This window comes from Mytilus californianus, unplaced genomic scaffold (genome assembly GCF_021869535.1).
Source record: "Mytilus californianus isolate M0D057914Y unplaced genomic scaffold, xbMytCali1.0.p SCAF_3, whole genome shotgun sequence".
Taxonomy (NCBI): domain Eukaryota; kingdom Metazoa; phylum Mollusca; class Bivalvia; order Mytilida; family Mytilidae; genus Mytilus; species Mytilus californianus.
Window position 1 is genome coordinate 59019629 of NW_026262679.1, and position 267080 is coordinate 59286708.

At 31.1% G+C, this 267080-nt stretch overlaps 2 long non-coding RNA genes across 51 annotated transcripts; both read left to right on the top strand.

Annotated features, from left to right (window-relative positions):
- The first annotated feature begins 20238 nt into the window (after positions 1–20238).
- Positions 20239–233145, top strand: LOC127733095 (uncharacterized). Of its 50 annotated transcripts, XR_007996736.1 has the most exons (25): positions 34734–34803; positions 39664–39742; positions 40106–40188; positions 42004–42182; positions 42517–42762; positions 43102–43342; positions 43688–43933; positions 44271–44511; positions 44856–45101; positions 136203–136444; positions 136789–137016; positions 137409–137592; positions 137928–138167; positions 138512–138740; positions 223194–223434; positions 223779–224024; positions 224363–224602; positions 224949–225193; positions 225530–225768; positions 226129–226374; positions 226711–226772; positions 228672–228736; positions 229572–229638; positions 230791–230875; positions 232598–233145. It is a non-coding gene; the product is annotated as an uncharacterized LOC127733095 (long non-coding RNA). The 50 variants fall into 50 exon arrangements; XR_007996707.1 differs by lacking the exons at positions 34734–34803; positions 229572–229638 and adding an exon at positions 20239–20257; XR_007996702.1 differs by lacking the exons at positions 34734–34803; positions 229572–229638 and adding an exon at positions 22020–22075.
- LOC127733106 (uncharacterized) lies at positions 48258–51711 on the top strand. The gene is made up of 3 exons (XR_007996755.1): positions 48258–48363; positions 49487–49571; positions 51300–51711. It is a non-coding gene; the product is annotated as an uncharacterized LOC127733106 (long non-coding RNA).
- Positions 233146–267080: the final 33935 nt, after the last annotated feature.

Genomic DNA, 267080 nt, shown 5'->3' on the forward strand with positions numbered 1-267080 from the left:
AGAAACGAAGAGTCTTGAAACTAATCATACATGTATTTTGTTTTATAATGATTTTCACTTACTTGTTCGTCTTTCATAACTGACAACATTCATCAAATTTTTAATCCAGTAATTGTTTTCGAAAATAAGCTGATTCATCTAACCTTACAGATCGTCTAGATTGAAGGAAATTGCAAAGTAAACATTCTAAAAAACTGACAACGCCATGGCTAAAAAAAGAAAAAAAGCAACAGACAAAAAAAAAAGTACATAATACACAAAATAGAAAACTAAAGACTGAGCAATACGAACCCCATCAAAAACTGGGGGTGGTCTCAGGTTGCCGGAAGTGATGATCATGTAAGTCTTATTCGGTAGGTCACATTCGGGGGAAAGGGGACGGGATTATAGTTATAGCTAGTAGATCTATACATTTGTCTTTTAATATGTTTAAGAATCGTTATGATGCTATGTTGAAAAATTCATCGGTTTTCAAGAGCTAAATTGACAGCGCGTCATCCCTACCATTTTTACGATCGAAAAACAAACTATTTGCGATATCAGAGACATATATACATGTCTCTGGCGATATCATTAAATATTTTGATCTTATATTTTATACTATTCATGAGAATGACACTGGTACACGTATATATTTGATATGAATAGATGATTATTACTTTAATAAAATTAGAGAAATCTGTATTTTCAATTGTCAAAATACTGTTTTATTACATTAATTTTATATCATTATCTAATGAAACAGAGATCCTTGACATATTCAATTACTTACATTTTCATTATTACATGTAACAAAAATGTTTGTGAGCTTACGCTACCTCTAAACTGGTTGTTGTAAATTGATTAGCCTTTAATCTGTTTATGTTTTTGTAACAATTTTAAAATCTATTACAAATTATTCAACCTATGCCAAATGTTTTTCTTACAATGTTATACCCAAATTTCAAAATGTTGGCATAGGTTGAATGAACCCTTTTTGTGATAAGATTTAATAAAAAAAACATTATATTTCTGAATATGAAACTATTCTGGAACCAAATTGATTATAGATGTCATAATCAAAATTAATGTGTCACTGAGTGGTATTAAAGCTATTTTTTGATAGATTTCTTTAGAATCTTTTTATTCTAGGATTTCAACCACTTTTGTTATGTAGTACATGTATGACATACACTATTTTAATATATCTATCGCTGTCGAATATGGAACAGAAGCTTACATTTTGTTTTAGAAATCCCAAATTTTGTTTTAGAAATCCCAAATTTAGTAATTATATCAACAAAATTTGACACAAAGGTATAACATAAATAAAAATAAGGAGATGTGGTATGATTGGCAAATGGGACAACTATCCACCAAAGTTCAAATAAAGTGGATGTAAGCAATTATAGGCAACCGTACTTCCTTCAAAAATGAGAAAAAATTCATACCATATAATCGGCTATAAAAGGCCCCGAAATGAAAAATATGAAACAATTCAATTGAGAAAACAAAACAATTTACGAAAAAGAAATATGAAAGACATGAACCAACGACAACCACTTAACTACAGGCTCCCCATACCAAAATACCAAAATAGGGTATGGTTTGCTAATGTATTTTTGATATGGCCAACACAATACTTTAGCAAGACTGGATTAATATCTGCATGGTCTCCTGGATTTAGTTTTTTGTTTCAAAATTTGAGAACACTGATACTCTTTTTGGAGTGATGTGGAGGCAGGATGATTTTGGAAACGAATATTTTCTGACCTGGTAAATACCTGATAAATTATCCTTGAAATAACACACAAAAGAAATAAGATTGGCTAAGTTAATATAACATCAGAAAAAAGTCATCCTGCTCCTATACAGGATATATATATATCAACTTTCAATTGATATCTTATAGTGTGTCTTCCTATGTTGTAATGTTACACTACTATTTCAGGTTAGGGTGAAGATTTGTTAAAACGTTTAAACCCACTGCATTTGTTTGCACCTGTCCTAAGTCAGGAACCTGTTATTCAGTGGTTGTCGTTTGTTGATGTGGTTTATAATTATTTCTAGTTTCTCGTTTTTTATATAGATTAGACCGTTGGTTTTCCAGTTTGAATTGTTTTACACTAGTCCTTTTGGGGCCCTTTACATCTTACGGCTCGGTGTGAGCCAAGGCTCCGTGTTGAAGGCCGTCCTTTGACCTATAATTGTTTACTTTTTACACATTGTGACTTTGATGGAGAGTTGTCTCATTGGCGCTCATACCACATCTTCTTATTTCTATATATACTGATTACTGTATAGGTTTTACTTTTTGTTGAAATCCCTATAGATGCTTATATCGACATTATTTAGTGTCAAGTAGATTGTTGTCTACAAATATAAGTGATACCAGTACAGTAAGGCAGTTTTGTTGTGGTATGAAAGTGTAGTAATTAAAGAACCTTAGTGAGCGCGCTCGCATACCCCACGTCCCCACATTGTCATTGGAGAAATAAAATAAGTGTAAGAAAAAAAAATTGTATCAGAAAAAAAAATTGAATCATAATTTCCTGTCAATATGCACATCTACATAGTATGTCGTTATTAACTACACAGTTTGATGAAATTCTGTTGTGTGGTTTGAGAGGAGTTGTGATGACAAACTGTTGCAGTAGTACATTAAAGTAAATAAGTTCAAAGGGGCGTAACTCCTAGAAAAAGAATTGAATCGTAATTTCCTGTCGATATGCACATCTACGTAGTATGTCCTTATCATCTGAAAAGGTTTCACGAAATTCTGTTGTGTGGTTTTAGAGAAGTTGCGATGACAAGAAACAGGACTGACGGACGGACGGACAGACGGACAGACGGGTCAAAAACATTATACCCTCCGCAACTCGTTGCGTGGGGTATAATTAACATTTATTGTTAATTCAAACAAATGAATGATGAATGTTGAACATGTACAATGAAATATAGTTTGAGAAATCAATTAGGCCAGATAGGCCTTAAAAATTTGGGTCTTTTTTTTTAACATACTGAATGACCATTTACACTCAGGACTGAGTCGTCAGTAGGCAGCACAGATGTATAAAAATAAAGTGAAACAAAACAACCTAAAATCATATTGCTAGTAGCGCGAGTAGCATTGTTTGGTAAAAGTTGTGCTTTTTTTTAAATTTGGCTAATGCTAAATGGACAAAAAATGTTTGGTTCATAACTTAATAAAATGCTTTTATCTCCCTATTACTTACATTGTACATAGAATGGGTACTACTTTGACAATTCCTTGTACATGCAAGTTGTCTGTCAAATCTTTATTTCACAAAGAATGAATTGCATAACAATGAACTGAGCTCAAAGCAAAGCACTTTAATAATACACTTAGACAAAGAGCTCAATCCAGTGATATACTTTGTACTACAGGTCCTTCATGAACATCCTATCGGCCAAAACCATATCTCACAAACATGCCATACTACATCGTTGGATCAGAAGTCCTGAAAAAGACATGAATTTTATTATCGTATTTTAAGTATATACACCGGTTAAAACTTTCACAAATTGTGGTAAAATCATTCAGTATCTAGCAACTATCAATTGCTTCATGCACAAATTGATATAGGTTGAGTGCCCCTCTGTCTGAAATAAAAACATACCTCCACCTAATTTTAGTTAATTGATGAAGAAACATTCAAAACTATAAAATGTTATCTAAGACTTGTCAGTGTCTATTTACCACCACCATTGAATCAATAATATATGTATACATATATAAGACTAAAATTGACGTTCATTTATAAGACTAAAACTGACATTCGGTCTTTACTCCACCTTCATTCCTCAAGTCGTGTTCAAATCTGACTTCATGATAAAATAAGATTCCATATCTACCAATGAAATACCCCTCTGACTAGCCGCAATGAAATCCCAGTTTTCTAAAATGGTAGGTGGAGCCTAAAAAATGTTTAACGATATATTTTAAATATTGCAAATACATGCAATAATAATTCTTCTAAAAATTTCGCTATATTTTTCTATTGTTATACTTCATAGTTTCTATTTCTGAAACAAGTTTAGCACATACTTGCAACTTCTCGTCCATTCAAATTGCTTATATTTGCCTTCTAATTTTCATAGTACATACTTTTCCAGTGTACTAATTAACTACGCATGAATGACCACAAGGGTAAGATTTCATTGTATCGTAATCAAGATATTTAAAACAAAAATTGCCACTGGCTATTTTGAAATAAAATGCTGTTCCAAATTAAATTAAATAGTTTGTAATTAGTTTTCACGTTGATTTTTAAATATCCTGCTATTAAAATCTTTTGATCTAAATGTTTTTTTGACAATTGCAAGTTTCTTTCATTTAAATAAAGGGTAATACATATGGTTCTTTATACCTTGATTAGAGTACAACCATGACAACGATATCTTAAAATTATGATAATGTATCATCCATGCAATTACTTTGTACACAAAAAAGTGTTTACTATGAAACCTTGTGAAGGGAAATTAAAGCAACTTGGTGATAATTTTTTAAACTTTCTTAAGGAAGGTGATCTATTTCGTCATGAATTGATTGGTTTATTAATTATTGGTTGCTTAATTTCCAGTGGCAAATATTTCATGCATGTTCAGGACGATGTCATGAATTGAAAAACTGTGATTATGTCTGAAGATAATGTGCCACCTATATATATATATATATATATATATATAAACATATTCTGGTAAATCTTTTAGTTTTTACTTTGAAATAAGAAAAAAAAAGAAAAAAAACACAAAACCTAAAATCTCTGATCAATTGGTAGCTGCTTTTTAATGCCTATCTGCTAGACTATATCTATGGGGACAAACTATCTATATGTTAGCTATAGGTTGCAATTCTGTAAATATAGACAATGCAATTTCCCATAGGAACTCCCTTTGCGGCTAAAACTGTGACACTTTTACTATGAAGTTTCGTGAAAAATAATATCCTAGAACGGAAAGTTTATATGCACTACTATTTTATTCAAAGGTCAAAATATAGGGCTGTGCGGCATATTTTCAACATTTATATTCCCTGAACTTCTAAGAGTTTAAACTTGTACTAAAATTCTATACTACCCTTACCTCCATTTTTGGACCTCCTAAGAATTAAAATTTAGGCGCTACCAAGTTTTTCTATACTGGTTACATTCCCAAGTGATGTCTCTATGAGATGAAACACAGAGATCATAAATGGGAACTAGTACGTTAACAAATTAACATATCTATGAATATTATATATCTCCCCAAAAGAGGCGTGGTTTGAGAAACAGCTATATTTACAAAGTGCAACCTATACAAACATTTATTCAAATAGAAAACTCTCTAAAAACACTTTTTCTCACAACAATACTTATTTATCAGAATTATAGCCTCAAAGAAATCACTGCATATACTCTAAGTATCCTTTTACAGTACATTTTATACCCCTACCCCTGTTTCAATTTTTTAAAGAATTTGAAAACAAGACTTTAATTATTGCCAGCTTACCCTATGTGCATGTTTTCTGACATGAACTGTCTAAAACCTGTTTGAAACTATTCTGATAACAAATTGAAAGCATTTTAAAATACCATAAATGTAATACTAAGTAGTTAATCATTTCAACATTCAAGATTATACAAAGTATCCAATCCTGCCTGTGTCTCCAGTCCACATCTTACTGTATGCCTATTTGTCAATGAAAGTTCACAATTTCTGCCTCAAATGGTCAGTTTAGAATTCATGTTACAACAGCATCATCCCTAACCATATATCTAACATAAGTTAGTTAATATATGAACTAGAAGTGTTTAAACAAAGCCATATTTGCAAAAGTTGTATTTATGAAGATATCAGTCTGGTGCATCAATTCACTAAAAGTTTGATAGAAATGACTGCTTACATCTGATTTTTGCATAACTTCCTAGCACAGTTATTGTTTTCTTTACAAAAGACCTGTAAAATAATAAAATCATAGCATTTAGAAGTTAAATTATCTGTTTTATGACCCAGGGGGAGGCATTTTTCTCTGTTTTTTTGCCCCTGCAGCCTCACATTTCCTAAATTTTTTTCCTGTTTCTAGCAATGTGGAATATTTAGTACATATTTTGGATAGAACACACTATTGTAAGTTTTACTGAGGTCTTTTGGTAATTCTAGCTTGTACTTTTTATGCCGCGGTCACAAAAAAACACATTTAGGTGTTACAGCTTACTTTTGGGTTATCGACAGGACAAAAACACCCCACCAAAAATATTTAAGAAGGATCAATTAGTTGCAATGACTGCGAAGGGTAAATATAAGCACTTCTAAACAATTTAAATTACAAATCATTAAAATCATAGCAAGCCCCTCGCTCTAAATTTCATAGTATATACCTTTCCATAGACTAACCTAGACGTAAATTGAATAGATCTATTGTTACGAATAACAATGGATTTTGACCACAGGGTGTGACGAGCGGGGTTTCTGGAAACCCGTATATGTAAGAGAATGATAATCCCTTTCTTCATGATTAAGTACGAGCGTTAGCGAGTACTTATCATGAAGTAAGGGATTATCATTCTCTTACAAACTTAGAATATTGTAAAGTGCTCAAGGCTCTTATGATCTATTCAAGAATTAGTTTCATTGTCAGTGCAATGTTTATAATTGATGCATGACTTCTTTTTTCGGCATGTCATTTATAGATTAGTTTTAGTGAAGTGAGGACTTTCTTATCATTTGGGAAATATTTTAAAAAAAAATGTGTTATAGATATTAGGTGACACAACAGTAGAAAGAAAAGGTAGGAATTGTATGTTTCCTGATTGTGAGTATGAATGTAAATCATGTAATATTTAAGTGAGGAATTATCCTTTTTTATTTACAGTTTAAACCAATTAATACATTTGAGTTACAACTAAATTTGATTTCACAGCCAATATTTTGGTCAGGCTTCTTACATCAAATACAGTTTCATTATGTCAGGGAAATGTTCAAAAATAGTGCCCTTAAAAGTTTTTAATATGTTCAAAATTAAATTCCTGTTTTTTTTTTATCGGAATACATGTATTGGAAATAACTATTTCCCCCAACCGCTGATCAAGTAATCAAAGTTTTGGAAAGCTAAAGATTTAGGTTATTTTTTATCTGAAAGTTTTTTTTTTCTTTCTTTTTTTTGCATTGCTTTTGTATTGTTTAATTTTATAGTAATTTGAAGTTATTAATATTTTCATAATAACATTCACGGTACCAATTTTTACTGCACCAGTAAACTTCAACTTATTTTGAGATTTTTGTTTGTTTCACAATTCAACTTTAAGTCAGTTTCAATCACTGTGTGATAAATCCTTTCAATCTGATAAATGTGCTTTGGGGCAGTTGTAACTCATTTATAGAAACTCTTTGTTTTGAACTGTAAATAGACCCAAATAATAGGATAATCCCTTACTAAGAACATGATTTACATTCATTCTTCACAATTAAGAGGCATCCAATCCTACAATTTCATTGGTCAAGAGTACTTTGCTATATTCTAACTGCCTATACATCCCGCAAACAAAGTCCATTGTTATTAGTAACAATAGAAATTGATAATTTTTTGAATAGCATGAACATAAGAAATTACTAATAGTGTTCAATACAAATTGTTTCATGATATTAAAAAAACACATTTTAGGAAATTCCAATAAGCATCTTTATGGAATGCAAAAATAATCCTTTAAATACTCTTTTGCTTGAAGGTAATTTTTTTATCCCAGTCATATGTCTCTATTCTAAAGCATTGATCTTTAAAAAAACAAAAGCTCTCAAGAGCCTGAATCGCTCACCTGTATTTCATCAGAGAAGATTTTTAAATGTTAAAAACTTGATGAACAAATTGTGTAAAATTGTCTTTAAAGGGCAATAACTCCTTAAGGGGTCAATTGACAGTTTTGGTCATATTAACTTTTTGTAGATCTTACTTTGCTGAACATTATTGCTGCTTACAGTTATATATCTATAATAATATTCAAAATAATAACAAAAAACTGCAAAATTTTGTTAAAACTACCAATTCGGTGGCAGCAACCCAACAATGGGTTGTTCGATTCGTCTGATAATTTCAGGGCCGATAGATCTTGACCAATTAAACAATTTCACCTCATGTCACATTTGCTCTAAAAGATTTAGTTTCTGAGATATAAGCCAAAAACTGCATTTGACCCTTATGTTCTATTTTTAGCCATAGCGGCCAAGGTTTGTCGATGGATACAAACTTCAGATACAATTTATAAACTAGATACCCTAAGGAACATTTAGTTAAAGTTTGGAGGTAATTGGTCAAGTAGTTTCAGAGGAGAAGATTTTTAAATGTTAGCAAACTTGATGAACAAATTGTGTAAAACTGTTTTAAAGGGCAATAACTCCTTAAGGGGTCAATTGACAATTATGGTCATATTAACTTTTTTGTAGATCTTACTTTGTTGAACATTATTGCTGCTTACAGTTTATATATATCTATAATAATATTCAAAATAATAACAAAAAACTGCAAAATTTTGTTAAAACTACCAATTCAGTGGCAGCAACCCAACAATGGGTTGTTCGATTCGTCTGAAAATTGCAGAGCTGATAGATCTTGACTAATTGAACAATTTTACCCCATGTCAGATTTGCTCTTAAAGCTTTAGTTTTTGAGATATAAGCCAAAAACTGCATTTGACCCCTATGTTCAATTTTAGCCATGGCGGCCATGTTTGTCGATGGATCAAAACTTCGGATAGTATTTATAAACTAGATACCCTAAGGAACATTTAGTTAAAGTTTGGAGGTAATTGGCCAAGCAGTTTCAGAGGAGAAGATTTTTAAATGTTAGCAAACTTGATGAACAAATTGTGTAAAACTGTTTCAAAGGGCAATAACTCCTTAAGGGGTCAATTGACAATTATGGTCATATTAACTTTTTTGTAGATCTTACTTTGTTGAACATTATTGCTGCTTACAGTTTATATATATCTATAATAATATTCAAAATAATAACAAAAAACTGCAAAATTTTGTTAAAACTACCAATTCTGTGGCAGCAACCCAACAATGGGTTGTTCGATTCGTCTGAAAATTTCAGAGCTGATAGATCTGGACTAATTGAACAATTTAACCCCATGTCAGATTTGCTCTTAAAGCTTTAGTTTTTGAGATATAAGCCAAAAACTGCATTTGACCCCTATGTTCTATTTTTAGCCATGGCGGCCATGTTTGTCGATGGATCAAAACTTCGGATACAATTTATAAACTAGATACCCTAAGGAACATTCAGTTAAAGTTTGAAGGTATTTGGCCCAGTAGTTTCAGAGGAGAAGATTTTTTAAATAGTTTACGACGACAGACGACGACATACGATGACAGACGACGACGGACGCGAAGTGATGGCATAAGCTCACATGGGGCCCTTCGGACTCTGGTGAGCTAAAAATGGGGAATTCTAACTCCCGTGTCTGGTAGTCGGGTTTCTAATGCAGACCCACCTATCCCTAGTACATTGTATGTTCGAATATGAATGTTTGTTTATTCTCGAGAAGAGGGGGGGGGGCTTTTGATTTTGATAAAATCGTAAGATATAAAATACAGTTATGATTACCTTTATTAAACTGATACAGGTAAGTACTGTTGGGTTATAATATTGCCTTTATCTTTATTCTCTCAGTCTACCAAATCCAACGCTTGCTACAAAATGTCGTCCGTCTTATACCCGTCCATATTGACAACTGTATACCAGGAGCATGATGTATTTTTTGTTTATAATAAGAATACACGAAACAGTCAACCTTGACCTGCTGATCCATATTAGCACATGGATTTAACGGGAATATGCAAAACAACTTTGTTTTGATATTGTCAATAAATATGCTATCGTTTTTTTTTTTCATTTAATAATCAATATTAACAAATATAGGGTTTAGAATGGGGTGTAAGTTAGTTATACACCTCGGGATACGGCGTGTCTGGATAAAGACACACCTATCCCTCGGTGTATAACTATTACTTACATCCAGTTTGGCATGAGTTGATGTTTGATTGTTGTACATGTTATATATCGACGTGGGATTTATAAAAAAGATGATGTAGTATGATTGCCTATGAGACAACTCTCCACAAGAGACCAAATGACACAGAAATTAACAACTATAGATTTGTTTATATACAAATATAACAACTATTCCCTTAAATTCAAATAAAATAGATGTAAATAAGAAATTATAGGCAAACATGTGCATACCACCTTCAATAAACAGCTGTGCCATGAGCGCAAGATATGCCCGTCACATTTACAAAGAATAAAGTTCAATTACTTCTCAATATCATATTAGAAATTTATAAAAAATCAAAAAGGGAGCTGTTTGGGGCCCTTTATAGCTTGCTGTTCGGTGTGAGCCAAGGCTCCGTGTTGGAAGACCGCACTTAGACCTATAATGGTTTACTTTTATAAATTTTGACTTGGATGAAGAGTTGTCTCATTGGCACTCATACCACATCTTTTTATATCTATTTACATCAATAGATGCGGTCGTATAAAAACCAGTCCAGACATGCAACAATTAAATTGAGAAAAGTAATGGCCTGATTTACAACTTATAAACAACAGGTTGGGAACCCCTTCCCCCCAAAAAAAAAAGTTCTAAAGAAGATAAAAAGAAGATGTACGGTAGCCTTTTTAACTTACAAAGAGGGATCTGGAGGGGATTCATTACATTCGGAACAACTTTTCTAAAGGATGGATACATATAAAAAATTACAATATGTAATATGATTGCCAATGAGACAACTATCAACAGAGGTTCAAATGACAAAGCAATTATAGGCCGAACCATACAGCCTTCAAAAACGAGGAAAACTGTCCCGACATGAAAAGTATGCATCAATACAATTGAGAAGAGTAATGGCCTGATTCACAATTCCACAAATAAACAGGTTGGGAAAATCCCCCCCCCCCCCCCCCCAAAAAAAAATGAGGGATATTTTGCGGTTTTAAAAAAAGGAATAAAAGATGTAGCCTTTTTAACTTATAAAGGGGGGGGGGGGGGGGGGGGGGTGGTCATTAATACTATAGGAACACAACTTTTCTAAAAGATGATTCCACTTATTTTCAATAAATAATAAATATTGAAGTCTATCTCAGGCATCTGGGAACAGACCCAACAGTATTTCTATACATGTATTAATATATTCCAAAATGTGGACAAACCTGACATCAAATGTTGTACTTGAATGACTTTAGTGGATGAGATCAAATTAAAAAGTTGCAGTGGTGATATACTCCAATGCCAGTCTTTCCTGATAAAATGTCATGTGTAGAACGTGATATACCATTTTTAGGACTATATACTGTCCTCTATATTTAGGTCATTTTGACACAGCAAAATATAAAGAAAACGTTAACTATCGGGAAATTGAGTTCTTTTTCGCAAAATATATGCACTAAAACTAAACTTTGAATGCAAACGACCCCTAAATGGCTAACAGATATTGATATAAAGAATAGTCCATGATTCTTGTTAAAAGTTCATGAAATGTACACTGATTCTGTCAGTTGAACAGACTAGAATGAGATTAGATATATATATGATCTTTTCAACAGTTGTGGTGTAAATCAGTTGTATTTTATGGTTGACATATATATATATATATATATATATATATATGTATACATATCATTGGCTTTTTTACACACTAACAGATATTGGTATACATCTAGTCCATGACGATTCTATAGTTAAGAGTTGATAAAATGTACACCGATTCTGTCAGTTGAACGGACTAGAATGAGATTAGATATATATACATAAAGGTCTTTACAGTTTTACGCTAGACGAAAGCAAGCTTGATAACGACTCCTCACACATTGTGACGTCGCTGATTACATCTCCCCAGACATTATGACGCGAGTTATGACGTTGCTGATAATGCCTGCTTTCGTATCAGAGCCGTGATACGACGGAGCGACTGAGCAGGGTGACGTGGGGAAGGGGTGGGATATGCAGAACAATTGAGAATGAGAACATCTATAGATACTTCAGATCTGACTAGACTAGAGACTTCATGTGTACAAACCTGACGTCAAACTATGTACTATAGAAGAAGGGACAAATAATATCACATTAAATCCTATCACATTACATCTAAAGATAACTAATAATAAAGTATATAATCCAAAGTAAGTTATATTACGATGTCAATGGAAGAAATTCCCGCGCAAATGTCATGACTGGAGTAGACCAAAAAATGTTTAGGTCTATGTATCATTCACATTCCGATCATTTGGACTTTAGTTACTCTATCAGAAAAATAATTTATTTCTCGCAGACAACCCTCAATACTATACACCAACTCGACACTGAAGCTGAATACCCCTAAAACATAATGGTATATGGAATCGTCCATACGGATTTCCTAAAGGTGAAAAATGTAGATTCAGAATTGTGTACACAGAAATAAGATCAGAAATAAAGCCCTATGTAAGGTGAAAACAATAAAACAACTGTGTAAAATCATTGTTTATTAAATTTGCTTGCATAAGAACCATGAAGTTAAAATTTATAACGATTACGTGTATTCTGTCAACCCCTGAAAGAATAATAATGTCTTCTTGACAACTTCCGAGCGGGGTGGATAGATAAATTAATATTTTGTTATATACAGTATGTTAATAATGTTTTATCAAATTTATGTTGTAAAGAGATTATTAACTTTTATTTTCCAGTTAAAACATACAGTTATAAAAAAATCTGAGATTTTATTCTTATGCATACATGTAGCAATAGACTGTAACTGATTCCAGAAATAATTTCAACTACACGATTTGATATGATTTCATTGCAACAAATGGATGCTCAATATTTTGATTTTTATTTCTTGCTATAAATTCTTATTTTCACGTTGACTGATAATTAAATGATTTTAAACGATTATATGTATCTCAAATATTCAACGGTTAGCTGTTTTCTTAATCAAACTACCGGTATATAGATTCTTTTAATTATGTTCTAGACAGTGCACATGTTCGTAATTTTCAATAGTAAATTTTAAATTTCACTATTCACTATATTGTCGGTGCCGGTAAAATAGCCATTTTACCGGCACCGACAATATAGTGAATAGTGAAATTTAAAATAGCCATTTTACCGGGTTGAATTAAGATATCTTAATCTGAGCCGGCAAAATAGCCACTGCCAAATATTAAAGCATGCAGAGTTTCACAATTGTTTGACGAAACATGGTCATAACTAGGCCTCGGAAACAGACGAGGCAGGGGGTTGTTGGCTGCCGACTGAGGCCCCCAGGTAATGGGGTACCAGGGGATAAAGCCCCCGGCCGAAAATTGTAATATTAGTGTTCGAAATATATCTTGTTACATCCGTTTTTGTATCATATTTACCGTTTTTTTTTATATTTATCGTATGAAGAACTGCATTAGGCTATAAGAGCCGGCTGATAGATACTTTTCTCGAATTTTGTACCATCAAACATGTATCCAATACCATTTACAGTAGGGTACATGTTTGATAGTAGAAAAAGCGGGCAAGTGTATGTGGTCAACGCTTCATTAAGATTACAAAATAACACACATTTTCAATGTCACTCCAATAAAACCCAAAGAGTGGAACCTAGTCACTATCTATGAATGCTAGTTCGACCTTTCTTGTGCCACTTAGATCCCATCGTTTGACTACTTTCTTGAAATTGAATAATTATTTTATTTTGCTAATTTTATAAATGCATAACACCGGAATCAATTTAATGATACAAATTTAATACATTCGAGCCACCTTTACCATGTTTGATTGTGCGACCGTCTTTTTTTCGCAAGCCAGGAGTACTCCCACAATACTCCATGAAAATTCATAGTATCAAGGAATCAAATTGTCAGTATGCCAATTGCAAGGTCGGCCTCAAGTGTCCTGTCCATTTAGCATTCGAATGAAATGATCACATAACCTGCTCTCCATTATATAGCTGAAATAAAGCCCACTTAGCGTTAAACCAAACAAATCCTCCATCCATCTGAAATACATTTTTGTTTTCGAACAGCAGCCAAGTTTGTAGCAAAACATTTGAAAATACCTCAAATCTTTACTTTATTGAAAGAGAATTATGCACACAAATTGTGGGTGTTTTTATACTCCTGCGTGAGCTGTGAATGCTTCTTTAATAATATTGACCTGGCAAGTTGAAGAAATTGAATTCAAATTATTTATAATTTTGATTTACTTTGATAATGTGGAAAAAAAAAACATTATCATTTTCGAGGGAAATAAATAATTGCAGAACCAAATGTCAGTTTACTGGCGTTGTTAATCAGACAGAGAGTTCATTACCTAACATTGTTGAAATAAAAGTACAAAAGCGAGATCAAAAGCTGCACAACAACATTAATTACTATTCGAAGTCTGCATTACTTAATTCTTGATATGAAAATGCAAGGATGTGTTCTACCCCTGCATGCCTAGCTGTCTCCATTTTCTTTTTGTCTTGTTTTTTTGGCCATAATCTGCCTCATCAATAGTTACGGCCCTGCGAATCCAGCAGCATTTAATATTTTGCGACATGACACCTCTGATCGTAGATTTAACGGTTCATCGGTTCATTAGACCACACTGCCATTACAATCTCTGTTTTAATTGGTTACTATGTTTTGGCGGTTTTTTTTCTATTGTTCTAATTTTTCAACTCATACCATGATGGAATTCATTTGGAAGGTCAGCTTTATTAATAACATAATAATGGTCTAGTAATAGTTCATTGGTGTTACTTACACACAGAATCAAAGTTTATTTTAGCAGAGACATATAGACACATTTTTATATCTCATATTTTAATAACTATCGAAAAGGAGAGTTAATCCATTATAAAATTACAATCAGAAAAGAAGATTTTACGGTCATATTTCATAACTCAGTAATCTTATTTAGATTTGTTATACTATGATATTTAGTCTGGTTTATATATGACTTGTATTTACCAATTGACTGACTGAACGTTTCGGATCGAGTAGACCGGTTAGACCTATAATATGAGACTTCGTATGTTCTTATCGTTTGCATTCAGCGTTTTTTATCGGATATTTTTGTTTACTATCAATGTTCGTGGTTCAGCATGTACAGTAAAAAAATATCCGATAAAAAACGTTGAATGCAAAAGATATGAACCTACTTCTATAAATGATCATATGGGTTAAATTTGAATTTTTATCGTAAACAGATTTTTTTAGTGTAAACTGATGAATTGAGCCCTTTTCAACTGATTTTTATAGCTTGTTCCTATGTTGTACTGTACACCACTATCCCAGGTTAGGGGAGGGTTGGCACCTTCAAACTAGCTTAACCCTGCCACATTCTGTATGTGCCTGTCCTAAGTCAGGAGCCTATAATTCAGTAGCAGTTGGTTTTTGCTGTATATCATTTTGTTTTTTCTTTCATGGTTTTGTACCTAAATCAGGCTGTTTTCTCATTTGAAATGTTTTTTGAATTTGTCATTTCGGGGTCTTTCATATCTGACTATGCAGTATGGGTTTTGCTCATTGTTGAAGGCCTTACAGCAACCTATAGTTGTTAACTTCTATGTCATTTGGTCTCTGGTGGAAATGTTTGGAACAAACTCTCTATATGGTGTTTATACCTGTATAGAGGAATAACCCTTCTAAAGATTGTTTAGTTTATATAAAAAAGAAGATGTGGTATGATTGCCAATGAGACAACTCTCCACAAGAGTCCAAAATGACACAGAAATTAACAACTATAGGTCACTGTTAGGCCTTCAACAATGAGCAAAGCCTATATCGCATAGTCAGATATAAAAGACCCTGAATTGACAAATGTAAAACAATTCAAACAAGAAAACTAATGGCCTTATTTATATATACAAAATAATGAACGAAAAAAACAAATATGTAACACTGCAACAAATGATAACCACTGAATTACAGGCTCGGGACTTGAGACAGCCACATACAGAATGTGGCAGGGTTAAACTAGTTTGAAGGAGCCAACCCTCTCCTAACCTGGGACAGTGGTGTAACAGTACAACATAAGAACAAACAATAAAAATCAGTTGAAAAAGGCTTCACTCATCAGATGGATACAAATAGAAAAACATCTAACAAAAACACAAGAGTTGATGTGGACGGGTACTTATACATCCCAACAACAGTACTTGCAGTTACTGACAGCTACTTCAAAGCCAATAACAACTAATAAAAAAAACTATGCATCTAAGACTAAATTATCAATCAGTTCACATCCAACATCCAATGGATTTAGTGTAAAGACGTCATAAACAGTCAGAGAAAAACATGACCTTGTGCAATGCCAAGATACAAGATTATTATTATTATTAGGTCTTTCCACTTTTCTGTGGAAAGACCTATTGTATTTGTTCTGATTATTATTATTATTATTACTATTTTCTTCTTCCGCCACTTTTTTCTGACGGTGCTTTTTTGTTTCGCAAGATGTCGCTTAGATTTTTTGCATATGATATCAAACAGTTATTACGATTTTGAAACTGACCCTGTTAAGCCGAACACTTTTTATTGTAAGAGTTATCTCCCCAAACACTGTTTTTCTTGTGAACAAATCTCCTTCGCAACCGTTAAAGATTACGACAAAATTATTTCACCAATTTGCTCGTTATATCCTCAGGATCTTGAAAATAATTTTGACCGAAGCGGTCCGGAAACTCCATATGAGAGTTATTTCCCCTTCTGTATTTAGAATAAGTAAAATGTTATTGTAATTGGTAAACCATAAGTTATAGAGACCTAGGGTCTTTTGATTTGAGGTCCTTGGTAAAAAAAAAGAAAATAGGGTCAAGGTCAAAGGTCAAGGTCATTTCTAAATTTGGATTTTGGCTTATTTTCACCTCTTTTCAAACACAATATTAGATATCGACAACATATTTTTACTTCATTGTTAGTTGCGACATGTCGTAACACATACATTTTGGTTTAAAGGGTACGCTTACATCAAATTAAGAGTTTTCTCCCCTCTTTTATTTAAAAATATGCATATGGTGATATAACTCATGAACCAAATATAATTAAGACCTAGGGTCTTTTGATTTGAGGTCCTTGGTTGATGACCTTGAAATTGAGCTCAAGGTCATAGGTTAAATTGACGTTCTAGATTTTGACCTTTGCTTTTACCTCATATGTATACATGATAAAGCCATGGGACTTATTGCATTAGGTTTCAAGCCATTTAACCATATAAAAGCCAACCAGAAGTGACCTTGTGTAAACCGGAAGTAGCTTTTTTTTGTACTTAATATAAAAGTTTATAGAACCAGATATTTTTGGTATCAGTGTCAATTAAATGTTTGAATAATGCCGGAAGTAACATTTTTCAAACCGGAAGTAACAAATTATCTCCCTTATTTAAAAAATATTGTATAGAAACCATATATTTTTGGAATCAGCGTACAATAAGCTATCATTTGACGCTGGAAATGACATTTTAAACCGAATTTTACTATTTTCATACTAAAATTCATGTTTTTTTTGTGGAAAGACCTTCAATTGTTCTTTGAACAATTGGTTTTTAATTATTATTATTATTATTAGATGGATTAAAAGCAAAACATGGCAAATGTGCATTTTCTACTTATTATGGCAGTATCCTGCAACATTTGATGCACCAATTGTTGTACTTAATGTCTAGTTTACTGCTAAACTGACTGAATATACAATCTATTGTTCATGTTAATTGAAAGCTGTGATGATCAGGTAAATTCCACTCAGTTATGCCTCAATGAACAGATTTCTACATATATGTAAGCGAATGATAATCCCTTTCTTCATGATTAAGAACAAGTGTTATCGAGTACTTACCATGAAGTAAGGGATTATCATTCTCTTGTCAGTGTAAATTAAATGTTTATAATTGATGCATAACTTCATTTTTCAGCATTTTATTTATGGGTTAGTTTTAGTGATGTAAGGACTGTCTTATAATTTGGGAGATATTTTTAAAATGCTTTATAGACATTAGGTGACACAACAGTAAAAAGAAAAGGTATGAATTGTATATGTTTCCTGATTGTGAGTATGAATGTAAATCATGTAATATTTTTGTGAGGAATTATCCTTTTTTTATTTACAGTTTAAATCAATAAATACATTTGAGTTACAACTAATTTTATTTCACAGCCCAATATTTTGGTCCAGCTTTTTAAATCAAAAACTATTTCATTATGTCAGGGAAATGTTCTAATAAAATGCCTTTAAAAATTTAAATATATTCAAAACCTTAATCAGATTCCTGTTTTTTTTTATTTCTTTTATCAGACTATTGGAAATAACTATTCTTCCCAACCTCCGGTTCAGTAAGCTAAAAATTTAGGTTATTTTTTATTTTAAAACTTTTTTTTGCATTGCTTTGATATTGTTTATTTTTTTTTGTAATTTGAAGTTATTAATATTTTCAGGATAACATTAAACGTACAAATTTTACTGCACCTGTAAACTTCAATTTATATTGATTTTTTTTTTTTTTTAACAAAACTTTTAGTTAGTTTCAATTACTGTGATAAATCCTTTCAATCTGATAAATCTGCTTCGGGGCAGTTGTAACTCATTTATAGAAACTCTTTGTTTTGAATTATAGGTTAGATAATACTTGGTCGAATATTTAAAGCCAGAGGCGTAGCCAAGGGTTTTAAATATTCATAAAACATGACCAAGTATTGTCTGACCAATTTAGAACATATTCAGACCTTCGAGTGACATAACAAATTTGGCTGCTCATTGTAATAATCAAACTTTGATATTAGCTCACTTTAAGTGTTAAAATGTTTACTAAAAAGGATGTAAATCATTTAATGGTCATTTCAACAGATGGAATGAAAGAGCAATGAGATAGTTTTGTGATTACAAAAAAGGATAAATTATTCAAAAATGGAGATTGCTTCTGCTTCAAGTACAATTTAATCTTATATATCTAAAATTCCTTCATTTTAAAATGCACAAAATGTTGTATAAATCAGCTTTTCTAAAATTGTATAATTTTCAATAAGGGCAAAACTTCATCAATAAATTTTAATTTCAATCGTTTCAACTTCAGATGATTGCTCTTTTTTAGAGATGAATGGATTGGTTTTTTTTTCTCAAACACTTTCCTTTGATTTTTTTTTATCAACATACATTGTTTCTGAAAACATTGAATTGAGGTCTGGTATAAAAAAAAATGGGTTAAATATTACATGTATTTTACCTACACCTTTGACCCTTTTTCAATTTTTTTTTTCAGGGGGTCTTATATATGTACCATAAAATAACATTAACAATGTTGAAATCTCAACTTAGATACCAGCCCCAGGATATTTACGTCGAAACAGGTAACACATGCATTGGAAAGTAAGTATATTTTTTTAAATTTATTAATAGTTGTCTGATAGATATTAAAATAATTTGAACATATATTACAGATAGACGGGAGCTCAGAGAGAAGACGACGAAAGTACAGTCCTTAAGACCTGGACATGATTAATTGTAGATGCCTAGATGATGATGTATGTATTTTGTCGTTACAATTGTACTTAAACTGTTAATAGTTGTAAGGTAATAAAATCAGTTTTCCCTGGAGAAACAGCTTAAAAATTTATTACAAATTAGTCCAAAATTTCTTTTTCAAATTAATACTCCAATGAAAAAGTATACTTGTACTCCAATTTACGATTTGAATTAAAACATGCATCACATTAATTTCTGAATTATTTATAACAGCAAATAATTTCTTAACATTGACAATTTGGAAACCCTTTTCTAATAGTCTCACCTGAACGAAAGTAAAGTTTCTGATTGTCAATTTGTTTATCTACATATTTAGTCGATTTTTTAAAAAGTAATTTGGAAAATATGACTTGATTTAGATTGTTTGAAATTCAGTTGAATTTTAATCATTTCTGTTCAAAATGTTTACATCAGATTGTTTTGGTTAGCCACCAACTTATGATAATTTGACACGCACATTAATTTAGGAAATAATGATTATATCATTAAACCGTCTTCATTACTGTTTGAAATATAGATTTAAAATGAAAATAAGTTAATGATATACAGTCAAAAAGAGCAATTGACCAATGATGATGGCTGCCATTAATGCCAATTTTTCTTTATAGATATTTTGAAAGAAAAAAAAATTAAAGTAGCAAATTTTTTAAGTTCTATATTTGGTTCAATATTTTTGAACTTATTTTGTTTTTGTTTTAGATACCAGCCCCAGGATATTTACATCAGGACAGGTAACATATGCATCGGAAAGTAAGTATATTTTTTTTTTTATTTATTAATAGTTGTCTGATAGATATTAAAATAATTTGAATATGTATTACAGATAGACGGGAGCTCAGAGAGAAGACGACGAAAGTACAGTCCTTAAGACCTGGACATGATTAATTGTAGATGCCTAGATGATGATGTATGTATTTTGTCGTTACAATTGTACTTAAACTGTTAATAGTTGTAAGGTAATAAAATCAGTTTTCCCTGGAGAAACAGCTTGAAAATTTATTACAAATTAGTCCAAAATTTCTTTTTCAAATTTATACTCGAATGAAAAAGTATACTTGTACTTCAATTTAGGATTTGAATTAAAACATGCATCACATTAATTTCTGAATTATTTATAACAGCAAATAGTCTCTTAACATTGACAATTTGGAAACCCTTTTTCTAATAGTCTCACCTGAACGAAAGTAAAGTTTCTGATTGTCAATTTGTTTATCTACATATTTAGTCGATTTTTTAAAAAGTAATTAGGAAAATATGACTTGATTTAGATTGTTTGAAATTCAGTTGAATTTTAATCATTTCTGTTCAAAATGTATACATCAGATTGTTTTGGTTAGCCACCAACTTCTGATAATTTGACACGCACATTAATTTAGGAAATAATGATTATATCATTAAACCGTCTTCATTACTGTTTGAAATATAGATTTAAAATGAAAATAAGTTAATGATATACAGTCAAAAAGAGCAATTGACTAATGATGATTGCTGCCATTAATGCCAGTTTTTCTTTATAGATATTTTGAAAGAAAAAAAAATTAAAGTAGCAAATTTTTTAAGTTTTATATTTGGTTCAATATTTTTGAACTTTTTTTGTTTTTGTTTCAGATACCAGCCCCAGGATATTTACATCAGGACAGGTAACATATGAATCGGAAAGTGAGTATATTTTTTTTTTATTTATTAATAGTTGTCTGATAGATATTAAAATAATTTGAATATGTATTACAGATAGACGGGAGCTCAGAGAGAAGACGACGAAAGTACAGTCCTTAAGACCTGGACATGATTAATTGTAGATGCCTAGATGATGATGTATGTATTTTGTCGTTACAATTGTACTTAAACTGTTAATAGTTGTAAGGTAATAAAATCAGTTTTCCCTGGAGAAACAGCTTGAAAATTTATTACAAATTAGTCCAAAATTTCTTTTTCAAATTTATACTCGAATGAAAAAGTATACTTGTACTTCAATTTAGGATTTGAATTAAAACATGCATCACATTAATTTATGAATTATTTATAACAGCAAATAGTCTCTTAACATTGACAATTTGGAAACCCTTTTTCTAAAAGTCTCACCTGAACGAAAGTAAAGTTTCTGATTGTCAATTTGTTTATCTACATATTTAGTCGATTTTTTAAAAAGTAATTTGGAAAATATGACTTGATTTAGATTGTTTGAAATTCAGTTGAATTTTAATCATTTCTGTTCAAAATGTATACATCAGATTGTTTTGGTTAGCCACCAAGTTCTGATAATTTGACACGCACATTAATTTAGGAAATAATGATTATATCATTAAACCGTCTTCATTACTGTTTGAAATATAGATTTAAAATGAAAATAAGTTAATGATATACAGTCAAAAAGAGCAATTGACCAATGATGATGGCTGCCATTAATGCCAGTTTTTCTTTATAGATATTTTGAAAGAAAAAAAAAATTAAAGTAGCAAATTTTTTAAGTTTTATATTTGGTTCAATATTTTTGAACTTATTTTGTTTTTGTTTCAGATACCAGCCCCAGGATATTTACATCAGGACAGGTAACATATGCATCGGAAAGTAAGTATATTTTTTTTTTTATTTATTAATAGTTGTCTGATAGATATTAAAATAATTTGAATATGTATTACAGATAGACGGGAGCTCAGAGAGAAGACGACGAAAGTACAGTCCTTAAGACCTGGACATGATTAATTGTAGATGCCTAGATGATGATGTATGTATTTTGTCGTTACAATTGTACTTAAACTGTTAATAGTTGTAAGGTAATAAAATCAGTTTTCCCTGGAGAAACAGCTTGAAAATTTATTACAAATTAGTCCAAAATTTCTTTTTCAAATTTATACTCGAATGAAAAAGTATACTTGTACTTCAATTTAGGATTTGAATTAAAACATGCATCACATTAATTTCTGAATTATTTATAACAGCAAATAGTCTCTTAACATTGACAATTTGGAAACCCTTTTTCTAATAGTCTCACCTGAACGAAAGTAAAGTTTCTGATTGTCAATTTGTTTATCTACATATTTAGTCGATTTTTTAAAAAGTAATTTGGAAAATATGACTTGATTTAGATTGTTTGAAATTCAGTTGAATTTTAATCATTTCTGTTCAAAATGTATACATCAGATTGTTTTGGTTAGCCACCAAGTTCTGATAATTTGACACGCACATTAATTTAGGAAATAATGATTATATCATTAAACCGTCTTCATTACTGTTTGAAATATAGATTTAAAATGAAAATAAGTTAATGATATACAGTCAAAAAGAGCAATTGACCAATGATGATGGCTGCCATTAATGCCAGTTTTTCTTTATAGATATTTTGAAAGAAAAAAAATTAAAGTAGCAAATTTTTTAAGTTTTATATTTGGTTCAATATTTTTGAACTTATTTTGTTTTTGTTTCAGATACCAGCCCCAGGATATTTACATCAGGACAGGTAACATATGCATCGGAAAGTGAGTATATTTTTTTTTTTATTTATTAATAGTTGTCTGATAGATATTAAAATAATTTGAATATGTATTACAGATAGACGGGAGCTCAGAGAGAAGACGACGAAAGTACAGTCCTTAAGACCTGGACATGATTAATTGTAGATGCCTAGATGATGATGTATGTATTTTGTCGTTACAATTGTACTTAAACTGTTAATAGTTGTAAGGTAATAAAATCAGTTTTCCCTGGAGAAACAGCTTGAAAATTTATTACAAATTAGTCCAAAATTTCTTTTTCAAATTTATACTCGAATGAAAAAGTATACTTGTACTTCAATTTAGGATTTGAATTAAAACATGCATCACATTAATTTCTGAATTATTTATAACAGCAAATAGTCTCTTAACATTGACAATTTGGAAACCCTTTTTCTAATAGTCTCACCTGAACGAAAGTAAAGTTTCTGATTGTCAATTTGTTTATCTACATATTTAGTCGATTTTTTAAAAAGTAATTAGGAAAATATGACTTGATTTAGATTGTTTGAAATTCAGTTGAATTTTAATCATTTCTGTTCAAAATGTATACATCAGATTGTTTTGGTTAGCCACCAACTTCTGATAATTTGACACGCACATTAATTTAGGAAATAATGATTATATCATTAAACCGTCTTCATTACTGTTTGAAATATAGATTTAAAATGAAAATAAGTTAATGATATACAGTCAAAAAGAGCAATTGACTAATGATGATTGCTGCCATTAATGCCAGTTTTTCTTTATAGATATTTTGAAAGAAAAAAAAATTAAAGTAGCAAATTTTTTAAGTTTTATATTTGGTTCAATATTTTTGAACTTTTTTTGTTTTTGTTTCAGATACCAGCCCCAGGATATTTACATCAGGACAGGTAACATATGAATCGGAAAGTGAGTATATTTTTTTTTTATTTATTAATAGTTGTCTGATAGATATTAAAATAATTTGAATATGTATTACAGATAGACGGGAGCTCAGAGAGAAGACGACGAAAGTACAGTCCTTAAGACCTGGACATGATTAATTGTAGATGCCTAGATGATGATGTATGTATTTTGTCGTTACAATTGTACTTAAACTGTTAATAGTTGTAAGGTAATAAAATCAGTTTTCCCTGGAGAAACAGCTTGAAAATTTATTACAAATTAGTCCAAAATTTCTTTTTCAAATTTATACTCGAATGAAAAAGTATACTTGTACTTCAATTTAGGATTTGAATTAAAACATGCATCACATTAATTTATGAATTATTTATAACAGCAAATAGTCTCTTAACATTGACAATTTGGAAACCCTTTTTCTAAAAGTCTCACCTGAACGAAAGTAAAGTTTCTGATTGTCAATTTGTTTATCTACATATTTAGTCGATTTTTTAAAAAGTAATTTGGAAAATATGACTTGATTTAGATTGTTTGAAATTCAGTTGAATTTTAATCATTTCTGTTCAAAATGTATACATCAGATTGTTTTGGTTAGCCACCAATTTCTGATAATTTGACACACACATTAATTTAGGAAATAATGATTATATCATTAAACCGTCTTCATTACTGTTTGAAATATAGATTTAAAATGAAAATAAGTTAATGATATACAGTCAAAAAGAGCAATTGACCAATGATGATTGCTGCCATTAATGCCAGTTTTTCTTTATAGATATTTTGAAAGAAAAAAAAATTAAAGTAGCAAATTTTTTAAGTTTTATATTTGGTTCAATATTTTTGAACTTATTTTGTTTTTGTTTCAGATACCAGCCCCAGGATATTTACATCAGGACAGGTAACATATGCATCGGAAAGTGAGTATATTTTTTTTTTTATTTATTAATAGTTGTCCGATAGATATTAAAATAATTTGAATATGTATTACAGATAGACGGGAGCTCAGAGAGAAGACGACGAAAGTACAGTCCTTAAGACCTGGACATGATTAATTGTAGATGCCTAGATGATGATGTATGTATTTTGTCGTTACAATTGTACTTAAACTGTTAATAGTTGTAAGGTAATAAAATCAGTTTTCCCTGGAGAAACAGCTTGAAAATTTATTACAAATTAGTCCAAAATTTCTTTTTCAAATTTATACTCGAATGAAAAAGTATACTTGTACTTCAATTTAGGATTTGAATTAAAACATGCATCACATTAATTTCTGAATTATTTATAACAGCAAATAGTCTCTTAACATTGACAATTTGGAAACCCTTTTTCTAATAGTCTCACCTGAACGAAAGTAAAGTTTCTGATTGTCAATTTGTTTATCTACATATTTAGTCGATTTTTTAAAAAGTAATTAGGAAAATATGACTTGATTTAGATTGTTTGAAATTCAGTTGAATTTTAATCATTTCTGTTCAAAATGTATACATCAGATTGTTTTGGTTAGCCACCAACTTCTGATAATTTGACACGCACATTAATTTAGGAAATAATGATTATATCATTAAACCGTCTTCATTACTGTTTGAAATATAGATTTAAAATGAAAATAAGTTAATGATATACAGTCAAAAAGAGCAATTGACCAATGATGATGGCTGCCATTAATGCCAGTTTTTCTTTATAGATATTTTGAAAGAAAAAAAAATTAAAGTAGCAAATTTTTTAAGTTTTATATTTGGTTCAATATTTTTGAACTTATTTTGTTTTTGTTTCAGATACCAGCCCCAGGATATTTACATCAGGACAGGTAACATATGCATCGGAAAGTGAGTATATTTTTTTTTTTATTTATTAATAGTTGTCTGATAGATATTAAAATAATTTGAATATGTATTACAGATAGACGGGAGCTCAGAGAGAAGACGACGAAAGTACAGTCCTTAAGACCTGGACATGATTAATTGTAGATGCCTAGATGATGATGTATGTATTTTGTCGTTACAATTGTACTTAAACTGTTAATAGTTGTAAGGTAATAAAATCAGTTTTCCCTGGAGAAACAGCTTGAAAATTTATTACAAATTAGTCCAAAATTTCTTTTTTCAAATTTATACTCGAATGAAAAAAGTATACTTGTACTTCAATTTAGGATTTGAATTAAAACATGCATCACATTAATTTCTGAATTATTTATAACAGCAAATAGTCTCTTAACATTGACAATTTGGAAACCCTTTCTCTAATAGTCTCACCTGAACGAAAGTAAAGTTTCTGATTGTCAATTTGTTTATCTACATATTTAGTCGATTTTTTAAAAAGTAATTTGGAAAATATGACTTGATTTAGATTGTTTGAAATTCAGTTGAATTTTAATCATTTCTGTTCAAAATGTATACATCAGATTGTTTTGGTTAGCCACCAACTTCTGATAATTTGACACGCACATTAATTTAGGAAATAATGATTATATCATTAAACCGTCTTCATTACTGTTTGAAATATAGATTTAAAATGAAAATAAGTTAATGATATACAGTCAAAAAGAGCAATTGACCAATGATGATTGCTGCCATTAATGCCAGTTTTTCTTTATAGATATTTTGAAAGAAAAAAAAATTAAAGTAGCAAATTTTTTAAGTTTTATATTTGGTTCAATATTTTTGAACTTTTTTTGTTTTTGTTTCAGATACCAGCCCCAGGATATTTACATCAGGACAGGTAACATATGCATCGGAAAGTGAGTATATTTTTTTTTTTATTTATTAATAGTTGTCTGATAGATATTAAAATAATTTGAATATGTATTACAGATAGACGGGAGCTCAGAGAGAAGACGACGAAAGTACAGTCCTTAAGACCTGGACATGATTAATTGTAGATGCCTAGATGATGATGTATGTATTTTGTCGTTACAATTGTACTTAAACTGTTAATAGTTGTAAGGTAATAAAATCAGTTTTCCCTGGAGAAACAGCTTGAAAATTTATTACAAATTAGTCCAAAATTTCTTTTTCAAATTTATACTCGAATGAAAAAGTATACTTGTACTTCAATTTAGGATTTGAATTAAAACATGCATCACATTAATTTCTGAATTATTTATAACAGCAAATAGTCTCTTAACATTGACAATTTGGAAACCCTTTCTCTAATAGTCTCACCTGAACGAAAGTAAAGTTTCTGATTGTCAATTTGTTTATCTACATATTTAGTCGATTTTTTAAAAAGTAATTTGGAAAATATGACTTGATTTAGATTGTTTGAAATTCAGTTGAATTTTAATCATTTCTGTTCAAAATGTATACATCAGATTGTTTTGGTTAGCCACCAACTTCTGATAATTTGACACGCACATTAATTTAGGAAATAATGATTATATCATTAAACCGTCTTCATTACTGTTTGAAATATAGATTTAAAATGAAAATAAGTTAATGATATACAGTCAAAAAGAGCAATTGACCAATGATGATTGCTGCCATTAATGCCAGTTTTTCTTTATAGATATTTTGAAAGAAAAAAAAATTAAAGTAGCAAATTTTTTAAGTTTTATATTTGGTTCAATATTTTTGAACTTTTTTTGTTTTTGTTTCAGATACCAGCCCCAGGATATTTACATCAGGACAGGTAACATATGCATCGGAAAGTGAGTATATCTTTTTTTTTATTTATTAATAGTTGTCTGATAGATATTAAAATAATTTGAATATGTATTACAGATAGACGGGAGCTCAGAGAGAAGACGACGAAAGTACAGTCCTTAAGACCTGGACATGATTAATTGTAGATGCCTAGATGATGATGTATGTATTTTGTCGTTACAATTGTACTTAAACTGTTAATAGTTGTAAGGTAATAAAATCAGTTTTCCCTGGAGAAACAGCTTGAAAATTTATTACAAATTAGTCCAAAATTTCTTTTTCAAATTTATACTGGAATGAAAAAGTATACTTGTACTTCAATATAGGATTTGAATTAAAACATGCATCACATTAATTTCTGAATTATTTATAACAGCAAATAGTCTCTTAACATTGACAATTTGGAAACCCTTTTTCTAATAGTCTCACCTGAACGAAAGTAAAGTTTCTGATTGTCAATTTGTTTATCTACATATTTAGTCGATTTTTTAAAAAGTAATTAGGAAAATATGACTTGATTTAGATTGTTTGAAATTCAGTTGAATTTTAATCATTTCTGTTCAAAATGTATACATCAGATTGTTTTGGTTAGCCACCAAGTTCTGATAATTTGACACCCACATTAATTTAGGAATAATGATTATATCATTAAACCGTCTTCATTACTGTTTGAAATATAGATTTAAAATGAAAATAAGTTAATGATATACAGTCAAAAAGAGCAATTGACCAATGATGATGGCTGCCATTAATGCCAGTTTTTCTTTATAGATATTTTGAAAGAAAAAAAAATTAAAGTAGCAAATTGTTTAAGTTTTATATTTGGTTCAATATTTTTGAACTTATTTTGTTTTTGTTTCAGATACCAGCCCCAGGATATTTACATCAGGACAGGTAACATATGCATCGGAAAGTGAGTATATTTTTTTTTTTATTTATTAATAGTTGTCTGATAGATATTAAAATAATTTGAATATGTATTACAGATAGACGGGAGCTCAGAGAGAAGACGACGAAAGTACAGTCCTTAAGACCTGGACATGATTAATTGTAGATGCCTAGATGATGATGTATGTATTTTGTCGTTACAATTGTACTTAAACTGTTAATAGTTGTAAGGTAATAAAATCAGTTTTCCCTGGAGAAACAGCTTGAAAATTTATTACAAATTAGTCCAAAATTTCTTTTTTTGAAATTTATACTCGAATGAAAAAAGTATACTTGTACTTCAATTTAGGATTTGAATTAAAACATGCATCACATTAATTTCTGAATTATTTATAACAGCAAATAGTCTCTTAACATTGACAATTTGGAAACCCTTTCTCTAATAGTCTCACCTGAACGAAAGTAAAGTTTCTGATTGTCAATTTGTTTATCTACATATTTAGTCTATTTTTAAAAGTAATTTGGAAAATATGACTTGATTTAGATTGTTTGAAATTCAGTTGAATTTTAATCATTTCTGTTCAAAATGTATACATCAGATTGTTTTGGTTAGCCACCAACTTCTGATAATTTGACACGCACATTAATTTAGGAAATAATGATTATATCATTAAACCGTCTTCATTACTGTTTGAAATATAGATTTAAAATGAAAATAAGTTAATGATATACAGTCAAAAAGAGCAATTGACCAATGATGATTGCTGCCATTAATGCCAGTTTTTCTTTATAGATATTTTGAAAGAAAAAAAAATTAAAGTAGCAAATTTTTTAAGTTTTATATTTGGTTCAATATTTTTGAACTTTTTTTGTTTTTGTTTCAGATACCAGCCCCAGGATATTTACATCAGGACAGGTAACATATGCATCGGAAAGTGAGTATATTTTTTTTTTTATTTATTAATAGTTGTCTGATAGATATTAAAATAATTTGAATATGTATTACAGATAGACGGGAGCTCAGAGAGAAGACGACGAAAGTACAGTCCTTAAGACCTGGACATGATTAATTGTAGATGCCTAGATGATGATGTATGTATTTTGTCGTTACAATTGTACTTAAACTGTTAATAGTTGTAAGGTAATAAAATCAGTTTTCCCTGGAGAAACAGCTTGAAAATTTATTACAAATTAGTCCAAAATTTCTTTTTTTGAAATTTATACTCGAATGAAAAAAGTATACTTGTACTTCAATTTAGGATTTGAATTAAAACATGCATCACATTAATTTCTGAATTATTTATAACAGCAAATAGTCTCTTAACATTGACAATTTGGAAACCCTTTCTCTAATAGTCTCACCTGAACGAAAGTAAAGTTTCTGATTGTCAATTTGTTTATCTACATATTTAGTCTATTTTTAAAAGTAATTTGGAAAATATGACTTGATTTAGATTGTTTGAAATTCAGTTGAATTTTAATCATTTCTGTTCAAAATGTATACATCAGATTGTTTTGGTTAGCCACCAACTTCTGATAATTTGACACGCACATTAATTTAGGAAATAATGATTATATCATTAAACCGTCTTCATTACTGTTTGAAATATAGATTTAAAATGAAAATAAGTTAATGATATACAGTCAAAAAGAGCAATTGACCAATGATGATTGCTGCCATTAATGCCAGTTTTTCTTTATAGATATTTTGAAAGAAAAAAAAATTAAAGTAGCAAATTTTTTAAGTTTTATATTTGGTTCAATATTTTTGAACTTTTTTTGTTTTTGTTTCAGATACCAGCCCCAGGATATTTACATCAGGACAGGTAACATATGCATCGGAAAGTGAGTATATTTTTTTTTTTATTTATTAATAGTTGTCTGATAGATATTAAAATAATTTGAATATGTATTACAGATAGACGGGAGCTCAGAGAGAAGACGACGAAAGTACAGTCCTTAAGACCTGGACATGATTAATTGTAGATGCCTAGATGATGATGTATGTATTTTGTCGTTACAATTGTACTTAAACTGTTAATAGTTGTAAGGTAATAAAATCAGTTTTCCCTGGAGAAACAGCTTGAAAATTTATTACAAATTAGTCCAAAATTTCTTTTTCAAATTTATACTCGAATGAAAAAGTATACTTGTACTTCAATTTAGGATTTGAATTAAAACATGCATCACATTAATTTCTGAATTATTTATAACAGCAAATAGTCTCTTAACATTGACAATTTGGAAACCCTTTTTCTAATAGTCTCACCTGAACGAAAGTAAAGTTTCTGATTGTCAATTTGTTTATCTACATATTTAGTCGATTTTTTAAAAAGTAATTAGGAAAATATGACTTGATTTAGATTGTTTGAAATTCAGTTGAATTTTAATCATTTCTGTTCAAAATGTATACATCAGATTGTTTTGGTTAGCCACCAAGTTCTGATAATTTGACACGCACATTAATTTAGGAAATAATGATTATATCATTAAACCGTCTTCATTACTGTTTGAAATATAGATTTAAAATGAAAATAAGTTAATGATATACAGTCAAAAAGAGCAATTGACCAATGATGATGGCTGCCATTAATGCCAGTTTTTCTTTATAGATATTTTGAAAGAAAAAAAAATTAAAGTAGCAAATTTTTTAAGTTTTATATTTGGTTCAATATTTTTGAACTTATTTTGTTTTTGTTTCAGATACCAGCCCCAGGATATTTACATCAGGACAGGTAACATATGCATCGGAAAGTGAGTATATTTTTTTTTTTATTTATTAATAGTTGTCTGATAGATATTAAAATAATTTGAATATGTATTACAGATAGACGGGAGCTCAGAGAGAAGACGACGAAAGTACAGTCCTTAAGACCTGGACATGATTAATTGTAGATGCCTAGATGATGATGTATGTATTTTGTCGTTACAATTGTACTTAAACTGTTAATAGTTGTAAGGTAATAAAATCAGTTTTCCCTGGAGAAACAGCTTGAAAATTTATTACAAATTAGTCCAAAATTTCTTTTTTCAAATTTATACTCGAATGAAAAAAGTATACTTGTACTTCAATTTAGGATTTGAATTAAAACATGCATCACATTAATTTCTGAATTATTTATAACAGCAAATAGTCTCTTAACATTGACAATTTGGAAACCCTTTCTCTAATAGTCTCACCTGAACGAAAGTAAAGTTTCTGATTGTCAATTTGTTTATCTACATATTTAGTCGATTTTTTAAAAAGTAATTTGGAAAATATGACTTGATTTAGATTGTTTGAAATTCAGTTGAATTTTAATCATTTCTGTTCAAAATGTATACATCAGATTGTTTTGGTTAGCCACCAAGTTCTGATAATTTGACACGCACATTAATTTAGGAAATAATGATTATATCATTAAACCGTCTTCATTACTGTTTGAAATATAGATTTAAAATGAAAATAAGTTAATGATATACAGTCAAAAAGAGCAATTGACCAATGATGATTGCTGCCATTAATGCCAGTTTTTCTTTATAGATATTTTGAAAGAAAAAAAAATTAAAGTAGCAAATTTTTTAAGTTTTATATTTGGTTCAATATTTTTGAACTTTTTTTGTTTTTGTTTCAGATACCAGCCCCAGGATATTTACATCAGGACAGGTAACATATGCATCGGAAAGTGAGTATATTTTTTTTTTTATTTATTAATAGTTGTCTGATAGATATTAAAATAATTTGAATATGTATTACAGATAGACGGGAGCTCAGAGAGAAGACGACGAAAGTACAGTCCTTAAGACCTGGACATGATTAATTGTAGATGCCTAGATGATGATGTATGTATTTTGTCGTTACAATTGTACTTAAACTGTTAATAGTTGTAAGGTAATAAAATCAGTTTTCCCTGGAGAAACAGCTTGAAAATTTATTACAAATTAGTCCAAAATTTCTTTTTCAAATTTATACTCGAATGAAAAAGTATACTTGTACTTCAATTTAGGATTTGAATTAAAACATGCATCACATTAATTTCTGAATTATTTATAACAGCAAATTGTCTCTTAACATTGACAATTTGGAAACCCTTTCTCTAATAGTCTCACCTGAACGAAAGTAAAGTTTCTGATTGTCAATTTGTTTATCTACATATTTAGTCGATTTTTTAAAAAGTAATTTGGAAAATATGACTTGATTTAGATTGTTTGAAATTCAGTTGAATTTTAATCATTTCTGTTCAAAATGTATACATCAGATTGTTTTGGTTAGCCACCAACTTCTGATAATTTGACACGCACATTAATTTAGGAAATAATGATTATATCATTAAACCGTCTTCATTACTGTTTGAAATATAGATTTAAAATGAAAATAAGTTAATGATATACAGTCAAAAAGAGCAATTGACCAATGATGATGGCTGCCATTAATGCCAGTTTTTCTTTATAGATATTTTGAAAGAAAAAAAAATTAAAGTAGCAAATTTTTTAAGTTTTATATTTGGTTCAATATTTTTGAACTTATTTTGTTTTTGTTTCAGATACCAGCCCCAGGATATTTACATCAGGACAGGTAACATATGCACCGGAAAGTGAGTATATTTTTTTTTTTATTTATTAATAGTTGTCTGATAGATATTAAAATAATTTGAATATGTATTACAGATAGACGGGAGCTCAGAGAGAAGACGACGAAAGTACAGTCCTTAAGACCTGGACATGATTAATTGTAGATGCCTAGATGATGATGTATGTATTTTGTCGTTACAATTGTACTTAAACTGTTAATAGTTGTAAGGTAATAAAATCAGTTTTCCCTGGAGAAACAGCTTGAAAATTTATTACAAATTAGTCCAAAATTTCTTTTTCAAATTTATACTCGAATGAAAAAGTATACTTGTACTTCAATTTAGGATTTGAATTTAAACATGCATCACATTAATTTCTGAATTATTTATAACAGCAAATAGTCTCTTAACATTGACAATTTGGAAACCCTTTTTCTAATAGTCTCACCTGAACGAAAGTAAAGTTTCTGATTGTCAATCTGTTTATCTACATATTTAGTCGATTTTTTAAAAAGTAATTAGGAAAATATGACTTGATTTAGATTGTTTGAAATTCAGTTGAATTTTAATCATTTTTGTTCAAAATGTATACATCAGATTGTTTTGGTTAGCCACCAAGTTCTGATAATTTGACACGCACATTAATTTAGGAAATAATGATTATATCATTAAACCGTCTTCATTACTGTTTGAAATATAGATTTAAAATGAAAATAAGTTAATGATATACAGTCAAAAAGAGCAATTGACCAATGATGATGGCTGCCATTAATGCCAGTTTTTCTTTATAGATATTTTGAAAGAAAAAAAAATTAAAGTAGCAAATTTTTTAAGTTTTATATTTGGTTCAATATTTTTGAACTTATTTTGTTTTTGTTTCAGATACCAGCCCCAGGATATTTACATCAGGACAGGTAACATATGCATCGGAAAGTGAGTATATTTTTTTTTTATTTATTAATAGTTGTCTGATAGATATTAAAATAATTTGAATATGTATTACAGATAGACGGGAGCTCAGAGAGAAGACGACGAAAGTACAGTCCTTAAGACCTGGACATGATTAATTGTAGATGCTTAGATGATGATGTATGTATTTTGTCGTTACAATTGTACTTAAACTGTTAATAGTTGTAAGGTAATAAAATCAGTTTTCCCTGGAGAAACAGCTTGAAAATTTATTACAAATTAGTCCAAAATTTCTTTTTCAAATTTATACTCGAATGAAAAAGTATACTTGTACTTCAATTTAGGATTTGAATTAAAACATGCATCACATTAATTTCTGAATTATTTATAACAGCAAATAGTCTCTTAACATTGACAATTTGGAAACCCTTTCTCTAATAGTCTCACCTGAACGAAAGTAAAGTTTCTGATTGTCAATTTGTTTATCTACATATTTAGTCGATTTTTTAAAAAGTAATTTGGAAAATATGACTTGATTTAGATTGTTTGAAATTCAGTTGAATTTTAATCATTTCTGTTCAAAATGTATACATCAGATTGTTTTGGTTAGCCACCAAGTTCTGATAATTTGACATGCACATTAATTTAGGAAATAATGATTATATCATTAAACCGTCTTCATTACTGTTTGAAATATAGATTTAAAATGAAAATAAGTTAATGATATACAGTCAAAAAGAGCAATTGACCAATGATGATGGCTGCCATTAATGCCAGTTTTTCTTTATAGATATTTTGAAAGAAAAAAAAATTAAAGTAGCAAATTTTTTAAGTTTTATATTTGGTTCAATATTTTTGAACTTATTTTGTTTTTGTTTCAGATACCAGCCCCAGGATATTTACATCAGGACAGGTAACATATGCATCGGAAAGTGAGTATATTTTTTTTTTTATTTATTAATAGTTGTCCGATAGATATTAAAATAATTTGAATATGTATTACAGATAGACGGGAGCTCAGAGAGAAGACGACGAAAGTACAGTCCTTAAGACCTGGACATGATTAATTGTAGATGCCTAGATGATGATGTATGTATTTTGTCGTTACAATTGTACTTAAACTGTTAATAGTTGTAAGGTAATAAAATCAGTTTTCCCTGGAGAAACAGCTTGAAAATTTATTACAAATTAGTCCAAAATTTCTTTTTCAAATTTATACTCGAATGAAAAAGTATACTTGTACTTCAATTTAGGATTTGAATTAAAACATGCATCACATTAATTTCTGAATTATTTATAACAGCAAATTGTCTCTTAACATTGACAATTTGGAAACCCTTTCTCTAATAGTCTCACCTGAACGAAAGTAAAGTTTCTGATTGTCAATTTGTTTATCTACATATTTAGTCGATTTTTTAAAAAGTAATTTGGAAAATATGACTTGATTTAGATTGTTTGAAATTCAGTTGAATTTTAATCATTTCTGTTCAAAATGTATACATCAGATTGTTTTGGTTAGCCACCAATTTCTGATAATTTGACACGCACATTAATTTAGGAAATAATGATTATATCATTAAACCGTCTTCATTACTGTTTGAAATATAGATTTAAAATGAAAATAAGTTAATGATATACAGTCAAAAAGAGCAATTGACCAATGATGATGGCTGCCATTAATGCCAGTTTTTCTTTATAGATATTTTGAAAGAAAAAAAAATTATAGTAGCAAATTTTTTAAGTTTTATATTTGGTTCAATATTTTTGAACTTATTTTGTTTTTGTTTCAGATACCAGCCCCAGGATATTTACATCAGGACAGGTAACATATGCACCGGAAAGTGAGTATATTTTTTTTTTTATTTATTAATAGTTGTCTGATAGATATTAAAATAATTTGAATATGTATTACAGATAGACGGGAGCTCAGAGAGAAGACGACGAAAGTACAGTCCTTAAGACCTGGACATGATTAATTGTAGATACCTAGATGATGATGTATGTATTTTGTCGTTACAATTGTACTTAAACTGTTAATAGTTGTAAGGTAATAAAATCAGTTTTCCCTGGAGAAACAGCTTGAAAATTTATTACAAATTAGTCCAAAATTTCTTTTTCAAATTTATACTCGAATGAAAAAGTATACTTGTACTTCAATTTAGGATTTGAATTTAAACATGCATCACATTAATTTCTGAATTATTTATAACAGCAAATAGTCTCTTAACATTGACAATTTGGAAACCCTTTCTCTAATAGTCTCACCTGAACGAAAGTAAAGTTTCTGATTGTCAATCTGTTTATCTACATATTTAGTCGATTTTTTAAAAAGTAATTAGGAAAATATGACTTGATTTAGATTGTTTGAAATTCAGTTGAATTTTAATCATTTCTGTTCAAAATGTATACATCAGATTGTTTTGGTTAGCTACCAAGTTCTGATAATTTGACACGCACATTAATTTAGGAAATAATGATTATATCATTAAACCGTCTTCATTACTGTTTGAAATATAGATTTAAAATGAAAATAAGTTAATGATATACAGTCAAAAAGAGCAATTGACCAATGATGATGGCTGCCATTAATGCCAGTTTTTCTTTATAGATATTTTGAAAGAAAAAAAAATTATAGTAGCAAATTTTTTAAGTTTTATATTTGGTTCAATATTTTTGAACTTATTTTGTTTTTGTTTCAGATACCAGCCCCAGGATATTTACATCAGGACAGGTAACATATGCACCGGAAAGTGAGTATATTTTTTTTTTTATTTATTAATAGTTGTCTGATAGATATTAAAATAATTTGAATATGTATTACAGATAGACGGGAGCTCAGAGAGAAGACGACGAAAGTACAGTCCTTAAGACCTGGACATGATTAATTGTAGATGCCTAGATGATGATGTATGTATTTTGTCGTTACAATTGTACTTAAACTGTTAATAGTTGTAAGGTAATAAAATCAGTTTTCCCTGGAGAAACAGCTTGAAAATTTATTACAAATTAGTCCAAAATTTCTTTTTCAAATTTATACTCGAATGAAAAAGTATACTTGTACTTCAATTTAGGATTTGAATTAAAACATGCATCACATTAATTTCTGAATTATTTATAACAGCAAATTGTCTCTTAACATTGACAATTTGGAAACCCTTTCTCTTATAGTCTCACCTGAACGAAAGTAAAGTTTCTGATTGTCAATTTGTTTATCTACATATTTAGTCGATTTTTTAAAAAGTAATTTGGAAAATATGACTTGATTTAGATTGTTTGAAATTCAGTTGAATTTTAATCATTTCTGTTCAAAATGTATACATCAGATTGTTTTGGTTAGCCACCAATTTCTGATAATTTGACACACACATTAATTTAGGAAATAATGATTATATCATTAAACCGTCTTCATTACTGTTTGAAATATAGATTTAAAATGAAAATAAGTTAATGATATACAGTCAAAAAGAGCAATTGACCAATGATGATGGCTGCCATTAATGCCAGTTTTTCTTTATAGATATTTTGAAAGAAAAAAAAATTATAGTAGCAAATTTTTTAAGTTTTATATTTGGTTCAATATTTTTGAACTTATTTTGTTTTTGTTTCAGATACCAGCCCCAGGATATTTACATCAGGACAGGTAACATATGCACCGGAAAGTGAGTATATTTTTTTTTTTATTTATTAATAGTTGTCTGATAGATATTAAAATAATTTGAATATGTATTACAGATAGACGGGAGCTCAGAGAGAAGACGACGAAAGTACAGTCCTTAAGACCTGGACATGATTAATTGTAGATACCTAGATGATGATGTATGTATTTTGTCGTTACAATTGTACTTAAACTGTTAATAGTTGTAAGGTAATAAAATCAGTTTTCCCTGGAGAAACAGCTTGAAAATTTATTACAAATTAGTCCAAAATTTCTTTTTCAAATTTATACTCGAATGAAAAAGTATACTTGTACTTCAATTTAGGATTTGAATTAAAACATGCATCACATTAATTTCTGAATTATTTATAACAGCAAATAGTCTCTTAACATTGACAATTTGGAAACCCTTTTTCTAATAGTCTCACCTGAACGAAAGTAAAGTTTCTGATTGTCAATTTGTTTATCTACATATTTAGTTGATTTTTTAAAAAGTAATTAGGAAAATATGACTTGATTTAGATTGTTTGAAATTCAGTTGAATGTTAATCATTTCTGTTCAAAATGTATACATCAGATTGTTTTGGTTAGCCACCAAGTTCTGATAATTTGACACGCACATTAATTTAGGAAATAATGATTATATCATTAAACCGTCTTCATTACTGTTTGAAATATAGATTTAAAATGAAAATAAGTTAATGATATACAGTCAAAAAGAGCAATTGACCAATGATGATGGCTGCCATTAATGCCAGTTTTTCTTTATAGATATTTTTAAAGAAAAAAAAATTAAAGTAGCAAATTTTTTAAGTTTTATATTTGGTTCAATATTTTTGAACTTATTTTGTTTTTGTTTCAGATACCAGCCCCAGGATATTTACATCAGGACAGGTAACATATGCATCGGAAAGTGAGTATATTTTTTTTTTTATTTATTAATAGTTGTCTGATAGATATTAAAATAATTTGATTGATTGATTGATTGTTGGTTGCTTTACGCCGCATTAGCACAACAAGGCTATATCGCGGCGAGAACTAATTCGAATATTTTTTACAATTTAAAGCATATTCTTAAAATCAGACAAAAGGCCCTTCAATAAACTAAAATTCTAGATTAAAGGAACTTGATTATTTACAAATAAAAATGAACATTAAGATAACGTGATAAAATTTAAAATCGTTTTAAATATAATAACATTTTTATATTTTAGAATATATTCCAACTTCTTTTAAGAATGAAACAATATTTGTAAATGGAACATTATTAAATAAATCATACATATTATTAACATTGAAATGCTTCTTACGAATATCAGCAAAGTCAATACAATTGATTAAAACATGTTTTATAGTATACTTGCAGTTACAAGGTATACATTGTGGTTCTACTTCATTTTTTAAAAGATATTCGTGTATTATTCTAGTATGACCAATATGACATCTAGAAATAACACACTGATCTTTTCTGCACATAACATTATTGAAAGGTTTACCTAAATTAGGTTTAATTTCATGTAATTTATTATCATCTTTTTTACTCCATTCATTTTTCAATATATTAAAAACATATTCTCTAATATTAGATTTAAAATCGGTATATGATATATCACAGTTAGATAAAGGGTCACCCAGGGCATTCTTTGCCTCAAGGTCTACAGCTGTGTTTCCAAGGATTCCAACATGACTCAGCACCCATAGAAATAATATTTCTTTACGAAGAATTTTTAAATTCCTCATTACATATAAAATTTTGAGAATTACTGGGTTTTAATTTTAGTATTTTGTATAGCTTGTAAGCATGAAAGTGAATCAGAACATATAATAAATATAATAAATTTTGATTTATCTGAAGAAGCAATAAATTTCAAAGCCAAAATTATTGCTTCTGTTTCAGCAGTAAAGATCGATGCATCAGACGGCAAACGGAGAGTTGCAGCTCTGTCCCTGAAGACAGCAGCGGATGCAACTCTGTCACCATCTTTTGATCCATCAGTATAGACAGTTGAAAAATCTGAATCTGAATCTGAATAATTGGCTTTGATTTATAGTGTTAGCATAGTGTTGCTGAATTAAAAGAGGATTTGTTTTATTTTTATTTTTATTATTTTTATTATTTTTTTATTTATTTTTTTAGCGAACGAGCCCAGAGAGAAGACCACGAAAGTACAGTCCTAGACCTGGAGATGATTAATTGTAGATACCTAGATGATGATGTATGTATTTTGTCGTTACAATTGTACTTAAACTGTTAATAGTTGTAAGGTAATAAAATCAAATACATACTTTTGTGTTTCTCTTACCAAAGCAAACTCTGTAAATTCAGAAATTATTGTGTGCTTTTATTATTGCGATTTTTACATTATGGACTAAAAGTAAGATTATTTTATTGAATTTCAGGAAAGTTTTTATACAGATATAGGAATTGGAGTTTCTTATTATTGCAATACTCAACCTGTCGCATTATTCAGATTAATAAAACCTCGCACTAGTGTTTCTGAATTAACGGTAAATTATTTGTGCCAGAAGTTATCCAACACATCGCTCTTTTATAATTTTTGTTTTTGTTACAAATGCAGGCCTTAGAAGTTTCAGTGGTACAGCTTGAAGATGGTTCCATTGTACATAGAAGATGAAGATGAGTTAGGTTAAACCTTGTTAGGTAATAATAAAATCAGTTTCCCCTGGGAAAATTGCTTGGTTTTTTAATCACAACTGTAATATTTATAGCTTTCAAATTAATATTCTAATGATACATTCTTTAATAAAAATGTATTGTTATAATCTATTTTCATGTTACCGAATTGACTAGAGAGTATAGAACTGTTCGATAGGTAACCTACTCTGTGGTAAGACATTCTAGTACTCTGTGATGTAAGAAAGACTGAAAGAAGTAAAATCATGTAAGCTTACAGTCTGTGCAATTTGTCGCAAAAGTTGATTATTTTGGGGTTTTTTTTTTGAGTCGTCTCATCTGTGTAATAATTTTGACTGTTTGTGGCCTAAAAGTTTATTAGCCATTCATAAGGAGCAAACTTCAAAGACCGTGACAAAACCTTTCAATTCAAAGGAACACAGCATGGCTCCCTATAGCTTTAGATATGGCAGCCAAACAAGTTGGAACTGAAGATAGTGACCAGACAACAGAATACTTGGGGGAATAAAAATAATTTGGTTTCTAACTCCTGACAATAAAATTTCTTAAATGTCCAAAAACTCAGATGAGAATTAACTGAGAGCCCACAGGATGATGTGAGATGCCCATCTGTCCTTTGATATATCAACACTAATATGAAATGCTTCAAAGACCTGTAGAATTAACAACTAAAACTGCATATGTGCAAAAGTAATATTTAAAAAAGTTAAATTGTAAATGTACAAACTGTTCAAGATTCAGTTGAACTTTGGTGAACATATTTAAAAGTAGTTGAAGAAATCATGATATATATGCAACACTTCCAAACGTTTCCATCCCCCTAAACATGTCCGATTCCCCCAAACGTGTCCTTAGAATCTTAAATTGCCCAAACGTGACTGATTTCACTCCCCCAAACTTGTCCAATAATTGTTATTACCCAAAACGTGTCCAGTTTAAAGCGCCAGAACATCTCAAAACTTTTAGCGCTTATATGTCTCTTGTGAAGTTTACGGCTATACAATGATGGGGACACGATAGAAGACGTCGGGTTTGGGTTGGATTTTAAAAATAAATCGAAGCAGCTATCTAAGGATATCTGGAGGAAAGATATAGTAATCCGCATAGAGAAATATCCAAGATATGGTACAATGTGCACTGGGACTTCTGCTTTCAAATAAACAGACACAGTGTAAGAAAAAGGATGACAAAATAAGCTATTTTTACTTACAGTGGTTTATTAATTTTTTACCAATAGAATTGTCATTGTTTTAAATTACAGTTGGAGGTACTTCATAATTAAGAAATCTAATACAATTTATATTGCATGTTTTCCCAGTGCTTCACTGTTAATACAGTCAGTCATTTATTAGCATTAATTTGTTCAACGCCGGTTGTTTATATTAAGCATTATTGCAAGCTTAATTTAACTATTGACCGTTGATTGCTTAATGCCAGTGGCAAATATTTCAAGCATATTTAGAGCAAACAATTACACAGAAAATGCAATTAACTAGTTTTGTACAGTGTAGATCATCGTTTACTTAGTGAATTATTTTGTACTAATATACTCTGATGATGCCTAAATATCTTTATAATGTATGAGGGTATTGCACGACAGGCTTCCTGCAGAAGTTGTTTATGGGCTTTTTAAAAGAACCCTTTGGTTCCATATAGACTGGATATGTTTGTGCGTTCATAAACAGAACACGTTTTGATGCCCTTAAGCAACAAGTCATATTTTGCAGTTCATTGACGTCATATGGACACGTTTGGGGGAATCAGACACGTTTCTGAGTGGTACATATATACAATAACTATCTGATTTCCATCTACATGCAGAGTGAAAAAACAAAATAAAGCTTCAGGAATAGCAGTTCCAAGGAAGATGGTAACATAGATCTTCAACTAACTCTGAGGCTCTGCCATTAAAAAAATAAAGAAGCAAGGACAACAGCTCCAAGGAAGATTATTACATTGATCATCTTCAAAGTCTGATGTGTGGCCATTAAAGAAATAATGTAAGTACAATTAGGCAATACAATTTCTGTATATTCTCTAAAAATATGTGATAAAAGTACAGAAGGCAACAACCGTTTTCTTATTTTCTACATTTACAACACACAAAAAAAAAAGAATTTATCAATTCAATATATTGTTTCCAGGAACACGAATAAAGCTTTTAAATCATGAAAAGTAAAATTCAGAGAGAATTTTTCCTTCAAGGGGAGACTAGTACAACAAACGGCAAGACTGTTTCATTCATTGGGAGATTACTCATTGAAAATTTTAGGCTGGCAATTTCAACAAGATTTGTAAAATGTATAATTTATGTCAATTTTAATTCCTTTTTAGGTTATTTCTGAGTGGTACATATATACAATAACTATCTGATTTCCATCTACATGCAGAGTGAAAAAAAAATAAAGCAGCTGAGCAGGGATAGTAGTTCCAAGGAAGATGGTAACATAGATCTTCAACTAACTTTGAGGCTCTGCGAGTCTGCCATGAAAAAAATAAAGAAGCAAGGACAGCAGCTCCAAGAAAGATTATTACATTGATAATCTTCCAAGTCTGATGTGTGGCCATTAAAGAAATAATGTAAGTACAATTAGGCAATACAATTTCTGTATATTCTCTAAAAATATGTGATAAAAGTACAGAAGGCAACAACCGTTTTCTTATTTTTCACATATTTACAACACCCAAAAAAAAAAAAAGAATTTATCAATTCAATATATTGTTTCCAGGAACACGAATAAAGCTTTTAAATCACGAAAAGTAAAATTCAGAGAGAATTTTTCCTTCAAGGGGAGACTAGTACAACAAACGGCAAGACTGTTTCATTCATTGGGAGATTACTCATTGAAAATTTTAGGCTGGCAATTTCAACAAGATTTGTAAAATGTATAATTTATGTCAATTTTAATTCCTTTTTAGGTTATTTCTGAGTGGTACATATATACAATAACTATCTGATTTCCATCTACATGCAGATTGAAAAAAAAAAACAGCAGGAGGGATAGTAGTTCCAAGGAAGATGGTAACATAGATCTTCAAATAACTTTGAGGCTCTGCGAGCCTGCCATGAGAAAAATAAAGAAGCAAGGACAGCAGCTCCAAGGAAGATTATTACATTGATAATCTTCCAAGTCTGATGTGTGGCCATTAAAGAAATAATGTAAGTACAATTAGGCAATACAATTTCTGTATATTCTCTAAAAATATGTGATAAAAGTACAGAAGGCAACAACCGTTTTCTTATTTTTCACATTTACAACCCCAAAAAAAAAAAGAATTTATCAATTCAATATATGGTTTCCAGGAACATAAATAAGGCTTTCAAATCACGAAAAGTAAAATTCAGAGAGAATTTTTCCTTCAAGGGTAGACTAGTACAACAAATGGCAAGACTGTTTCATTCATTGGGAGATGACTCATTGAAAATTTTAGACTGGCAAAAAAGTGGCAATTTCAACAAGATTTGTAAAATTTATAATTTATGTCAATTTTAATTCCTTTTTAGGTTATTTTTGAGTGGTACATATATACAATAACTATCTGATTTCCATCTACATGCAGAGTGAAAAAAAAATAAAGCAGCTGAGCAGGGATAGTAGTTCCAAGGAAGATGGTAACATAGATCTTCAACTAACTTTGAGGCTCTGCGAGTCTGCCATGAAAAAAATAAAGAAGCAAGGACAGCAGCTCCAAGGAAGATTATTACATTGATAATCTTCCAAGTCTGATGTGTGGCCATTAAAGAAATAATGTAAGTACAATTAGGCATACAATTTCTGTATATTCTCTAAAAATATGTGATAAAAGTACAGAAGGCAACAACCGTTTTCTTATTTTCCATATTTACAACACACAAAAAAAAAAAAAAAAATTTATCAATTCAATATATTGTTTCCAGGAACACGAATAAAGCTTTTAAATCACGAAAAGTAAAATTCAGAGAGAATTTTTCCTTCAAGGGGAGACTAGTACAACACACGGCAAGACTGTTTCATTCATTGGGAGATTACTCATTGAAAATTATAGGCTGGCAATTTCAACAAGATTTGTAAAATGTATAATTTATGTCAATTTTAATTCCTTTTTAGGTTATTTCTGAGTGGTACATATATACAATAACTATCTGATTTCCATCTACATGCAGATTGAAAAAAAAAAACAGCAGGAGGGATAGTAGTTCCAAGGAAAATGGTAACATAGATCTTCAAATAACTTTGAGGCTCTGCGAGTCTGCCATGAAAAAAATAAAGAAGCAAGGACAGCAGCTCCAAGGAAGATTATTACATTGATAATCTTTCAAGTCTGATGTGTGGCCATTAAAGAAATAATGTAAGTACAATTAGGCAATACAATTTCTGTATATTCTCTAAAAATATGTGATAAAAGTACAGAAGGCAACAACCGTTTTCTTATTTTTCACATTTACAACCCCAAAAAAAAAAGAATTTATCAATTCAATATATGGTTTCCAGGAACATGAATAAGGCTTTTAAATCACGAAAAGTAAAATTCAGAGAGAATTTTTCCTTCAAGGGTAGACTAGTACAACAAATGGCAAGACTGTTTCATTCATTGGGAGATGACTCATTGAAAATTTTAGACTGGCAAAAAAGTGGCAATTTCAACAAGATTTGTAAAATTTATAATTTATGTCAATTTTAATTCCTTTTTAGGTTATTTCTGACTGGTACATATATACAATAACTATCTGATTTCCATCTACATGCAGAGTGAAAAAAAAATAAAGCAGCTGAGCAGGGTTAGTAGTTCCAAGGAAGATGGTAACATAGATCTTCAACTAACTTTGAGGCTCTGCGAGTCTGCCATGAAAAAAATAAAGAAGCAAGGACAGCAGCTCCAAGAAAGATTATTACATTGATAATCTTCCAAGTCTGATGTGTGGCCATTAAAGAAATAATGTAAGTACAATTAGGCAATACAATTTCTGTATATTCTCTAAAAATATGTGATAAAAGTACAGAAGGCAACAACCGTTTTCTTATTTTCCACATTTACAACACACAAAAAAAAAAAGAATTTATCAATTCAATATATTGTTTCCAGGAACACGAATAAAGCTTTTAAATCACGAAAAGTAAAATTCAGAGAGAATTTTTCCTTCAAGGGGAGACTAGTACAACATACGGCAAGACTGTTTCATTCATTGGGAGATTACTCATTGAAAATTTTAGGCTGGCAATTTCAACAAGATTTGTAAAATGTATAATTTATGTCAATTTTAATTCCTTTCTAGGTGATTTCAGTGTTTTCATGGATGGGAGTAAGACTTGGTGGTATAATATTTCTAGTATTTAAGTAGGTATATAATTCCTCTATTTAAACAAGTTTTATTCATCATAAAATAAGTTTATAGGAAATAAAATATGCTCTATGCTTGAAGATGTAAGAGGTCAGAATTTTGTTTTTTTCATATCAGTACCAAAATTTGACCGAATGTTTTAAAGATTTTAATTAATTCTGTGGATGTCTTATTTTTGTGTTGTTGAGATGTTGTCACATTGATGTATACAACACATCTTCTGTTACTCATTTTTGTTGCGCCTTGACAGAGTGAAAAAGCGAGACATAGGTATGCTGTTTCCGGCGGCGACAGGGTCAACAATGTATTAGTTTGTGATTAGGTCTAGTTCATGGTGAACCACTTGTGGTAGGTCAATGATATTTGGTATGCAGTTGTATTAGCATTGGCACATCTCATTACCATGGAGATTATTTGGCCCCACTCCTCAGTCAAGGTCTATTGACTTTGAAACTTTGCTTAGTTTGCATGTATAAGTTTGTAATTAGGTCAGTTTATGGGGAACCACTAGTGGTAGGTCAATGATATTTGGTATGCAGTTGTATAAGCATTGGCATATCTCATTTCCATGGACAATATTTGGAACCTACCCCTCAGTCATGGTCTATTGACTTTAAAACTTTTGCTTAGTTTACATGTATTAGTTTGTGATTAGGTCAGTTTAAGATTAACCACTTATGTTAGTCAATGATATTCGGTATGCAAATGTATTGGCATTTGCAAGTTTCATTTCCATGGAGATTATATAACCCCACCCCCTAATTATGGTTCATTGACTTTGAAACATTTACATAGTTAACAAGTTAATGTTTGTGATTAGGTTTGTTTAAAGGGAACAACTTATGAAAAGTCAATGGTATTTGGTTTGCATTTGTATTAACATTGGCACATCTCAATTCCATGGAGATTGTTTAGCCCTGTACCTTCAGTCATGGTTCATTAACTTTGAATATTTGCATAACTTACATGTTAATGTATTGCTATTTTAATTTCATCATTTGCATTATCAAAATAACAAATAGACGAGACATATCTGTGTTAACAGTTTATGTCATATATAACCTATTTCCATATACTCTGGATTTATTATCATTCTTTGGATACCAATTTTCGTGGATATATAAGTGACCAACATATATAAATGTTCAATGTAGTACAAATTTTCTATAGACTTGTATGCCAACTTAATCAAAACCCACAAAAATACAATTGTTCCTCAATCCACGAAAATGAAGAAATGTTCAGAATGTTGAGATCTACCTGCTGTACAATTACGTCAAAACTGTCAGACATTCTTAAAGGAGTTATTGCCCTTAAATGTGAAGTTTTACCATTTTTTTTCATTTTTATTCATTATTTTGAAAATAAAAATAGATGGAGAGAAATTTTAATACAAAAAAAAGCAAGACAAGATATGCACAAAAGTCAAATGACTGAAATCTTCTGAGGACTAGTTATTGGAGTTATTGATCTTCAATGACGATTTTTACCATTGATCAGCAAGTCAAGATTTACAAAAAAGCTGCCTTGGATTAAATCTTAAGTCGACCTGTTCTTGGAGTTTTTGCTGTTTTTTTACCACATTTTTTTTAGTTTTTGCCTTTTATCTTGAAAAAAGTAGAACAAGATCTACAAATATGTCAACATGACTGAAGTCGTCAGTTTACTCTTTATAGAGTTATTGCCCTTTTGTAAAGCAAAAATGATCAACAGGACCAGACCTACAAATATGTCAACACGACTGAAATCGTCAGTTTACTCTTTATAGAGTTATTGCCCTTTCGTGATGATTTTTACCAGGAAGTATTTATTGTTGAAGATGAAGAAGAGCGACACAGGATCTTAAGAGCCTCTGTTTTGAACAATTTTGATTGACTAAGCATTTTACTTTCAGGTTAGCATTAGTTACTGCTTGTCAGTATGGATTGTTTAGAATGGTCATTGGAGATGTCTTTTAAGGTAAGAACCATTGCATAGATTTATAAACTTGTCAATTAAAGATTATGTAAATGCACTTGAATTTTGCCTGTGACATTTTGTCGCAAAAGCCAGGCATAGCAATTCACATTACTTTGTTTTAGGCGTCCAAATTTAGGTTCAGTATTATGGTTAAAAAGTTTTCAAACATCAAAATCTTCATCAAACTTTAAAGTAATTGTACATCAGAAGAATCCACAGCAAAATTTTGAAATTCAAATTGAAGGAACAAATGTGTGTAGGGTATGAGTTATTTAGTTATTATTGCTGTATATAAAATCAGAGAAGGGGAATTATCAATTTTTATTTAACTTGGAAATCAGTCCTTCATTGCAACAGATGCAATAAATGGACTTTTTTCAAAGTTTTCACTAAGATAATTTTAAGGTTTAAATATTAGTTATCAATTACTTTGTCAAACCTTCATAGAATTTTATGAAAATACGACCAAGAACATTTATTTTCCACATTCAAAGTACCAAGAAAGTTATTTTATCAGTTTGATATTTCGTTTCCAGTAACATGAATAAGATAATATATCATTTGAAAAGTAAATTTTGAGATAGATTTCACCTTCAGGAGGAGACTAGTACAACAAACAGCAAGAATGTGTCATTCAATGGGAGATAACTCATAGATTATTGAAAAAAAAATTAATGTTAAAACAAAATCAAAACATGTTTTTTTTCCCCAGTTTTATAGATATTAAACTGGTTTTGATGCTATGCGAAATCTTTAGTCAGAAAACTAATTTTTTGGCCGACAATTTAACACTTTGTAAAATATATAATTTGCGTCAATTTTAATTCCTTTTTAGGTTATTACAGTGACTGTTTTCATGGATGGGGAGTAAAACTTTGTGGTCTAATACTTCTCATAAATGAGTATGTATCTACTCTGTTGAAAACAAATTTCATTTTCATCTAAAAAAATAAAAATTGAGAGGAATATAATGTGCATTAGGCTAAATAGTTTTAAGAGATTGGTCAGAAGTTCTTTTTGTCTATTTTGCACCACAGGGGATATATGGTTATAGTCTTTGTCTAAGTGTCGTAAACACAAAAAAAAAAAAGAGCGACCATCTTTAACATTTTGTCAGATATTCAGAATCCTCTTGTTTTATCCATGAAGTGCCATTACAATTTTGCCCACTTACCCCTACTTATCTTTTCATAATTTTATTACATATGGTTTAAAATCCAAGTTTAAAAATCTTATAAAATCCTTGTTATTTTTTCATAATCTAATTTGCAATAAGATAAATAAATGGAGAATGTGTCCATATAATATTTAAGAGTGACGCCATTTAAATTCAAAGCTGAACAGTGTTTTGTGGTAGTTAGCATTGTGTATAAGTTTCAAAACATTTGGTCGAGGCAGACTAAAGTTAAAAACGGTAACCACTTTTGGGATGCACATACAGACAGACAAGCTAGGGTAACAGTTGATGCCCTCAGCTTCAGTACTGGCATAAAAAATGACCTATATGTTAACAAACAGAAACAAAAATTCTTTTTAAATCACACACTATTGCCTTCATTTTGATACTAATTTTCAAAACCTACCTCCATTAAAATATGACCAATTGCCATGATTGCCGTTTGAATTCAGGCAAAATAAAAATATATATGTGGTTCCAGTTACCAGAACCACCCTAGAACTTTTTTTATTATTCTGTAAAATAAATTTTGAATGATCCTATTTTATGGAATGTGAATTTCAATAATTAAATTCACAGACTTCTGTCATATGAAATTCCAATAAAAGTATCCACTACGGCTAAAAATGCAACAAATTCTTAACAGAATGCAATAAAATTAACTAAAAATGTAACATGTCTGTGATATTTCACAACCAAACATATAGAAAATGGCAAACTTGCGGTAGGGGCGTGTATAATACCAGAATCGGACTCCGTGAACACACCGACCCTATCTTTTTTTGAGAATGTAACTGGAACCACACATATATTTTAATTTGGACTTAGGTTTTTTTTTTATTATGCAGATAAAGATTTTGGATCCTTTTAGTTTGAAAGATTGTCAGGAACATGAAGAAACTGAATCCATAATAAACATGTGTACACAAACCGGTAGATATATATCTGTATATAGTTTTCAAACAAAACATGCTTCAGCAGTGTGCAAAATTACTGTTCCATTAATGTGTTATGTATTATAAGGAAAGATGGGGGGTACTTTTAACCTCAATTTAAAATCACTTATTTCTACTAATTCTAAATGTTTATGTATGATTTTTCAAGAGATTGCAAGAAAATACATGCAAGCCCAATTATATCCTAGTCAGTGCCCATGTGTGCCCTATATTAAAGTACATGTACACAAATATTTGCACAGCTGCATGTGAATTGGGTTTGGAATGAAGCAATATTATTGAGAAAAAAATTAATGTTAAAACAAAATCAAACATTTTTTTGTCAAATTGGTATTGAGTCTCAAGGGCCTGTATGCATAAACCACTTAAGAAATCCAATCGTAGTACTAATTCATTATAGGACATGTAGAAAAATCTGTCCATTCTGAACAAATCTTAACTTAAGTAGCTTTATAAATTATGCATACAGGCCCAGGCTACTATCTGAAAATGCACTAGCTAGACTAGCCTTTTGGTCATATCCCAATAGAAATGATTCCCTTTCAGTGGCGTAGCTAGGCCATTTTTAAGTGTACGCCCGACCTCATCGAGGGGTTTGAGGACCAGAACAGTGGACCTCCTAGTTGGGGGCGAAACCCCCGGATGTTTATTGAGAAAGAGATACCAATATCTGTCATTAAAAACTCATCAATAGCAACATACTTGGTCGGTTGAGAACAAAACTTTACGACAAAGGAGATGATTTCAGCCTCCAATTGTGAACTTTTCTTTTCTATGTAGCAACATTCCAGCAGCACCTTATATCTATATTTACTCCCATGCTCATATCTTATGAGTATAACGAAATCAGAGATATATATATTTTAATTTGATTCGTTTAAAAGGAGATGTGGGGTACACAATCAATCGACAAAAAATCAAAACTTTATAATATAGAGATAGTCAAAAGGCAAGTCTCCATTTCAATGTTGTCGTTCTATTAATTTTTTTTACCTTTAAATATAGATCTAGTTTACTCACCTTTTTACACTTAAATTTTGTTAATGGACATATGTTCTAATTAATTTTCATAGATGGGCAGGTGTTACGGTAAAAATAAATATTGAACTGTAACATAAAAATGTAAGCCACATCGTATCTGACCAGATAATGAATTGCTTTAAACAATAGTAAACTGAGTAGAATTCACAGTAGAATGAGACTTTGACAGAAAATGAAAAAAAATATATAATATGAAATATGAAAACAACACATTATTAATTTCATGAGTTTGAAGCGCTTTTCTGGATTTACCTTCATCAGGAACGATCAAAGCCGAATATTTTGAAGCCGAGGATGTATAAGAACCGAAACAGTTACAGAGCTACATGTATATGACATAAAAGTATCTAATAAATCATATGATACCATTTGATTAAAAAGTATATTTCGTCACTTTGTCTTTTATATCCAATTACAAGTCATTGAAGAAAAAAATACAAGGCTCGTGTGCTTTTAATCAGTTTTTATAATTTATTTGGGTTCAAATATTTTTTTCTTCAAAATTTATGTGTACGCCTGGGCGTTTCGACGTAAACGTATCTACGCGCATGCCTATGCAGATAATCAACATTAAACTATAAAATATATTAAAAAAAAACCTCTGTTCGATCTACAAATCATTAGTCTTTTTTAATGTTATAAATCAATAAATCATTTTTTCCAGACAAAATAACAACACTGGTTGATACAATTCTGGGAACCGGTGAAGAAGTTAAAAGTTTTACAATATACTGAAGACTTGCAATGGAAAATCCAGAAACAGGTCTTTTACGAAACAGTATGAGAGAGCCAAGATGATTGCTGGATTTAAAATGCTTGGAAAAAACAACCAAATGAAGACAAAAAATGCACTGCATCAACGAACAAAACAACTACTGGAACGTTGGGGCACCAGTACTGATTTCTGATTCTAAAAACAATTGTTCAAAATCTTCTACATATTTACGAAGACTGTACATACATGTATATATATATATATTTATATAAGAAAGAAAAAAATAATGCATGTGCTTGAAACTTGTCTACATACATGTAATGAATAGAAAAAATGAAAGAAAAAAAAAATGAAAACAAAATGAAAAGAAAAAACAAAAAAGAAAAAAGAAAGAGAGAAAATTCAAAAAAAGAAAAGAAAGAAAGAAAGAAAAGAAAAGAAAATTAAAAAAAAAATGAAAAAAAAAAAAAATTGAGGAGGGAGGTGGGTAATGCAGCCAAGTAATACTGTATTCACCAATTTTCATGCACCATAACACCCACAATCGTGATAGTACGCTTAGATTTGCCTACAAATTTTGTGATTAAATAATATAACCTCATTATGCAGGAAATCTATTTTAAAAATTATCTTTACAATCATCTAGAGCAGACCCAATATTTACGTCTTTTATCATTTTCATTGATACAAGATACCCCATTTTTTATTTCTAAATAAAACCAAGGTGCTTATTATTATGAATACAGTACAACTTGCCAGTCACAAGCCTGGAATAAAGAGCCACATTAAAATATCAAGAATTAAGTTAGTTTAAACAGGACTATTTACAACTTTTTTTGCCATTAAATGCTTGACATATTTTTTTCGTTTCCTTTAAATTAGGTCGAAATATTCTATAGCATGTTTAGTTACATGTACCTACCCTTTTTCATAGTCTCAATATACATTGCCTTCACAGTGTTTCTTATATACAAATGTACTCCAGGTAAACAAAAAATTCTGGAACAAATTGTACATTCTAGTTGTACAGTATGTGTCATACTAGTAAAAAGGGGGGATACAAATTTTAAACTTTTAACATATATATTTAAATCATGGATTTATTGTGGCTTTTAATGCAGAGTGAACCACCATATAGTTTTAATTTTAGATTTATTGTGGCTTTTAATGCCGAGTGAACCATCGTATAGTTTCAATGATATTGTAGAACCAACTTGTAAAATTCAGAATTACACCGATTAATACATACGTAAAATTATGTATTGTTCTAGGAATACACAAATCATATGATAACTCAATATAATGTATATGTAGTTTTTATGCTAGTCAAGACCATGCTCATTACAATAAAAATTGTTTTACAAATATCTTTAGTTCAGAGATAGTTTCTTTTCAGAGTCACAGTGTCCAATATTTTTTGTTCAACATACATGGTCACATACAAAAGTCATGGGAATAACGTCAGAAATCTAAGAAATGTTTGAATAAATCAATGTTGTCTGCATGAAAACATAAATATCAACATATTACGTTTGGTTTCTATCAGAGAGTCCTTGAAGATAATCTGCTGATCCTCACTATAGATTACATGTATATGTATGTTCTATTGAAAAACAACAAACTAGTCAGTCCTTTGAATATGGCGGTGGGCAAAACCTTCGGACCACCACTTTTTGAGAACTCTGCTGGACTACATTTCCTTAATACGCCTGTGTATAATAAACTAGAGGGGTGCATTGAAAAATGTCACACATTTGATAAAAGAAAAAAGGTGCCAATGTTAAATGTATGAAAAATCTACAGAATCATTTCCTGTCAAATTTTAAATGGCTTACATCTTGAAAATCAGGACATAGACCCTTCATTTTTTTTCTGCTTGAATTACAAGCTATCGGATAAGGACCGAGTTGACGGCAAATCTATCCTTGTTTTAATAAATGCCTCCCCCTTCAGAGATGCAAAATATGACACCCCGAGCGACACATTACATTTCAATGGAAAATTTACTTTAAAACCAATAAATTTCAACTAAGAAGCTGGCATTTGGTTAAATTCTATGATAGGAATTAGTTTCTTTATAAATCATACGGGAAAAAATTGCCAAAAGTAGTTTTTTTTATCCTGAATCATGCATATGAAGTCTCAAAATTTGCAACACAGAAAACTAGGGAGAGGTGTTTGAGAAAACTGAAAACTGAAAACGTCTGTTTCTGCTTGATGGAAATAGATTATGGTTCGGTTCCTTCAGTGCAATACAGTATTTGGTGCTAACAATTCTCAAAAAAGAAATTTTGATACTTTTACTTTCCTTGATTGCTTTTTCTCTGCTTCATAACCGCTACCTCATGTCAAACATATTTAGCCAACACCCCGCATGTGGCGTTCTACACTATTTTCAATATCTAAGCATTTATATTTCATTAATTCTAAGCATTATTATATTCGGACTGTTACCCTGTGAACTAGCACGTTAAAAATCCAGCTCAGCATGTCGGTCTAGTACAAAGCAGGGTAAATATTCATTTTACATTAACATGTTCTTTTCCTGAAAATGCATTTTAATTTGCCACTAGACGCTAAGCAATTATCCATCAACATCATCAAGTTTTAGGAAGGCAAAAATGATTATTTTGGAATCTTTACTGCCTATATAAGCCTGCAAACAAGGAATTATTGGAATCTGGAATTATAGTTTTGAATTCTGCAAAATTGATAAGGAATGTATGATGAAAACTAACCCTATTAAGGACGGTTGGCCATGCAAACAAGGCTGAGTGGGCTTAGTTAGTTCATATTGAAATATCAGTGATAGTAAAATGAACCTTATGTATAACTTACAACAAAATTATTTTTATTTTCCTGTGTACGTTATTTTATTTGGCGGCATTTTGTCCTAGGTTACATTTGTCTTTCTGATATTGTTTTACATCTAACCCCCTTGTTTTATTAATTTTGTATTTACATTGTGTCATAGATCAAATTTATTTGTTCAGTGTATGTTCACTTGTTTTTGTTGATATGTCTTTTGATTGAGTTTAACCATTTCAATTGACATTTTATAGTGTGTTTCTATGTTGTGATGTTACACTATTGTGGAGGTCTCATTTGGGGGGTTCTGATCCCGGATCCCGCTTACTGTTTTGTCAGATTCCCATATCCCGCTTACACTATGTACGTAAGCAATTCTCTTTTTTTTGTAATTTCCCGTGTCCCGCCAGACTTCATTTGACGTTTTCACGGCACAATAATTTGACTTTCACGTGTCACGCTTACAAACAATCGGCAATCCCGCGTCACGTTTAGACCCCAATGAGACCCACTATTGTTTCAGGGACCGTTCAATATTTACCAGATGGATGGGCCGGTGCATTCCTAATATTATTTCATTAAAAAAGTTCATGCCCATCCTTTTAAATTCTGCAAAAAAGTCCTTGCCCATCTAAAAAAACTATATAAAAGTCCTTACCCCTCTAAAACTTAAAGACAATCAAAATTGATTTAGGTTCTTTTTCTATTTTAATATTTGCATGTTTATGTCTGGAAATCAAAGAATAGACTTTGGTGTATAAATACAAAATTCAAAATGTGCTAGTTAATTCCACATATATATATATTTATGTGTGTATCAGAAACATACATTTTATTAATTTTAAAACCAGTATGAATATACATGTATGGATTTGATTTTATATGTGCAGCCTCAGATACAATATCACAATTAAATTATCTCAAGACATAAATAATAGCATACTATATCAGCCAGCCTTTCATAGAGGCTTAAGAAGTGCTAACAATATTCATGCAAGTCATAAAACATATGAAGAAATATTAACCATACTATTAAATGAACTTAGTTTATATTTTTCTGAAATCTGAGGTCATCTTAAATTTGAAACAGTTTAATGTATCTCTTCATGAGTCTTTTTTCTATTAAATAATAGAGGGTCACCACTTTTTTCCCCTTTTGTGACCATAACACATAAAGATTTATTCAAACTAGTGTTAACAATCAAAAAAATATTAACTAACTATCCAATTTGTATACAATTTTCAAAATACCATATCAATTTAAAACTAGAGGCTCTAAAGAGCCTGTGTCGCTCACCTTGGTCTATGTGCATATTAAACAAAGGACACAGATGGATTCATGACAAAATTGTGTTTTGGTGATCGTGATGTGTTTGTAGATCTTACTTTACTGAACATTCTTGCTCCTTACTATTATCTCTATCTATAATGAACTTGGCCCGGTAGTTACAGTGGAAAATACTTTGTAAAAATTTACAAAAATTTACAAAATTTATGAAAATTGTAAAAAATTGACTATAAAGGGCAATAACTCCTTAAGGGGTCAATTGACAATTTTGGTCATGTTGCCTTATTTGTAGATCTAACTTTGCTGTACATTATTGCTGTTAACAGTTTATCTCTATCTATAACAATATTCAAGATAATAACCAAAAGCTGCAAAATTTTCTTAAAATTACCAATTCAGGGGCAGCAACCCAACAACAGGTTGCCTGATTGGTCTGAAAATTTCAGGGCAGATAGATCTTGACCTAATGAACAATTTTATCCTCATCAGATTTGCTCTTAATGCTTTGGTTTCAGAGATATGAGCCAATAAAATGCTCCGCAGGGCGCAGCTTGATACGACCACAGAGGTCGAACCCTGAACAGTTGGGGCAAGTATGGACACAACATTCAAGCTTGATACAGCTCTGAATTTGGATTGTGATTAAATATTTGACACAGCATAGGTTTCTGACACAGAATGAATGTGGTCTAAGAACTTAAAAATTTTAAATTGGACATTCACCTATTATGGTCCAATATCCAAAATCTAAATACATGGTTAGATTCAGCATATCAAAGAACCCCAAGAATTCAATTTTTGATGAAATCAAACAAAGTTTAATTTTGGACCCCGATTTGGACCAACTTGAAAACTGGGCCCATAATCAAAAATCTAAATACATGTTTAGATTCAGCATATCAAAGAACCCTAAAAATTCAATTTTTGTTAAAATCAAACTAAGTTTAATTTTGGACCCTTTGGACCTTAATGTAGACCAATTTGAAAACGGAACCAAAAATTAAGAATCTAAATACATGGTTAGATTCGGCATATCAAAGAACCCCAATAATTCAATTTTTGAAGAAATCAAACAAAGTTAAATTTTGGACCCTTTTGACCTCAATGTGGACAAAGTTGATAACGGGGCCCAAAAATCAAAAATCTAAATACATGGTTAGATTCAGCATATCAAAGAACCCCATATATTCAATTTTTGTTGAAATCAAACAAAGTTTAATTTTGGACCCCGATTTGGACCAACTTGAAAACTGGGCCCATAATCAAAAATCTAAATACATGTTTAGATTCAGCATATCAAAGAACCCTAAAAATTCAATTTTTGTTAAAATCAAACTAAGTTTAATTTTGGACCCTTTGGACCTTAATGTAGACCAATTTGAAAACGGAACCAAAAATTAAGAATCTAAATACACGGTTAGATTCAGCATATCAAAGAACCCCAATAATTCAATTTTTGATGAAATCAAACAAAGTTAAATTTTGGACCCTTTGGACCTCAATGTGGACCAATTTAGAAACGGGGCCCAAAATCCAAAAACTTAATACACGGTTAGATTCAGCATATTAAAGAACCCCAAGAATTCAAGAATAAAACCCCATTGAAATTGATCAAGAAATAAGCAATTTATACGAAGTATCTTCTTTTGTACAATACTGTGCAATTGAATATTTCTTGCTATTGCGCAATACTGTCCAATTGACAATTTCTTGCTATTGCGCAATATTGTGCTATTGGATATTTCTTGCTATTGCGCAATACTGTGCAATTGAAGATTTCTTGCTATTGCGCAATACTGTGCAATTGAAGATTTCTTGCTATTGTGCAAACTGTGCAATTGAAAATTTCTTGCTATTGCACAATACTTATTAGATAATAATTTACACATCCTGTTTGGTGTGTATCTCCTACCAAATCATTATTATTTGCTTTTAAATATTAATCAGAAATAACCAACTTAAAATGGAAAATTTTAAAAGAAAAAAAAAAGGAAAAAAAGAAAAAAAAAGAAAAAAAAAAAATCCCCCCCAAATTTTTTGAACCCCCTTATGATTCATCACCCCCAAACTCAATCCCAGCCTTCCCTTTGTGGTATGGTACCTTGCAGTACAATTTCAGAGAGATCCATACACTTGAACACAAGTTATTGTCTGGAAACTAGAAAAATGCTTATTTTTGGCCCCTTTTTGGCCCCCAATTCCTAAACATTTCGGGCAATTACCCCCAAACTCAATTCCAGCTTTCCCTTTGTGATATGGAACCTTGTAGTACAATTTCAGAAATATCCAAACACTTACACACAAGTTATTGTCATGAAACTAGAAAAATGCTTGTTTTTTGCCCCTTTTTTGGCCCCTAATTCCTAAAATTTTGAGGCAATTACCCCCAAAATCAATTACAGCCTTCCCTTTGTGATATGGAACCTTGTGGTACAATGTCAGAGAGATCCATACACTTATACACAAGTTATTGTCTGGAAGTTACAAAAATGCTTATTTTTGGCCCCTTTTTAGCCCCTAATTCCTTAACTGTTGGTACCATAACCCCCAAAATCAATCCCAACCTTTCTTTCGTGGTATTGAACCTTATGGTAAAATTTCATGGAGATCCATTCACTTAAACTAAAGTTAGAGTGCGAAAACCAATGTGTCTTCGGACGACGCCGGACGACAACGACGACGACGCCAACGTCATACCAATATACGACCAAAAAATTTTTAATTTTTGCGGTCGTATAAAAACTGCATTTTACCCTATGTACTATTTTTTAGCCATGTCAGCCATCTTGGTTCGCGGGCGGGGTCATCGGACACATTTTTTAAACTAGATACCCTAATGATGATTGTGGACAAGTTTGGTTAAATTGTCTTAGTAGTTTCAGAGGAGAAGATTTTTGTAAAAAATTACAAAAAATTACGAAAAATGGTTAAAAATTGACTATAAAGGGCAATAACTCCTTAAGGGGTCAACTGACCATTTTGGTCAAGTTGACTTATTTGTAGATCTTACTTTGCTGAACATTATTGCTGTTTACAGTTTATCTCTATCTATAATAATGTTCAAGATAATAACCAAAAACTGCAAAATTTCCTTAAAATTACCAATTCAGGGGCAGCAACCCAACAACGGGTTGCCTGATTGGTCTGAAAATTTCAGGGCAGATAGATCTTGACCTAATGAACAATTTTATCCTCATCAGATTTGCTCTTAATGCTTTGGTTTCAGAGATATGAGCCAAAAACTGCATTTTACCCTATGTACTATTTTTTAGCCATGTCGGCCATCTTGGTTCGCGGGCGGGGTCATCGGACACATTTTTTAAACTAGATACCCTAATGATGATTGTGGACAAGTTTGGTTAAATTTGTCTTAGTAGTTTCAGAGGAGAAGATTTTTGTAAAAGATTACAAAAATTTACGAAAAATGGTTCAAAATTGACTATAAAGGGCAATAACTCCTTAAGGGGTCAAATGACCATTTTGGTCAAGTTGACTTATTTGTAGATCTTACTTTGCTGAACATTATTGCTGTTTACAGTTTATCTCTATCTATAATAATGTTCAAGATAATAACCAAAAACGGCAAAATTTCCTTAAAATTACCAATTCAGGGGCAGCAACCCAACAACGGGTTGTCCGATTCATCTGAAAATTTCAGGGCAGATAGATCTTGACCTGATAAACAATTTTACCCATGTCAGATTTGCTCTAAATGCTTTGGTTTCAGAGATATAAGCCAAAATCTACATTTTACCCCTATGTTCTATTTTTAGCCATGGCGGCCATCTTGGTTGGTTGGCCGGGTCACCGGACACATTTTTTAAACTAGATACCCCAATGATTATTGTGGCCAAGTTTGGTCAAATTTGGCCCAGTAGTTTCAGAGGAGAAGATTTTTGTAAAAGTTTACGGACGACGGACGACGGACGACGGACGCAGGACGACGGACGCAGGACGACGGACGACGGACGCCAAGTGATGAGAAAAGCTCACTTGACCTTTCAGGTCAGGTGAGCTAATAAAGGGAATAATCTAAATTAAGGGCCCGGGCCCCCCTTTTTGTGGGAAAAAATTAGTTGCTTACATAGGAAATCCCTGAAGCATGACTGGAGCAAGCCCCTCCTAGACAGTCAGTGGGCCCCTTCTTATGAAAATTTCTGGATCCGCCACTGAATCCCTAAATTTGTCAGCAATAAATGTACACCAAACTACCAAACAACCTGGCATTCTGTAAGCTCAATATATAAATGAGATGGCTGTAGAGTTTTATGAAATTCAAAGTTGATTTGGAAACGTTACACCAATTTTTAAAGATGACTATCTGAATTTAGCCTAAACTGAAAATTGTACCTTCTTTTACCTATTAACTAAATAGTGGATTTAATAAATAGGTTAAAAAAAGCTTAAATGTTCAGTTTAGACTAAATTCAAAAACATGTCTGCCTAAATTGCTTTAAAAAGACAATAATTTCTTTCTTGAAAATAAAAATGACAGCAATGAACCAAAGTACCAAACAACCTGGCATTCTGTAAGATCAATATGTTAATGAGATAGCTGTAGAGTTATATGAAAATCCAAGTTGATTTGAAAATGTTATAAAAAATTTTTAAAGATGACTATCTGGTATTAACCTAAACTGAAAATTTAAGCTTTTTTCTAACCTATTTATTAAATGCATAAAAATGACAGCAATACACTAAACTCCCAAACAACTTGACATTCTGTAAGATCAATATATGAATGAGATAGGTATAGTTTTTTATGAAAATCCAAGTTGAATTGAAAAAGTTATAAAACATTTTAAAGGTGACTATCTGAATTTAGCCTAAACTGAAAATTTTAGCTTTTTTTCTTACTTATGAATAAAATCCATAAATTTGACAGCAATACACCAAACTATCAAACAACCTGGTATTCTATAAGGTCAAAATACAATTGATATGAAAATCCAAGTGGTTTTGAAAATTTATATAAACTTTTAAAAGTGACTATCTGAAATTAGTCCGAATAGAAAATTCTAGCTTTTGTATTCTTTAATTAAAACCTTAAAATTGACAGAAATGAACCATGCTACCAGTTTGTTGAGACCATGTCTTTTATGTTTAGTGTGCCTGCAAAAGAAATTTCCCACACACCGATAAAATTGATAGCAAAACTTTTCCTATAAAATAAGTTCTGGCCCATCCACTATACATGTAAATAAAAGTTCACGCCCATCCAAATATTTCCACCAAAAAAATGCTTGTCCCGCCCTATTTTGCACTGGCCTATCCATCTGATAAATATTGAACAGTCCCTCAGGTATGGTGAAGGTTGGCACCTATTAAAACGTTTAAACCCGCTGCATTTGTTTGCACCTGTCCTAAGTCAGGAACCTGATGTTCAGTGGTTGTCGTTGTTGATGTGGTTCATAAGTGTTTCTCGTTTCTCGGTTTTTATATGATTAGAACATTGGTTTTCCTGTTTGAATGGTTTTAAACTAGTCATTTTTGGGGCCCTTTATAGCTTGCTGTTCGGTGTGAGCCAAGGCTATTGTTGAAGGCCGTAGTTTGACCTATAATGGTTTACTTTTACAATTGTTACTTGGATGGAGAGTTGTCTCATTGGCACTCATACCACATCTTATATCTACTTATGGTTAGTTTTCATCATACATTTCTTATCAATTTTCCAGAATTCAAATTTATTTCAGATTCCAATAATTCCTTGTTTGCAGTTTAAAATGTATGACAATGAATCACATTAATCAGAGACATATATACATGTATATATGTCTCTGCTTTAATAAGAATAATAAAAGAGTTAATCTTTAATTGTAATTCCCAGTTAATTAGTGTTTTCCTTTTTCAATTTCATAAAATAAGGCAGAGAAATTGAAAAGTGTCTATTTCTTTTTCAGATAACAATTCCTGTGCCTGCATAAAATAATTGTGTGATTAATTCTGTAACTGTAATCAAGATTCAAGGTGTAGGTCAAGCACCTGACCCTGGAGACGAGATTGTGCACACAGGTTTCTAGAGCTTTCCGATGGTTATCTCGTTTTTTTATCTCTAGCTGTTCCTTGCCAGCCATGACGTCTATGAAGGGGTGTATTTAGTCAAAGTTGGTTTGGTTGTATTTAGGATAATAAATATACAAAGGAATTGTATGATTTTGAATTATGTATAAATGCATTGCAATAATAGTATTTGTGAATATTTATATAATATATATAAATCTGGCGTCCATCGAGCATGACATGCTGTCAGCAAAGTAAGATTATGTTTGTGTTGTGTTATATTTGGCACGACTATGTAGTTAATGCACAAAATCATCTTTTGTTTTTCTCATTTCCCTAGTAAGGTCCTACACTAGAGTTTCGCTGGCATTGACAAAAGGACTCAGGTTCCTAAAAGTGGGTTTTTACCTGGTCTCAGCCACAAATCATTGGAATGTAGATTTTTAGTTTTTCAAAATGAAATACAAAAGGTTAAGATGACATTATTTTTATAGTATGAGTTATTGAATCGATATTGTATAGTGTATAGTGTATATAAATAATATAAAGATATACACTATACACTATACAATATCAATTCAATATCTTTGTATCATTTATTTGTCTCATTAAACCGGCAGCTCACAAAATGCAGTACTCGAGCTAGTCAACAAACAAGAATGTGTCCATAGTACACCGATGCTCCACGCGCGCTATCATTTTCTATGTTCAGTGGACCGTGAAATTGGGGTCAAAATCTAATTTGGCATTCTAATTTGAAAGATCATACCATAGGGAACATGTGTACTAAGTTTCAAGTTGATTGGACATCAACTTCATCAAAAACTAACTTGACCAAAAACTTTTACCTGAAGCAGGACGGACAAACGAACGAACAAACGAACGGACGCACAGACCGAAAAACGTAATGCCCCTCTACTATCGTAAGTAGGGCATAAAAATAAGTTTGTTGTGTTTTTCATCAAGACACTTTATAGTTACATAGGACATATATCCTTAATTTTATCCTGTGACAAAATTCCTGAAACTTGAAACCAGATTAAATATATTGCTTAGTTTGTATCCGAATTTATATTTGTTTATGTGCGAGAGTTTTGAGTAAAAAAAAAGGCAGGATGAAATTATTTGCAAAAAAAAGGCAGGATGACAATTTATGTAAAACAAAAAGTCAGGATAAAATTTTTTATCCTAGCCCCCCCATATAATCAAATTGTAGCTCCCTAATCATTATGGTGTCTAGTTTACAAAATGTGTCCGATGACCCCAACTGCCAACCAACAAGGGCAACATGGTTTAATATAGAACATAAGGATAAAGGAGAATTTGTCTATTATCTTGAAAACCACTATAGATAGAGAAAATGACAACAATTTTTTTCCATTATGCCTATTAGCCTGAAAACTGCTAGTATAATAGATAGAAAATTTATATACCAAAAATGATCAGCAAAACCAGATCCTTAAATTAGTTTACATGGTTTTATCTGTTTCTCAGGTACTATAAGCAAGAGGGTCACTATATTTGGTGTACATGTCTGTCTGGCAGATTTCATCTGACCTTGACCTCTTCATGAATCTATGAAAAGACCACATCAAAAAATCAAAGTAATAGTAAAAACTTAATTCCCCCCTGGTATTCTGAACTTAGAAAATATTTGGTGATTATAAGCATTGTGTATAAGTTTCATAACATTTGGCTGAGAAAACTAGTTTAATAAGAGAACGGAAACGAAAAATTCAGCAATTTTTATGTTTATAAAGGGGCATAACTCAAGAATGGTAAAAATGACGCCACCATCCAGTATGCATTGTCTTGGTGGAGCAAATTCTTGATGATTTTTATCTTTGGTTATTTTCAGGTCCAGGTCAGTAGGCCCGAGAACACAGTTATTTTGTAGTGCATTTCTTTTAGACAATAAATTCAAATTAAAAAAATCGCACCTACTCTATCTCAAAAAGATTTTTACAGTGTAGTGTACTACTATTGATACAAATAATATCAAAATTATAGAAACTTCTACCAGCTCTAACTCAAAATATTGACAATTCTGTGTTAAGGGGGGCTAAAATTCAGTTTGACAGCTTCCGACATTCTAATTTTTGACCTTTTTTAACTGGACCAAATCACTACTTAACATAAAGATTCAGCACCCAAATTTTTTTAACATGTAATTTCATCCCCTTACTTAATATTTCATGCATAAAATATCAAGAAATAAATTGGGAAAGTGTATCAAAAAAAAATGCAAGTTATACACTGTTCACACTAGGGACTATATTCGTAGACAACGAAAACCAAAGGACGATAACTGTGTCCTTGGACCTAATAGGATAGAAAGACTTGATCAATTTTAATAAAACTTTGCATGACCTAAGCTTAGGCAATTTTAAGATAGTTGGCCAAGTTTCATGGCCATAGGATATATATTAGAGAAACTAGGGCCATTTTAATATTGAAATTTGGATGTTTATTTTTGACGTTTAAATCAAATATTTTCAACTGTCAAGATTTTGGCCTAAAAAATTTAAATATTGCAAAAATATGCTTTTTAAATACTCTTGAATTTCATATAATAAGTATTTAAAGCAACGGAACACTCATTTGATTTATCAGATTTATTACAGTTATTCAAAAGTCAAATTTATATGAGCCTGTGCCTGAAAATAGAGATTTTTTGAATTAAGGGAAGTCTTACATAAACATGCATTTTTTTCAACCAATTTGAAGTTTTTGAAGGTTTTTAACCCTTCATTATTCTTCCATATATATTAAATGTACTTTAAATGTAAAGAAAAGTTACAAAAAGCATACCACATGAGTATAAAATGGTCTTAGGCCATGTAAGACTGAGAATTATTTAGAGTCGATTTAGGCCGTAGCCCATATTTACATATAAAAATGCACACAGAGGCTATAAGGAAGTGAAATTTGTTACTTTTTGCTCATTTCTATGCTAAGATGTCATGATACAAGAAGTCTAATTGCAAAAGGACTCTTGAATTCAACTTTTTTTTGCAGACAGTATGGTCTGATGAATAATTTTTTCACTTTTCAATGGGAAACTTGCATGTAGTTTTAGTCTCATTTGGCATATATTTGAACCACTTACTATCCTAAAGAAGAAAATTATAGTAGCATATGAAATGAATAGGGTGTACTGATCATTTTAAAGTGTTTTTTTTACAGATTTAGTGAAATATTTGTGACGGACTACAGATTTTATGTACAAAGCTCTTCACATTTCACATACATCAAACAGGCCGTTTAACCAGGGACATAAATACAAATATTCTGCACATTTTTTCTGTGATAATCTACTTTTCTCTAGATTCCGAGTTCACAAATGGTTAATTAAATTTGATTTAAGCATAGAAACACAAATATCAGGAACATAAAAAGCTGTCAGATAGAAAGTCAGCATGGCTCTTAGGCATAAAATGGAAACTGCTTTAAAATGCTTATTTTAGCCTTATAATGCCAAAATGGGACATTTTAACAGAATTTCTGTCAAACAAAGATGTAAATCCTTTACTTTTATTGAGTTTGACAAATTGAAACCAGAAAACCATTCAGGAAAGTTGCCAAAGTACAGAATCTACATTTACGGAATTCATCTCTTAGGCCCGAGAACACAGTTATTTTGTAGTGCATTTCTTTTAGACAATAAATTCAAATTAAAAAAATCGCACCTGCTCTATCTCAAAAAGATTTTTACAGTGTAGTGTACTACTATTGATACAAATAATATCAAAATTATAGAAACTTCTACCAGCTCTAACTCAAAATATTGACAATTCTGTGTTAAGGGAGGCTAAAATTCAGTTTGACAGCTTCCGACATTCTAATTTTTGACCTTTTTTAACTGGACCAAATCACTACTTAACATAAAGATTCAGCACCCAAATTTTTTTAACATGTAATTTCATCCCCTTACTTAATATTTCATGCATAAAATATCAAGAAATAAATTGGGAAAGTGTATCAAAAAAAAATGCAAGTTATACACTGTTCACACTAGGGACTATATTCGTAGACAACGAAAACCAAAGGACGATAACTGTGTCCTTGGACCAGTACTGTGACATTGGCTAAATGAAATTTACTAGCACACGTTCATGAATTTGATATGGGTTATCAAATACCTGCATGTTGTTATGAATGATCACATGAAATTGTAACAAATTGCCAATGGAAGCAGTCACATGTCAAACTGTACATTATAACAGAATCCTCAAAACAGAAATAAAAACTCTTGAGCAGACCAATAATGCATGTGTCCAAAGCCCCCCCCCCCCCCCTCTTTTTGGAATTTTTGCCTGTTTTTCCAACCCATTAAAAAATTATAGGCAAAAAGTAGACAAATTAAAAAAAACTCATATTTCATAAGATACAAATTAATTTTGACAAAAATCAGGTTTTCAGGCAAAAATTGTGGTTATTTTTTTTTTCAAAGAAAAAAAAATTAAAAATAACAGAAATTGAAAATGCTGGTTTAAAGACAGGATTCAGGAAGACTATGGAATCTAACCTCCAAATATTTTGACAACCAATAAACATTGTTGTTACAAATGAATTGCATAAGAATTATAAGAATTGAAGTTATCAATACAAACTCCATAAAAATACAATAATGAGAGAAGGTTAACGTTCTCAGGTACTAAGGAAGGGAAAGCCTGTCATGCACCACTAGTACTAACCTTTGTAGTGTTCTAAAAAAAAAGTAAAGTTAGTAAAATTTCTAGTCTGTTTAAGACAACAATATGTCTCGGGTCATTTTTGAGAAGAAAAAAAACTTTGAGCCAGAACACTATTATTTTGGCATTTCTCAATATTTGCTTAGGTTATGATAATATGTTGTGTTTTTTTTTTTGTAGGTACAAATGCCATTTATTAAGAAGAAATCTTTCGTGCCATGCTCTGTTAATTACACTTATATTACAAAGACAAATTAGATGGAGGATATAATGAAACAGCAGAAACAGAATATTTTCCAAAAGCATATGTAATAGCTGATGATATTTCAGATGATGAATCATTCTTTTCTTGTCCTGAGTGAAATTGCATAAAGGTTTACACAAAAATCTCACGTCTTAGAAAAATATCATATATGCATAGGCAAGGGTGTATATGCCAACAAAGAAAATAGTAACTATATAGTGAAACTTCTCTAGGCTGAGACATGTGTCATGAGCACAAAGGTTTCTCTACAATCAGTTTTGACAACAAATTTGAATATTGCAGAATGATGGTCTTTTACAGTTTCTATTAGCCATTGAAACGTTTTAATAGTAGGGCTATGGAATTTTTACATGATATAAACATAGAATGCAGTGCTACAGAAAAAAGACCAATTTTTAATCAAACCTTTAATAATTTAAACTATTGAGGAACTAGAGGTCCAGAAAAGTTGTCACTAGTTAAAATTGAGAATTTGAATATAGTTGATGACAAAGATTTGCAAAGCAAAATGTCAAGTGATGACATACTGTTACATGCTGTTTCTACAGTCTTGGCATATATTACATACAGATAGCATAGACATTTCAACTTAATATTGATTCTTGTTGCACAAACAGTACAGTGTAACAACAAAAAATGCCACCGTCATTGTATTAGTCAATTTAGTGTTTTACTTTCCTGTATTAATTCCCTTGATAGATGCATTTTGAATAAATATAAAATGAAAATGATTGAAACATGTTATTTAATGTACATAAGAATCTGACAGTTAAAGTCTAAATGAAGTTAAAAATTGCTAAGGGGTCATTTTGAACTTGCTGTGAGGTTTTTGTACATGTTGAAAGCATCACTGTGACTTTTAGAGGAAGAACAGCAATAATAGCTCTGTTAATTTGTTGAAAAATTTTGTCCTGCATTTTTTTTTAGTTGTAATCTCTGTCCTGCCTTTTTATTTTTCACTCTATTTGATCCTGACTTTTTTTTACATAAATTGTCATCCTAACTTTTTTTTTAGCAAGTGTCTCATGGTCACTCTCATCCTGCCTTTTTTTTTTTACTCAAAACTCCTGTCCTGCCTATTTTTTTCAAATTTGATCCTAGCCCCCCCATAAAAACATAAAAATCAAATGGTAGCTCCCTAAGAGAAGTATCATTAATATAGATAACACCTGCTAAACCACAATTCCTTCCAAACTAATAAATTTACATTGAGTACTAAGATCATTTGCCGAAATTGGATTTTTTATATTTTGTAGATATATGATTAGGGTTTAAGAAAAAACAAATGGCATTAAAATATTTTTGCCACTTTAGAAAATATAGACTTTTAAAAATAAAAAATTTCACCATTTTAACCGTTTCATAAAACTTCGGATATTTGGACCAGAATTGAGCAAATATAGGGAAATAAATTAACCTCAGGTATTAACATATTTGGCAGTTAAAATACAGTTTTACAACATATTTAGTTATTACCAATAAAACAGTTACATGCTGCTAAATACTGGTAATTTTCAGCTTAAAACTGCTGAAATAATCAAATTGGCTAATTTTCATCTTTATTTTGACCATAAATGGCTATTTATAGATGGAGCTCCATATAGAGAGTAACATAATAACATTGAATATTCTTTTAAAATATTTTGCACAGAAAGTATTTGCTATGAAGGTATCATGTATGTAAAATTTCAGGTTAATATGACAACATTGCATTTGGAACCTTTTGCATTGTTTTCTGGCAGATTGGCTCTTAAATAAACTCATTATGAAGAAAAAAGATAAAAAAAACATAAGTCATTTTTTTCCTAAAAATACATGGTTCAATGTTTTCTGCAAAGACGTACTATGGACCACGAATGCATTTGGTGTACTTTTTATACTTTAAATTGTTTTTGTTTTATCGCTTCCAATTTCAACATATAACTGCGTATTGGTTTACACTAAATTTTCTTTGACATTTTTAGACCATCCATTTCAAACGGGTTATTTTCGGTTTTTGTTTCAGTGTTTTTATTTTTGTTTTAAATAACAAGTACAAAAAGCAATATTCCAGCCATTTTTTTTTTTGACGTCCTGCGCAGATGGAAAAAAAAATAGATCCAATACGCACAAAAATTGAACATTTACACACAGCAGATTTGTTGATTGAATTTTTGGTGTTTAATGCCACATTCAGTCCTATTGGCAATGTTACCGAAAACATGAAAATCCCACCTTTTTTTAACGAATAAAACCCCTGATACTTGAAAACGTTAAATCTAAAATTTATAAATTTCGAAAGGGAGCTCATGTCAATAAATATAAACAATTCACAAAAATTTCTTGCAAATTGGTGAAAGCATTTTTGAGTTATTGTCCGAAAACTTGAAAATCCCCCTTTTTTAATGAATAAAATACCATAACTCGGAAATGTAAAATCTAAATTCATAAAAAACGAAAGGAAGCTCATGTCAATAGATATAAACAATTCCCCAAAGTTTTATGCAAACTGGTGATACCATAATATATCCTGTCACATATTGGTATATACCATATAATATGTTCTATATATAGATATAAGAAGATGTGGTATGAGTGCCAATGAGACAACTCTCCATCCAAGTAAAAATTTATAAAAGTAAACCATTATAGGTCACAGTACGGTCTTCAACACGGAGCCTTGGCTCACACCGAACAGTAAGCTATAAAGGGCCCCAAAAAATTACTAGTGTAAAACCATTCAAACGGGAAAACCAACGGTCTAATCTATATAAAAAACAAGAAACGAGAAACACTTATGAACCACATCAACAAACGACAACTACTGAACATCAGATTCCTGACTTAGGACAGGTGCAAACAAATGCAGCGGGTTTAAACGTTTTAATGGTACCAAACCTTCACCCTTTTTCTGAAACAATAGTGTAACATCACAACATAGAAAGACACACTATAAAATATCAACTGAAATAGCTTAACTCAATCAAAGGACATATTAACACCATTGAACATACACTGAACAAATAAATTTGACCTATGACACAATGTAAATACAAAATAAATAAACTAAGGGAAGAATAATAAAAGTAACATGTTATATGGTAAGAAATGTTAAACAATTAAAGAAAAACAATATGCTCGAACAAAAATACCATACATTTGCAATAACTTTAAACACAGGTAAATGAAAATAATTTTGTTGTTAGGTATACCTGTACAGTACCAATAGAGAAAGGAAATATATTTTAACAAAATAAATAATTTTTTTCTACTTTATTTTTGTCCAGCCTGAGACATAGCGATCCAACATTCGTCGGCGGCGTCCACAAATATTCACTCTGTGGTTAAAGTTTTAATAACTTTCTTAAACTATTTACTTTTCTACATTGGCTAGAGGTATAGGGGGAGGGTTGAGATCTCATAAACATGTTTAACCCCGCCGCATTTTTGCGCCTGTCCCAAGTCAGGAGCCTCTAGCCTTTGTTAGTCTTGTATTATTTTTAATTTTAGTTTCTTGTGTACAATTTGGAGTTTAGTATGGCGTTCATTATCACTGAACTAGTATATATATTTGTTTAGGGGCCAGCTGAAGGACGCCTCCGGGTGCGGGAATTTCTCGCTGCATTGAAGACCTGTTGGTGGCCTTCTGCTGTTGTCTGTTCTGTGGTCGGGTTGTTGTCTCTTTGACACATTCCCCATTTCCATTCTCAATTTTATCCTGGATTTCTACCAAACTTGGACAGAAGCTTGTTTATGATCATAAGATGGACTTAGTTTTTCTGCCAGTTAACATTACATTCACTCTGTGGTTAAAGTTTTCAAAATTTTAATAACTTTCTTAAACTATCCTCCTCCTCCCCCAAAATGCCACATTGTATATATTCAAGTTTGTTGAACCTTCTCAAGGAGCAAATACAGGACTGGGAGTGAAACAAAGCATAGGGGCCGTCTTGACCTTGTTGTAGAGTATAAAATTGAGAATGGAAATGGGGAATATGTCAAAGAGACAACAACCCGACCAAAGAGTAGACAACAGCTGAAGGCCACCAATGGGTCTTCAATGTGTGCTAGTTCAGTGAAAATGGACGTCACACTTAACTCCAAAACATATAAATGACCTAAATTAAAAAACATACAAGACTTACAAAGGCCAGAGGCTCCTGACTTGGGACAGGCGCAAAAATGCGGCGTGGTTAAACATGTTTTGTGAGATCTCAACCCTTCTCCTATACCTGTAGTCAATGTAGAAAAAAGAAACACATAGCAATACGCACAGTTAAACTCAGTTTAAAAGAAGCCAGAGTAGGTAACAAAAGAAACAAAACAAAATGACAATGATCACTACATAAATGAACATAGGACTACTAGTAGTTACTGACATGCCAGCTCCAAACCTCAATTAAACTGATTGAAAGATTATGTCTTCATCATATGAAAATCAAGTATGAATGATTCGTTCATTGTTGAAGACCCTACATCAACTGTCAAGATAAAGAACAGGAATAAAAGCCCTGTTCATTGATAGTTTTCTATGTATTGTGTGCGATTTTGTTCCATGTACATTTACGCCATATCCTTTCAATTTCCATAGCATGCAGTTATATTCCCATTAGAAAACTGAACATCATTTACATAATTATATGTATTTTTTACATAAAATTATACTATATATCTTTTGATAGGATGTTGTTATGGGTGATATTTGTTACCATGGCAACTGTTGTTAACAATACTTAACGATGGTAGTTTAGAATTAGAGTATATATATTCTTCTATGTATTTTCTTAAAGGTTTGGAAACAGTCGAGAACATTGAAGTCCCTATACTACAAATAATAACTCTGTTTCCAAGGGAAAACACGTTGTTATGGTGATAAATTTAAAGAGAGTCCCATGCAATATTCTATTTATTTTGGTAGAGTAGTATTCAAACTTAGTTACTACAATGCTAGCTATGCTTTACATATTTGCACTTTTCGGAAAAACACACGAGAAAATTTGATAATCTCACAAAACTCCATGATTCAGAAAAATTGGGTTGAACTGCAATCTTATCTAAAGTGAAGCTTAAATCAAGTTATATCAATGTTATATATAAAAATTCCTGTCAAAAGTTTGATTCTATTCAAAATTAGGCTCTGAATTGTAGTGATTTAGCTCATTTTTTAAAGGTTTTACTACGCTTAACTACCAAAAAATAGAGTGTCCGTTACCATGGCAACCACTCATAAATTGCTTATCAGATGAAAAACTCGGAAAAAAATCCGACCAAACGTTGCAGCAATTATCTTTTCAAGGATCTACATGTATGGAATTTTTTTATTAAATAAACCTATATCACCCCCTCACCCACACCCCCCCCCCCCCCCCACCCCTTTTCCCAACCCTCCAACCTCAATGTTACATTAAATATAACATTTGTTGAACCTTCTGAAAAAGAACAGACAAACACTGTGAGTGAAGCAAAGCATGCAGTCATATTCCAATTTCGAAAACTAACACCCTCTATATATGTATATTTTACATAAATTTCCATTTATACATCTTTTGAATGGATGTTGCTATGGATTATATTTGTTTCCATGGTAACTATTGAGGTCACTAACACTTAACAATGTTGTTTTTCAGAGTTAACGTATGCTTTTATGTATTTTCTAATCGGTTATGAAGCAATTAAGGACATTTTAGTTCTTAAACTGCAATATTGTTCCAATAATAACTTCGTTTCCAAGGAAAAAATGGGTTGCTACACATGTATGGTGATAAAATTAAAAACAGTCCCATGCATTTTTCTATTCAAATTGGTAAAGAAATATTTCTGAAAAACACACGACAAAATTTGATAAATTCACAAAAATCCACAGTTCAGAAAAGATGAAAATATGCACTTTTTGGTAAAATTTTTAAAAATTTTTACAAATTTGGTTGACATGCAATCTTAACTTAAATTAAGCTTTAACCAAGTTATATCAATGTTATATATGAAAATTTATAATAAAAGTTTGATTCTATTCATAATCAGACTCTGAATTGTAGTGATTTAGCTGATTTTTGAAAGATTTTACCACGCTTAAATACCAAACAATAGAGTGTCTGTTACCATGGCAACCACTCATATTTTCATCTCAAATTTATTTTTTGAGCCGTATTCAATTACTGCTTCTACCAGGCCATTTATAGAAAAAAATTGAAACCCTCATATATCATATGTATATGGCACTCTGCCTGGTTCTTACAAATAGCTGTACTTAATAACAAGCAATGGGCCAAGTGAGCTTTTCTCGTCACTTGGCGTCCATCGTAGTCATACATTTTGAACTTCTTCTAAAGAACCACTGAATGGAATGAAACCAAACATGGCATGAATGTTCCTTATGAGGTGCTGACCAAGTGTTGTTACTTTGATTAGTTTGAAGCCGATCCATCATCCAAGATGGCCACCAGCTGGGGACAGTGTTTAAAAAAGGACCCTATGGACAATACATACAAATGTCTTCTTTTAGAGGTGCACTGAATGGATTGAAACCAAACATGGCATGAATGTTCCTTATGAGGTGCTGTCCAAGTGTTGTTATTTTGAAGCAGATCCATCGTCCAAGATGGCCGCCACTGGGGGACTTAGTTTAACATAGGACCCTATGGGAAATACATACGAATGTCTGCTTTTAGAGAACCACTGAATGGAATGAAACCAAACATGGCATGAATGTTCCTTATAAGGTGCTGACCAAGTGTTGTTACTTTGAAGCCGATCCATCATCCAAGATGGCCGCCAGCGGGGGACTTAATTAAACATAGGACCCTATGGGAAATACAGACAAATCTCTTCTTCTAGAGGTGCACTGAATGGAATGAAACCAAAAATGGCATGAATGTTCCTTTTGAGGTGCTGACCAAGTGTTGTTACTTTGAAGCCGATCCATCATCCAAGATGGCCTCCAGTGGGGGACTTAGTTTAACATAGGACCCTATGGGAAATACATACGAATGTCTGCTTTTAGAGAACCACTGAATGGAATGAAACCAAACATGGCATGAATGTTCCTTATAAGGTGCTGACCAAGTGTTGTTACTTTGAAGCCGATCCATCATCCAAGATGGCCTCCAGCGGGGGACTTAATTAAACATAGGACCCTATGGGAAATACATACAAATCTCTTCTTCTAGAGGTGCACTGACTGGAATGAAACCAAAAATGGCATGAATGTTCCTTTTGAGGTGCTGACCAAGTTTTGTTACTTTGAAGCCGATCCATCATCCAAGATGGCCTCCAGTGGGGGACTTAGTTTTACATAGTACCCTATGGGATATACATACTAATGTCTTCTTTTAGAGAACCACTGAATGGAATGAAACCAAACATGAAATGAATGTTCCTTATGAAATGCTGACCAAGTGTTGTTACTTTGAAGCCGATCCATCATCCAAGATGGCCTCCATTGGGGGACTTAGTTTAACATAGGACCCTATGGGAAATACATACGAATGTCTGCTTTTAGAGAACCACTGAATGGAATGAAACCAAACTTGGCATGAATGTTCCTTATAAGGTGCTGACCAAGTGTTGTTACTTTGAAGCCGATCCATCATCCAAGATGGCCGCCAGCGGGGGACTTAATTAAACATAGGACCCTATGGGAAATACATACAAATCTCTTCTTCTAGAGGTGCACTGAATGGAATGAAACCAAAAATGGCATGAATGTTCCTTTTGAGGTGCTGACCAAGTGTTGTTACTTTGAAGCCTATCCATCATCCAAGATGGCCTCCAGTGGGGGACTTAGTTTTACATAGGACCCTATGGGATATACATACTAATGTCTTCTTTTAGAGAACCACTGAATGGAATGAAACCAAACATGAAATGAATGTTCCTTATGAAATGCTGACCAAGTGTTGTTACTTTGAAGCCAATCCATCATCCAAGATGGCCGCCAGCAGGGGACTTAGTTTGACATAGGACCCTATGTGAAATATTTTCAAATGTCTTCTTTTAGAGAACCACTGAATGGAATGAAACCAAACATGGCATGAATGTTCCTTATGAGGTGCTGACCAAGTGTTGTTACTTTGAAGCCGATCCATCATCCAAGATGGCCGCCAGCGGTGGACTTAGTTTAACATAGGACCCTATGGGAAATACATACGAATGTCTGCTTTTAGAGAACCACTGAATGGAATGAAACCAAATATGGCATGAATGTTCCTTATGAAGTGCTGACCATGTGTTGTTACTTTGAAGCTGATCCATCATCCAAGATGGCCACCAGCTGGGGACAGTGTTTAAAAAAGGACCCTATGGACAATACATACAAATGCTTCTTCTAGGTGCACTGAATGGAATGAAACCAAACATGGCATGAATGTTCCTTATGAGGTGCTGACTAAGTGTTGTTACTTTGAAGCTGATCTTTTATCCACCATGGCCGCCAGCGGGGGGACTTCTTTTACATAAGACCCTATTGAATATACATACAAATGCTTCTTCTAGAGGTGCACTGAATGGAATGAAACCAAACATGGCATAAATGTTTCTTATTAGGTGCTGATGAGGTGTTGCTACTTTGTTGCTGATTTACTGTTCAAGATGGCCACCAGGATTTTTTATTAAATTACAGGGCCAATATTAAACCAAATTTAGCCTCACTCATTATTAGGGTATCTGTTATGATTTTAATCTATTTTAACATGATTTCCAAAACCAAAGTAGAATCAGGTGAGCAACACAGGCTCTTGAGAGCCTCTATTTTAGCTCACCTGGCCCATTGGGCCAAGAGAGCTTTTTTCATCACTTGGCATCCGTCGTCGTCCGTTAACTTTTACAAAAATCTTCTCCTCTAAAACTAGTCTACTGGGCCAAATTTAACCAAACTTGGCCACAATCATCATTAGGATATCATTTTAAAAATGTGTCCGATGACCCCGCTGGCCAACCAACATGGCCGACATGGCTAAAAATAGAACATAGGGGTAAAATGCAGTTTTTGGCTTATATCTCTGAGACTAAAGAATTTAGAGCAAATCTGACGGGATAAAAATGTTTATCAGATTGAGATCTATCCACCCTGAAATTTTCAGATGAATCAGACAACCCGTTGTTGGGTTGCTGCCCCTGAATTGGTATTTTTTAAGGAAATTTTGCAGTTTTTTGTTTATTTTCTTAAATAATATTGAATAAACTGTAAACAGCAATAATGTTTAGCAAAGTAAGATCTACAAATAATTCAACATGACCAAAATTGTCAATTGACCCCTTAAGGCGAAGTGTACGTAATATAACTACTCCACAGAATGTTTTTATATTTTACATGTGGATTCTGCTTGTAAAATTACATCAGAATATAAAAAAAAAGGGAGTAACCGTTTTTCATTTTTCAGATACAAGCTGTTAAAACTTACAGCATGATACGCCAGAAATACAAAGGATATATAGGGAAAATCTAAAAAAACGGCAGATATTTTTACTTTATCATTATTTTCTAATTCGTTGGTCAACAGAATTTTTTTTAAATTCGAAATGCGATTCAAAAATAAACGACAAATCCATTGGTGCAAAGAAAGTCCTTAGAAACCGTGCTAGTTTTCATGCTATATTCTCTTGAAGTTTGATTTTTTGGCAGAAAATTATAAAATATTCGGCGACGTTATTGATGTCTGCTGTAATGTCACCACAAATTCTATTCTATAACGCTAGTATACCCATTGTACTGTACAGTATTGTCATACAAATCGTGAGTGTGTGTAACACATTTTCCTAAGTATTGGAAATGCTAAAAATAATAAAAGCGTAATCGGTTGACATGGTTGATAATGATACAAACTGAAAAAATGTTTTAGGATATTTCTGCTGCCAAAATAATGCAAATGATATAAACACTTAGTGTTCAAAATTTGAACACACTTGTGTTCTACAAATTCCCCCCCCCATTATGTATTATTGATTCGTGAAAGTGCATTGTGGTATAGCATGAAGGGGATTTTGAACACCTAGTGTTCAAAATTTGAACACTTAGTGTTCTGAAATTCCCGCCCATTCTATACCACAATGCACTATTCCGGAACGATGATATAAGTTTTCCAGGCGCGAATTTTCAAGGGAACAGGAATAGGAGCATAAATCTTCGACGAAAACGTTTTGTGAGTAATTACTTCAGTCTATACAGAAATTAATTGAAGTTATATCTACAATTAATTTCTGTATAGACTGAAGTAATTACTCACAAAACGTTTTCGTACGTATATCGCACCAAACTCAAACAATCTTCTTTATGTGGTATTATCATGGAAGAGAAAGACTTCATATGCAATCTATGTCCCTTCAGCACAAACGAGTTCAGAAAATTTAGCAGCCATTATGTTAGATTCCATAAAAATGACCCGAATTTTTTGGTTTCTTGTGGAGTTGGACATTGCGAATTTACAACCCGTAGGTGGAATACTTATAAAGTTCACGTTCATAGAAATCATAAAATAGAAGCCATAGAACCGGCACAACAAAATGATAATAACCTAGAATTTGAACCTGAAAATTCCATTCCATTTGACAATATTGATGACTTACGTCATCAAAATGCACTTTTCACAATGTCATTAGAAGCAAAATATAACGTTTCACAAATAGCAATCGACAATATAGTTTCTAGCACTAGTATTTTGTTAGATGCACAACTTCACCATTTTAAACAGTTAATAGTTCAAGAGCTAGAATTGAGAAACATAAACACAGAATTCGTATTATCAGCATATTTTACATCATACACTTGAATTAACAAATGATCTTATTATCCGATCCTTCTGTTCGTTGGAATATAATTGGCCACTGAGTGTCTATATGTATAGTGGAAAACTGGTAACAATGAATATCAACACACATAAGTGTGAGATATTTTAAACCCGTGAACCAGAGAGAGAATAGATCGGTAAAAACGAAAATAAGAAGATGTACATTTTTCTTATTTTAACTGACTAATGTTATGATAAACTTTGAATAAATTTATATGAAATCAATAATTATTTTAGTTTTTGGAAAGAGGAATAGTTATAATAATAGAGTTGATTGGCTGTCCTTTATACATTGAAATGCCCATCTTTAAAGTATGGAATAGAATGAGGACCATGAAAAAATCACTGGTAGCCAAAGATTTAGAAGAACTGAAGAAAAAGGGTAAGTTTCGGAAGTGTATATATATTTTTTTAAAGTGGTTCATCAAAATGAATGGAGAAGCTGTCTTGAAATATGACCTTTTGTAAGTGTAAAATTTTGCATGGACCACAGAATATGCCAGCGAGGCAGTGAGTACTGGATCTTTGAACTTACAAGTCATTTATTTTCAGATATTGCCAGGACAGGTTAATTCTTTCATCCCCCTACCCCTTTTTAAAATTTGAAAAGATTTTATCGGATAATAATGAAGTTTCGGGACATTGTCACAAAGTATCATAAACATAGATCTATCCATTTATCTGCTTACCCTTCCGGAGCACCTGAGATCACCCCGAGTTTTTGGTGGGGTTCGTGTTGCTTATAGTCTTTAGTTTTCTATGTTTTGTCTTCTGTACTATTATTTGTCTTTTTGTCTTTTTATTTTTAGCCATGGCATTGTCAGTTTATTTTAAATCTATGATTTTGACCTTCCCTCTGGTATCTTTCGTCCCTCTTTTATCAAAGGATGAAAGTTATTTTTACAGGGTATTCAAAATTGTGTACAAACTGGGTCAACCAGTCAGCTGTCAACTGGTAAATTAAATATCAATGGAATATTTTACATTTTAACAAAAGTACCGACTGAGTTACTGAAACCTGGGCTAATCGAAGGGTAAATCAAGGAAAGAAACTCTAAGTCTAATGTACAACCACATTCAAGAATACAAGTATTCAAGTATTTGTTTATAGTAAATCGCATATTCTGAATGAAACTGTCAGGCATATTAGGGAGCTACCATTTGATTTTTAAGGGGGGTCTGGGATTGCAGGACAGGAGTTTTGAGGGGGAAAAGGGCAGGATGAGACACCCCCCTAATAATCAAATGGTAGCTCCCTTATAGGTCAACCATCAATTGGAGGATTTTACGGGGCTCAAATCATGTGTAATCTATAACAGTGTATCTTAACGTATACCTACATGTAGATAGGCTATAACTGTTGTATAAAGTGTAGTTTTCTTCGATTAATTAAATCAAATTTGATATTGGTCCATTTATCATATCATTATAAATTATAGATTACTTTGCGATGTGACCCAAAGCAGTTGAATGTTGAGACTTGAGGGCCGTACCGTTACCTTTCATCAACCATATATTTGGTCTTGGATTGGAAGTTGTCTCAATGACAATCATACCACATGACATCTTCTTATTTTTATACTTAACTATAATGTTTAATTTATATATACAAATTTTAATAAGAACATAACATATCAGAAATGAACATTCATATCTTTACACCGACTATAATTAATTGACTGGCTGCTTAAATGGACTGGTTATAAATTATCTCTCTATTATCTTCTGCAAATAAAGAGAGGGGTCATAATAAAATTGATACCTGGAAAAAAGGGGGTCAGAGATTTCTTTATGTTAGAAAATGGTTCATGAATATCATATAATCTAATTGAAAAATGAAAATTACAAAAATAGGGATCAACATTTTCGAACACATTAAGGCACATATGTTACACAAAACAATTTCCTTGCCCCTTGGAGATTAATAATGACCGGCCCCTAATTAAGAGTATGTGGGATATAGACTACACCACAAAGACTAAACCAAGTATAAGACCACTGAACCATGGAAATGAGGTCACGATTAATCACACTTGTCAGTTGGACATGTACATCTCACGATCATTCCATATCGCAAATAAAGTATACCTATCATAGTACTATCAGAGATATGGACTTGACCAGGAAAACTTAGCCTTGTTCACTGATCCATAAAATGAGGTCGAGGTCAAGTGAAAACTGTCCGACAGACATTGGTACATTGCAAGATACAAACATTATATAATGGTCTATAATAGTTAATTACACCTTATATAAGAATGCCTGATTTTGATTGGTTGTTAGCCAGTGTAATTTTTGCATATTCTAATATTTTTTTCCTCATTTCAAACGAATTTGCCTGTATTTCACGCCGGTGAAATTGCCTCAAATACCATGGTATTTGCCATTTTAGATATTCCTTTTTTACCCTCTCGAGCATCTTCCCGCCAAAATTTTCCAGGTATGGCGTTACTTAAAAAAGCGAGCTAACGCGTATTAGTACATGTATAATTCCCGTGATTCTATGATAATATCCTCTTATCCTCAAAATTATGCATAAACATGTTAATGAATTACAGCTTTTAAGTTTTTTTTTTTTTATCTTAACCTGTACAGGGAGTTTCAATCCAAATCTATTCGGTGTAATTAAACCCGACCCGGACCGAATTTCCCTCCCCTAGCAGCTGGGGAAATTTGACAGTCCCTTCACTGGTATTTTACGCAAATACCCCTCCATAACATGATATATATGTTCAATTTATATTGTATTACTCATACTTAAACAGAAATTAACATTACAAAAGTCAAAACATCTGTTGAAGCAGTCACCGAACCATGAAAATTAGGTCAGTGACAAAAGAGATTATATGAAAGATATTCGTAACCTAAGCTTTATAAGAAAGGCATATGAACATATAAAGTATCCATGTCTTCTACTTTTTGAAATATTAAGAATTAAGCAATCATCTTATGCCGCCTCCGTCGCCATTGATCCACTGTAACCAAGTCGTCGCCACCTGATCACTACATCGCAGGCTAGAAAAAAAAGCTACACTACTCACAGTCCTCACATTTTTCCAACTATACATTCTGAATATAAAACGTATAATCTTGTTTCTATTCGGTGATAAAAGTACATTCAACAAACAACAGCGGCTTAAAACAAGACATGAATAATCTTATTTCGAAAAGCCTCTCCGTGTTCAAAGTTGTCAAACACGTGTAAGGGGACGACTATTTGATATTCTCGGGGAGGGGGAGGGGGAGATCTAAATAACTTTTCCTGGCAAGAGCTGTCAGAACAAATAAGTAGCTTAACTCATAATGCATGTCAGGTTGAAAATGAATACTAATCTGTCCTTCTCACTACATTACAACAAAGGATTTAGTAGAGACAGAGTTTGAAAATGCCACAAACAATAAATCAACCGGCTTAGCTAAAAGAGATAATAAATAACAACACCTCTGAAAACAAATAATTTTGTACTCACCTAGTATTTTGTAAGATTTCCTTTTTCCCTTTTTTCTTCAGATTCATATTAAAGAATTAGGGATTTTCTTTACGTTGCTGCTAAGTTTTGGAATATCCCGAGATTAAAGCAGATTGGGCTCACAAGTGCTCTACCACGTGTTCTAGTGACGTGTTTGCCATGCATTATTATGTCCTTTCATACTTACTTATTATGTTCAATGCAATAATTAAAAATAGACTTTTCTCCTTCAATAACAATACTTTCGGTGTTTGGTCATCACAAGACATTCTCAAAACTCTAACACATGAAAACACAGCAGAAGATTCCAAAACTCGGTTGACGTTTCAGACCGACGTCACTAGTCACTAGTTATGACTATATTCGATTATTTTTCAGTGTATGCAGTAAGAGAGATAACTCAAACTTAGTGCCATTGGCAATCCTTAAATTTTGACATTTATTTTCCAAAACTAGAGGCTCTCGCTCCACTGATTCTATTTGGTGTTGGAAATCATGTTAAAATAGATTAAAATCATAACAGATACTCTAAAAATTATTAAGGCCAAATTTGTTGCTGAAGTTCATAGATATTTCTCGTTTTGTAAATATATTAGACCATTGGTTTTCTTGTGTTGAATTTGATGTTCGAAGTGACCTAATGCTCCATGTTGAATTAACAACACTTGGAAGTTGGTCAGCACTTAATTGGGAACATACATGCCATGTTTGATTCATTCCATTCAGTGGTTCTTTAGAAACAGTTCAAAATGTAAAAAGTTAACGGACTGGCATCGGACAACGTATGGCGGACATAAAGTGATGAGAAAAGCTCACTTGACCAATGGTCAGTTGAGCTTTAATGTCATTGGACGATTTCCTCCAAATTGTATTTACTGCAAATCTTGTCTTGTTGATCATTTTTGAGCTTTTCTCATCACTTTTTTATTTTTTAAGCTCGAATTCGATTGGACTGACTTATTTGTAGAACTTGTCTTGCTGAACATTTTTGAAACCTAAATTTTCTCTCTATCATAGTTTACAAGAAAAAAGGCAAATTTGAAAAAAATTTGGTAAAATCAGTCATCTATGGGCAATAACTCCTATAAGAAGTTGTCGGACAGTTTTGATGTATATGAGCAATTGGAAGAGCTCAACATTCTGAACATTTTTGACACCGTCAGATTTTGTCTATCTTTAATGGTATTCAAAATGATAGACAAAACTTGCATTTTATCCCTATGTCCTATGTCGGTCATCTTGGTTAGCAGGCAGGGTTATCAGACATATTTTTAAAACTTTATACTCCAATGATGAGTGTGACCAAGTTTGGTTGGATTTGGCCAAGTATATAGTTTCAGAGGCAAAGATTTTTTTTTAAAGTTAACAACGACGATGTTGGACACAGAGTGATGAGAAGGTTCACTTGGCCCTTTGGGCCATGTGAGCTAAAAATCAGAACAAAAAGTTATCATCAATAAGTATGTACCATACAAAAGGTTACTCAGGAATACACGTTATATACATGTAAGATCGTTGTGGGTCTCATATGGAAGGATTCCATCCTATTTAGCCCTAATTATTTTTGGAACACTTTATAACATATCTTATAAAGTATACAATATATCTTATAAAATATACAAGATATCTTATATATTTAAATTTAAGATATCATACTTTATCAGATATCTAATTTAGTTTATAAGACATTTTATATAGTTAACAAGATGTCTCATATCATTTATAAGATAGCTCATGTGATTTATAAAGAAAATTATATGAGATATTGTATGCATTATGTAAGATATCTTATTAGGTTTATGAAATTTCTTATAAACTATAATAATTAGATATCTTATGAACGTTTGGGAATCCAGACATCTGATATAATTATAAAAGATGTCTTATATAATGTATAAGATATCTCATATAAAATATAAGATATCTCATATAAAATATAAGATATCTCATATAAAATATAAAATATCTTATATATCAAGTATATAATAAATCCAGTTTTTATAGAATATCTTATATATTATACAAGATATCTCATATAATTTATAAGATATCTCATATATTTTTTAAGATATTGCATATGATTTATAAGATAATTTTATAAAGATCGCATATGATTTATAAGATAACTTTATAAAGATCGCATTTGATTTATAAGATAACTTTATAAAGCTAACTACACTTCATACATGTAATTAAAAAAGTCAGACTTTTTTCAGGATGTGAGAGATTATCTATACAATATGAAGATTTATTGAAAATAGTGCTGGAGAATGACGGCACTGAAATTGAGGATGAAGATGTTATTTTGGAATTGTCTCAGACAGGAGAAATCTTCATGTTCCTCCAAAAAGGCGAGCACTGGGGTAGAAATGTTGATGTTGTTGTTCATGGAACAGAAAAGCCAAATGTGTCTGTTAATAGCAAAGAAATAGATGTGGATATTGAGGATCTGACAACTCAAGACCATGTCAATTGCAATGAAATTCAACTAGATGATGATTGTACAGGTATTTTATTGTACATGTAAATTGTAAATAAATATCTTAAGTATACTTAGCTTCTGATATCATAATTGGCAAAATCATGGTTTAATAAAATCCTTCTTGAGATTCAATAATGCATATTTTAAAACTTTCTCTTATTTCAAATAAAGATAAGAATAAACTAGAGGCTCTAAAGAGCCTGTGTCGCTCACCTTGGTCTATGTGAATATTAAACAAAGGACGCAGATGGATTCATGACAAAATTGTGTTTTGGTGATGGTGATGTGTTTGTACATCTTAATTTACTGAACATTTTTCCTGCTTACAATTATCTCTATCTATAATTAACTTGGCCCAGTAGTTTCAGAGGAGAAGATTTTTGTAAAAGATTACTAAGATTTACGAAAAAATGGTTAAAATTGACTATAAAGGGCAATAACTCCTAAAGGGGTCAACTGACAATTTCGGTCATGTTGACTTATTTGTAGATCTTACTTTGCCGACATTTATCGTTTTTTACAGTTTATCTCTATCTTTAATAATATTCAAGATAATAACCAAAAACAGCAAAATTACCTTAAAATTACCAATTCAGGGGCAGCAACCCAACAACGGGTTGTCCGATTCATCTGAAAATTTCAGGGCAGATAGATCTTGACCTGATAAACAATTTTACTTCATGTCAGATTTGCTTTAAATGCTTTGGTTTTTGAGTTAAAAGCCAAAAACTGAATTTTACCCCTATGTTCTATTTTTAGCCGTGGCGGCCATCTTGGTTGGTTGACCAGGTCACGCCACACATTTTTAAAACTAAATAACCAAATGATGATTGTGGCCAAGTTTGGTTTAATTTGGCCCAGTTGTTTCAGAGGAGAAGATTTTTGTAAAAGATTACTAAGATTTACGAAAAATGGTTAAAAATTGACTATAAAGGGCAATTACTCCTAAAGGGGTCAACTGACCATTTCGGTTATATTGACTTATTTGTAAATCTTACTTTGCTGAACATTATTGCTGTTTACAGTTTATCTCTATCTATAATAATATTCAAGATAATAACCAAAAACAGCAAAATTTCCTCAAAATTACCAATTCAGGGGCAGCAACTCAATAACGGGTTGTCCGATTCATCTGAAAATTTCAGGGCAGATAGATCTTGACCTGATGAACAATTTTACCCCATGTCAGATTTGCTTTAAATGCTTTGGTTTTTGAGTTAAAAGCCAAAAACTGAATTTTACCCCTATGTTCTATTTTTAGCCGTGGCGGCCATCTTGGTTGGTTGACCAGGTCACGCCACACATTTTTAAAACTAGATAACCAAATGATGATTGTTGCCAAGTTTGGTTTAATTTGGCCACGTAGTTTCAGAGGAGAAGATTTTTGTAAAAGATTACTAAGATTTACGAAAAATTGTTAAAAATTGACTATAAAGGGCAATAACTCCTAAAGGGGTCAACTGACCATTTCAGTCATGTTGACTTATTTGTTAATCTTACTTTGCTGAACATTATTGCTGTTTACAGTTTATCTCTATCTATAATAATATTCAAGATAATAACCAAAAACAGCAAAATTTCCTTAAAATTACCAATTCAGGGGCAGCAACCCAACAACAGGTTGTTCGATTCATCTGAAAATTTTAGGGCAGATAGATCTTGACCTGATAAACAATTTTACTTCATGTCAGATTTGCTCTAAATGCTTTGGTTTTTGAGTTATAAGCCAAAAACTGCATTTTACCCCTATGTTTTATTTTTAGCTGTGGCGGCCATCTTGGTTGGTTGGCCGGGTCACGCCACACATTTTTTAAACTAGATACCCCAATGATGATTGTGGCCAAGTTTGGTTTAATTTGGCCCAGTTGTTTCAGAGGAGAAGATTTTTGTAAAAGATTACTAAGATTTACGAAAAAAGTTAAAAAATTGACTATAAAGGGCAATTTCTCCTAAAGGGGTCAACTGACTATTTCGGTTATATTGACTTATTTGTAAATCTTACTTTGCTGAACATTATTGCTGTTTACAGTTTATCTCTATCTATAATAATATTCAAGATAATAACCAAAAACAGCAAAATTTCCTTAAAATTACCAATTCAGGGGCAGCAACCCAATAACGGGTTGTCCGATTCATCTGAAAATTTCAGGGCAGATAGATCTTGACCTGATAAACAATTTTACTTCATGTCAGATTTGCTTTAAATGCTTTGGTTTTTGAGTTAAAAGCCAAAAACTGAATTTTACCCCTATGTTCTATTTTTAGCCGTGGCGGCCATCTTGGTTGGTTGACCAGGTCACGCCACACATTTTTAAAACTAAATAACCAAATGATGATTGTGGCCAAGTTTGGTTTAATTTGGCCCAGTTGTTTCAGAGGAGAAGATTTTTGTAAAAGATTACTAAGATTTACGAAAAATGGTTAAAAATTGACTATAAAGGGCAATTACTCCTAAAGGGGTCAACTGACCATTTCGGTTATATTGACTTATTTGTAAATCTTACTTTGCTGAACATTATTGCTGTTTACAGTTTATCTCTATCTATAATAATATTCAAGATAATAACCAAAAACAGCAAAATTTCCTCAAAATTACCAATTCAGGGGCAGCAACCCAATAACGGGTTGTCCGATTCATCTGAAAATTTCAGGGCAGATAGATCTTGACCTGATGAACAATTTTACCCCATGTCAGATTTGCTTTAAATGCTTTGGTTTTTGAGTTAAAAGCCAAAAACTGAATTTTACCCCTATGTTCTATTTTTAGCCGTGGCGGCCATCTTGGTTGGTTGACCAGGTCACGCCACACATTTTTAAAACTAGATAACCAAATGATGATTGTTGCCAAGTTTGGTTTAATTTGGCCACGTAGTTTCAGAGGAGAAGATTTTTGTAAAAGATTACTAAGATTTACGAAAAATTGTTAAAAATTGACTATAAAGGGCAATAACTCCTAAAGGGGTCAACTGACCATTTCAGTCATGTTGACTTATTTGTTAATCTTACTTTGCTGAACATTATTGCTGTTTACAGTTTATCTCTATCTATAATAATATTCAAGATAATAACCAAAAACAGCAAAATTTCCTTAAAATTACCAATTCAGGGGCAGCAACCCAACAACAGGTTGTTCGATTCATCTGAAAATTTTAGGGCAGATAGATCTTGACCTGATAAACAATTTTACTTCATGTCAGATTTGCTCTAAATGCTTTGGTTTTTGAGTTATAAGCCAAAAACTGCATTTTACCCCTATGTTTTATTTTTAGCTGTGGCGGCCATCTTGGTTGGTTGGCCGGGTCACGCCACACATTTTTTAAACTAGATACCCCAATGATGATTGTGGCCAAGTTTGGTTTAATTTGGCCCAGTTGTTTCAGAGGAGAAGATTTTTGTAAAAGATTACTAAGATTTACGAAAAAAGTTAAAAAATTGACTATAAAGGGCAATTTCTCCTAAAGGGGTCAACTGACTATTTCGGTTATATTGACTTATTTGTAAATCTTACTTTGCTGAACATTATTGCTGTTTACAGTTTATCTCTATCTATAATAATATTCAAGATAATAACCAAAAACAGCAAAATTTCCTTAAAATTACCAATTCAGGGGCAGCAACCCAATAACGGGTTGTCCGATTCATCTGAAAATTTCAGGGCAGATAGATCTTGACCTGATGAACAATTTTACCCCATGTCAGATTTGCTCTTAATGCTTTGGTTTTTGAGTTATAAGCTAAAAACTGCATTTTACCCCTATGTTCTATTTTTAGCCGTGGCGGCCATCTTGGTTGGTTGACAGGGTCACGCCACACATTTTTAAAACTAGATACCCCAATGATGATTGTGGCCAAGTTTGGTTAAATTTGGCCCAGTAGTTTCAGAGGAGAAGATTTTTGTAAAAGTTTACGGACGACGGACGACGGACGACGGACGACGGACGCAGGACGACGGACGACGGACGCAAAGTGATGAGAAAAGCTCACTTGACCTTTCAGGTCAGGTGAGCTAAAAAGATATCAAGAAAGTCAGCTGCAAGTTGAAAGACCTTGTGAGTAAGGACATTATGTAGTATAGATTGACAAATTAATAGCCAGTTTTATTGTTGATTATTTAATTCATTTCATATATATATACCTAGCTTTTGAATTTTTACAACCAAAGTGAGCATGCCTTAATAAGTGCAATGAATGTCATCAATATTTTGCGGATTTGTTTTATGTAATACATTATACTATGAAAACATCAAAAAAGAGTTGAAGGTAAAAAATGTGTACATCTAGGCAAAGAGAAATCCAAATTTTGATTCATTAGTTATTGCAAGCGTTATTTTGTTCTAATGATTATTCATTAGTCATTGCAAGCATTTAACTATTTATTTATGATTTAAATTAATATTTAACATAATATTGCCTTGCTAAGGCCATAAAAAAGAATATGTTTGTTTGCCCTAACCCTACCTACACAGAAAATAGCTGCCTACTCAAAATCTTTTATTGCCTTGATTTGAAAATTTTTTTTTAATCAGATCTGCGTGACAAAAAAACATCTGACACTTCAGTTTCTCTTTTTCCAATAAAAATAAAAGAAAATGCCTACCTACCTACCCACTGACTCTACTTTTGGGTAGGGTTTGGGGCAAACCAAAATATTTTTAAGTGTGGCCTAAACATGATAAAATTATACTTTCTTACAGTACTTCAAGTGAATCTGAATAAGTATGCCTTGCCAAAGTTTTCACCTCTGGTAGAAAAACATCTTAAAGAAAAAAAAGTTGAAGTTATATGGAACAGACTGATTGCAGAAGCTGCTCAGCATTATTTTTCAGCATATCCAATGATAGGTGATGCCTGTCATTACAAAGATATAGGAGAGAAAATGTACCTGGCATATCCTTGTATAAAGATGGAATCAGGAAGTCATCCTTGGGTATGTCTTATCGGTATAATGTATAAAACATATATGTAAAGCATTAAATTTCTAAATGAGTAACATCAGATCTTTGGTTTTCTAGCTGAATTCTTTTACAAAAATAAGAAGATGAATTATACATGTAGTTGCAAATGAGATAAATCATACATCAGATCTTTGGTTTTCTAGTTGAATTCTTTTACACTGATCATTTTTGGGCCTTTATAGCTTACTATGGGGTTTGGTTTAACAATGAAGGTTTCTGTTGCAGGCTGTATGGCTTACTATAATTGCTTACATCAATGACATAAAAAAATGGTCTCAGATGGGGATTTATCTCATTTGCAACTACATGTATAATTCATCTTCTTATTTTTGTATGAATATATTAATTTATCATTCATATATGATTTCCATAAGGCTTTAAATGTCACTGGCATGAAGCGGATAGGTGAGGTGATATTATATGCATATCAACAAATACTTGGTTCATTTATGCCTCGTTCACACGTACATTTAATTCGAATTGAATTCGAATCGAATGTGAATCGAATTCGCTAATCAAGTTCACATACTCTTCTTTTTTAATTCGAATTGATTCCAATTAGCTAATTCGAATTATCCAATTCGCATTAGAAATACACTTTTGTTAATACCAATTAAAAGTAAACGTAGTTTGGACAGTAAAGCGAATTTGACTCGCATTGCAATTCGAATTAGAATTGATGATAGGACGTAAAACGTTTCGAATGCGAATTAAACTAATTCGAATTAGTTAATGCAAAATCGAATTCGAATTACGTGTGAAATCGGCATAAAAATTCTTTCCAATGGTGTAACACTTTGATACTCCTAGAATAAGTTGCCATAACTATTTCAGCAATATATCATTATGGGAAAATGATGAAAACATGTATATACATTTCACAGTGAAATACATTTATTTTATCCTCTTATGAAACTCTTAGTAATTAAAATACTTACAAAATATGGACAAAATGAGACATGATAAATATTATTGAGAGTCGCAAATTATGAAATGGCTTAGAAACAAAAAATATGTTGGGTCATGCCTAGCATTTCAATCATGTTTTGAAAATATAAATTGAATTAATATTTGGAAACATTTGTATGGTTATTATTTTTATACATAACTATAACAACTATATTTTCTTTGTAGTCATTTTTCACAAAGTCTCTCACAGAAAATAAGGCATCTCAGACATAATTTGAAGATGAAATCCCAGTTACTGCTGCCCAATGATCAAAATGCAATTCTTGAAAGAACACCCCCTTCAAAAAAATTTAGAGTAATGCCAGAAACCCGTAAAGCAAATGCATCAACTGAAGAGGAGATAAAGTCACACCTATCCAAATTAAAGGACGAGTGGAAAAAACTATCAAAAAACAGAGATGTTGGGCACATCAAAATGTTACTTAGAGAAACCATTCAGTTCTGGGACGATTTATTGAAAAGGAATCCAGAAGGTTTGGTAAAAGCTGTAGCATCGGAATTCCATTGCTTTACAGATGCTTTGTATGTAAGTTTTTCAATTTGCTTTCAAGACAATTCACAGAATTATCAGAGTTATATAACTTTCAATTGTCAAACAATTGTCACTCCTTGTAGTACCACACATTTGACTTCACTGATTTACACACACAAAAAAGGCATAAAAAGAGATTAAGAACAAACATGGAAAATAATAGCGCAAGCTATAGGCATCAGTTGGGTAAGAATTAGAATGAATGATTTACTTTGGCTAATGTCAATCCTTGATAGGTAAAATATAAAAATAATAAGATATATAATATAGTTTTGCCAATTAGGCATCATATTGACCAGTAAAGAAATCACTTGGAGATGTTATTAAATTTGTCTCTGGTAAAGAAATAGAGTTGTGATAAATAAATGAATTTACAGGTGTATAATGCTTTTTCCCTCATTCTTCGTCAATTTATCCCTTTCTGCACCCATTGTATAAAAAAAATTTAATCAACGTGTAGTTCGTTTGATCTCAGTTCTTCATTGGTTAAAATCCGATTATGACGTCGAATTTTCTTGTTTTCTTCTGAATTTCCTATTGTGAGAGCATGAAAAAAGGCGACCATGCCTGATGACATCACATAGAAAGAACACATCTTTTTGCAGATCATTCAAAAAGAAGGAATAAGTTTGCCTGCATATTGTTTGAAAATCATTAGAGAAACAGATTCCACCACCAAATCTCGTGTAATAGGATATTTATCCACTCTCGACAGTTAAATCTTAAATATTTAAAACGCTCGGCAAGCCTCGCGTTTTAAATTTGAAAATTTAACTGTCTCGAGTGGATAAATATCGTATCACACTCGATGCAGTGGTAGAATCTATATTTTTCTGATTTTTATTCCAGGTATTATTTGATTTTAGTGTGAGGTTTGGAAATGAAAAATTGCAGGAGAGTTCAAACAATTTGAAGAAAGTCATTCCTGCTTGTTTATGTTTGATGAACATAAAGGATGATGCTTCTACAGAGGTATTGTATTTTCTGTCAAACTATACTCATGGGGATGACAATAAGATATTATGTGAATGAAAGAGAAATGCAGGAGGATTTTTTAAATGTCAATATTATTCCCTGGTAATGTTTAGAAATACATAACTTTGTCCCGCTGGCTTCTTTCAATTTATAATTTTAGATTTTAGGTTTTAATGAATAATCGACCTACAATAATCTTTTTTAATTTTGTAGTGTTTAAATTTGAATTTCAGTACTATGGTATAGATATAAGAAGATGTGGTATGAGTGCCAATGAGACAACTCTCCATCCAAGTCACAATTTGCAAAAGTAAACCATATATAGCGACCATCTAAGCGAAGTCAAAGTACGGTCTTCAACACGGATGCCCTTTGCTCACACCGGACGGCAAGCTATAAAGGACATATAAAATTTTCTGTGTCATAGCTTACTTATCAAAAACTAACCTTATTTTAGTTTTTTGTTAAGGTTGTTTTGAGTAATGTTTATTGAAACCCTGTTACAGTTTATAAGAAGTATCTCTATCTCTGTATAGCTAGTGTTCACAGACAAGAACTTCAGTTGTAAACCAATCAGCAAAACAAAAATCTTGTAACAAATTCAAGCAATCTATGTGTGAGACTGTTTACTTGTATAAAGAAAAATAAGTGATGTATTGCATAATCTAGAATGTTTAAACAAATACCAAATATTTGTGTGTTTTAAAATCACTTTTTCAACATAGTCATTTAAGAGGAAATAACTCTTATGGTAAATATTTAATACTGAAATGATAGTGAAATTTTTATTTTTTACTTGTTGTAGTGAGAAAACTAGTTCTAGGACATCATTTTATCTTTATATTTTCTTAAAGCATACTTAATATAACAATTAACCTTGTATGTAATAATCTCCTCATATTTTATTTCAAAATTCTATCACATACTGACATAGATTTCTTTTTATGCATAAATAAAATGCTCCGCTGGGGCGCAGCTTGATACGAATGCAGAGGTCGAACCCTGAACAGTTGGGGCAGGTATGGACACAACATTCAAGCTTGATACAGCACTGAATTTCGATTGTAATTAAATATTTAACACAGCATAGGTTTCTCACAAAGAATGAAAGTGGTCTAAGAACTTAAAAATTTTTAATTTACCTATTCAAACCATATCATTATTATTTTTTTTTATATATAAATCAGAAATAACCAATTTAAAATGGAAAATTTTAAAGAAAAAAAAGAAAAAAAAATCCCTCCAATTTTTTGAACCCCCTTATGATTCATCACCCCCAAACTCAATCCCAGCTTTCCCTTTGTGGTATGGTACTTTGCAGTACAATTTCAGAGAGATCCATACACTTGAACACAAGTTATTGTCTGGAAACTAGAAAAATGCTTGTTTTTTTACCCCTTTTTGGCCCCAAATTCCTAAACGTTTAGAGCAATTACCCCCAAACTCAAACCCAGCTTTCCCTTTGTGATATGGAACCTTGCAGTACAATTTCATAAAGATCCATACACTTACACACAAGTTATTGTCCTGAAACTAGAAAAATGCTTGTTTTTTTGCCCTTTTATGGCCCCTAATTACTAGAATTTTGAGGAAATTACCCCCAAAATCAATCCCAGCCTTCCCTTTGTGGTATGGTACCTTGCAGTACAATTTCAGAGAGATCTATACATTTAAACACAAGTTATTGTCTGGAAACTAGAAAAATGCTTATTTTTTGCCCCTTTTTGGCCCCTTATTCCTAAACTTTTTGGGCAATTACCCCCAAACTCAATTCCAGCTTTCCCTTTGTGATATGGAACCTTGTGATACAATGTCAGAGAGATCCATACACTTACACACAAGTTATGTCTGGAAGTTACAAAAATGCTTATTTTTGGCCCCTTTTGGCCCCTAATTCTTTAACTGTGAGTACCATAACCCCCAAAATCAATCCCCATCTTCCTTTTGTGGTATTGAACCTTAAGGTAAAATTTCATTGAGATCCATTCACTTAAACTAAAGTAAGAGTGCGAAAACTAATGTGTCTTCGGACGTACAACGCTGGACGACGACACCAACGTCATACCAATATACGACCACAAAAAATTTTTTTGTGGTCGTATAAAAAGGAGTTTATTTATGAACAAAGTATGCAAATTTGGGAAATTTTGCACGACTTAGCTTGAATCATAGCACAGTGACTTATACTTCTTATTATATTTTTGAAAAAAGCATACAAAAATCTTCATTTTACAAAGTATAAGAAAATTCTATCTGAGAAATATTTACCAATGATCCAACTTAAAATTGTTATTTTTGTTTTGTTTAGAGTAGTGAGAAGATGATTGATGTCATAATGTTTATAGAGACATCAACTAAATTTGACAGGAACAAAAGTGGGGGAGATTCCCATTTTAAGAGCATAATAACAGTTTTTGAGGTTAGTATACACTTGAGTAATTGTGAACATGGTTAAAAAAATATTGGTTAGATATAAAAAGATGTGGTTTGAGTGTCAATCACAGAGACAACTATCCATCCAAGCCACAATTTGTAATAGTAAACCATTCTAGGTTAAAGTACAGCCTTCAACACCGAGCCTTGGCCAACACCAAACAACAAGCTATGAAGGGCCCCAAAAATGACTAGTGTACAACCATTCAAACAAGAAAACCAACGGTTTAATCTTTATTAACAAAGAGAAACCTGTATACATTTGTGGTACATGTATATGATCCTTTTATTTACCTGATTATGTTGATAATCAGGCTGAATAAAAATTGTGTTTTCTGCTTTTTATATCATATATAGAATGTATATGGTAAAATAAGATGGACTTTATTATAAGACACTTTACAAAATTAGTTTGATTTTAAAAGTGTTAAATAAAATATGTTGTGTGTGCATAGAAATATATATGATATGTGAGGGGGGATGATTAACTTGCTTCATGTCAGTGATTTTTTTCAATTTTCTTCTATAAATTCACATATTTATGTTTGTTACAGGTGCTTTTCCATGATTGATGTTTTAGGGGATCTCCTCAGAATAAGACAATACGTTTTACACAAAATGGCTGTAAATTTACCTATGATAAAATATTTTCCACTGGTTTGTTTTTTGCTGGTTTTTTTTTCAGGGGGGCTGGGCCTGAATCCACGCCAGTGTACGTTACAATTTGCATTATTTTTATTCTTGATAATTTTCCCCTTTATAAAAGCATGTAAAAATTTTAGCTCAGTGTGAATGATTGGTCCAAAACCTGATAAGTTGCATGTTTTTGTTCTTAAATGGTTGTAATATTTGTCACTTGATGTTCAGCAGAAAGTTATTAACCAAACCTATGTTAGAACAACAAGATATTTATGATTTCTAATTTATTATAGGATGCTGAGGATTCAGATATCAAGAAGAAATTGGTAACAAAAGAAAAAGTTCCACCCCATTTGGCAACTTTCAAAAAAGAGGGCACTATAACTGGAATATATTTAGTTGGAGATGACACGGTAATAAAGTGTCAAGGAAGCAGTTTGACAGCTGCATTAATGCAGCTAGTTGCACTATACTACATATTTGACATAAACTACCCAAAATGTTATGCCATGCTTCTAGGGTTCTTGCAAATATTTGTCATGCAAGAACCATTCACCTATGAAACCTCAAAAAAATTCAAGTTCTTCCTCAAGAAATTTAGGCCAGTGTTTAAAAAAATTGAATTGACAGAAAATAAGGAGAATAGTCAATCTGTCAAATAGACCAGCAAACCAGAAGGGGACTGGACAATTTACGGCAATATTGATAAAAACATATAATGAGTTTCCTGAGTGTACCTTCCCCTTTGACAAAATCTTGATGAATTGCACATGGTCTCTTAAAATTAATCCTTTGGGGTACTTATATTTTTACTCATGATTAGTTATAATCATCTACTCAGTCATCTCAAGGGTATAAATCCATTTTTTTTTTAATATAGGATTTCACATTTTTTTTCTATAAATGAACTTTATCATATATACTAATAGTAATAGAAAAAAAGAATAAGAAAATGGAGTCACAATCTGCCTTAGAAGCATGCATCTTTGTTAAGGTACCTTTTTTTCTGTTGAACTAATAGGAGAAATAGAGGTAATGTCCAAATAAAAAAAGAACTAAATTACAGAAATCGCTTAAATTTTACAATTGTTTAGTTTGGGTACAGCTTATTTGAAAAAAATAATATAAAAAAAAGGTCACCGATGAGTTTAAAAAGATATTTCAATCATAATGCCAAAAAATGGCTTTTTTGCATCAAAGGGAGATAATTTTGAGCTTTTTTTAACATTTTAAAAGTCATCTGGGGCCAAAACGAATTGATTTTTTTGGGTTAATTTTGTACCATATCATAAGGTAACAACTAATAGTGTAATAAATAAAATTTGTAAAGAAAAAAAAAGTTCAATATTTTGCTGAAATTTTTGTTACACCTGTTTTTCTATTTTATTTCAACCAAATTATTTTGTATTTGAAATAAGAATATCTAGGACTTGTCCCCCTTTATGACATCACAGTCAAAATTGTATATTCAACCCTGGTTTAAATTCACATATTCAGGATAAAAAAATCATGTTTCACTGTTGATTTAGTTTGGTTATAGTCTTTTTGTGCACATGCATGCAAGATTCTTCACAAATATTGATGCTGGAACTTTGTTTTTGAAATGTTGTGACAGGATTTAGTGAAAGACAAACAGTATTATTTTGTTTCCAAAGATATGTTGAATACAGCTTATTTGACAGAATGACTATTCTCCTTATTTCTGTTATCTCATAATTATTACCCTTATTTAAAAATTTTATATTTGTTTTGAAAAAAAATAAGCTTGCTGAACCAAAACCTCTTTTAGAACATGTTATTTATGATTGTGTATAGGAATTGTATGTTTCTGTTTCTGTTTAAATATTCATATTTTAATCATCTTTTATGCTTGTTGCATATTACATTTTAAATACGACAAATAGATCTGCGCATACAGTAACATGTTCACTTTGGTGTTTTTTTTGTGCTTGTGGATTGTTCAGTTATCCATAATATTATAGTCTCATATGCATTATTGATTATTACCAGTATCTTTTATTAGAATATGGTTATACTCAAGTTCCAAGTTTTGTTAAAATAAATATTTTATTATCTGTTATACTGTTATACTGAGAGAGAAAAATGTGCCATATTGATAATGCATTCTCTTATTTTTATTTTTTAATGTCTTTGCAAAAAGATATTTATTTCTTTTTTCAGATTTTTTAAAATTCCCAATTTTATTACTTAGCGTTCAGAGGGAGATCACAACATATTCTCTAATCACTACCATCATAAAATGTCAATAAAAGTATATAAGGAACTTTGATGTGAGCCTCAGATATAACAAATAAAGAGTGTAGGTAGGGAAATCTTAAAAAAAATAATTATACATTTACTTCATTTTACGTTCTAAAAAATATTTTATGAAACAGCATTTGCCTATGATATTATAGATGTTCCAAGTAATATCATGTTTGTTGTGTAGTTCTTGGTTGAATCTTGTTACTGCTTTACTTATTATTATTATTAATTGATATTGAAAAACTAAAGATGAATACAGGTGATAATTCAAAAATTGATACCTTAGACATTGAACATACCACATCTTCTTATTCTTATATGGAGTGAAATGTATGTGCATACATATTTGTAAATAAATGTTTAAGTTATTTTATATTTTAATAGTTATATTCTTTGAAGTGCATCTTTAGAATTATGAAAATTATTCTGTGTAATACATGTAGTTTTGAAAAACCTTTGTAGAATTTCTATGAATTTTAACAGAATCATTTTTGAGATAAGGGATATCACTCAAACATAGACTTAATAGTTATTTTTTTCTATTGACATTTGAAATAGTCTGATTAAAATGTTTATTCAAAGAAAGTTGGGAAACATGGAGATAAAGTTCTTTCATGATCAAGAACCAACTCCATCTGGAGAATAAATTCTTTAACTTTTAAGTTGAATATTATTTCAAACTCTTATTACTGACTGTAGAAAAATAGACAAGACAGATATCTAGCCTATTCAATTTAAATCAGTTCAATGATATTGCCCATAAACTAAATGTTTCAATGGGAGATAATTACAAATGCAAAAACAAATGCTATTTTTTACTTGGTGTTTTTTTATAACACAATCTTAGCACTCGCTTATAAATTAAAAAAATCATAATTTCACAGAATTAGCCATCATATTACTTATAATAGAAATATACTGCAATCAGACAAAATATTAAAACTGGGTAACTTATTTGGATTTTTTGTAATTCATAAATAAGCAAGGTAACACATACTTTCTTTAAGTTTTTATTGCTACAGAAGAAAACACAATAAAATAAATTTGAAAGACATGCTAAATTTTAATTCCTTTTGACATGTTTCCAAACAGAGCATAATGCTGACATGTAATTTGTTTTTTTTTTACTACTAGTAATGCACAATTAAAATAATAGGCTCTATTAGCTTTAATGAAATAAAATAGATGTCTGATATTGTAACTTTGTTTGTTTCCTTGTAGGCAAAAATAAACAAATAGCATAAATCTACCAAATTTAATTCTTCAGTGGTCAATAAAATATTTATCTGTCAGACATTAGTATATATATTTTTGAATTTTGTCTTGCATATTTGCATTTGAATGGACTTCCAAGTTCTTAATTTGTTCAAACTGTGAAAAATGTCAAATATACTCCTTTGGCTAGTTTTTTTCTGATCATTTTGTTTTCATAATTTGTAATCTTTAAATTAAGATTTGTTTTGAAAATTTTTAAGAAAGAAAACAAAATTGGAAATTTTTCTGTAAACTTACATAGCAACCTTTGTTTAACTATATTTTTTCAAATATCTGATATACAATATGTATCTCAAAATCACAAAAAATACTTTCAATTTAAAACTGTATCAATTGTTACATCTTATTGCCATTACACATTTGATTAAAAATAAAGAATTGTTAATCATTGAAGATGTCTTCATTGTTTTTGCATAAATGTGCCAGATGAAAAACTGTAAACACTAACAAAAAACATGTTCTACTTTTGGACACCAACTTTTTATACACTTATTTCAAGTGTTCTAAAAGTAAACCCCAAGTGTTCTGAATCTTAACACTGTTGGCTTTGATCATGTTCTGTGTGTTCAAAAAGTGTTACGACGCTGTTGAACGTGTCGACATATTACCTTTTTGAACGTTCAGACATGTTAAAAAACTGAACACTAAGCGTTCAAGTATCAAACACAAGTATTCAAAAATGGAACACAAGGTATTCAAAAAACGGAACACAAGGTATTCAAAAATGGAACACCATAGTGTTATAAAACATAACACTAGTTATGCAAGAATTGAACACTTTGAAACATTTACATGTTCAAAAATAGGACACATAAGTGTTAAAAAATATAACACCAAGTGTTCAATAATGATACACCTACACATTCAAAAGTGGAACACCTAAGTGTTTAAAATCTTAACATCAAGTTTATAAGAGTTGAATATTGGTGTTCAAAAATGAAACGCTTACAGATTTACAAGTGGAACACCAGCATTCAATTGATTAACACTGGTGTTAACATTTGGAACACCATTACACGTTCAAAAAGTGTTACAAAAAAGTGTTCAATTAGTGTTCTATTCTTTAACACATAGATTTACAGTGTACGACTCATAAAAATTAAGAAATCTGCAAATGCATATAATCTTGAGAATGGCTGTAATAAGGTCAAAAGAAGAACCCGTATATCAATTTCAGCAAAATAAAACCGATCGGAGTTTTTTTATATAACTTCCCGTTGCCTGTGTTATGCCTTAGCATTGTGTATATTGTAATAAGTCTAAGTATTAAGCTTTGTGTATTATAGTTATATGATGTAAATGTGCTGGTGTCATGATATAAATGTACTAGTGTCATGAAACAAATGTACGTATGTAATGATATACGAATATACGTATGTAATGATCTACGAATGTACCTATGTAATGATATACGAATGTACGTATGCAATGCTATATGAATGTACGTATGTAATGCTATACGAATGTACCAAGGGTGATGTTATGAGCATGATGTAATCATCCAGTATGATGCTAAAAAATGTTTCTAGTGTAAATTCATTAGATTGTATCCAGTATAATGTAAGGAGACCACTTCTAAGCAAGGATCGAAGCTCATAAACTCGGCAACAAAATCAGGACCTTTAGAAAGTTCGGAGAGCCGACAACCTTGCTTCGGCAGTTAGCAAGCAGACTGTTCATAATGTAATGCTATACGAGTTTACCGTTGTCAACGTATATTTGTTCCGCCTAACAGAAGTTCCACTGGAAACTTTGTTATAAACAATGTCATTATTTCTATTCCTGTTGGAACAAATATTCTATACCATTTATTCTGTGAGGAACATATACTGTAATATTTATTCCTGTGGAAATAGTATTCCAGAATATTTTTTCTTTTTGGAACTTATATTATGAAGGAACTTCTATTCCGTGACACCTTGCGTATTGTGCTTGTATCTAATGCAAATAAATTGGGTTTTTTAATGTGATATAAAAATAAGGAGATGTGGTATCATTGCAAATTGGACAACTATTTGACACAGTTTAAGGTAGATCTATCTGGTCACGGTATGTTTTCTGCGCGTCCTTTCTGGTCATGTTGCAAAATTACTTATTTGTTTTACAAATAGTTTACCAAGTATCATTCAATATACAACAAAATACCTACATTGAAATTTAAAGATTGAACTATCAATATATTTTTTCAAGAAAATTAGGCCCGTGACCCCCTTTTTTATATATATATTTCAGAAGTATTAATTAACGAAATTATCTCTTCCAAATTTAGACAATTCTATCGTTTAATGTTTCTTCAATAAGGTTTCCTATATAAACAAAATAAAATACCCTAAATGTGGTCAATTTCAATGTATTGTTACGAAAAAACAAGGTCCGCGATCTCCAGTTTTTATATTGAAATTTGAAATTACTTTGACCGAAAAGTCTTTTACGGAAGCTTACGAAACACCCCAGCTGCCTTATTGAATGAAGTGGATATAAGCAATTATAATAGGCAACCATAAGACCATCAACCATGAGAAAACTTGGCCCAAAGGTTTAGTCGGTTATAAAAGGCCCCGACATAGTAACATTATTTTCTTCACCCTCTCCCTTCTTCCCTATACCTTATCGATGATATACTCTATAATTCTATAATACTAGTAATCTTCAATATTGAGACTTGAGAAGAAAAAATTACTTCAAAATTGTATTCTCTACTTCTGAATGATACACAAAAGAACAACACAAGAATGCAAATTTCGCTATCCTTTTGAAATTGGAATTTGATCAAGAAAAAAACTACATGTTCTATTTTTATCATACATGTGTAGTTTCAGTTTCAACCATGGTTCTAAATTTAGATTTTACTTTCGCCAAAAATTGCGGACGGAATAGAAGACACATGTTTATTTTCTGCTCCTTGAGAACTGAGATTTGGATGAGATAGATGATTTACTTATTCTGAGATAAATGTCACAGTGCTAAATTTTTAGTTTCTGTGTAATGTTTTGTAGACGGAATCTGATTTTTTTTCCGTTTCTTTTCTGTAAGCTTTGTCCTTCCACTTATGTATACATGTTAAAAATGTTTCACTTGTGGTCGATTACCCTTTATTATCTTTTATACTTTTCAAACAGATATAATTATCCTAAAATTTTCAATTCCTTAAAAAAAACGGGACATGCCAACGCCTTTCTAGCACAGGCACTTTTCTCAGAAAAAAAATCCTATATACAGTAATATAACACATATTATATTAAGGTATATAGGGGAAAAATTCTAAGACTTTCTAGTTCAACATACACATTTACATGCAATTATTCGTTACCTTTGACTCAAGATTACCTACACTGACACTGTCAATTTCATTCAAATAAAATTGTGGGGTCAATTCTGGATTGATTTTAACGAGTATGATACGACTAGAAGCAGAATTGTCACTAGTTTATATGTTTATTTTTAATTTCTGTTGAAGTAAATACGAGCGGTATTATGTACCCGCTCCTGCGTGAGGCTAAAACAAAAACAGTTGCAGACTAACACACAATAGGATATTAAGATCTAAGATTTCTGATTGGAGTCAGCTAATTTCTTTGAAATTTTGATATAGCAAAGGAATACTTGTTTGGGTTCATGATAGACCGCACAGTCATTAAAATGATGATTTCTCTTTCATGTGCCCATTTCCCGTTCTTGGAGTAGGGGAGATAACTTGCGTAACTAACGACGCACGTTTTGTATCCCGAATTCCGTTAGAGGCGTGCAATTACGTATACTTCGCCTTTATACATGACGCCAAATTACCTAGTACTCCAGATAGACAAGACAAAGGTTTGCAAAATATGTTGCAGTTTATGAGTTGTTGCAACTTTGAGATACGGGAGTTACATACGAACGAACAGACGAACGACATTCGTAACGAACCGTGAACACAAGAAGACATCTTGAAAACTACAAAAGCTCCACAAGGATACAAATGTTTATAAAACTTGGCTGATCTCTTACAGTATTATGATAGCCCAATTTTCCGAAATTAACCCCACCCCTCAATCCGATAGCATTTTTGTCTGACAACCCATCTGTCTTACACTTATATGAAATGCATTCTTATATAAGGAACAAGTAACAAGATTTCTTTGTTATGGCCAGAGACATATAATACATGTAGAGACATATAATACATGTATTATATGTCTCTGTTATGGCCTTTTAAAGGGTATGGCATGGATCATTTAAGTAAATAAGAACGAGGCTTACTTTATGTTGGCAAGGCTCACTAAAAATCGCTGATGGTTGTTGAACTATAAGGTTTTTAAACAAGTTTATAGTACGCAATAAGTGATGAAAACTATCTATAACAACACATTAAAGTTGGCAAATGAATGCAAATGTTTGCGAAATGACACACTGTTTGTGAAATAATGCATAGTTTAATAAATAATGAAAAGTTAGCGAAATGATGCAAAATCTTTGTAAAATCATGAAAATTTGTCGAAAAAAAAACGGCAAAATATTTGCGAAATGGCAAAAAAGTATGTGAATTAACTCAAATGTTTACAAAATAAAGCAAAATGTTTTAAAAAGTCTGATTGTGTGGCAGTATAAACGTTCGACGATAGAATATACCTTTGTGTCTCAATTGTGTGTAGCCAGCGGGGTAGCCAGCCGGTGATAAAAGCATGGCCCGCATGTACATCCATGAGACCAGCCTGCAATGCTATTCTAGAGATAGATGGCATTCTATAAAAAGCTGCTGGAAACTAGTTATATTAGGAAATATTTGCACAGAGGTCGTCATGACGGCTTTTGGACTGTATAGTTTATATTTAGTCACTAATACAAACCCTATACACGCTGTCGGCACTTTTCTACATTTTTAAATCCATGCTTTGTACGTATTATTGTTTGGGGAAAATGGGGGAATGTAGAAAACTTATTACAAATGATATTTCACATCCTAAATTTTACGGTAATATTGCACTAAAAGCACGGAAATCACTAAGTGATCCGTGTAAACTTATCGAACCTTTAAACTTATAAGTAAAGGTTATCTTATTAATGTTGTAATAAGATCTTTGAATATTGTTTTCATTGGCACTAACATCGATTTTGTCATCAACAAATTAAAACATGACTAAATTTGTATTCTTTTCGAATGTTTTTTTGGGATGTATATATATACACATCCACGTTTATTTTCTATTTAGAAATTGTTTTATCTATACACAACATCCTGATACATATCTATCATAAGGTTAAATTCCAACTATCCTACTGCCTGTCGTTCTTTTATTTTGGCATTGCACAAGTCATGTCTTCTTCCTGGGAGTTAGTCCGGGACTATAGTACTTATAATAGTCCCTGCTTCTTTGACTGTCCAAGGCGTTAAAACAGATCCCTGCCTGGGATGTGTTTTAATTGATTTTAGTCTCTGATGCACGATTTTTTAGTATTAATTGTTTTTTGGCTTTTAACTAGCTTTCAGTAACAGCGAGTACTCTCAAATCGTACTTTCGTGTAAATTTGACCCGTTGACACAATTTGTAATGCATTTCTGATTCAATGTTTACTTATTTTGTATTATATCTCGTCTTACTATTTTAAATATGTACCACCTTTGATCTTTAGTATTTAGTATGACGGAAAAAATATTCACCTCTGTACTCGTACTATGAATAACAAACTTATTTTGTAAACAAATGTTTCTGTACTAACAACATTATTATATTTAAATTTATCTGTGTAAGTTACTTTATTTAACGCCATTTTGTCCTAGGTTAAAGTTGTATTTTTGACATTGATTATGAAACATCTTTTTTATTTATATTGTGTCATAGATCAAAAGTATTCGTTCAGTGTATATTTTATACTTGTTTTTGTGTATTGTCTTTTTGATCGAGTTAAGCCATTTCAATTGATATTTTATTGTTTGTCTTTTTATGTTGTAATGTTATGCCACTGTTTCAGGTTAGTGTGGAGGTTGGCGCCTATTAAAACGTTTAAACCCGCTGCATTTTTATGCACCTGTCCTAAGTCAGGAGCCTGTTGTTCAGTGGTTGTCGTTTGTTGATGTGGTTCATAAGTGTTTCTCGTTTCTTGGTTTTTATATAGATTAGACCGTTGGTTTTCCTGTTTGAATTGTTTTACACTAGTCTTTTTGGGACCCTTTATAGCTTGATGTTCGGTGTGAGCGAAGTCTCCGTGTTGAAGCCCGTACTTGACCTATAGTTGTTAACTTTTTACACATTGTGACTTGGATGGATAGTTGTCTCGCACTCATACCACATCTTCTTATTTATAAGATAAGAATTGAAAATTTAAGAATTAAGATATACTATTCCCAGATAAAACTGGCTGTTATAAAACAATTTCCAAACCATTCTCAAAGAGGATCTTAAAATTCTTCAGTAAGGAAAGAAATGTTGCCATTCTACATTCTGTATTGGACACACACATTATGTTACTGAATCATTTCTCGATAGTTTAGCGAAAATAAATGGATACTAAAAAATTTCAAAGATCTTTTAGAGTACATACAATCTAAGACTCTCATCTTTCAACAGTATTAAAACATTTGACTTTTCTACACTTTACACAAGTATTCTCTATTCCAAACTAAAAGACAAATTGAAAGAGTTGGTATTGCTTTGTTTCATAAAAAAGAATGGGCAACATAGATACAAGTATCTTGTCTTAGGGAGGGATAAATCCTACTCTGTAAAAAATCACTCTGATTCAAACAAAAAATTCTCTGATACTGACATTATCAAGATGCTTGATTTCTTGATTGACAACATATTTGTTACGTTTGGAGGACGTGTTTTCAACAAACTATCGACATTCCCATGGGAACCAACTGTACCAAATTGACTTACATCTAGGAATTGACAATGAGGGTCAGTTGAAAACAAAACTTTACGACAAAAGAGATGATTTCAGCTTCCCAATTGTGAACTTTCCATTTCTATGTAGCAACATTCCCGCAGTGCCTGCATACGGAGTATATATCTCCAAATTGATAAGAAATTCCCGGGCTTGTATTTCCTATCATGATTTCCTTGATGGAGGGTTGCTGCTCACAAGGAAGCTATTAAACCAAGACTTCCAAATGGTGATGTTGAAATCATCTCTTCATAAATTTTACGGAAGCCATCACGTGTTGGTTGACCGTTATGGAATAACCGTTTCACAGATGATAGCGGATATGTTCCTAATGTCGGAACTACAATCCCGTTCCCTTTATTAGACTATTTACCAGGTTTGTACTAACATGAGCAACACGACGGGTGCCAAATGTGGAGCAGGATCTGCTTACCCTTCCGGAGCACCCTATGGCGGATCCAGGGGAGGGTTCCGGGTGTTGGAACCCCATTTTTTTGGACGATCAATGCATTTGAATGGGGACATATAGTTGGACCCCCCTTTTAAAAATGGCTGGATCCGTCCTTGAGCACCTGAGATCACCCCCAGTTTTTGGTGGGGTTCGTGTTGCATAGTCTTTAGTTTTCTATGTTGTGTTTTGTGTATTATTGTTTGTCTGTTTGTCTTTTTCTTTTTAGCCTTGGCGTTGTCAGTTTATTTTCGATTTATGAGTTTGAATGTCCCTCTGGTATCTTTCGCTCCTCTTTTAAGCAAAGATTGAACTATTAAAGGTAAACAAAATCGGAGCATTGGTCGGATATCAATTATTTGAGGTACATGTATAAACCCTTACTCTAATGTCATGAGGGTGTAGTTATATTTAGTATCTTTTCAGAAACAGATTAAACCGGCAAGCAAAGGTAATAATCAAAATATTTTAATTTAAACACGCAAGAACCAGAAATCATTTAGTTGACCTGTTACAATAGTTTTTGTGCATCAATCATGACATCCTGTCCTTAGCCTGAATTGCATCATGTTAAGGTTTATGGTTACAGATTAGTGAGGTTACCGTTAACTTGTGGTTTAAATGAGAAATGCACACACATTGTGGGAGTTTTGATACTCCTGCGTGAGCTGTGAATGTTTCTTTAATAATATTGACCTGGCAAGTTGAAGAAATTGAATTCAAATTATTTAAATTTTGATTTACTTTGATAATGTGGAAAAAATCCATTATTTTCGCGGGAAATAAATAATTGCAGAACCAAATGTCGGTTTACTGGCGATGTTAATCAGACAGAGAGTTCAATGAAATAAAAGTACAGAAGCTGCACAACAACATTAATTACTATTCGAAGTCTGCATTACTTAATTTTTGATATGAAAATGCAAGGATGTGTTCTACCCCTGCATGCCTAGTTTTCTCAATTTTCTTTTCTTTTCGTCTTGTTTTTTTTTTGCCATAATCTGCCTCATCAGTAGTTACGGCCCTGCGAATCCGGCAGCATTTAATATTTTGCGACAAAACACCTCTGATCGTAGATTTAACGGTTCATCGGTTCATTAGACCATACGGCCATTACAATCTCTGTTTTAATTGGTTACTATGTTTTGGCGGTTTTTTTCTATTGTTCTAATTTTTCAACTCCTACCATGATGGAAGGTCAGTTTTATTCTTTCTATATTAATGCTGGGAACAGTATATCAATATATATGTTCCTGATTAATGACATTATAAAGGTCTAGTAATAGTTCATTGGTGTTACTTACACACAGAATCAAAGTTTATTTTAGCAGAGACATATAGACACATATATATGTCTCATATTTTAGTAACCGTATCGAAAAGAAGAGTTAATCCATTATAAAATGACAATCAGAAAAGAAGATTTTACGGTCATACTTCATAACTCAGTAATCTTATTTAGATTTGTTATACTATAATATTTAGTCTGGTTTATATATGACTTGTATTTACCAATTGATTGACTGAACGTTTCGGATCGAGTAGACCGGTTAGACCTATGAGACTTCGTAGGTTCCAACTTCATATCGTTTGCATTCAGCGTTTTTTTATCGGTTATTTTTGTTTACTATCAATGTTCGTGGTTCAGCATGGATAGTAAAAAAATATCAGATAAAAAACGTTGAATGCGAACGATATGAACCTATACGAAGTCTTATATTATAGGACTAGTAGACCGGTATGAATGCTATTTTGTGTAAATCGATTGGGAATAACACGGCATAGAAATAAATAGAAATAAAAATAGTTCTATAAATGATCAAATTTTTATCATAAACAGATATTTTTTTTTTGTAAACTGATGAATTGAGCCCTTTTTAACTTATTTTTATAGCTTGTTTCTATGTTGTACTGTACAACACTATCCCAGCTTAGGGGGAGAGTTGGCACCTTCAAACTAGCCACATTCTGTTTGTGCCTGTCCTAAGTTAGGAGGCTATAATTCAGTAGCAGTTGGTTTTTGCTGCATATCATTTTATCAGGCTGTTTTCTCATTTGAATTGTCTTGCATTTGTCATTTCGGGGCCTTTCATATCTGACTATGCGGTATGGGTTTTGCTCATTGTTAAAGGCCTTACAGCAACCTATAGTTGTTAACTTCTATGTCATTTGGTCTCTGGTGGAAAGGTCGGGACCAAACCCTCTATATGGTGTTTATACCTGTATAGAGGAATAACCCTTCTAAAGAAGGATAATTATCCCTCTATAGAGGAATATAATTGTTTATATAAAAAAGAAGATGTGGTATGATTGCCAATGAGACAACTCTCCACAAGATTTTTAAATGACACAGAAATTAACAACTATAGGTCACTGTAAGGCCTTCAACAATGAGCAAAGTCCATACAGCATAGTTAGCTATAAAAGGCCCTGAATTGACAAATGTAAAACAATTCAAACAAGTAAACTAATGGCCTTATTTATATATACAAAATAAAGAACGAAAAAAAACAAATATGTAACACAGCAACAAACAATAACCACTGAATTACAGGCTCCAGACTTGAGACAGGCACATACAGAATGTGGCAGGGTTAAACTAGTTTGAAGGAGCCAACCCTCTCCTAACCTGGGACAGTGGTGTAATAGTACAACATAAGAACAAACAATAAAAATCAGTTGAAAAAGGCTTAACTCATCAGATGGATACAAATAGAAAAACATCTAACAAAAACACAAGAGTTGACGTGGACGGGTACTTATACATCCCAACAACAAAAAAGACATTAAGTACAGATCTGAGAGTACTTGCAGTTACTGACAGCTAGTTCAAAGCCAATAACAACTAATAAAAAAAACTATGCATCTAAGACTAAATTATCAATCAGTTCACATCCAACTCCAATGGATTTAGTGTAAAGACGTCATAAACAGTCAGAGAAAAACATGACCTTGTGCAATGCCAAGATACAAGATTATTATTATTATTAGGTCTTTCCACTTTTCTGTGGAAAGACCTATTGTATTTGTTCTGATTATTATTATTATTATTATTAGGTCTTTCCACTTTTCTGTGGAAAGACCTATTGGTTTTCTTCTGATTATTATTATTATTATTATTATTATTTTTTTTTTCTTCTTCAGCCACTTTTTTCTGACGGTGCTTTTTTGTTTCGCAAGATGTCGCTTAGATTTTTTGCATATGATATCAAACAGTTATTGCGATTTTGAAACTGACCGTGTTTAGCTGAATGCTTTTTATTGTAAGAGTTATCTCCCCAAACACTGTTTTTCTTGTGTACAAATCTCCTTCGCAACCGTTAAAGATTACGACAAAATTATTTCACCAATTTGCTTTTTATATCTACAGAATCTTAAAAATAATTTTGACCAAAGCAGTCGGGAGACTACATATGGGAGTTATTTCCCCTTTTGTATTTTTAATAAGAAAAATGTAGTTGTAGCTTGTAAACCATAAGTGATAAAGACCTAGCGTCTTTTGATTTGAGATCCTTGGTCCAAAAAAAAGAAAATAGGGTCAAGGTCATTTCTAAATTTGAATTTTGGCTTATGTTCACCACTTTTCAAACACGATATAAGATATCAACAACATATTTATACTTAATTGCAAGTTGCGACATGTCGTAACACATACATATTGGTTTAAAGGGTGCGCTTACATCAAATTAGAGTTTTCTTCCCTCTTTATTTAAAAATATGCATATGGTGATATAAATCATGAACCAAATATAATTAAGATCTAGGGTCTTTTGATTTGAGGTCCTTGGTTGATGACCTTGAAATTGAGCCCAAGGTCATAGATTAAATTGACGTTCTAGATTTTGACCTTTGCTTTTACCTCATTTGTATACATGATAAAGCCATGGGACTTTATGCATTTAGTTGCAAGCCATATGACCTTGAAAAAGGAACCGGAAGTGACCCTCTGTAAACCGGAAGTAGCTTTTTTTGTACTTTTTGAATGTAAAAGTTTATAGAACCATATATTTTTGGAATCAGTGTCAATTAAACAGTTAAATAATACCGGAAGTAACCTTTTTCAAACCGGAAGTAACAAATTATTTCCTTTATTTAAAAAATATTGTATAGAAACCATATATTTTAGGAATCAGCGTACTATAAGCTATCATTTGACGCTTCTAATGACATTTTAAACCGAATTTTTATTATTTTCATATCAAAATACTTGTTTTTTTGTGGAAAGACCTTCAATTGTTCTCTGAACAATTGGATTTTAATTATTATTATTTTTCTTCTTCCGCCACTTTTTTCTGACATTGCTTTTTTGTTTCGCAAGATGTCGCTTAGATTTTTTGCATATGATATCAAACAGTTATTACGATTTTGAAACTGACCCTGTTAAGCCGAACACTTTTTATCGTAAGAGTTATCTCCCCAAACACTGTTTTTCTTGTGTACAAATCTCCTTCGCAACCGTTAAAGATTACAACAAAATTATTTCACAAATTTGCTCGTTATATCCTCAGGATCTTGAAAATAATTTTGACCGAAGCGGTCCGGAAACTCCATATGAGAGTTATTTCCCCTTCTGTATTTAGAATAAGTAAAATGTTATTGTAATTGGTAAACCATAAGTGATGGAGACCTAGGGTCTTTTGATTTGAGGTCCTTGGTAAAAAAAAAAAGAAAAGAAAATAGGGTCAAGGTCAAAGGTCAAGTTCATTTCTAAATTTGGATTTTGGCTTATTTTCACCTCTTTTCAAACACAATATTAGATATCAACAACATATTTTTACTTCATTGTTAGTTGCGACATGTCGTAACACATACATTTTGGTTTATAAAGGGTACGCTTACATCAAATTAGAGTTTTCTCCCCTCTTTTATTTAAAAATATGCATATGGTGATATAACTCATGAACCAAATATAATTAAGACCTAGGGTCTTTTGATTTGAGGTCCTTGGTTAATGACCTTGAAATTGAGCTCAAGGTCATAGGTTAAATTGACGTTCTAGATTTTGACCTTTGCTTTTACCTCATATGTATACATGATAAAGCCATGGGACTTTTTGCATTAGGTTTCAAGCCATTTAACCTTAGAAAAGCCAACCAGAAGTGACCTTGTGTAAACCGGAAGTAGATTTTTTTTTGTACCTAATATATGTAAGCGAATGATAATCCCTTTCTTCATGATTAAGAACAAGTGTTATCGAGTACTTACCATGAAGTAAGGGATTATCATTCTCTTGTCAGTGTAAATTAAATGTTTATAATTGATGCATAACTTCATTTTTCAGCATTTTATTTATGGGTTAGTTTTAGTGATGTAAGGACTGTCTTATAATTTGGGAGATATTTTTAAAATGCTTTATAGACATTAGGTGACACAACAGTAAAAAGAAAAGGTATGAATTGTATATGTTTCCTGATTGTGAGTATGAATGTAAATCATGTAATATTTTTGTGAGGAATTATCCTTTTTTTATTTACAGTTTAAATCAATAAATACATTTGAGTTACAACTAATTTTATTTCACAGCCCAATATTTTGGTCCAGCTTTTTAAATCAAAAACTTTTTCATTATGTCAGGGAAATGTTCTAATAAAATGCCTTTAAAAATTTAAATATATTCAAAACCTTAATCAGATTCCTGTTTTTTTTTATTTCTTTTATCAGAATATTGGAAATAACTATTCTTCCCAACCTCCGGTTCAGTAAGCTAAAAAAAATTTTTGTTATTTTTTATTTTAAAACTTTTTTTTGCATTGCTTTGATATTGTATATTTTTTTTTGTAATTTGAAGTTATTAATATTTTCAGGATAACATTAAACGTATAAATTTTACTGCACCTGTAAACTTCAACTTATATTGATTTTTTTTTTTTTTAACAAAACTTTTAGTTAGTTTCAATTACTGTGATAAATCCTTTCAATCTGATAAATCTGCTTCGGGGCAGTTGTAACTCATTTATAGAAACTCTTTGTTTTGAATTATAGGTTGGATAATACTTGGTCGAATATTTAAAGCCAGAGGCGTAGCCAAGGGTTTTAAATATTCATAAAACATGACCAAGTATTGTCTGACCAATTTAGAACATATTCAGACCTTCTAGTGACATAACAAATTTGGCTGCTCATTGTAATAATCAAACTTTGATATTAGCTCACTTTAAGTGTTAACATGTTTAGTAAAAAGGATGTAAATCATTTAATGGTCATTTCAACAGATGGAATGAAAGAGCAATGAGATAGTTTTGTGATTACAAAAAAGGATAAATTATTCAAAAATGGAGATTGCTTCTGCTTCAAGTACAATTTAATCTTATATATCAAAAGTTCCTTCATTTTAAAATGCACAAAATGTTGTATAAATCAGCTTTTCTAAAATTGTATAATTTTCAATAAGGGCAAAACTTCATCAATAAATTTTAATTTCAATCGTTTCAACTTCAGATGATTGCTCTTTTTTAGAGATGAATGGATTGGTTTTTTTTTCTCAAACACTTTCCTTTGATTTTTTTTTTATCAACATACATTGTTTCTGAAAACATTGAATTGAGGTCTGGTATAAAAAAAAAATGGGTTAAATATTACATGTATTTTACCTACACCTTTGCCCCTTTTCCAATTTTTTTTTTCAGGGGGTCTATATATGTACCATAAAATAACACTAACAATGTTGAAATCTCAACTTAGATACCAGCCCCAGGATATTAACGTCGAAACAGGTAACACATGCATTGGAAAGTAAGTATATTTTTTTTAATTTATTAATAGTTGTCTGATAGATATTAAAATAATTTGAATATGTATTACAGATAGACGGGAGCCCAGAGAGAAGACGAAAGTACAGTCCTTAAGACCTGGAGATGATTAATTGTAGATGCCTAGATGATGATGTATGTATTTTGTCGTTACAATTGTACTTAAACTGTTAATAGTTGTAAGGTAATAAAATCAGTTTTCCCTGGAGAAACAGCTTGAAAATTTATTACAAATTAGTCCAAAATTTCTTTTTCAAATTTATACTCGAATGAAAAAGTATACTTGTACTTCAATTTAGGATTTGAATTAAAACATGCATCACATTAATTTCTGAATTATTTATAACAGCAAATAGTCTCTTAGCATTGACAATTTGGAAACCCTTTTTCTAATAGTCTCACCTGAACGAAAGTAAAGTATCTGATTGTCAATTTGTTTATCTACATATTTAGTCGATTTTTTAAAAAGTAATTAGGAAAATATGACTTGATTTAGATTGTTTGAAATTCAGTTGAATTTTAATCATTTCTGTTCAAAATGTATACATCAGATTGTTTTGGTTAGCCACCAAGTTCTGATAATTTGACACGCACATTAATTTAGGAAATAATGATTATATCATTAAACCGTCTTCATTACTGTTTGAAATATAGATTTAAAATGAAAATAAGTTAATGATATACAGTCAAAAAGAGCAATTGACCAATGATGATGGCTGCCATTAATGCCAGTTTTTCTTTATAGATATTTTGAAAGAAAAAAAAATTAAAGTAGCAAATTTTTTAAGTTTTATATTTGGTTCAATATTTTTGAACTTATTTTGTTTTTGTTTCAGATACCAGCCCCAGGATATTTACATCAGGACAGGTAACATATGCATCGGAAAGTGAGTATATTTTTTTTTTTATTTATTAATAGTTGTCTGATAGATATTAAAATAATTTGAATATGTATTACAGATAGACGGGAGCTCAGAGAGAAGACGACGAAAGTACAGTCCTTAAGACCTGGACATGATTAATTGTAGATGCCTAGATGATGATGTATGTATTTTGTCGTTACAATTGTAATTAAACTGTTAATAGTTGTAATGTAATAAAATCAGTTTTCCCTGGAGAAACAGCTTGAAAATTTATTACAAATTAGTCCAAAATTTCTTTTTCAAATTTATACTCCAATGAAAAAAGTATACTTGTACTTCAATTTAGGATTTGAATTAAAACATGCATCACATTAATTTCTGAATTATTTATAACAGCAAATAGTCTCTTAACATTGACAATTTGGAAACCCTTTCTCTAATAGTCTCACCTGAACGAAAGTAAAGTTTCTGATTGTCAATTTGTTTATCTACATATTTAGTCGATTTTTAAAAAGTAATTAGGAAAATATGACTTGATTTAGATTGTTTGAAATTCAGTTGAATTTTAATCATTTCTGTTCAAAATGTATACATCAGATTGTTTTGGTTAGCCACCAAGTTCTGATAATTTGACACGCACATTAATTTAGGAAATAATGATTATATCATTAAACCATCTTCATTACTGTTTGAAATATAGATTTAAAATGAAAATAAGTTAATGATATACAGTCAAAAAGAGCAATTGACCAATGATGATGGCTGCCATTAATGCCAGTTTTTCTTTATAGATATTTTGAAAGAAAAAAAAAAATTAAAGTAGCAAATTTTTTAAGTTTTATATTTGGTTCAATATTTTTGAACTTATTTTGTTTTTGTTTCAGATACCAGCCCCAGGATATTTACATCAGGGACAGGTAACATATGCATCGGAAAGTAAGTATATTTTTTTTTTTATTTATTAATAGTTGTCTGATAGATATTAAAATAATTTGAATATGTATTACAGATAGACGGGAGCCCAGAGAGAAGACAACGAAAGTACAGTCCTTAAAACCTGGAGATGATTAATTGAAGATGCCTAGATGATGATGTATGTATTTTGTCGTTACAATTGTACTTAAACTGTTAATAGTTGTAAGGTAATAAAATCAGTTTTCCCTGGAGAAACAGCTTGAAAATTTATTACAAATTAGTCCAAAATTTCTTTTTCAAATTTATACTCGAATGAAAAAAGTATACTTGTACTTCAATTTAGGATTTCAATTAAAACATGCATCACAATAATTTCTGAAATATTTATAACAGCAAATAGTCTCTTAACATTGACAATCTGGAAACCCTTTCTCTAATAGTCTCACCTGAACGAAAGTAAAGTTTCTGATTGTCAATTTGTTTATCTACATATTTAGTTGATTTTTTAAAAAGTAATTTGGAAAATATGACTTGATTTAGATTGTTTGAAATTCAGTTGAATTTTAATCATTTCTGTTCAAAATGTATACATCAGATTGTTTTGGTTAGCCACCAAGTTCTGATAATTTGACACGCACATTAATTTAGGAAATAATGATTATATCATTAAACCGTCTTCATTACTGTTTGAAATATAGATTTAAAATGAAAATAAGTTAATGATATACAGTAAAAAAGAGCAATTGACCAATGATGATGGCTGCCATTAATGCCAGTTTTTCTTTATAGATATTTTGAAAGAAAAAAAAATTAAAGTAGCAAATTTTTTAAGTTCTATATTTGGTTCAATATTTTTGAACTTATTTTGTTTTTGTTTCAGATACCAGCCCCAGGATATTTACATCAGGACAGGTAACATATGCATCGGAAAGTGAGTATATTTTTTTTTTTTATTTATTAATAGTTGTCTGATAGATATTAAAATAATTTGAATATGTATTACAGATAGACGGGAGCTCAGAGAGAAGACAACGAAAGTACAGTCCTTAAGACCTGGACATGATTAATTGTAGATGCCTAGATGATGATGTATGTATTTTGTCGTTACAATTGTACTTAAACTGTTAATAGTTGTAAGGTAATAAAATCAGTTTTCCCTGGAGAAACAGCTTGAAAATTTATTACAAATTAGTGAAAAATTTCTTTTTCAAATTTATACTCGAATGAAAAAGTATACTTGTACTTCAATTTAGGATTTGAATTAAAACATGCATCACATTAATTTCTGAATTATTTATAACAGCAAATAGTCTCTTAACATTGACAATTTGGAAACCCTTTCTCTAATAGTCTCACCTGAACGAAAGTAAAGTTTCTGATTGTCAATTTGTTTATCTACATATTTAGTTGATTTTTTAAAAAGTAATTTGGAAAATATGACTTGATTTAGATTGTTTGAAACTCAGTTGAATTTTAATCATTTCTGTTCAAAATGTATACATCAGATTGTTTTGGTTAGCCACCAAGTTCTGATAATTTGACACGCACATTAATTTAGGAAATAATGATTATATCATTAAACCGTCTTCATTACTGTTTGAAATATAGATTTAAAATGAAAATAAGTTAATGATATACAGTCAAAAATAGCAATTGACCAATGATGATGGCTGCCATTAATGCCAGTTTTTCTTTATAGATATTTTGAAAGAAAAAAAAATTAAAGTAGCAAATTTTTTAAGTTTTATAATTGGTTCAATATTTTTGAACTTTTTTTGTTTTTGTTTCAGATACCAGCCCCAGGATATTTACATCAGGACAGGTAACATATGCATCGGAAAGTGAGTATATTTTTTTTTTTATTTATTAATAGTTGTCTGATAGATATTAAAATAATTTGAATATGTATTACAGATAGACGGGAGCTCAGAGAGAAGACGACGAAAGTACAGTCCTTAAGACCTGGACATGATTAATTGTAGATGCCTAGATGATGATGTATGTATTTTGCCGTTACAATTGTATTTAAACTGTTAATGGTTGTAAGGTTATAAAATCAGTTTTCCCCGGAGAAACAGCTTGAAAATTTATTACAAATTAGTCCAAAATTTCTTTTTCAAATTTATACTCGAATGAAAAAAGTATACTTGTACTTCAATTTAGGATTTGAATTAAAACATGCATCACATTAATTTCTGAATTATTTATAACAGCAAATAGTCTCTTAACATTGACAATTTGGAAACCCTTTCTCTAATAGTCTCACCTGAACGAAAGTAAAGTTTCTGATTGTCAATTTGTTTATCTACATATTTAATCGATTTTTTAAAAAGTAATTTGGAAAATATGACTTGATTTAGATTGTTTGAAATTCAGTTGAATTTTAATCATTTCTGTTCAAAATGTAAACATCAGATTGTTTTGGTTAGCCACCAAGTTCTGATAATTTGACACGCACATTAATTTAGGAAATAATGATTATATCATTAAACCGTCTTCATTACTGTTTGAAATATAGATTTAAAATGAAAATAAGTTAATGATATACAGTCAAAAAGAGCAATTGACCAATGATGATGGCTGCCATTAATGCCAGTTTTTCTTTATAGATATTTTGAAAGAAAAAAAAATTAAAGTAGCAAATTTTTTAAGTTTTATATTTGGTTCAATATTTTTGAACTTATTTTGTTTTTGTTTCAGATACCAGCCCCAGGATATTTACATCAGGACAGGTAACATATGCATCGGAAAGTGAGTATATTTTTTTTTTTATTTATTAATAGTTGTCTGATAGATATTAAAATAATTTGAATATGTATTACAGATAGACGGGAGCTCAGAGAGAAGACGACGAAAGTACAGTCCTTAAGACCTGGACATGATTAATTGTAGATGCCTAGATGATGATGTATGTATTTTGTCGTTACAATTGTACTTAAACTGTTAATAGTTGTAAGGTAATAAAATCAGTTTTCCCTGGAGAAACAGCTTGAAAATTTATTACAAATTAGTCCAAAATTTCTTTTTCAAATTTATACTCGAATGAAAAAGTATACTTGTACTTCAATTTAGGATTTGAATTAAAACATGCATCACATTAATTTCTGAATTATTTATAACAGCAAATAGTCTCTTAACATTGACAATTTGGAAACCCTTTTTCTAATAGTCTCACCTGAACGAAAGTAAAGTTTCTGATTGTCAATTTGTTTATCTACATATTTAGTTGATTTTTTAAAAAGTAATTTGGAAAATATGACTTGATTTAGATTGTTTGAAATTCAGTTGAATTTTAATCATTTCTGTTTAAAATGTATACATCAGATTGTTTTGGTTAGCCACCAAGTTCTGATAATTTGACACGCACTTTAATTTAGGAAATAATGATTATATCATTAAACCGTCTTCATTACTGTTTGAAATATAGATTTAAAATGAAAATAAGTTAATGATATACAGTCAAAAAGAGCAATTGACCAATGATGATGGCTGCCATTAATGCCAGTTTTTCTTTATAGATATTTTGAAAGAAAAAAAATTAAAGTAGCAAATTTTTTAAGTTCTATATTTGGTTCAATATTTTTGAACTTATTTTGTTTTGGTTTCAGATACCAGCCCCAGGATATTTACATCAGGACAGGTAACATATGCATCGGAAAGTGAGTATATTTTTTTTTTTTATTTATTAATAGTTGTCTGATAGATATTAAAATAATTTGAATATGTATTACAGATAGACGGGAGCTCAGAGAGAAGACGACGAAAGTACAGTCCTTAAGACCTGGACATGATTAATTGTAGATGCCTAGATGATGATGTATGTATTTTGTCGTTACAATTGTACTTAAACTGTTAATAGTTGTAAGGTAATAAAATCAGTTTTCCCTGGAGAAACAGCTTGAAAATTTATTACAAATTAGTCCAAAATTTCTTTTTCAAATTTATACTCCAATGAAAAAAGTATACTTGTACTCCAATTAAGGATTTGAATTAAAACATGCATCACATTAATTTCTGAATTATTTATTACAGCAAATAGTGTCTTAACATTGACAATTTGGAAACCCTTTCTCTAATAGTCTCACCTGAACGAAAGTAAAGTTTCTGATTGTCAATTTGTTTATCTACATATTGAGTCGATTTTTTAAAAAGTAATTTGGAAAATATGACTTGAGTTAGATTGTTTGAAATTCAGTTGAATTTTAATCATTTCTGTTCAAAATGTATACATCAGATTGTTTTGGTTAGCCACCAAGTTCTGATAATTTGACACGCACATTAATTTAGGAAATAATGATTATATCATTAAACCGTCTTCATTACTGTTTGAAATATAGATTTAAAATGAAAATAAGTTAATGATATACAGTCAAAAAGAGCAATAGACCAATGATGATGGCTGCCATTAATGCCAGTTTTTCTTTATAGATATTTTGAAAGAAAAAAAAATTAAAGTAGCAAATTTTTTAAGTTCTATATTTGGTTCAATATTTTTGAACTTATTTTGTTTTTGTTTCAGATACCAGCCCCAGGATATTTACATCAGGACAGGTAACATATGCATCGGAAAGTGAGTATATTTTTTTTTTTTTATTTATTAATAGTTGTCTGATAGATATTAAAATAATTTGAATATGTATTACAGATAGACGGGAGCTCAGAGAGAAGACGACGAAAGTACAGTCCTTAAGACCTGGACATGATTAATTGTAGATGCCTAGATGATGATGTATGTATTTTGTCGTTACAATTGTACTTAAACTGTTAATAGTTGTTAAGTAATAAAATCAGTTTTTCCTGGAGAAACAGCTTGAAAAATTTATTACAAATTAGTGAAAAATTTCTTTTTCAAATTTATACTCGAATGAAAAAGTATACTTGTACTTCAATTTAGGATTTGAATTAAAACATGCATCACATTAATTTCTGAATTATTTATAACAGCAAATAGTCTCTTAACATTGACAATTTGGAAACCCTTTCTCTAATAGTCTCACCTGAACGAAAGTAAAGTTTCTGATTGTCAATTTGTTTATCTACATATTGAGTCGATTTTTTAAAAAGTAATTTGGAAAATATGACTTGATTTAGATTGTTTCAAATTCAGTTGAATTTTAATCATTTCTGTTCAAAATGTATACATCAGATTGTTTTGGTTAGCCACCAAGTTCTGATAATTTGACACGCACATTAATTTAGGAAATAATGATTATATCATTAAACCGTCTTCATTACTGTTTGAAATATAGATTTAAAATGAAAATAAGTTAATGATAAACAGTCAAAAAGAGCAATTGACCAATGATGATGGCTGCCATTAATGCCAGTTTTTCTTTATAGATATTTTGAAAGAAAAAAAATTAAAGTAGCAAATTTTTTAAGTTCTATATTTGGTTCAATATTTTTGAACTTATTTTGTTTTGGTTTCAGATACCAGCCCCAGGATATTTACATCAGGACAGGTAACATATGCATCGGAAAGTGAGTATATTTTTTTTTTTTATTTATTAATAGTTGTCTGATAGATATTAAAATAATTTGAATATGTATTACAGATAGACGGGAGCTCAGAGAGAAGACGACGAAAGTACAGTCCTTAAGACCTGGACATGATTAATTGTAGATGCCTAGATGATGATGTATGTATTTTGTCGTTACAATTGTACTTAAACTGTTAATAGTTGTAAGGTAATAAAATCAGTTTTCCCTGGAGAAACAGCTTGAAAATTTATTACAATTTAGTGAAAAATTTCTTTTTCAAATTTATATTCGAATGAAAAAGTATACTTGTACTTCAATTTAGGATTTGAATTAAAACATGCATCACATTAATTTCTGAATTATTTATAACAGCAAATAGTCTCTTAACATTGACAATTTAAAAACCCTTTCTCTAATAGTCTCACCTGAACGAAAGTAAAGTTTCTGATTGTCAATTTGTTTATCTACATATTGAGTCGATTTTTTAAAAAGTAATTTGGAAAATATGACTTGATTTAGATTGTTTGAAATTCAGTTGAATTTTAATCATTTCTGTTCAAAATGTATACATCAGATTGTTTTGGTTAGCCACCAAGTTCTGATAATTTGACACGCACATTAATTTAGGAAATAATGATTATATCATTAAACCGTCTTCATTACTGTTTGAAATATAGATTTAAAATGAAAATAAGTTAATGATATACAGTCAAAAATAGCAATTGACCAATGATGATGGCTGCCATTAATGCCAGTTTTTCTTTATAGATATTTTGAAAGAAAAAAAATTAAAGTAGCAAATTTTTTAAGTTCTATATTTGGTTCAATATTTTTGAACTTATTTTGTTTTGGTTTCAGATACCAGCCCCAGGATATTTACATCAGGACAGGTAACATATGCATCGGAAAGTGAGTATATTTTTTTTTTTATTTATTAATAGTTGTCTGATAGATATTAAAATAATTTGAATATGTATTACAGATAGACGGGAGCTCAGAGAGAAGACAACGAAAGTACAGTCCTTAAGACCTGGACATGATTAATTGTAGATGCCTAGATGATGATGTATGTATTTTGTCGTTACAATTGTACTTAAACTGTTAATAGTTGTAAGGTAATAAAATCAGTTTTCCCTGGAGAAACAGCTTGAAAATTTATTACAAATTAGTCCAAAATTTCTTTTTCAAATTTATACTCCAATGAAAAAAGTATACTTGTACTCCAATTTAGGATTTGAATTAAAACATGCATCACATTAATTTCTGAATTATTTATTACAGCAAATAGTCTCTTAACATTGACAATTTGGAAACCCTTTCTCTAATAGTCTCACCTGAACGAAAGTAAAGTTTCTGATTGTCAATTTGTTTATCTACATATTTAGTCGATTTTTTTAAAAGTAATTAGGAAAATATGACTTGATTTAGATTGTTTGAAATTCAGTTGAATTTTAATCATTTCTGTTCAAAATGTATACATCAGATTGTTTTGGTTAGCCACCAAGTTCTGATAATTTGACACGCACATTAATTTAGGAAATAATGATTATATCATTAAACCGTCTTCATTACTGTTTGAAATATAGATTTAAAATGAAAATAAGTTAATGATATACAGTCAAAAAGAGCAATTGACCAATGATGATGGCTGCCATTAATGCCAGTTTTTCTTTATAGATATTTTGAAAGAAGAAAAAAATTAAAGTAGCAAATTTTTTAAGTTTTATATTTGGTTCAATATTTTTGAACTTATTTTGTTTTTGTTTCAGATACCAGCCCCAGGATATTTACATCAGGACAGGTAACATATGCATCGGAAAGTGAGTATATTTTTTTTTATTATTTATTAAAAGTTGTCTGATAGATATTAAAATAATTTGAATATGTATTACAGATAGACGGGAGCACAGAGAGAAGACAACGAAAGTACAGTCCTTAAGATCTGGAGATGATTAATTGTAGATGCCTAGATGATGATGTATGTATTTTGTCGTTACAATTGTACTTAAACTGTTAATAGTTGTAAGGTAATAAAATCAGTTTTCCCTGGAGAAACAGCTTGAAAATTTATTACAAATTAGTCCAAAATTTCTTTTTCAAATTTATACTCCAATGAAAAATGTATACTTGTACTCCAATTTAGGATTTGAATTAAAACATGCATCACATTAATTTTTGAATTATTTATTACAGCAAATAGTCTCTTAACATTGACAATTTGGAAACCCTTTCTCTAATAGTCTCACCTGAACGAAAGTAAAGTTTCTGATTGTCAACTTGTTTATCTACATATTTAGTCGATTTTTTAAAAAGTAATTAGGCAAATATGACTTGATTTAGATTGTTTGAAATTCAGTTGAATTTTAATCATTTCTGTTCAAAATGTATACATCAGATTGTTTTGGTTAGCCACCAAGTTCTGATAATTTGACACGCACATTAATTTAGGAAATAATGATTATATCATTAAACCGTCTTCATTACTGTTTGAAATATAGATTTAAAATGAAAATAAGTTAATGATATACAGTCAAAAAGAGCAATTGACCAATGATGATGGCTGCCATTAATGCCAGTTTTTCTTTATAGATATTTTGAAAGAAAAAAAAATTAAAGTAGCAAATTTTTTAAGTTTTATATTTGGTTCAATATTTTTGAACTTATTTTGTTTTTGTTTCAGATACCAGCCCCAGGATATTTACATCAGGACAGGTAACATATGCATCGGAAAGTGAGTATATTTTTTTTTTTATTTATTAATAGTTGTCTGATAGATATTAAAATAATTTGAATATGTATTACAGATAGACGAGAGCTCAGAGAGAAGACGACGAAAGTACAGTCCTTAAGACCTGGACATGATTAATTGTAGATGCCTAGATGATGATGTATGTATTTTGTCGTTACAATTGTACTTAAACTGTTAATAGTTGTAAGGTAATAAAATCAGTTTTCCCTGGAGAAACAGCTTGAAAATTTATTACAAATTAGTCCAAAATTTCTTTTTCAAATTTATACTCGAATGAAAAAAGTATACTTGTACTTCAATTTAGGATTTCAATTAAAACATGCATCACATTAATTTCTGAATTATTTACAACAGCAAATAGTCTCTTAACATTGACAATTTGGAAACCCTTTCTCTAATAGTCTCACCTGAACGAAAGTAAAGTTTCTGATTGTCAATTTGTTTATCTACATATTTAGTTGATTTTTTAAAAAGTAATTTGGAAAATATGACTTGATTTAGATTGTTTGAAATTCAGTTGAATTTTAATCATTTCTGTTTAAAATGTATACATCAGATTGTTTTGGTTAGCCACCAAGTTCTGATAATTTGACACGCACTTTAATTTAGGAAATAATGATTATATCATTAAACCGTCTTCATTACTGTTTGAAATATAGATTTAAAATGAAAATAAGTTAATGATATACAGTCAAAAAGAGCAATTGACCAATGATGATGGCTGCCATTAATGCCAGTTTTTCTTTATAGATATTTTGAAAGAAAAAAAATTAAAGTAGCAAATTTTTTAAGTTCTATATTTGGTTCAATATTTTTGAACTTATTTTGTTTTGGTTTCAGATACCAGCCCCAGGATATTTACATCAGGACAGGTAACATATGCATCGGAAAGTGAGTATATTTTTTTTTTTATTTATTAATAGTTGTCTGATAGATATTAAAATAATTTGAATATGTATTACAGATAGACGGGAGCTCAGAGAGAAGACGACGAAAGTACAGTCCTTAAGACCTGGACATGATTAATTGTAGATGCCTAGATGATGATGTATGTATTTTGTCGTTACAATTGTACTTAAACTGTTAATAGTTGTAAGGTAATAAAATCAGTTTTCCCTGGAGAAACAGCTTGAAAATTTATTACAAATTAGTCCAAAATTTCTTTTTCAAATTTATACTCCAATGAAAAAAGTATACTTGTACTCCAATTAAGGATTTGAATTAAAACATGCATCACATTAATTTCTGAATTATTTATTACAGCAAATAGTGTCTTAACATTGACAATTTGGAAACCCTTTCTCTAATAGTCTCACCTGAACGAAAGTAAAGTTTCTGATTGTCAATTTGTTTATCTACATATTGAGTCGATTTTTTAAAAAGTAATTTGGAAAATATGACTTGAGTTAGATTGTTTGAAATTCAGTTGAATTTTAATCATTTCTGTTCAAAATGTATACATCAGATTGTTTTGGTTAGCCACCAAGTTCTGATAATTTGACACGCACATTAATTTAGGAAATAATGATTATATCATTAAACCGTCTTCATTACTGTTTGAAATATAGATTTAAAATGAAAATAAGTTAATGATATACAGTCAAAAAGAGCAATTGACCAATGATGATGGCTGCCATTAATGCCAGTTTTTCTTTATAGATATTTTGAAAGAAAAAAAAATTAAAGTAGCAAATTTTTTAAGTTCTATATTTGGTTCAATATTTTGAACTTATTTTGTTTTTGTTTCAGATACCAGCCCCAGGATATTTACATCAGGACAGGTAACATATGCATCGGAAAGTGAGTATATTTTTTTTTTTTATTTATTAATAGTTGTTTGATAGATATTAAAATAATTTGAATATGTATTACAGATAGACGGGAGCTCAGAGAGAAGACGACGAAAGTACAGTCCTTAAGACCTGGACATGATTAATTGTAGATGCCTAGATGATGATGTATGTATTTTGTCGTTACAATTGTACTTAAACTGTTAATAGTTGTAAGGTAATAAAATCAGTTTTCCCTGGAGAAACAGCTTGAAAATTTATTACAAATTAGTCCAAAATTTCTTTTTCAAATTTATACTCCAATGAAAAAAGTATACTTGTACTCCAATTTAGGATTTGAATTAAAACATGCATCACATTAATTTCTGAATTATTTATTACAGCAAAAAGTCTCTTAACATTGACAATTTGGAAACCCTTTCTCTAATAGTCTCACCTGAACGAAAGTAAAGTTTCTGATTGTCAACTTGTTTATCTACATATTTAGTCGATTTTTTGTCGAGCCTTCGACTTTAGTCGAAAAAGCGAGACATAGCGATCCTACATTCCGTCGTCGTCGTCGGCGTCGTCGTCGTCGTTGGCGGCGTCCACAAATATTCACTCTGTGGTTAAAGTTTTTGAAATTTTAATAACTTTCTTAAACTATCCTGGATTTCTACCAAACTTGGACAGAAGCTTGTTTAAGATCATAAGAAAGTATCCAGAAGTAAATTTTGTAAAAATAAAATTCCTGTTTTTCCGTATTTTACTTGTAAATGGACTTAGTTTTTCTGCCAGGAAACATTACATTCACTCTGTGGTTAAAGTTTTTAAAATTTTAATAACTTTCTTAAACTATCCTGGATTTGTACCAAACTTGGACAGAAGCTTGTTTATGATCATAAGATAATATCCAGAAGTAAATTTGTTAAAAAAAAAATTTCTTTTTTTCCGTATTTTACTTATAAATGGACTTAGTTTTTCTGCCAGGAAACAATACATTCACTCTGTGGTTAAAGTTTTTAAAATTTTAATAACTTTCTTAAACTATCCTGGATTTGTACCAAATTTTGAACAGAAGCTTGTTTATGATCAAAAGCTAGTATCTAGAAGGAAATTTTGTTAAAATTTGTACCTGTTTATCCGTATTTTACTTATAAATGGACTTAGTTTTTCTTCCAGTTAACATTAAATACAGTCTGCAGTAAAAGTTTTTAAAACATTTATTAGATTCATAAACTATCCTGGATTTATACCTTACTTTGACAGAAGCTTCTTACAATCAAAAGATAGTATCTAAAGGAATATTTTTATTGATTTTTTTCCTCATTTTTGTTGAGCCTGCAATTAACAGCAAAAGTAGGCGAGACACTGGGTTCCGCGGAACCCTTACAAATTTTTAAAAAGTAATTAGGAAAATATGACTTGATTTAGATTGTTTGAAATTCAGTTGAATTTTAATCATTTCTGTTTAAAATGTATACATCAGATTGTTTTGGTTAGCCACCAAGTTCTGATAATTTGACACGCACATTAATTTAGGAAATAATGATTATATCATTAAACCGTCTTCATTACTTTTTGAAATATAGATTTAAAATGAAAATAAGTTAATGATATACAGTCAAAAAGAGCAATTGACCAATGATGATGGCTGCCATTAATGCCAGTTTTTCTTTATAGATATTTTGAAAGAAAAAAAAATTAAAGTAGCAAATTTTTTAAGTTTTATATTTGGTTCAATATTTTTGAACTTATTTTGTTTTTGTTTCAGATACCAGCCCCAGGATATTTACATCAGGACAGGTAACATATGCATCGGAAAGTGAGTATATTTTTTTTTTTATTTATTAATAGTTGTCTGATAGATATTAAAATAATTTGAATATGTATTACAGATAGACGGGAGCTCAGAGAGAAGACGACGAAAGTACAGTCCTTAAGACCTGGACATGATTAATTGTAGATGCCTAGATGATGATGTATGTATTTTGTCGTTACAATTGTACTTAAACTGTTAATAGTTGTAAGGTAATAAAATCAGTTTTCCCTGGAGAAACAGCTTGAAAATTTATTACAAATTAGTCCAAAATTTCTTTTTCAAATTTATACTCCAATGAAAAAAGTATACTTGTACTCCAATTTAGGATTTGAATTAAAACATGCATCACATTAATTTCTGAATTATTTATTACAGCAAAAAGTCTCTTAACATTGACAATTTGGAAACCCTTTCTCTAATAGTCTCACCTGAACGAAAGTAAAGTTTCTGATTGTCAACTTGTTTATCTACATATTTAGTCGATTTTTTGTCGAGCCTTCGACTTTAGTCGAAAAAGCGAGACATAGCGATCCTACATTCCGTCGTCGTCGTCGGCGTCGTCGTCGTCGTTGGCGGCGTCCACAAATATTCACTCTGTGGTTAAAGTTTTTGAAATTTTAATAACTTTCTTAAACTATCCTGGATTTCTACCAAACTTGGACAGAAGCTTGTTTAAGATCATAAGAAAGTATCCAGAAGTAAATTTTGTAAAAATAAAATTCCTGTTTTTCCGTATTTTACTTGTAAATGGACTTAGTTTTTCTGCCAGGAAACATTACATTCACTCTGTGGTTAAAGTTTTTAAAATTTTAATAACTTTCTTAAACTATCCTGGATTTGTACCAAACTTGGACAGAAGCTTGTTTATGATCATAAGATAATATCCAGAAGTAAATTTGTTAAAAAAAAAATTTCTTTTTTTCCGTATTTTACTTATAAATGGACTTAGTTTTTCTGCCAGGAAACAATACATTCACTCTGTGGTTAAAGTTTTTAAAATTTTAATAACTTTCTTAAACTATCCTGGATTTGTACCAAATTTTGAACAGAAGCTTGTTTATGATCAAAAGCTAGTATCTAGAAGGAAATTTTGTTAAAATTTGTACCTGTTTATCCGTATTTTACTTATAAATGGACTTAGTTTTTCTTCCAGTTAACATTAAATACAGTCTGCAGTAAAAGTTTTTAAAACATTTATTAGATTCATAAACTATCCTGGATTTATACCTTACTTTGACAGAAGCTTCTTACAATCAAAAGATAGTATCTAAAGGAATATTTTTATTGATTTTTTTCCTCATTTTTGTTGAGCCTGCAATTAACAGCAAAAGTAGGCGAGACACTGGGTTCCGCGGAACCCTTACAAATTTTTAAAAAGTAATTAGGAAAATATGACTTGATTTAGATTGTTTGAAATTCAGTTGAATTTTAATCATTTCTGTTTAAAATGTATACATCAGATTGTTTTGGTTAGCCACCAAGTTCTGATAATTTGACACGCACATTAATTTAGGAAATAATGATTATATCATTAAACCGTCTTCATTACTTTTTGAAATATAGATTTAAAATGAAAATAAGTTAATGATATACAGTCAAAAAGAGCAATTGACCAATGATGATGGCTGCCATTAATGCCAGTTTTTCTTTATAGATATTTTGAAAGAAAAAAAAATTAAAGTAGCAAATTTTTTAAGTTTTATATTTGGTTCAATATTTTTGAACTTATTTTGTTTTTGTTTCAGATACCAGCCCCAGGATATTTACATCAGGACAGGTAACATATGCATCGGAAAGTGAGTATATTTTTTTTTTTATTTATTAATAGTTGTCTGATAGATATTAAAATAATTTGAATATGTATTACAGATAGACGGGAGCTCAGAGAGAAGACGACGAAAGTACAGTCCTTAAGACCTGGACATGATTAATTGTAGATGCCTAGATGATGATGTATGTATTTTGTCGTTACAATTGTACTTAAACTGTTAATAGTTGTAAGGTAATAAAATCAGTTTTCCCTGGAGAAACAGCTTGAAAATTTATTACAAATTAGTCCAAAATTTCTTTTTCAAATTTATACTCCAATGAAAAAAGTATACTTGTACTCCAATTTAGGATTTGAATTAAAACATGCATCACATTAATTTCTGAATTATTTATTACAGCAAAAAGTCTCTTAACATTGACAATTTGGAAACCCTTTCTCTAATAGTCTCACCTGAACGAAAGTAAAGTTTCTGATTGTCAACTTGTTTATCTACATATTTAGTCGATTTTTTGTCGAGCCTTCGACTTTAGTCGAAAAAGCGAGACATAGCGATCCTACATTCCGTCGTCGTCGTTGGCTGCGTCCACAAATATTCACTCTGTGGTTAAAGTTTTTGAAATTTTAATAACTTTCTTAAACTATCCTGGATTTCTACCAAACTTGGACAGAAGCTTGTTTATGATCATAAGATAATACCCAGAAGTAAATTTGTTAAAAAAAAAATTTCTTTTTTTCCGTATTTTACTTATAAATGGACTTAGTTTTTCTGCCAGGAAACAATACATTTACTCTGTGGTTAAAGTTTTTAAAATTTTAATAACTTTCTTAAACTATCCTGGATTTGTACCAAACTTGGACAGAAGCTTGTTTATGATCATAAGATAATACCCAGAAGTAAATTTGTTAAAAAAAAAATTTCTTTTTTTCCGTATTTTACTTATAAATGGACTTAGTTTTTCTGCCAGGAAACAATACATTTACTCTGTGGTTAAAGTTTTTAAAATTTTAATAACTTTCTTAAACTATCCTGGATTTGTACCTAACTTGGACAGAAGCTTTTTTATGATCATAAGATAGTATCCAGAAGTAAATGTGTTAAAAAAAAAATTTCTTTTTTTCCGTATTTTACTTATAAATGGACTTAGTTTTTCTGCCAGGAAACAATACATTCACTCTGTGGTTAAAGTTTTTAAAATTTTAATAACTTTCTTAAACTATCCTGGATTTGTACCAAATTTTGAACAGAAGCTTGTTTATGATCAAAAGCTAGTATCTAGAAGGAAATTTTGTTAAAATTTGTACCTGTTTATCCTTATTTTACTTATAAATGGACTTAGTTTTTCTTCCAGTTAACATTAAATACAGTCTGCAGTAAAAGTTTTTAAAACATTTATTAGATTCATAAACTATCCTGGATTTATACCTTACTTTGACAGAAGCTTCTTACAATCAAAGGAATATTTTTATTGATTTTTTTCCTCATTTTTGTTGAGCCTGCAATTAACAGCAAAAGTAGGCGAGACACTGGGTTCCGCGGAACCCTTACAAATTTTTAAAAAGTAATTAGGAAAATATGACTTGATTTAGATTGTTTGAAATTCAGTTGAATTTTAATCATTTCTGTTTAAAATGTAAACATCAGATTGTTTTGGTTAGCCACCAAGTTCTGATAATTTGACACGCACATTAATTTAGGAAATAATGATTATATCATTAAACCGTCTTCATTACTTTTTGAAATATAGATTTAAAATGAAAATAAGTTAATGATATACAGTCAAAAAGAGCAATTGACCAATGATGATGGCTGCCATTAATGCCAGTTTTTCTTTATAGATATTTTGAAAGAAAAAAAAATTAAAGTAGCAAATTTTTTAAGTTTTATATTTGGTTCAATATTTTTGAACTTATTTTGTTTTTGTTTCAGATACCAGCCCCAGGATATTTACATCAGGACAGGTAACATATGCATTGGAAAGTGAGTATATTTTTTTTTTTATTTATTAATAGTTGTCTGATAGATATTAAAATAATTTGAATATGTATTACAGATAGACGGGAGCTCAGAGAAAAGACGACGAAAGTACAGTCCTTAAGACCTGGACATGATTAATTGTAGATGCCTAGATGATGATGTATGTATTTTGTCATTACAATTGTACTTAAACTGTTAATAGTTGTAAGGTAATAAAATCAGTTTTCCCTGGAGAAACAGCTTGAAAATTTATTACAAATTAGTCCAAAATTTCTTTTTCAAATTTATACTCGAATGAAAAAGTATACTTGTACTTCAATTTAGGATTTGAATTAAAACATGCATCACATTAATTTCTGAATTATTTATAACAGCAAATAGTCTCTTAACATTGACAATTTGGAAACCCTTTTTCTAATAGTCTCACCTGAACGAAAGTAAAGTTTCTGATTGTCAATTTGTTTATCTACATATTTAGTCGATTTTTTAAAAAGTAATTTGGAAAATATGACTTGATTTAGATTGTTTGAAATTCAGTTGAATTTTAATCATTTCTGTTCAAAATGTATACATCAGATTGTTTTGGTTAGCCACCAAGTTCTGATAATTTGACACACACATTTATTTAGGAAATAATGATTATATCATTAAACCGTCTTCATTACTGTTTGAAATATAGATTTAAAATGAAAATAAGTTAATGATATACAGTCAAAAAGAGCAATTGACCAATGATGATGGCTGCCATTAATGCCAGTTTTTCTTTATAGATATTTTGAAAGAAAAAAAAATTAAAGTAGCAAATTTTTTAAGTTTTATATTTGGTTCAATATTTTTGAACTTTTTTTGTTTTTGTTTCAGATACCAGCCCCAGGATATTTACATCAGGACAGGTAACATATGCATCGGAAAGTGAGTATATTTTTTTTTTTATTTATTAATAGTTGTCTGATAGATATTAAAATAATTTGAATATGTATTACAGATAGACGGGAGCTCAGAGAGAAGACGACGAAAGTACAGTCCTTAAGACCTGGACATGATTAATTGTAGATGCCTAGATGATGATGTATGTATTTTGTCGTTACAATTGTACTTAAACTGTTAATAGTTGTAAGGTAATAAAATCAGTTTTCCCTGGAGAAACAGCTTGAAAATTTATTACAAATTAGTCCAAAATTTCTTTTTCAAATTTATACTCCAATGAAAAAAGTATACTTGTACTCCAATTAAGGATTTGAATTAAAACATGCATCACATTAATTTCTGAATTATTTATTACAGCAAAAAGTCTCTTAACATTGACAATTTGGAAACCCTTTCTCTAATAGTCTCACCTGAACGAAAGTAAAGTTTCTGATTGTCAACTTGTTTATCTACATATTTAGTCGATTTTTTGTCGAGCCTTCGACTTTAGTCAAAAAAGCGAGACATAGCGATCCTACATTCCGTCGTCATCGTCGTTGGCGGCGTCCACAAATATTCACTCTGTGGTTAAAGTTTTTGAAATTTTAATAACTTTCTTAAACTATCCTGGATTTCTACCAAACTTGGACAGAAGCTTGTTTATGATCATAAGAAAGTATCCAGAAGTAAAGTTTGTAAAAATAAAATTCCTGTTTTTCCGTATTTTACTTGTAAATGGACTTAGTTTTTCTGCCAGGAAACATTACATTCACTCTGTGGTTAAAGTTTTTAAAATTTTAATAACTTTCTTAAACTATCCTGGATTTCTACCAAACTTGGACAGAAGCTTGTTTATGATCATAAGATAATATCCAGAAGTAAATTTGTTAAAAAAAAAATTTCATTTTTTCCGTATATTACTTATAGATGGACTTAGTTTTTCTGCCAGGAAACAATACATTCACTCTGTGGTTAAAGTTTTTAAAATTTTAATAACTTTCTTAAACTATCCTGGATTTGTACCTAACTTGGACAGAAGCTTGTTTATGATCATAAGATAGTATCCAGAAGTAAATTTGTTAAAAAAAAATTTTCTTTTTTTCCGTATTTTACTTATAAATGGACTTAGTTTTTCTGCCAGGAAACAATACATTCACTCTGTGGTTAAAGTTTTTAAAATTTTAATAACTTTCTTAAACTATCCTGGATTTGTACCAAATTTTGAACAGAAGCTTGTTTATGATCAAAAGCTAGTATCTAGAAGGAAATTTTGTTAAAATTTGTACCTGTTTATCCGTATTTTACTTATAAATGGACTTAGTTTTTCTTCCAGTTAACATTAAATACAGTCTGCAGTTAAAGTTTTTAAAACATTTATTAGATTCATAAACTATCCTGGATTTATACCTTACTTTGACAGAAGCTTCTTACAATCAAAAGATAGTATCTAAAGGAATATTTTTATTGATTTTTTTCCTCATTTTTGTTGAGCCTGCAATTAACAGCAAAAGTAGGCGAGACACTGGGTTCCGCGGAACCCTTACGAATTTTTAAAAAGTAATTAGGAAAATATGACTTGATTTAGATTGTTTGAAATTCAGTTGAATTTTAATCATTTCTGTTCAAAATGTATACATCAGATTGTTTTGGTTAGCCACCAAGTTCTGATAATTTGACACGCACATTAATTTAGGAAATAATGATTATATCATTAAACCGTCTTCATTACTGTTTGAAATATAGATTTAAAATGAAAATAAGTTAATGATATACAGTCAAAAAGAGCAATTGACCAATGATGCTGGCTGCCATTAATGCCAGTATTTCTTTATGGATATTTTGAAAGAAAAAAAAATTAAAGTAGCAAATTTTTTAAGTTTTATATTTGGTTCAATATTTTTGAACTTATTTTGTTTTTGTTTCAGATACCAGCCCCAGGATATTTACATCAGGACAGGTAACATATGCATCGGAAAGTGAGTATATTTTTTTTTTTTATTTATTAATAGTTGTCTGATAGATATTAAAATAATTTGAATATGTATTACAGATAGACGGGAGCTCAGAGAGAAGACGACGAAAGTACAGTCCTTAAGACCTGGACATGATTAATTGTAGATGCCTAGATGATGATGTATGTATTTTGTCGTTACAATTGTACTTAAACTGTTAATAGTTGTAAAGTAATAAAATCAGTTTTCCCTGGAGAAACAGCTTGAAAATTTATTACAAATTAGTCCAAAATTTCTTTTTCAAATTTATACTCGAATGAAAAAGTATACTTGTACTTCAATTTAGGATTTGAATTAAAACATGCATCACATTAATTTCTGAATTATTTATAACAGCAAATAGTCTCTTAACATTGACAATTTGGAAACCCTTTCTCTAGTCTCACCTGAACGAAAGTAAAGTTTCTGATTGTCAATTTGTTTATCTACATATTTAGTCGATTTTTTAAAAAGTAATTTGGAAAATATGACTTGATTTAGATTGTTTCAAATTCAGTTGAATTTTAATCATTTCTGTTCAAAATGTATACATCAGATTGTTTTGGTTAGCCACCAAGTTCTGATAATTTGACACGCACATTTATTTAGGAAATAATGATTATATCATTAAACCGTTTTCATTACTGTTTGAAATATAGATTTAAAATGAAAATAAGTTAATGATAAACAGTCAAAAAGAGCAATTGACCAATGATGATGGCTGCCATTAATGCCAGTTTTTCTTTAAGGATATTTGGAAAGAAAAAAAAAATTAAAGTAGCAAATTTTTTAAGTTTTATATTTGGTTCAATATTTTTGAACTTATTTTGTTTTTGTTTCAGATACCAGCCCCAGGATATTTACATCAGGACAGGTAACATATGCATCGGAAAGTAAGTATATTTTTTTTTTTATTTATTAATAGTTGTCTGATAGATATTAAAATAATTTGAATATGTATTACAGATAGACGAGAGCTCAGAGAGAAGACGACGAAAGTACAGTCCTTAAGACCTGGACATGATTAATTGTAGATGCCTAGATGATGATGTATGTATTTTGTCGTTACAATTGTACTTAAACTGTTAATAGTTGTAAGGTAATAAAATCAGTTTTCCCTGGAGAAACAGCTTGAAAATTTATTACAAATTAGTCCAAAATTTCTTTTTCAAATTTATACTCCAATGAAAAAAGTATACTTGTACTCCAATTCAGGATTTGAATTAAAACATGCATCACATTAATTTCTGAATTATTTATTACAGCAAATAGTCTCTTAACATTGACAATTTGGAAACCCTTTCTCTAATAGTCTCACCTGAATGAAAGTAAAGTTTCTGATTGTCAACTTGTTTATCTACATATTTAGTCGATTTTTTAAAAAGTAATTAGGAAAATATGACTTGATTTAGATTGTTTGAAATTCAGTTGAATTTTAATCATTTCTGTTCAAAATGTATACATCAGATTGTTTTGGTTAGCCACCAAGTTCTGATAATTTGACACGCACATTAATTTAGGAAATAATGATTATATCATTAAACCGTCTTCATTACTGTTTGAAATATAGATTTAAAATGAAAATAAGTTAATGATATACAGTCAAAAAGAGCAATTGACCAATGATGATGGCTGCCATTAATGCCAGTATTTCTTTATGGATATTTTGAAAGAAAAAAAAATTAAAGTAGCAAATTTTTTAAGTTTTATATTTGGTTCAATATTTTTGAACTTATTTTGTTTTTGTTTCAGATACCAGCCCCAGGATATTTACATCAGGACAGGTAACATATGCATCGGAAAGTAAGTATATTTTTTTTTTTTTATTTATTAATAATTGTCTGATAGATATTAAAATAATTTGAATATGTATTACAGATAGACGGGAGCTCAGAGAGAGGACCACGAAAGTACAGTCCTTAAGACCTGGAGATGATTAATTGTAGATACCTAGATGATGATGTATGTATTTTGTCGTTACAATTGTACTTAAACTGTTAATAGTTGTAAGGTAATAAAATCAAATTCATACTTTTGTGTTTCTCTTACCAAAGCAAACTCTGTAAATTCAGAAATTATTGTGTGCATTTATTATTGCGATTTTTACATTATGGACTAAAAGTAAGATTATTTTATTGAATTTCAGGAAAGTTTTTATACAGATATAGGAATTGGAGTTTCTTATTATTGCAATACTCAACCTGTCGCATTATTCAGATTAATAAAACCTCGCAATAGTGTTTCTGAATTAACGGTAAATTATTTGTGCCAGAAGTTATCCAACACATCGCTCTTTTATAATTTTTGTTTTTGTTACAAATGCAGGCCTTAGAAGTTTCAGTGGTACAGCTTGAAGATGGTTCCATTGTACATAGAAGATGAAGATGAGTTAGGTTAAACCTTGTTAGGTAATAATAAAATCAGTTTCCCCTGGGAAAATTGCTTGGTTTTTTAATCACAACTGTAATATTTATAGCTTTCAAATTAATATTCTAATGATACATTCTTTAAAAAAAATGTATTGTTATAATCTATTTTCATGTTACCGAATTGACTAGAGAGTATAGAACTGTTCGATAGGTAACCTACTCTGTGGTAAGACATTCTAGTACTCTGTGATGTAAGAAAGACTGAAAGAAGTAAAATCATGTAAGCTTACAGTCTGTGCAATTTGTCGCAAAAGTTGATTATTTTGGGGTTTTTTTTGAGTCGTCTCATCTGTGTAATAATTTTGACTGTTTGTGGCCTAAAAGTTTATTAGCCATTCATAAGGAGCAAACTTCAAAGACCGTGACAAACCTTTCAATTCAAAGGAACACAGCATGGCTCCCTATAGCTTTAGATATGGCAGCCAAACAAGTTGGAACTGAAGATAGTGACCAGACAACAGAATACTTGGGGGAATAAAAATAATTTGGTTTCTAACTCCTGACAATAAAATTTCTTAAATGTCCAAAAACTCAGATGAGAATTAACTGAGAGCCCACAGGATGATGTGAGATGCCCATCTGTCCTTTGATATATCAACACTAATATGAAATGCTTCAAAGACCTGTAGAATTAACAACTAAAACTGCATATGTGCAAAAGTAATATTTAAAAAAGTTAAATTGTAAATGTACAAACTGTTCAAGATTCAGTTGAACTTTGGTGAACATATTTAAAAGTAGTTGGAAGAAATCATGATATATATGCAACACTCCCAAACGTTTCCATCCCCCTAAACATGTCCGATTCCCCCAAACGTGTCCTTAGAATCTTAAATCGCCCAAACGTGACTGATTTCACTCCCCCAAACTTGTCCAATAATTGTTATTACCCAAAACGTGTCCAGTTTAAAGCGCCAGAACATCTCAAAACTTTTAGCGCTTATATGTCTCTTGTGAAGTTTACGGCTATACAATGATGGGGGACACGATAGAAGACGTCGGGTTTGGGTTGGATTTTAAAAATAAATCGAAGCAGCTATCTAAGGATATCTGGAGGAAAGATATAGTAATCCGCATAGACAAATATCCAAGATATGGTACAATGTGCACTGGGACTTCTGCTTTCAAATAAACAGACACAGTGTAAGAAAAAGGATGACAAAATAAGCTATTTTTACTTACAGTGGTTTATTAATTTTTTACCAATAGAATTGTCATTGTTTTAAATTACAGTTGGAGGTACTTCATAATTAAGAAATCTAATACAATTTATATTGCATGTTTTCCCAGTGCTTCACTGTTAATACAGTCAGTGGTCATTTATTAGCATTAATTTGTTCAACGCCGGTTGTTTATATTAAGCATTATTGCAAGCTTAATTTAACTATTGACCGTTGATTGCTTAATGCCAGTGGCAAATATTTCAAGCATATTTAGAGCAAACAATTACACAGAAAATGCAATTAACTAGTTTTGTACAGTGTAGATCATCGTTTACTTAGTGAATTATTTTGTACTAATATACTCTGATGATGCCTAAATACCTTTATAATGTATGAGGGTATTGCACTACAGGCTTCCCGCAGAAGTTGTTTATGGGCTTTTTAAAAGAACCCTTTGGTTCCATATAGACTGGATATGTTTGGGCGTTCATAAACAGAACACTTTTGATGCCCTTAAGCAACAAGTCATATTTTGCAGTTCATTGACGTCATATGGACACGTTTGGGGGAATCAGACACGTTTCTGAGTGGTACATATATACAATAACTATCTGATTTCCATCTACATGCAGAGTGAAAAAACAAAATAAAGCTTCAGGAATAGCTGTTCCAAGGAAGATGGTAACATAGATCTTCAACTAACTCTGAGGCTCTGCCATTAAAAAAATAAAGAAGCAAGGACAACAGCTCCAAGGAAGATTATTACATTGATCATCTTCAAAGTCTGATGTGTGGCCATTAAAGAAATAATGTAAGTACAATTAGGCAATACAATTTCTGTATATTCTCTAAAAATATGTGATAAAAGTACAGAAGGCAACAACCGTTTTCTTATTTTCTACATTTACAACACACAAAAAAAAAAAAGAATTTATCAATTCAATATATTGTTTCCAGGAACACGAATAAAGCTTTTAAATCACGAAAAGTAAAATTCAGAGAGAATTTTTCCTTCAAGGGGAGACTAGTACAACAAACGGCAAGACTGTTTCATTCATTGGGAGATTACTCATTGAAAATTTTAGGCTGGCAATTTAAACAAGATTTGTAAAATGTATAATTTATGTCAATTTTAATTCCTTTTTAGGTTATTTCTGAGTGGTACATATATACAATAACTATCTGATTTCCATCTACATGCAGATTGGAAAAAAAAAAACAGCAGGAGGGATAGTAGTTCCAAGGAAGATGGTAACATAGATCTTCAAATAACTTTGAGGCTCTGCGAGTCTGCCATGAAAAAAATAAAGAAGCAAGGACAGCAGCTCCAAGGAAGATTATTACATTGATAATCTTCCAAGTCTGATGTGTGGCCATTAAAGAAATAATGTAAGTACAATTAGGAAATACAATTTCTGTATATTCTCTAAAAATATGTGATAAAAGTACAGAAGGCAACAACCGTTTTCTTATTATTCACATTTACAACCCCAAAAAAAAAAGAATTTATCAATTCAATATATGGTTTCCAGGAACATGAATAAGGCTTTCAAATCACGAAAAGTAAAATTCAGAGAGAATTTTTCCTTCAAGGGTAGACTAGTACAACAAATGGCAAGACTGTTTCATTCATTGGGAGATGACTCATTGAAAATTTTAGACTGGCAAAAAAGTGGCAATTTCAACAAGATTTGTAAAATTTATAATTTATGTCAATTTTAATTCCTTTTTAGGTTATTTCTGAGTGGTACATATATACAATAACTATCTGATTTCCATCTACATGCAGAGTGAAAAAAAATTAAAGCAGCTGAGCAGGGATAGTAGTTCCAAGGAAGATGGTAACTTTGAGGCTCTGCGAGTCTGCCATGAAAAAATAAAGAAGCAAGGACAGCAGCTCCAAGAAAGATTATTACACTGATAATCTTTCAAGTCTGATGTGTGGCCATTAAAGAAATAATGTAAGTACAATTAGGCAATACAATTTCTGTATATTCTCTAAAAATATGTGATAAAAGTACAGAAGGCAACAACCGTTTTCTTATTTTCCATATTTACAACACACAAAAAAAAAAAAGAATTTATCAATTCAATATATTGTTTCCAGGAACACGAATAAAGCTTTTAAATCACGAAAAGTAAAATTCAGAGAGAATTTTTCCTTCAAGGGGAGACTAGTACAACACACGGCAAGACTGTTTCATTCATTGGGAGATTACTCATTGAAAATTTTAGGCTGGCAATTTCAACAAGATTTGTAAAATGTATAATTTATGTCAATTTTAATTCCTTTTTATGTTATTTCTGAGTGGTACATATATACAATAACTATCTGATTTCCATCTACATGCAGATTGAAAAAAAAAACAGCAGGAGGGATAGTAGTTCCAAGGAAGATGGTAACATAGATCTTCAAATAACTTTGAGGCTCTGCGAGTCTGCCATGAAAAAAATAAAGAAGCAAGGACAGCAGCTCCAAGAAAGATTATTACACTGATAATCTTTCAAGTCTGATGTGTGGCCATTAAAGAAATAATGTAAGTACAATTAGGCAATACAATTTCTGTATATTCTCTAAAAATATGTGATAAAAGTACAGAAGGCAACAACCGTTTTCTTATTTTCCATATTTACAACACACAAAAAAAAAAAGAATTTATCAATTCAATATATTGTTTCCAGGAACACGAATAAAGCTTTTAAATCACGAAAAGTAAAATTCAGAGAGAATTTTTCCTTCAAGGGGAGACTAGTACAACACACGGCAAGACTGTTTCATTCATTGGGAGATTACTCATTGAAAATTTTAGGCTGGCAATTTCAACAAGATTTGTAAAATGTATAATTTATGTCAATTTTAATTCCTTTTTAGGTTATTTCTGAGTGGTACATATATACAATAACTATCTGATTTCCATCTACATGCAGATTGAAAAAAAAAACAGCAGGAGGGATAGTAGTTCCAAGGAAGATGGTAACATAGATCTTCAAATAACTTTGAGGCTCTGCGAGTCTGCCATGAAAAAAATAAAGAAGCAAGGACAGCAGCTCCAAGGAAGATTATTACATTGATAAACTTCCAAGTCTGATGTGTGGCCATTAAAGAAATAATGTAAGTACAATTAGGCAATACAATTTCTGTATATTCTCTAAAAATATGTGATAAAAGTACAGAAGGCAACAACCGTTTTCTTATTTTCTACATTTACAACCCAAAAAAAAAAAGAATTTATCAATTCAATATATGGTTTCCAGGAACATGAATAAGGCTTTCAAATCACGAAAAGTAAAATTCAGAGAGAATTTTTCCTTCAAGGGTAGACTAGTACAACAAATGGCAAGACTGTTTCATTCATTGGGAGATGACTCATTGAAAATTTTAGACTGGCAAAAAAGTGGCAATTTCAACAAGATTTGTAAAATTTATAATTTATGTCAATTTTAATTCCTTTTTAGGTTATTTCTGAGTGGTACATATATACAATAACTATCTGATTTCCATCTACATGCAGAGTGAAAAAAAATTAAAGCAGCTGAGCAGGGATAGTAGTTCCAAGGAAGATGGTAACTTTGAGGCTCTGCGAGTCTGCCATGAAAAAAATAAAGAAGCAAGGACAGCAGCTCCAAGAAAGATTATTACATTGATAATCTTCCAAGTCTGATGTGTGGCCATTAAAGAAATAATGTAAGTACAATTAGGCAATATAATTTCTATATATTCTCTAAAAATATGTGATAAAAGTACAGAAGGCAACAACCGTTTTCTTATTTTCCACATTTACAACACACACAAAAAAAAAAAGAATTTATCAATTCAATATATTGTTTCCAGGAACACGAATAAAGCTTTTAAATCTCGAAAAGTAAAATTCAGAGAGAATTTTTCCTTCAAGGGGAGACTAGTACAACATACGGCAAGAAAGACTGTTTCATTCATTGGGAGATTACTCATTGAAAATTTTAGGCAGGCAATTTCAACAAGATTTGTAAAATGTATAATTTATGTCAATTTTAATTCCTTTCTAGGTGATTTCAGTGTTTTCATGGATGGGAGTAAGACTTGGTGGTATAATATTTCTAGTATTTAAGTAGGAATATAATTCCTCTATTTAAACAAGATTTATTCATCATAAAATAAGTTTATAGGAAATAAAATATGCTCTATGCTTGAAGATGTAAGAGGTCAGAATTTTGTTTTTTTTCATATCAGTACCAAAATTTGACCGAATGTTTTAAAGATTTTAATTAATTCTGTGGATGTCTTATTTTTGTGTTGTTGAGATGTTGTCACATTGATGTATACAACACATCTTCTTTTACTCATTTTTGTCGGGCCTTGACGGAGTCAAAAAGCGAGACATAGGTATGCTGTTTCCGGCGGCGACAGGGTCAACAATGTATTAGTTTGTGATTAGGTCTAGTTCATGGTGAACCACTTGTGGTAGGTCAATGATATTTGGTGTGCAGTTGTATTAGCATTGGCACATCTCATTACCATGGAGATTATTTGGTTCCACCCCTCAGTCAAGGTCTATTGACTTTGAAACTTTGCTTAGTTTACATGTATTAGTTTGTAATTAGGTCAGTTTATGGGGAACCACTAGTGGTAGGTCAATGATATTTGGTATGCAGTTGTATAAGCATTGGCATATCTCATTTCCATGGACAATATTTGGTCCCTACCCCTCAGTCATGGTCTATTGACTTTAAAACTTTTGCTTAGTTTACATGTATTAGTTTGTGATTAGGTCAGTTTAAGATTAACCACTTATGTTAGTCAATGATATTCGGTATGCAAATGTATTGGCATTTGCAAGTTTCATTTCCATGGAGATTATATAACCCCACCCCCTAATTATGGTTCATTGACTTTGAAACTTTTACATAGTTAACAAGTTAATGTTTGTAATTAGGTTTGTTTAAAGGGAACAACTTATGAAAAGTCAATGGTATTTGGTTTGCATTTGTATTAACATTGGCACATCTCAATTCCATGGAGATTGTTTAGCCCTGTACCTTCAGTCATGGTTCATTAACTTTGAATATTTGCATAACTTACATGTTAATGTATTGCTATTTTAATTTCATCATTTGCATTATCAAAATAACAAATAGACGAGACATATCTGTGTTAACAGTTTATGTCATATATAACCTATTTCCATATACTCTGGATTTATTATCATTCTTTGGATACCAATTTTCGTGGATATATAAGTGACCAACATATATAAATGTTCCATGTAGTACAAATTTTCTATAGACTTGTATGCCAACTTAATCAAAACCCACAAAAATACAATTGTTCCTCAATCCACGAAAATGAAGAAATGTTCAGAATGTTGAGATCTACCTGCTGTACAATTACGTCAAAACTGTCAGACATTCTTAAAGGAGTTATTGCCCTTAAATGTGAAGTTTTACCATTTTTTTTTCATTTTTATTCATTATTTTGAAAATAAAAATAGATGGAGAGAAATTTTAATACAAAAAAAAGCAAGACAAGATATGCACAAAAGTCAAATGACTGAAATCTTCTGAGGACTAGTTATTGGAGTTATTGATCTTCAATGACGATTTTTACCATTGATCAGCAAGTCAAGATTTACAAAAAAGCTGCCTTGGATTAAATCTTAAGTCGACCTGTTCATGGAGTTTTTGCCGTTTTTTTACCACATTTTTTTTAGTTTTTGCCTATTATCTTGAAAAAAGTAGGACAAGACCTACAAATATGTCAACATGACTGAAGTCGTCAGTTTACTCTTTATAGAGTTATTGCCCTTTTGTAAAGCAAAAATGATCAACAGGACCAGACCTACAAATATGTCAACACGACTGAAATCGTCAGTTTACTCTTTATAGAGTTATTGCCCTTTCGTGATGATTTTTACCAGGAAGTAGTTATTGTTGAAGATGAAGAAGAGCGACACAGGATCTTAAGAGCCTCTGTTTTGAACAATTTTGATTGACTAAGCATTTTACTTTCAGGTTAGCATTAGTTACTGCTTGTCAGTATGGATTGTTTAGAATGGTCATTGGAGCTGTCTTTTAAGGTAAGAACCATTGCATAGATTTATAAACTTGTCAATTAAAGATTATGTAAATGCACTTGAATTTTGCCTGTGACATTTTGTCGCAGAAGCCAGGCATAGCAATTCACATTACTTTGTTTTTTATATCCAATTACAAGTCATTGAAGAAAAAAATACAAGGCTCGTGTGCTTTTAATCAGTTCTTATAATTTATTTGGGTTCAAATATTTTTTTCTTCAAAATTTATGTGTACGCCCGGGCGTTTCGACGTAAACGTATCTACGCGCATGCCTATGCAGATAATCAACATTAAACTATAAAATATATTAAAAATAAACCTCTGTTCGATCTACAAATCATTAGTCTTATCATTAGTCTTTTTTAATGTTATAAATCAATAAATCATTTTTTCCAGACAAAATAACAACACTGGTTGATACAATTCTGGGAACCGGTGAAGAAGTTAAAAGTTTTACAATATACTGAAGACTTGCAATGGAAAATCCAGAAAACAGGTCTTTTACGAAACAGTATGAGAGAGCCAAGATGATTGCTGGATTTAAAATGCTTGGAAAAAACAACCAAATGAAGACAAAAAATGCACTGCATCAACAAACAAAACAACTACTGGAACGTTGGGGCACCAGTACTGATTTCTGATTCTAAAAACAATTGTTCAAAATCTTCTACATGTTTACGAAGACTGTACATACATGTATATATATATATATTTATTTAAGAAAGAAAAAAATAATGCATGTGCTTGAAACTTGTCTACATACATGTAATGAATAGAAAAAAGGAAAGAAAAAAAAAATGAAAACAAAATGAAAAGAAAAAACAAAAAAGAAAGAAAAAAGAAAGAGAGAAAATTCAAAAAAAGAAAAGAAAGAAAGAAAGAAAAGAAAATGAAAAAAAAAAATGAAAAAAAAAAAAAATTTGAGGAGGGAGGTGGGTAATGCAGCCAAGTAATACTGTATTCACCAATTTTCATGCACCATAACACCCACAATCGTGATAGTACGCTTAGATTTGCCTACAAATTTTGTGATTAAATAATATAACCTCATTATGCAGGAAATCTATTTTAAAAATTATCTTTACAATCATCTAGAGCAGACCCAATATTTACGTCTTTTATCATTTTCATTGATACAAGATACCCCATTTTTTATTTCTAAATAAAACCAAGGTGCTTATTATTATGAATACAGTACAACTTGCCAGTCACAAGCCTGGAATAAAGAGCCACATTAAAATATCAAGAATTAAGTTAGTTTAAACAGGACTATTCACAACTTTTTTTGCCATTAAATGCTTGACACTCATATTTTTTTCGTTTCCTTTATTGCTTTAAATTAGGTCGAAATATTCTATAGCATGTTTAGTTACATGTACCTACCCTTTTTCATAGTCTCAATATACATTGCCTTCACAGTGTTTCTTATATACAAATGTACTCCAGGTAAACAAAAAATTCTGGAACAAATTGTACATTCTAGTTGTACAGTATGTGTCATACTAGTAAAAAAGGGGGGATACAAATTTTAAACTTTTAACATATATATTTAAATCATGGATTTATTGTGGCTTTTAATGCAGAGTGAACCACCATATAGTTTTAATTTTAGATTTATTGTGGCTTTTAATGCCGAGTGAACCATCGTATAGTTTCAATGATATTGTAGAACCAACTTGTAAAATTCAGAATTACACCGATTAATACATACGTAAAATTATGTATTGTACTAGGAATACACAAATCATATGATAACTCAATATAATGTATATGTAGTTTTTATGCTAGTCAAGACCATGCTCATTACAATAAAAATTGTTTTACAAATATCTTTAGTTCAGAGATAGTTTCTTTTCAGAGTCACAGTGTCCAATATTTTTTGTTCAACATACATGGTCACATACAAAAGTCATGGGAATAACGTCAGAAATCTAAGAAATGTTTGAATAAATCAATGTTGTCTGCATGAATACATAAATATCAACATATTACGTTTGGTTTTTATCAGAGAGTCCTTGAAGATAATCTGCTGATCCTCACTATAGATTACATGTATATGTATGTTCTATTGAAAAACAACAAAATAGTCAGTCCTTTGAATATGGCGGTGGGCAAAACCTTCGGACCACCACTTTTTGAGAACTCTGCTGGACTACATTTCCTTAATACGCCTGTGTATAATAAACTAGAGGGGTGCATTGAAAAATGTCACGCATTTGATAAAAGAAAAAAGGTGCCAATGTTAAATGTATGAAAAATCTACAGAATCATTTCCTGTCAAATTTTAAATGGCTTACATCTTGAAAATCAGGACATAGACCCTTCATTTTTTTTCTGCTTGAATTACAAGCTATCGGATAAGCCCGAGTTGACGGCAAATCTATCCTTGTTTTAATAAATGCCTCCCCCTTCAGAGATGCAAAATATGACACCCCGAGCGACACATACATTTCAATGGAAAATTTACTTTAAAACCAATAAATTTCAACTAAGAAGCTGGCATTTGGTTAAATTCTATGATAGGAATTAGTTTCTTTATAAATCATACGGGAAAAAATTGCCAAAAGTAGTTTTTTTATCCTGAATCATGCATATGAAGTCTCAAAATTTGCAACACAGAAAACTAGGGAGAGGTGTTTGAGAAAACTGAAAACTGAAAACGTCTGTTTCTGCTTGATGGAAATAGATTATGGTTCGGTTCCTTCAGTGCAATACAGTATTTGGTGCTAACAATTCTCAAAAAAGAAATTTTGATACTTTTACTTTCCTTGATTGCTTTTTCTCTGCTTCAAAACCGCTACCCCATGTCAAACATATTTAGCCAACACCCCGCATGTGGCGTTCTACACTATTTTCAATATCTAAGCATTTATATTTCATTAATTCTAAGCATTATTATATTCGGACTGTTACCCTGTGAACTAGCACGTTAAAAATCCAGCTCAGCATGTCGGTCTAGTACAAAGCAGGGTAAATATTCATTTTACATTAACATATTCTTTTCCTGAAAATGCATTTTAATTTGCCACTGGACGCTAAGCAATTATCCATCAACATCATCAAGTTTTAGGAAGGCAAAAATGATTATTTTGGAATCTTTACTGCCTATATAAGCCTGCAAACAAGGAATTATTGGAATTTGGAATTATAGTTTTGAATTCTGCAAAATTGATAAGGAATGTATGATGAAAACTAACCCTATTAAGGATGGTTAGCCATGCAAACAAGGCTGAGTGGGCTTAGTTAGTTCATATTGAAATATCAGTGATAGTAAAATGAACTTTATGTATAACTTACAACAAAATTATTTTTATTTACCTGTGTACGTTATTTTATTTGGCGGCATTTTGTCCAAGGTTACTGCTGTCTTTCTGATATTGTTTTACATCTAACCCCCTTGTTTTATTAATTTTGTATTTACATTGTGTCATAGATCAAATTTATTTGTTCAGTGTATGTTCACTTGTTTTTGTTGATATGTCTTTTGATTGAGTTAAACCATTTCAATTGACATTTTATAGTGTGTTTCTATGTTGTGTTTTGTCAGATTCCCGTATCCCGCTTACACTATGTACGTAAGCAATTCTCTTTTTTTTGTAATTTCCGTGTCCCACCAGACTTCATTTGACGTTTTCACGGCACAATAATTTGACTTTCACGTGTCACGCTTACAAACAATCGGCAATCCCACGTCACTTTTAGACCCCAATGAGACCCACTATTGTTTCAGGGACCGTTCAATATTTACCAGATGGATGGGCCGGTGCATTCCTAATATTATTTCATTAAAAAAGTTCATGCCCATCCTTTTAAATTCTGCAAAAAAGTCCTTGCCCATCTAAAAAAAACTATATAAAAGTCCTTACCCCTCTAAAACTTAAAGACAATCAAAATTGATTTAGGTTCTTTTTCTATTTTAATATTTGCATGTTTATGTCTGGAAATCAAAGAATAGACTTTGGTGTATAAATACAAAATTCAAAATGTGCTAGTTAATTCCACATATATATATATTTATGTGTGTATCAGAAACATACATTTTATTAATTTTAAAACCAGTATGAATATACATGTATGGATTTGATTTTATATCTGCAGCCTCAGATACAATATCACAATTAAATTATCTCAAGACATAAGTAATAGCATACTATATCAGCCAGCCTTTCATAGAGGCTTAAGAAGTGCTAACAATATTCATGCAAGTCATAAAACATATGAAGAAATATTAACCATACTATTAAATGAACTTAGTTTATATTTTTCTGAAATCTGAGGTCCTCTTAAATTTGAAACAGTTTAATGTATCTCTTCTTGCGTCTTTGTTCTATTAAATAATTGAGGGTCACCACTTTTTTCCCCTTTTGTGACCATAACACATAAAGATTTATTCAAACTAGTGTTAACAATCAAAAAAATATTAACTAACTATCCAATTTGTATACAATTTTCAAAATACCATATCAATTTAAAATAAAGGGAATAATCTAAATTAAGGGCCCGGGCCCCCCTTTTTGTGGGAAAAAATTAGTTGCTTACATAGGAAATCCCTGAAGCATGACTGGAGCAAGCCCCTCCTAGACAGTCAGTGGGCCCCTTCTTATGAAAATTTCTGGATCCGCCACTGAATCCCTAAATTTGTCAGCAATAAATGTACACCAAACTACCAAACAACCTGGCATTCTGTAAGCTCAATATATAAATGAGATGGCTGTAGAGTTTTATGAAATTCAAAGTTGATTTGGAAACGTTACACCAATTTTTAAAGATGACTATCTGAATTTAGCCTAAACTGAAAATTGTACCTTCTTTTACCTATTAACTAAATCCATAAAAATGAAAACAATAAACCAAAGTACCAAACAACCTGGTATTCTGTAAGATCAATATGTTAATGAGATAGTTGTAGAGTTATATGAAAATCCAAGTTGAAAACTTTATACCAATTTTTAAAGATGACTATCTGAATTTAGTCTAAATTGAACATTTAAGCTTTTTTTAACCTATTTATCAAATCCATAAAAATTACAGCAATACACCAAAACTACCAAACAACCTGGCATTCTGTAAGATCAACATATAAATGAGATAGCTGTAGAGTTATATGAAAATCTAAGTTGATTTGAAAAAGTTATAAAAAAATTTAAAGGTGACTATCTGAATTTACCCTAAACTGAAAATTGTAGCTTTTTTAACCTATTAACTAAATCCATAAAAATTTTTAAAGCAATTTAGACAGACATGTTTTTGACTTTGATGCAGCTTTTTTTACCTATTAATTAAATCCCAAAGGCAGATTTAAGGGGGGGGGGGCCCTTTTTGTGGATTTAATAAATAGGTTAAAAAAAGATTAAATGTTCAGTTTAGACTAAATTCAAAAACATGTCTGCCTAAATTGCTTTAAAAAGACAATAATTTCTTTCTTGAAAATAAAAATGACAGCAATGAACCAAAGTACCAAACAACCTGGCATTCTGTAAGATCAATATGTTAATGAGATAGCTGTAGAGTTATATGAAAATCCAAGTTGATTTGAAAATGTTATAAAATTTTTTAAAGATGACTATCTGGTATTAACCTAAACTGAAAATTTAAGCTTTTTTCTAACCTATTTATTAAATGCATAAAAATGACAGCAATACACTAAACTCCCAAACAACTTGACATTCTGTAAGATCAATAAATGAATGAGATAGGTATAGTTTTTAATGAAAATCCAAGTTGAATTGAAAAAGTTATAAAACATTTTAAAGGTGACTATCTGAATTTAGCCTAAACTGAAAATTTTAGCTTTTTTTCTTACTTATGAATAAAATCCATAAATTTGACAGCAATACACCAAACTATCAAACAACCTGGTATTCTATAAGGTCAAAATACAATTGATATGAAAATCCAAGTGGTTTTGAAAATTTATATAAACTTTTAAAAGTGACTATCTGAAATTAGTCCGAATAGAAAATTCTAGCTTTTGTATTCTTTAATTAAAACCTTAAAATTGACAGAAATGAACCAAGCTACCAGTTTGTTGAGACCATGTCTTTTATGTTTAGTGTGCCTGCAAAAGAAATTTCCTACACACCGATAAAATTGATAGCAAAACTTTTCCTATAAAATAAGTTCTGGCCCATCCACTATACATGTAAATAAAAGTTCACGCCCATCCAAATATTTCCACCAAAAAAATGCTTGTCCCGCCCTATTTTGCACTGGCCTATCCATCTGATAAATATTGAACGGTCCCTCAGGTATGGTGAAGGTTGGCACCTATTAAAACGTTTAAACCCGCTGCATTTGTTTGCACCTGTCCTAAGTCAGGAACCTGATGTTCAGTGGTTGTCGTTGTTGATGTGGTTCATAAGTGTTTCTCGTTTCTCGGTTTTTATATGATTAGAACATTGAACAGGCTATTATTTGAACTTGGAATTATTTTCAATTATGGAATTTGCATAATTTCTTGTGCTTGAAATTTTTAATAAATTCCATGTTTATTTGGTATTATAATGTTTTGAGCGGTTCATAACACTTCTCATACAATGTATTTTGTATAGATAGTGTTGTGCACGGCACAGTACATTCTATTGAAAATGTACTATCTTCTTTGTAATAGAAAGTGTTGTGCGCAGCACAGAACATTAAAGTCCAAATAAACATGGAATTTATTAAAAATTTCAAACACAAGAAATTATGCAAATTCCATAATTAAAAATAATTCCAAGTTTAAATAATAGCCTGTTATTGGTTTTCCTGTTTGAATGGTTTTAAACTAGTCATTTTTGGGGCCCTTTATAGCTTGCTGTTCGGTGTGAGCCAAGGCTATTGTTGAAGGCCGTAGTTGACCTATAATGGTTTACTTTTACAATTGTTACTTGGATGGAGAGTTGTCTCATTGGCACTCATACCACATCTTATATCTACTTATGGTTAGTTTTCATCATACATTTCTTATCAATTTTCCAGAATTCAAATTTATTTCAGATTCCAATAATTCCTTGTTTGCAGTTTAAAATGTATGACAATGAATCACATTAATCAGAGACATATATACATGTATATATGTCTCTGCTTTAATAAGAATAATAAAAGAGTTAATCTTTAATTGTAATTCCCAGTTAATTAGTGTTTTCCTTTTTCAATTTCATAAAATAAGGCAGAGAAATTGAAAAGTGTCTATTTCTTTTTCAGATAACAATTCCTGTGCCTGCATAAAATAATTGTGTGATTAATTCTGTAACTGTAATCAAGATTCAAGGTGTAGGTCAAGCACCTGACCCTGGAGACGAGATTGTGCACACAGGTTTCTAGAGCTTTCCGATGGTTATATCGTTTTTTTATCTCTAGTTGTTCCTTGCCGGCCATGACCGTCTATGAAGGGGTGTATTTAGTCAAAGTTGGTTTGGTTGTATTTAGGATAATAAATATACATAGGAATTGTATGATTTTGAATTATGTATAAATGCATTGCAATAATAGTATTTGTGAATACTTATATAATATATATAAATCTGGCGTCCATCGAGCATGACATGCTGTCAGCAAAGTAAGATTATGTTTGTGTTGTGTTATATTTGGCACGACTATGTAGTTAATATACAAAATCATCTTTTGTTTTTCTCATTTCCCTAGTAAGGTCCTACACTAGAGTTTCGCTGGCATTGACAAAAGGACTCAGGTTCCTAAAAGTGGGTTTTTACCTGGTCTCAGCCACAAATCATTGGAATGTAGATTTTTAGTTTTTCAAAATGAAATACAAAAGGTTAAGATGACATTATTTTTATAGTATGAGTTATTGAATCGATATTGTATAGTGTATAGTGTATATAAATAATATAAAGATATACACTATACACTATACAATATCAATTCAATATCTTTATATCATTTATTTGTCTCATTAAACCGGCAGCTCACAAAATGCAGTACTCGAGCTAGTCAACAAACAAGAATGTGTCCATAGTACACAGATGCTCCACTCGCGCTATCATTTTCTATGTTCAGTGGACCGTGAAATTGGGGTCAAAATCTAATTTGGCATTCTAATTTGAAAGATCATACCATAGGGAACATGTGTACTAAGTTTCAAGTTGATTGGACATCAACTTCATCAAAAACTACCTTGACCAAAAACTTTTACCTGAAGCAGGACGGACAAACGAACGAACAAACGAACGGACGCACAGACCGAAAAACGTAATGCCCCTCTACTATCGTAAGTAGGGCATAAAAATAAGTTTGTTGTGTTTTTCATCAAGACACTTTATAGTTACATAGGACATATATCCTTAATTTTATCCTGTGACAAAATTCCTGAAACTTGAAACCAGATTAAATATATTGCTTAGTTTGTATCCGAATTTATATTTGTTTATGTGCGAGTTTTGAGTAAAAAAAAAGGCAGGATGAAATTATTTGCCAAAAAAAAGGCAGGATGACAATTTATGTAAAACAAAAAGTCAGGATAAAATTTTTTATCCTAGCCCCCCCCATATAATCAAATTGTAGCTCCCTAATCATTATGGTGTCTAGTTTACAAAATGTGTCCGATGACCCCAACTGCCAACCAACAAGGGCAACATGGTTTAATATAGAACATAAGGATAAAGGAGAATTTGTCTATTATCTTGAAAACCACTATAGATAGAGAAAATGACACCAATTTGTTTCCATTATGCCTATTAGCCTGAAAACTACTAGTATAATAGATAGAAAATTTATATACCAAAAATGATCAGCAAAACCAGATCCTTAAATTAGTTTACATGGTTTTATCTGTTTCTCAGGTACTATAAGCAAGAGGGTCACTATATTTGGTGTACATGTCTGTCTGGCAGATTTCATCTGACCTTGACCTCTTCATGAATCTATGAAAAGACCACATCAAAAAATCAAAGTAATAGTAAAAACTTAATTCCCCCCTGGTATTCTGAACTTAGAAAATATTTGGTGATTATAAGCATTGTGTATAAGTTTCATAACATTTGGCTGAGAAAACTAGTTTAATAAGAGAACGGAAACGAAAAATTCAGCAATTTTTATGTTTATAAAGGGGCATAACTCAAGAATGGTAAAAATGACGCCACCATCCAGTATGCATTGTCTTGGTGGAGCAAATTCTTGATGATTTTTATCTTTGGTTATTTTCAGGTCCAGGTCAGTACTGTGACATTGGCTAAATGAAATTTACTAGCACACGTTCATGAATTTGATATGGGTTATCAAATACCTGCATGTTGTTATGAATGATCACATGAAATTGTAACAAATTGCCAATGGAAGCAGTCACATGTCAAACTGTACATTATAATAGAATCCTCAAAACAGAAATAAAAACTCTTGAGCAGACCAATAATGCATGTGTCCAAAGCCCCCCCCCCCCCCCCTTTTTGGAATTTTGCCTGTTTTTCCAACCCATTAAAAAATTATAGGCAAAAAGTAGACAAATTAAAAAAAACTCATATTTCATAAGATACAAATTAATTTTGACAAAAATCAGGTTTTCAGGCAAAAATTGTGGTTATTTTTTTTTTCAAAGAAAAAAAAATTAAAAATAACAGAAATTGAAAATGCTGGTTTAAAGACAGGATTCAGGAAGACTATGGAATCTAACCTCCAAATATTTTGACAACCAATAAACATTGTTGTTACAAATGAATTGCATAAGAATTATAAGAATTGAAGTTATCAATACAAACTCCATAAAAATACAATAATGAGAGAAGGTTAACGTTCTCAGGTACTAAGGAAGGGAAAGCCTGTCATGCACCACTAGTACTAACCTTTGTAGTGTTCTAAAAAAAAAGCAAAGTTAGTAAAATTTCTAGTCTGTTTAAGACAACAATATGTCTCGGGTCATTTTTGAGAAGAAAAAAAACTTTGAGCCAGAACACTATTATTTTGGCATTTCTCAATATTTGCCTAGGTTATGATAATATGTTGTGTTTTTTTTTTTGTAGGTACAAATGCCATTTATTAAGAAGAAATCTTTCGTGCCATGCTCTGTTAATTACACTTATATTACAAAGACAAATTAGATGGAGGATATAATGAAACAGCAGAAACAGAATATTTTCCAAAAGCAAATGTAATAGCTGATGATATTTCAGATGATGAATCATTCTTTTCTTGTCCTGAGTGAAATTGCATAAAGGTTTACACAAAAATCTCACGTCTTAGAAAAATATCACATATGCATAGGCAAGGGTGTATATGCCAACAAAGAAAATAGTAACTATATAGTGAAACTTCTCTAGGCTGAGACATGTGTCATGAGCACAAAGGTTTCTCTACAATCAGTTTTGACAACAAATTTGAATATTGCAGAATGATGGTCTTTTACAGTTTCTATTAGCCATTGAAACATTTTAATAGTAGGGCTATGGAATTTTTACATGATATAAACATAGAATGCAGTGCTACAGAAAAAAGACCAATTTTTAATCAAACCTTTAATAATTTAAACTATTGAGGAACTAGAGGTCCAGAAAAGTCGTCACTAGTTAAAATTGAGAATTTGAATATAGTTGATGACAAAGATTTGCAAAGCAAAATGTCAAGTGATGACATACTGGTACATGCTGTTTCTACAGACTTGGCATATATTACATACAGATAGCATAGACATTTCAACTTAATATTGATTCTTGTTGCACAAACAGTACAGTGTAACTACAAAAAATGCCACCGTCATTGTATTAGTCAATTTAGTGTTTTACTTTCCTGTATTAATTCCCTTGATAGATGCATTTTGAATAAATATAAAATGAAAATGATTGAAACATGTTATTTAATGTACATAAGAATCTGACAGTTAAAGTCTAAATGAAGTTAAAAATTGCTAAGGGGTCATTTTGAACTTGCTGTGAGGTTTTTGTACATGTTGAAAGCATCACTGTGACTTTTAGAGGAAGAACAGCAATAATAGCTCTGTTAATTTGTTGAAAAATTTTGTCCTGCATTTTTTTTTAGTTGTAATCTCTGTCCTGCCTTTTTATTTTTCACTCTATTTGATCCTGACTTTTTTTTACATAAATTGTCATCCTGACTTTTTTTTTTAGCAAGTGTCTCATGGTCACTCTCATCCTGCCTTTTTTTTTTTACTCAAAACTCCTGTCCTGCCTATTTTTTTCAAATTTGATCCTAGCCCCCCATAAAAACATAAAAATCAAATGGTAGCTCCCTAAGAGAAGTATCATTAATATAGATAACACCTGCTAAACCACAATTCCTTCCAAACTAATAAATTTACATTGAGTACTAAGATCATTTGCCGAAATTGGATTTTTTATATTTTGTAGATATATGATTAGGGTTTAAGAAAAAACAAATGGCATTAAAATATTTTTGCCACTTTAGAAAATATAGACTTTTAAAAATAAAAAATTTCACCATTTTAACCGTTTCATAAAACTTCGGATATTTGGACCAGAATTGAGCAAATATAGGGAAATAAATTAACCTCAGGTATTAACATATTTGGCAGTTAAAATACAGTTTTACAACATATTTAGTTATTACCAATAAAACAGTTACATGCTGCTAAATACTGGTAATTTTCAGCTTAAAACTGCTGAAATAATCAAATTGGCTAATTTTCATCTTTATTTTGACCATAAATGGCTATTTATAGATGGAGCTCCATATAGAGAGTAACATAATAACATTGAATATTCTTTAAAAATATTTTGCACAGAAAGTATTTGCTATGAAGGTATCATGTATGTAAAATTTCAGGTTAATATGACAACATTGCATTTGGAACCTTTTGCATTGTTTTCTGGCAGATTGGCTCTTAAATAAACTCATTATGAAGAAAAGAGATAAAAAAAACATAAGTCATTTTTTTCCTAAAAATACATGGTTCAATGTTTTCTGCAAAGACGTACTATGGACCACGAATGCATTTGGTGTACTTTTTATACTTTAAATTGTTTTTGTTTTATCGCTTCCAATTTCAACATATAACTGCGTATTGGTTTACACTAAATTTTCTTTGACATTTTTAGACCATTCATTTCAAACGGGTTATTTTCGGTTTTTGTTTCAGTGTTTTTATTTTTGTTTTAAATAACAAGTACAAAAAGCAATATTCCAGCCATATTTTTTTTTTGACGTCCTGCGCAGATGGAAAAAAAAATAGATCCAATACGCACCAAAATTGAACATTTACACACACCAGATTTGTTGATTGAATTTTTGGTGTTTAATGCCACATTCAGTCCTATTGGCAATGTTACCGAAAACATGAAAATCCCACCTTTTTTTAACGAATAAAACCCCTGTAACTTGAAAACGTTAAATCTAAAATTTATAAATTTCGAAAGGGAGCTCATGTCAATAAATATAAACAATTCACAAAAATTTCTTGCAAATTGGTGAAAGCATTTTTGAGTTATTGTCCGAAAACTTGAAAATCCCCCTTTTTTAATGAATAAAATACCATAACTCGGAAATGTAAAATCTAAATTCATAAAAAACGAAAGGAAGCTCATGTCAATAGATATAAACAATTCCCCAAAGTTTTATGCAAACTGGTGATACCATAATATATCCTGTCACATATTGGTATATACCATATAATATGTTCTATATATAGATATAAGAAGATGTGGTATGAGTGCCAATGAAACAACTCTCCATCCAAGTAAAAATTTATAAAAGTAAACCATTATAGGTCACAGTACGGTCTTCAACACGGAGCCTTGGCTCACACCGAACAGTAAGCTATAAAGGGCCCCAAAAAATTACTAGTGTAAAACCATTCAAACGGGAAAACCAACGGTCTAATCTATATAAAAAACAAGAAACGAGAAACACTTATGAACCACATCAACAAACGACAACTACTGAACATCAGATTCCTGACTTAGGACAGGTGCAAACAAATGCAGCGGGTTTAAACGTTTTAATGGTACCAAACCTTCACCCTTTTTCTGAAACAATAGTGTAACATCACAACATAGAAAGACACACTATAAAATATCAACTGAAATAGCTTAACTCAATCAAAGGACATATTAACACCATTGAACATACACTGAACAAATAAATTTGACCTATGACACAATGTAAATACAAAATAAATAAACTAAGGGAAGAATAATAAAAGTAACATGTTATATGGTAAGAAATGTTAAACAATTAAAGAAAAACAATATGCTCGAACAAAAATACCATACATTTGCAATAACTTTAAACACAGGTAAATGAAAATAATTTTGTTGTTAGGTATACCTGTACAGTACCAATAGAGAAAGGAAATATATTTTAACAAAATAAATAATTTTTTTCTACTTTATTTTTGTCCAGCCTGAGACATAGCGATCCAACATTCGTCGGCGGCGTCCACAAATATTCACTCTGTGGTTAAAGTTTTAATAACTTTCTTAAACTATTTACTTTTCTACATTGGCTAGAGGTATAGGGGGAGGGTTGAGATCTCATAAACATGTTTAACCCCGCCGCATTTTTGCGCCTGTCCCAAGTCAGGAGCCTCTAGCCTTTGTTAGTCTTGTATTATTTTTAATTTTAGTTTCTTGTGTACAATTTGGAGTTTAGTATGGCGTTCATTATCACTGAACTGGTATATATATTTGTTTAGGGGCCAGCTGAAGGATGCCTCCGGGTGCGGGAATTTCTCGCTGCATTGAAGACCTGTTGGTGGCCTTCTGCTGTTGTCTGTTCTGTGGTCGGGTTGTTGTCTCTTTGACACATTCCCCATTTCCATTCTCAATTTTATCCTGGATTTCTACCAAACTTGGACAGAAGCTTGTTTATGATCATAAGATGGACTTAGTTTTTCTGCCAGTTAACATTACATTCACTCTGTGGTTAAAGTTTTCAAAATTTTAATAACTTTCTTAAACTATCCTCCTCCTCCCCCAAAATGCCACATTGTATATATTCAAGTTTGTTGAACCTTCTCAAGGAGCAAATACAGGACTGGGAGTGAAACAAAGCATAGGGGCCGTCTTGACCTTGTTGTAGAGTATAAAATTGAGAATGGAAATGGGGAATATGTCAAAGAGACAACAACCCGACCAAAGAGTAGACAACAGCTGAAGGCCACCAATGGGTCTTCAATGTGTGCTAGTTCAGTGAAAATGGACGTCACACTTAACTCCAAAACATATAAATGACCTAAATTAAAAAACATACAAGACTAACAAAGGCCAGAGGCTCCTGACTTGGGACAGGCGCAAAAAGAAACACATAGCAATACGCACAGTTAAACTCAGTTTAAAAGAAGCCAGAGTAGGTAACAAAAGAAACAAAACAAAATGACAATGATCACTACATAAATGAACATAGGACTACTAGTAGTTACTGACATGCCAGCTCCAAACCTCAATTAAACTGATTGAAAGATTATGTCTTCATCATATGAAAATCAAGTATGAATGATTCGTTCATTGTTGAAGACCCTACATCAACTGTCAAGATAAAGAACAGGAATAAAAGCCCTGTTCATTGATAGTTTTCTATGTATTGTGTGCGATTTTGTTCCATGTACATTTACTCCATATCCTTTCAATTTCCATAGCATGCAGTTATATTCCCATTAGAAAACTGAACATCATTTACATAATTATATGTATTTTTTACATAAAATTATACTATATATCTTTTGATAGGATGTTGTTATGGGTGATATTTGTTACCATGGCAACTGTTGTTAACAATACTTAACGATGGTAGTTTAGAATTAGAGTATATATATTCTTCTATGTATTTTCTTAAAGGTTTGGAAACAGTCGAGAACATTGAAGTCCCTATACTACAAATAATAACTCTGTTTCCAAGGGAAAACACGTTGTTATGGTGATAAAATTAAAGAGAGTCCCATGCAATATTCTATTTATTTTGGTAGAGTAGTATTCAAACTTAGTTACTACAATGCTAGCTATGCTTTACATATTTGCACTTTTCGGAAAAACACACGAGAAAATTTGATAATCTCACAAAACTCCATGATTCAGAAAAATTGGGTTGAACTGCAATCTTATCTAAAGTGAAGCTTAAATCAAGTTATATCAATGTTTTATACACAACACATTTTAAAGAAAGACTTTTATTATATAACATAATAACTCTAAACATCATTATCTAAATTAAACACCATAACATACATGTAACAATAAACATTTCTTTAACTTAAAATGTTACATTATTGGCTTTCTTGGGGCTACTCATTCATTGGAAAAAATCAAATTTCCTTATATATAAAAATTCCTGTCAAAAGTTTGATTCTATTCAAAATTAGGCTCTGAATTGTAGTGATTTAGCTCATTTTTTAAAGGTTTTACTACGCTTAACTACCAAAAAATAGAGTGTCCGTTACCATGGCAACCACTCATAAATTGCTTATCAGATGAAGAACTCGGAAAAAAATCCGACCAAACGTTGCAGCAATTATCTTTTCAAGGATCTACATGTATGGAATTTTTTTATTAAATAAACCTACCTCACCCCCTCACCCACACCCCCCCCCCCCCCCCCCCCCCCCCACCCCTTTTCCCAACCCTCCAACCTCAATGTTACATTAAATATAACATTTGTTGAACCTTCTGAAAAAGAACAGACAAACACTGTGAGTGAAGCAAAGCATGCAGTCATATTCCAATTTCGAAAACTAACACCCTCTATATATGTATATTTTACATAAATTTCCATTTATACATCTTTTGAATGGATGTTGCTATGCATTATATTTGTTTCCATGGTAACTATTGAGGTCACTAACACTTAACAATGTTGTTTTTCAGAGTTAACGTATGCTTTTATGTATTTTCTAATCGGTTATGAAGCAATTAAGGACATTTTAGTTCTTAAACTGCAATATTGTTCCAATAATAACTTCGTTTCCAAGGAAAAAATGGGTTGCTACACATGTATGGTGATAAAATTAAAAACAGTCCCATGCATTTTTCTATTTAAATTGGTAAAGAAATATTTCTGAAAAACACACGACAAAATTTGATAAATTCACAAAAATCCACAGTTCAGAAAAGATGAAAATATGCACTTTTTGGTAAAATTTTTAAAAATTTTTACAAATTTGGTTGACATGCAATCTTAACTTAAATTAAGCTTTAACCAAGTTATATCAATGTTATATATGAAAATTTATAATAAAAGTTTGATTCTATTCATATTCAGACTCTGAATTGTAGTGATTTAGCTGATTTTTGAAAGATTTTACCACGCTTAAATACCAAACAATAGAGTGTCTGTTACCATGGCAACCACTCATATTTTCATCTCAAATTTATTTTTTGAGCCGTATTCAATTACTGCTTCTACCAGGCCATTTATAGAAAAAAATTGAAACCCTCATATATCATATGTATATGGCACTCTGCCTGGTTCTTACAAATAGCTGTACTTAATAACAAGCAATGGGCCAAGTGAGCTTTTCTCGTCACTTGGCGTCCATCGTAGTCGTACATTTTGAACTTCTTCTAAAGAACCACTGAATGGAATGAAACCAAACATGAAATGAATGTTCCTTATGAGGTGCTGACCAAGTGTTGTTACTTTGATTAGTTTGAAGCCGATCCATCATCCAAGATGGCCACCAGCTGGGGACAGTGTTTAAAAAAGGACCCTATGGACAATACATACAAATGTCTTCTTTTAGAGGTGCACTGAATGGATTGAAACCAAACATGACATGAATGTTCCTTATGAGGTGCTGTCCAAGTGTTGTTATTTTGAAGCAGATCCATCGTCCAAGATGGCCGCCACTGGGGGACTTAGTTTAACATAGGATCCTATGGGAAATACATACGAATGTCTGCTTTTAGAGAACCACTGAATGGAATGAAACCAAACATGGCATGAATGTTCCTTATAAGGTGCTGACCAAGTGTTGTTACTTTGAAGCCGATCCATCATCCAAGATGGCCGCCAGCGGGGGACTTAATTAAACATAGGACCCTATGGGAAATACATACAAATCTCTTCTTCTAGAGGTGCACTGAATGGAATGAAACCAAAAATGGCATGAATGTTCCTTTTGAGGTGCTGACCAAGTGTTGTTACTTTGAAGCCGATCCATCATCCAAGATGGCCTCCAGTGGGGGACTTAGTTTAACAGGACCCTATGGGATATACATACTAATGTCTTCTTTTAGAGAACCACTGAATGGAATGAAACCAAACATGAAATGAATGTTCCTTATGAAATGCTGACCAAGTGTTGTTACTTTGAAGCTGATCCATCATCCAAGATGGCCACCAGCTGGGGACAGTTTTAAAAAAAGGACCCTATGGACAATACATACAAATGTCTGCTTTTAGAGAACCACTGAATGGATTGAAACCAAACATGGTATGAATGTTCCTTATGAGGTGCTGACCAAGTGTTGTTACTTTGAAGCCAATCCATCATCCAAGATGGCCGCCAGCAGGGGACTTAGTTTGACATAGGACCCTATGTGAAATATTTTCAAATGTCTTCTTTTAGAGAACCACTGAATGGAATGAAACCAAACATGGCATGAATGTTCCTTATGAGGTGCTGACCAAGTGTTGTTACTTTGAAGCGGATCCATCATCCAAGATGGCCGCCAGCGGGGGACTTAGTTTAACATAGGACCCTATGGGAAATACATACGAATGTCTGCTTTTAGAGAACCACTGAATGGAATGAAACCAAACATGGCATGAATGTTCCTTATAAGGTGCTGACCAAGTGTTGTTACTTTGAAGCCGATCCATCATCCAAGATGGCCGCCAGCGGGGGACTTAATTAAACATAGGACCCTATGGGAAATACATACAAATTTCTTCTTCTAGAGGTGCACTGAATGGAATGAAACCAAAAATGGCATGAATGTTCCTTTTGAGGTGCTGACCAAGTGTTGTTACTTTGAAGCCGATCCATCATCCAAGATGGCCTCCAGTGGGGGACTTAGTTTAACAGGACCCTATGGGATATACATACTAATGTCTTCTTTTAGAGAACCACTGAATGGAATGAAACCAAACATGAAATGAATGTTCCTTATGAAATGCTGACCAAGTGTTGTTACTTTGAAGCTGATCCATCATCCAAGATGGCCACCAGCTGGGGACAGTGTTAAAAAAAGGACCCTATGGACAATACATACAAATGTCTTCTTTTAGAGAACCACTGAATGGATTGAAACCAAACATGGTATGAATGTTCCTTATGAGGTGCTGACCAAGTGTTGTTACTTTGAAGCCGATCCATCATCCAAGATGGCCGCCAGCGGTGGACTTAGTTTAACATAGGACCCTATGGGAAATACATACGAATGTCTGCTTTTAGAGAACCAATGAATGGAATGAAACCAAATATGGCATGAATGTTCCTTATGAAGTGCTGACCATGTGTTGTTACTTTGAAGCTGATCCATCATCCAAGATGGCCACCAGCTGGGGACAGTGTTTAAAAAAGGACCCTATGGACAATACATACAAATGCTTCTTCTAGGTGCACTGAATGGAATGAAACCAAACATGGCATGAATGTTCCTTATGAGGTGCTGACTAAGTGTTGTTCCTTTGAAGCTGATCTTTTATCCACGATGGCCGCCAGGGGGGGGGACTTCTTTTACATAAGACCCTATTGAATATACATACAAATGCTTCTTCTAGAGGTGCACTGAATGGAATGAAACCAAACATGGCATAAATGTTTCTTATTAGGTGCTGATGAGGTGTTGCTACTCTGTTGCTGATTTACTGTTCAAGATGGCCACCAGGATCTTTTATTAAATTACAGGGCCAATATTAAACCAAATTTAGCCTCACTCATTATTAGGGTATCTGTTATGATTTTAATCTATTTTAACATGATTTCCAAAACCAAAGTAGAATCAGGTGAGCAACACAGGCTCTTGAGAGCCTCTATTTTAGCTCACCTGGCCCATTGGGCCAAGAGAGCTTTTTTCATCACTTGGCATCCGTCGTCGTCCGTTAACTTTTACAAAAATCTTCTCCTCTAAAACTAGTCTACTGGGCCAAATTTAACCAAACTTGGCCACAATCATCATTAGGATATCATTTTAAAAATGTGTCCGATGACCCCGCTGGCCAACCAACATGGCCGACATGGCTAAAAATAGAACATAGGGGTAAAATGCAGTTTTTGGCTTATATCTCTGAGACTAAAGAATTTAGAGCAAATCTGACGGGATAAAAATGTTTATCAGTTTGAGATCTATCTACCCTGAAATTTTCAGATGAATCAGACAACCTGTTGTTGGGTTGCTGCCCCTGAATTGGTATTTTTTTAGGAAATTTTGCAGTTTTTTGTTTATTTTCTTGAATAATATTGAATAAACTGTAAACAGCAATAATGTTTAGCAAAGTAAGATCTACAAATAATTCAACATGACCAAAATTGTCAATTGACCCCTTAAGGCGAAGTGTACGTAATATAACTACTCCACAGAATGTTTTTATATTTTACATGTGGATTCTGCTTGTAAAATTACATCAGAATATAAAAAAAAGGGAGTAACCGTTTTCATTTTTCAGATACAAGCTGTTAAAACTTACAGCATGATACGCCAGAAATACAAAGGATATATAGGGAAAATCTTAAAAAACGGCAGATATTTTTACTTAATCATTATTTTCTAATTCGTTGGTCAACAGAATTTTTTTTAAATTCGAAATGCGATTCAAAAATAAACGACAAATCCATTGGTGAAAAGAAAGTCCTTAGAAACCGTGCTAGTTTTCATGCTATATTCTCTTGAAGTTTGATTTTTAGCAGAAAATTATAAAATATTCGGCGACGTTATTGATGTCTGCTGTAATGTCACCACAAATTCTATTCTATAACGCTAGTATACCCATTGTACTGTACAGTATTGTCATACAAATCGTGAGTGTGTGTAACACATTTTCCTAAGTATTGGAAATGCTAAAAATAATAAAAGCGTAATCGGTTGACATGGTTGATAATGATACAAACTGAAAAAATGTTTTAGTATATTTCTGCTGCCAAAATAATGCAAATGATATAAACACTTAGTGTTCAAAATTTGAACACACTTGTGTTCTACAAATTCCCCCCCATTATGTATTATTGATTCGTGAAAGTGCATTGTGGTATAGCATGAAGGGGATTTTGAACACCTAGTGTTCAAAATTTGAACACTTAGTGTTCTGAAATTCCCGCCCATTCTATACCACAATGCACTATTCCGGAACGATGATATAAGTTTTCCAGGCGCGAATTTTCAAGGGAACAGGAACAGGAGCATAAATCTTCGACGAAAACGTTTAATTACTTCAGTCTACACAGAAATTAATTGAAGTTATATCTACGTATATTGCACCAAACTCAAACAATCTTCTTTATGTGGTATTATCATGGAAGAGGAAGACTTCATATGCAATCTATGTCCCTTCAGCACAAACGAGTTCAGAAAATTTAGCAGTCATTATGTTAGATTCCATAAAAATGACCCGAATTTTTCGGTTTCTTGTGGAGTTGGACATTGCGAATTTACAACCCGTAGGTGGAATACTTATAAAGTTCACGTTCATAGAAATCATAAAATAGAAGCCATAGAACCGGCACAACAAAATGATAATAACCTAGAATTTGAACCTGAAAATTCCATTCCATTTGACAATATTGATGACTTACGTCATCAAAATGCACTTTTCACAATGTCATTAGAAGCAAAATATAACGTTTCACAAATAGCAATCGACAATATAGTTTCTAGCACTAGTATTTTGTTAGATGCACAACTTCACCATTTTAAACAGTTAATAGTTCAAGAGCTAGAATTGAGAAACATAAACACAGAATTCGTAGATCATATTAATATTGACCATATGTTGCATGATTTTGATACTTCAAAAAAACCGTTATTCAGTTTATGAGAAATATGACAATTTGCCATTTGTAAGACCAGAAGAAGTAGTCCTTGGTGTGCATCATATGACAACAAACAATATAATTACAGAAAAACAAAGAGTAGGGTATTATGTACCATTTATTTAATCTCTAAATATGTTATTGGACTTGCCAGAAATTTGGAACTTTGTTAAAAATCCACACAATTCAAAAAATCAATTTTTGTATGACATTTGTCATGGAGATTTAATCAAGAACAATCCACTGTTTCAACAAAATAAAAAAGCTATCCAAGTGGTATTGAATACTGACGACCTAGAAATAGTAAATCCTCTAGGAAGTCATGTAAAAAAACATAAAATAACAATATTCTATTACACAATAGCAAATATTCCCCCGCAATATCGCTCAAGACTTCACGTTATTCAGCTTGTAGCAATTGCTAAAACAAGTGATGTGAGAGAACAGGGAGGTGTCGAAAAAATTTTGGATGACTTTATAACCTCTATGAACTATTTATCAAATGATGGTGTTGAAATGATAATAAATGATACATTAGAAAACATACAAGGTGCATTAGTCATTGCGCCGTGTGATACGTTAGCTGCGAATTGGCTTGGCAAATTTAAAGAAGGTGTTGCATTTGCCTTAAAAAACTGTAGATTGTGTGACACATTGGGTTCTGATATTAAAAACAAGGCTCTTGACCATGAATGTATAATGAGAACTGACCAAAGACATGCAGAACAATGTGATTTTCTTGATCAAGTATCCAAAGGTACCCGAAAATACTGGAGTAAGATGTGGGGGATAAACGGGAGAAGTAGTTTAATGAAACTGACAAATTCTTCAATAACTTCTGGGCTTGTCCAAGATCCGATGCACGTTTTCTTAGAGGGCATTTTACCAAATGAATTGTCATGCGTCTTATACCATCTAGTTTACTCAAAAAAACTGTTTACATTAAAGTGGTTAAATGAAAAAGTCAAAACATTTTGTTATTCTTATCTACATCAAAGGAATAAACCTGAAGCAATTTTTGACAAGGGTGATATCGAAAACTGTACAAGTGTAAAACAATCCTCGTCTCTGCTATTCACTTTGTGTCAAGTGCTTCCCATAATTATTGGTCAAAAAATTTCAGAAGAGGACGAACATTGGACAAATTTTTTACGACTTTTTCAAATAGTTCTTCTTTGTTCAAGTTCGTATTGTCACAGGGAAACTGCCACGTTGCTTAGAATACTGGTAGCCATATATCTCAGGAAAAGTAAATCTTTATATCCCAAGTCATCTTTTGTCCCCAAGAAACACTTCATGGTTCACTTTCCTAACCAAATGTTACAGTATGGCCCAGTAAAAAAACCATAGCTGCATGCGTTTCGAGGGCAAACATAGCTTTTTCAAAGGAAAACAGATTAAGAACTTCAAAAATCTGCCGTATACACTAAGTAGACACCACCAGTTGTATATGTGTATGAGACAAACTGGAGTGGATGGCAATAAATCTAATAACTTTCTGTATGATGGTGATCTAGTTTCTAGTGGGAGGGAAATCAACTTCAATGCAAAGTATCCGAACTTGTCTAATTCGTTTTCTCAGTTAGTCGGTGTTCACTTACAAGACAAATTAGTGGTATATGAAACAAAGTCTACTTCCATTCATGGGTTGAGATACAAACCTGGATGTGCTCTAGTTCTAAGGTATGAAAATGGCGATCCTGTATTTGGTATAGTGAAAGATATTATTGTGTTCAAAAAGGGCAAGTACTTTGTGATACAGTGCACTTCTGGTCCAGCATCTTTCAATCAGCATATTTTACATCATACACTTGAATTAACAAATGATCTTATTATCCGATCCTTCTGTTTGTTGGAATATAATTGGCCACTGAGTGTCTATATGTATAGTGGAAAACTGGTTACAATGAATATCAACACACATAAGTGTGAGATATTTTAAACCCGTGAACCAGAGAGAGAATAGATCGGTAAAAACGAAAATAAGAAGATGTACATTTTTCTTATTTTAACTGACTAATGTTATGATAAACTTTGAATTAATTTATATGAAATCAATAATTATTTTAGTTTTTGGAAAGAGGAATAGTTATAATAATAGAGTTGATTGGCTGTCCTTTATACATTGAAATGCCCATCTTTAAAGTATGGAATAGAATGAGGACCATGAAAAAATCACTGGTAGCCAAAGATTTAGAAGAACTGAAGAAAAAGGGTAAGTTTCGGAAGTCTATATATATTTTTTTAAAGTGGTTCATCAAAATGAATGGAGAAGCTGTCTTGAAATATGACCTTTTGTAAGTGTAAAATTTTGCATGGACCACAGAATATGCCAGCGAGGCAGTGAGTACTGGATCTTTGAACTTACAAGTCATTTATTTTCAGATATTGCCAGGACAGGTTAATTCTTTCATCCCCCTACCCCTTTTTAAAATTTGAAAAGATTTTATCGGATAATAATAAAGTTTCGGGACATTGTCACAAAGTATCATAAACATAGATCTATCCATTTATCTGCTTACCCTTCCGGAGCACCTGAGATCACCCCGAGTTTTTGGTGGGGTTCGTGTTGCTTATAGTCTTTAGTTTTCTATGTTTTGTCTTCTGTACTATTATTTGCCTTTTTGTCTTTTTATTTTTAGCCATGGCGTTGTCAGTTTATTTTAAATCTATGATTTTGACCTTCCCTCTGGTATCTTTCGTCCCTCTTTTATCAAAGGATGAAAGTTATTTTTACAGGATATTCAAAATTGTGTACAAACTGGGTCAACCAGTCAGCTGTCAACTGGTAAATTAAATATCAATGGAATATTTTACATTTTAACAAAAGTACCGACTGAGTTACTGAAACCTGGGCTAATCGAAGGGTAAATCAAGGAAAGAAACTCTAAGTCTAATGTACAACCACATTCAAGAATACAAGTATTCAAGTATTTGTTTATAGTAAATCGCATATTCTGAATGAAACTGTCAGGCATATTAGGGAGCTACCATTTGATTTTTAAGGGGGGTCTGGGATAGGCAGGACAGGAGTTTTGAGGGGGAAAAGGGCAGGATGAGACACCCCCTAATAATCAAATGGTAGCTCCCTTATAGGTCAACCATCAATTGGAGGATTTTACGGGGCTCAAATCATGTGTAATCTATAACAGTGTATCTTAACGTATACCTAGATAGGCTATAACTGTTGTATAAAGTGTAGTTTTCTTCGATGCAATTAAATCAAATTTGATATTGGTCCATTTATCATATCATTATAAATTATAGATTACTTTGCGATGTGACCCAAAGCAGTTGAATGTTGAGACTTGAGGGCCGTACCGTTACCTTTCATCAACCATATATTTGGTCTTGGATTGGAAGTTGTCTCAATGACAATCATACCACATGACATCTTCTTATTTTTATACTTAACTATAATGTTTAATTTATATATACAAATTTTAATAAGAACATAACATATCAGAAATGAACATTCATATCTTTACACCGACTATAATTAATTGACTGGCTGCTTAAATGGACTGGTTATAAATTATCTCTCTATTATCTTCTGCAAATAAAGAGAGGGGTCATAATAAAATTGATACCTGGAAAAAAGGGGGTCAGAGATTTCTTTATGTTAGAAAATGGTTCATGAATATTATATAATCTAATTGAAAAATGAAAATTACAAAAATAGGGATCAACATTTTCAAACACATTAAGGCACATATGTTACACAAAACAATTTCCTTGCCCCTTGGAGATTAATAATGACCGGCCCCTAATTAAGAGTCTGTGGGATATAGACTACACCACAAAGACTAAACCAAGTATAAGACCACTGAACCATGGAAATGAGGTCACGATTAATCACACTTGTCAGTTGGACATGTACATCTCACGATCATTCCATATCGCAAATAAAGTATACCTATCATAGTACTATCAGAGATATGGACTTGACCAGGAAAACTTAGCCTTGTTCACTGATCCATAAAATGAGGTCAAGGTCAAGTGAAAACTGTCCGACAGACATTGGTACATTGCAAGATACAAACATTATAAAATGGTCTATAATAGTTAATTACACCTTATATAAGAATGCCGGATTTTGATTGGTTGTTAGCCAGTGTAATTTTTGCATATTCTAATATTTTTTTCCTCATTTCAAACGAATTTTCCTGTATTTCACGCCGGTGAATTTGCCTCAAATACCATGGTATTTGCCATTTTAGATATTCCTTTTTTACCCTCTCGAGCATCTTCCCGCCAAAATTTTCCAGATATGACGTTACTTAAAAAAGCGAGCTAACGCGTATTAGTACATGTATAATTCCCGTGATTCTATGATAATATCCTCTTATCCTCAAAATTATGCATAAACATGTTAATGAATTACAGCTTTTAAGTTTTTTTTTTTTTATCTTAACCTGTACAGGGAGTTTCAATCCAAATCTATTCGGTGTAATTAAACCCGACCCGGACCGAATTTCCCTCCCCTAGCAGCTGGGGAAATTTGACAGTCCCTTCACTGGTATTTTACGCAAATACCCCTCCATAACATGATATATATGTTCAATTTATATTGTATTACTCATACTTAAACAGAAATTAACATTACAAAAGTCAAAACATCTGTTGAAGCAGTCACCGAACCATGAAAATTAGGTCAGTGACAAAAGAGATTATATGAAAGATATTCGTAACCTAAGCTTTATAAGAAAGGCATATGAACATATAAAGTATCCATGTCTTCTACTTTTTGAAATATTAAGAATTAAGCAATCATCTTATGCCGCCTCCGTCGCCATTGATCCACTGTAACCAAGTCGTCGCCACCTGATCACTACATCGCAGGCTAGAAAAAAAAGCTACACTACTCACAGTCCTCACATTTTTCCAACTATACATTCTGAATATAAAACGTATAATCTTGTTTCTATTCGGTGATAAAAGTACATTCAACAAACAACAGCGGCTTAAAACAAGACATGAATAATCTTATTTTGAAAAGCCTCTCCGTGTTCAAAGTTGTCAAACACGTGTAAGGGGACGACTATTTGATATTCTCGGGGAGGGGGAGGGGGAGATCTAAATAACTTTTCCTGGCAAGAGCTGTCAGAACAAATAAGTAGCTTAACTCATAATGCATGTCAGGTTGAAAATGAATACTAATCTGTCCTTCTCACTACATTACAAAAAAGGATTTAGTAGAGACAGAGTTTGAAAATGCCACAAACAATAAATCAACCGGCTTAGCTAAAAGAGATAATAAATAACAACACCTCTGAAAACAAATAATTTTGTACTCACCTAGTATTTTGTAAGATTTCCTTTTTCCCTTTTTTCTTTAGATTCATATTAAAGAATTAGGGATTTTCTTTACGTTGCTGCTAAGTTTTGGAATATCCCGAGATTAAAGCAGATTGGGCTCACAAGTGCTCTACCACGTGTTCTAGTGACGTGTTTGCCATGCATTATTATGTCCTTTCATACTAACTTATTATGTTCAATGCAATAATTAAAAATAGACTTTTCTCCTTCAATAACAATACTTTACGGTGTTTGGTCATCACAAGACATTCTCAAAACTCTAACACATGAAAACACAGCAGACGATTCCAAAACTCGGTTGACGTTTCAGACCGACGTCACTAGTCACTAGTTATGACTATATTCGATTATTTTTCAGTGTATGCAGTAAGAGAGATAACTCAAACTTAGTGCCATTGGCAATCCTTAAATTTTGACATTTATTTTCCAAAACTAGAGGCTCTCGCTCCACTGATTCTATTTGGTGTTGGAAATCATGTTAAAATAGATTAAAATCATAACAGATACTCTAAAAATTATTAAGGCCAAATTTGTTGCTGAAGTTCATAGATATTTCTCGTTTTGTAAATATATTAGACCATTGGTTTTCTTGTGTTGAATTTGATGTTCGAAGTGACCTAATGCTCCATGTTGAAGTAACAACACTTGGAAGTTGGTCAGCACCTAATTGGGAACATACATGCCATGTTTGATTCATTCCATTCAGTGGTTCTTTAGAAACAGTTCAAAATGTAAAAAGTTAACGGACTGGCATCGGACAACGTATGGCTGACATAAAGTGATGAGAAAAGCTCACTTGACCAATGGTCAGTTGAGCTTTAATGTCATTGGACGATTTCCTCCAAATTGTATTTACTGCAAATCTTGTCTTGTTGATCATTTTTGAGCTTTTCTCATCACTTTTTTATTTTTTAAGCTCGAATTCGATTGGACTGACTTATTTGTAGAACTTGTCTTGCTGAACATTTTTGCAACCTTAATTTTCTCTCTATCATAGTTTACAAGAAAAAAGGCAAATTTGAAAAAAATTTGGTAAAATCAGTCATCTATGGGCAATAACTCCTATAAGAAGTTGTCGGACAGTTTTGATGTATATGAGCAATTGGAAGAGCTCAACATTCTGAACATTTTTGCCACCGTCATATTTTGTCTATCTTTAATGGTTTTCAAAATGATAGACAAAACTTGCATTTTATCCCTATGTCCTATGTCGGTCATCTTGGTTAGCAGGCAGGGTTATCAGACATATTTTTAAAACTTTATACTCCAATGATGAGTGTGACCAAGTTTGGTTGGATTTGGCCAAGTATATAGTTTCAGAGGCAAAGATTTTTTTTTAAAGTTAACAACGACGATGTTGGACACAGAGTGATGAGAAGGTTCACTTGGCCCTTTGGGATATGTGAGCTAAAAATCAGAACAAAAAGTAATCATCAATAAGTATGTACCATACAAAAGGTTACTCAGGAATACACGTTATATACATGTAAGATCGTTGTGGGTCTCATATGGAAGGATTCCATCCTATTTAGCCCTAATTATTTTTGGAACACTTTATAACATATCTTATAAAGTATACAATATATCTTATAAAATATACAAGATATCTTATAAAATATACAAGATATCTTATATATTTAAATTTAAGATATCATACTTTATCAGATATCTAATTTAGTTTATAAGACATTTTATATAGTTAACAAGATGTCTCATATCATTTATAAGATAGCGCATGTGATTTATAAAGAAAATTATATGAGATATTGTATGCATTATGTAAGATATCTTATTAGGTTTATGAAATTTCTTATAAACTATAATAATTAGATATCTTATGAACGTTTGGGAATCCAGATATCTGACATAATTATAAAAGATGTCTTATATAATGTATAAGATATCTCATATAAAATATAAGATATCTCATATAAAATATAAAATATCTTATATATCAAGTATATAATAAATCCAGTTTTTATAGAATATCTTATATATTATACAAGATATCTCATATAATTTATAAGATATCTCATATATTTTTTAAGATATTGCATATGATTTATAAGATAATTTTATAAAGATCGAATATGATTTATAAGATAACTTTATAAAGATCGCATATGCTTTATAAGATAACTTTATAAAGCTAACTACACTTCATACATGTAATTAAAAAAGTCAGACTTTTTTCAGGATGTGAGAGATTATCTATACAATATGAAGATTTATTGAAAATAGTGCTGGAGAATGACGGCACTGAAATTGAGGATGAAGATGTTATTTTGGAATTGTCTCAGACAGGAGAAATCTTCATGTTCCTCCAAAAAGGTGAGCACTGGGGTAGAAATGTTGATGTTGTTGTTCATGGAACAGAAAAGCCAAATGTGTCTGTCATTTTTGGGCCTTTATAGCTTACTATGGGGTTTGGTTTAACAATGAAGGTTTTCTGTTGCAGGCTGTATGGCTTACTATAATTGCTTACATCAATGACATAAAAAAATGGTCTCAGATGGGGATTTATCTCATTTGCAACTACATGTATAATTCATCTTCTTATTTTTGTATGAATATATTAATTTATCATTCATATATGATTTCCATAAGGCTTTAAATGTCACTGGCATGAAGCGGATAGGTGAGGTGATATTATATGCATATCAACAAATACTTGGTTCATTTATGCCTCGTTCACACGTACATTTAATTCGAATTGAATTTGAATCGAATGTGAATCGAATTCGCTAATCAAGTTCACATACTCTTCTTTTTTAATTCGAATAGATTCCAATTAGCTAATTCGAATTGATTCCAATTAGCTAATTCGAATTGATTCCAATTAGCTAATTCGAATTATCCAATTCGCATTAGAAATACACTTTTGTTAATACCAATTAAAAGTAAACGTAGTTTGGACAGTAAAGCGAATTTGACGCGCATTGCAATTCGAATTAGAATTGATGATAGGACGTAAAACGTTTCGAATGCGAATTAAACTAATTCGATTAGTTAATGCAAAATCGAATTCGAATTACGTGTGAAATCGGCATACAAATTCTTTCCAATGGTGTAACACTTTGATACTCCTAGAATAAGTTGCCATAACTATTTCAGCAATATATCATTATGGGAAAATGATGAAAACATGTATATACATTTCACAGTGAAATACATTTATTTTATCCTCTTATGAAACTCTTAGTAATTAAAATACTTACAAAATATGGACAAAATGAGACATGATAAATATTATTGAGAGTCGCAAATTATGAAATGGCTTAGAAACAAAAAATATGTTGGGTCATGCCTAGCATTTCAATCATGTTTTGAAAATATAAATTGAATTAATATTTGGAAACATTTGTATGGTTATTATTTTTATACATAACTATAACAACTATATTTTCTTTGTAGTCATTTTTCACAAAGTCTCTCACAGAAAATAAGGCATCTCAGACATAATTTGAAGATGAAATCCCAGTTACTGCTGCCCAATGATCAAAATGCAATTCTTGAAAGAACACCCCCTTCAAAAAAATTTAGAGTAATGCCAGAAACCCCAAAAGCAAATGCATCAACTGAAGAGGAGATAAAGTCACACCTATCCAAATTAAAGGACGAGTGGAAAAAACTATCAAAAAACAGAGATGTTGGGCACATCAAAATGTTACTTAGAGAAACCATTCAGTTCCGGGACGATTTATTGAAAAGGAATCCAGAAGGTTTGGTAAAAGCTGTAGCATCGGAATTCCATTGCTTTACAGATGCTTTGTATGTAAGTTTTTCAATTTGCTTTCAAGACAATTCACAGAATTATCAGAGTTATATAACTTTCAATTGTCAAACAATTGTCACTCCTTGTAGTACCACACATTTGACTTCACTGATTTACACACACAAAAAAGGCATAAAAAGAGATTAAGAACAAACATGGAAAATAATAGCGCAAGCTATAGGCATCAGTTGGGTAAGAATTAGAATAATGAAATAAATTTACTTTGGCTAATGTCAATCCTTGATAGGTAAAATATAAAAATAATAAGATATAATATAGTTTTGCCAATTAGGCATCATATTGACCAGTAAAGAAATCACTTGGAGATGTTATTAAATTTGTCTCTGGTAAAGAAATAGAGTTATGATAAATAAATGAATTTACAGGTGTATAATGCTTTTTCTCTAATTCTTCGTCAATTTATCCCTTTCTGCACCCATTGTATAAAAAAATTTAATCAACGTGTGGTTCGTTTGATCTCAGTTCTTCATTGGTTAAAATCCGATTATGACGTCGAATTTTCTTGCTTTCCTCTGAATTTCCTATTGTGACGGCATGAAAAAAGCCGACCATGCCTGATGACGTCACATAGAAAGAACACATCTTTTTGCAGATCATTCAAAAAGAAGGAATAAGTTTGCCTGCATATTGTTTGAAAATCATTAGAGAAACAGATTCCACCACCAAATCTCGTGTAATACGATATTTATCCACTCTCGACAGTTAAATTTTAAATTTGAAAATTTAACTGTCTCGAGTGGATAAATATCGTATCACACTCGATGCAGTGGTAGAATCTATATTTTTCTGATTTTTATTCCAGGTATTATTTGATTTTAGTGTGAGGTTTGGAAATGAAAAATTGCAGGAGAGTTCAAACAATTTGAAGAAAGTCATTCCTGCTTGTTTATGTTTGATGAACATAAAGGATGATGCTTCTACAGAGGTATTGTATTTTCTGTCAAACTATACTCATGGGGATGACAATAAGATATTATGTGAATGAAAGAGAAATGCAGGAGGATTTTTTAAATGTCAATATTATTCCCTGGTAATGTTCAGAAATACATAACTTTGTCCCGCTGGCTTCTTTCAATTTATAACTTTAGATTTTAGGTTTTAATGAATAATCGACCTACAATTATCTTTTTTAATTTTGTAGTGTTTAAATTTGAATTTCAGTACTATGGTATAGATATAAGAAGATGTGGTATGAGTGCCAATGAGACAACTCTCCATCCAAGTCACAATTTGCAAAAGTAAACCATATATAGCGACCATCTAAGCGAAGTCAAAGTACGGTCTTCAACACGGATGCCCTTTGCTCACACCGAACGGCAAGCTATAAAGGACATATAAAATTTTCTGTGTCATAGCTTACTTATCAAAAACTAACCTTATTTTAGTTTTTTGTTAAGGTTGTTTTGAGTAATGTTTATTGAAACCCTGTTACAGTTTATAAGAAGTATCTCTATCTCTGTATAGCTAGTGTTCACAGACAAGAACTTCAGTTGTAAACCAATCAGCAAAACAAAAATCTTGTAACAAATTCAAGCAATCTATGTGTGAGACTGTTTACTTGTATAAAGAAAAATAAGTGATGTATTGCATAATCTAGAATATTTAAACAAATACCAAATATTTGTGTGTTTTAAAATCAATTTTTCAACATAGTCATTTAAGAGGAAATAACTCTTATGGTAAATATTTAATACTGAAATGATAGTGAAATTTTTATTTTTTACTTGTTGTAGTGAGAAAACTAGTTCTGGGACATCATTTTATCTTTATATTTTCTTAAAGCATACTTAATATAACAATTAACCTTGTATATAATAATCTCCTCATATTTTATTTCAAAATTCTATCACATACTGACATAGATTTCTTTTTATGCATAAATAAAATGCTCCGCTGGGGCGCAGCTTGATACGAATGCAGAGGTCGAACCCTGAACAGTTGGGGCAGGTATGGACACAACATTCAAGCTTGATACAGCACTGAATTTCGATTGTAATTAAATATTTGACACAGCATAGGTTTCTCACAAAGAATGAAAGTGGTCTAAGAACTTAAAAATTTTTAATTTACCTATTCAAACCATATCATTATTATTTGTTTTTATATATAAATCAGAAATAACCAATTTAAAATGGAAAATTTTAAAGAAAAAAAAGAAAAAAAAAATCCCCCCAATTTTTTGAACCCCCTTATGATTCATCACCCCCAAACTCAATCCCAGCTTTCCCTTTGTGGTATGGTACTTTGCAGTACAATTTCAGAGAGATCCATACACTTGAACACAAGTTATTGTCTGGAAACTAAAAAAATGCTTGTTTTTTTACCCCTTTTTGGCCCCAAATTCCTAAACGTTTAAAGCAATTACCCCCAAACTCAAACCCACCTTTACCTTTGTGATATGGAACCTTGCAGTACAATTTCATAAAGATCCATACACTTACACACAAGTTATTGTCCTGAAACTAGAAAAATGCTTGTTTTTTTGCCCTTTTATGGCCCCTAATTACTAAAATTTTGAGGAAATTACCCCCAAAATCAATCCCAGCCTTCCCTTTGTGGTATGGTACCTTGCAGTACAATTTCAGAGAGATCTATACATTTGAACACAAGTGATTGTCTGGAAACTAGAAAAATGCTTATTTTTTGCCCCTTTTTGGCCCCTTATTCCTAAACTTTTTGGGCAATTACCCCCAAACTCAATTCCAGTTTTCCCTTTGTGATATGGAACCTTGTGATACAATGTCAGAGAGATCCATACACTTACACACAAGTTATGTCTGGAAGTTACAAAAATGCTTATTTTTGGCCCCTTTTTGGCCCCTAATTCTTTAACTGTGAGTACCATAACCCCCAAAATCAATCCCCATCTTCCTTTTGTGGTATTGAACCTTATGGTAAAATTTCATTGAGATCCATTCACTTAAACTAAAGTTAGAGTGCGAAAACTAATGTGTCTTCGGACGTACAATGCCGGACGACGACACCAACGTCATACCAATATACGACCACAAAAAAATTTTTTGCGGTCGTATAAAAAGGAGTTTATTCATGAACAAAGTATGCAAATTTGGGAAATTTTGCACGACTTAGCTTGAATCATAGCACAGTGACTTATACTTCTTATTATATTTTTGAAAAAAGCATACAAAAATCTTCATTTTACAAAGTATAAGAAAATTCTATCTGAGAAATATTTACCAATGATCCAACTTAAAATTGTTATTTTTGTTTTGTTTAGAGTAGTGAGAAGATGATTGATGTCATAATGTTTATAGAGACATCAACTAAATTTGACAGGAACAAAAGTGGGGGAGATTCCCATTTTAAGAGCATAATAACAGTTTTTGAGGTTAGTATAAACTTGAGTAATTGTGAACATGGTTAAAAAAATATTGGTTAGATATAAAAAGATGTGGTTTGAGTGTCAATCACAGAGACAACTATCCATCCAAGCCACAATTTGTAATAGTAAACCATTCTAGGTTAAAGTACAGCCTTCAACACCGAGCCTTGGCCAACACCAAACAACAAGCTATGAAGGGCCCCAAAAATGACTAGTGTACAACCATTCAAACAAGAAAACCAACGGTTTAATCTTTATTAACAAAGAGAAACCTGTATACATTTGTGGTACATGTATATGATCCTTTTATTTACCTGATTATGTTGATAATCAGGCTGAATAAAAATTGTGTTTTCTGCTTTTTATATCATATATAGAATGTATATGGTAAAATAAGATGGACTTTATTATAAGACACTTTACAAAATTAGTTTGATTTTAAAAGTGTTAAATAAAATGTGTTGTGTGTGCATAGAAATATATATGATATGTGAGGGGGGATGATTAACTTGCTTCATGTCAGTGATTTTTTTCAATTTTCTTCTATAAATTCACATATTTGTGTTTGTTACAGGTGCTTTTCCATGATTGATGTTTTAGGGGATCTCCTCAGAATAAGACAATACGTTTTACACAAAATGGCTGTAAATTTACCTATGATAAAATATTTTCCCCTGGTTTGTTTTTTGCTGGTTTTTTTTTTTAGGGGGGCTGGGCCTGAATCCACGCCAGTGTACGTTACAATTTGCATTATTTTTATTCTTGATAATTTTCCCCTTTATAAAAGCATGTAAAAATTCTAGCTCAGTGTGAATGATTGGTCCAAAACCTGATAAGTTGCATGTTTTTGTTCTTAAATGGTTGTAATATTTGTCACTTGATGTTCAGCAGAAAGTTATTAACCAAACCTATGTTAGAACAACAAGATATTTAAGATTTCTAATTTATTATAGGATGCTGAGGATTCAGATATCAAGAAGAAATTGGTAACAAAAGAAAAAGTTCCACCCCATTTGGCAACTTTCAAAAAAGAGGGCACTATAACTGGAATATATTTAGTTGGAGATGACACGGTAATAAAGTGTCAAGGAAGCAGTTTGACAGCTGCATTAATGCAGCTAGTTGCACTATACTACATATTTGACATAAACTACCCAAAATGTTATGCCATGCTTCTAGGGTTCTTGCAAATATTTGTCATGCAAGAACCATTCACCTATGAAACCTCAAAAAAATTCAAGTTCTTCCTCAAGAAATTTAGGCCAGTGTTTAAAAAAATTGAATTGACAGAAAATAAGGAGAATAGTCAATCTGTCAAATAGACCAGCAAACCAGAAGGGGACTGGACAATTTACGGCAATATTGATAAAAACCTATAATGAGTTTCCTGAGTGTACCTTCCCCTTTGACAAAATCTTGATGAATTGCACATGGTCTCTTAAAATTAATCCTTCGGGGTACTTATATTTTTACTCATGATTAGTTATAATCATCTACTCAGTCATCTCAAGGGTATAAATCCATTTTTTTTTTAATAATTATAGGATTTCACATTTTTTTCTATAAATGAACTTTATCATATATTCTTATAGTAATAGAAAAAAAGAATAAGAAAATGGAGTCACAATCTGCCTTAGAAGCATGCATCTTTGTTAAGGTACCTTTTTTCTGTTGAACTAATAGGAGAAATAGAGGTAATGTCCAAATAAAAAAAGAACTAAATTACAGAAATCGCTTAAATTTTACAATTGTTTAGTTTGGGTACAGCTTATTTGAAAAAAAAAAGATATTTCAATCATAATGCCAAAAAATGGCTTTTTTGCATTAAAGGGAGATAATTTTGAGCTTTTTTTAACATTTTAAATGTAATTATTGTTTATTGTGTAATATGTAACTGTAGATGGCAAAATTATAAATTGTGTAATTTAATATTTGTACCGTGGGCTGGAGGCTTTTTTTGTACAATAAACTTGATTTGATTTGATTTGATTTGATTAACATTTTAAAAGTCATCTGGGGCCAAAACGAATTGATTTTTTTGGGTTAATTTTGTACCATATCATAAGGTAACAACTAATAGTGTAATAAATAAAATTTGTAAAGAAAAAAAAGTTTAATATTTTGCTGAAATTTTTGTTACACCTGTTTTTCTATTTTATTTCAACCAAATTATTTTGTATTTGAAATAAGAATATCTAGGACTTGTCCCCCTTTATGACATCACAGTCAAAATTGTATATTCAACCCTGGTTTAAATTCACATATTCAGGATAAAAAAATCATGTTTCACTGTTGATTTAGTTTGGTTATAGTCTTTTTGTACACATGCATGCAAGATTCTTCACAAATATTGATGCTGGAACTTTGTTTTTGAAATGTTGTGACAGGATTTAGTGAAAGACAAACAGTTTTATTTTGTTTCCAAAGATATGTTGAATACAGCTTATTTGACAGAATGACTATTCTCCTTATTTCTGTTATCTCATAATTATTACCCTTATTTAAAAATTTTATATTTGTTTTGAAAAAAAATAAGCTTGCTGAACCAAAACCTCTTTTAGAACATGTTATTTATGATTGTGTATAGGAATTGTATGTTTCTGTTTCTGTTTAAATATTCATATTTTAATTATCTTTTATGCTTGTTGCATATTACATTTTAAATACGACAAATAGATCTGCGCATACAGTAACATGTTCACTTTGGTGTTTTTTTTTGTGCTTGTGGATTGTTCAGTTATCCATAATATTATAGTCTCATATGCATTATTGATTATTACCAGTATCTTTTATTAGAATATGGTTATACTCAAGTTCCAAGTTTTGTTAAAATAAATATTTTATTATCTGTTATACTGTTATACTGAGAGAGAAAAATGTGCCAGATTGATAATGCATTCTCTTATTTTTATTTTTTAATGTCTTTGCAAAAAGATATTTATTTCTTTTTTCAGATTTTTTAAAATTCCCAATTTTATTACTTAGCGTTCAGAGGGAGATCACAACATATTCTCTAATCACTACCATCATAAATAGTCAATAAAAGTATATAAGGAACTTTGATGTGAGCCTCAGATATAACAAATAAAGAGTGTAGGTAGGGAAATCTTAAAAAAAATAATTATACGTTTACTTCATTTTACGTTCTAAAAAATATTTTATGAAACAGCATTTGCCTATGATATTATAGATGTTCCAAGTAATATCATGTTTGTTGTGTAGTTCTTGGTTGAATCTTGTTACTGCTTTACTTATTATTATTATTAATTGATATTGAAAAACTAAAGATGAATACAGGTGATAATTCAAAAATTGATACCTTAGACATTGAACATACCACATCTTCTTATTCTTATATGGAGTGAAATGTATGTGCATACATATTTGTAAATAAATGTTTAAGTTATTTTATATTTTAATAGTTATATTCTTTGAAGTGCATCTTTAGAATTATGAAAATTATTCTGTGTAATACATGTAGTTTTGAAAAACCTTTGTAGAATTTCTATGAATTTTAACAGAATCATTTTTGAGATAAGGGATATCACTCAAACATAGACTTAATAGTTATTTTTTTCTATTGACATTTGAAATAGTCTGATTAAAATGTTTATTCAAAGAAAGTTGGGAAACATGGAGATAAAGTTCTTTCATGATCAAGAACCAACTCCATCTGGAGAATAAATTCTTTAACTTTTAAGTTGAATATTATTTCAAACTCTTATTACTGACTGTAGAAAAATAGACAAGACAGATATCTAGCCTATTCAATTTAAATCAGTTCAATGATATTGCCCATAAACTAAATGTTTCAATGGGAGATAATTACAAATGCAAAAACAAATGCTATTTTTTACTTGGTGTTTTTTTATAACACAATCTTAGCACTCGCTTATAAATTAAAAAAATCATAATTTCACAGAATTAGCCATCATATTACTTATAATAGAAATATACTGCAATCAGACAAAATATTAAAACTGGGTAACTTATTTGGATTTTTTGTAATTCATAAATAAGCAAGGTAACACATACTTTCTTTAAGTTTTTATTGCTACAGAAGAAAACACAATAAAATAAATTTGAAAGACATGCTAAATTTTAATTCCTTTTGACATGTTTCCAAACAGAGCATAATGCTGACATGTAATTTTTTTTTTTTTTACTACTAGTAATGCACAATTAAAATAATAGGCTCTATTAGCTTTAATGAAATAAAATAGATGTCTGATATTGTAACTTTGTTTGTTTCCTTGTAGGCAAAAATAAACAAATAGCATAAATCTACCAAATTTAATTCTTCAGTGGTCAATAAAATATTTATCTGTCAGACATTAGTATATATATTTTTGAATTTTGTCTTGCATATTTGCATTTGAATGGACTTCCAAGTTCTTAATTTGTTCAAACTGTGAAAAATGTCAAATATACTCCTTTGGCTAGTTTTTTTCTGATCATTTTGTTTTCATAATTTGTAATCTTTGAATTAAGATTTGTTTTGAAAATTTTTAAGAAAGAAAACAAAATTGGAAATTTTTCTGTAAACTTACATAGCAACCTTTGTTTAACTATATTTTTTCAAATATCTGATATACAATATGTATCTCAAAATCACAAAAAATACTTTCAATTTAAAACTGTATCAATTGTTACATCTTATTGCCATTACACATTTGATTAAAAATAAAGAATTGTTAATCATTGAAGATGTCTTCATTGTTTTTGCATAAATGTGCCAGATGAAAAACTGTAAACACTAACAAAAAACATGTTCTACTTTTGGACACCAACTTTTTATACACTTATTTCAAGTGTTCTAAAAGTAAACCCCAAGTGTTCTGAATCTTAACACTGTTGGCTTTGATCATGTTCTGTGTGTTCAAAAAGTGTTACGACGCTGTTGAACGTGTCGACATGTTACCTTTTTGAACGTTCAGACATGTTAAAAAACTGAACACTAAGCGTTCAAGTATCAAACACAAGTATTCAAAAATGGAACACAAGGTATTCAAAAAACGGAACACAAGGTATTCAAAAATGGAACACCATAGTGTTATAAAACATAACACTAGTTATGCAAGAATTGAACACTTTGAAACATTTACATGTTCAAAAATAGGACACATAAGTGTTAAAAAATATAACACCAAGTGTTCAATAATGATACACCTACACATTCAAAAGTGGAACACCTAAGTGTTTAAAATCTTAACATCAAGTTTATAAGAGTTGAATATTGGTGTTCAAAAATGAAACGCTTACAGATTTACAAGTGGAACACCAGCATTCAATTGATTAACACTGGTGTTAACATTTGGAACACCATTACACGTTCAAAAAGTGTTACAAAAAAGTGTTCAATTAGTGTTCTATTCTTTAACACATAGATTTACAGTGTACGACTCATAAAAATTAAGAAATCTGCAAATGCATATGATCTTGAGAATGGCTGTAATAAGGTCAAAAGAAGAACCCGTATATCAATTTCAGCAAAATAAAACAGATCGGAGTTTTTTTATATAACTTCCCGTTGCCTGTGTTATGCCTTAGCATTGTGTATATTGTAATAAGTCTAAGTATTAAGCTTTGTGTATTATAGTTATATGATGTAAATGTGCTGGTGTCATGATATAAATGTACTGGTGTCATGAAACAAATGTACGTATGTAATGATATACGAATATACGTATGTAATGATCTACGAATGTACCTATGTAATGATATACGAATGTACGTATGCAATGCTATATGAATGTACGTATGTAATGCTATACGAATGTACCAAGGGCGATGTTATGAGCATGATGTAATCATCCAGTATGATGCTAAAAAATGTTTCTAGTGTAAATTCATTAGATTGTATCCAGTATAATGTAAGGAGACCACTTCTAAGCAAGGATCGAAGCTCATAAACTCGGCAACAAAATCAGGACCTTTAGAAAGTTCGGAGAGCCGACAACCTTGCTTCGGCAGTTAGCAAGCAGACTGTTCATAATGTAATGCTATACGAGTTTACCGTTGTCAACGTATATTTGTTCCGCCTAACAGAAGTTCCACTGGAAACTTTGTTATAAACAATGTCATAATTTCTATTCCTGTTGGAACAAATATTCTATACCATTTATTCTGTTAGGAACATATACTGTAATATTTATTCCTGTGGAAATAGTATTCCAGAATATTTTTTCTTTTTGGAACTTATATTATGAAGGAACTTCTATTCCGTGACACCTTGCGTATTGTGCTTGTATCTAATGCAAATAAATTGGGTTTTTTAATGTGATATAAAAATAAGGAGATGTGGTATCATTGCAAATTGGACAACTATTTGCCACAGTTTAAGGTAGATCTATCTGGTCACGGTATGTTTTCTGCGCGTCCTTTCTGGTCATGTTGCAAAATTACTTATTTGTTTTACAAATAGTTTACCAAGTATCATTCAATATACAACAAAATACCTACAACTTGAAATTTAAAGATTGAACTATCAATATATTTTTTCAAGAAAATTAGGCCCGTGACCCCCTTTTTTATATATATATTTCAGAAGTATTAATTAACGAAATTATCTCTTCCAAATTTAGACAATTCTATCGTTTAATGTTTCTTCAATAAGGTTTCCTATATAAACAAAATAAAATACCCTAAATGTGGTCAATTTCAATGTATTGTTACGAAAAAAACAAGGTCCGCGATCTCCAGTTTTTATATTGAAATTTGAAATTACTTTGACCGAAAAGTCTTTTACAGAAGCTTACGAAACACCCCAGCTGCCTTATTGAATGAAGTGGATATACGCAATTATAATAGGCAACCATAAGACCATCAACCATGAGAAAACTTGGCCCAAAGGTTTAGTCGGTTATAAAAGGCCCCGACATAGTAACATTATTTTCTCCACCCTCTCCCTTCTTCCCTATACCTTATCGATGATATACTCTATAATTCTATAATACTAGTAATCTTCAATATTGAGACTTGAGAAGAAAAAATTACTTCAAAATTGTATTCTCTACTTCTGAATGATACACAAAAGAACAACACAAGAATGCAAATTTCGCTATCCTTTTGAAATTGGAATTTGATCAAGAAAAAAACTACATGTTCTATTTTTATCATACATGTGTAGTTTCAGTTTCAACCATGGTTCTAAATTTAGATTTTACTTTCGCCAAAAATTGCGGACGGAATAGAAGACACATGTTTATTTTCTGCTCCTTGAGAACTGAGATTTGGATGAGATAGATGATTTACTTATTCTGAGATAAATGTCACAGTGCTAAATTTTTAGTTTCTGTGTAATGTTTTGTAGACGGAATCTGATTTTTTTCGTTTCTTTTCTGTAAGCTTTATCCTTCCACTTATGTATACATGTTAAAAATGTTTCACTTGTGGTCGATTACCCTTTATTATCTTTTATACTTTTCAAACAGATATAAATATCCTAAAATTTTCAATTCCTTAAAAAAAACGGGACATGCCAACGCCTTTCTAGCACAGGCACTTGTCTCAGAAAAAAAAATCCTATATACAGTAATATAACACATATTATAGTAAGGTATATAGGGGAAAAATTCTAAGACTTTCTAGTTCAACATACACATTTACATGCAATTATTCGTTACCTTTGACTCAAGATTACGCTACACTGACACTGTCAATTTCCGATGATTCAAATAAAATTGTGGGGTCAATTCTGGATTGATTTTAACGAGTATGATACGACTAGAAGCAGAATTGTCACTAGTTTATATGTTTATTTTTAATTTCTGTTGAAGTAAATACGAGCGGTATTATGTACCCGCTCCTGCGTGAGGCTAAAACAAAAACAGTTGCAGACTAACACACAATAGGATATTAAGATCTAAGATTTCTGATTGGAGTCAGCTAATTTCTTTGAAATTTTGACATAGCAAAGGAATACTTGTTTGGGTTCATGATAGACCGCACAGTCATTAAAATGATGATTTCTCTTTCATGTGCCCATTTCCCGTTCTTGGAGTAGGGGAGATAACTTGCGTAACTAACGACGCACGTTTTGTATCCCGAATTCCGTTAGAGGCTTGCAATTACGTATACTTCGCCTTTATACATGACGCCAAATTACCTAGTACTCCAGATAGACAAGACAAAGGTTTGCAAAATATTATGCAGTTTATGAGTTGTTGCAACTTTGAGATACGGGAGTTACATACGAACGAACAGATGAACGACATTCGTAACGAACAAACACAAGAAGACATCTTGAAAACTACAAAAGCTCCACAAGGATACAAATGTTTATAAACTTGGCTGATCTCTTACAGTATTATGATAGCCCAATTTTCCGAAATTAACCCCACCCCTCAATCCGATAGCATTTTTGTCTGACAACCCATCTGTCTTACACTTATATGAAATGCATTCTTATATAAGGAACAAGTAACAAGATTTCTTTGTTATGGCCAGAGACATATAATACATGTAGAGACATATAATACATGTATTATATGTCTCTGTTATGGCCTTTTAAAGGGTATGGCATGGATCATTTAAGTAAATAAGAACGAGGCTTACTTTATGTTGGCAAGGCTCACTAAAAATCGCTGATGGTTGTTGAACTATAAGGTTTTTAAACAAGTTTATAGTACGCAATAAGTGGTGAAAACTATCTATAACAACACATTAAAGTTGGCAAATGAATGCAAATGTTTGCGAAATGACACACTGTTTGTGAAATAATGCATAGTTTAATAAATAATGAAAAGTTAGCGAAATGATGCAAAATCTTTGTGAAATCATGAAAATTTGTCGAAAAAAAAACGGCAAAATATTTGCGAAATGGCAAAAAAGTATGTGAATTAACTCAAATGTTTACAAAATAAAGCAAAATGTTTTAAAAAGTCTGATTGTGTGGCAGTATAAACGTTCGACGATAGAATATACCTTTGTGTCTCAATTGTGTGTAGCCAGCGGGGTAGCCAGCCGGTGATAAAAGCATGGCCCGCATGTACATCCATGAGACCAGCCTGCAATACTATTCTAGAGATAGATGGCATTCTATAAAAAGCTGCTGGAAACTAGTTATATTAGGAAATATTTGCATAGAGGTCGTCATGACGGCTTTTGGACTGTATAGTTTATATTTAGTCACTAATACAAACCCTATACACGCTGTCGGCACTTTTCTACATTTTTAAATCCATGCTTTGTACGTATTATTGTTTGGGGAAAATGGGGGAATGTAGAAAACTTATTACAAATGATATTTCACATCCTAAATTTTACGGTAATATTGCACTAAAAGCACGGAAATCACTAAGTGATCCGTGTAAACTTATCGAACCTTTAAACTTATAAGTAAAGGTTATCTTATTAATGTTGTAATAAGATCTTTGAATATTGTTTTCATTGGCACTAACATCGATTTTGTCATCAACAAATTAAAACATGACTAAATTTGTATTCTTTTCGAATGTTTTTTTGGGATGTATATATATACACATCCACGTTTATTTTCTATTAAGAAATTGTTTTATCTATACACAACATCCTGATACATATCTATCATAAGGTTAAATCCCAACTATCCTACTGCCTGTCGTTCTTTTATTTTGGCATTGCACAAGTCATGTCTTCTTCCTGGGAGTTAGTCCGGGACTATAGTACTTATAATAGTCCCTGCTTCTTTGACTGTCCAAGGCGTTAAAACACTAGATCCCTGCCTGGGATGTGTTTTAATTGATTTTAGTCTCTGATGCACGATTTTTTTAGTATTAATTGTTTTTTGGCTTTTAACTAGCTTTCAGTAACTGCGAGTACTCTCAAATCGTACTTTCGTGTAAATTTGACCCGTTGACACAATTTGTAATGCATTTCTGATTCAATGTTTACTTATTTTGTATTATATCTCGTCTTACTATTTTAAATATGTACCACCTTTGATCTTTAGTATTTAGTATGACGAAAAAAATATTCACCTCTGTACTCGTACTATGAATAACAAACTTATTTTGTAAACAAATGTTTCTGTACTAACAACAACATTATTATATTTAAATTTATCTGTGTAAGTTACTTTATTTAACGCCATTTTGTCCTAGGTTAAAGTTGTATTTTTGACATTGATTATGAAACATCTTTTTTATTTATATTGTGTCATAGATCAAAAGTATTCGTTCAGTGTATATTTTATACTTGTTTTTGTGTATTGTCTTTTTGATCGAGTTAAGCCATTTCAATTGATATTTTATTGTTTGTCTTTTTATGTTGTAATGTTATGCCACTGTTTCAGGTTAGTGTGGAGGTTGGCGCCTGTTAAAACGTTTAAACCCGCTGCATTTTTATGCACCTGTCCTAAGTCAGGAGCCTGTTGTTCAGTGGTTGTCGTTTGTTGATGTGGTTCATAAGTGTTTCTCGTTTCTCGGTTTTTATATAGATTAGACCGTTGGTTTTCCTGTTTGAATTGTTTTACACTAGTCTTTTTGGGACCCTTTATAGCTTGATGTTCGGTGTGAGCGAAGTCTCCGTGTTGAAGCCCGTACTTGACCTATAGTTGTTAACTTTTTACACATTGTGACTTGGATGGATAGTTGTCTCGCACTCATACCACATCTTCTTATTTATAAGATAAGAATTGAAAATTTAAGAATTAAGATATACTATTCCCAGATAAAACTGGCTGTTATAAAACAATTTCCAAACCATTCTCAAAGAGGATCTTAAAATTCTTCAGTAAGGAAAGAAATGTTGCCATTCTACATTCTGTATTGGACACACACATTATGTTACTGAATCATTTCTCGATAGTTTAGCGAAAATAAATGGATACTAAAAAATTTCAAAGATCTTTTAGAGTACATACAATCTAAGACTCTCATCTTTCAACAGTATTAAAACATTTGACTTTTCTACACTTTACACAAGTATTCTCTATTCCAAACTAAAAGACAAATTGAAAGAGTTGGTATTGCTTTGTTTCATAAAAAAGAATGGCCAACATAGATACAAGTATCTTGTCTTAGGGAGGGATAAATCCTACTCTGTAAAAAATCACTCTGATTCAAACAAAAAATTCTCTGATACTGACATTATCAAGATGCTTGATTTCTTGATTGACAACATATTTGTTACGTTTGGAGGACGTGTTTTCAACAAACTATCGACATTCCCATGGGAACCAACTGTACCAAATTGACTTACATCTAGGAATTGACAATGAGGGTCAGTTGAAAACAAAACTTTACGACAAAAGAGATGATTTCAGCTTCCCAATTGTGAACTTTCCATTTCTATGTAGCAACATTCCCGCAGTGCCTGCATACGGAGTATATATCTCCAAATTGATAAGAAATTCCCGGGCTTGTATTTCCTATCATGATTTCCTTGATGGAGGGTTGCTGCTCACAAGGAAGCTATTAAACCAAGACTTCCAAATGGTGATGTTGAAATCATCTCTTCATAAATTTTACGGACGCCATCACGTGTTGGTTGACTGTTGTGGAATAACCGTTTCACAGATGATAGCGGATATGTTCCTAATGTCGGAACTACAATCCCGTTCCCTTTATTAGACTATTTACCAGGTTTGTACTAACATGAGCAACACGACGGGTGCCAAATGTGGAGCAGGATCTGCTTACCCTTCCGGAGCACCCTACGGCGGATCCAGGGGAGGGTTCCGGGTGTTGGAACCCCATTTTTTTTTGGACGATCAATGCATTTGAATGGGGACATATAGTTGGACCCCCCTTTTAAAAATGGCTGGATCCGTCCTTGAGCACCTGAGATCACCCCCAGTTTTTGGTGGGGTTCGTGTTGCATAGTCTTTAGTTTTCTATGTTGTGTTTTGTGTATTATCGTTTGTCTGTTTGTCTTTTTCTTTTTAGCCTTGGCGTTGTCAGTTTATTTTCGATTTATGAGTTTGAATGTCCCTCTGGTATCTTTCGCTTCTCTTTTAAGCAAAGATTGAACTATTAAAGGTAAACAAAATCGGAGCATTGGTCGGATATCAATTATTTGAGGTACATGTATAAACCCTTACTCTAATGTCATGAGGGTGTAGTTATATTTAGTATCTTTTCAGAAACAGATTAAACCGGCAAGCAAAGGTAATAATCAAAATATTTTAATTTAAACACGCAAGAGCCAGAAATCATTTAGTTGACCTGTTACAATAGTTTTTGTGCATCAATCATGACATCCTGTCCTTAGCCTGAATTGCATCATGTTAAGGTTTATGGTTACAGATTAGTGAGGTTACCGTTAACTTGTGGTTTAAATGAGAAATGCACACACATTGTGGGAGTTTTGATACTCATGCGTGAGCTGTGAATGTTTCTTTAATAATATTGACCTGGCAAGTTGAAGAAATTGAATTCAAATTATTTAAATTTTGATTTACTTTGATAATGTGGAAAAAATCCATTATTTTCGCGGGAAATAAATAATTGCAGAACCAAATGTCGGTTTACTGGCGATGTTAATCAGACAGAGAGTTCAATGAAATAAAAGTACAGAAGCTGCACAACAACATTAATTACTATTCGAAGTCTGCATTACTTAATTTTTGATATGAAAATGCAAGGATGTGTTCTACCCCTGCATGCCTAGTTTTCTCAATTTTCTTTTCTTTTCGTCTTGTTTTTTTTTTTTGCCATAATCTGCCTCATCAGTAGTTACGGCCCTGCGAATCCGGCAGCATTTAATATTTTGCGACAAAACACCTCTGATCGTAGATTTAACGGTTCATCGGTTCATTAGACCATACGGCCATTACAATCTCTGTTTTAATTGGTTACTATGTTTTGGCGGTTTTTTTCTATTGTTCTAATTTTTCAACTCCTACCATGATGGAAGGTCAGTTTTATTCTTTCTATATTAATGCTGGGAACAGTATATCAATATATATGTTCCTGATTAATGACATAATAAAGGTCTAGTAATAGTTCATTGGTGTTACTTACACACAGAATCAAAGTTTATTTTAACAGAGACATATAGACACATATATATGTCTCATATTTTAGTAACCGTATCGAAAAGAAGAGTTAATCCATTATAAAATGACAATCAGAAAAGAAGATTTTACGGTCATACTTCATAACTCAGTAATCTTATTTAGATTTTTTATACTATAATATTTAGTCTGGTTTATATATGACTTGTATTTACCAATTGATTGACTGAACGTTTCGGATCGAGTAGACCGGTTAGACCTATGAGACTTCGTAGGTTCTAACTTCATATCGTTTGCATTCAGCGTTTTTTTATCGGTTATTTTTGTTTACTATCAATGTTCGTGGTTCAGCATGGATAGTAAAAAAATATCAGATAAAAAACGTTGAATGCGAACGATATGAACCTATACGAAGTCTTATATTATAGGACTAGTAGACCGGTATGAATGCTATTTTGTGGAAATCGATTGGCAGTGGCGGATTTACCGGGGGGGGCACAGGGGGCACGTGCCCCCCCAGTCGGGGTCACCAAAAAAATTTCTAACGTAGTTTTATTGCAACTGTAACTGCTTATCTAGATCGAAAATCAAGACACAGCTTGATTTGACTTCCTAAACTGGTCGTTAATTGACCTCAGCTTCAACATGTGTGATTTATGACAACTTATCGATGGGTGTGTAAATATTGACACCTTTGTGTAATGTCTATATCCAAAAGCATTTATGTAAACTATATGTACATGTACATGCTGATTGGAATTAATACGAATATATTTATTGGTTTCTAATACAATATTACAGGATCAAGATCGATTAAGAAGTGAAATTTTCTGATCAGAAAAGAAATTACCAACTAAAATCGTTCTTAAAAGAATATGTAAAAATAGATGTTTAGTGTCAAGAATGTTAGTATCGATATGAGATACGTCTTTTTTACCAAACACTTACATTGTATACGGTTTCTGGGGAATGTGCCTTTCATAGAACAGTCTTTTTCGGACTTTGTTAAACAACAAACGATTTTTTTCAATGCATACAGCATTTTTTTTAAACCGAATGTCGTGTTTTTTTTCTCTTTTTTTTTATGGAAACAAAACCTTCCACAAAACATGAATGGTCTGTGCCTTATATATAATCATTAATAAAATGATATTGTATCTTAGAAAACCTACTTATATGTGAGATGAAGAACTGCAATAAAAGCTTATTGTGTTTTTTTGCTGTGCATGTGCTGATTTTGTGTCATGGATGGATACCCCATATCCTTTCTTTTTCTATTATAGTACAGTAACATGTGTATAGTTTTCTTGTTTTAAATACCATGTATGAGGTAGATATAAGAAGATGTGGCATGAGTGCCAATGAGACAACTCTCCATCCAAGTCTAAATTTACAAAAGTAAACCATTATAGGTCAAAGTACGGTCTTCAACACGGAGCCTTGGCTCACACCGATATGAGGTATGAATATGTTACCGTAAATGAGGGTATGAATGGTTTACCGTGAATTGACCGGTATGAAAGAGGGGGGGGGGGGGGGGGGGGGGGGGGGGGGGGTTACAGATTAGAGAATAATGGTCAAAAAGTTAAGGCTAGAAAAAAAATGGGCCCAAAAAATATAGAAAACAGATTAAAGCTGTGATGAACTGATGAACTGTAAAGAATAGAGGACAATTGGCAGCAAATGAAAGAGTAGAAAGAAATTGACCCAAAAATAATGAAAAGATATAAAAATGAAGACCTGACCTCCTACCCAACCCCCCAAAACGACCACCATCATCCCCAATACATGACACCATCACCACCCACACTCGCATATATGCATATATAAAAAAAATCTTTAATTTTGGTTTCATGGTGCCCCCCCGGACATCGAGGTCCTGGATCCGCCCCTGATTGGGAATAACACGGCATAGAAATAAATAGAAATAAAAATAGTTCTATAAATGATCAAATGGGTTAAATTTGAATTTTTATCATAAACAGATATTTTTTTTTTGTAAACTGATGAATTGAGCCCTTTTTAACTTATTTTTATAGCTTGATTCTATGTTGTATTGTACAACACTATCCCAGCTTAGGGGGAGGGTTGGCACCTTCAAACTAGCCACATTCTGTTTGTGCCTGTCCTAAGTTAGGAGGCTATAATTCAGTAGCAGTTGGTTTTTGCTGTATATCATTTTATCAGGCTGTTTTCTCATTTGAATTGTCTTGCATTTGTCATTTCGGGGCCTTTCATATCTGACTATGCGGTATGGGTTTTGCTCATTGTTAAAGGCCTTACAGCAACTCTCTGGTGGAAAGGTTGGGAACAAACCCTCTATATGGTGTTTATACCTGTATAGAGGAATAACCCTTCTAAAGAAGGATAATTATCCCTCTATAGAGGAATATAATTGTTTATATAAAAAAGAAGATGTGGTATGATTGCCAATGAGACAACTCTCCACAAGAGTCCAAATGACACAGAAATTAACAACTATAGGTCACTGTAAGGCCTTCAACAATGAGCAAAGTCCATACAGCATAGTTAGCTATAAAAGGCCCTGAATTGACAAATGTAAAACAATTCAAACAAGTAAACTAATGGCCTTATTTATATATACAAAATAAAGAACGAAAAAAAACAAATATGTAACACAGCAACAAACAATAACCACTGAATTACAGGCTCCAGACTTGAGACAGGCACATACAGAATGTGGCAGGGTTAAACTAGTTTGAAGGAGCCAACCCTCTCCTAACCTGGGACAGTGGTGTAATAGTACAACATAAGAACAAACAATAAAAATCAGTTGAAAAAAAACTTAACTCATCAGATGGATACAAATAGAAAAACATCTAACAAAAACACAAGAGTTGACGTGGACGGGTACTTATACATCCCAACAACAAAAAAGACATTAAGTACAGATCTGAGAGTACTTGCAGTTACTGACAGCTAGTTCAAAGCCAATAACAACTAATAAAAAAAACTATGCATCTAAGACTAAATTATCAATCAGTTCACATCCAACTCCAATGGATTTAGTGTAAAGACGTCATAAACAGTCAGAGAAAAACATGACCTTGTGCAATGCCAAGATACAAGATTATTATTATTATTAGGTCTTTCCACTTTTCTGTGGAAAGACCTATTGTATTTGTTCTGATTATTATTATTATTATTATTATAAGTTCTTTCCACTTTTCTGTGGAAAGACCTATTGGTTTTCTTCTAATTAGGTCTTTCCACCTTTCCGTGGAAAGACCTATTGGTTTTCTTCTGATTATTTTTTTTTTCTTCCGCCTAATTTTTTTCTTGCGGTGTATTTTTGTTTCAAAAGTTGTCGCTTAGTTTTTTGGTATATGATATCATACAGTCTATATGCTTTTGAAACTGACCCTGTTTAACCGAACATTTTTCTTTGTAAGAGTTATCTCCCCAAACACTGTTTTTCTTGTTATGAGATCTCCTCCACAACCGTAAAAGAAAGCGACAATTTTTTTTTTCCAAATTGCTCGTTATATCCTCAGGATGTTAGGTTTTATTTGGACCGAAGCTTTACGAAGACTCCATATGAGAGTTATTTCCCCTTTTGTATTTGATATATGTGAAATGTATTTGTAACTGGAAAACCATAAGTGATAGAGGCCTAGGGTCTTTTGATTTGAGGTCCTTGGTCCATAAAAATGAAAATGAGGTCAAGGTCAAAGGTCAAGGTCATGTTAAAAATTTTGATTTTGGCTTGTTATCACTAATTTTCAGAAAATCGACAAAATACTTTTACAGAATTGTTAGTTGCGACATGTCGTAACACGTAAATTTGAGTTGAAAGGGTACGGAGACATTTAATGGGAGTTTTCTCCCCTTTTATATTCAAAATAACATGTATGGTGATATAACTCATTCATCTTATATAATTGAGACCTAGGGTCTTTTGATTTGAGGCCCTTGTTTCATGACCTTTAAATTGGGGTCAAGGTCAAAGTTTAATTTGATGTTCTATTTTTTTTTTTTTTTTTTTTCCGCCTAATTTTTTTCTTGCGGTGTATTTTTGTTTCAAAAGATGTCGCTTAGTTTTTTGGTATATGATATCATACAGTCTATATGCTTTTGAAACTGACCCTGTTTAACCGAACACTTTTCTTTGTAAGAATTATCTCCCCAAACACTGTTTTTCTTGTTATGAGATCTCCTCCGCAACCGTAAAAGAAAGCGACAAATTTATTTTTCCAAATTGCTCGTTATATCCTCAGGATGTTAGGTTTTATTTAGACCGAAGCTTTACGAAGACTCCATATGAGAGTTATTTCCTCTTTTGTATTTGATATATGTGAAATGTATTTGTAACTGGAAAACCATAAGTGATAGAGGCCTAGGGTCTTTTGATATGAGGTCTTTGGTCCATAAAAATGAAAATGAGGTCAAGGTTAAAGGTCAAGGTCATGTAAAAAATTTTGTTTTTTGCTTGTTATCACTAATTTTCAGAAATCTTATAAGATATCGACAAATTTTTTTACAGAATTGTTAGTTGCGACATGTTGTAACACGTAAATTTCAGTTGAAAGGGTACGGAGACATTTAATGGGAGTTTTCTCCCCTATCATATTCAAAATTACACATATGGTGATATAACTCATTCATCATATATAATTGAGACCTAAGGTATTTTGATTTGAAGCCCTTGTTTCATGACCTTGAAATTGGGGTCAAGGTCAAAGGTTGATTCGACGTTCTATATATTGACCTTTGCTTTTACCTCATATATATACATGATAAAGCCATGGGACTTATTGCATTAGGTTGCAAGCTATTTGACCTTGAAAAAGCCAACCGGAAGTGACCTTTTGTAAACCGGAAGTAGCTATTTATTGTACTAAATTAATGTAAAAGTATATAGAACTATATATTTTTGGAATTAGTGTCAAGTAAACTATCAAACAATACCGGAAGTGACATTTTTTAAACCGGAAGTCAAAAATTATCTCCCTTATTTATCTTTTTTTTGTATAGAAACCATATATTTTGGGAATAAGCGTACATTAAGCTGTCATTTGACGCTGGAATTGACATTTAAAACCTAATTTTAATATTTTTCATATCAAAATAGATCCTTACTGGTGGAAAGACCTTCAATTGTTCTCTGAACAATTGGTTTTTAATTATTATTATTATTATTATTATTATTATTTTTTTCTTCTTCCGCCACTTTTTTCTGACGGTGCTTTTTTGTTTCGCAAGATGTCGCTTAGATTTTTTGCATATGATATCGAACAGTTATTGCGATTTTGAAACTGACCGTGTTTAGCCAAATACTTTTTATTGTAAGAGTTATCTCCCCAAACACTGTTTTTCTTGTGTACAAATCTCCTTCGCAACCGTTAAAGATTACGACAAAATTATTTCACCAATTTGCTTGTTATATCTTCAGAATCTTAAAAATAATTTTGACCGAAGCGGTCCGGAGACTACATATGGGAGTTATTTCCCCTTTTGTATTTTTAATAAGAAAAATGTAGTTGTAGCTTGTAAACCATAAGTGATAAAGACCTAGCATCTTTTGATTTGAGATCCTTGGTCCAAAAAAAAAGAAAATAGGGTCAATGTCAAAGGTCAAGGTCATTTCTAAATTTGAATTTTGGCTTATGTTCACCACTTTTCAAACACGATATAAGATATCAACAACATATTTATACTTAATTGCAAGTTGCGACATGTCGTAACACATACATATTGGTTTAAAGGGTGCGCTTACATCAAATTAGAGTTTTCTTCCCTCTTTATTTAAAAATATGCATATGGTGATATAAATCATGAACCAAATATAATTAAGATCTAGGGTCTTTTGATTTGAGGTCCTTGGTTGATGACCTTGAAATTGAGCCCAAGGTCATAGATTAAATTGACGTTCTAGATTTTGATCTTTGCTTTTACCTCATTTGTATACATGATAAAGCCATGGGACTTTTTGCATTTAGTTGCAAGCCATATGACCTTGAAAAAGGAACCGGAAGTGACCCTCTGTAAACCGGAAGTAGCTTTTTTTGTACTTTTTGAATGTAAAAGTTTATAGAACCATATATTTTTGGAATCAGTGTCAATTAAACAGTTAAATAATACCGGAAGTAACCTTTTTCAAACCGGAAGTAACAAATTATTTCCTTTATTTAAAAAATATTGTATAGAAACCATATATTTTAGGAATCAGCGTACTATAAGCTATCATTTGATGCTTCTAATGACATTTTAAACCGAATTTTTATTATTTTCATATCAAAATACTTGTTTTTTTGTGGAAAGACCTTCAATTGTTCTCTGAACAATTGGATTTTAATTATTATTATTTTTCTTCTTCCGCCACTTTTTTCTGACGTTGCTTTTTTGTTTCGCAAGATGTCGCTTAGATTTTTTGCATATGATATCAAACAGTTATTACTATTTTGAAACTGACCCTGTTAAGCCGAACACTTTTTTCTTAAGAGTTATCTCCCCAAACACTGTTTTTCTTGTGTACAAATCTCCTTCGCAACCGTTAAAGATTACAACAAAATTATTTCACAAATTTGCTCGTTATATCCTCAGGATCTTGAAAATAATTTTGACCGAAGCGGTCCGGAAACTCCATATGAGAGTTATTTCCCCTTCTGTATTTAGAATAAGTAAAATGTTATTGTAATTGGTAAACCATAAGTGATGGAGACCTAGGGTCTTTTGATTTGAGGTCCTTGGTAAAAAAAAAAAAAAAGAAAATAGGGTCAAGGTCAAAGGTCAAGGTCATTTCTAAATTTGGATTTTGGCTTATTTTCACCTCTTTTCAAACACAATATTAGATATCAACAACATATATTTACTTCATTGTTAGTTGCGACATGTCGTAACACATACATTTTGGTTTAAAGGGTACGCTTACATCAAATTAGAGTTTTCTCCCCTCTTTTATTTAAAAATATGCATATGGTGATATAACTCATGAACCAAATATAATTAAGACCTAGGGTCTTTTGATTTGAGGTCCTTGGTTGATGACCTTGAAATTGAGCTCAAGGTCATAGGTTAAATTGACGTTCTAGATTTTGACCTTTGCTTTTACCTCATATGTATACATGATAAAGCCATGGGACTTTTTGCATTAGGTTTCAAGCCATTTAACCTTAGAAAAGCCAACCAGAAGTGACCTTGTGTAAACCAGAAGTAGCTTTTTTTTTGTACTTAAGTAATATAAAAGTTTATAGAACCAGATATTTTTGGTATCAGTGTCAATTAAATGTTTGAATAATGCCGGAAGTAACATTTTTCAAACCAGAAGTAACAAATTATCTCCCTTATTTCAAAAATATTGTATAGAAACCATATATTTTTGGAATCAGCGTACAATAAGCTATCATTTGACGCTGGAAATGACATTTTAAACCGAATTTTACTATTTTCATATTAAAATTCATGTTTTTTTTTTGTGGAAAGACCTTCAATTGTTCTTTGAACAATTGGTTTTTAAATATTATTATTATTATTATTATTATTAGATGGATTAAAAGCAAAACATGGCAAATGTGCATTTTCTACTTATTATGGCAGTATCCTGCAACATTTGATGCACCAATTGTTGTACTTAATGTAATATTTACTGCTAAACTGACTGAATATACAATCTATTGTTCATGTTAATTGAAAGCTGTGATGATCAGGTAAATTCCACTCAGTTATGCCTCAATGAACAGATTTCTACATATATGTAAGCGAATGATAATCCCTTTCTTCATGATTAAGAACAAGTGTTATCGAGTACTTACCATGAAGTAAGGGATTATCATTCTCTTGTCAGTGTTAATTAAATGTTTATAATTGATGCATAACTTCATTTTTCAGCATTTTATTTATGGGTTAGTTTTAGTGATGTAAGGACTGTCTTATAATTTGGGAGATATTTTTAAAATGCTTTATAGACATTAGGTGACACAACAGTAAAAAGAAAAGGTATGAATTGTATATGTTTCCTGATTGTGAGTATGAATGTAAATCATGTAATATTTTTGTGAGGAATTATCCTTTTTTTATTTACAGTTTAAATCAATAAATACATTTGAGTTACAACTAATTTTATTTCACAGCCCAATATTTTGGTCCAGCTTTTTAAATCAAAAACTATTTCATTATGTCAGGGAAATGTTCTAATAAAATGCCTTTAAAAATTTAAATATATTCAAAACCTTAATCAGATTCCTGTTTTTTTTTATTTCTTTTATCAGAATATTGGAAATAACTATTCTTCCCAACCTCCGGTTCAGTAAGCTAAAAATTTTTGTTATTTTTTATTTTAAAACTTTTTTTTGCATTGCTTTGATATTGTTTATTTTTTTTTGTAATTTGAAGTTATTAATATTTTCAGGATAACATTAAACGTACAAATTTTACTGCACCTGTAAACTTCAACTTATATTGATTTTTTTTTTTTTAAACAAAACTTTTAGTTAGTTTCAATTACTGTGATAAATTCTTTCAATCTGATAAATCTGCTTCGGGGCAGTTGTAACTCATTTATAGAAACTCTTTGTTTTGAATTATAGGTTAGATAATACTTGGTCGAATATTTAAAGACAGAGGCGTAGCCAAGGGTTTTAAATATTCATAAAACATGACCAAGTATTGTCTGACCAATTTAGAACATATTCAGACCTTCGAGTGACATAACAAATTTGGCTGCTCATTGTAATAATCAAACTTTGATATTAGCTCACTTTAAGTGTTAACATGTTTAGTAAAAAGGATGTAAATCATTTAATGGCCATTTCAACAGATGGAATGAAAGAGCAATGAGATAGTTTTGTGATTACAAAAAAGGATAAATTATTCAAAAATGGAGATTGCTTCTGCTTCAAGTACAATTTAATCTTATATATCTAAAATTCCTTCATTTTAAAATGAACAAAATGTTGTATAAATCATCTTTTCTAAAATTGTATAATTATCAATAAGGGCAAAACTTCATCAATAAATTTTAATTTCAATCGTTTCAACTTCAGATGATTGCTCTTTTTTAGAGATGAATGGATTGGTTTTTTTTTCTCAAACACTTTCCTTTGATTTTTTTTTATCAACATACATTGTTTCTCAAAACATTGAATTGAGGTCTGGTATAAAAAAAAAATGGGTTAAATATTACATGTATTTTACCTACACCTTTGCCCCTTTTTCAATTTTTTTTTTCAGGGGGTCTATATATGTACCATAAAATAACATTAACAATGTTGAAATCTCAACTTAGATACCAGCCCCAGGATATTTACGTCGAAACAGGTAACACATGCATTGGAAAGTAAGTATACTTTTTTTAATTTATTAATAGTTGTCTGATAGATATTAAAATAATTTGAATATGTATTACAGATAGACGGGAGCCCAGAGAGAAGACCATGAAAGTACAGTCCTTAAGACCTGGACATGATTAATTGTAGATGCCTAGATGATGATGTATGTATTTTGTCGTTACAATTGTACTTAAACTGTTAATAGTTGTAAGGTAATAAAATCAGTTTTCCCTGGAGAAACAGCTTGAAAATTTATTACAAATTAGTCCAAAATTTCTTTTTCAAATTTATACTCGAATGAAAAAGTATACTTGTACTTCAATTTACGATTTGAATTAAAACATGCATCACATTAATTTCTGAATTATTTATAACAGCAAATAGTCTCTTAACATTGACAATTTGGAAACCCTTTCTCCAATAGTCTCACCTGAACGAAAGTAAAGTTTCTGATTGTCAATTTGTTTATCTACATATTTAGTCGATTTTATAAAAAGTAATTTGGAAAATATGACTTGATTTAGATTGTTTGAAATTCAGTTGAATTTTAATCATTTCTGTTCAAAATGTATACATCAGATTGTTTTGGTTAGCCACCAAGTTCTGATAATTTGACACGCAAATTAATTTAGGAAATAATGATTATATCATTAAACCGTCTTCATTACTGTTTGAAATATAGATTTAAAATGAAAATAAGTTAATGATATACAGTCAAAAAGAGCAATTGACCAATGATGATGGCTGCCATTAATGCCAGTTTTTCTTTATAGATATTTTGAAAGAAAAAAAAAATTAAAGTAGCAAATTTTTTAAGTTCTATATTTGGTTCAATATTTTTGAACTTATTTTGTTTTTGTTTCAGATACCAGCCCCAGGATATTTACATCAGGACAGGTAACATATGCATCGGAAAGTGAGTATATTTTTTTTTTTATTTATTAATAGTTGTCTGATAGATATTAAAATAATTTGAATATGTATTACAGATAGACGGGAGCTCAGAGAGAAGACGACGAAAGTACAGTCCTTAAGACCTGGACATGATTAATTGTAGATGCCTAGATGATGATGTATGTATTTTGTCGTTACAATTGTACTTAAACTATTAATAGTTGTAAGGTAATAAAATCAGTTTTCCCTGGAGAAACAGCTTGAAAATTTATTACAAATTAGTCCAAAATTTCTTTTTCAAATTTATACTCCAATAAAAAGTAAACTTGTACTTCAATTTAGGATTTGAATTAAAACATGCATCACATTAATTTCTGAATTAACTATAACAGCAAATAGTCTCTTAACATTGACAATTTGGAAACCCTTTCTCTAATAGTCTCACCTGAACGAAAGTAAAGTTTCTGATTGTCAATTTGTTTATCTACATATTTAGTTGATTTTTTAAAAAGTAATTTGGAAAATATGACTTGATTTAGATTGTTTGAAATTCAGTTGAATTTTAATCATTTCTGTTCAAAATGTATACATCAGATTGTTTTGGTTAGCCACCAAGTTCTGATAATTTGACACGCACATTAATTTAGGAAATAATGATTATATCATTAAACCGTCTTCATTACTGTTTGAAATATAGATTTAAAATGAAAATAAGTTAATGATATACAGTCAAAAAGAGCAATTGACCAATGATGATGGCTGCCATTAATGCCAGTTTTTCTTTATAGATATTTGAAAGAAAAAAAAATTAAAGTAGCAAATTTTTTAAGTTTTATATTTGGTTCAATATTTTTGAACTTATTTTGTTTTTGTTTCAGATACCAGCCCCAGGATATTTACATCAGGACAGGTAACATATGCATCGGAAAGTGAGTATATTTTTTTTTTTATTTATTAATAGTTGTCTGATAGATATTAAAATAATTTGAATATGTATTACAGATAGACGGGAGCTCAGAGAGAAGACGACGAAAGTACAGTCCTTAAGACCTGGACATGATTAATTGTAGATGCCTAGATGATGATGTATGTATTTTGTCGTTACAATTGTACTTAAACTGTTAATAGTTGTAAGGTAATAAAATCAGTTTTCCCTGAAGAAACAGCTTGAAAATTTATTACAAATTAGTCCAAAATTTCTTTTTCAAATTTATACTCCAATGAAAAAGGTATACTTGTACTCCAATTTAGGATTTGAATTAAAACATGCATCACATTAATTTCTGAATTATTTATTACAGCAAATAGTCTCTTAACATTGACAATTTGGAAACCCTTTCTCTAATAGTCTCACCTGAACGAAAGTAAAGTTTCTGATTGTCAATTTGTTTATCTACATATTTAGTTGATTTTTTAAAAAGTAATTAGGAAAATATGACTTGATTTAGATTGTTTGAAATTCAGTTGAATTTTAATCATTTCTGTTCAAAATGTATACATCAGATTGTTTTGGTTAGCCACCAAGTTCTGATAATTTGACACGCACATTAATTTAGGAAATAATGATTATATCATTAAACCGTCTTCATTACTGTTTGAAATATAGATTTAAAATGAAAATAAGTTAACGATATACAGTCAAAAAGAGCAATTGACCAATGATGATGGCTGCCATTAATGCCAGTTTTTCTTTATAGATATTTTGAAAGAAAAAAAAATTAAAGTAGCAAATTTTTTAAGTTTTATATTTGGTTCAATATTTTTGAACTTATTTTGTTTTTGTTTCAGATACCAGCCCCAGGATATTTACATCAGGACAGGTAACATATGCATCGGAAAGTGAGTATATTTTTTTTTTTATTTATTAATAGTTGTCCGATAGATATTAAAATAATTTGAATATGTATTACAGATAGACGGGAGCTCAGAGAGAAGACGACGAAAGTACAGTCCTTAAGACCTGGACATGATTAATTGTAGATGCCTAGATGATGATGTATGTATTTTGTCGTTACAATTGTACTTAAACTGTTAATAGTTGTAAGGTAATAAAATCAGTTTTCCCTGGAGAAACAGCTTGAAAATTTATTACAAATTAGTCCAAAATTTCTTTTTCAAAATTATACTCTTATGAAAAAGTATACTTGTACTTCAATTTAGGATTTGAATTAAAACATGCATCACATTAAATTCTAAATTATTTATAACAGCAAATAGTCTCTTAACATTGACAATTTGGAAACCCTTTCTCTAATAGTCTCACCTGAACGAAAGTAAAGTTTCTGATTGTCAATTTGTTTATCTACATATTTAGTCGATTTTTTAAAAAGTAATTTGGAAAATATGACTTGATTTAGATTTTTTGAAATTCAGTTGAATTTTAATCATTTCTGTTCAAAATGTATACATCAGATTGTTTTGGTTAGCCACCAAGTTCTGATAATTTGACACGCACATTAATTTAGGAAATAATGATTATATCATTAAACCGTCTTCATTACTGTTTAAAATATAGATTTAAAATGAAAATAAGTTAATGATATACAGTCAAAAAGAGCAATTGACCAATGATGATGGCTGCCATTAATGCCAGTTTTTCTTTATAGATATTTTGAAAGAAAAAAAAAATTAAAGTAGCAAATTTTACTTATTTTGTTTTTGTTTCAGATACCAGCCCCAGGATATTTACATCAGGACAGGTAACATATGCATCGGAAAGTGAGTATATTTTTTTTTTTATTTATTAATAGTTGTCCGATAGATATTAAAATAATTTGAATATGTATTACAGATAGACGGGAGCTCAGAGAGAAGACGACGAAAGTACAGTCCTTAAGACCTGGACATGATTAATTGTAGATGCCTAGATGATGATGTATGTATTTTGTCGTTACAATTGTACTTAAACTGTTAATAGTTGTAAGGTAATAAAATCAGTTTTCCCTGGAGAAACAGCTTGAAAATTTATTACAAATTAGTCCAAAATTTCTTTTTCAAATTTATACTCCAATGAAAAAAGTATACTTGTACTCCAATTTAGGATTTGAATTAAAACATGCATCACATTAATTTCTGAATTATTTATTACAGCAAATAGTCTCTTAACATTGACAATTTGGAAACCCTTTCTCTAATAGTCTCACCTGAACGAAAGTAAAGTTTCTGATTGTCAATTTGTTTATCTACATATTTAGTCGATTTTTTAAAAAGTAATTAGGAAAATATGACTTGATTTAGATTGTTTGAAATTCAGTTGAATTTTAATCATTTCTGTTCAAAATGTATACATCAGATTGTTTTGGTTAGCCACCAAGTTCTGATAATTTGACACGCACATTAATTTAGGAAATAATGATTATATCATTAAACCGTCTTCATTACTGTTTGAAATATAGATTTAAAATGAAAATAAGTTAATGATATACAGTCAAAAAGAGCAATTGACCAATGATGATGGCTGCCATTAATGCCAGTTTTTCTTTATAGATATTTTGAAAGAAAAAAAAAATTAAAGTAGCAAATTTTTTAAGTTTTATATTTGGTTCAATATTTTTGAACTTATTTTGTTTTTGTTTCAGATACCAGCCCCAGGATATTTACATCAGGACAGGTAACATATGCATCGGAAAGTGAGTATATTTTTTTTTTTATTTATTAATAGTTGTCCGATAGATATTAAAATAATTTGAATATGTATTACAGATAGACGGGAGCTCAGAGAGAAGACGACGAAAGTACAGTCCTTAAGACCTGGACATGATTAATTGTAGATGCCTAGATGATGATGTATGTATTTTGTTGTTACAATTGTACTTAAACTGTTAATAGTTGTAAGGTAATAAAATCAGTTTTCCCTGGAGAAACAGCTTGAAAATTTATTACAAATTAGTCCAAAATTTCTTTTTCAAATTTATACTCCAATGAAAAAAGTATACTTGTACTCCAATTTAGGATTTGAATTAAAACATGCATCACATTAATTTCTGAATTATTTATAACAGCAAATAGTCTCTTAACATTGACAATTTGGAAACCCTTTCTCTAATAGTCTCACCTGAACGAAAGTAAAGTTTCTGATTGTCAATTTGTTTATCTACATATTTAGTTGATTTTTTAAAAAGTAATTTGGAAAATATGACTTGATTTAGATTGTTTGAAATTCAGTTGAATTTTAATCATTTCTGTTCAAAATGTATACATCAGATTGTTTTGGTTAGCCACCAAGTTCTGATAATTTGACACGCACATTAATTTAGGAAATAATGATTATATCATTAAACCGTCTTCATTACTGTTTGAAATATAGATTTAAAATGAAAATAAGTTAATGATATACAGTCAAAATGAGCAATTGACCAATGATGATGGCTGCCATTAATGCCAGTTTTTCTTTATAGATATTTTGAAAGAAAAAAAAATTAAAGTAGCAAATTTTTTAAGTTCTATATTTGGTTCAATATTTTTGAACTTATTTTGTTTTTGTTTCAGATACCAGCCCCAGGATATTTACATCAGGACAGGTAACATATGCATCAGAAAAGTGAGTATATTTTTTTTTTTATTTATTAATAGTTGTCTGATAGATATTAAAATAATTTGAATATGTATTACAGATAGACGGGAGCTCAGAGAGAAGACGACGAAAGTACAGTCCTTAAGACCTGGACATGATTAATTGTAGATGCCTAGATGATGATGTATGTATTTTGTCGTTACAATTGTACTTAAACTGTTAATAGTTGTAAGGTAATAAAATCAGTTTTCCCTGGAGAAACAGCTTGAAAAGTTATTACAAATTAGTCCAAAATTTCTTTTTCAAATTTATACTCTTATGAAAAAGTATACTTGTACTTCAATTTAGGATTTGAATTAAAACATGCATCACATTAATTTCTGAATTATTTATAACAGCAAATAGTCTCTTAACATTGACAATTTGAAAACCCTTTCTCTAATAGTCTCACCTGAAAGAAAGTAAAGTTTCTGATTGTCAATTTGTTTATCTACATATTTAGTCGATTTTTTAAAAAGTAATTTGGAAAATATGACTTGATTTAGATTGTTTGAAATTCAGTTGAATTTTAATCATTTCTGTTCAAGATGTATACATCAGATTGTTTTGGTTAGCCACCAAGTTCTGATAATTTGACACGCACATTAATTTAGGAAATAATGATTATATCATTAAACCGTCTTCATTACTCTTTGAAATATAGATTTAAAATGAAAATAAGTTAATGATATACAGTCAAAATGAGCAATTGACCAATGATGATGGCTGCCATTAATGCCAGTTTTTCTTTATAGATATTTTGAAAGAAAAAAAAATTAAAGTAGCAAATTTTTTAAGTTCTATATTTGGTTCAATATTTTTGAACTTATTTTGTTTTTGTTTCAGATACCAGCCCCAGGATATTTACATCAGGACAGGTAACATATGCATCAGAAAAGTGAGTATATTTTTTTTTTTATTTATTAATAGTTGTCTGATAGATATTAAAATAATTTGAATATGTATTACAGATAGACGGGAGCTCAGAGAGAAGACGACGAAAGTACAGTCCTTAAGACCTGGACATGATTAATTGTAGATGCCTAGATGATGATGTATGTATTTTGTCGTTACAATTGTACTTAAACTGTTAATAGTTGTAAGGTAATAAAATCAGTTTTCCCTGGAGAAACAGCTTGAAAAGTTATTACAAATTAGTCCAAAATTTCTTTTTCAAATTTATACTCGAATGAAAAAGTATACTTGTACTTCAATTTAGGATTTGAATTAAAACATGCATCACATTAATTTCTGAATTATTTATAACAGCAAATAGTCTCTTAACATTGACAATTTGAAAACCCTTTCTCTAATAGTCTCACCTGAAAGAAAGTAAAGTTTCTGATTGTCAATTTGTTTATCTACATATTTAGTCGATTTTTTAAAAAGTAATTTGGAAAATATGACTTGATTTAGATTGTTTGAAATTCAGTTGAATTTTAATCATTTCTGTTCAAGATGTATACATCAGATTGTTTTGGTTAGCCACCAAGTTCTGATAATTTGACACGCACATTAATTTAGGAAATAATGATTATATCATTAAACCGTCTTCATTACTCTTTGAAATATAGATTTAAAATGAAAATAAGTTAATGATATACAGTCAAAAAGAGCAATTGACCAATGATGATGGCTGCCATTAATGCCAGTTTTTCTTTATAGATATTTTGAAAGAAAAAAAAATTAAAGTAGCAAATTTTTTAAGTTCTATATTTGGTTCAATATTTTTGAACTTATTTTGTTTTTGTTTCAGATACCAGCCCCAGGATATTTACATCAGGACAGGTAACATATGCATAGGAAAGTGAGTATATTTTTTTTTTTATTTATTAATAGTTGTCTCATAGATATTAAAATAATTTGAATATGTATTACAGATAGACGGGAGCTCAGAGAGAAGACGACGAAAGTACAGTCCTTAAGACCTGAACATGATTAATTGTAGATGCCTAGATGATGATGTATGTATTTTGTCGTTACAATTGTACTTAAACTGTTAATAGTTGTAAGGTAATAAAATCAGTTTTCCCTGGAGAAACAGCTTGAAAATTTATTACAAATTAGTCCAAAATTTCTTTTTCAAATTTATACTCGAATGAAAAAAGTATACTTGTACTTCAATTTAGGATTTGAATTAAAACATGCATCACATTAATTTCTGAATTATTTATAACAGCAAATAGTCTCTTAACATTGACAATTTGGAAACCCTTTCTCTAATAGTCTCACCTGAACGAAAGTAAAGTTTCTGATTGTCAATTTGTTTATCTACATATTTAGTCGATTTTTTAAAAAGTAATTTGGAAAATATGACTTGATTTAGATTGTTTGAAATTCAGTTGAATTTTAATCATTTCTGTTCAAAATGTATACATCAGATTGTTTTGGTTAGCCACCAAGTTCTGATAATTTGACACCCACATTAATTTAGGAAATAATGATTATATCATTAAACAGTCTTCATTACTGTTTGAAATATAGATTTAAAATGAAAATAAGTTAATGATATACAGTCAAAAAGAGCAATTGACCAATGATGATGGCTGCCATTAATGCCAGTTTTTCTTTATAGATATTTTGAAAGAAAAAAAAATTAAAGTAGCAAATTTTTTAAGTTCTGTATTTGGTTCAATATTTTTGAACTTATTTTGTTTTTGTTTCAGATACCAGCCCCAGGATATTTACATCAGGACAGGTAACATATGCATAGGAAAGTGAGTATATTTTTTTTTTTATTTATTAATAGTTGTCTGATAGATATTAAAATAATTTGAATATGTATTACAGATAGACAGGAGCTCAGAGAGAAGACGACGAAAGTACAGTCCTTAAGACCTGGACATGATTAATTGTAGATGCCTAGATGATGATGTATGTATTTTGTTGTTACAATTGTACTTAAACTGTTAATAGTTGTAAGGTAATAAAATCAGTTTTCCCTGGAGAAACAGCTTGAAAATTTATTACAAATTAGTCCAAAATTTCTTTTTCAAATTTATACTCGAATGAAAAAAGTATACTTGTACTTCAATTTAGGATTTGAATTAAAACATGCATCACATTAATTTCTGAATTATTTATAACAGCAAATAGTCTCTTAACATTGACAATTTGGAAACCCTTTCTCTAATAGTCTCACCTGAACGAAAGTAAAGTTTCTGATTGTCAATTTGTTTATCTACATATTTAGTCGATTTTTTAAAAAGTAATTTGGAAAATATGACTTGATTTAGATTGTTTGAAATTCAGTTGAATTTTAATCATTTCTGTTCAAAATGTATACATCAGATTGTTTTGGTTAGCCACCAAGTTCTGATAATTTGACACCCACATTAATTTAGGAAATAATGATTATATCATTAAACAGTCTTCATTACTGTTTGAAATATAGATTTAAAATGAAAATAAGTTAATGATATACAGTCAAAAAGAGCAATTGACCAATGATGATGGCTGCCATTAATGCCAGTTTTTCTTTATAGATATTTTGAAAGAAAAAAAAATTAAAGTAGCAAATTTTTTAAGTTTTATATTTGGTTCAATATTTTTGAACTTATTTTGTTTTTGTTTCAGATACCAGCCCCAGGATATTTACATCAGGACAGGTAACATATGCATCGGAAAGTGAGTATACTTTTTTTTTTATTTATTAATAGTTGTCTGATAGATATTAAAATAATTTGAATATGTATTACAGATAGACGGAAGCTCAGAGAGAAGACGACGAAAGTACAGTCCTTAAGACCTGGACATGATTAATTGTAGATGCCTAGATGATGATGTATGTATTTTGTCGTTACAATTGTACTTAAACTGTTAATAGTTGTAAGGTAATAAAATCAGTTTTCCCTGGAGAAACAGCTTGAAAATTTATTACAAATTAGTCCAAAATTTCTTTTTCAAATTTATACTCTTATGAAAAAGTATACTTGTACTTCAATTTAGGATTTGAATTAAAACATGCATCACATTAATTTCTGAAATATTTATAACAGCAAATAGTCTCTTAACATTGACAATTTGGAAACCCTTTCTCTAATAGTCTCACCTGAAAGAAAGTAAAGTTTCTGATTGTCAATTTGTTTATCTACATATTTAGTCGATTTTTTAAAAAGTAATTTGGAAAATATGACTTGATTTAGATTGTTTGAAATTCAGTTGAATTTTAATCATTTCTGTTCAAGATGTATACATCAGATTGTTTTGGATAGCCACCAAGTTCTGATAATTTGACACCCACATTAATTTAGGAAATAATGATTATATCATTAAACCGTCTTCATTACTGTTTGAAATATAGATTTAAAATGAAAATAAGTTAATGATATACAGTCAAAAAGAGCAATTGACCAATGATGATGGCTGCCATTAATGCCAGTTTTTCTTTATAGATATTTTGAAAGAAAAAAAAATTAAAGTAGCAAATTTTTTAAGTTCTACATTTGGTTCAATATTTTTGAACTTATTTTGTTTTTGTTTCAGATACCAGTCCCAGGATATTTACATCAGGACAGGTAACATATGCATCGGAAAGTGAGTATATTTTTTTTTTTATTTATTAATAGTTGTCTGATAGATATTAAAATAATTTGAATATGTATTACAGATAGACGGGAGCTCAGAGAGAAGACGACGAAAGTACAGTCCTTAAGACCTGGACATGATTAATTGTAGATGCCTAGATGATGATGTATGTATTTTGTTGTTACAATTGTACTTAAACTGTTAATAGTTGTAAGGTAATAAAATCAGTTTTCCCTGGAGAAACAGCTTGAAAATTTATTACAAATTAGTCCAAAATTTCTTTTTCAAATTTATACTCGAATGAAAAAAGTATACTTGTACTTCAATTTAGGATTTGAATTAAAACATGCATCACATTAATTTCTGAATTATTTATAACAGCAAATAGTCTCTTAACATTGACAATTTGGAAACCCTTTCTCTAATAGTCTCACCTGAACGAAAGTAAAGTTTCTGATTGTCAATTTGTTTATCTACATATTTAGTCGATTTTATAAAAAGTAATTTGGAAAATATGACTTGATTTAGATTGTTTGAAATTCAGTTGAATTTTAATCATTTCTGTTCAAGATGTATACATCAGATTGTTTTGGTTAGCCACCAAGTTCTGATAATTTGACACGCACATTAATTTAGGAAATAATGATTATATCATTAAACCGTCTTCATTACTCTTTGAAATATAGATTTAAAATGAAAATAAGTTAATGATATACAGTCAAAATGAGCAATTGACCAATGATGATGGCTGCCATTAATGCCAGTTTTTCTTTATAGATATTTTGAAAGAAAAAAAAATTAAAGTAGCAAATTTTTTAAGTTCTATATTTGGTTCAATATTTTTGAACTTATTTTGTTTTTGTTTCAGATACCAGCCCCAGGATATTTACATCAGGACAGGTAACATATGCATCAGAAAAGTGAGTATATTTTTTTTTTTATTTATTAATAGTTGTCTGATAGATATTAAAATAATTTGAATATGTATTACAGATAGACGGGAGCTCAGAGAGAAGACGACGAAAGTACAGTCCTTAAGACCTGGACATGATTAATTGTAGATGCCTAGATGATGATGTATGTATTTTGTCGTTACAATTGTACTTAAACTGTTAATAGTTGTAAGGTAATAAAATCAGTTTTCCCTGGAGAAACAGCTTGAAAAGTTATTACAAATTAGTCCAAAATTTCTTTTTCAAATTTATACTCGAATGAAAAAGTATACTTGTACTTCAATTTAGGATTTGAATTAAAACATGCATCACATTAATTTCTGAATTATTTATAACAGCAAATAGTCTCTTAACATTGACAATTTGAAAACCCTTTCTCTAATAGTCTCACCTGAAAGAAAGTAAAGTTTCTGATTGTCAATTTGTTTATCTACATATTTAGTCGATTTTTTAAAAAGTAATTTGGAAAATATGACTTGATTTAGATTGTTTGAAATTCAGTTGAATTTTAATCATTTCTGTTCAAGATGTATACATCAGATTGTTTTGGTTAGCCACCAAGTTCTGATAATTTGACACGCACATTAATTTAGGAAATAATGATTATATCATTAAACCGTCTTCATTACTCTTTGAAATATAGATTTAAAATGAAAATAAGTTAATGATATACAGTCAAAAAGAGCAATTGACCAATGATGATGGCTGCCATTAATGCCAGTTTTTCTTTATAGATATTTTGAAAGAAAAAAAAATTAAAGTAGCAAATTTTTTAAGTTCTATATTTGGTTCAATATTTTTGAACTTATTTTGTTTTTGTTTCAGATACCAGCCCCAGGATATTTACATCAGGACAGGTAACATATGCATAGGAAAGTGAGTATATTTTTTTTTTTATTTATTAATAGTTGTCTCATAGATATTAAAATAATTTGAATATGTATTACAGATAGACGGGAGCTCAGAGAGAAGACGACGAAAGTACAGTCCTTAAGACCTGAACATGATTAATTGTAGATGCCTAGATGATGATGTATGTATTTTGTCGTTACAATTGTACTTAAACTGTTAATAGTTGTAAGGTAATAAAATCAGTTTTCCCTGGAGAAACAGCTTGAAAATTTATTACAAATTAGTCCAAAATTTCTTTTTCAAATTTATACTCGAATGAAAAAAGTATACTTGTACTTCAATTTAGGATTTGAATTAAAACATGCATCACATTAATTTCTGAATTATTTATAACAGCAAATAGTCTCTTAACATTGACAATTTGGAAACCCTTTCTCTAATAGTCTCACCTGAACGAAAGTAAAGTTTCTGATTGTCAATTTGTTTATCTACATATTTAGTCGATTTTTTAAAAAGTAATTTGGAAAATATGACTTGATTTAGATTGTTTGAAATTCAGTTGAATTTTAATCATTTCTGTTCAAAATGTATACATCAGATTGTTTTGGTTAGCCACCAAGTTCTGATAATTTGACACCCACATTAATTTAGGAAATAATGATTATATCATTAAACAGTCTTCATTACTGTTTGAAATATAGATTTAAAATGAAAATAAGTTAATGATATACAGTCAAAAAGAGCAATTGACCAATGATGATGGCTGCCATTAATGCCAGTTTTTCTTTATAGATATTTTGAAAGAAAAAAAAATTAAAGTAGCAAATTTTTTAAGTTCTGTATTTGGTTCAATATTTTTGAACTTATTTTGTTTTTGTTTCAGATACCAGCCCCAGGATATTTACATCAGGACAAGTAACATATGCATAGGAAAGTGAGTATATTTTTTTTTTTATTTATTAATAGTTGTCTGATAGATATTAAAATAATTTGAATATGTATTACAGATAGACAGGAGCTCAGAGAGAAGACGACGAAAGTACAGTCCTTAAGACCTGGACATGATTAATTGTAGATGCCTAGATGATGATGTATGTATTTTGTTGTTACAATTGTACTTAAACTGTTAATAGTTGTAAGGTAATAAAATCAGTTTTCCCTGGAGAAACAGCTTGAAAATTTATTACAAATTAGTCCAAAATTTCTTTTTCAAATTTATACTCGAATGAAAAAAGTATACTTGTACTTCAATTTAGGATTTGAATTAAAACATGCATCACATTAATTTCTGAATTATTTATAACAGCAAATAGTCTCTTAACATTGACAATTTGGAAACCCTTTCTCTAATAGTCTCACCTGAACGAAAGTAAAGTTTCTGATTGTCAATTTGTTTATCTACATATTTAGTCGATTTTTTAAAAAGTAATTTGGAAAATATGACTTGATTTAGATTGTTTGAAATTCAGTTGAATTTTAATCATTTCTGTTCAAAATGTATACATCAGATTGTTTTGGTTAGCCACCAAGTTCTGATAATTTGACACCCACATTAATTTAGGAAATAATGATTATATCATTAAACAGTCTTCATTACTGTTTGAAATATAGATTTAAAATGAAAATAAGTTAATGATATACAGTCAAAAAGAGCAATTGACCAATGATGATGGCTGCCATTAATGCCAGTTTTTCTTTATAGATATTTTGAAAGAAAAAAAAATTAAAGTAGCAAATTTTTTAAGTTTTATATTTGGTTCAATATTTTTGAACTTATTTTGTTTTTGTTTCAGATACCAGCCCCAGGATATTTACATCAGGACAGGTAACATATGCATCGGAAAGTGAGTATACTTTTTTTTTTATTTATTAATAGTTGTCTGATAGATATTAAAATAATTTGAATATGTATTACAGATAGACGGAAGCTCAGAGAGAAGACGACGAAAGTACAGTCCTTAAGACCTGGACATGATTAATTGTAGATGCCTAGATGATGATGTATGTATTTTGTCGTTACAATTGTACTTAAACTGTTAATAGTTGTAAGTTAATAAAATCAGTTTTCCCTGGAGAAACAGCTTGAAAATTTATTACAAATTAGTCCAAAATTTCTTTTTCAAATTTATACTCGAATGAAAAAAGTATACTTGTACTCCAATTTAGGATTTGAATTAAAACATGCATCACATTAATTTCTGAAATATTTATAACAGCAAATAGTCTCTTAACATTGATAATTTGGAAACCCTTTCTCTAATAGTCTCACCTGAAAGAAAGTAAAGTTTCTGATTGTCAATTTGTTTATCTACATATTTAGTCGATTTTTTAAAAAGTAATTTGGAAAATATGACTTGATTTAGATTGTTTGAAATTCAGTTGAATTTTAATCATTTCTGTTCAAGATGTATACATCAGATTGTTTTGGATAGCCACCAAGTTCTGATAATTTGACACCCACATTAATTTAGGAAATAATGATTATATCATTAAACCGTCTTCATTACTGTTTGAAATATAGATTTAAAATGAAAATAAGTTAATGATATACAGTCAAAAAGAGCAATTGACCAATGATGATGGCTGCCATTAATGCCAGTTTTTCTTTATAGATATTTTGAAAGAAAAAAAAATTAAAGTAGCAAATTTTTTAAGTTCTACATTTGGTTCAATATTTTTGAACTTATTTTGTTTTTGTTTCAGATACCAGTCCCAGGATATTTACATCAGGACAGGTAACATATGCATCGGAAAGTGAGTATATTTTTTTTTTTATTTATTAATAGTTGTCTGATAGATATTAAAATAATTTGAATATGTATTACAGATAGACGGGAGCTCAGAGAGAAGACGACGAAAGTACAGTCCTTAAGACCTGGACATGATTAATTGTAGATGCCTAGATGATGATGTATGTATTTTGTTGTTACAATTGTACTTAAACTGTTAATAGTTGTAAGGTAATAAAATCAGTTTTCCCTGGAGAAACAGCTTGAAAATTTATTACAAATTAGTCCAAAATTTCTTTTTCAAATTTATACTCGAATGAAAAAAGTATACTTGTACTTCAATTTAGGATTTGAATTAAAACATGCATCACATTAATTTCTGAATTATTTATAACAGCAAATAGTCTCTTAACATTGACAATTTGGAAACCCTTTCTCTAATAGTCTCACCTGAACGAAAGTAAAGTTTCTGATTGTCAATTTGTTTATCTACATATTTAGTCGATTTTATAAAAAGTAATTTGGAAAATATGACTTGATTTAGATTGTTTGAAATTCAGTTGAATTTTAATCATTTCTGTTCAAGATGTATACATCAGATTGTTTTGGTTAGCCACCAAGTTCTGATAATTTGACACGCACATTAATTTAGGAAATAATGATTATATCATTAAACCGTCTTCATTACTGTTTGAAATATAGATTTAAAATGAAAATAAGTTAATGATATACAGTCAAAAAGAGCAATTGACCAATGATGATGGCTGCCATTAATGCCAGTTTTTCTTTATAGATATTTTGAAAGAAAAAAAAATTAAAGTAGCAAATTTTTTAAGTTTTATATTTGGTTCAATATTTTTGAACTTATTTTGTTTTTGTTTCAGATACCAGCCCCAGGATATTTACATCATGACAGGTAACATATGCATCGGAAAGTGAGTATATTTTTTTTTTATTTATTAATAGTTGTCTGATAGATATTAAAATAATTTGAATATGTATTACAGATAGACGGAAGCTCAGAGAGAAGACGACGAAAGTACAGTCCTTAAGACCTGGACATGATTAATTGTAGATGCCTAGATGATGATGTATGTATTTTGTCGTTACAATTGTACTTAAACTGTTAATAGTTGTAAGGTAATAAAATCAGTTTTCCCTGGAGAAACAGCTTGAAAATTTATTACAAATTAGTCCAAAATTTCTTTTTCAAATTTATACTCTTATGAAAAAGTATACTTGTACTTCAATTTAGGATTTGAATTAAAACATGCATCACATTAATTTCTGAAATATTTATAACAGCAAATAGTCTCTTAACATTGACAATTTGGAAACCCTTTCTCTAATAGTCTCACCTGAAAGAAAGTAAAGTTTCTGATTGTCAATTTGTTTATCTACATATTTAGTCGATTTTTTAAAAAGTAATTTGGAAAATATGACTTGATTTAGATTGTTTGAAATTCAGTTGAATTTTAATCATTTCTGTTCAAGATGTATACATCAGATTGTTTTGGTTAGCCACCAAGTTCTGATAATTTGACACCCACATTAATTTAGGAAATAATGATTATATCATTAAACCGTCTTCATTACTGTTTGAAATATAGATTTAAAATGAAAATAAGTTAATGATATACAGTCAAAAAGAGCAATTGACCAATGATGATGGCTGCCATTAATGCCAGTTTTTCTTTATAGATATTTTGAAAGAAAAAAAAATTAAAGTAGCAAATTTTTTAAGTTCTACATTTGGTTCAATATTTTTGAACTTATTTTGTTTTTGTTTCAGATACCAGCCCCAGGATATTTACATCAGGACAGGTAACATATGCATCGGAAAGTGAGTATATTTTTTTTTTTATTTATTAATAGTTGTCTGATAGATATTAAAATAATTTGAATATGTATTACAGATAGACGGGAGCTCAGAGAGAAGACGACGAAAGTACAGTCCTTAAGACCTGAACATGATTAATTGTAGATGCCTAGATGATGATGTATGTATTTTGTCGTTACAATTGTACTTAAACTGTTAATAGTTGTAAGGTAATAAAATCAGTTTTCCCTGGAGAAACAGCTTGAAAATTTATTACAAATTAGTCCAAAATTTCTTTTTCAAATTTATACTGGAATGAAAAAGTATACTTGTACTTCAATTTAGGATTTGAATTAAAACATGCATCACATTAATTTCTGAATTATTTATAACAGCAAATAGTCTCTTAACATTGACAATTTGGAAACCCTTTCTCTAATAGTCTCACCTGAACGAAAGTAAAGTTTCTGATTGTCAATTTGTTTATCTACATATTTAGTCGATTTTTTAAAAAGTAATTTGGAAAATATGACTTGATTTAGATTGTTTGAAATTCAGTTGAATTTTAATCATTTCTGTTCAAAATGTATACATCAGATTGTTTTGGTTAGCCACCAAGTTCTGATAATTTGACACGCACATTAATTTAGGAAATAATGATTATATCATTAAACCGTCTTCATTACTGTTTGAAATATAGATTTAAAATGAAAATAAGTTAATGATATACAGTCAAAAAGAGCAATTGACCAATGATGATGGCTGCCATTAATGCCAGTTTTTCTTTATAGATATTTTGAAAGAAAAAAAAATTAAAGTAGCAAATTTTTTAAGTTTTATATTTGGTTCAATATTTTTGAACTTATTTTGTTTTTGTTTCAGATACCAGCCCCAGGATATTTACATCAGGACAGGTAACATATGCATCGGAAAGTGAGTATATTTTTTTTTTATTTATTAATAGTTGTCTGATAGATATTAAAATAATTTGAATATGTATTACAGATAGACGGAAGCTCAGAGAGAAGACGACGAAAGTACAGTCCTTAAGACCTGGACATGATTAATTGTAGATGCCTAGATGATGATGTATGTATTTTGTCGTTACAATTGTACTTAAACTGTTAATAGTTGTAAGGTAATAAAATCAGTTTTCCCTGGAGAAACAGCTTGAAAATTTATTACAAATTAGTCCAAAATTTCTTTTTCAAATTTATACTCTTATGAAAAAGTATACTTGTACTTCAATTTAGGATTTGAATTAAAACATGCATCACATTAATTTCTGAAATATTTATAACAGCAAATAGTCTCTTAACATTGACAATTTGGAAACCCTTTCTCTAATAGTCTCACCTGAAAGAAAGTAAAGTTTCTGATTGTCAATTTGTTTATCTACATATTTAGTCGATTTTTTAAAAAGTAATTTGGAAAATATGACTTGATTTAGATTGTTTGAAATTCAGTTGAATTTTAATCATTTCTGTTCAAGATGTATACATCAGATTGTTTTGGTTAGCCACCAAGTTCTGATAATTTGACACCCACATTAATTTAGGAAATAATGATTATATCATTAAACCGTCTTCATTACTGTTTGAAATATAGATTTAAAATGAAAATAAGTTAATGATATACAGTCAAAAAGAGCAATTGACCAATGATGATGGCTGCCATTAATGCCAGTTTTTCTTTATAGATATTTTGAAAGAAAAAAAAATTAAAGTAGCAAATTTTTTAAGTTCTACATTTGGTTCAATATTTTTGAACTTATTTTGTTTTTGTTTCAGATACCAGCCCCAGGATATTTACATCAGGACAGGTAACATATGCATCGGAAAGTGAGTATATTTTTTTTTTTATTTATTAATAGTTGTCTGATAGATATTAAAATAATTTGAATATGTATTACAGATAGACGGGAGCTCAGAGAGAAGACGACGAAAGTACAGTCCTTAAGACCTGGACATGATTAATTGTAGATGCCTAGATGATGATGTATGTATTTTGTCGTTACAATTGTACTTAAACTGTTAATAGTTGTAAGGTAATAAAATCAGTTTTCCCTGGAGAAACAGCTTGAAAATTTATTACAAATTAGTCCAAAATTTCTTTTTCAAATTTATACTCGAATGAAAAAAGTATACTTGTACTTCAATTTAGGATTTGAATTAAAACATGCATCACATTAATTTCTGAAATATTTATAACAGCAAATAGTCTCTTAACATTGACAATTTGGAAACCCTTTCTCTAATAGTCTCACCTGAACGAAAGTAAAGTTTCTGATTGTCAATTTGTTTATCTACATATTTAGTCGATTTTATAAAAAGTAATTTGGAAAATATGACTTGATTTAGATTGTTTGAAATTCAGTTGAATTTTAATCATTTCTGTTCAAAATGTATACATCAGATTGTTTTGGTTAGCCACCAAGTTCTGATAATTTGACACGCACATTAATTTAGGAAATAATGATTATATCATTAAACCGTCTTCATTACTGTTTGAAATATAGATTTAAAATGAAAATAAGTTAATGATATACAGTCAAAAAGAGCAATTGACCAATGATGATGGCTGCCATTAATGCCAGTTTTTCTTTATAGATATTTTGAAAGAAAAAAAAATTAAAGTAGCAAATTTTTTAAGTTCTATATTTGGTTCAATATTTTTGAACTTATTTTGTTTTTGTTTCAGATACCAGCCCCAGGATATTTACATCAGGACAGGTAACATATGCATAGGAAAGTGAGTATATTTTTTTTTTTATTTATTAATAGTTGTCTGATAGATATTAAAATAATTTGAATATGTATTACAGATAGACGGGAGCTCAGAGAGAAGACGACGAAAGTACAGTCCTTAAGACCTGAACATGATTAATTGTAGATGCCTAGATGATGATGTATGTATTTTGTCGTTACAATTGTACTTAAACTGTTAATAGTTGTAAGGTAATAAAATCAGTTTTCCCTGGAGAAACAGCTTGAAAATTTATTACAAATTAGTCCAAAATTTCTTTTTCAAATTTATACTCGAATGAAAAAGTATACTTGTACTTCAATTTAGGATTTGAATTAAAACATGCATCACATTAATTTCTGAATTATTTATAACAGCAAATAGTCTCTTAACATTTACAATTTGGAAACCCTTTCTCTAATAGTCTCACCTGAACGAAAGTAAAGTTTCTGATTGTCAATTTGTTTATCTACATATTTAGTCGATTTTTTAAAAAGTAATTTGGAAAATATGACTTGATTTAGATTGTTTGAAATTCAGTTGAATTTTAATCATTTCTGTTCAAAATGTATACATCAGATTGTTTTGGTTAGCCACCAAGTTCTGATAATTTGACACCCACATTAATTTAGGAAATAATGATTATATCATTAAACCGTCTTCATTACTGTTTGAAATATAGATTTAAAATGAAAATAAGTTAATGATATACAGTCAAAAAGAGCAATTGACCAATGATGATGGCTGCCATTAATGCCAGTTTTTCTTTATAGATATTTTGAAAGAAAAAAAAATTAAAGTAGCAAATTTTTTAAGTTTTATATTTGGTTCAATATTTTTGAACTTATTTTGTTTTTGTTTCAGATACCAGCCCCAGGATATTTACATCAGGACAGGTAACATATGCATCGGAAAGTGAGTATATTTTTTTTTTATTTATTAATAGTTGTCTGATAGATATTAAAATAATTTGAATATGTATTACAGATAGACGGAAGCTCAGAGAGAAGACGACGAAAGTACAGTCCTTAAGACCTGGACATGATTAATTGTAGATGCCTAGATGATGATGTATGTATTTTGTCGTTACAATTGTACTTAAACTGTAAATAGTTGTAAGGTAATAAAATCAGTTTTCCCTGGAGAAACAGCTTGAAAAGTTATTACAAATTAGTCCAAAATTTCTTTTTCAAATTTATACTCTTATGAAAAAGTATACTTGTACTTCAATTTAGGATTTGAATTAAAACATGCATCACATTAATTTCTGAATTATTTATAACAGCAAATAGTCTCTTAACATTGACAATTTGGAAACCCTTTCTCTAATAGTCTCACCTGAAAGAAAGTAAAGTTTCTGATTGTCAATTTGTTTATCTACATATTTAGTCGATTTTTTAAAAAGTAATTTGGAAAATATGACTTGATTTAGATTGTTTGAAATTCAGTTGAATTTTAATCATTTCTGTTCAAGATGTATACATCAGATTGTTTTGGTTAGCCACCAAGTTCTGATAATTTGACACCCACATTAATTTAGGAAATAATGATTATATCATTAAACCGTCTTCATTACTGTTTGAAATATAGATATAAAATGAAAATAAGTTAATGATATACAGTCAAAAAGAGCAATTGACCAATGATGATGGCTGCCATTAATGCCAGTTTTTCTTTATAGATATTTTGAAAGAAAAAAAAATTAAAGTAGCAAATTTTTTAAGTTCTATATTTGGTTCAATATTTTTGAACTTATTTTGTTTTTGTTTCAGATACCAGCCCCAGGATATTTACATCAGGACAGGTAACATATGCATCGGAAAGTGAGTATATTTTTTTTTTTATTTATTAATAGTTGTCTGATAGATATTAAAATAATTTGAATATGTATTACTCAGAGAGAAGATCAGAGAGAAGACGACGAAAGTACAGTCCTTAAGACCTGGACATGATTAATTGTAGATGCCTAGATGATGATGTATGTATTTTGTTGTTACAATTGTACTTAAACTGTTAATAGTTGTAAGGTAATAAAATCAGTTTTCCCTGGAGAAACAGCTTGAAAATTTATTACAAATTAGTCCAAAATTTCTTTTTCAAATTTATACTCGAATGAAAAAAGTATACTTGTACTTCAATTTAGGATTTGAATTAAAACATGCATCACATTAATTTCTGAATTATTTATAACAGCAAATAGTCTCTTAACATTGACAATTTGGAAACCCTTTCTCTAATAGTCTCACCTGAACGAAAGTAAAGTTTCTGATTGTCAACTTGTTTATCTACATATTTAGTCGATTTTTTAAAAAGTAATTAAGAAAATATGACTTGATTTAGATTGTTTGAAATTCAGTTGAATTTTTATCATTTCTGTTCAAAATGTATACATCAGATTGTTTTGGTTAGCCACCAAGTTCTGATAATTTGACACTCACATTAATTTAGGAAATAATGATTATATCATTAAACCGTCTTCATTACTTTTTGAAATAAAGATTTAAAATGAAAATAAGTTAATGATATACAGTCAAAAAGAGCAATTGACCAATGATGATGGCTGCCATTAATGCCAGTTTTTCTTTATAGATATTTTGAAAGAAAAAAAAATTAAAGTAGCAAATTTTTTAAGTTTTATATTTGGTTCAATATTTTTGAACTTATTTTGTTTTTGTTTCAGATACCAGTCCCAGGATATTTACATCAGGACAGGTAACATATGCATCGGAAAGTGAGTATATTTTTTTTTTTTATTTATTAATAGTTGTCTGATAGATATTAAAATAATTTGAATATGTATTACAGATAGACGGGAGCTCAGAGAGAAGACGACGAAAGTACAGTCCTTAAGACCTGGACATGATTAATTGTAGATGCCTAGATGATGATGTATGTATTTTGTCGTTACAATTGTACTTAAACTGTTAATAGTTGTAAGGTAATAAAATCAGTTTTCCCTGGAGAAACAGCTTGAAAATTTATTACAAATTAGTCCAAAATTTCTTTTTCAAATTTATACTCCAATGAAAAAAGTATACTTGTACTTCAATTTAGGATTTGAATTAAAACATGCATCACATTAATTTCTGAATTATTTATAACAGCAAATAGTCTCTTAACATTGACAATTTGGAAACCCTTTCTCTAATAGTCTCACCTGAATGAAAGTAAAGTTTCTGATTGTCAATTTGTTTATCTACATATTTAGTCGATTTTTTAAAAAGTAATTTGGAAAATATGACTTGATTTAGATTGTTTGAAATTCAGTTGAATTTTAATCATTTCTGTTCAAAATGTATACATCAGATTGTTTTGGTTAGCCACCAAGTTCTGATAATTTGACACGCACATTAATTTAGGATTGATTGATTATATCATTAAACTGTCTTCATTACTGTTTGAAATATAGATTTAAAATGAAAATAAGTTAATGATATACAGTCAAAAAGAGCAATTGACCAATGATGATGGCTGCCATTAATGCCAGTTTTTCTTTATAGATATTTTGAAAGAAAAAAAAATTAAAGCAGCAAATTTTTTAAGTTTTATATTTGGTTCAATATTTTTGAACTTATTTTGTTTTTGTTTCAGATACCAGCCCCAGGATATTTACATCAGGACAGGTAACATATGCATCGGAAAGTGAGTATATTTTTTTTTTTTATTTATTAATAGTTATTAAAATAATTTGAATATGTATTACAGATAGACGGGAGCTCAGAGAGAAGACGACGAAAGTACAGTCCTTAAGACCTGGACATGATTAATTGTAGATGCCTAGATGATGATGTATGTATTTTGTCGTTACAATTGTACTTAAACTGTTAATAGTTGTAAGGAAATAAAATCAGTTTTCCCTGGAGAAACAGCTTGAAAATTTATTACAAATTAGTCCAAAATTTCTTTTTCAAATTTATACTCGAATGAAAAAGTATACTTGTACTTCAATTTAGGATTTGAATTAAAACATGCATCACATTAATTTCTGAATTATTTATAACAGCAAATAGTCTCTTAACATTGACAATTTGGAAACCCTTTCTCTAATAGTCTCACCTGAACGAAAGTAAAGTTTCTGATTGTCAATTTGTTTATCTACATATTTAGTCGATTTTTTAAAAAGTAATTTGGAAAATATGACTTGATTTAGATTGTTTGCAATTCAGATGAATTTTAATCATTTCTGATCAAAATGTATACATAAGATTGTTTTGGTTAGCCACCAACTTCTGATAATTTGACACGCACATTAATTTCGGAAATAATGATTATATCATTAAACTGTCTTCATTACTGTTTGAAATATAGATTTAAAATGAAAATAAGTTAATGATATACAGTCAAAAAGAGCAATTGACCAATGATGATGGCTGCCATTAATGCCAGTATTTCTTTATGGATATTTTGAAAGAAAAAAAAAATTCAAGTAGCAAATTTTTTAAGTTTTATATTTGGTTCAATATTTTTGAACTTATTTTGTTTTTGTTTCAGATACCAGCCCCAGGATATTTACATCAGGACAGGTAACATATGCATCGGAAAGTAAGTATATTTTTTTTTTATTTATTAATAGTTGTCTGATAGATATTAAAATAATTTGAATATGTATTACAGATAGACGGGAGCCCAGAGAGAAGACCACGAAAGTACAGTCCTAGACCTGTAGATGATTAATCGTAGATACCTAGATGATGATGTATGTATTTTGTCGTTACAATTGTACTTAAACTGTTAATAGTTGTAAGGTAATAAAATCGAATTCATACTTTTGTGTTTCTCTTACCAAAGCAAACTCTGTAAATTCAGAAATTATTGTGTGCATTTATTATTGCGATTTTTACATTATGGACTAAAAGTAAGATTATTTTATTGAATTTCAGGAAAGTTTTTATACAGATATAGGAATTGGAGTTTCTTATTATTGCAATACTCAACCTGTCGCATTATTCAGATTAATAAAACCTCGCAATAGTGTTTCTGAATTAACGGTAAATTATTTGTGCCAGAAGTTATCCAACACATCGCTCTTTTATAATTTTTGTTTTTGTTACAAATGCAGGCCTTAGAAGTTTCAGTGGTACAGCTTGAAGATGGTTCCATTGTACATAGAAGATGAAGATGAGTTAGGTTAAACCTTGTTAGGTAATAAAATCAGTTTCCCCTGGGAAAATTGCTTGGTTTTATAATCACAACTGTAATATTTATAGCTTTCAAATTAATATTCTAATGATACATTCTTTAATAAAAATGTATTGTTATAATCTATTTTCATGTTACCGAATTGACTAGAGAGTATAGAACTGTTCGATAGGTAACCTACTCTGTGGTAAGACATTCTAGTACTCTGTGATGTAAGAAAGACTGAAAGAAGTAAAATCATGTAAGCTTACAGTCTGTGCAATTTGTCGCAAAAGTTGATTATTTTGGGGTTTTTTTTTAGTCGTCTCATCTGTGTAATAATTTTGACTGTTTGTGGCCGAAAAGTTTATTAGCCATTCATAAGGAGCAAACTTCAAAGACCGTGACAAACCTTTCAATTCAAAGGAACACAGCATGGCTCCCTATAGCTTTAGATATGGCAGCCAAACAAGTTGGAACTGAAGATAGTGACCAGACAACAGAATACTTGGGGGAATAAAAATAATTTGGTTTCTAACTCCTGACAATAAAATTTCTTAAATGTCCAAAAACTCAGATGAGAATTAACTGAGAGCCCACAGGATGATGTGAGATGCCCATCTGTCCTTTGATATATCAACACTAATATGAAATGCTTCAAAGACCTGTAGAATTAACAACTAAAACTGCATATGTGCAAAAGTAATATTTAAAAAAGTTAAATTGTAAATGTACAAACTGTTCAAGATTCAGTTGAACTTTGGTGAACATATTTAAAAGTAGTTGAAGAAATCATGATATATATGCAACACTCCCAAACGTTTCCATCCCCCTAAACATGTCCGATTCCCCCAAATGTGTCCTTAGAATCTTAAATCGCCCAAACGTGACTGATTTCACTCCCCCAAACTTGTCCAATAATTGTTATTACCCAAAACGTGTCCAGTTTAAAGCGCCAGAACATCTCAAAACTTTTAGCGCTTATATGTCTCTTGTGAAGTTTACGGCTATACAATGATGGGGGACACGATAGAAGACGTCGGGTTTGGGTTGGATTTTAAAAATAAATCGAAGCAGCTATCTAAGGATATCTGGAGGAAAGATATAGTAATCCGCATAGACAAATATCCAAGATATGGTACAATGTGCACTGGGACTTCTGCTTTCAAATAAACAGACACAGTGTAAGAAAAAGGATGACAAAATAAGCTATTTTTACTTACAGTGGTTTATTAATTTTTTACCAATAGAATTGTCATTGTTTTAAATTACAGTTGGAGGTACTTCATAATTAAGAAATCTAATACAATTTATATTGCATGTTTTCCCAGTGCTTCACTGTTAATACAGTCAGTGGTCATTTATTAGCATTAATTTGTTCAACGCCGGTTGTTTATATTAAGCACTATTGCAAGCTTAATTTAACTATTGACCGTTGATTGCTTAATGCCAGTGGCAAATATTTCAAGCATATTTAGAGCAAACAATTACACAGAAAATGCAATTAACTAGTTTTGTACAGTGTAGATCATCGTTTACTTAGTGAATTATTTTGTACTAATATACTCTGATGATGCCTAAATATCTTTATAATGTATGAGGGTATTGCATGACAGGCTTCCTGCAGAAGTTGTTTATGGGCTTTTTAAAAGAACCCTTTGGTTCCATATAGACTGGATATGTTTGGGCGTTCATAAACAGAACACGTTTTGATGCCCTTAAGCAACAAGTCATATTTTGCAGTTCATTGACGTCATATGGACACGTTTGGGGGAATCAGACACGTTTCTGAGTGGTACATATATACAATAACTATCTGATTTCCATCTACATGCAGAGTGAAAAAACAAAATAAAGCTTCAGGAATAGCAGTTCCAAGGAAGATGGTAACATAGATCTTCAACTAACTCTGAGGCTCTGCCATTAAAAAAATAAAGAAGCAAGGACAACAGCTCCAAGGAAGATTATTACATTGATCATCTTCAAAGTCTGATGTGTGGCCATTAAAGAAATAATGTAAGTACAATTAGGCAATACAATTTCTGTATATTCTCTAAAAATATGTGATAAAAGTACAGAAGGCAACAACCGTTTTCTTATTTTCTACATTTACAACACACAAAAAAAAAAGAATTTATCAATTCAATATATTGTTTCCAGGAACACGAATAAAGCTTTTAAATCACGAAAAGTAAAATTCAGAGAGAATTTTTCCTTCAAGGGGAGACTAGTACAACAAACGGCAAGACTGTTTCATTCATTGGGAGATTACTCATTGAAAATTTTAGGCTGGCAATTTCAACAAGATTTGTAAAATGTATAATTTATGTCAATTTTAATTCCTTTTTAGGTTATTTCTGAGTGGTACATATATACAATAACTATCTGATTTCCATCTACATGCAGATTGAAAAAAAAAAACAGCAGGAGGGATAGTAGTTCCAAGGAAGATGGTAACATAGATCTTTAAATAACTTTGAGGCTCTGCGAGTCTGCCATGAGAAAAATAAAGAAGCAAGGACAGCAGCTCCAAGGAAGATTATTACATTGATAATCTTCCAAGTCTGATGTGTGGCCATTAAAGAAATAATGTAAGTACAATTAGGCAATACAATTTCTGTATATTCTCTAAAAATATGTGATAAAAGTACAGAAGGCAACAACCGTTTTCTTATTTTTCACATTTATAACCCCAAAAAAAAAAGAATTTATCAATTCAATATATGGTTTCCAGGAACATGAATAAGGCTTTCAAATCACGAAAAGTAAAATTCAGAGAGAATTTTTCCTTCAAGGGTAGACTAGTACAACAAATGGCAAGACTGTTTCATTCATTGGGAGATGACTCATTGAAAATTTTAGACTGGCAAAAAAGTGGCAATTTCAACAAGATTTGTAAAATTTATAATTTATGTCAATTTTAATTCCTTTTTAGGTTATTTCTGAGTGGTACATATATACAATAACTATCTGATTTCCATCTACATGCAGAGTGAAAAAAAATTAAAGCAGCTGAGCAGGGATAGTAGTTCCAAGGAAGATGGTAACATAGATCTTCAACTAACTTTGAGGCTCTGCGAGTCTGCCATGAAAAAAATAAAGAAGCAAGGACAGCAGCTCCAAGAAAGATTATTACATTGATAATCTTCCAAGTCTGATGTGTGGCCATTAAAGAAATAATGTAAGTACAATTAGGCAATACAATTTCTGTATATTCTCTAAAAATATGTGATAAAAGTACAGAAGGCAACAACTGTTTTCTTATATTCCATATTTACAACACACAAAAAAAAAAGAAAGAATTTATCAATTCAATATATTGTTTCCAGGAACACGAATAAAGCTTTAAAATCACGAAAAGTAAAATTCAGAGAGAATTTTTCCTTCAAGGGGAGACTAGTACAACACACGGCAAGAATGTTTCATTCATTGGGAGATTACTCATTGAAAATTTTAGGCTGGCAATTTCAACAAGATTTGTAAAATGTATAATTTATGTCAATTTTAATTCCTTTTTAGGTTATTTCTGAGTGGTACATATATACAATAACTATCTGATTTCCATCTACATGCAGATTGAAAAAAAAAAACAGCAGGAGGGATAGTAGTTCCAAGGAAGATGGTAACATAGATCTTCAAATAACTTTGAGGCTCTGCGAGTCTGCCATGAAAAAATAAAGAAGCAAGGACAGCAGCTCCAAGAAAGATTATTACATTGATAATCTTCCAAGTCTGATGTGTGGCCATTAAAGAAATAATGTAAGTACAATTAGGCAATACAATTTCTGTATATTCTCTAAAAATATGTGATAAAAGTACAGAAGGCAACAACCGTTTTCTTATTTTTCACATTTACAACCCCAAAAAAAAAAAAGAATTTATCAATTCAATATATGGTTTCCAGGAACATGAATAAGGCTTTTAAATCACGAAAAGTAAAATTCAGAGAGAATTTTTCCTTCAAGGGTAGACTAGTACAACAAATGGCAAGACTGTTTCATTCATTGGGAGATGACTCATTGAAAATTTTAGACTGGCAAAAAAGTGGCAATTTCAACAAGATTTGTAAAATTTATAATTTATGTCAATTTTAATTCCTTTTTAGGTTATTTCTGAGTGGTACATATATACAATAACTATCTGATTTCCATCTACATGCAGAATGAAAAAAAATAAAGCAGCTGAGCAGGGATAGTAGTTCCAAGGAAGATGGTAACATAGATCTTCAACTAACTTTGAGGCTCTGTGAGTCTGCCATGAAAAGAATAAAGAAGCAAGGACAGCAGCTCCAAGAAAGATTATTACATTGATAATCTTCCAAGTCTGATGTGTGGCCATTAAAGAAATAATGTAAGTACAATTAGGCAATACAATTTCTGTATATTCTCTAAAAATATGTGATAAAAGTACAGAAGGCAACAACCGTTTTCTTATTTTCCATATTTACAACACACAAAAAAAAAAAAAGAATTTATCAATTCAATATATTGTTTCCAGGAACACGAATAAAGCTTTTAAATCACTAAAGTAAAATTCAGAGAGAATTTTTCCTTCAAGGGGAGACTAGTACAACATACGGCAAGACTGTTTCATTCATTGGGAGATTACTCATTGAAAATTTTAGGCTGGCAATTTCAACAAGATTTGTAAAATGTATAATTTATGTCAATTTTAATTCCTTTTTAGGTTATTTCTGAGTGGTACATATATACAATAACTATCTGATTTCCATCTACATGCAGATTGAAAAAAAAAACAGCAGGAGGGATAGTAGTTCCAAGGAAGATGGTAACATAGATCTTCAAATAACTTTGAGGCTCTGCGAGTCTGCCATGAAAAAATAAAGAAGCAAGGACAGCAGCTCCAAGGAAGATTATTACATTGATAATCTTCCAAGTCTGATGTGTGGCCATTAAAGAAATAATGTAAGTACAATTAGGTAATACAATTTCTGTATATTCTCTAAAAATATGTGATAAAAGTACAGAAGGCAACAACCGTTTTCTTATTTTTCACATTTACAACCCCCAAAAAAAAAAAAAAAAAAAAAAAAAGAATTTATCAATTCAATATATGGTTTCCATGAACATGAATAAGGCTTTTAAATCACGAAAAGTAAAATTCAGAGAAAATTTTTCCTTCAAGGGTAGACTAGTACAACAAATGGCAAGACTGTTTCATTCATTGGGAGATGACTCATTGAAAATTTTAGACTGGCAAAAAAGTGGCAATTTCAACAAGATTTGTAAAATTTATAATTTATGTCAATTTTAATTCCTTTTTAGGTTATTTCTGAGTGGTACATATATTCAATAACTATCTGATTTCCATCTACATGCAGAGTGAAAAAAAAATAAAGCAGCTGAGCAGGGATAGTAGTTCCAAGGAAGATGGTAACATAGATCTTCAACTAACTTTGAGGCTCTGCGAGTCTGCCATGAAAAAAATAAAGAAGCAAGGACAGCAGCTCCAAGAAAGATTATAACATTGATAATCTTCCAAGTCTGATGTGTGGCCATTAAAGAAATAATGTAAGTACAATTAGGCAATACAATTTCCGTATATTCTCTAAAAATATGTGATAAAAGTACAGAAGGCAACAACCGTTTTCTTATTTTCCACATTTACAACACATAAAAAAAAAAAAGAATTTATCAATTCAATATATTGTTTCCAGGAACACGAATAACGCTTTTAAATCACTAAAGTAAAATTCAGGTGAGAATTTTTCCTTCAAGGGGAGACTAGTACAACATACGGCAAGACTGTTTCATTCATTGGGAGATTACTCATTGAAAATTTTAGGCTGGCAATTTCAACAAGATTTGTAAAATGTATAATTTATGTCAATTTTAATTCCTTTCTAGGTGATTTCAGTGTTTTCATGGATGGGAGTAAGACTTGGTGGTATAATATTTCTAGTATTTAAGTAGGTATATAATTCCTCTATTTAAACAAGTTTTATTCATCATAAAATAAGTTTATAGGAAATAAAATATGCTCTATGCTTGAAGATGTAAGAGGTCAGAATTTTGTTTTTTTCATATCAGTACCAAAATTTGACTGAATGTTTTAAAGATTTTAATTAATTCTGTGGATGTCTTATTTTTGTGTTGTTGAGATGTTGTCACATTGATGTATACAACACATCTTCTGTTACTCATTTTTGTCGCGCCTTGACGGAGTGAAAAAGCGAGACATAGGTATGCTGTTTCCGGTGGCGACAGGGTCAACAATGTATTAGTTTGTGATTAGGTCTAGTTCATGGTGAACCACTTGTGGTAGGTCAATGATATTTGGTATGCAGTTGTATTAGCATTGGCACATCTCATTACCATGGAGATTATTTGGCCCCACCCCTCAGTCAAGGTCTATTGACTTTGAAACTTTGCTTAGTTTACATGTATTAGTTTGTAATTAGGTCAGTTTATGGGGAACCACTAGTGGTAGGTCAATGATATTTGGTATGCAGTTGTATAAGCATTGGCATATCTCATTTCCATGGACAATATTTGGTCCCTACCCCTCAGTCATGGTCTATTGACTTTAAAACTTTTGCTTAGTTTACATGTATTAGTTTGTGATTAGGTCAGTTTAAGATTAACCACTTATGTTAGTCAATGATATTCGGTATGCAAATGTATTGGCATTTGCAAGTTTCATTTCCATGGAGATTATATAACCCCACCCCCTAATTATGGTTCATTGACTTTGAAACTTTTACATAGTTAACAAGTTAATGTTTGTGATTAGGTTTGTTTAAAGGGAACAACTTATGAAAAGTCAATGGTATTTGGTTTGCATTTGTATTAACATTGGCACATCTCAATTCCATGGAGATTGTTTAGCCCTGTACCTTCAGTCATTGTTCATTAACTTTGAATATTTGCATAACTTACATGTTAATGTATTGCTATTTTAATTTCATCATTTGCATTATAAAAATAACAAATAGACGAGACATATCTGTGTTAACAGTTTATGTCATACATAACCTCTTTCCATATACTCTGGATTTATTATCATTCTTTGGATACCAATTTTCGTGGATATATAAGTGACCAACATATATAAATGTTCAATGTAGTACAAATTTTCTATAGACTTGTATGCCAACTTAATCAAAACCCACAAAAATACAATTGTTCCTCAATCCACGAAAATGAAGAAATGTTCAGAATGTTGAGATCTACCTGCTGTACAATTACGTCAAAACTGTCAGACATTCTTAAAGGAGTTATTGCCCTTAAATGTGAAGTTTTACCATTTTTTTTCATTTTTATTCATTATTTTGAAAATAAAAATAGATGGAGAGAAATTTTAATACAAAAAAAAGCAAGACAAGATATGCACAAAAGTCAAATGACTGAAATCTTCTGAGGACTAGTTATTGGAGTTATTGATCTTCAATGACGATTTTTACCATTGATCAGCAAGTCAAGATTTACAAAAAAGCTGCCTTGTATTAAATCTTAAGTCGACCTGTTCATGGAGTTTTTGCCGTTTTTTTACCACATTTTTTTTAGTTTTTGCCTATTATCTTGAAAAAAGTAGGACAAGACCTACAAAATATGTCAACATGACTGAAGTCGTCAGTTTACTCTTTATAGAGTTATTGCCCTTTTGTAAAGCAAAAATGATCAACAGGACCAGACCTACAAATATGTCAACACGACTGAAATCGTCAGTTTACTCTTTATAGAGTTATTGCCCTTTCGTGATGATTTTTACCAGGAAGTAGTTATTGTTGAAGATGAAGAAGAGCGACACAGGATCTTAAGAGCCTCTGTTTTGAACAATTTTGATTGACTAAGCATTTTACTTTCAGGTTAGCATTAGTTACTGCTTGTCAGTATGGATTGTTTAGAATGGTCATTGGAGCTGTCTTTTAAGGTAAGAACCATTGCATAGATTTATAAACTTGTCAATTAAAGATTATGTAAATGCACTTGAATTTTGCCTGTGACATTTTGTCGCAGAAGCCAGGCATAGCAATTCACATTACTTTGTTTTAGGCGTCCAAATTTAGGTTCAGTATTATGATTAAAAAGTTTTCAAACATCAAAATCTTCATCAAACTTTAAAGTAATTGTACATCAGAAGAATCCACAGCAAAATTTTGAAATTCAAATTGAAGGAACAAATGTGTGTAGGGTATGAGTTATTTAGTTATTATTGCTGTATATAAAATCAGAGAAGGGGAATTATCAATTTTTATTTAACTTGGAAATCAGTCCTTCATTGCAACAGATGTAATAAATGGACTTTTTTCAAAGTTTTCACTAAGATAATTTTAAGGTTTAAATATTAGTTATCAATTACTTTGTCAAACCTTCATAGAATTTTATGAAAATACGACAAAGAACATTTATTTTCCACATTCAAAGTACCAAGAAAGTTATTTTATCAGTTTGATATTTCGTTTCCAGTAACATGAATAAGATAATATATCATTTGAAAAGTAAATTTTGAGATAGATTTCACCTTCAGGAGGAGACTAGTACAACAAACAGCAAGAATGTGTCATTCAATGGGAGATAACTCATAGATTATTGAGAAAAAAATTTATGTTAAAACAAAATCAAAACATGTTTTTTTTTCCCAGTTTTATAGATATTAAACTGGTTTTGATGCTATGCGAAATCTTAAGTCAGAAAACTAATTTTTTGGCCGACAATTTAACACTTTGTAAAATATATAATTTGCGTCAATTTTAATTCCTTTTTAGGTTATTACAGTGGCTGTTTTCATGGATGGGGAGTAAAACTTTGTGGTCTAATACTTCTCATAAATGAGTAGGTATCTACTCTGTTGAAAACAAATTTCATTTTCATCTAAAAAAATAAAAATTGAGAGGAATATAATGTGCATTAGGCTTAATAGTTTTAAGAGTTTGGTCAGAAGTTCTTTTTGTCTATTTTGCACCACAGGGGGTATGTGGTTATAGTCTTTGTCTAAGTGTCGTAAACACATTAATACTTAAAGATGGTCGCTCTTTTTTTTTTTTTTTTTTTTAACTTTTTGTCAGATATTCAGAATCCTCTTGTTTTATCCATGAAGTGCCATTACAATTTTGCCCACTTACCCCTACTTATCTTTTCATAATTTTATTACATATGGTTTAAAATCCATGTTTAAAAATCTTATAAAATCCTTGTTATTTTTTCATAATCTAATTTGCAATAAGATAAATAAATGGAGAATGTGTCCATATAATATTTAAGAGTGACGCCATTTAAATTCAAAGCTGAACAGTGTTTTGTGGTAGTTAGCATTGTGTATAAGTTTCAAAACATTTGGTCGAGGCAAACTAAAGTTAAAAACGGTAACCACTTTTGGGATGCACATACAGACAGACAAGCTAGGGTAACACTTGATGCCCCTCAGCTTCAGTACTGGCATAAAAAATGACCTATATGTTAACAACAAACAGAAACAAAAATTCTTTTTAAATCACACACTATTGCCTTCATTTTGATACTCAATTAAATTTTCAAAACCTACCTCCATTAAAATATGACCAATTGCCATGATTGCCGTTTGAATTCAGGCAAAATAAAAATATATATGTGGTTCCAGTTACCAGAACCACCCTAGAACTTTTTTTATTATTCTGTAAAATAAATTTTGAATGATCCTATTTTATGGAATGTGAATTTCAATAATTAAATTCACAGACTTCTGTCATATGAAATTCCAATAAAAGTATCCACTACGGCTAAAAATGCAACAAATTCTTAACAGAATGCAATAAAATTAACTAAAAATGTAACATGTCTGTAATATTTCACAACCAAACATATAGAAAATGGCAAACTTGCGGTAGGGGTGTGTATAATACCAGAATGGGACTCCGTGAACACACCGACCCTATCTTTTTTTGAGAATGTAACTGGAACCACACATATATTTTAATTTGGACTTAGGTTTTTTTTTTTATTATGCAGATAAAGATTTTGGATCCTTTTAGTTTGAAAGATTGTCAGGAACATGAAGAAACTGAATCCATAATAAACATGTGTACACAAACAGGTAGATATATATCTGTATATAGTTTTCAAACAAAACATGCTTCAGCAGTGTGCAAAATTACTGTTCCATTAATGTGTTATGTATTATAAGGAAAGATGGGGGGTACTTTTAACCTCAATTTAAAATCACTAATTTCTACTAATTCTAAATGTTTATGTATGATTTTTCAAGAGATTGCAAGAAAATACATGCAAGCCCAATTATATCCTAGTCAGTGCCCATGTGTGCCCTATATTAAAGTACATGTACACAAATATTTGCACAGCTGCATGTGAATTGGGTTTGGAATGAAGCAATATTGCTCCAAAACATTTTTTTGTCAAATTGGTATTGAGTCTCAAGGGACTGTATGCATAAACCACTTAAGAAATCCAATCGTAGTACTAATTCATTATAGGACATGTAGAAAAATCTGTCCATTCGGAACAAATCTTAACTTAAGTAGCTTTATAAATTATGCATACAGGCCCAGGCTACTATCTGAAAATGCACTAGCTAAACTAGCCTTTTGGTCATAATATCCCAATAGAAATGATTCCCTTTCAGTGGCGTAGCTAGGCCATTTTTAAGTGTACGCCCGACCTCATCGAGGGGTTTGAGGTCCAGAACAGTGGACCTCCTAGTTGGGGGCGAAACCCCCGGATGTTCACGCATTATTGAGAAAGAGATACCAATATCTGTCATTAAAAACTCATCAATAGCAACATACTTGGTCGGTTGAGAACAAAACTTTACGACAAAGGAGATGATTTCAGCCTCCAACTGTGAACTTTTCTTTTCTATGTAGAAACATTCCAGCAGCACCTTATATCTATATTTACTTGCATGCTCATATCTTATGAGTATAACGAAATCAGAGATATATATTTTAATTAGATTCGTTTAAAAGGAGATGTGGGGTACACAATCAATCGACAAAAAATCAAAACTTTATAATATAGAGATAGTCAAAAGGCAAGTCTCCATTTCAATGTTGTCGTTCTATTAATTTTTTTTACCTTTAAATATAGATCTAGTTTACTCACCTTTTTACACTTAAATTTTGTTAATGGACATATGTTCTAATTAATTTTCATAGATGGGCAGGTGTTACGGTAAAAATAAATATTGAACTGTAACATAAAAATGCAAGCCACATCATATCTGACCAGATAATGAATTGCTTTAAACAATAGTAAACTGAGTAGAATTCACAGTAGAATGAGACTTTGACAGAAAATGAAAAAAAATATATAATATGAAATATGAAAACAACACATTATTAATTTCATGAGTTTGAAGCGCTTTTCTGGATTTACCTTCATCAGGAACGATCAAAGCCGAATATTTTAAAGCGGAGGATGTATAAGAACCGAAACAGTTACAGAGCTACATGTATATGACATAAAAGTATCTAATAAATCATATGATACCATTTGATTAAAAAGTATATTTCGTCACTTTGTCTTTTATATCCAATTACAAGTCATTGAAGAAAAAAATACAAGGCTCGTGTGCTTTTAATCAGTTCTTATAATTTATTTGGGTTCAAATATTTTTTTCTTCAAAATTTATGTGTACGCCCGGGCGTTTCGACGTAAACGTAGCTACGCGCATGCCTATGCAGATAATCAACATTAAACTATAAAATATATTAAAAAAAAACCTCTGTTCGATCTACAAATCATTAGTCTTATCATTAGTCTTCTTTAATGTTATAAATCAATAAATCATTTTTTCCAGACAAAATAACAACACTGGTTGATACAATTCTGGGAACCGGTGAAGAAGTTAAAAGTTTTACAATATACTGAAGACTTGCAATGGAAAATCCAGGAAACAGGTCTTTTACGAAACAGTATGAGAGAGCCAAGATGATTGTTGGATTTAAAATGCTTGGAAAATACAACCAAATGAAGACAAAAAATGCACTGCATCAACAAACAAAACAACTACTGGAACGTTGGGGCACCAGTACTGATTTCTGATTCTAAAAACAATTGTTCAAAATCTTCTACATGTTTAAGAAGACTGTACATACATGTATATATATATATATTTATATAAGAAAGAAAAAATTAATGCATGTGCTTGAAACTTGTGTACATACATGTAATGAATAGAAAAAAGGAAAGAAAAAAAAAATGAAAACAAAATGAAAAGAAAAAACAAAAAAGAAAGAAAAAAGAAAGAGAGAAAATTCAAAAAAAGAAAAGAAAGAAAAGAAAGAAAAGAAAGAAAGAAAATTCTAAAAAAGAAAATTAAAAAAAAAAATGAAAAAAAAAAAAAAATGAGGAGGGAGGTGGGTAATGCAGCCAAGTAATACTGTATTCACCAATTTTCATGCACCATAACACCCACCATCGTGATAGGACGCTTAGATTTGCCTACAAATTTTGTGATTAAATAATATAACCTCATTATGCAGGAAATCTATTTTAAAAATTATCTTTACAATCATCTAGAGCAGACCCAATATTTACGTCTTTTATCATTTTCATTGATACAAGATACTCCATTTTTAATTTCTAAATAAAACCAAGGTGCTTATTATTATGAATACAGTACAACTTGCCAGTCACAAGCCTGGAATAAAGAGCCACATTAAAATATCAAAAATTAAGTTAGTTTAAACAGGACTATTCACAACTTTTTTTGCCATTAAATGCTTGACACTCATATTTTTTTTCGTTTCCTTTAAATTAGGTCGAAATATTCTATAGCATGTTTAGTTACATGTACCTACCCTTTTTCATAGTCTCAATATACATTGCCTTCATGGTCTTTCTTATATACAAATGTACTCCAGGTAAACAAAAAATTCTGGAACAAATTGTACATTCTAGTTGTACAGTATGTGTCATACTTGTAAAAAAGGGGGGATACAAATTTTAAACTTTTAACATATATTTAAATCATGGATTTATTGTGGCTTTTAATGCAGAGTGAACCACCATATAATTTTAATTTTAGATTCATTGTGGCTTTTAATGCCGAGTGAACCATCATATAGTTTCAATGATATTGTAGAACCAACTTGTAAAATTCAGAATTACACCGATTAATACATACATAAAATTATGTATTGTACTAGGAATACACAAATCATATGATAACTCAATATAATGTAAATGTAGTTGTTATGCTAGTCAAGACCATGCTCATTACAATAAAAATTGTTTTACAAATATCTTTAGTTCAGAGATAGTTTCTTTTCAGAGTCACAGTGTCCAATATTTTTTGTTCAACATACATGGTCACATACAAAAGTCATGGGAATAACGTCAGAAATCTAAGAAATGTTTGAATAAATCAATGTTGTCTGCATGAAAACATAAATATCAACATATTATGTTTGGTTTTTATCAGAGAGTCCTTGAAGATAATCTGCTGATCCTCACTATAGATTACATGTATATGTATGTTCTATTGAAAAACAACAAAAAAGTCAGTCCTTTGAATATGGCGGTGGGCAAAACCTTCGGACCACCACTTTTTGAGAACTCTGCTGGACTACATTTCCTTAATACGCCTGTGTATAATAAACTAGAGGGGTGCCCCCCTTTTTGTGGGAAAAAATTAGTTGTTTACATAGGAAATCCCTGAAGCATGACTGGAGCAAGCCCCCTCCTAAACAGTCAGTGGGCCCCTTCTTATGAAAATTTCTGGATCCGCCACTGAATCCCTAAATTTGTCAGCAATACATGTACACCAAACTACCAAACAACCTGGCATTCTGTAAGCTCAATATATAAATGAGATGGCTGTAGAGTTTTATGAAATTCAAAGTTGATTTGGAAACGTTACACCAATTTTTAAAGATGACTATCTGAATTTAGCCTAAACTGAAAATTGTACCTTCTTTTACCTATTAACTAAATCCATAAAAATGACAACAATAAACCAAAGTACCAAACAACCTGGTATTCTGTAAGATCAATATGTTAATGAGATAGTTGTAGAGTTATATGAAAATCCAAGTTGAAAACTTTATACCAATTTTTTAAGATGACTATCTGAATTTAGTCTAAATTGAACATTTAAGCTTTTTTTAACCTATTTATTAAATCCATAAAAATGACAGCAATACACCAAAACTACCAAACAACCTGGCATTCTGTAAGATCAACATATAAATGAGATAGCTGTAGAGTTATATGAAAATCTAAGTTGATTTGAAAAAGTTATAAAAAAATTTAAAGGTGACTATCTGAATTTACCATAAACTGAAAATTGTAGCTTTTTTAACCTATTAACTAAATCCATAAAAATTTTAAAGCAATTTAGGCAGACATGTTTTTGACTTTGATGCAGCTTTTTTTACCTATTAATTAAATCCCAAAGGCAGATTTAAGGGGGGAGGGGCCCTTTTTGTGGATTTAATAAATAGGTTAAAAAAAGCTTAAATGTTCAGTTTAGACTAAATTCAAAAACATGTCTGCCTAAATTGCTTTAAAAAGACAATAATTTCTTTCTTGAAAATAAAAATGACAGCAATGAACCAAAGTACCAAACAACCTGGCATTCAGTAAGATCAATATGTTAATGAGATAGCTGTAGAGTTATATGAAAATCCAAGTTGATTTGAAAATGTTATAAAAAATTTTAAAGATGACTATCTGGTATTAACCTAAACTGAAAATTTAAGCTTTTTTCTAACCTATTTATTAAATCCATAAAAATGACAGCAATACACTAAACTCCCAAACAACCTGACATTCTGTAAGATCAATATATGAATGAGATAGGTATAGAGTTTTATGAAAATCCAAGTTGAATTGAAAAAGTTATAAAAAAATTTAAAGGTGACTATCTGAATTTAGCCTAAACTGAAAATTTTAGCTTTTTTTCTTACTTATGAATAAAATCCATAAATTTGACAGCAATACACCAAACTACCAAACAACCTGGTATTCTATAAGGTCAAAATACAATTGATATGAAAATCCAAGTGGTTTTGAAAATTTATATAAACTTTTAAAAGTGACTATCTGAAATTAGTCCGAATAGAAAATTCTAGCTTTTGTATTCTTTAATTAAAACCTTAAAATTGACAGAAATGAACCAAGCTACCAGTTTGTTGAGACCATGTCTTTTATGTTTAGTGTGCCTGCAAAAGAAATTTCCTACACACCGATGAAATTGATAGCAAAATTTTTCCTATAAAATAAGTTCTGGCCCATCCGCTATACATGTAAATAAAAGTTCTCGCCCATCCAAATATTTCCACCAAAAAAGTGCTTGCCCTGCCCCATTTTGCACTGGCCCATCCATCTGATAAATATTGAACGTTCCCTCAGGTATGGTGAAGGTTGGCACCTATTAAAACGTTTAAACCCGCTGCATTTGTTTGCACCTGTCCTAAGTCAGGAACCTGATGTTCAGTGGTTGTCGTTGTTGATGTGGTTCATAAGTGTTTCTCGTTTCTCAGTTTTTATATGATTAGAACATTGGTTTCCTGTTTGAATGGTTTTAAACTAGTCATTTTTGGGGCCCTTTATAGCTTGCTGTTCGGTGTGAGCCAAGGCTACTTGTTGAAAGCCGTAGTTTGACCTATAATGGTTTACTTTTACAATTGTGACTTGGATGGAGAGTTGTCTCATTGGCACTCATACCACATCTTATATCTACTTATGGTTAGTTTTCATCATACATTTCTTATCAATTTTCCAGAATTCAAATTTATTTCAGATTCCAATAATTCCTTGTTTGCAGTTTAAAATGAATGACAATGAATCACATTAATCAGAGACATATATACATGTATATATGTCTCTGCTTTAATAAGAATAATAAAAGAGTTAATCTTTAATTGTAATTCCCAGTTAATAAGGGTTTTCCTTTTTCAATTTCATAAAATAAGGCAGAGAAATTGAAAAGTGTCTATTTCTTTTTCAGATAACAATTCCTGTGCCTGCATAAAATAATTGTGTGATTAATTCTGTAACTGTAATCAAGATTCAAGGTGTAGGTCAATCACCTGACCCTGGAGACGAGATTGTGCACACAGGTTTCTAGAGCTTTCCGATGGTTATATCGTTTTTTTTTTTATCTCTAGTTGTTCCTTGCCGGCCATGACCGTCTATGAAGGGGTGTATTTAGTCAAAGTTGGTTTGGTTGTATTTAGGATAATAAATATACATAGGAATTGTATGATTTTGAATTATGTATAAATGCATTGCAATAATAGTATTTGTGAATATTAATATAATATTTAAATCTGGCGTCCATCGAGCATGACAGGCTGTCAGCAAAGTAAGATTATGTTTGTGTTGTGTTATATTTGGCACGACTATGTAGTTAATGCACAAAATCATCTTTTGATTTTTTTCTCATTTCCCTAGTAAGGTCCTACTCTAGAGTTTCGCTGGCATTGACAAAAGGACTCAGGTTCCTAAAAGTGGGTTTTTACCTGGTCTCAGCCACAAATCATTGGAATGTAGTTTTTTAGTTTTTCAAAATGAAATACAAAAGGTTAAGATGAGATTATTTTTATAGTATGAGTTATTGAATCGATATTGTATAGTGTATAGTGTATATAAATAATATAAAGATATACACTATACACTATACAATATCTATTCAATATCTTTATATCATTTATTTGTCTTATTAAACCAGCAGCTCACAAAATGCAGTACTCGAGCTAGTCAACAAACAAGAATGTGTCCATCTTGATATCTATATCATTAACGGAAAGCTTAATACTAAAATATATGATAAAAGAGATGATTTTTCATTTCCTATCGTTAATTATCCATTTTTAGATGGTGACTTCCCTTGTCACCATCTTACGGTGTTTATATATCTCAACTTGTTCGATTCACTCGTGTATGTAACAATGTTTTACATTTTAACGAGAGAAATTTATGTATTACTGAAAAATTATTACACCAGGGTTTTCGATATCACAAACTAGTCAAAACATTTACTAAATTTTATCATCAGTATAAGGACATCATTCGTAAATATAGCTCAACATGCAGACTTCTTATACGTTCAGGTATTTCACATCCAATTTTTTATGGAAATATTCTTTATAAAGCACAAAAATGTCAGTATTCACCTCTGAAGCTAACAAAACCTTTAAATAGACTTATTAAGAAGGGATATAGTTACAATACTGTTGTCAGGTCATTAAAGATTGCATATTTTGGCGTTAATATTGATTCACTTATAGGGTCTTTGCATCGGAACTAAACACATTTATTTAAAAAACCAGTTGTTGGCATGACACGGGTTATGTTCTTCTCATATATGTTATGATGGTATGATACTAAACCTCCGGGTGCAGGAATTTCTCGCTGCATTGAAGACCTGTTGGTGACCTTCTGCTGTTGTCTGTTCTATGGTCGGGTTGTTGTCTCTTTGACACATTCCACATTTCCATTCTCAATTTTATAGTACACAGATACTGCTATTCCACTCGCACTATCATTTTCTATGTTCAGTGGACCGTTAAATTGGGGTCAAAATCTAATTTGGCATTATAATTTGAAAGATCATACCATAGGGAACATGTGTACTAAGTTTCAAGTTGATTGGACTTCAACTTCATCAAAAACTATCTTGACCAAAAACTTTAACCTGAAGCGGGACGGACAAACGAACGAACAAACGAACGGAGGCACAGACCGAAAAACGTAATGCCCCTCTACTATCGTAGGTAGGGCATAAAAATAAGTTTGTTGTGTTTTTCATCAAGACACTTTATATTTACATAGGACATATATCCTTAATTTTATCCTGTGACAAAATTCCTGAAACTTGAAACCAGATTAAATATATTGCTTAGTTTGTATCCGAATTTATATTTGTTTATGTGCGAGAGGTTTCCTATGTCAGTTTTCTAATTTTTACCTCACATGTCCCAAAGGTTCAAGTGAGCTTTTCTCCTCACTTGGCATTTGTCACAGTCCATTATCTTTTACACAAATATTCACCTCTGAAACTTATAGGCCAAATTAGATTAATCATTATGGTGTCTAGTTTACAAAATGTGTCCGATGACCCCAACTGCCAACCAACAAGGGCAACATGGTTTAATATAGAACATAAGGATAAAGGAGGATTTGTCTATTATCTTGAAAACCACTATAGATAGAGAAAATGACACCAATTTTTTTCCATTATGGCTATTAGCCTGAAAACTATAATAGATAGAAAATTTATATACCAAAAATGATCAGCAAAACCAGATCCTTAAATAAGTTTACATGGTTTTATCTGTTTCTCAGGTACTATAAGCAAGAGGGTCACTATATTTGGTGTACATGTCTGTCTGGCAGATTTCATCTGACCTTGACCTCGTCATGAATCTATGAAAAGACCACATCAAAAGATCAATGTAATAATAAAAACTTAATTCCCCCCTGGTATTCTGAACTTAGAAAATATTTGGTGATTATAAGCATTATGTATAAGTTTCATAACATCTGGCTGAGAAAACTAAAGTTTAATAAGAGAACGGAAACGAAAAATTCAGCAATTTTTATGTTTATAAAGGGGCATAACTCAAGAATGGTAAAAATGACGCCACCATCCAGTATGCATTGTCTTGGTGGAGCAAATTCTTGATGATTTTTATCTTTGGTTATTTTCAGGTCCAGGCCAGTACTGTGACATTGGCTAAATGAAATTTACTAGCACACGTTCATGAATTTGATATGGGTTATCAAATACCTGCATGTTGTTATGAATGATCACATGAAATTGTAACAAATTGCCAATGGAAGCAGTCACATGTCAAACTGTACATTATAATAGAATCCTCAAACAGAAATAAAAACTCTTGAGCAGACCAATAATGCATGTGTCCAAAGCCCCCCCCCCCCCCTTTTTGGAATTTTTGCCTGTTTTTCCAACCCATTAAAAAACTAAAGGCAAAAAGTAGACAAATTAAAAAAAAATCATATTTCATAAGATACAAATTAATTTTGACAAAAATCAGGTTTTCAGGCAAAAATTGTGGTTATTTTTTTTCTTCAAAGAAAAAAAATTAAAAATAACAGAAATTGAAAATGCTGGTTTAAAGACAGGATTCAGGAAGACTATGGAATCTAACCTCCAAATATTTTGACAACCAATAAACATTGTTACAAATGAATTGCATAAGAATTATAAGAATTGAAGTTATCAACACAAACTCCATAAAAATACAATAATGAGAGAAGGTTAACGTTCTCAGGGAACGCCTGTCATGCACCACTAGTACTAACCTTTGTAGTGTTCTAAAAAAAAAAGCAGTGTTAGTAAAATTTCTAGTCTGTTTAAGACAACAATATGTCTCGGGTCATTTTTGAGAGGAAAAAAAACTTTGTATTGAGCTAGAACACTACTATTTTAGCATTTGTCAATATTTGCCTAGGTTATGATAATATGTTGTATTTTTTTTTGTAGGTACAAATGCCATTTATTAAGAAGAAATCTTTCCTGCCATGCTGTTAATTACACTTATATTACAAAGACAAATTAGCAGCATTTCGGTTATATTATCATTATTAGAATTAAAGTCTTGAAAAGCAATATTCAGAGTTCTGACTAGCACCTTCTCCTATCATTTATCGGTACTATTATTCCTTAACTGACTCATATTTTCTGGGTCACATCAGGAACATATATACTGTTAGATATACTGTTCCCAGGTCACATTGCACTTGCACGGTTTACCTGATTATTACCGTCCCATACTGAATGAGAGGTCCAATAGCTAATGAGAAGCAAACACATTAACTAACGAAGTTGATTATGAATAGAATAATTAACAGCATCTTTAGAAGCAGGTACAATAATGAATTATCAATATCCATGTTACGAAAATCAACAACAATACGAAGAAGTTTCCAAATGTCCCATGAAAACGTGTTAAAAGTCCAGTTTTGATTTACATCACAAATTAATATAGCTACTTTCATTTTGACTTTCAAGAAAATGAAAAGTAAATTTCTTGAATTAATTTTCCACAAGTAAAAATATGACTGCTAACAGTGCAATGCTCAAACGACAACTGACCATCCTATCAAAATTATATACAGATGTTCTCTGATTACACCCATGCTGTCATCATGCTGTTTCCTATCTATGATCTAACACCTATCCCTTAATCTCTTAATTAAAACAAAACTGCCAAGCTGCCAAGCTGACCTTATCATTAACAAAATAAAACCAGGGAAAGTACATACCCTAGGAATTTATCAAAATATGTATAAACTCTAATTTAATTTTTTAAATTTCCATGAAATTGCATAAAGGTTTACACAAAAACCTCACGTCTTAGAAAAATATCATATATGCATAGGCAAGGGTGTATATGCCAACAAAGAAAATAGTAACTACATAGTGAAACTTCTCTAGGCTAAGACATGTGTCATGAGCACAAAGGTTTCTCTACAATCGGTTTTGACAACAAATTTGAATATTGCAGAATGATGGTTTTTTACAGTTTCTATTAGCCATTGAAACGTTTTAATAGTAGGGCTACGGAATTTTTACATGATATATACATAGAATGCAGTGCTACAGAAAAAAGACCAATTTTTAATCAAACCTTTAATAATTTAAACTATTGAGGAACTAGAGGTCCAGCAAAGTCAGCATTAGTTAAAATTGAGAATTTGAATATAGCTGATGACAAAGATTTGAAAAGCAAAATGTCAAGTGATGACATACTAGTACATGCTGTTTCTACAGACTTGGCAACATATATTACATACATGTAGCATAGACATTTCAACTTAATATTGATTCTTATTGCAAAAACAGTACAGTGTAACTACAAAAAAATGCCACCGTCATTGTATTAGTCAATTTAGTGTTTTACTTTCCTGTATTAATTCCCTTAAATTGATACATGTATTTTGAATAAATATAAAATGAAAATGATTGAAACATGTTATTTTATGTGCACAAGAATCTGACAGTTAAAGTCTAAATGAAGTTAAAAACTGCTAAGGGGTCATTTTGAACTTGCTGTGAGCTTTTTGTAAATGTTGAAAGCATCACTGTGAATTTTAGAGGAAGAACAGCAACAATAGCTCTGTTAATTTGCTGGGATTTTATCAAGTAAATATCATGAATATATACAACATATCCCTCCTTTTTAATTTAGAATCAAATATATATATTAAGGATGTTTGCTACTCTTGTTTTTGACTTTTTGTCAGATATTCGGAATCCTCTAGATTTATCCATGTAGTGCCAATAGAAATTTTGCCCACTGACCCCTACTTTTCTTTTCATAATTTTATTGCATATAGTTTTAAAAGTCATTTTTGAAAATTTTATAAAATCCTTGTTATTTTTTCATAGCTTTTGAAAGGAAAAAGGTGTCAATGTTAAATAAATGAATTTTTTTATATTTTGTAGATATATGATTAGAGTTTAAGAAAAAACAAATGGCATTAAAATATTTTTGCCACTTTAGAAAATATAGACTTTTAAAAATTAGCAAATTTCACCATTTTAACCGTTTCATAAAACTTCAGATATTTGGACCAGAATTGAGCAAATATAGGAAAAAAAAATCAACCTCAGGTATCAACATATTTGGCAGTTAAAATACAGTATTTCACATCATATTATTACCAATAAAACTGTTCCATGCTGCGAAACACTGGTAATTTTCAGCTTAAAACTGCTGAAATTTTCATTTTTATTTTGACCATAAATGGCTATTTATAGATGGAGCTCCATATAGAGAGTAACATAATAACATTGAATATTTTTTAAAAATATTTTGCACAGAAAGTAGTTGCTATGAAGGTATCATGTATGCAAAATTTCAGGTCAATATGACAACATTGCATTTGGAACCTTTTGCATTGTTTTCTGGCAGATTGGCTCTTAAATACACTCATTATGTAGAGAGCACTGAATTTGGATTGTGATTAAATATTTGACACATCATAGGTTTCTGACACAGAATGAATGTGGTCTAGGAACTTAAAAAATTTTGATTTACCTATTCAATCCATATCATTATTATTTGCTTTTATATATAAATCAGAAATAACCAATTTAAAATGGAAAATTTTAAAGAAAAAAATGGAAAAAAAAATCCCCCCCCAAATTTTTTTAACCCCCTTATGATTCATCACCCCCAAACTCAATCCCAGTCTTCCCTTTGTGGAATGGTACCTTGCAGTACAATTTCAGAGAGATCCATACACTTGAACACAAATTATTGTCTGGAAACTAGAAAAATGCTTATTTTTGGCCCCTTTTTGGCCCCTTATTCCTAAACGTTTTGGGCAATTACCCCCAAACTGAATTCCAGCTTTCCCTTTGTGATATGGAACCTTGTAGTACAATTTCATAAAGATCCATACACTTACACACAAGTTATTATCCTGAAACTAGAAAAATGTTTGTTTTTTGCCCCTTTTAGGCCCCCAATTCCTAAGATTTTGAGGCAATTACCCCAAAAATCAACCCCAACCTTCCTCTGTGGTATGGTACCTTGCAGTACAATTTCAGAGAGATCCATACACTTGAACACAAATTATTGTCTGGAAACTAGAAAAATGCTTATTTTTGGCCCCTTATTCCTTAATGTTTTGGGCAATAACCCCCAAACTCAATTCCAGCTTTCCCTTTGTGATATGGAACCTTGTAGTACAATTTCAGAAAGATCCATACACTTACACACAAGTTATTGTCATGAAACTAGAAAAATGCTTGTATTTTGCCCCTTTTTTGTCCCCTAATTCCTAAAATTTGGAGGCAATTACCCCCAAAATCAATCCCAGCATTCCCTTTGTGATATGGAAACTTGTGGTACAATGTCAGAGAGATCCATACACTTACACACAAGTTATGTCTGGAAGTTACAAAAATGCTTATTTTTGGCCCCTTTTTCCTTAACTATTGGTACCATAATCCGGTTTAATTCATATGAAAAATCAAAATGCGATTTAAATTATTGCGATTATAACCCTGTTGCATTTTTCGCAATGATAAAAACATCGCAATAATTTCTGAATTCACAGTACCAAACTGCACATGAGAGCGATCTGATTTGCATACAATTCTTACTTGCATCTCATGTGAAACTTATGTGCATTTGTTAGCAATTTCTATACGGGCACAGTTAGAATTTTAGTTTCGCATTTTGGCCATGGTGAATGTTTTATAGGTCATTTTTCTGTTTGACAGTCTGTATTTTCACATCCGTACTGCCCATAGATCCAGAAATTATTGTAGTGTTCAAACTTTTCAATTCAATCTATGGAAAAATAAGCAGAAATGCATATGATTTTCTTTTTGAACCTCTAAAATTGATAGATAAATGTCTATGTTTTCAGGAAAGGTATCACTTTAATGAATTGAATTTCTCCTTTGAACCAAATTTTGGGGACTTTTGTGACATTTTCACCCCCCTTTTTGCAATATTTTGTATCAAATAAATGCAGATTGTTTCCATGGTTACATCAAATTCACCATTATAACTATTGGAAATCAAATCTATGGAAGATGCTGATTCCATATATATGCATATGCATAACACAACCACCAAATTTTTCATCCTAGCCCCCGCCCCTGAAAATCAAATGCCTGAAATGGTAGCTCCCTTACTCAGGTTGACAATTTTGGAAATTCACCGACACAATGGGCCATAACCGTTTTGTTATACCGAACAAACAATTAAGTGTAAACAGTAGGAAAATTGACCCCGGTTTGACCCCATTTCTTAAAGCAACAATGGAAGTCATGCGACTACCATATTTGGGCATTTTTGGGGTCATTTTTTCCTCAACTGAAAAGACTCTGTTTCCTCCAAAAAGTCATATCAATGAAATCAAAGCATGCTGTACGTTACAAATGCCAATTGTGTATACTTTTTAGAAGTTCTCACATAAAAATTGTTTTGATTAAACGTACTGAATTAAAATACAAAGCCTTCAAACCAAAGGTTGTCACTCGTCGCGTCAAGTTTTTTCAACACATCAGTTGAAATTTTTTTCTTAACTTCTGGGGAACCTATGCTGAAATTAAAATATGTGATGAGGCTTTTTATAAACTGGTCCGTGTCAAATTTGTGCCACTTAATAGCTGTAATATGCAAATGTGCCACTTCGATGTGTCGATATTTCTGACGAAGCGGTGCCGATAGTAATTTACGAGTTATGTCCCTTTGTTGACACTTTTCATGAACAATCTTATTTGTACTATCATATATATTATTATCATATTAAGCACCATATGCTGTTATATACAAGTGGATATTATTAAAATAATTTTACTAAATATATTTTGATACTAAAGACATATGTAAAACAATTAGGTAAACACATTTTATCACTTTTACAACAGTTTCAGAACTGAAATAGGGCTTTGATATTACTCTTTGCCCCATAATATATTATTACAAGGGTAACTTTAATATTTATATTTTGGTAAATATTTTTACTGCTGTAACCAAACTATATCAACACAGAAATAAATTTCTACTACATAAAGACAAGGGGTAGCCAAAATATGCATGAATACTTGACCTAGACAGGGTTAAAATGATCACAAACAGGAATTCTGTTTCAATATTGATACCTGATCCTACCTTTTTCATTTAAGTTACATTTACAAAGTATTCTCAATGTAAATTCTTCATTATTTGAAATAAAAGGAAATTTGTTTGCAATCCTTGTATGATTAAACTAAATATAACAATACATTTTGTCTCATTGATTCCATGCAAGTTCTAATGAATGGACTCAAATAATAAAAAAAAGCCTAAACCAATGGATAATTATTTAAATGGTTTATAGCCTAATCATGAACTTGCGAATAAATAAGCTCGTCTCATATTTTTCTTCTTCTATTTAAAAAAATAAATAACTTTGCATATTATAAGTATTTCAGAGCAGTTTCTGAGTGCTAAGTCAACAATTATGTTTTAGATCACAAGTCATTTGTAAGTCACACTTCATGTAAGTATGAAAATGTGTTGAACATGTTGAATAAGAGTGATTAAAATGCAAGTCTGAAAGAGAATGTTTTAAGTTCAAAGGACAAGACTTTTGCATTTACTTTTGCAGGATTTCTTCGTAACAAAAAAAATGATACTAAGGGGACGACCATTTGATATTCTGGGGGGGGGGGCCAGGAGGATTTGTTTTGGATCACTTATTTATTTTTGTAAACTAAGAGGACAGATTATTTATTTTCTGCACTGTTGAAGCAAGATTTTTCATTTTCATTAAAACAAGGGACTGATTATTTATTTTCATAACTATATTAATAATATTTGAAAACATACAATTTTTAAATTCATTTTTTATTATATGTAATACATGTACAGTTAAGTCATTAATGTACCATTTAATCAGAATTAATCATCATCCTCTGCGGAAATGAATCTTCTGAATTCCAAACTGCATATACATGTATTGCATACATACACGGTATTTAGAATTGGGCTGTGACTAGCCTCTTTTAAAAGTATTGCCAAAAATATTATGCCGAGCGGAGCGAGGCAAAAAAATTTTGAAGGGTTTTGAAGCCGCTGAAGGCCCAAAGAAACTATAGAACAAATGATGCAAAATCGTGCTTTCTGGGCGTTCCCAGACCCTTTCTTATTCTGAAAACGCAAGTTCTGTTTTAATAATTTTTTGACAATATTTTGGTCTCAAAGCAAAATGTATAGATTCAGCGTAAGACTTAAGTTTTTATGGACAACATCAAAAGACCAATATAAAGAATAAAGTAAAAATGTAATTCACATAGTTAAGTATGTGGCTGCTGGTTTTTTTCTTTTTTTTTTTTTTTTGTTGTTGTTTCGGCATGCAGAATTTAAATCTTTTATACCTGTAAATTATATGGGGTTTTATTCAAATTAAGTTAAGAGGGGGCTGATTATCAGTGATATAACTATGTCAAGTAATTTTTAATAACACATTTCAATTACAACTTGATGTAGCTCTTAACTGGGATACAATTTAAAGTAGTTGAGTTGTAAAATTAGCTAAAAAGTCTTAAATAAAATAAAACTCATGATCAAGTTGAAAACAAAATTACTAAATCACAAAAGGAATGCAACACTAAGAGAATACAGAAGGGCAATCAATGAACAAAAGACAAATTTAAAGAAACATTGATCCCGAAAAAACAGGTGCTACGTCCAAGGGAGAACAGAACTTGCTTCTTGCAAACACTCGCTGTGAAAACAATTTGATATGAAGACAAGCTTTTGGTTTTAAAATTTCCTACATAAAGGCATTTGCCTCAATGTAGTTACAGACCTGTAATAAAAGTGAGGTAAGTGTTCCTGAGCCAATATACCTCAAGTTAAATGAAACCCATTTTCAGACATTTCAAGTATATTTAAATAATATTTATACCTTCATTATTAAAAGATTTGGGAAGTGTTTCCCGAATTTTTTTTGGAAAAAAAGATGAATTTTATGAAGAATCTGGTGCCACCTCATACTTTCGAATAGCATTTATAAAATGGCTTAAAGACCTGCCGAGTTATTCATTTTCAATACATTGTAAGTCAGGTTATTTATTTTCGAACTACCACAGAACAAACCATTTATTTTTGTGATTATCAAGGCTGAGTTATTTATTTTCAAAATCCCCCCATCCCCCCCCCCCCCCCCCCCCCCCCCCAGAATATCAAATGGTCGTCCCCTTACATCATAATGATACTGGAGGACAATGAACGTAAGGGGGCGCTGTAATTATTCGAGTTAAAAATTTCCTTACCTTATTGTTTTAGTTAACGTCAACCATTTCACTTAAAGAGAATAATTAATCCAGTCAAATTCACAGCTGACCTCGCCATTGCTTTTTCAAACAAACACACTAAATGTGTGTATACATTATGTTCAGATGCATGTTGACATCGATGTGTAAGACCAAAAAAACTACAATGTCAAAAAATGTCTTTCTTTTGGAATTTAGTTCAAACGGGGTTTCCTAAGGGGTGACAGAACGTTAGACTTGATTTTTTTTTTTAACTTTGAGATACGTATTATTAATTTGTTATATAGTATAATCTTTGTTTATCTGTGAAAAAAAGGAGAAAAAATAACAGACAATTTCGCATAATCTATTAAAGTAATTGTTAAAAGACGGCCAATTAAGGTATTATTTTCTTTAATAAGACACATGCTTAAGAGATAGAAAGAAATCTATTTCTGACCCCAATGGCAAGTAATTGTATTTTTAAGAAACAGACAATAGAAAATTTTCCAAATTGCCGCCAAATTATTTTTTCCGCGAAATTTATTAACGCAATTTCAGAATGGCGGGCTTTAATATCAGTCCGATTGTTGTCTTGAGAAAGTAGCAACAACGGTCGTTTCTAAGGGCTTGCTTTCCGACTGTAAAATATTGATTTACGGGAGAGAAAAAAGGATTGTCAAAACAATACTGTAACGTTCAGAACATTATTTTGTGTCAAATCTCACGCATTTGGCCATGATTTGCATTATTAAAAGTTGGCAGAACTGTAGACTCTTCCTTTAAAAATAATATTGATGGCCCTGAAAATGACCGTTTACGAGAGATATCCTCTGAACCATTTGATATACCAAGTCTTATTGTTTAATCTTGTTTTCCTTGTCACTCGATGGGCTTCTTATCTGCTGGCCGTTGCCATTTTGTTTGCAGGCGTCACTGACGTCATTTTTTATGGAAGATAACTCGTGCAAAAACCAAGGTGCCGAAAAGATTATTCACCGGGGAATAATAGGATTGTTCAATGGAGGCTTCAACATGTCGGGGTTATTCACCGCTCCTGCAATTTTTTGGAAAAGTAAACTATAACGCGTAATTCCGTTCAGTTGGGTTTTGATAATCGATGTCCTTCTTTTTATGCTCTTCGGCTTTGTACTTGTTGTTTGGCGTTATAACTATTTTGGTCTGAGCGTCACTGGTGGGTCTTGTGTGGACAGGACGCGCGTCTGGCGTGTTAAATTATAATCCTGGTACCTTTGATAACTAATTATATACTGCTTTGATATATCTAGTCAGTACCCAAAATTTGAAAAAAATCGATCAAAATTCGGTGTTTTAGATCGTCTGATCTTTTAATTACCGAACGTGACTTATTCCCGATTGTGACTGTTTTGTGTGACTGAGTGTGAAACCGCATTGCTATAAGACGTGTCACGGTACTTTTCTATCCCAAATTCATGTATTTAATTTTGATGTTATATTTGTTATTCTCATGGGATTTTGTCAAATGTCTTAACGTCTTTTCTGTTATATACACCTTATCGCTATTCCCGCTTGACCCAAGAATCTGTCCCACTCGAACTTTTGACGTCATACAACAATCACTTTTCCATTGTGGCGTCAGACATTTTCTATTATGACGTCAAAATTTTACGGGAACTTGTGTGATGTCCAGTAATGGCGGACAAATAGCGATAAGGTGTATTCGTGTGTTATGGTAAAGACAATTAATCACCCCCTTCTTTATTAGAGTTTAGTTTGGTTCAACGAAATTTATACGATATATTTGGTTTACAGTTTGATTCAGAAGAAACACCGACATAGCTAGATAATACAATTAATTATCTAATTACTACCACAATTTGATATAAATAAGTATTGTAATTTTCATTGTTATTAATAAATGTAATGTCAGTATTACAAATCTAATCTTGAATCAATCCTAATCCTATCTTATTTTTTGGGAAATATTTTTACAAATTCAAATGTGACGTCACTTTGTGTGTTTTTTTAGAATTTCAAATGTGACGTCACTTTGTGCGTTGGGGATTTGGCTAACTCGGCTGTGTATTTTTATGTGTTGGATTAAGTTGTTTTATGTAATGTATCCGTTTTTATTCTGTAGTTAGTCCCCACTTCGGTTTTATCATGTATATCTATTATATAGTCATTTTATAAAATTTACTGTTTGCAAAATTATAAATTATTCTAAATAATAAGGATGTTCTTGTCCCAGGCAGAAAACCCTGGCCGTGTTAGGCGCAACTGACTTTTTGGAAGTTCTGGTCCTCGGTTCTCTTCAGCTTTGTACTTGTTTTGGCTTTCAAACTTTTTTCATCTGAGCGTCACTGGTTGGTCTTGTGTGGACGAGACGCACGTCTGACGTATTGAATTTTAAGCCTAGTACCTTTTGTTAGCTATTATTCGTGTGTTTCTTTGTCCTATATGTTCTCCCATTTATTTGTATTGTGGTCCTGTCATGTGATGTTGTCGTTTTGGTGTTGTGTTTGACGTTGCCATAAAAGCGGGAGGTTTGGCATGCCACAAAACCAGGTTCAACCCACCATTTTTTTCTTAAAATGTCCTGTACCAAGTCAGGAAAATGGCCATTGTTATATCATAGTTCGTTTCTGTGTGTATGTTACATTTTAATGTTGTGTTTTTGTTCTGTCGTTGTTCTCCTCTTATATTTGATGCGTTTCCCTCAGTTTTAGTTTGTAACCCGGATTTGTTTTTATCTCTATCGATTTATGAGTTTCGAACAGCGGTATACTACTGTTGCCTTTATTTAGATTTTCTTATGGCGTTTATGATACGGTGATCTCGTTAGAGATTTATAAGCTAAAAACTTGAAGTACACATTGGGCTATTATGATGTGAGTCAGATGTGGATACTAAAAAATTCCAAAGATCTTTTAAAGTAGGCCTACATACAATCTAAGACTCATCTTTCAACAGTATAAAACATTTGACTTTTCTACACTCTACACAAGTATTCCCCATTTCAAACTAAAAGACAAATTGAAAGAGTTAGTATTGCTTTGTTTCATAAAAAAAGAATGGCCAACGTAGATACAAGTATCTTGTCTTAGGGAGGATCGATAAATCCTACTTTGTAAAAAATCACTCTGATTCAAACAAAAAAATTCTCTGAAACTGACATTATCAAGATGCTTGATTTCTTGATTGACAACATATTTGTTAATTACGTTTGGAGGACGTGTTTTCAACAAACTATCAGCATTCCCATGGGAACCAACTGTGCCCCTTTTCTTGCCGACTTGTTCCTTTGTTCTAATGAGGTTGACTTCATACAGGAACTTCTTAGGAAGAAAGAAAAGAAGTGAGCAGTATCCTTTAACTTTACTTTCCGATATATAGATGATGTTCTCTCACTAAATAATTCAAAATTTGGTGACTATGTTGAACGCATCCCATCGAACTAGAGATAAAGAATACAACAGATAGATACAGTTAAGTCTGCCTCATATCTTGACTTACATCTAGAAATTGACAATGAGGGTCGGTTGAAAACAAAACTTTACGACAAAAGAGATGATTTCAGCTTCCCAATTGTGAACTTTCCATTTCTATGTAGCAACATTCCCGCAGCGCCTGCATACGGAGTATATATCTCCAAATTGATACGAAATTCCCGGGCTTGTATTTCATACCATGATTTCCTTGATAGAGGGTTGCTACTCACAAGGAAGCTATTTAACCAAGATTTCCAAATGGTGAAGTTGAAATCATCCCTTCGTAAATTTTACGGACGCCATCACGAGTTGGTTGACCGTTATGGAATAACCGTTTCACAGATGATATCGGATATGTTCCTTATGTCGTAACTACAATACCCTTTCCTTTTCACGAATGTGACCTACCGAATTAAACTATTTACCGGGTTTGTACTAACATGAGCAACACGACGGGTGCCACATGTGAAGCAGGATCTGCTTACCCTTCCGGAGCACCTGAGATCGCCCCCAGTTTTTGGTCGGGTTCGTGTTGCTTAGTCTAGTTTTCTATGTTGTGTTTTGTGAACTTTTGTTTGTGTGTTTGGTTTTTTTTCCTTCAACAATGAACAAAACTCAAACTGCACAGTAAGCTATAAAAGGTTCAGAAATGACAATTGTAAAACAATTCAAACAAGAAAACTAATGGCCTGATTTATGTAAAAACAATAAAAGAAAAAAAAACATGATAAACAGCAACAAAAGACAACCACTGAATTACATGCTCCGTGAATGGTTTCTATAAAGTGATAAAATGTGCCAAGTTATCACCCTCATATATAGTTGTGACACTAATGTAAGGATTTTTCTTATCCATTATACCATCAAAACAAATACTCGTTTTCAAGTTAAAATATCATTATGTTGCTTCCATTTAGAATGAAAACGGACTTTTTACAAATCTGTTGATACATAATATTTAATTTTGAAATTAAATTGCAACTAACTGTCAAAAAGTCATTTTACTTTGTTATTTATCAAAAACTATCAATAATCCTTTAAAAACTTATTTTTAAGACATGAACTTGACTTTTAAGTTTTAGCATATAGTTTCGCCATGTTGGTAAATTGAAAAAAGATCAAATGTAGCTATTGACAGAAATATTTTGAAAGGAGATATTAATATGCAATGTTTTAAAAATCAGAAATAATTAATAGTTAAGTTTAATAAATTGACTTCGAATAGACTCCTTCAACCCTTTATAGTGTAGTTTAGTGACTTGCATTTCTGATATTTCATCAACTATTTTATATTACAGTTAACTACCAAACAGAATTCATTTTAAACATACATGTTACTGTATATTTACTATGATAATTTGAATCCCATGGGAATTTATTTTGTCCCATGGGATTTCATTTGTCTCATGGATTTCATTTGTTCCATGGGATTTTATTTGTTTCATGGGATTTCTTTGGTCCCATGGGACTGAAAAATATCACATGGGATTTACTCAAAATCCCATCGGATAATGCAGATTCCCATGGGATTATGCTAAAACCCATGAGATTATAAAATCCCAGTTTTATTTAAATTCATATTGCAAAAGAACTTTATAGTCTAGAGCTTTAAAACTTGGTATTTAATAAATCCCATGTCGTTCCCGCACAATTTGGTTATTTACATGACACTGCAGGTCCAAGAAAGTGCGGCGCCGGATTTGCAAATGAGTGTTTTGCAAATTTAAAGTGTTCAGTGTTACAAGTTCAGCCTTAGGTGTCTTGAATATTAAGACAAGTTGCTTTCTTTAAAAAAAGAAATGCAATAGTGAACCTAAATGCCTGTTTTGGTATAATCATAAGATTCGATAAATTGTTATATCAGATGCATGGTTTTACCTAATTTTTTATATAAAACTGACATGGATTCTTAATGAAATTTCTGTTCAATATTGGGCATAATTTTTGTTAAAGAAATCATTTCTCCCATCCCTCTCTCTTCCAATAGATTATAACATTACAACATGCTAAATAGGAGGCAACCACTGTATACCGGGGTATTCCATTCTGAGATGCTGTTTTGAAAACTAGAGATAGCTTCCTGGCTAAAGTTCACATGTAAATCACAAAACAGTCTTTGTTTTGAAGAAGTTTAAAGAAATGAACCATGATTGTTTGTTTTTGTAGCAAATTTGAAAATAGTTCAAAATCCTAAGCTATATTCTTATTTGTTAATTTCGTACTAAAACCGTTCTGGAAAACCAATTTCACTGATTTGCATGGTTTGGTCATTGACTATCAAATTCAAGATATGCTTGATCTCAATTTACTTATATCCAAGGCAACAAACTTCAATCAGACTTTTAGAGTAGAAACAATTTGAAACATCAACTTTATACTTAAATTAGTTTGTTCAAACAAATCTCACTTTTTCATTTCATAACTTGTCCTTTTGTAAATTATCTAAAATGAAATGAAGTAGTTGATTTGTTGTTTTATACGATTGTGTGATAGACAGAGGAAAGAAGGAATAACAGTGCCAATTCAGTATAGCTCATGTCCAGTACGCAATTTAAAAATCCGGTTTTTGCAATCGCATGTCCGTTGAATACGGGTATTGATTTTAAGAAAATAATTTGTTATTAAGATGAGTTATTTTCCTAATGGCTAATGAATACAAACGTTTTTGTGTTGCCTAATTTGTAAACATATCGTCATATTGTTTTGCCAAAAACGTTCTAGGCCTCTTATTTGTTATGGATGAGGATCGATAAATACCCAGGTTAGGGGAGGGTTGAGCGCACACAAAGATGTTTAACCCTGCCACATTCTTTTTGTGCCTGTCCCAAGTCAGGAGCCTGTAGTTCAGTTGTTGTCGTTGGTTCATGTCTTTCATATTTGTTTTTTGGTAAATTGTTTTGTTATAAGTTAGGTCATTAATTTTCTCAATTGAATTGTTTCATATTTTTCATATCGGGGCCTTTTATAGCCGACTATACGGTATGGGTTTTTCTCATTGTTGAAGGCCGTACGGTTGCCTATAATTGCTTACATCCACTTCTTTTTAACTTTGGTGGATAGTTGTCTCCTTTGCAACCATACCACATCTCCTTATTTTTATATAATAATATCTGTATTGTCATATAAACATATAGATCCTCTAAATTCGCTTATAAATATAGATTGCCTCCTTGAAAACAAATTGACGGAATTCCCAGAAACTTGCACTGATACTAACTTCTCCAGGTTGGACATGAAGTTGTGCACCTGCTACTTTTACTTTTAGTCTTATATTTTGTGTATGTGTTGGGTGGGGGAGTCAACTACCACAAAAATATCACTCAGTGTGTCTGGAAATCGTTCATATTAATAGAAATATTCTAAGGACTCAAACGCAGTCATTAATGGACTGTTTCGATAATTTATGTATTTAACACACCTCAAAGGTGCCTTGAAAATTTTGTAGCAATTTCCAGGATTTATTTGCATTTTTTTATAAGATTAAGTATGTTTTTTTATATATATATAAACAGAAAGATGTGTTATGATTGCCAATGAAACAACTCTCCACCAAAGACCAAATGACGTAGAACTGAAGTAAACAACTATATGTCACAGTATGGTCTTCATAAATGAGCAAAATCCATATCCTATAGGAAGCTATATAAGGCCGCGAATCGACAAATGTATTTAGTAATTCATACGAGAAAACTAACTGCCTGGTGTCATCGAATTGTCGTTTTGGTATTTCTTTTGTTTCTTGATAAAAAATTTATAGAGCCTTTTAAATAACTATAAATACAAGTTCATTATAGTATCTCTGACTGTATCTGTCATCACTCAGTCTCTTTGAAATACATTTGTTTTGTTTGTTTTTTTTTTATCTCTGACCCAAGATACAAGATATATACAAGGTATTTCTTTTGTTTCTTGATAAAAAATTTATAGAGCCTTTTAAATAACTATAAATACAAGTTCATTATAGTATCTCTGACTGTATCTGTCATCGCTCAGTCTCTATAAAATACATTTGTTTTGTTTGTTTTATTTTTTTTTTTTATCTCTGACCCAAGATACAAGATATATACAAGGTATTTCTTTTGTTTCTTGATAAAAAATTTATAGAGCCTTTTATAACTATAAATACAAGTTCATTATAGTATCTCTGACTGTATCTGTCATCACTCAGTCTCTATAAAATACATTTGTTTTGTTTGGGTTTTTTTTAATCTCTGACCCAAGATATAGATACAAGATATTTTATTAACCAATCATGGTGCCCAAAATTTGAGCTATACAATCAAAAGAATTACAAAATAAAGCACAGTAAATGATTAGAGTGATTAAAGTACATTTAAACAAAAACATGTATACACATTTAAACAAAGTAAACATTCTTTATGTGCCTGTCCCAAGTAATAAGCCTGTAGATCAGTGGTTGTCGTTGGTTCATGTCTGTTATATTTGTTTTTCGTAAATTGTTTTGTTATAAATTAGGCCGTTAGTTTTCTTAATTGAATTGTTGTATATTTAATGTCGGGGCCTTTTCTAGCCGACCATACGGTATGGGTTTTTCTCATTGTTGAACTTTGTTCGGATATTTGTCTCAATGGCAATCATACCACATCTTCTTAGTTTTATAACATAATTAAAAACAATGTCATAAACAAATGATTAAGTCATTGGTTTGGAGAAATAACGTTTCTTAATCAATTTATAGACCTAGGTATATGGGAGACAACTCCTGATCGACTTTTTTATTTTTCTATTTTTCAGACTACATTGATATTTTCTAGATGTTTAATTCTTTCGTTCTTCAAATAGGGAGTGCAACAATTGAGTTAAGTTTCATGTAACAAACAAATCTTCAGATGAAAGAATCCCAACAAATTTCATTTCATCAGATAACGTTGAAATTTTTTTGAATTTAGAATTTAAATTAGACAGATGTTGAGATCTTGCATCTTTTAGAACAGGACATTTTAAAAGAAAATGTAGTTCATCTCCAACTGCATTCTAACATAGCTTACACTTTTTGTCATCAGTTTTTATACCAATATACTCCCTCTTTCAATTTCAATGTCATGACAGCTAGTTCTAAATCTTGTAATTATTTGCCTGTCTTTTTTTGAATTTATTGTTAAATATGGTTCAAACATGAAAATATTTTTAAATTTTCTGTAAGTTCTTAATTCATTGCCTGCATGTGACTGTATATTTGTACTCTTCCCAGAATTGCTTTCTAAACTAGCCACCCTGTATTATTATGTCCCCTCTACTGTTGCATATGCATGATATCAGACCTCACACCCAAACATTTAATCTTTCAGAATCGTCATCATACCTCACACCCAAACATTTAATCTTTCAGAATCGTCATCATACCGCTAAAAATATTTGTATAACTTAAAATGTTTCGTTGTAGCATCTTATATCTGCATTTTACACATCTCAACGATTCAAAATTCAGTTTGTTTTTCTTTTATCTATTTTCTATTTAATTTAATATGTATTTTGATAACGATAAAGGAAAGCGTGTTCCGATATTTTACCAATTAAAGAAATGGACTTCTAATAATAATTCCATTTTTTGTTATTTTAAGTGAAAAAGGAACACTGTTAGAAACTCCTTGTTTGTTTGCATCTATCCTGGACCGCAAAATTTTTTCATCATATTTGATTCCCAAAATCATGAAATATGAATAACCAAATGATTGATGTTCAAGAATGTTTGATTAGGGCTTTCGCCAAAGAAGTCACCACCATCGACGCTCTATATCACTACAATGCGGATCTGTCCTCGGTTTCGAGGCTGCAAAGGCTTGGGTTGGAGAGGTCTTCCTGACTATAGCGGGGCATACCACATGGCACTCCCTCTCCATTGTAAGCTACACGGTATTGCCCTAAGTCAGTACACCATACCAGTACAGGAGACAACTTCAAACTTTCGAGGACTTTCAATCATTTGGTTATTCATATTAATATCAAAACTAAGATGATTAAGGAGCCATTTTTCCGACCTGGGGCGAGTGCCAGTGGGGATAGACTCCTTTGATATGAATAATCATTGGTTGTTCTTTTCACGTAAATTATGTATGATATATGCTTCGACAATATTGAGGTCTTTAATTCTTGCTTTAGTTTCCTATAGAGCAAAACTTGTTTACGGATACAAACTCGCTGTGCTACAGCATCAACACTGATATATATATATCAAGATCAAGATATGGTGGAGGAAATCGCTTGATTGATACGTCAGAATATAACTCATTGCAACCTCTTCATAGCACTTAAAAAATGTTAGGAAAGAACTTGAAGGATGAAGCACATGGTATTCCCGTACATGAATTTGTTGGCTGGTATTTAGTATTTAGACGTACTGGTTGATATCTGCATGAGGAGTACAGAAAACTCTGCGAAAAAGAGATAAAAAAGGGTACGAAGAAGAATGTGATCAAATAATCACAAAACACACGCACATTATGAACAAAGTTTATTCAATAAAGAAATCCGCATGTCTACCATTACACTGATCCGTTAACACGACCACAAGTTATATATATAATATATAAATCATGTCTAAATTGAAAACAACGTTCAAACCTATGATTGCGTTGGATAAAAACCACAATTTTTATACCTGTGCATGCAAAACAATGTTTTTGGTAGAGGGGTCTAAATACAGCACAAACAACATTTTCCAAAAGACCAAAAAAGTGAAAAAGTATATTTAAACAAAACGCATTTGACTAACAGGTCGAACAACGGATGTTCTTAAACCCTGATGACTGCCATTGGCGATTGCCAAATAAACGGATCACAAGATGTAACAAAATGGATCTTTATTATTAATTTAATACCAAACAGAAAACAATAAACTTGCGGAAAAGATGGTATACCTATAAATGAATATATCAACAAACTTGAAGTATCCCCTATGATGACAAAACATACTTACTAGATGATGGGATAAGTAAGTTCTTGTGATTGGTCACAAGCAATTGTCTCAGAAAAAAAATCACATCTGTATACCTGAAAGTGAAGTAAATGTACAGATATATATTTTTTTCTGAGACAAGTTCGTGCGTGGATAATGAATAAATGACAGGGAATTCAACGTCACCGTAATAACTATTATATTGTAGTGATACAAATCAGTATAATCTGGTTTGTTGTTATATATTATATTAATGTTTGTATATAACAGTTACATGTATAAAATATAATTTTCGTCCATTTGTATATCATTCTATTTTACTATTCTAATAATAGTGCAGTGCAAGTGCATGGTGGACACTCTTCTGTAATAATATGATTTTTCTAATAGACTGGATTTGAGCAGACATTCATATTTCCCGCAAAACGTTCTTGATATATTCTTCCGCAAGCGTTAACGCAATTTTTCTGTACGTGTGCATAGATATTATCAATGATTTTTACTTATATATATATTTCTAACGACAAAACATTTTCATATTATTAGTTTATGTTCTAAACAAAATTTGTATATGGGTATTCATTTAAGAAATGAATTTATAACAAGCGATAATGAATGTTATTTTGCACTCGATAATGTCCGCGTATTTATAAATCGGTTACCAGTCAAACACGAAAGTTACATAAGTAGAAATCTCGTCAGCAACAATACATCGGAATGCCCTCACGGTCATCGAGATGTAAAAAGGATGTCATTAATTTAATCTCTCTTCGTCTATTATCAGAAGGAAGAGGACGTATTTTAAGATCTCTCCAAGATGTATAATACATGTCCAGTTGGAAAAGTTGTAAGGCCTGACATACACTAGATATATAAAAGTTCAATGAATTTTGTGTTTCAGAAAGATAAAGATAAAAATGAATTTTGAAAGGCATTTTTTTCTTTCGTTCCTTCAGAAGGTGTAAAAATAAACTAAGTTGGGATACAACCTCTCAGGTAACAACTGTATTGTATTGATTGTCCTTGTGAATGACATGGACAATTATGGTGAACCATTTGGTTCAAAAGGTATTTTATCGGTTAATTGCTATTTATATACCGGTTAACCGATATTTTTACCGGTTATGAATATAAGGGAGATGTGGAGTGTACGTCGATAAGACACCAAATAAACTCAATTTCGGTATTTGGTCTAAATGTTTATGTTTTTATGGTTTTTCAACATATGTTGAATGCCTCGTATTGACTTTAATATGAGAAACATGGATTAAACCGGCTTTAAGACAGACATGTAGCTTATCCATTAAGACAGTGTCTCTACATTCAACAAGAAGCAGCCACACGAACATTTATAATTAGATTTTCTCAGTGGCGGATGTAATAACATACATTGTTTTTATTTCCGTAGACAAATATTGAAATGATTAAAAAAAATAAAGTTCCAATTTCCTCAGACAAAGCAAACCTTATACACATAAGGAAAGATGTGGTATGATTGCCAATGAGACAACTATTCATCAGAAACCAAAGAAATTTGATGTGATCAACAATAGGTGTCACCAAAATCACTGGCTTTGACAGATGCATTTTGTGTGAAAGACAGACGCGCCACATCTAGGTAATAACATAATATAAATCTACATATTTGGGCTTCAGTCATGTTAATACTGCCTAGCTGTAAAGTTTCAACCAATAAAATATCAAAATCACCTACTTTTTAACAAGGTCGAAAACAGTCCTATCCAGTTTGGTTAAAAATTTGCTTATAGGTTTCAAACAGGATATAAATGTGGAAAAAAACCAACAAAAAATGTGTTTTAAAGGGCAATATCGATGATTATGGATAATGTCAATGACATGTTTATCACTTCAATTCTGGCAGATTTGTTGCAGTTATATCCAGTCTTTTTATATTTTTATTAACGGAAACCCAAAGTTTTCACCTATTTCCTATTTCTAAAATAAAAAATAAGGAGACGTGGTATGATTGCCAATGAGACAACTACCCACCAGAGTTCAAATGAAGAAGATGTAAACAATGATAGGCAACTGTACGGCCTTCAACAATGAGAAAAACCCACACCTTATAGTCGGCTATTAAAGACCCCGATATGAAAAAACGTGAAACAATTCAAACGAGAAAACCAACGCCCTTATTTATAACAAAACAAAAACCAAAAAAAAAAATATGATAGACATGAAAAAAAAACAACCACTGAACTACAGGATCCTGACTTGGGTCATGCACATATAAAATGTGTGTGGGCACTCAACCCTCCACAACCTGGGACGGCACGACACAAGAACAAACTGCAAAATCAGTAGCAATTGGCTTTACTCAACAGATCGGTACGAGGCACAAAAACAACTAACATAAAAACAATAGAAACAAATCACCGATAAATTAAAAACAAATTGTTAAGAGAACAATTGAAGGTCTTTCCACCCATAAAGATCAATTTTGATAAGGAACTACTAAAATATCATATCCAGCGTCAAATGATAGCTTATTGTACACTGATTCCAAAAATATATGGTTTCTATACATTTTTTTTCTAAATAAGGGAGATACATTGTTACTTCCGGTTTGAAAAATGTCACTTCCGGTTTTTTTTTATAGTTTACTTGATACTGATTCCAAAAATATATGGTTCAATATACTTTTTACATTTAATAAGTACAAAAAATAGCTACTTCCGGTTTACACATGGTCACTTCCGGTTGGCTTTTCCATGGTCAAGTGGCTTGCAACGTAATGCAAAAAGTCCCATGGCTTTATCATGTATACATATGAGGTAAAAGCAAAGGTCAATATCTAGAATGTCAAATTTACCAATGACCTTGAGCTCAATTTCAAGGTCATAAACCAAGGGCTTCAAATCAAAAGACCATAGGTCTTAATTATACATGGTTAATGAGTTATATCACTATATACCAAGGACCTCAAATAAAAAGATCCTAGGTCTCTATCACTTATGGTTTACAAGATAGAAATGCATATCACTTATATCAAATGCATAAGGGGAAATAACTCTCATATGGAGTGTTCGTATGGCTTCGGTCAAAATTGAACAAATCATGCGAAGGATATAACGAGCAATTTTATAAAATAAATTTGTCGCTTTCTTATATGGTTACGGAGGAGATGCAGTCCCAAGGAAAACAGTGTTCGGGGAGATAACTCCTACAAAGAATAGTATTCGGTTACTCAGGGTGAATTTCAAAGGCGCATAAACTGTTCGATATCATATACCAAACATCTAAGCGACAGCTTGCGAAACAAAATTATAAAGTGGCGGAAGAAGTAAAAAAAAAAATAATAATAATAATCAGAACAAATACAATAGGTCTTTCCATCGAAAAGTGGAAAGACCTAATAAAGAGTACTCGCAGTTACTGAAAGCTAGTTCAAAACCAATTACAAATAACTCAATCGTGTTCTCTCTGACTAAAAGGTCAATCAGTGCACATCCAACGGATTTAGTGTAAACAGTCCAAATTCAACGCATGACCTTGTGCAATGCCAAACTATAAGTAAATAGTATCGACAGGATGTAGGATAACGAGTTATCATAATTGTATATTTATAGCAATATGTATTTAGTTAGGTTTTAATTTTTCAAAAACAAAAATCAATGTTAGTACCAATAAGATCAATATTTAAGGATCCTACAACTATGTTAAATTGATAACCTTTGAGAAAATATTAAAGCAAAGTATCAATTAGTTAACATGGATAGTAGCTTAATTTCCGGGCTTTATAAACAACATCACCGTTAAACTTAGGATGTGATATCCCGTTTGTGATAAGAAGTCTACAGGCACAGCAAAACTTCCTAACCAAATCGTTTATCTATGAAAGAATTTGGTGAAGGTTTTTAATTAACTAGTGGTAACGAAATCCCTAACTTAATAATTATCAATTATACATAAACTACGTTAATTGAAATCTAAAATGCGACAACAGACACTGGCATATAGCGAACAATTTGTGGAAAATACACACCGTAAGAAGGGTCAAAAGGAACATCAACGTCCACAAAAGGAAAATTAACAATTTAGAACAAAAAATCGTCTCTTTCTTATAGAGTTTCCCGTGTGAAACTGAAATATGCAAACCTAGAAAAAGACCATCATTGCTGTCTGTATTAGATTTATTTTAAGCAAGTTCCTTTTGGTAAATTTCCGTCGAAAATACGAAAAGTCTTGATTATTTAAAGCAAAAATATAATCAAGGTAACGGTAAGTGATTTTAAATTTATCAATTAAATATAATTTAGACGAATCTTTTGGCCTTAAACTGTGATTCATAACAATACAGGAACAAGTCTGCTATTAAATGGGTGCAATTGGTGTCCGAAGGAATACAAACAACATATCGAAAACCTGTATTGCCGAAGCGTACATAAATGTTGTCAAGGAGACAATTTAAAGCATTAATCCCCTCATCACAGTTACAGTAAATATATCTAGAAAATTTACCTTTTTCATTACAGAAGAAGGATTTATATGAGTTTTCAAAGGCCCAATTCAATGAAATGAGAGAAATACTGTTTAACAAAATTGTGTGGTAATGTAGTGTTCAGAGTCGAAAAATCATAAATGTCAACTGAATTGAACGGACCATCAGTATCCAAAACATCCAAAGATTTTTTTTGACACTCCAAAAATAGTTAATTCCATTAATTGTGTATGCTTTGTTACGCAAAATTGATAATAGCTCATTCACAGAAGTAAGGGAACTAGTTAACAGCTAGTACAGAAAGATTAGTCGTAGAACACTTGCTATAAGTATATACTTTTATATTGATGTTCCTGATGATGGCCAACCCGGGTAAAACGCTTCGGACACCCCGTATTGACAAAGTGCTATTTTACAAACTATACCACTTGGTCGTTGCCGCTGCTTATGAAATGTTAATCTCGAGGTTGTCACAAGACCAAGTAGTCAATAACATTAGTTACTAGTACAACATTCATTTTTTTTCGTCGATCAATATTGAAATGATTAAGAAAATAAAGTTCCAATTTCCTTATATAAAGTAAACCTTATACAAATACTAGTAAGGAGAGATGTGGTATGATTGCCAATGAGACAACTATTCATAGGAAACTAAAGAAATTTGATGTGATCAACAATAGATCATCGTACGGGCTTAAAAATATCGTGAAGTAAGCTATAAATGGCACCGACATGACATAGTGGAAACAGTTCAACGGAGGAAACTTACAGCTTCATTCATGCTGGATCAATAAACGAAAAACAAATATGACAGGCAGCAACCAACGACAACCACTGAGTTAGAGGCGCCTGACGTGGGACATGCACGCAGAATTTGTATTTTGGATGATTTGTATATATATATATCCTTAACTTTCAAATATCTATTCTGAGCGTTCTTTGTGAAAATTAATCCAGGCGCGCAATATACATTTTGTGTGCTCAATATAATTATATGGACTTTTATTTGTTTGTGAGTGAATTGGTCGAGTTTATACACCAATAAATTCCTTTAAAAAGGCGTTTAATCCTATAATATAAAATACTTCATTCTGACTGAACAGTATACATAAGAGCGGCATATCTCGTGAAAATTCTATGAATTTGAGCGCACAGTGTATTATATAGTGCGCACAATATAGCTATATCAAGCACACAATATGATATTAAGGTAGATAGGGTGTCTTCCTCCATCTTGGATTTTGAAATACCAGTAAACAATCGGTCTAGAATTTTAATAAAATGTGCAAATTTTGAGAGTAGTAGGCAATTCATGTGTAAGGATTTTCATTTCAATATAGAAAATGACATGTTTTATCATATTTATGGTTGTATTTTACAAAAAACAGAATACTTTTGTTTGATTCATTTTTTTTCCAACTGTGCCACATATGGGGAGGCAACTCAAATATAAGGGCAGATAATTCAGATAAAGGTACTTTTACAATAGAATGTGTTAGGAATTTACCTATTTTATTATGTAGCAAGAAAACGATTCCCGTGACCCCATTTTTTCTTTTTCTTATCTGAAAGCATTATATTAGAGCTATATTCTCACATTTTATCCCAAAATTCTATGGTGAAGTTTTGGTTTTATGGCAGAAAATTGGGTTTTCCATGCATAATCTATACCAAATTTGTCAATTTTGCACAACCTGTTGCATGAAAAAAAAAACCGTGACCCATTCTTTTTTTTTTTTTTTTTTAAAACATGATATAAAATTATTAAAAAATTCTATGGATTATAATTAAGACGCCCCATCTACCTTAAATAGATCGCACAAAATAATTATTTGTGCGTACAATATATTTGCATTGAACGCAAAAAATAATAATTTATGCGCATCATATAATTATATTGAGCACACAAAATGTATATTGAGCGTACAATATTTTTTTTCTCTATACCGTACTTTGATAGGTATAAGAAAATAATCTACATAATGGCCGATAAGTTCAGGAACCACACTTTGATATGATTGGTCTGCCAGGTGAAATTACATTTTAGTTCATTTAAACCAGCCTGGTGTATTTGTTTAAACTTGTCTGTTTCAAGACGGTGAATTTTTGGAAGAATATAAACTCTACCTTTATTTAAGTTGCTGGAAATGATCAATTTGATAAAAATTAATTAATTCTGCCATTAGTAAGTGATATCCCGAGGAAGGAAGTTGTCTTGAAGTTACATCTTGACCTTCCCTTTTCTTTGTTTTGAATCTTGTGCAGCTGATTGATTCAACATTTTTGCGTGAACCCCTGAGGGGTTCACGCATATTTATTAGTTAGAAATATAGTCTATGGAGGAATATTCGGAAGCTAAATTATTGTTCATTCGGAACACCTATTCATGTTATCTGTATTAGCTTCCTGCAATTAAGAGCACCTCCATATACTGTGTAAATAAGATATTTAAAACATGGCAATAAAGAATTTTCACAGATCGCTAATTCACTTATCTGATATATGATAATAAACAATCTATAGATCCTTTTCAAACATGTATATTTATTGTAAAGCTATACATTTTAAGCATTACAAGGGTTTACTGACTTGAGCAAAGTTGACAGTTCCCTTTGATAAACAAGTGAAAGTTAAATGGTCAAGATTTAATTATAAGGACCTATATGGTATCAAACATCTGTGTCTAGATATTCACAGAGAGATATTTTAAAATAGTGCTGTGGTTTCTACATAATGAGTTATAGTGGGCTTTGGGATTTGATTTGTAACACTAAAATCATTATGCACACTTGTCATTTTGACAAATCAGACAAAAAAATCTGTTTCAAATGAAAATAAAACAAGTAAAATAAAGACTGTTCGTTAATATACATTTTTACAACTTTAACTGTTTCCTTTTTACAGTATTCTCTATCAAATAAGTAATCTTGTAAGTTATTTAAATGTTTATTTAATTCATTGATGTCACTATTATTTAAGTGACCGCTGCAGAAAGTCTTGACTCGTTCAAGGGACTACTGCATGCACATTAAATTTCAAGTCCCATGTTTTTATTTGCACCATGTATAAATGTTATGTACAGCACAAATTATTTCTTTTCTGTTAAAATTATTTCTGGACTTGTTAAGTATGCAAGCGCACACCAAACAGTGACAGGATAGTCAACCAAATGACGGTGGTCACTTAGTGGTAGAAGTAGAAATTTCTTATATTATTCACACACTGTAATGCTCTTAAATTTATGTGTGTTTTGGATGTGCACTAGTGATTGGTAAATATTGATACGTTTCTGTGTTTTTAATATATGTGACTTAACATCAAGAATCCCATTATTATGGAATCGTTCACTTTTGTACACTTCGGTATCTATATATCGGGTGGTAAAAGGGAGGGTCTGAACACGGAAACGCGTGAAATAACAAATCGCAAAACGTTGCACGGAAAAAAACACTCTGGAAAAACGAAGCCAAGGAATAAAATCGTAAATATTAAGGAAAAAAGTACCAAAAGTTATTACTCAGCCGTTCTTGGAGATCATGCAGTCATTATAAATGGACATGGCGACCCTGCATGTGCATGGTCACCTTTAAAGTTTTACTGAGTGTCCGTTAGTTGCATCCGATTTATCATAGTAATACAATAGGCTATTAATAACTATCTTGGGACCAGTTAATTAGTTTATAATTTAAAACAATATTTGGGCTGACTTTGAATTAGTCCCGGTTTACTTTTTAATCAAATGCGGGACAAGCACGAGAAAATAAGAGTACCGACACGAAACACGGAAAATAATTAAGGGAAAACACGAAGCACGCACATTGAACCAAACACGAGAAAACGAGAAATAAAACGCCGAAACACGGAAACACGTGAAATAAAAAGGCCGAAAACGTTGCACGAAAATAACCCTTTACCACCCTCTAAATAGGCCATACTAGATGTCGACACCTCATATTAAAACTTAAGTAGATGGTCAATTTCGTTTGCAAGGTTAAAGAAATCTTCAACTTGCTCTAATTTGCCTGTAAAGACCATAAAACCGTCATCCCTATATTGACAGTGTAATTTGATGTTTTCTCTCCATTGGAACTTATCTAAGATTTTAATGAATAGAGCAGACAGATGCAGATCTGTGCATGTTGGTGACAATGGGCGCTCCTATAATGTGTTTGTATAACAGTCCATTAAACTCATATTCGTTGTTTCTAATAATTAATTTAACAAATGCAGTTAAATCTATTTTGTTGAGAATCTTTAAAGTATATTCTCCTGTGTGTCAATAAATTCTAATGCATTGATAACAGTTTCTTCTAGATTATCAATGATCATATTTGTGTACATTGACGTACATCATAGGCAATAAGAATGCATACTTTTTTACCTCGTGTGACTCTATTTTATTAATGATTTTGTTTGCATCTTGAATGTAAAAGTTATGCCTCTTCAATAATTGGATGTTGGATGTGTACTAATTGATAATTTAGTCTTAGATGCATGATTTTTTTAATTAGTTGTTAGTGGCTTTGAACTAGCTGTCAGTAACTGCGAGTACTCTCAGATCTGTACTTAGTGTCTATTTGTTGTTGGGATATACAAGTACCCGGCCACGTCCACTCTGTTTAGTATTTCTGTTTGTATCCATCTGATGAGTTAAGCCTTTTTCAACTGATTTTTGTAGTTCGTACTTATGTTGTA